The 288358-nt window shown below is 38.7% G+C and overlaps 1 protein-coding gene across 2 annotated transcripts; it reads right to left on the minus strand.

The window, feature by feature from the left end:
- Positions 1–126307: 126307 nt before the first annotated feature.
- On the minus strand, positions 126308–224670 carry cdh8 (cadherin 8). Of its 2 annotated transcripts, none has more exons than XM_063480253.1 (12): positions 224387–224670; positions 221878–222400; positions 187971–188262; positions 160063–160182; positions 153443–153610; positions 152988–153175; positions 146810–147057; positions 136328–136464; positions 133650–133771; positions 132796–132913; positions 128600–128851; positions 126308–128413 (listed from the first exon to the last, which is right to left on the minus strand). In XM_063480253.1, the coding sequence occupies exons 2-12, from the start codon at positions 222133–222135 to the stop codon at positions 127926–127928; spliced, it is 2391 nt and encodes a 796-aa protein (XP_063336323.1). In that variant the 5' UTR covers positions 222136–222400; positions 224387–224670; the 3' UTR covers positions 126308–127925. The 2 variants fall into 2 exon arrangements, with proteins under 2 accessions (XP_063336323.1, XP_063336317.1); XM_063480247.1 differs by having other exon boundaries at positions 126308–128419.
- Positions 224671–288358: the final 63688 nt, after the last annotated feature.

The following is a 288358-nucleotide window of genomic DNA, read 5'->3' on the forward strand; positions in this document are numbered from 1 at the left end:
ATGGTGTTCTTCTGGTTACAAACCACAGGTAACTCTATTTTGTTATTTTGTTATAGAAAGGTTCATGTTTACAATTTTGAGAAGTTATGTCCTACAGGCCATTTTGAACCTGGGAAAAAATAGAAAAACACTTATTAAAATCTCCAGTATCATATAAACTTTAACAACATTTAGTTCAGATATGTTCAATGTAGAATCTGCACTAAATCCCAATACATGTTGTATACTAAAGTTTAATGACATAAAGTTTTAAATATACATTTTCAACACAGTATCACGGCAAAACATGTAATAGACATGCCAGTCTATCATGTTCATTTCATGCAAATATGTAAATATATAATGTAATATGTTCGTGTTAATACACACTGGCTTCTCCCTTTGCTTTACTGCAGTTCACTTTTGCAACTTCATTCTTTTTGGAGAGGCAAAGCGTGAAATGGACACGGTGGACCAGTGTGTCTACATGTGTTATCGGGTTGAAATTTTACACTCAAATAAATTAAGTCCTTATACGGGATGTGTGATACGAAATACATTTACAGTACAAATACCAATTTAAGTCAGTTTTCTGCTCATTATTTTTATAAATTAAAGCAAAATGAAGCCCATTCCAAGTTGCAGACATAACTTGGGGTGATGACTGAAGCAGAAGGCTGCAAAGTACCCTTTTTTCTGTTTTTTACCAAGTGGTGCTGTTTAGGAATTTATGTGCAATGTACACATCTCATTCTCCAAAATATCTTGCTGTTGCTGATGCTGGAAGCAAAAACAAACAAAATGAGCAGCTTGAGGTTCTAGTTGTGAAACTTTGGATGAAACGCTCCATGGTTCACATCCCACGACTAATGTGTTGAGTGTGTTTCTCTGCACCCCGTGAGTGACAACTAGACAAAGTAAGAGAAAAACAGACAAATCAAGTGGAGCACACATCAAAGGAGAGAAAAATGAGATGACAAAAGAGGGAAAACATCCATAAAGTTGTTCTCAAACTCTTTATTGAGGTTATATTAGTGCAATCTATCAGTGATGTACTGGAAAATCCATAACCCTACAGTAGAATTTCACCCCTGTGTGCTGTTCCCCTTTATGAAGTGCAATCTCATAGCAGGACTGCATGCCTCCACGGAGCTCATTTTTCAAGCAGTGTGATGTGGAATGGTCATGTCAGAAACATAGAGGCATTGACTGGAGGGGGGGGCATTCTTATGCCATTTATCCATCAGAATATCTTCTGACACCACCGTATTGCCTCTACACCGTTAAATAAGAATCTGTACCATTGCAAATTCAATTTGTGATTGATTACCTGCATCTGTTTGGAGGCACAGCCTGCTTATCACACATATTTACAGTGAGAAAAACCATACGAAATGTGTGATTCTGATTGCTCTTTCTAGGAATGTGTATAATTACTATTTGGCTTAAAAAGACAAACATAATTTGGAAACTGATATTTCCTTATTCATTCTGGTTCTAGTGGTAATAAAGAAATGTTAGTATATTAACAGACAAAGCTAAGATAAAGTACAGTGCACATTGGACCTGTTCAACAGCTTCATATCAATTTGTCAGTGAGTACAGATTTACCTTTGGAAAGAGCCTGTGTCTTGTATGAAGTATATAGAGCTAAAGCTCAATGACCTATCAATAGGTTTGATTAAATGATACCTCATTTTCCCTCTTTTTGTAAAAAAGACAGTGTTATATAACTATGCAGTCCTGTAAAACTAAGTACACTCCATGATTCAGTAGCTTGCAGAACCACCTGTAGACGTAATAATATGAAATAACCATTCTTCTGTATGATTTTTACCAGTCTCTCATATCAGTTTGGAGGAATTTTTGGGCCTGTTCGTCTCAGCAACATTGCTTCAGTTTGGAAATTCATTTATGCACAGCTATTTTAAGCTTCCACCACAGACTTTCAATCAGGTTAAGCTTTGACTGCTGCACTGCAACACCATGATTCTTTCCTTTTTCAGTCATTCTTTTAAAGATTTTCTGCTATGCTTAGGATCATTGTCCTGTTACATAACTCAGTTTTGACCAAGCTTTAGCTGCTGGACAATTGGACTCACATTTGACTCTAGACTACTTTGGTGTACAAAGTAGTTTAAACCTGACTCAATGACTGCTCAATGCCCAGTGTTGGGAAGGTTACTTTTAAAATGTATTCATTACAGATTACAGAATACATGCCCCAAAATGTATTCTGTAACGTATTCCGTTACGTTACTCAATGAGAGTAACGTATTCTGAATACTTTGGATTACTTAATATATTATCATGCTTTTTACAACTACGTGAATGTACTATTGCTGTGATTTATTACTGTTACTGAAGGTCCGCGGCTCCGAACCATAGTAAAGGGACCTCTGGCTAATACGGTGGGTTCCGTGTTGAGCTCGTAGCCGAAAAATAGCTTTACTTTGTTGTCTGGGTCAACTTTGCTTGCGAGAGACAAAGAGAGGCGTTGAAAGGCTGCTCCAAAGGAACTTATTGTTTCAGAGGAAAATACGAACACAGTGTACAGTCAAGTCTTAATAGCGTACTTACAAATGGGCTCGTCAGGCACTCTTCTTGGGTGCAGTGGTTATTATTATATTTACATGCTTCCAGCTCCCGTTTTTGCTCGATGACAGCTCGTACTTTTCCACTCGCCTTTTTCTCCCTCCTTGCGCTCACAGACACATAACGTGTATGGCAGTCCATTCTCCCTGCAGCACGGACTACACTGCCCATGATGCTACATTCTTTAGAGCTATACCTGTAGCATTCTGCCTATTAGCTTAGCACAACAACAACAACAACAAAAAGGCGCTCTCTCACCCAGGAAACACGCAGAGAGAGAGCGTCACCCTGTAACCATGGCAACCGTAACGCTGCCGCCTGGAACAACAGAACATAGCTGTCAAACAAAACCCAAACAGTCCTGACCTGCGACAATATGAAACAGGAAAGTACTGCCATGTAATCCACTTATTTCAACAAAGTAACTGTATTCTAAATACCACTTTTTTAAACGGTAACTGTAACGGAATACAGTTACTCATATTTTGTATTCTAAATACGTAATGGCGGTACATGTATTCCGCTACTCCCCAACACTGTCAATGCCTAGGTCCAAACCATCATCCCTCTATCATCATGCTAGGCAGTTTGTATGAGGTTTTTGTCCTAATATGTTGTGTTTGGTTTGTGCAGCTGTGGTGTTGTGTATTACGATCAAACCTTCCATGTTGTTCCAAAAGTGTTGCAGTTTGTTCAACTTTTTTGTAACTTTTCAAACCTAAGTTTGCTGCCATGCTCTTTTTAGAGAGAAGAGGCTTCCCCCTGGTAACCATTCCAACCAAGCCATTCTTGTTCAATCTTTTTCTAATATAATGTCATGGATTTTGGACTTTAACAAGCTAACTGAGGCTTTTAGAAGCTCATACATAGTTCTTTTAGTTTTTACAATTTTACTGCACAGTTTGACCTTGGAATGAGATTGCTGGGACATTGCTGGCAAGACTGTGATGCAATGACACAATTTTCCCAGCTGCTCACGTTGGGCTACATTTGCTGATAATCAGTTAATCAAGTGAATTTGATTAGCACCACTTGGTTGCTACTTTCTCTCTTAATTCATATGAAAGCAGTAAGAGTGATTTTTTGGTTTGAAAACTTTTTCTTCTTTTTTCTTTCTTTTTTTAATGTATATATTTACACACACACATGGAATGAAGTTAGAGAGATTAACAGATGTATTCATGCTAGGGAAGTATTACCACATGTTACCACATTAGCATGTTGGTTGCCTACTTTGCTCTGGCTCAACTGAAAAGGTGGGTGAGATTCATTTGGCCCTAGCCAACTGAATGAAAGCAGCAGGACTGAAAATTGCTGTGTTAAATTACTAATGAATCTGAGAAAGCTGTGTGTCATTACCCTCCAAAACAGCCACAAATAAATCACAAAGAAAGTAGGATCATGAAAATCATTCTGTTCTGCTAGAGTGCTTGTTGTGGAGAAAGACAGAAAGGAAAATTGGAGAAGCTGTGATACTACTTATAGCTTTGAACTGAGATACCAGCTTTTACTGTCTTGTTTTAAGAAAAAAATGTCCAAGGATTAGAGCTTGATGACGTCATACCAGGCTGTGCTTATAATCCTGTGATTTGATTTCAGATATTATTTGGTGAATTTATCAAAAAAAAAGAAGAGTGATATATATATATATATATATATATATATATATATATATTTACAAAAGCTAGATGCTCACCTCCTTTTTTTCCACAGATAGAAAAAGTGAGTTAGCTACCAGGCAATGCAGGGAATACGACCCTCTTCATCAATATATATTGCTACTTTAAAGGTATTCAAGATGAAATGGTTTGTTGGGTGTTAGCGCTAACAGATCTTGGGATTGTTTCTAAACGTTGAAGGAACTCTACTAGAGGGATGTAGCACAAAGCCTTGGCTTCAAACACTACATTTGTTTAATTTCAGCTGGCACAAAAACCAAAGCCCAGCAAAATCCACCTACCTGTGATTAATTAAATTGTGGCCAGACTGCCAGTCCTGACAGACAGACATGCATTAGGAGGCACAGCTTCACTGGATCAATATGGCAGACGTGTTGACACATTGTTCAAGCCAAGGGCAGTGGCCAATTAGGTATCTTATGTGCGTCCCCGTACTTCAAGCCTTTATACTAAGCTAAACTAATTACCTCCTGGCCCCAGGTTTATATTAGACAGAAATGAGAGTGGAATCAAAATCTCCTGACAACAAAGCAAATAAGCGTATTACCTGAACTGTTCCTTTAAAGTTCTTGGATAATCAGCTTGGATTTGACAATAAGTAAATTAAATTTATGACGGTAAGAAAAAAAAAAGAAACAGCTGCCATCTGACTTACATTTACCACAAAGTTCAGACTGTGTGACAGCTCAGTGTTAGAGGTCGTTCTCATTCTCAATTACATCACTCTGTCTCACTCATCTGGCTGTAAGGAAACTTACCTGCTTCTTGCACCTCAGCCCTTTTTCCATGACATGCGAGTCTCCTTGGTTTTAGTATCTCACTGTAGCATCAATGTACCAGCTTTGAAGCGCCCCGTACAAGACAAAAAGAGCTTTCTGAAGAAATAATGGCTGTTTATATGGAGTGTGATGTGAGGAGCTGTCAGGCTATGCCTTTAAGTTGATTTGCAGGAGTGTCAGAAGAGTGGGGAACTCGAGGAGGTGAATCATGGATTGTCAGAAATCAATTCACTGGGCTGCTCTCTAGGGAGTGCTCCAGTCATCGTCAACAATAGGCAAGATGAATAAACCAAATCTCTCGGAGAGTATGTAATAATCCCCAACATAATGGCGTTGCCATATAGGATAATTCAATCTGAGCCTGAAAAAGGCAACTGTTGATCAGTGCTAAATTGAATATTTCAGACGTGTGCTTTTGTGAAATTCCCCAAGCTCTCCTCCACCTGATACCTCGTCTTTTCTCAGCCACTGTTCTGCCCTAGTCCAACCGGCTTCACTCGTCAATCAGCTTTCTCATTGCCGCTCAGAAGAGCTGTTAGAAATCCACGAGGTTGAACAGCTGATGGATCACACATTCTGTTTCATCTTCCCCTGCTTTACATTTTCTCCAGGCTCATTACCGCGCCAGCATAGGCTCTCGGCTCCTGGTTGGCAGTAGAACTTGTTTGCCTCATATGCACCGTGCAGCAACTCTGTGTCAACAAGCTCGCCAGCTAAACACTTCAAACAATGCAAGTTTAATGAGCAACAAAGCAACATTGTACCTGAGGGTATGGCATTTTTCTCCATTCCCTTCGTCTCAACTGGCACTCTAATACTGTTGTCTGAGAGTTGCTTATCCTCTTCTCTTCCTGCTGTAATGTGACATTGTACGTCTTTGCATATTTTGTCAGAGCGATTATTTCTAAATCTATTGGCACGCAGCCTGCCGTGATTTCAAAGGCACTCGACACTGTCAGGATATTGGGAAGAAATAAAACAAAAAGCTCCCTTGTTAATTTAATTACCACTTTTTTGTTTAGCTGCTACTATCACAGAGTGAGTGTCAAACTGATACACAGTGGATTTACAACAAATATGGAAGGGTTTAAACCTAATTAACAATATAAATGAATAATTACTTTGAATAATAATAATAATATTTTCCTGAGGAATATCAATTTTGACTTTGTGTTTAAGGCTCATCATTTACCTGAGCCAGACATATATAGAGATATCTTGGTATTCTCAAAATGTATTATACTTCTTAGAAATGCATGTCAAGGCTATATGTTCTGGGAGAAAATTGCTTACTTTCAAATTGTTTCAGGTTTTCTCCGTAATTCTCTTTCTCTGCAACGTTTTCAATTCAAGTAAATGGCCATTTTAAAAGCCACTGGAGATAACATTACATGCTTTTCTTCAGTCTCAAAACGTGTTGATAATATTTTTGTTTTTTGATAGTCTCCCTCATACACAATTGTGCTGAATATTGTGCGTCTTCTTGTTCGTCCTAACTTGTAATTCCAGTGTCCGTGCGAAGAAGTAAAAAAAAACAAAACAAAAACAAAATGTCTCTCTTCTTCTGCAGCCACTTTTTCCACATTAAATATACATTTAAAGCTTATTTAGTTGTTTTAACATTAGTTTGTGTCAGTTTACCAAGCAGCAACCTCAAAGGCTATAAAATGACAGCAAAACCAAAATAGCAGAACTTACCTGTTTATATCACATACATGATGTTTGGAGTTATGCATTTTAGTTCTATGGCCAGTTTGAAATGACAGGTGAATGCTGACAGAAGAGGCTGTAGGTGGCAGCTGTACTGTACCTTTGACTGTACTTTCTGACAAATATTATAAGAACCTATGTAGTTAATTGTACCAACAGTGCATCCCAGAGATCTGATATTCAGTTTTCAACCCTCACAAATGACCACAACACTCATGAGCGCTGCTTCCTTAGTTTCCATATATTGCAGCTAAAACATACTGTAGTATGACTGTTGCATGTTATGTGTAATCCAGTATTATTGGTGAACATGCATCGTCTAACTGGAATATTTAACTAAACAGCATGCAGGTAAAAATAAATACATTTTTTAAAATTCTGAATTCACCTATAAATCATTTGAAATCAGATAAGCCTTCCTATCCAAAGGGTACAACAGTTGCTTTTTAAGAAGAAAGCATATGTTTATTTCATGATTTCATTTTTACTGAAGCCCACAGACTGAGAAAGCAAGACTCAAGTTTTAAGTGTTTATTTACAAAGTGTGGTTGGGAAGAGGGGGAGGTGGGCAGGCAGGAACTACCGGCTGCACTGAAGATCAGAGAGGGTCTGTGAACACTAAGATACTGGTTAATACTGGCGAGTGAGGAGATGGAGAATGGCTACACTGTGTTGTGATCCAGTGGGTAATGATGGTGAGGGTGGTTGTCAGAGGGCAGGCTGGGGTTTTCAAGTGTGTGGCAGTGGTGGAGAGTGGGTGGGCAGGTGAGCCTTCAGTGAGTGGGGGGCTGGAACCAGCAAACTACCATAGCACTCCTCAATGGGACAACTAAGATTTCCAGGTGAGTTATCGGGCAGCCGGTGTAGAGATCTACAGAGTAGATGAGATCCAAAATTTACTTCAGAGTTAACACAGAAAACAAAGACAGGAGACCAGAGGAAGTATGAACTGGTGGGAATTCTTTGCCACAATCAACACCTAAATACTCAGGCTCTTGATTAGAAATGGCCTGCAGGGAGGCAAACCCACCCAGGCACAAAGACGGGCCCAAACTGTCTATGAAGAGAAAATTTAAAAAAGACTCGCCAGCTTTCCTGAGACCTTCATAGCTGTATAGACACATATACTTGTTGAATGGTTATTTGCTGTATAATGCTTTGACTGTAAGAGTCCAAAGAACAATATGTTTCTCAGCTTTTCTTTTTACCTTTATAAAAAGTGACTGATGTAAAGGTGTTAATTGTATTGTTGGTCAAAACATGCGCATGCCTGCAGGCTGCAATTTGGTTCACCTGAATAGACATTGAATAGCCTTCAATACTCCATCCAGCCTGATGCTGATGGTGGAAGAAACATGGAAGAAACAGAAATAGTGTGTCACATGTCCTGGAGCTAGGCCAGACATGGTGTAATTTCTTTAAATTAATAGCTAGTTGTGCTTAATTTGAAGGGATTGTAAAGCAATGAGAACAGCTTATGAAATGTATGTCTAGTGGGTGCTTGTTGAGGAAGCATTTCAATCTCAAGGATCCTGCCTGCACACAAACACAGCTTCCTGGCTGAGTTACAGCTGCCCAACTTGCTGAGATTTTACTTTCCTTTGCTTCTCAAGCTTCCCTGTAGCTGCTTAGTGGAGGGTAGGCTGTTCAGTCTCACTGCTGAACTCTCCTGTAGCTTGCATGCACAAAGCCACAGAGTGGGCCTCATACCAGGCTCCCCATGTACACAAATGCCACAGTGTTCACCCTGCACAACAGCTGTTAGCTGTTATAAATTATTATTATTATTATGGATTTGGCATTTTGGAAAATGCCAGTGTTGTATTTGTTGATTCGGCCAAGAGACCTAATCAGCTATGTTTCTAATTTTTTTTATTTTTTTTATCAAGTACAAATTTAAATTTTACAGGCAAACTACTTGACTTGGTTTTCTTCAGTGGGCATTACATAAAGTTAATAAGAGCAGCTTTGGCCTATTTTGGTTGAGAAATCAAAGTTCTCACGGACACCATCTAGCAGAGTGAGAAGTTGTGCTTGAAGTTACATTGTTAATAAGGCATTTCAGAATTTAGTCATTTGTAATTAACATGAGTGAAATGAACATCTGTAAACATCTCCGTTTGCATAATTCAAATTCAGAGAAATCAAATAGGAAGGGGATGATTCAAGTCAAATTGCAATTGATCAAGGAATCAGAATATTGATTTGATGGTGAAATTTGATTTTTAGTCACCCAAATGAAAACCTCCAACTGCTTCTCTCTTCCTTTAGGCTCATTTCCCCTCTAACATACATGTGGACTTCAAAAAAATAAATTTAAAACAAAACAGAGAAACAATACTGTGTATCAGAAATGGCAATCCCTCTCTCATTTTCTCTTTCTTGCATGCACATGGCAAACACACACACGCACACACCCTCATCAGCCTTCAGCAGCGCTGTAGGCAATGAAAGGCACTCCAGTTGGTGATCAAAGCAGGGGAGTGGAGCCGGGTAGCAGAGAGGTGGTTCCGTCTACTGTTACACTGCGACACAATCCCGCTGCTCCTGCTGCAGCCCTGTGGCTCCAGCTCAGCTGCTCCAGGTACAGCAAAGCCTTGTCATCTTCTTCTCTGTTATTTATCTGTGTCACACTAGTGTTGCTCGCTCAAGCATGACAAAAAAAAACCCAGCACATTGTTATTACCAGTGTTGCCTCCTCTCCTCTGTTGTGTTGAATAAGTAGAGAATATATTCATATGTTTCCAATACATGAAGCTAGAGGTGGAATAGGAAATTACTCTTTATTGTCTTGTTTCTGTAGGAGACTTTTTGTGCTTCCAGAGTTTCTGATTCTCATCCATTGTAATTGCCTTGGGCAGAGAGCGGGGTCATGACTGTAGGAGCTGGAGGCGAGCTGCTTGCACGCATGTACTGGAGCTCAATATTTCAAGCTCTGAGCAGCCATCCTCCCCTCCCCTGTGGTTTAAGAGTGCCTGTGACACATTCAGGCAACACGGCAACCGTACCTTTATTACTTACAGCATACACACGCACATGCCTATCCACACACCTGCACACACTGCACAATCAGCCACTGACAAAAACACACACACAGGGGCGGTCGTCATAAAAGTCCTCTATCATGTATCGATCCAGCCTCCAGTGGTTGTTAGTGGTGCAGCTTCATCTCCACGTTTTCAAAATGTTTTAAAAGAAAAGCTCAATTGGACACCATTTTTGTTTTTTGTTTTTATTCATTTATTTATTTATTTTATTAGAAAACAGCTTCTTCCAAATCATTACAAGAATAATTTCCTGTGAACACTAAAAAGATGCAGCTGAACTTTTTCAATACTATAGTGCACTAAGACACACACACACACACACACACACACACACACACACACACACACGCACAATAAATAAACATAATAACAATAAAATATGAGTTAAATATTGTTATTTTGAGAAAATATCTAATGTTTTTGAAGTTTGTAGATTTCAGAAATATACACTAAGACTGGAAAATTTCAAATATAGCAGAAAGAATGTGAGATGAAAAGAATCTCTGAAAATAGGATAAATGTATTTGTAAAATAGGCTCCTAGCTAGGATCTAGATCATGCACATGTGCCCACCCACACTCAATTATAGTCACAATAAACTAAATTAAAGAATGATACAGCATGACTATAACATTTCATGTTTCATATCCACAATATTTTATTTCATATATATATATAGACTTTTGTCCTTGTAGGCTACTGTAGAATGAAAACATCATCCAACCTTGACTTCTGATCCTCACTGTCTGAACAAATTCAGACTTACAAAGTGTCTTGGGTGGTCTTTCATGCCAATAAAAAACACACAGCACATTACTACCGGGATCATCATTTCTTTTCTATGTTTTTGATTTAACCTTCTCCTGCTCACTCAGAGAGTGTGGGAAGCTGGTGGGCGTAACGCTTCGTATTTGAAGGCGGATGGTTCTATCTCTGGAAAAAAATATTTGTCAGCTGGTGAAGTCATGTCAACAGAGAACATTAATCACAGGGTATCAAAGAAACATGTAAACAGCTTAACCTGAATAAGACAGCTCTGGTATTTTAAAAACTGTTGTTTGTCAAATGACCTTAAACATGTTAGCAAAAGAGTGTTGTCAGTGTTTTGTTTTATTTGTTGGATATGGATTTGTTTTTTGATTGTTGTTTTATTTTTTTAATTCTCATCTTGCAAATTAAGTTAAAGCACTGGAAGACAAAAAAATAATCACGATTGATCTTGTCAGATATTTCCTGTTGCAATTTTTGTTCTCCAAGATCATAATAAAAATACATGACTGTACTCACTACATCACCAAATATGTGTTAATTCAAAGCTTTAAAACTCATCTCAAAGGCATTTCTTACCCAAGTGAATTTTATTAATTTATTACATTTATTCTATTTATTAATTGATAAATGTAGACATTTAGTCTGTAACACAGTAAGGGAATGTATTCTCTTTCTTTCAAGTGGTCCCTTTTTCACATGTCCAATCTCAACCACCTCTTTGCCTTTTTCTCCAGACTTTAGCTGTCTTTCTCGCACTGTCTTCTTCGCCTGTCTCTCTCTGTCTGTTGGTGTAGATAGCGGAACCCAAGTATTTAAACTCATCTTTTTCACTTAATCTGCTTCATGTATCTTCACTGTTACACTTGTCTCCCTCTCATTCTCAGACATGTATTCTGTCTTGCTTCTCTTGATGTTCAGTCCTCTTGTCTCCAGTGCATACCGCCACTTCTCCAAGGCCCTCTTCCATCAGCTCCTAACTTGGACTACAGATCACAATGTTGTCTGCAAACATCCCATATGGAAAAGACATATATATAAATCTTATAAAATTTGTATCTGTCTTGTGTGAAACTTGTATGAAAAGCATACAAGAGTGAAAACAGATATAAGATCCCTTGAAAAATTATATAAATGAAACTTTTATGTTCTGGATACTTACTAAAACAATATATGAAAGTAATGAGAAAGTGGCCACTTTCATGAGTAAATCATATAAGCCTTATATGCTTTTCCATATGGGATCATAGCCCACAAAGACTTCTGCCTGACCATATGTATCAACCTGTCCATCACCACTGCCAAGAGAGCTGATGACTGATGTACTCTCCTCCCACCCTTTAACTCATCTGTCACTCCTAACCACTGTATTGTTGTCTTCATACACTTCCTGGACCACCCTCACATTCTTCTCTGTCATCCCTGGCTTCTTCATGCAGTGCAAATTTCCTCTCTTGGCAACCTATCATACACTTTGTTGTTCCACAGTAACAAAGTGCAGGTGGTCTGGTCTTCTCTTTACTTATCCATCAGCACCCTCATTGCAATCACTGCATCTGTGGTGTTCTTTCTAGGTATGAAGCCTACTCACTGATCATGACCTCTCTTCTTAACCTAGCTTTAACAACTCATTCCCATACAGGGCTTGCAAAAGTATTCGGTTGATTCCAAACATTTTTTACAAATAAATAACTGAAAAGTGGGGTGTGCGTAATTATTCAGCCCCACTGAGTCAATACTTTGTAGAACCACTTTTTGCTGCAATTACAGCTGCCAGTCTTTTAGGGTATGTCTCTACCAGCTTTGCACATCTAGAGACTGAAATCCTTGCCCATTCTTCTTTGCAAAACAGCTCCAGCTCAGTCAGATTAGATGGACAGCGTTTGTGAACAGCAGTTTTCAGATCTTGCCACAGATTCTCGATTGGATTTAGATCTGGACTTTGACTGGGCCATTCTAACACATGGATATGTTTTGTTTTAAACCATTCCATTGTTGCCCTGGCTTTATGTTTAGGGTCGTTGTCCTGCTGGAAGGTGAACCTCCGCCCCAGTCTCAAGTCTTTTGCAGACTCCAAGAGGTTTTCTTCCAAGATTGCCCTGTATTTGGCTCCATCCATCTTCCCATCAACTCTGACCAGCTTCCCTGTCCCTGCTGAAGAGAAGCACCCCCAGAGCATGATGCTGCCACCAGCATATTTGACAGTGGGGATGGTGTGTTCAGAGTGATGTGCAGTGTTAGTTTTCCGCCACACATAGCGTTTTGCATTTTGGCCAAAAAGTTCCATTTTGGTCTCATCTGACCAGAGCACCTTCTTCCACATGTTTGCTGTGTCCCCCACATGGCTTGTGGCAAACTGCAAACAGGACTTCTTATGGTTTTCTGTTAACAATGGCTTTCTTCTTGCCACTCTTCCATAAAGGCCAACTTTGTGCAGTGCACGACTAATAGTTGTCCTATGGACAGATTCCCCCACCTGAGCTGTAGATCTCTGCAGCTCGTCCAGAGTCACCATGGGCCTCTTGGCTGCATTTCTGATCAGCGCTCTCCTTGTTCGGCCTGTGAGTTTAGGTGGACGGCCTTGTCTTGGTAGGTTTACAGTTGTGCCATACTCCTTCCATTTCTGAATGATGGCTTGAACAGTGCTCCGTGGGATGTTCAAGGCTTGGGAAATCTTTTTGTAGCCTAAGCCTGCTTTAAATTTCTCAATAACTTTATCCCTGACCTGTCTGGTGTGTTCTTTGGACTTCATGGTGTTGTTGCTCCCAATATTCTCTTAGACAACCTCTGAGGCTGTCACAGAGCAGCTGTATTTGTACTGACATTAGATTACACACAGGTGCACTCTATTTAGTCATTAGCACTCATCAGGCAATATCTATGGGCAACTGACTGCACTCAGACCAAAGGGGGCTGAATAATTACGCACACCCCACTTTGCAGTTATTTATTTGTAAAAAATGTTTGGAATCATGTATGATTTTCGTTCCACTTCTCACGTGTACACCACTTTGTATTGGTCTTTCATGTGGAATTCCAATAAAATTGATTCATGTTTGTGGCTGTAATGTGACAAAATGTGGAAAAGTTCAAGGGGGCCGAATACTTTTGCAAGCCACTTTATGGGTCCAAAAAAAATCTTTTTTGCTGTTATGAACTACAAAAGCTAATAGATCCAGATTGATGGGTCAACATCTGTACACTGTGTCAAACACACAGATTCAGTGGTAAACACACAATTAATAAAACTCATCTCAAAGGCATTTCTTACCCAAGTGAATTTTATTACATTTATTACATTTATTCTATTTATTAATTGATAAATGTAGACATTTAGTCTGTAACACAGTAAGGGAATGCATTCTCTTTCTTTCAAGTGGTCCCTTTTTCAGGGGGCCGAATACTTTTGCAAGCCACTGTATCTTCATGCTATGGCTCATCAAGTTTATCCCTTTGTAGTTTCTACAGCTCATCACCTTTGCTCTTGAAAATTGGCACCAGCACTCTTCTCCATTCCTCAGATATCCACAATCTGGTTAAAAACTCCACTCCCCTCACTTTTTGACATCTCCATTCATCCACAGGTACGTTCATCTGGTACATTCAGCCGCTTTTCCACTCTTTATTTTCTTTATATCTGCCCTCACTCAATTCTTACTAATTCTCTGCACTTCCCGATGTATTAACTTTACTCCATCCATCCTCCTCTCTCTCATTTTCAAAGTGCTCCTTCCATCTTCTCAACACACTCTCTTCACTCGTACATTTCCATCTCTATCCATAAACAATGCCCACATTAGAAGTGATTCGCAGCAATGTGGTGACCAGAGATCACAGAAAGTGGATGACTCTGCAAGCTTTAATTTCCCTAATCATGTCCTTTCCATCGTCATCATTCTGTCTAACCAGTTGATACAAGTCTTGTTGTCCTTCCTTAATGCTCAGCCTCACATACAACTCACTATGAGCCTTTTCCTTTGTCACCTCTTTGCCATATGGCTAGTTGTTTTGAAGGTTCAGAAGATGGAACAACTTTTTGAATAGAGCTCTATATTGTAGTTCAAATTTATAATGTAAAAGTGCAAAAATGAGCCCTCAAAGTGCCAATTGTGCCCAATTCACTATAGTTTCAATTAGAAATGATATTAATATTATATTTTAGTATATGGAAAATTTCATATTTGTTGGTATACTGCTGTTGAAATAAAAGCACAAAAGGAGTTTCACATATATTTTGTTGATTTGCTGTCTTTTACCCTTTGGTCCCATTTATCTCAGAAATGTTTAGGCTCTCCTTTTTGGTGAAAGAGCCTTTACAGAGCCAGCAGCTGTGCTTTTAACCATTGTTCTGTAAACAAATGAGGGTTCCCCTCGCCTCAGACTAAATGGATACATATCCATCCAAACCATTGTAGACCAGATCTCAACAGGCTGTGACCAGATTGTTTGATAGTCATATTAACGTCGTACCAGAAACATTACATAACTTATTTTTTATGTTTTGTGACTGTATTCACGATAGTTTCAATGACTAGTGTCTATAGGATAGAGTCTATCTGAACATCACAAACATAAAAATAATTTTTATTATTTATTAACTGCTTTGCTCTTTAATAAAAAAAGGGGGGGGGGGTTAACTTGCTGATATCAGTAAGTTAACAGAACATTAGGCGACTATTTATGTGCTGCAGTCTCTCTGTCAACACACCTATGTGTCAGCAGTTTAGCAGCTCACACAGGTGGAGGTAGTATAATTAATGAATCCTCTATTCCACTCTTGCTGTTCTTTACGTGGATTGTTCTTTCTGCATTATCGATTACCATAGTAATCCAATACAGTTTTTGGCTGTACACTCTATCTACCTCAGCATATAATAACTAATATAAAACCTTTCTTTTTTGTGATACTTTTGTGAGATTAGGGACATCTGTTAAAAACGTATTGTGGGTGACATAGTCATGAAAATCAATAGCGCTTTCCAGCTTGGATGTTCCAGTAGGATAAGTCTGTATCAGTTATTGAAAAATGTCATCCATGAGGACTCAAAAGACCAAGTATGAAACTGATTACGTGTATAGAAGAAGGTATAAGTGATGTACAGACAGTTTACAGATATGTAGCAAAAGCTGTATAGCAATCCACCTGATATGTTATGTTCAGTATTTTCTGGCGTGATACAATAAGTTAGTAAAAGGCATAATCTATTAAACCGAAAATTCCTCATGCTGTGGATACTAATGGTGTTTTCTCACATATTCTGGGTTATTCACAACAAAATTTCAACAAAAGCTTGTCTAAGGCTTAAGGAGTTAAAATTCAGAGTAAAAAGAAATTGTAAAACAAGAGATAGTGGATAAAAACTCTCAACTGGTAGTGTATTAGATATCTAAAATTAGACAGTAGGTATATAACACTTTTTTTAACCTAACCTAGATATTTTAAACATGTGTCATAATGTTAATGTGTATGCAATAACATCTCAAGTACACTGTGCAAACGTATACTTGAATACAATGGTATACAATGGCATGGACCACAGGCTAAATTATACTCATCTTGTATCTTGTAAGTGAGTTTTGGCTTAGCAAAAATGGCCTCAAATAATAGCTGACTGCAGTCTGTGGTGCTTTGGTGCAAATGGTTGGAAACTCAGGGAGATTACCTCGGGGTGCAGGTGATAACCCAACTATCTCACACAAGCTTCCTCACTGCTAATACCAATTACTCCCTGCCTCATGCACTACCTTACAGGGAAACGGTAACATGTTTGCACACAAATCTGCACATACACACAGCAGATCAACAACTGCTGCATCACCTTGATTTGACTGTTTTTGACTTCAGGCCTGAATGGTTCAGGATGTGTGACCCAGTGATTCTGCTTGGGTTCTCTTTAATCCCTTGGGTTTTTCCAAAAATGCAACATCCTCTTTCAATGGTGAACAGAGAATCCCTAAACAATTACCTCAAAGCCCTTCTCTATCTCTTGGGGTAAGCCTCTATTTACATATGTCCAGAAGCAAGAGCTCTGACACTGCCTAGCAATGTTTATGCCAGATTTAAGAACTGCCCCTCGAGCCACCATCTGGCTCCCTTTCTCCGCCTTTACAAACTCTCTTACTTGCTTTCTTGAATATTCAAATTAATCGGGTTTAAGATAGTGCACAATTTTTTTTCTGTGAAATTACATTGTCTGTCATGTTTGTGATACAGACTTTTTTTTAAAAAAGGGGAAAAAAAGTCACTGTTTTTGTTAACCTTGCTGCCTCCAGGTGTGTGCTGAAAGGGGCGTTTCATGGAATAAGCCTCAAAGAGTGAAAGTGATGGCCAGAGAAAATGTAAGATGAGCCACTCTGACAGAGTAATTGTGCAGTGGAAAGTATCAGTAACCTAATTAACACGGCACTGTAGCCTTTGCTGCATTCAGATCCTGCTCTGATATGTTTCGTGATGCGTTCTGACACTGTAGTTAGGGGAATCATTTCCTAGTGCATGGTGGTATGAGCAATGTAATTACACTTTAGGGTTTAGAGTTATTGCATTATGTAAATGACTTCAGAGTCATGCAGAGGATAACTTAACGATGTCCCTAACCAGTTGCAGAAAACGTCACAAAAAAGGAGTTATTCAGGTTTATTTGTTAAACAGTAAAATCCTTTGTCAGAACCACTGTAAAGAAGGAAACAGCGTTAACTAGCTTTCTTTGTCTTTTTGTCACATAAATGAGTCCTGCATGCTTTCTGACATCACAGTTTTGATGATTTCAAGTGCATTTTTGTCTTTGCTCCTTCATAAGGTTTGTATGAAAACCTGATGACAGAATGTGAATTGCTAAGTTATCTCATTTGTAGCATTCTGTTATTTTTAACTCTCCACTCTTAACTTCTTCTGCATCATGAACATGTCTTTAGTCATATAAAGTAAAGCATAAATCACCCATGAGTTTCCATATTGCAGGGGTGACACCCTATTACAGTACCATGCTCGAGATGCAATGACGCCCATCTTACGTACGAGATACAATGTTTCCAAATTAACTAAAAAAAAGTTGAAATGCCAAAAGTTTCCAAAAGGTGAAGTCTGAGAAAAACAAAGTTTATAGAGAAAAACTAAACTACTGCTTCTTGGAGCAAAATCCTTCTAACCTCCAGTATGTATTGTCTATATTCATTGTTATCGTGAACTTTTGCTGGTGTTCCCCCAACTTTTAAAGAGTGGTTTGCTTAAGGTATAAAGTAAGAAAGGAAATAAATAAATGCTGCAATAAATAGCTTTGTAAAGATCAGGAGTGCAGCTTGTGATTTCAGGTTGGACTGAGATTTTTGTTTGTGACATAAACTCACATCAATCAATAAAATATTTCTGCTTTGTATTATTTTTGAAGCTTGTGATGCTAAAGTAGCTGTTTCCTTGTCAGTGCTAAACAAATATTCTTGCTCTATATGCAATAAACTTTGAAAACATGTATTATATGTTTTATTGAAACTTCTCTACTTCTTTGTAGAAACAGGTGCATCATAGGACTAGCTACATAAATATGTTATTTTTTTGTACATTTGCAATGATTGTTGAGTTTTTGACTAGATGCACAGAAAATAAGATGGCTATAGCCTATTATACAACTTTACTGAACACATTAAGCTTTTGTACACAACAACAGCAAGTATGAGTATTTGGTGTGACCTACTTCAAGCCTGAGTTTTTCTTTACTGTGTTTTCTAAAGATGATAATACATGATAAGATAATTACATAATATAATGACAATACCACAGGGGGAAAATGTCCTTTCTTTGTGATAATAAAATAGCTTTTTTGTTGTTTGTGGGCACATAATCGTGCAATTTTTTAAATAATAGTCCAGCAAATTTATAATTTTTATTAGTTAAAAATTGTTATTTAGTAAAAAGAAAATGGGAGAGCGGGAAATTCTAGTAAGGTTTTTGTTCTAATTATTGGGAATCTTGTGTAGGGTTTGTCTTGCCAAGCTAACAATTATGAATCTGATTATATTTGCATTTTCTGTGAAAAACAAATATTTGTGTGATATTATGCAGGAATCTTTCTCAAAGACTCAGATGTATCATTGGGAATTGTACAAATTCAAAAGAGTCACAACTAAAATCAGATAGACATTCTCATATCCTGAAAAGGTCACAATGACTGTATATCTTTGAAATCTACATCAGCCTTGTTTCATTATCCCAATTTCAGTGGACAGGGCAAGTGAGCTGTGTTCTGCAGCCTGATAGGTTAGACTGATGAACTTTGGCATTTCGGACATGAATAAGAGAAATGAAGTATGCCTTCTACCTACTCTTGGTCCTCAGCTATTACAGCTGCTCTATGGTGGGTACTCAGTCTAAATTTAAATCAAAATCTTTCTGATCAGAGCAGCTGCTCTCAGCAATGGTCAATTCAAGGTTTTGTGTGTCTGCTGGGGTCCTTATGCTGGCTGGCAGATGTTCATTAGTCAGGTAGCCTTTCATCTCAGTATGGAGAACAATGGTCTGGCACTCTGTCCTGCTCTTTCATGAGCTAATAAGGCATCATATCTGACCTGAAACCAGCCAATAATCCGTTTGGCACTGAACACCTGGGTATCAAGCCGAAGTTCATTATTCCAGTTTGCATTGAACTTGGCAAACTTCTGTAAGCAGACACTATTTTGCCTCCAAATAATGCTGTTTGTTTATATGAAATATTTCAATGCACCTCACAATGTCATTTTTGTTTCACTTTAGCTCTTTTACATCATTTCTTTTTTCTGTGATATTCCTATTTTTAATTTAAAAGAAACAGTAGAGCCCTGTTTTACAAGCAACTAAAATTTATTTCATAATATATTTATTTTATTTTAAATTATTCAAACAAAGTGTTAGCTTTGCAGCACAAATATTAAAAGCAGAAAAAAATAGAATTGTGTTGCTGGAGTCTTTGTGAAGTTATGCAGCTGTCTTCATAAAACAATCTCTCTCTCTCTCTCTCTCTCTGTATATATATATATATATGTGTGTATAGTATATGTGTGTATTTTTTTTTTATCGGTCACCTTTTTCATTTATTAAAATCCATTGGAAGCTAAGGCCTTACATGAAGCAAATTTTGTGGTTTTAACATTTTAAAACAACAACATCATATGTAGTCATATAGTAGCATAGGCTGCTCTTTAAACGCACAAACTCACTGTTTGTTATATCCACTGCGGCCTCTGCAAGAGCACACTTGTTGGGGATGAGCTAACTTAAGGGTTGCCGTGTAACTGTGGTCATCAGGCTGTCACCAGCAGGGACAAATGATGTGACAATGATATGTGGTGTGAAACATCAACATGTCATCTTTGAGTAGAGCAAGAGGTGTCTTGGCATGGACGCCTCAGTTTGTGTCACAGCTGCCTGTGTACTCTGGAGGGAACGAGTAGCCTTTAGCTTGGAATGACTTGTTTACTATAGTCAACCCTTAGGAACTAGACTTATGCATATGCATGTCTCTTCCACAGCCACCACACACTCCATTGGAGAGAACATGCTATTGTAAATGACCCCTCAGTCAAGCCTCTAACCTAAAAGGATGTATTTTTTATAATCTAAAATGTCCTTGTTGTGCCATTATTATGTTTAAAAACCGAGTGAGCACCCCTGAAAATGACAAAGTCAAAATAAAGTGATTGCTGTTGTTGAGCCCTTACAGTTATTTCTTTGGGAATGTGACTCACTGAGTCAGTGAAAATTATTTGATGTGGTACTGAATAAAACAATACAATGCCAAATGCTACAAATATAAAATCCCACTGCACTAAAAAAGAGAAAGAAAGAAAGAAAGAAAAGGTGAAATTCATGTATTTATTTAGTTTGCATTTTCTCTGATCTCATCTGCAATGGTATGTCGGATCACAGCTGATTTGGAAATCAAACCTAGTGTGATTTGGAAACTTGATGCAAGCGTTAAACATATGCAGAACATACCTCCAACCTAATTTATGCCATAAGTTGGTACCATCAATAATCTCTCTCTGATATTTTCTGGTGATTTACACACACACACACACACACACACACACACACACACACACACACACACACAAAACAGTAACAGCAACAACAACAGTCACCTCAAGGTGCTTTATATTGTAGGATTCAAGTGAGTGAAGCAGTGATTCAGGTCCATATAAGTAAGGTAGAAAGACCAGAGGCAGCCATGTCATCCCATGGCTGCTGTGCCTTCCACACCAAATCTGTTCTACAAGACTGCTATAGCAAGTTAACAGTCACATTGGTAATGTCAGTAAGCAGCAAAGAAAACCAAACCAAAACCAAAAAAAACTCTTTTGGAACTGGTACTGGCATTTGGGAATGGCTTCTTTCAACCAATTATTCTTATTTTATATTTTGATCTTTCTTTTGTCTCTCGCAAAAATAGTAGGGGATCAACCTCCTCTGTCTCTATGGACGAGTTTCCTCTGGTAGGCCTTCACTCCTAGCAGATAAAACCACGGAATGCTTTAGCCTTCAAAAAGGTTCTTAAAATCAAAATGCAGTGTTTCGGGCTACCTGTTTATGACAACATTTGTCGTGCTTACAGACGTGTTTGATCCCAGCAGGACATAGAGACACAGTTTTCTGACAAAGAGGTTCATTAGCAGCTCTGCCAATATTTGAGGCACAGGTTGGATTTCACAGTGGAAGACATCAATGCTTTTCAACTGCAGACTGTGACTTTATGATGGTCACAGAACACTGTACCACGTTCAGCGTATGAAGAACATATTCGGTTTATTTAGTTTGCCAGATTAACTGAACTCTGCCTGTAGCAGTACATCATTATTAGTTGGATCATTGCAGATAATCAGAGCCATGCCTAAGCTGGCTGTTTTGTTGGAAAAGTATCAGTAATAATATCAACTTAGGAAATGAATTTGAAGAGAAGAGATTTCTGCTGCTTTCTCTTAGTGCGTGGTGTTGTCTCTGTCATTTCATTTCTGTCATGCACTAAGAAAAAAAATACCCGTCATTTCCCTCTCTTATCAGGGATTTCACATCTCCCACTTGTGTCACCATGTTTTTATATGCTGCCCATGCTCTTAAAACAATTTTCTTTTCCTGCAGCACTTCAATAAGAGAACAACGTGATGGTTTTTAAATGGCAACACCTCAAACTGACATATTTGGTGCCCTGAGGTGACTACAGAGTGTGACTGAAAGACTGCTATTCCTCTTAAGAGGACGGAAAGGTGTACTGCTACAAATCAATACTAAACCATGACCCGGCTGATTCCAAATATTGCAAAAGTGACCACTGGGGTCAACATTAATGGATTTTTTTTTTAGCTGAACAAAAACGTATAACCACCTGACCCAGCAGTTCTGAGATTTGGAGTAAAAGAAGGGGAAAAAAGGGACTTAATTGATAACAAATCACATCTAAATCGATTTATGGTCTGATGAATAGCGTATAATTTACATGAATTTTGAAATATCAATATTTAGATTTCTGACACAAATGATGTATCAATCCTGCTATATCTTTTCTACGGCAATAGTCTTTAATGATGGAGCAATAGTGCTGAAAACACAATGAAACGAAATGTACTGTGTTGCTTTAGGAGTACCTGATGTGAATCATAATGTCGGTGCCCCTTCTATATTTAAATTCATATATTTGAAGCTTTTGCAGCATGCCCCTTTGCAACATTCTTTTGACAGACACCTGAAAAAGCTGTATCTGTAAGCGGGCATCCATGGGAATAGGCTTTGAAGCGATTACATTTGATAGCAATCTTCAATGGGACCTTGAATGACAGCTATGCATCTGTTTGGAGACAAATGCAAAACAAAATGCTGCCACTCAACTACAGCTTTCACTTTCCCCCTGTCTATAACTACCAACCCTGAAAATTTCACCTCGAAAACAGTGGAACAGAAACACATCTCTGAATACCTCGGCTGTCACTCATTGCCCGATAGCAAAGTATGAAGTAACAGTCCACTGTCACAGAGCCACTGCTTACCATTTACTTTTGATAGACAGAATGTGACCCTTTCAAAATCTGTCAGAGGTGAAACAAAAATGTGTTACAGCATTTGAGAAATTATAAAATATCAGACATAACCCTATGAGATGTTTTGATACTAACATTATACATTACGCGTTCTTAGCTGAGACGGTCTAATTCATGTCAGGCTTTGTTAAGTCTTGGTGCTCTGTCTGTTCTGAACAGGGTCCTGTGCAGCAAAGGCACACAATTGCTTTACTGTTCCATCACTTGCTCCCATCCTTCATGAAAAAAGCATCATGGTTGACATGTCTTTGATACCGTTCATTTATTTTGTCTCTGGACGAGACATTTCAAAGAGGGCCAAGATGTCAGCATTGCCAAATGTGTCCCAAATAAATGATATCCCAGCCAGAATGGGAGCTCCTTGGAGAGTGTCCTAGCCAAAGGCGGTAAATCAGTGGACCTGTGCCAACATCCCAGCAGCCTCTGTGCAGGAACACACAGTAGGGGGACAAACGGCCTCAGTTGACTTGGCAGCTCAAAGGGCCTCTGAACGTAAGCCAGCATGCTCCTGAGGGAACTAGCAGCACCTCTTGGGCCACTAAGTGAGGGAAGATGGAAACCAAGCAGGGGAAGAATTACAATAAAGCTTGTAAGAGGTAGACAGAGAAAGGAGAGAGGTGGGGTGAAAAGGAGTTTTCACAAATGTGCAGTATAAACATAAAGGAGGAAAAAAAGGAGTGGGGTGTGGTGGGGTCAAGCACAGGGCTAATACATCTATCAAAAGCACATTTTGCCAAATAAGTTCTGTCAGACACTCCAGAGACTGAGTTTAGAAAAGAAAGAAATAAACACCTGATCAAAATGACCTTGAGATGTTTACTTTGTGTGTGTGTGAGTGGACATAATATGTGTCTGTTTTTAAAAAAAACACAAACCGGATAAAACCATTCATGTTCATCTCTCGTCGCCGATATCCTTCAGCTTCCATATCTCCCAGCTCTCAACATCAATTAATGTGTGTAGCGCCTAAAAGTAATCTCTATCATTTAAATGAATCTAAAGCCCCTCGGCAGAATGCAGGAAGCCCCATATCAACTCACCAGCTGCTACCTTTAAAGTCCCGGATCGTTTGAGTAAGGCTCTGGTGGCTAGTTGGGATATTGATGTGGTACCGTCTGCCAGTGTGTCTCTTCCCGCTGGCCTCTAGCCAGATTTTAGCAAAGACATTAGTGGGAAAAGTCATAACCCACCACCAGCCCTGTTACTATCAGCCCAAACAACAAGGTGAGGCCATTTTCAAGGGTTTACATTCCAAGCCGTGTTTGCACACATCAGCATCCACCGAGGCAGCGTGTTATATCACATACACACCTAGAACAGCTACAGTAACCTGCAGCCACATTAGTCATTTTCCTATGCTAATGTGGCTCACATCTACATTATTCAAGAGTTTTGCCTGCATGTCAAACAAAGGCAAATATTTGGAACTCACAAATAGCATATGATTTGTCTAATGAGGAATGGAAATAGGGCTGCATGTCTTACTCATGGGTGAGTTTTAGATTATTGATTCATCCCAGTATCAGCAAAAGTTGTAGTGTGAAAATATTTGAATATTTTTAATATATTTATTGACGATAAAACATAAAAATGTATTTTTCAAAACACCTTGTATGTTTTTACTGTTCTTTAATTTCTAAATAATATTTTTCGGGCCTATTTTAAACTGTATTTTTAGAATGAGTCATGTGAGTCAAGTAAGAAATGAGCCATGGCTCCTGTAAATTGGCCAGCATTGTGATCTCAAGTGGTTAGCACTGATAAGAGTTACATAGTTAAATAGTCAGACAGTAAGAAAATGAGCCTGTACTGTACATGCTACAAACAGAAGACATTGCTTTTTAGAATATCTGACTTTTAAATTACCAGATATATGTGGAGGAGATGATCAGATAACCAAAATGGACTATTGTATCTCAGTTTACATGGGTGGCAAACAAATACACTTTCAAAAGAGTATTTCTGGACACATGAATTAATCCCTTCGACCCTCTTTCATTTCCTGGCACTTTTAGACCACATCTTGTCCTGCAAAGTGCTTGATTATGTGTACTTCTGTGTGCACACTTGCTGTGTATGTGTAGGCCATTACCGTGTTGCTATTTTAAATGCTATAAAAACCTACAGAGGAAAATGACTGGTGTTAAATTACTCCAATGAGTGCACCGATCAATCTTTGCTTTTTTACTTCCATCCACCCACCAAGTTCATTTCACTTTGTTGAAACACGCAGCAAAAAACCACATATTGAGTAACAAAGAGCCATTTAGAAAGCAATATAAGGTACTACTCTGATTCTAGGGCAGTGATGGAGTGTTGCCTCTTAATTACACTGTATCACCATTGCAGTAAAGCTAGATATGACTTGCTGTGTTGCTGCTGACAGCTGTGGATACTAAAAGACAATCCTTAGATATAATGACAAGCAAAAAAAAATGTATTATGTTGGCAGCTCAGCTTTTTTTTTTTCATAAAAATAATGATTATGCATTCATGAAACGTATATATAGATAAAGAATACAAAAAATATATATAAAGTCAAAATGAAAGTGTCACTGCATTTGCTTTCTGCTACCTGTGTGGGTATTTGTTAAAGTTGGAACACTGAACACAATTGATTTCAGATCACTTTTTTATTTTAGCAGGAGTTTGATGAGTTATTTATTTAATAAAATTAATATTAATAATAAATTAAACCGCTATTACTACATGTTTCAGGGTAGTAGTTGTTTTAGAGTGAATTGTCTCACTTTGGGAGATTGATTTAAAGGCTTCAGCCAAATTGGTAAAAGGTAAAGTAGACAAACCACTGTAACTCTGGACAGTCCACGTTTATAGAACACAGTGTCCAGTTTTAAAGAGAGCAGGTTTCTGCTTAAAGAACTGAGTCTGCTGTCTATGGTTTGCATTGTGGTCTGTGATGTCTAACCTCAAAATGCTCCAGATTGTTAGCACATCTAAAGTAATCAGGCAACTCCCTACGAGCAAGCACTTTGGTGACAGTGTGGAGGAAAAACTCCTCTTTAACAGGAAGAAACCTCCAGCAGAATCAGGTTCAGGGAGGGGCAGTCATCTGCCACCAGCGGTTGAGGATGAGGGGACGGAGACAGGACAAAAAACACCCTTTGGAAGAGAGCCATACTATATACTAGTGTTACTAGTTTACTACGGTTAGGAGTGTTAGCTAAATTCAACTGGTCTTCCTGTATGAAAAAAAGCATGTCTGTTAAATACAAATATATTAATTACAGCTTGTGCTGGGGAAATTTCTGCCTATGACCACATTATGAGGAGAAATTATTGTAGGCATATCCATGATCTCAGTGACTGTGAACGCAACCTGTGAATGATTAAGACTGATAAGTCAAGTATATAGATGTAGTACAAGCGTTTTGAACAATGCTCCTAACCAGATGTCCTCAGAAGTACTTCAAACCTGAACAAGGAGAAATCCAGGTACTGGAAATTGAATATTTAATTTATGCCCACATTTATGTACAGCTAATTCCCAGAGATGAGAAAGGCCCTAGTTTCCATCTAGTTTGTGATACTGTTGATGAGGATAAGCAAATAACACTCTGTCTTCCAAAAGCTACTTAGTGTGTTGGTGCTTTATTATTTTTTGGTGCTCTTTATCCAGGCCAGTAAGCCATGTGAAATCATGCCAGGTAACCACACAAAAATATAAAGATTCAGGATGTACTCTCAGGAGTTACCTGATTCTGAGCTGCGATCAACCAGTGCAATCAGCCACTTTTGACTTTACTGGTTGTTCTTACAAGTCAGCTCAGTGTTGGCACACATTCCCCTCACATGAGGCGTTTCCGAAAATGAGGTGATTCAACAGCCTCCCACCAGGAGGAAATACTCTCAATCTGCTTTAGTCCTAATGCAGAATTTAATTTTAATTAAATGGTTAATGAGCCATGGGATTAATGCCAATGACTTTTTAAAGCAAACATCTATAAATCATTAAGGCCCCATTTGAAAGGGAGAGCGAGCAGGGCTAACGAGTGTACGTGCCTCCAGCTGCCCACTACCAGTATCTCTTGCTCTCTCTCTCTTTCTTTCCCTAGCACTATGTGACAACATCAGCCTTCTGACTGGTCAAAAAAATAGCCAAGAGGGCAGCTGATATGTGCTGTGAATAACCATCTTGCCATCTTCTTAAACGGTTAACATGAAACACATAATTAAAAGAGATTAGTTACTGATGTCTAGTGTGGACATAAGTGTAAACAGAAGTCACAGTTGTGGAGCAACTTAAAGATAATTTAAATAAATCTGAGTGGGAAAAAAAGCATGACAGTCAAGGATCAGTCTATAATGTGTAAGAGCCACCACTTCTAGCGAAACACAACATTTAATTTGACAGATGCAAAGAAGCAGAATTATTTGACCATTTAAATGACTGTAAAAATTGAGTAGTTAAACTCACATAACTAGAATGTAGATTTTATTCGAATTTGACTTTGATTCTTTTTCAGGAAATGAAAGAGTAAAAAAATTCCCCTCTCGCCCCTGCGGGCGGTCTTTCATCCTTCAAGCTTGGGTCTATTACCAGAGACCTGGGAGCTTGAGGGTCCTGCGCAGTATCTTTGCTGTTCCTAGGATTGCAGTCTTCTGGACAGAGATCTCGGATGTTGTTCCCGAGATCTGCTGGAGCAACTCGCCTAGCTTGGCAGTCTCTGCATGGAGCGCTCCGATTACCACTGGGACCACTGTTACCTTCACCTTCCACATCTTCTCTGAGCCCTTGTGTTCCTTCTTCCTGATGTTGCTGTCATTCGGGATCACTACGGCCATCTTCCTCTTATTGTCCACCACTACTATGTCTGGTTGGTTAGCCATCACCATTTTGTGCGTCTCTATCTGGAAGTCCCACAGGATCTTAGAGTCATAGTTTAGCTCATAGTCGAGTCTTGTTTGCCGTTTTGTTTGTTTATTCATTCTTTCAACCAAATAAAGGCTCGCTTTACTTTTGAAACTTAGTTTTGTCTCCACCGTTTCTGCTTCTGGGTCCACCTCATCATCACACCAGCGCACCCCACCATGACACTTGTGTTTCCTTTTACTGGTGTATATGCATTTCATCCCATGCTTTTCCTGTTTATATCAATCTTGAATGATCTTTGTGTTTCAAATCTGCTATAAATAATTATTTCTTACCATAAAGCGCACATTTTCGATTTGTCAAATTCACTCAGTCAACAAATAGCAAAAACCACTAGTATAACTGGGATTAGCCACACATCTCACTTCATATATGTCGCTATCAATGCATTACAGAGACAGATTTTAGTTCCACCGTGTGAGCAACTTGAATCGTAACTATTTAATTTGACAAAGTCAGTGACTGAAAACCCTGAAGGCCACCTGTAGATGATATATTTGGCTTTCCACTCCACTCCAGCATCTACTGTATTATGGAAAAGAGAATTGGATGTAAAATCCCCTGCGGCCTGTGCTAAATTTACCTTAAACCAAATCACTAAAGCCTACTGGTGCTTGACAGTCTGGGCAGGTGTGCAAACTCCTCAGCAATAACCAAGGGAGGCTTGCTAGCACTGCTCACCCTTTATGCATTCTTATTTATTAATCTAACTCGCACTTTCTCTGCTGAAGGGTCTGAAGCACTGAAAGTCAAACAATGCACTGCCAAAATGCTACATTCTATCAATTCATCTGAAACCACTGGTACTTAAAAGTAATCTGAGGTAGTATTATTATTATTCAACGCATTTATTGTATAGCTGGCTGTAGTTGCACCATGAAACTGATGCCACTTGGCACATCACAGCTGCTGCAATCAATATAGATTTCAAGTACATGCATGAGATGGACTACACAGCTTAAAAAGCGTAACATTGGTAAGGCATTGTTGACACAGACACACAACACGATCACCACAATCACTGTGTAAGTACTCTAACCAACAGTGCTGTCTGTTGAAGTGTTAACTGCCCTGACACTGCTGGTTTCACTGTGTGTCTTGACATGTCTTACTGTGAGTCAACACCCCAACACACATTTTTCTGTTAAATAAATGAAAAGTCTGAGCACTGAATAAACACAGATTCTAAATAGGAGTTGACAACACCAGAAGCTTCAGTGGAGTTTGTGGGGGTTTTTTTGTTGGGTTTTTTTTTGCTGACAATTGCGGGCGGAGGAGGTGGCAGATAAGAGGTCTGACTTTTTGGTGTCACAGCGTTCCTGTCGAGCTAGTGCAAGAGTAAGGAAAAGACCTTGTCCCTTGTGATTTAAAAATGCTTATTAAATGGCAGTACAAAGACAGAAGGCCACTTGTGTGGACAGGGCATATTTGTAGGCAAAAAGTACGGAGGTTTAAGAAAAGAGGGAATGATTTAGTTAATGTCATGTTTTTGAAAAAGGCTATTTTTTTTTGTATGCATAGTAAAGGCATACTTGAAGTGAAAAAAAAAAGTATAAAAATGTATCCATACCAATCTTTATTTTTGTATTTTTGGCAAGATCTCCCAGGTAGTGCGTAAAATCAAGACATTTTGTCACCCATAGATGTTGGTATGAGAACAAATATAAGAAACAGCATGCCGAGCCTGTGGAACAGATGGGGTTTTTAGCTCTGATTTTACATCTAAAGGACAAAACCACAGCGCTGTGGTTTCATTCAGCTGTCAAAAACTGAGTGGCACCACATTACATGGATGATTACCAATAATTCCCTTGCTGGGAGTCAACTGAAAAGCAGACAACGATGTAATTACAGTCCCCTTTGGCAAACTGCTTTGTCATACAATAGAATAATGATATGCTCTTTTGACATCAAACCAGTGTCCCTGGATTGTTCCATAATGGCCCTGTAAGTCAAAAATGGTATTTTTATATAGCCTCACCTGGAGTCCACATGTTCAAGATAGTCAAGAAGTCCTATAAAATAATGCTTTTGCTCTAAGGCTTGCACTATGATCTATGAGATCTGTGACAGCTGTAGAGTAGGGTACTCAAAAGTACACTTAATACGGTGAAGAGATACACAGCTGCTATATAGTCTTTAATTACTATACACTACACATACTCAGGAGGCAATTAGTAGGATTTTCAATGCCCCATAGCATATCATTATCATAATAAATCTACAGGGGGTTGACAGGGATCTTGATTGATTCAAATGACTCAAATGTTCTTTGGCCAGTTGCTGAGCATTTGAAAACTCTCTTCTGTCTGACCTGAGTTGTGGAATGCCCACAACTACCCACTTGTGGGAAAATGTAGCCCTGAACTGAATTTCTAGTTCATATACTGTTTCTTCAGCACCTAGGTAGGCATATTAAGTCATACATTAATACCACAATCATGTTGCTTTGAGCTAACTCAGAACATGCAATTTTTGCTTTTGCAAACCCAATTATTGTTCCTAATGTTTCCTAAATGATTTATTAAACAATAATAAATGATTTATTAACTACTATTAAGTATTATTTACAGATTATAGACTATATTGTATATGTATAGCACAGATGACCTGGAGACATTTATGTTTAAATTCAGAAGGGGTTTTGGCACTAAAGGGTACTTTTGTTCAAACTGCAGCATTGAGCCTTGAAAAAAGTCAGCAGGCAGTAAGAATAGTATCCACAGGATAACAAGCTAACAAGCACTGGGTCTACTGTCTGTCTCAGGTACATGAACAAATCTGGTGAGCCCCAAAGCCCCCAAGCAGTCTCTTCAGTATTCTCTTTGGGAAGTGTCAAGGGCAGTGAGTCTTTTTCCGCCACACGCAGTGCTGCAGGTTCTTCCCAAACAATTCATACTTAGTTTCATCAGTCCAAGAAACCTTGGAGAGACTGGGAACTTCCAGAGTGCAGAGGGTTTCCTCTGCAGTATCCTCCCATTATCAGTTACCTTGTTTGGTGTATTTATATGTTAGGTTAATTACAAGACATAACCAGCTCCAATGATTTCTTCAGCCTTGCATTAGCAGAAAACTGTAGACATACAGGTTCATATGGCTTTCTCTATAGATGGAAAGCACAGTCAAAATGTCTGATATATTCAGGTCACAAAGGTCACATCACTTTGGTGTCTGAGGTGAGAACACACACTTTCTTTTCTTGTCATATGACATATTTTTTTTCCACTTTCTATGTAATATTGCCAGATTTTTTTCAAATTTTCTTGTTGTATTGAATGTCTTTGTAACTCCTGGATTGTTCTCTGAATTGGAGCAAAGCCAAACATACTAATGCAGGGTTGTTTTGACGAACACAGGCTTTGGCTTTTGCATTGTTTTTTGAATTGTGTTTCTCTGTCCAATAATTATTATCATTACTACCTGGTCATCAGAAATGACCTAACACAGTCAACACAAGTTTACATGTTGTGATTATCATTCACGTGCTGTCATGCTTTGTAAAGCATAAATTAGTCAGAGCAGGAACTCTCTCACACTGCTTTGGCAGATAGAAGTTTACGAGCGCTTTCTTTCCTTATTTCTGTCTCAGTCTGTCTCTCTCCATATTGTGGGCAGCAGCAGAATTGTGCACCAAGGTACCATCTATTGTGTTGAGATAATTGCCCATGAGTAGAAGCTCATCAAGAGGAGAAATTAAAATTATTTCCTCATATTCTGGGATGGTGAACCGTGGAGTATAAAAGCTGATGAATCTCTATATTCCACAGGGATCTGCATTCCATAGAGGTAGCCTTGATTAGGCTGGACAGCAACACATTTACACATAAGAACTCTTCCTGTGTGCTCCATTTCTGCTGTATCCATGCACCTTGCTTTTGTTCCACCCAGAAGTTAAAGGTTGGGCTATATTGCTTGTACAATGCAAATACAGATTACTTTCCTCCAATCAATCACAGGCAACGCTTCTTCCCACAAACACATAGCATATTTCTCACTGCCGCTGGATTCAATTTTCCAAACACAAAATTAAACATCTTGTAAATTATGTTTATTGTCCCGTGTATTTCCCTCCTGCAATCAAATGCCAGCAGCCATTGCTCATGTACTAATTGAAGTTGTTTTTTTTTCCTCTTATGTAAATTTCTAGAATGCTTAATTGGGGTATATATCACAGTTAGCATACATTATTCTAGTGGTTTATTCTTTCCTCACAAACGCACTATTTGCACTGAGGGATTATTCCAATGTATGCTTGCTGTTGGGCACACAATGTAGATTCCTTCTGAGTATTAAAAAAACACATCTTGTAATGTCAACAGGTGCAATTAAACATTCACATTTAATAATACCACCTCGCCAATAACATCATTGCATTAAAATGAAGAGGTAATGACTCCCTTGCAGTTTCCACAGTTCTAAAGCAATCCAGGTGGCCAGATTGGACCCTTTGGTGGCTCCTGGGCAGCATGTCTGACACTCCTGATATAGCTATTATAGATGACTCACTTGACTATGAAGACTTACAGACCAATTTAATTCCTTTTAACTCACCTTTTTTTATTTTTTCAGTGTATAATTTTATTCAGCAGACTAAAAATTAGTGCAAGGTAAACAATTGATTCACATAGATAAAATGGCAACAAAATACCACTGCAAATGAACAGATATGTTGGTCTATAACTTCTGGATGGATATGGAACTTTCCATGATAAGAAATACAGTGTGTATTTGTGCAACTGTGGGGTGCTCCAAGTAGCCACAAAATCATTTTGAAAATGTCAGAACAGGAAAAAGCAAAAATGAATAGCTTTTATTTAGCTTTAGTTTTAAAGCCATAGTATTTTTAATGCTGGCCTGCTGTCTTGGCTTGCTGCAATGTTTAAATAGAAAGGCACTGTTAGAATGTCTCTTAAGTCTCAATCCAAACACTTTTCTGTCTCTTGTTATTAATGAATTAAATATACACAATGGAAATGCTCCTCCTAAACACAAGCTTATGTTTAAGAGCAACCATTGGACTTGCAACTGTAGTACCAGGCCAAAACAATCCATGGGTTGTTAAACAAAATGCCTGTTAAACACAGACTCCATTCTAGAGAATGAACAAGATTTCAAAAGTTTGTACAATGCACAATGGAGATAAGAATGTAGATGTTTATCATTTATCAGAAAACGCATGGAAAGTACTTACCCAAATGTATCCTACTAGGGGAAACAAAGGTACTTTAAAAGTAAATACCTTTGTTTTCTTTATGGGATAAAAGTCCTGAATTTGGAAGGATTTAGTTATGTCCATGATTTTGATATTAACTAGTAGGTATGTATGTCAAAGGAAACAAAATAAGGTCATAATTAAAGCAGGGTATTTAGCAGATTTGAATTTATTTGAATTTAATTTCTCCCCCAGAAACACACACACGCGCACACACACACACACACACACACACACACACGAATCTACAGTTTTCAAGTTATTGTAGTTTACTTGACCAGGCTCCTATGTGCATCTTCTTTTGGCTGCTCCCTTAAGTGGTTGTCAGAGCAGATCATCTTCCTCCATCTCACCAATTAATCCCAAAAGATTATCTATTACAGTAAAGCTTAAATGATATAGAGTACATGCATAAAGCAATAATACATCAAAAAAAGACAAAAAGCCCAATAAGGTAGAAAATACTCAAAAGAAACAAGCTCAATAATTAGCTACCATACTAAATAGCTGTCTTGACATTATTATTGAAATCTGCATAGTGAATTCACAGTCATTTAAAAAACAAGCTTAAAATTAACCTTAAGCATTAGTATTCATAGTTAAATTATTATCATTTCCATTCCAGCAAGAGCAAATTAAATTAATATGAACCTATTTTTAATACTGTCACATTTCCATGCAAATATTGACTGTAATCTAATATTAATGTGCATTTAAATATATCAGTAACAGTTTAGTCACTCTAAGCTATTTATTGGCCAATGACCATATTACTGTTGATGGCCTCTGCTTTCTATCAAAAGGAAAACATGTTGGAATGATTAAAAGTTGTTTTTCTGCCCTCCATCAAAATTACTGGATTCTTCTCAGGCGAAGAACCTCCTCTGACCAGTCCTTACAACTAAAAGTAGAAATATGTTTCCTCTTCATCTGCTGTTGAGTAACAAGCCAACTCAGACCTTCATCACCTGCATGCCATCAAAGCTCTCCACAATGCATTACCTACCTCACTCAGTAATACAGATGGAATCTCTGCTGCCGGTCAGCAGAAGACAAACAATGCCCACAGGTCTGTGAACAGTGTGCCTACATTGTTATTTTACTTAGGTTGCTTTGTACGCACTGCCATCACATGGTTTGGCACTGGGTTATTTTGGCAGTGATGAATTTCATTTACTGCTATATTAAACAGTATTTATACACAGTATTGCTGTGTGCCTTAAAGCTCAGTCACTAATTGATGTTAAAATCGTGTGGTGAATTTGCAGTGAACAATCATATGACAGGAGTTAACTTACTGCTTAATTCTGTGGTCTATCTTTTCTATAGAAAAAAATACGTCATCTCTAAAATTAAAATGTAAATGTAACACAGCTATTGTTTTTAAGCTGATGTTATTACCTGTGAAAGATAAAAAGATATTAAGAAATCAAAACAGGAAGTGTCTGTAATGTACATTTTAAGGTGTTTAAAAGTAGATATCTTCCAAAAACAGCTCAAATGAAACATCATTCCAACAATGACGTTCCACTGGATTTTAACTATACTTAGTCCAAATTGACTTTCATTTTATAATCTATATGACTGGCTAGAAATACGTACTCTCACTAGTAATCATGGCATATTAAACATCATGGAACTTCTGTTTATATGCAAAAAGTATGTACAGGAGAAGATGTAGATGCAGAGTTCAATAGAATTGAGTGCAGGTGAGTTGGCTGCTGGTATTTTGAAAGTGTAATGTATTTTTCTCTTATAAATATAGCTACAGCTATTTCTAAAGAAGACATCAGTTTGTCAGGGTCTTGATTCTATTCACTTTCTGACAGAGTAGCTGCTCAATGCGTGTTTTCTGCCCCCAGCGATTGATTAACATCTATGCAAAGGAACTATCAGGCTGAAATGATTAAGACATCTTTAAACGGGACTGAACTGTGGGGGATGATAATGTTTAATTATAATATGTACTTTTTCTTTTCTTTGATAAATCTGCAGAGAATCTAATGGAGCCACAATGTATACTGCCTCACAACTACTTCTTCTTCTTTAGAGACATGGGGTTCAGGTTTATCTTCTTACCGCCCTATTAGTATCACAGTGGGAATTGTATTTTAAGTGAGGCTGAAGATCACTTCCCTAGCTGTTTGAAATATGGCATTTGTGGATGACATCTGTGGAATCTGAGCACCTCTTCACCCGAGGGCATATCCCAGTACGAAAGCAAGAAGCACAGCTGAGCAATGAGTTGGCAGGACCAGTCCTGCTGACTTCTCAGGATTTCAGTGGAGCGCTTTGCCGACTGGTGTCGCATGACTTCTCATTAATTTTGCTTTTGTAGCTCACTTAATATGCTATTGACTGCATTAGTGAAGAGATTAATGTGTTGTTAAATTATGTTGGCTCATGACGCTGTCCCGTGTTTAGATATACTGCCTCGTCAGCTGCTGCATGGATTATTTTCCATGTACAATAGCTCATAGAAATCCAATGCAGGTCACATTCAGCAAGCAGATCTATAGAGTCTTATTGGGAATTCTTTGCCAAGCAAGATGTGAGGGGAATTATTGCTAGAGAGTGCTGCAGGCTCATTCAACACAAAACAGTAGTAATAGAAATAGGCAGAATCAAAATATATTTTTGTAGAAACAATATAATAAAGTGGTACTTTAATGGAGGGCAGTTTTTAGCATATCAGGTCATATAAACAAAAACTAAAACAGCAAATATCCTGAATCTACTAAGTTCAGCAGTGGTTCCATTTCCTTTGGATTCAACTATTCAGTTGCAAGAGGAACAGTATGTTATTTATTCTCTCAAAAGTTTAAGTCTTGCTTTGACCACAAAGTCAAAGTGCTTTAGAGGGAAAATGGATTCTGACCAACATTCAAGAGCTATCTTCATACTAGTCAAGATGCACAGCAGCAAGACTTGTTGTCATCCAAACACTGTGTTGTCTCTAGACTTGACAACACCTAAGAGATACTGACAGGCCGCACTGTGCAAGCAGAAGACACTTCACTTGAACAGATTTAGTCACAACAAGATATCCACAAGAGGCTGCTGCTGTTTACAACTTGACAGAAGAATCTAGATTTAGTAAGTGAGTGGGCTTTTGGGTCGTCTCATTTTGATAAGTTAAAAACTGCTTTGGTGTCTTTACTGTGGGCTCTCTTGGCCAGACATTAAGCACAAACTACTAGCTTGCCATTGCAAATTAAACACTCTTTTCATTTCCACTAACACCTGTTATCTTCTGCATTGAGATGTGAAGGTGTGCTTTCCAAAACACAGAGATGTTTTGACTCTGATCAGATTTGACTAGTGTGATGCCAAATCTAAAGTTCTGCATTATTTCTTTGCAAAGGCTATTCACAGACGGATTCAATTAATTTAATGGTGTGATGTAGCCCCTTCTTGTGTGAGCCTCTCACTCTTTTCTATCAAGAAAGGCTCCTAGAAAATTTCATCCATCTCATGCTCCATCATTGATGGCCATCACCTGCAAAGATTTAATGTAGTATGACAGACCTGGCACAAGCAAAGGTGCTTCATTGATTTGAAACAAATGCATGAAACAAATATGGACAAGGTACTGTACTTATACTGTGATTTATTAGGTTGAAAGATGTAAAAATGCATTCAAATTGAATCTCCATTTTTAGGTATAATCATGCATGAGCTTGGCCTTATCTATTGACCCTTCTAGACCCTGATCTTTCTTCACTATTCACTATTCACTTCAGTGCTAGTATCTTGATAATTCAACCGGTAATACGTATGTGAAATTGTGTACCAGCCATAGACTTCATTTAAGGATTGTTATTATTTTCTTTCCTAATTGGAGTCATAGCATTTAAAATTTAGTGTGTATTAAAAACCACAAAAAAGTATACATTAATGTCACTGAACAATTTTGATAACGAGAGACTGTCAAAAACACAATTAAATGAGATGAATGGGCAAAAATCATAAATGTATTGCAAATCTGTTTTTGTCTACATACATAAAAAAAAAATCACATTAAGCAGAAATTTTAATTAACTATTTACATTCTAGTCCAGAGCCTCGTAGATTTTAAAAAGAAATTGTGACATTCCTCTAAATATAGTGACATAATTGCTGCAAAACAGCGAGTTAACTGTAAAATATCACAGCAACCTTGCTTTTATATAGGAGTATAACGAGTTACAAACAGTTTTGAGCCAGATGAGGGGGATGGAATCTGTTGCAACCCTGGATAGTGACTGGTGGTACTTCTTTGAACTGAAAACTGCCATTTCACATTTTACTTATAAAATAAGAATAATATGTTGAACCAACCACTATTTCTGACACTGACGAACAAGGCCAACTAGTCTACAAGTCAAGCATATCTCTAATATCTCTAATTGTGGTTAACGGTCTCACTTGGATGTGGGAGACAGACACTCTCTCTACTTTCAAGATTAGGCTTTAAAACTTTTTGATAGAGCATATAGTTAGGGCTGGATCAGGTGACCTGAATCCTCCTTTAGTTACGTTGCAATAGGCCTAGGCTGCTGGGGGCTTCCCATGATGCACAGACAGTTACTTGTTCATTCGCCCTTTTCCCTCCCTATATGATTACAGAGCACTCTGCATTTAATCATTATTTATTCCACAGTATGTCTTTTGTCCTGTCTTTCTCCCCTCACCTCCAATCAGTCACAGCAGATGGCTGCCCCTTCCTGAGCCTGATTCTGTTGAGTGTTCTCCCTGTTAAAAAGGGAGTTTTCCTTCCCACTGTCACCATGTGTGAAAGGGGTTGTTTGATTTTTGGGATTTTCTCTGTATTATTATACGGTCTTTACCTTACAATATATTAAGTCGGCGGCTGTTGTGATTTGGGTGCACATAAATATAATTGAATTCAATTAATTTAAGTGGCCAAAGCTATTTACTGAGCTTCATTTTGTGTATAGTACTAATAAGTAACATACCAATTTTACCTGCTAAAGCTCAGTCTGTTAGTATTACTTTGCATACTATACTCCTATACTCTGAAGCACATAGCTTTCATCATGGCTGTAGACCCTTAGGAAAACACAAAATCTCCATCCTTGCATTGAAAAGCAAAAGAGGTGTATTGTCAGTTTTGTGACAAAAAGCAGGTATTCAATTTCAATTTTATTTATACAGCCCCAAATTGCAACAGCAGTTGCCTTAAGGCACTTTAAATTGTAAGATAGACCCTGCCTTTCTTCTTGTGGGTGATTACGTATTTTAGGAATATTCTTTTGGTAACAAACACACATAATTGCACTGAATTTGACCTGACAAAAGTATCTTATATTGCATCTGATGTGGCTGTGATAAGTTGCCTTATTAGCATTAATTTATTATATAACGCTGTAAGTGCAGTGTTGATGCTTTGGCTGTGTTCTGTAACTCTTCACTAAGTCTTCATCCTGATTTTTTTAGCCAAGTCCTACATAAATCTGCTACTTCATAAAAACAGGTATTCTAATGCAGAACAGAACTGACTTAGAAGTGGAGTATCAGAGGAAAGGGGAGAATCCGAGGACAAGAAGCATACAAGGGTGCATGCTGTATTATGTGTTACAGAAAGCCAAGATATTTTCTTAAAGTGAGTAAAGCAAGTTGAACACTTTGTTTTTTAGGGTTTTAGTCAAATTTTTACTTAACTGTAGCGGTCTCAAGAGACTCTGTGTTATTTTTCCTCAGCATGACATATACACACAGCTCTGCTACAACTTTAACCCTTTAATACCAAAACTTTCACATACGATATTAAGATATATGTGAAAATGCAACTATTAATAGGACTCATGTTTTAGATTAATGTAGCCGTGTTACATTATGTAATATGCAACTGAAGCATAAAAAAAGAAAGAAATATGTGCATGAGTCGCAGTAACTTCATTTATACCTGCATGGATTGGAATCTGACTGTGAATAATAGTTTGTGTTTTTCTGCACATCCACAGGTCAGCTGTTACACACAGATTTCAGGTTTATTCACTGGAATAGTTTTTAATAATAGAGACCTCCTCTGACAGGATTCTGCACAACCAAGCTGTCAGTTTTATTCTATGAACAGCTGTTGCAGGATACATGACCACACACAGTCATTCCTTACAGAAGAGTTTACACCTAAGAGCTCACATCAAAAATCTATACTTTTGCTTGCAGCTGTATGTAAAAGATTTGAGGATGAAATCTGTTTCTGAGAGAAACACTTGCGCAAAACTTGCACTTACTCTGCAATCGCTATTTATGATTATCTCTTATCATCTGTCACTGCTCTTGGTAAAATAGTGGTATTACTGAAATTAAATGGTTGTTTTTTTTTTTTGTTTTGTTTTGTTTTAAATTAGTGCACTATTAGCAGATAGCCCACAGAACTTTAAATTCACATCAGTGAACTTTTGCTACTGCAGTACCACAGTAGTTTGTCCTACTTAGAAAACCGGGTCCTTGGTTTCATCTAATCTCGGGAAAGCTATCTTGGAAAAACAGTGGAATGGTGTTGATTAAAAATGTGATTAGCATTTGTGAGTGCTTGGCACAGCACCATTGTATCTTTTAATTTGTTCAAAGCAAGAACGTATTGTTGTGATATTGCAAATATCTTATTATAGAATTAAATCCTGACAAACCGTTGTAAACTTCAGACGGATGTCGTGCTTAAAAGAGGGGTGCAAGACCAATTTCCTCTCATATTAATTGGTGTTAAGTACAATAAAAGAATAGTAACATTGAAATCTAATTTGCATGATACAAAGCCAAAGTGATTGGGATAATATTTTTACTTGGGAAAATCAGGGGAAAAACCTGGTAATTGCAGGAGCTTTATAGGATGTTTCGAAATGAACATAATGCTCACATCATTTATGAAACAAATAATCCTGTTTTCTGTTTGGTAAAAGCCGTTTCTTTCATCAGTATAAAACTATTTTAAGGATAAAGGTATCTATTTATTTTTTAATTTATGACTTATGATCTTTAGACTTTTGAATAGGCATATAATATAAAGCCGGTGTGACTGTGCTTTGCGAGATAAAAACAAAAATGGTGTATGGAATCGTTAAGTAGCAAATCAGTTTGTGATAAAGCATGAGCTCCATTAGACGAAAAAAAAGTATCATTGCTTACTGGATAAAAAACAGTTTTATCCACATTGGAGATAAATGTATCACAGATTCTAATCTACTCTCTTCCGGTAAGTTTAATTGGGCCTTTTTCCTGCTCGTACAGACTTCAGCTTGTATCAGCCTCTTCATCTGGTGGGAAATTTACCATATAGCATGCAATCAAAATCTGACTCTTCACCAGCATGCTCATTTGTGTTTGCCTGCGAGAATGAATGGCATCTTGACGAACATCAGATCAAGCACTTATCAGAGGACGCAAACAGCAGTTACATGTGTAAATTACCTGCAGTAATATAGGATATTTTATCATACAAATGTAACCCATTTTGTTTCCTGTCAGCTAATGCCTGTAAACCATCAAGGAAATCATTGCAAAATAAGAACTGGTGGCATATGTAGAGGCAGCAACCAAATGATTATTTTAAGATGCACAGGGGAACGAGCTGAAACAACTTTCTGACAGTTTCATCATGCATTACTACACAGCAGTTCCTCCTAAAATTGACATTGTTGGCTTTGATCAAAGCCAAAACAGGGCTGTGACATTCTGAAAGAAGTGTTTCAAATGATTTCCATGACAGAGAGCATAGTTTCGAAACACTGACAGTGCTTCAAAGGATATAATATCTAAGTGAGACTGTGTGTAGGTACATGCCTATGATATGTGAGCCAGCCCCAGTGCATGCTCGCTGAGAGTGGGTCGCTTGCATTGACATATGTGACTCTAATGCCACGAGAGACAAAAATATTCTGTACAATGCATAATACTTATTTTTAGAGGTTGTCATTGGATGTTATCCTGTATAATCAACCACTATCATACTACTGCATGTTAAAATTAAATGACTTGCAGTGCTGATGTGTATATTTCATCATGCCTTGTTGTTTAGTTTTTCCCCCTCTGTGATGAATCGGAGCTCTGCCCTTGTTGAGGCATTGTCTGCGGGTAGCGCAGTGAGTCTGACTGATTGATGGCAGACAGTGGCTGTCACCCCTGGAGAGTAAGCATTTCTGTGTCGTCTCCCCACTGAAGGTCCTGTTGAGCTTGTTAAGGGAGAAAACACTTTTTGTTTATAGCCACTCTGACGGCACCGGCTGACAGCTCCTGCTGAAGAGGAGATAGACTCCCTCTGGCACACTGCTCCCTCTCTCTTTCCACGGTCTTTGTCTCACCTTCCTGTCTCTCTCTCTATTCCTTCATCTGTCTCTCACCCTTTTCTCTCTCGCTCTGGTGTTGTGAAATTTGGTGATGATTTAAAATGCAAATGGCAATCCCTGCACAAAAATCCACAGAAATCTGCTTCACCCATCTGGACAACATTAGGTGAGTGAAACACAACCAGAAATGTGATTTTTCTGTCTGTGCAAACAAATTTGGTCCAACTCTCAATTTACAGGACCAACAACTTTTGTACTGCGATGTAAGACTCGCTTTTCAGTGTGTGTTTACTTAGCAATAGTCAACACTTTACCAAACTTAAAACACTACAGTTATGATTGTTTGAATTTCTCAGGTTTTTTTTTATTATTAAAAGGCTGCTTCTGAAACAAGAAAGAAGACTGCTGTTATTTTACATTTTTAATACCTTCAAGCCAGACTTTGAAAAGACAAAACCAAAAATAACACTGCTCATAAATTTTATGAAACATCACAGCACTTTAGCTTTAAGCCAAAAAATTGCCCAAACAGGAGGAGTCCAATTGTTGGGGACTATTTCCAGATGTGTGTTAATACACCTTTGGAACTTAAGTGAGTATTTCACAGCAGTACATGCGATTTACTCAAAATAAACAGTCTGTGTGTTTATGCTAATGAGGTAGCATGGCACTCACTGCATAAGTGTGGCTGGCTGATATGTTTTTAATAGTGAGGCTCAACGGAACAGAGGAATAAACTATATTAGGTTTTGATTATCCACAATATGCTTGTTGCGTATGTCTCTCTGCGGTAATTGTTGACTAGAAAATATACAGAATATCATCTCTTTTAAATAGGCCTTTTGGACTTTGGTCATCCATCCATTTTCTTAATTGCTTATCCAACTAAGTTGTGCTGGGAGCTGGAACCTATTCTGGCTGCAATCGGGTGGAAAGCAGGGTAGACCCTGGACAAAGTTACCAGTCCATCACAGGGCTAACCCAGAGAGTGTTAGCTCCATGGAAACAAACAGCTGACCAGAAATTTCAAACTATGAACATTCTTGCTGTGAGGTGACAGTGTTAATGACTGCACTACCACCCAGAAGCAGCAATGTATTAATGAATCTTCCAGTCTGTATCTAACTCCACTCCAACAGAGGGCATACTACTTACAGTGGCTTGCAAAAGTATTCGGCCCCCTTGAACTTTTCCACATTTTGTCACATTACAGCCACAAACATGAATCAATTTTATTGGAATTCCACGTGAAAGACCAATACAAAGTGGTGTACACGTGAGAAGTGGAACGAAAATCATACATGATTCCAAACATTTTTTACAAATAAATAACTGCAAAGTGGGGTGTGCGTAATTATTCAGCCCCCTTTGGTCTGAGTGCAGTCAGTTGCCCATAGACATTGCCTGATGAGTGCTAATGACTAAATAGAGTGCACCTGTGTGTAATCTAATGTCAGTACAAATACAGCTGCTCTGTGACGGCCTCAGAGGTTGTCTAAGAGAATATTGGGAGCAACAACACCATGAAGTCCAAAGAACACACCAGACAGGTCAGGGATAAAGTTATTGAGAAATTTAAAGCAGGCTTAGGCTACAAAAAGATTTCCCAAGCCTTGAACATCCCACGGAGCACTGTTCAAGCGATCATTCAGAAATGGAAGGAGTATGGCACAACTGTAAACCTACCAAGACAAGGCCGTCCACCTAAACTCACAGGCCGAACAAGGAGAGCGCTGATCAGAAATGCAGCCAAGAGGCCCATGGTGACTCTGGACGAGCTGCAGAGATCTACAGCTCAGGTGGGGGAATCTGTCCAACTATTAGTCGTGCACTGCACAAAGTTGGCCTTTATGGAAGAGTGGCAAGAAGAAAGCCATTGTTAACAGAAAACCATAAGAAGTCCTGTTTGCAGTTTGCCACAAGCCATGTGGGGGACACAGCAAACATGTGGAAGAAGGTGCTCTGGTCAGATGAGACCAAAATGGAACTTTTTGGCCAAAATGCAAAACGCTATGTGTGGCAGAAAACTAACACTGCACATCACTCTGAACACACCATCCCCACTGTCAAATATGCTGGTGGCAGCATCATGCTCTGGGGGTGCTTCTCTTCAGCAGGGACAGGGAAGCTGGTCAGAGTTGATGGGAAGATGGATGGAGCCAAATACAGGGCAATCTTGGAAGAAAACCTCTTGGAGTCTGCAAAAGACTTGAGACTGGGGCGGAGGTTCACCTTCCAGCAGGACAACGACCCTAAACATAAAGCCAGGCCAACAATGGAATGGTTTAAAACAAAACACATCCATGTGTTAGAATGGCCCAGTCAAAGTCCAGATCTAAATCCAGTCGAGAATCTGTGGCAAGATCTGAAAACTGCTGTTCACAAACGCTGTCCATCTAATCTGACTGAGCTGGAGCTGTTTTGCAAAGAAGAATGGGCAAGGATTTCAGTCTGTAGATGTGCAAAGCTGGTAGAGACATACCCTAAAAGACTGGCAGCTGTAATTGCAGCAAAAAGTGGTTCTACAAAGTATTGACTCAGTGGGGCTGAATAATTACGCACACCCCACTTTTCAGTTATTTATTTGTAAAAAATGTTTGGAATCATCTATGATTTTTGTTCCACTTCTCACGTGTACACCACTTTGTTTTGGTCTTTCACGTGGAATTCCAATAAAATTGATTCATGTTTGTGGCTGTAATGTGACAAAATGTGGAAAAGTTCAAGGGGGCCGAATACTTTTGCAAGCCACTGTATGGGTCCAAAAAAATGTTTTTTGCTGTTATGAACTACAAAAGCTAATAGATCCAGACTGATGGGTCAACATCTGTACACTGTGTCAAACACACAGATTCAGTGGTAAACACACAATTAATCACAAATGTAGACTTTGCTTTATATCACACAAGACTGATCATGGTGCAGGAAATGTCTTCAGCATGTAATCAGAATTTGAGTTTTCTTGTTTCTCCATATTCTCTTGTGTGGATATCTTCCCTTTTTGAGCATCAGTAGACTATCTGGATGTCTTTGTTGGTAAACACACCACATTTTCTGTTTTCCAAGTGAACACGCTCACATCACTTTATCCAGAATCACAGTCAGGTGAAATGATCTTGCAGCAGCTCAGCCACCGGTGAAAAATGTACCGAGGCATTAAGCTCTCTTCTGAGACAGCTTTAAGGAGGGGAATAAACAACATCTAAAATTAACGAAAGTGAAAATGCCCAAACACATTCTCTCCTCCATCTTTAGAAACCCGCCCCCTTGTCTTCCTTTTTCCATCTATTTATGTAGTCACCTCGACTGGGAAGCACTTCAAGTGAGGACTCTTTTCACTCCCAGATGGGCTCACCACAGAGAGCTGTGTTTGTCTCTATCTGTGTTTGGATTCGGATGTGTGTGTTTCTGGAGTGATCTGCAGCTGAGTGCCATTTGAAGTTTTAAAGCCAAGCATCTAAACACGGCCCGACACTGAGTCATTTGCTTTTTGATCATGGTGTACCTGATGAGAATCTCATTTGAGCAAGAGGGAACCTGCATGTAGAGAGACTCTCCTCAGTCGCCCTACGTGGTTACCTCTCTTTCCTCCGCCCACACCTGGGGAGTGGTGTCCCAGAGCAGGGTGATGCGGAAGCTTCCCCTGAGCTGTGAGCAGGGAAAGGCTTCAGATTCCTGGCGTTGTACTAACACTGCCATTTAAAATAAAAGAAACATGAAAGCCTTTTTGATGTTCAAGGAGATTCACCTTGCTCGTGACACCAGCAAGACCACGAGCAACAAGCAGCCAATGGACAGGCATATGTGGTCAAACTCTCCCTCAAAAGGATGATCTCTGATAGGAATGTGATTGTCTGATCTGTCAAGTAATTAAAATAATTTCAGTCAAGAGCTTAAAATTGTATTTTATATGGTTTTGAAGAACTCATCTCACATATTATAGTCTTTGTTTACCACAGTGCAGCATCATACAATATTTATCCCGATGGCAGTAGTCTACCCACATTCAGCCGTCACTGTCATACAGCTAGCTGTTAAAAGCTGTGCAGTTCACCAGTTTAACAGCTTTGGGAACATTCACACCCTGCCCTTACTTTGGTACTCTCAAGGCATCTATCCAAATCTACCAAAATTCTCACTGCGTAGGCAGCAGGGCTTGCTTTAGAGGGCTGTAAAAGGCAAGTTTTGTGAACTGCACCAGGGTATTGCTGGAGAGGCTGTGTAGGTGCTCCATGTCCTCCACTTGTCTGACAGGTAGAGAGCGTCTCAGAGGAGACTTAGCAAACAGGGATCTGAGCATTTTCATATGGGATCTTGGACAGTACAGGCCATGCCTTACTTATCAAATGTCATTACAAAGAAGACATAAGAAAATGTCAGTTTTTTGGGGGGATGTTCTATGTATGCGTAAATGAAAGAAAGAAATCAAGTGTGTGTGTGTGTGTGTGTGTGTGTGTGGAGTGGTAGAGCCAGCATTGTAGCAGACATGATTGCATGCCTTGATCTTTCCTATGGCAAGAACAAGACCTCAATCTCTCACTATCTCCCCTTTAATCAAATCCCTACCTTTTTGCCTTCCTGCCACAAAACTGTCACAGGCTGAAAATAAGCCCTTTCCTTATCAAAGAGCCAAGGGTTCAATTGATTTCCAGGCTAGGAGATTTTTTTTATTCAGAAACTTTGAAGCCAAAAAGAGAGAGCGAGAGAGAGAGAGTAAAAGAGAGAGAGAAAACACCTGCACCCCTCCCCCTCCCATCAGGCAAATTACTTCTGACTTTTAATTTATTTCGGCAGGAAATGGAAAGCTACATCCTAACCACAGTCAATAGGGGGACTGGAAAGGAGAGGTGTAATCAGGCGGCTCAACTCCAAGGCCTCCATCCTGTCACTTTTAATAGCCACTCAGACCACACAATCTGCTCAGCCTGATATGCTCACGCCATTCCCATAACTGAAAATGCAGCCATCTCCTCCTCTTCTTCCTCCTTTCCTACTCCTCCTTACCCTCCCTAATAACAACTGAAAATTTCCACACTTCCTTAGTGCCTCACATGAAACAAATCACAAAGTGCTTTCTGCCTTCTTTCTATCTATCTATCTATCTATCTATCGGATTTATCTGTAGATGGTGAATGATTTAAAATAGGGACAGGGAGATTGACATGTTTCATTTACATTCAGAGTTCCATTCCTGGCTTTGATACAAGGAGAGATTGGATTTAAACCTGCCAACATGGCTTCCCATTCAGGTTTTGGCTTGAGTCGTATTGGGAGCGCAATGGCAAATTAGTTTACAGCGCCATCGTAGCAATACTATCAGCAAGGCTCGAGATAGCAACATCAGTCTGACGAACAGTCCAACACATAAGTTTAGACTGAAATTACTCAGCAATTGGGTGATAACTTTAGTTGTTGCCATTTTTATCATTGTTTTAACATTTTTGAACATTCACTTTAAGGACTTACTTCTAATGAGGGATTTGAGTTCACTAGAAGTTAAATATCCACGACAGTCTGATATTAGCTGAATAGAGATAATACAAATTTGTATGCACATATTGTATGGTAGTAAATTGCCCCACGGTTATTCATGGTCCAGGAAGCCTTGACTCTTCAGATGACCTTCCCTGTAGTGACACTATCAAAGACTCAGTGATAACATGATGTGATTCACAAATGATATCTATTTTTTTGCTGATTCATAGTGAACTATCTAAAAAAACATACCATAATGCTATTATATTATTCATTGTTTTTTACTCACAGGATCTAACTTTAGTGATCCTAACATTTCCACCACTCCCACTTCCACCAGCACAACTGAATTTCAGTTTAGTAATTATATATTTGAAAAATGCTTTGTATTTACTGCTCAGTACTAGGCAATTGATAAAACATAAATAAATAGTGAATAAAAATAATAGTCTAATTTTGTTCTGTATTAGCCTTAATGGAAAGTAATTCTGTGTCCAAGTAAACCTGAAAGAAATTTGAACAAAATTTCCCTGATTAGTTAAAGAGTAGTCATGTGACAGACATTTGGACTGGGGCTCATGCCATTCTGGCCAAGAGGTGAATGAAGATTGGCTTGTCCTGAGTGTCCCTGGCTTACAGATCAAGTTTTATCTACAAGCCGTTTGCTCTTCCAGCATCTAATGAAGCTCCCTGAAAGGAGATTAAATGGCAGAGAGGGACAAAACAATAACCATTACCAGTCACCTTCATTTTGTTTCAGCCGTTAACATCCTGGGCAGCTGCTGCTATGCGGCAACCACTGCTCACTTGCACACTTCAGTGTAAGAATGCAAGTGGTGACCCTTTCTGTTTCTCTTATAAACTGTAATGATACTATGTCATGCCCGGACTGTGCTAATAATATTTGCAGAATAAAAGATGCTGAGAGAAAATATCTAAGTAAGACATTTTGGTAGTTACATATGCATTTGCTGTAGTGATGGGATTTCTGGCTCTTTTTAGAGAACCGGCTCTTTCGGCTCGGCTCACTAAAAAAGAGCCGGCTCTTTCGGGCTCCCAACCGGCTCTTCAGGTTGTTTTGTTGCTTTAATTAATTTCTTATTAACAACAATATAAAATTATGCACAAAAGGAAATACTAATGTAAAAAAACGTGGTTTTATTTATATATGTTTATATATAAATATATATGGTGGCCCCTAGAGACAAAGCATGTACAAACTCCAAAACATATTTCTAGCATTAACTGAACTTCCCAAACAGAGCTACCTAGATCACTTAAATTACACAATTGGAAGCATATGTGTACTGTTTGTGTATTTATACACAAGCACTCATATATGTTCAAATAATTTAAAAAAATGTTCATTTACCTGTTACTACCACACACCAAATCTGGTCGTTGGTACTTCCTGGCTTGTGTAGCCGCTAGGTAACAAAAGCTCAACACTGCGCCTAGCATCCTGGAGCGCTGCCGTTGTGTTTTATACGTGTTTTGGAGTTTGTACGTGCTTTGTCTCTAGGGGCCACCGTAAATATACTTTTATTTATTCACTCCACATAAAATGTAATAAATAAATCATATAATACAAAAACCAACTAGTCACAGTTCAACTTTTAACTATTTAAATTTTCAGCTTTTTCCTTTTAAACAAATTTAAAGTGAAACAACACAAAACACTGCAAACCACAACACAATTAAATATAAATTAAAATATGAAAACAAAAAGAAGATGCACATTCTCTGTCATATGGGCCTGCATGAATAAACTTTCTGAATCCTTTATCATCCGCAACTGAAAATAGTTGTGGATGATTACTATACCTTTCTAGTGTGACGTTGTTGTCCCTGGCTCTCTTTCCCTCCCGCTCTGTTCCTGTGCTACTGCGAGTGTAACTACCGCCCCTCCCCCCTCTTCCCAGCGCAAAGCACAAGGCTCGCGTGTGGAGTGATGCGGGAAAAAAAGTGCGAGAGAGAGGGTTAGAGAAAGAAAAAAAAAAACCCCCACAGCTCCCAATAAGCAGCCGGCTCGCGTCGTTCACTTCAAAGAGTCGGCTCTAAGAGCCGTTTCGTTCGCGACCGACACATCACTAATTTGCTGCTACTCCAAGTGCACAGCAAACATGTAGCAAAGGGGTTTAGGTAGATACATTAGTTGCTTCTGTCAGGGCATAATGCATCATGGGTTATGACTCCAGGCTGGCTGATATTCAGGGAAAAACACAAAATTTTTAACGTTTAGTTTTAGTGGTTCTTGCTTTTATAGCAGCTCATCATCTTGTTTTGTCCAACAGCCTAGCCTAGCAAAGTCTTTAACCTTGCATGAAGACAGATTTACATCTAACATCCAAGTGTCATCCTGTTTCAATCAATTGGCTCTTTTTACACAGAACAGCTTTTAACTGGGTTCCAAATAGAACACATTAACATTGGATCCAGTCTGCTGGCAAAACTAGCTCTGAAATTCAAGAAGTTAAGATCTCCATTGAAAATGTGTGAACTCATCAGTCTCTCAATGGTTTTCTTCCTTTCCTTTGAATACGGTGTGCTGGGATCGATCATCCATTATTCTTGAATTTCATTATGTGGGAAGAACAGTATCAGTAGACAACATAATACAAAGTTTACAGTACAACAGGGAATTTAGCACAGTGCCACTTGAATGCTTGTTGCTCATATATAGTAACTTAGATCATTTTGTGTTTTCATCTTAGTACAGGTATGTTCAAATATTTTAAATGTGGGGCTTAGGAAGAATAAAATAAAATAAAACATGTTATATGAAATATTTAACTTTAGTATTCATAAAGGAAATCTATATTTACACTTTTCTTGTGCATTTATGCATTTTAAATATACATTTATGAATGCCATGTGAAAATCCATTACATTTTAGTCAACATAAAACAGTCAAAGTGTTTCTTGTTTGCATGTAACCAGTGATAATAGATAATGTTTTATGTCAACATCTATCCTCTTTTTCTGCAATTGCTATACAATATATTAATATATTAAAACCAGAGGGAAACAGTACTTCATAAATTGCTAATACAAAAAGCACAAAAACAGAGAGAAAATACAAAGTCTTTCATCAAATTAAAAAAAAAAAATGAACTAGAGCAATTACATATCAATAAAATGCCATTAGCAAAGGTTATGAAGTGAGATTTCAACAAAGTTCTTGAACTAACCCTCCTCCCTAACCCCCTCGTCTAATCTGTAAACTGTGGGTCAATGAATCAAGGGTTTGGCTACCAAGGCATACCAAGTTCTTATGACCTGCAAGGCCTACTGAAGATATACAAAGCTACTGCTCATCATAAACGCTGATGCTAAGTTTCTGTTGAAATTTTGATTTAGAATAAAATATGAGACATCCAGTCGTGTATCTCTATACATTTAATGAAATACATTATACTGTAAAGTAAACTGATTTCAATGATCTGCATAAACATTATATGGACAAAAATACAGGGCCACCTACACATTACACATATATGAGTTGCTTGGCCATGGAAACAGTTTTAAGATGAAACTTATGTGTAGGAAGATCTGTAATCACTCATCTGCCTGCTTTCTGGAGTGTTGGGCTGCAAGTCCATCTTTAAATCACTTCTACTTTCCCACACTTTCAAACTCGATTTTGAAATCATTGCTCTAGTCCAATCATTTTCTTTCCCACCATCTATGAGCCAATCACCCTCCATTCTGCGTGCTTGAAAGCTCAGTGGTTGTCATGGTTTCCCAGGTCCTTGCCATGTGACCTGCAATTTTGTGATTTGTTTTGGTCTGTGTCTCCCTTCTCCCTCTGTCCCTGTTTGTGTGTGGACATATGCCTGTTTATGTGCATGTTTAGGATGGGAGGAGTTTCCCTCTTCTGATGCACGCACCTGATCGCAATCACGCACCTGCAACTGATGATCCTGTCTAGCTGCTTCATAAGGAAGCAGCAGTGAATGACTTGATGATGTGTGGTTATTCTGCAAAGTTTATTCACCTGTTTGCTCCTTTGCGCAGGATTGGGAATGTGGGAGATGCAGAGTGGCGAGCAGATGCGGGAGTATGTTCTGGGATAAAATTGTCACTGTTTGGATTTAGACTTGAGGAGAGTGGACCTTCTAACTGTTTTGACTATTTGTGTTGGACTTCAATTCACTGTATATAAACACACTGCATTCACTTGGAGCCCTGTGTATGAGTCCTTCCTGTTAACCGGTCACCTTGACATTGGTATTCTCTCATTTTGCCTTTCAAGCTCATTGGTGCAACCTGCTCCACCCTCCTAATCGCCACCTCATCCTGGTTACTCAGAGCCCCAACTGCACCTTCGTCTTCACCACCAGCGTCTAGACTCTGGGGGGTCATGACCTAATTCCTATCACAGGTAGGATTCTCTTCTGCTATCATGGGTCATCAGAGTCTAACTGTCAAATATGCTTAATTGAATTCTGTATTAGTGATGCGCGAATCATGAACGAATCGTTCAATACTCGAGAATCACTTTACTGACTCATGAATCATGATTCACAAGCCCAACTGACTCACTGACTCATCCCTGTTGCTGTTAGCAGCAATATATCTAGCTTATAATTAAAATTGTGGAGAAAAACACAACATCCAGTATCTTAACAAAAACATTTCTGCTCTGAACTGGAAGAAAAAACCCTGAGTAGAAGCTCACATCAAGACAATAGCTCCTCGGTTCACAGTAGCATTGCTCTGCTAACATGCTAACAGCACATTTGAGCTACTCACCCCCTCCTTTCCTGTGCTGAATCGTAGAGCCAGCGAGTCACTCAGGACTCGCTAACCCCCTCCCTCCTGTGCTGAATCGTAGAGCCAGCGAGTCACTCAGGACTCGCTAACCCCCTCCCTCCTGTGCTGAATCGTAGAGCCAGCGAGTCACTCAGGACTCGCTAACCCCTCCCTCCTGTGCTGAATCATAGAGCCAGCGAGTCACTCAGGACTCGCTAACCCGCTCCCTCCTGTGCTGAATCATAGAGCCAGCGAGTCACTCAGGACTCGCTCACCGAGTCACTCAGGACTCGCTAACCCCCTCCCTCCTGTGCTGAATCATAGAGCGAACGAATCACTCACTCGCTCACCCCCTCCCTCCGGGCTCACAGCTTCTTCTTCTTGGTTGGCAACCAATGTTAAGGCGCATTACCGCCCCCTGGCTCACGGCTCAGTGGACATTTAGATGAGAAAATATATACTTGACACATTTAAGGAAAATACTAATAAAATAAAAATAAACAAGATAAATGTTCCCTTTAGACATTTTTTTTGCTCTTTTTTGCTTTATAAAATTGTTGTTTTCTTTTAGAATCACTCATCTTAGCAGTAGGATTTACATGAAAAGAGAAAAGAAATTAAGTTTGAGTGAAAATGTACATTTTTTGCACTCTCTGGTCAACTGACTCAGTGAATCAAATGACTCAAAAAACCCGATTCACTTTGGTGAGTGACTCATTAAAACTCGATTCAGTAAAAAGAATCAAATTTACCATCACTATTCTGTATCTCAATAAATCATGTTTAATTCTTCTAAATAATCTCTCCTTTTTGAACTAATGTTAATGCCAGAGAAGGTCTGGCACAGTGCGACTGCTGAGTTAGCAGAGCATAGGCGACTTTTGCACAGTCTGTGCCTCCACACTCCGCTCTGTAACTTTATGGGGTGTGCCACTTTCTGGCTGAGATGCTGTGGTTCCTAAATGCTTCCACTTTGCACTAATGCTATATACAGTTTATTGTGGCATATCTAGGAGGGAAAATTTTCATCAATTGACTCATTGCAACAGTGACATCCTATTATAGTACCACACTCAAATTCAGTGAGCTCTTCAAAACGATGCATTCTTTCACAAATGTTTCACAGGGAGGCTGAACGGCTAGAAGCCTGGTTTAATACACCTGTGGTAGTGAGACTGAAAACACCTTAACTCAAAGATTCAGAGGTGGGGCCTAACACTTATGTCCACATAGTGTATGTAAAGCTCTATATCATAAGCATTTAAATTATATGATATAGGGCAAAACATATGTGCTATTTGTCCTAAGAAGAAATTATTGACTGATGGCATGATTTGTCTAGAATACATTGCTGTGAACCATGAAAGGGAAGTATAGTCTAATAATTTAACAGTGGATACATATAACCTCTGGTTTGGTAGCACCTACTTGTTTAGACAGTCAAGTGTAATGATCACTGATGTATTTAAAGAAAAACAGAAAAAAAAGAAAAACAGCTGCCAATAATTCAAGAAAAACTAAAATACTGCTTTTACCATGATCTCATATGTGACTATAAGGAGAGATATATCTTTGCTCGATCTTAAAATCAGACGAGAAATAATCTTATTCTCTTATAAAAGCTGTATATAGAGATCCACTTTTTTCCTTCAACAAGGAAAGAGAATGCAAGGAATTTGCATGATACTAGTATTAAACAACATGCCTAATATTTTTGAGAAATTACAATGAATCTGTCCAGTAGCTGGAAAAAAACAAGATCAGATCTAGAATACACAAGAAGCTTGCTGTTCAAAAGGTGACGTGATCAAGGTCTTAAAAAAAAAAAACCTAGCAAAGAAATAACAGACATACCCTGAGATAAAAGAGAAAATGCAGAGAATGAAGCAACAGAAGACAGAACAGAGTGTTTCTGAGGTAAAATAACACATTTAACATCAGAAACAGAATAGCTTTATTAAACCCTGCAGGATATTCTTTATAACAGTTGCTCAGGATTGTGGAAGTTTGAAAATTAAATTTAAAATTCAGCATAAAGAGAAGGCATTATATAACTGGATGACCACAAGAAGAAAGGATTGTCTGCAAAATTCAATCAAGTGATTAGTTTCTGAATCTGCTCCTCTGGCTACAAAGAACAGGAAGTGAGATGCCCATGATAAAAACACCATCTTCTCTGTGACTGCATGTAGGTTGTACAACTCCACCACTACTGAGCTGCTCTTCTGAATAAGGGTATTGCATCTTTTGGTCTTGGTGACCTTATTAATGTTTCCCTAGCAGACTGTAGCATAGAAAATAGTACTGGCCACCACAATAATAATCATGTGTGAAGACCTGGACAGGGACAAAAAAAAAATCAGCCTTGGCATTTTTTGGTTGCCCACCATGAATGATTAGTTAAAAAAATAAAAAAATAAATAAAAATAACACTACAAGGTCTAATACCACACAGGCTAGGTAGGGGAAGGGCTGTTGTGCTAAGAGATTTAATTGGGTACTCCAGTGTCAGTGGGCTAAGTAAGTATATGGACCCAAAAAAACAATTATATTGACCCTCAAGTGGCTCGGCCCCCTGGGTAAATGCCTGGCATTCCAGATTATGTAGTCCAGCCCTGCACTTATATTATAGTGCCGCAAACATTACATGACCAGAAAGCTTACAGAAAAAAGGATTTTCAACATCATCAAAGTCAACACCATAGCCATATTTACCATGTTAAATTACATTTAATATAAATTCCATTCATAAAATTACAGGTACTCATTGGTATATATACAGAACAAAAACACAAAATACATCACCACATTTCTGAGTCGCAATAGTATCGAAGCAAAATTACCTAAGGAACTGAGCTGTCGCAAAGGAAAAGCTGTGGAAGATGGTAATTTATGTTCAGTATGCATGCTCCCACTGAAGTCCAGTTTCCCTGTTGTCACTTAATGCCAGTACTCTAATGTTACAGATGATGAACAATGCAGGTTTTTAGGCTTAGTACATAGTTTTAGACAGGGATTTTCATCATCAACATCACCATCTCCTATATTACCTGAGTCATTGTTACAGATGAACCACAGTACGAATAATTAATGGATTTGGCAAAATAATGTTGATTCTGCCTTCTCAGCGATCTCATGTGTGAAACTGTTACTTGAAAACTGGTAAGAGGAGCAGGAATGATTTGATGAAAGTCAGATAAACAACTTAAGCCTAATTAGGATATAAGCTATCAAAATAAAGAACTCTAAATCAAACGGTGCTAAACTTTGATCCAAGGGCACTTCCTTAGGTTCCCTTTAGAGCAGCAGCTCCTTTGATTCAGGTACTTTGTGTGTTTGTCCTTCTTACGATTTGTGCCAGTGTTTGGGCTTGAAGCCAAAGGTCTTAAACTAACAATTAAAGACCTTAGGCTAACTGATAATTACAGGACAATGTGTTCCAACTGTGATGAGCAAAAAGGGGATTGACAATGAACAAATATTCAGGGCTTCAACAGGAGAAGACCTCATTGCTTCTGTTCAGGGAGCCGGTAACAGGAATCTGTGACCATAAACGTTGTACAACTAGACAATTAAAGAGTGGATAAACTGAGTGCTCCGATAACTTTCAGGTGCCCTATCATCTACATGTTATAAATTTGTTATTATTGTCAAAATAATGTTTATTATTACCTGATAACACATCAATCATAGTTTTCATATTTCTCATGTCAATGTACTGCATAAAATTCTAAGAAAAAAACATTTATGTTGTGATTTGAGTTTTTTTCTTAACTGTATGTATGTATGTATAATATTTACAAGGCATCCTAATATTTTGATTCATTCACAATATAAGACTCAAGACTTAATAGTCCCCTAAATGATAAACAAAACAAATTAATGCTTACTACATCCAAGATCAAATGACACATCCAAGATCAAATCATCGCGCCAACTTTGAGCTCGCTAATCCGGTTCTCCGAACACACCTGTTGTTGACGATTAGTATAGCTGGATGAAGTAATGTGAGATCACTGGGTGGCTTAAAAGGGGCTACGCATTGATAGTAGAAACATTGATCGGCAACCCTGTGATTGGTCGGCGAAGATGTCGAAGGAGCGCGCTCAGTATTTTACGGCAGCAGAGCAAGAACTCTTGATTGAGGGATTTCAGGAGTTTCGGAGTTTAATTAAAACGCAAGGGAACACTGCAAAGGCTGCAAAAGCAAGGAGAGAGGGCTGGCAGAAAGTTGCTGACAAATTAAACTCGTAAGTAATTTATTATATTATATTACATTATATCCTCTTTCACATTAGAGCCACAACAGGACCCACTAGAACATGGGAACAAGTAAAAGTGAAATATAAGAATATTCTACAGAATGGTAATATTTATCACTTATATTGCTTTTAGTCTCTTGAAAAGAGACCCTGAAATAATCTGTTTGTTTGTAAATAATACCCTCACGGGAAAATCGATATCTCTCTATGAGCACACTGTTGCGCTGAGCCAAAGGATCCTGTCTATCCCGCAATATACGCTGAATTCTGAAAACTCTCCTTATCAATCTTGCACCTTCCGCAATGGGTTGTTCGCGTACAAACGGACAGGACATGGCTGCGACAGACTTCCCAAATCCACCTTCGCTTTTATAGCCGTGGTCTCTCATCTTGGTTACACGAAGTAATTTACTATTACTACTCTAAAATATGAATTACATCTGAAATAATCAAATACATGAAATAGAATGATTAATAGTACATTTTCCTTTTTTTAGGAAATGACCTGTATGTATCTGTATGAAATCAATAAAAGAATCAAATACTGCATTATCTTTAGTTACATTGATAATATTTATTTATGGAAAAACAGTGGAGAAATATCACTGTTGCTTTCGTATAACTGAAGCGGACATACCTGAGTGGCTGCGATCTAATCCTGTTTACATAAAGTAAACCTGCTCCCAAGCAGGTTTACGCTTACGGATCTGTTGCTATGACAGCAAGTCCCGGATGAGCTTCGGAGAACCGAACGATCCAAGATCACGCGAAATCGTCAACAATCAAATCCAGCTAACTTACTTAGCGAGGTACGAAGAACGGACCTCTGGTAACACACTGGGAACCTGTCCAGGGTATACCCTCTCTCACCCTATAGCAGTTGGAATAGGCTCCAGTTCAGATGGCTGAATAAATTAAATGCAGTTTAAAGTTCATAACTGGAAGAGTGGAAGTGGAAAAGTGAAATGTTTGTCAGCTTGGAGAATGGCATTTTCAGATACATTTTGAAATACATTAAAACTTTCTACCACAACAAGTCTAAATGGAAATGGCAGTGACACTTGTGCAATTAAATCTTTTTAAAATAAATCTATAATTCATTTTACCAAATTTAAGGTACTCAGATGAAGCACAAAAATCTGTTTTAGTCTGCAATGTGAGGTAACTTCTCAATTTTAATGATTTGAATAGTTTCAAAGTGTGACCCAAAATGGTTGCATGTTTTAATAAATGTAATTACATTTATTAATTAAACATGATTAAATTTAAATAAAACCTGTTCCTGGTACAGCCAGGGACATGTCTAAATTCCTACTGAAGCATAGACTAGAACAAATGTATCTTTTTTCCCCAACTAGAATAAATATTTCTTCAACATTCAGGCTGACAGTACATTTAACCACGAATGTTACCCACCCTTAAGATCACATGATACACTTGAATACATTAAATATATTACAGCACTGACACAAACTGTGTGCCATATTTTGTACATTAATAAAAACATCATCTAGCGCAGCACTTTACACAGGAGAGATGAGAGAGCTGTCTTGTTTTATATAGAGTCAAGGTTTTACCCCCTGTTGTGGTGCCCTATCATCTCTATGTTATCTATTTGTTTTTTTCCTTCTCTCTCTGTCACTTTCTGTCTCTCCTTTTCTGCCCGTGCATGGATGGTGCGATGTTTCTCTTTTTCTCTGTCAGAAGTTGTCCCTTGTGTTCAGAGATGAAGAATGTATCACGAGTTCGTGCCTCATTACTGACAGCAGATGAAAGTAAAAACACCCAGATCAAAACATCTGTTAATTGTGTAAAAGGGAGACAAACAATGGTATTTATTAGAAACAGTTGCAGGTAGCGGTGCCCTACTGTATTTATACCCCCACCCCTCCTGTCAACAGAATACAAATAAATGCTTCTTTTGTCTGTCTCTTTTGTTTATTTGTCTTTCGTTCTTTCTTGAAAAAGGGCTTGAGTGAACTTCTCTACAGGGAAAAAATTAATTTGGTTGGTTGCAGAATTATTAAGTTTAGCATTTTTTATGTGTTTGTGAACAAAATAATGAATATAATAATTTCATCTATCTAGGCTTGACATTTTATTATTTTATTTAATTTTTTCAGTACTGTATTCTAAATACCTAACTGCAGCAAAAGTGGTTGGAATGCTCTGATTCAAACTGTAAAACCATTTTTTTTTCAAGGCCACAAATTTAGAACAAGTGAGAAACATTTGCAGACCCCAACTACTTTCTTTTAGAATATGTTCAAAAAACACAACTTTTATCATTGAAAAATTTGTTATACATTTTGCATGTATTTTTCCTTCACTGCCTCCATGGGAATTAAAAGGGTACAGTAAGTCACAGCCAGGTGCTGCTAATCAGATAGTGTTGATTAATTTCATCAGCAAGCGTTACCATCTCTTTAAAAGCAAAAAATGTTGGTTGTTTGCAGGTCTAAATCATTCAGGTATGTGTTAACGCAATGTAAAGGAGGAAAAACACCAGAAACAATCTTAGAGAAGAGATTTCTAATGCCCATAAATTTGGGAAGGTCTATATGACCCTTTCTAAACAATCTGTCCAAGTTCATTCTACAGTCAGAAATCGTATTGTCAAGTGGAAACAACTGCCAATTTTTGCAGGAGTGGACATCACATCAAATTTACCACAAGGTCAGAATATGTAATTGTCAGAGAAACCTAAAAATGAGAAAAAGAAACTTCAAAAAACTTCATTTTGCATGTTAAATATTAAAGTTTATGATAGGACATTTATACACAAGACTGAAGACATATGGATTGTTTAGAAGGATTGCAGAGGGAAAATCTATTCTCAAAAGCACACGGCAGCTTGGCTTAGGTTTGCCATGTTGTCTGTGAACAAACTACAAAACATCTGGAACAATGTCCTTTAACAGATAAGACCAGAGTTGAGATATCTGGCCATAATGCACAGCACCACATCTGTCAAAAACCAAACACATTAATCAGCACAAACATTTTGCATTACCAAGATGGCAAATATGCACCAGCTTGGTAATACATTCGCATACATTCGGGACCTGGGCACCTTGCAGTCACAATAAGTCGACCATGAACACCTCGGTATACAAAACTATTTTTGAGGCAAAAGTAAGGCCATCTGTCTGACAGACAAAGCTTGGCACAAACTGCCTTACACAACAGGAAAATGATATCCAGAGTAATACCCAACAACTAAAAATGAGAACATCAGTGCTTCAACAGAACCCTAACTGTTTCCAAAAGCAGAGCACGCTCACACATTTGTTTTGTGGAGTGTCACCAGCTGTATCTTCTGTTGCCTTTGTTGTTGTGCAAACAGCTTTGAGATACTCTAAAAATAAATTTGATGTGACTTGACCTTAGCTCCAGCTTATGCCAGGGTCAGTCATGGGCTTTTTTGGCCTAAGTCACTGGCACAGTGTCCTTATGATGATATGTAGTAAACTGTGTTAATGCATATTCATGATCCCTCATTTTTTGCCTTCCTATTCCCAGGCAGAAAATGAGGGGTCTACAATGTAGCTATACAAGGACACACACGCTTGCGTGCTTACACACACACGCACACATAATAAGCACGGATGCTTGTACATACTCATGCACACATAAACACATGCATGTTTGTGTTTATTTATGAACATGCAGAAATACTCATGTGCACCACTTGGTAATACATTACACACACACACACACACAAACTAAGACGCAGCTGTTTTTAACAATGTGCTAACCATGGATGTCAACAGATGATACAGTCATATCTTGTGTTTTCCTGTTTTGATTACAGGCTGTAAAATCATTTCCATCTCAACAAGACACATGTGACCTCCATTTAAAGGAACATTAATCAAATCTTCCCATGCTATTATGTTCAGTGCCGAAGGTACTTTACTACAAACTGTGGTGGTTTACTTAATTACTTAATCTAATTTCTTAGTCTGACCACAAATTCCTTCCACCTGAGTCTTTTCCCTCTATACTTAATGTGGTTTTGTACTTTTCCCAGAATGGATTTTTGTTCTCCCCATGGAATGGATGGTGAAACTGATTTATTTTGTAAATAGTAGCTGTGGTTGTGGCATTGGAAACTACCCTGATACTCAGACTGCATTTTGATTTCCTTTGCACTAACAAAGTGTATGTTGGCCTCCAAAAAAATAGTAGTGACTTAGTTATGTCCCGTTTGGTCTTTCTCAGTCTATTTCAGAGGACCTGCCATGCATCGATTTGTGATGTTATTGTCTGTACCAAATTCCTGCCAGTCCATTAAATACTTGCATTTGTGATCTTGCATTCAAAAAGGCATCACATGCACATCTGTGAAAAAATAAGTCAATACCAAAGTCTTCCACATTAACAAGATGAATACCATAGTTATATCTGCTTTCTGAGGTAGTGGCTCTCTGGTGTAGAGGTTAGCACAGTTGCCATATATGTAAACAATCCCCGATTTGTGTCAGATCAAACATGTTGATTCATCTTCTATAAAGATCCCTTGGAGGAAACAGTGGAATGTACCTCTATCTTTAGATTCAGCAAGAAAGCTGCTGAGATATTTTTGTCAAAGTGGAAAAGCTAAGAATTAGAGATGTGCACAGAGAGATACTGTACAGTCTGATGCTCTTGGGCTGCTGTTGATGATAATTGGCTAATGTGGGAGGTTCGTCATCTCGCACAGCTCACCTGGGCTTCCCAGGCTTTTAAAACTTGCTCAGATGAAATAACCTACTCTCTCTTTTTCTTTCATGCCACCTACACCAACATCAATCCTCTTTGCTGTTTGTGTTTTGTTACTTTATTTTCAATAAATTATTTAAGTTAACCTTTTGAGTGGACACCCGCCTTGATGCATACCTTCAGCTTGTGACACCAGGAACCTGACTAATAGAAAGCTTCAGACAGGCACATTCCTTGTGCCTGTCCCAGTGGCCTTTTACAACATATTTTATATTGGTTGAAGAGGAGTCCAAAATGTTTAGAGGGAAACCTACAGCCTTAAATTGTGAAGGACAGGTATCCAAGTCTGAAATATACAACTGATGATATAATATGTCCCTCCAAGCCTGCACAAGATAAACAGGTACTAAAAAAAATGATGAATGATTTCTTTTTTTCATCTGTCCTCGTATTTTGATGAAGTTTATCTTTAGAAGGCATTAATCTGGCGTTAGGTGCATCAGGAGATATGTATACAGTGGAAGACTGTCTTCATGACAGCAAATGTTTAGTCTCTTGTGCATTTTCTTCTTATTATTTCAATTTACTTATTCCTCTGTAAATTGCATCCATCTGTTGATACTGCAAAAGCCTTTATCACATGACAACTACATCTGGTACTTAAAAACTTGACTTCAGCCCTTCATTATCCCTATGAGCAGGGTAGAAATTCTCCTTAAATGTCATCCCTGCTTTCATTCTAATGTTTTACGCTCCTAGCTTTGCAGGTGTGAATCCTCTCTGCCAGGCTGAACAGGAGGAATATGCTTAATGGTATTTAAAGCTGAGGTGCTCGTGTCATTTAGAAACCACACAGCTCTGACTTAGCCAGCCCTTAGAGAGCCACAGTACAGGTGGATCATCTCTGTTCTCTCCTTTCTCCACCGAGGCCCCGACTGTCTGCTCCATGACTCGCTTTTGCTGTCAAGGCTGAACAGAGTAATCCCTGCAGTAAAAGCCTTGCAATAAAGGTTCACACTTTCTCCTCTCTCCTGAAACCCGCAGTACACCCCTATTGTGTTTCTCAAGTTCATTTTCTGGCTGTGAAAGGGGGTCAGGTGCATTCTGTTTTCATCAACGACTGTAACCAATGGAAGCAAAAGGCAAAGAAAAACAAAAACAAAGCAAGTAAATGGAAAAAATGTAAGCAAAATGGATATGCGCTGTACATATTGATGTGTATTGTTGGCAAAAGCGAGAAACAGATTGGCCTTTTCTTTGGCAATAAAGATAATACTCTAAAAAGACCCATCTGTCTTATTGAATTCCAGCAGCAACATCAACACACACACACACCCGCGCTCCCTATTAAACACACTCGCGTCATAAGCAACATGCACACACACACACACACACACACACATACACATATGCTAAAGGGCTACTACCCAGCTGTGTCTTCCATTCATAAATGTCATTGACACTGTGCTCAGTATGATAAATCTCAAATTTGTCCATCATTTGCATAATAAATGATTAACATTCAAGATCAAAGGTTAACCATAGTGAGTTGATTTTTTTCAACATCACAGCTAAACTGTATAGTAAGATACTTGTTACAGTGTTCATTCTGTATTGTCATCAGATGCCTCTACAAGGAGTATACCTGAGTGCAGTATCAGGTGCAGTTGCTTGGAAACAAAATATAGTTGCATCACAATACGTGCACCCATGGATATTTTAACTGCACTTGAATTAGGACATTTTGAAATGCATTAATTCACATTTCATTGCAGAAGAAACTTTATGGAATAACGGCTGCATATAATGAATGTAATCAGCGGAAGGCTAATTCAATTTAAAATAAAAAAAAATCTTTCAGACCAAAATAGTGCCATCTTAACCAGATGTTAAGTAAAATGTACAGTGCATTATTTTGACCTACATTAGGATGTGAAGATGATTAAATATATATGATAGTATGTTAAGATATATAATACATATTGCATATACGTTCTTGTTAAGAATATATCTGTTTTACAGGAAAGTGAAGAGCCAGACTGAAACAGAATGTTCTTGAAATTCAATCATGTGAACATAAAATACTTTATTTTAAAATAAAAGATTTTAAAGGAAATTGATAAATTCTAGCAGGCCTTGTGCTGGACCCAACACAGATACAAATACAACACATGCATGCAACAAAAGACATGTTTTTTTTAATTGTTTTTTTCTTCTTTTTTTTTTAAACTGCTCTTATTGGGCTGAGTTCTTGGCTCTGACTGGGTCAGTTGCAAAGGAAAGTTTTTTTTGAACTGTAGTTGATTTACTTGGCTGTTTAGGGTCATTGTCCTGCAGCTTCACACATTTTCTTCTGAGCTTTCACTATTACACAGCTACTCTGACATTATCCTGTTAGATATCTTGATAAACTTGGAAATTCATTTAGCCTTCAGTGACAGGAAGTGGCAGAGCCCTAGAGCCAAAAGAGCAGCAACAGTACACATTTGTCTTACTGTGGGCAGCCAAAGTATACCTTGAAGCATTAAAAAATATCTTTAAAGTGTGACACACTCTATTTTTAGCACCTGGCAATTGTACAGGGTCCTACAGGTGGTCGGTATGTATAAAACACACTTTGAAAATTGTTTCACTTAACATTTGAACCAACACATCAACCCCCTGACCTCACCCGATAAACTGAATATGTTCATCTTCTTTTAATTTTCTAATTAGATGTAATATTTGACAAATTGAGGATTTAACATTAAGTTTTATTTTGTAATTAGTTTTGCAAATGACTTACATTATTTCATTACCAACTGTAAAATATATATTTACAATCTTCTCATATAAGCAGGGTACAACAAGCACCACAATAACCAAAATATAAGCAATGTAATTATTTTAGGAGAACAAAATATGCAAAAACTAAAATCCAAGTTTTGGATAACATGTCCTATTACCTAAGCTAAAAAAAAGTATACAGGCTATGCAAAAGTGCTCATTTTGAAACAGGTCATTAGCTTCATATTAAAATTCACTACACAGCTAGCTACAGCAAAATAAATAAAAAAAGAACACATTTTAATACATTAATCAACTGTAGCAAAGTTTATCACATCATCCACATCTGCTTCCATCTCTCTCATCTTTTCCAGGCCTTTCTCTCTCTCTCATCTACCATCTACACTGCTGAACCCCAGTCTGCAGCCCTCATCAGCTCTGCTCCTCAAGCCTGAACCCCGTTGGATTTGGTTGCTCTCCTCCAGAATTCATCCTTTATGTGCTCTGGACTGTTCATCTAAATTATCCACCCTGTTCTCCACATTCAGTTCCCAGTCATCCACACTTCCCCACCTGAATATCTTATCCCTGACCATTCAGACCTGGAAAAATTCAACTTTATCTAAATACAGTCATTTGTTTACATTTATCACATCCAACTAGCCTTCATATCAAAATGTGTGTAAACAATATGTGTTCCTAGGCAGCAAGTTTTCCAATAGTTGTTGCCTTATATTGTTTTCTGTGAGGGCCATAATGACTTTTATAAAACCATTTGTACCTAAAACCACTAGGTTCTAGGTGTAAATGGTTGTATTTTTTGTTTGTTTGTTTTTTCATAATTTTAAACAGCCCAGCTATGAAAAGTCATGAAATAGCAGATTATGGGGTTTTACATGGCTTAAAAATGTCACAGGAGTATGACAAAAAATCCCAATTTATCCTGCTTCAATGTAAAAGATCCTGCAGCTTTACAGCTGAGTAAAAGAGTTAACTGTCAGAAAGAATCCAGCATCCAGTACCAGACATCTATACATTTACCCTTTGAACATTTTACTTTGATGTACTATTGTTTATCACCCTTTTTTAGGCCTCTGTCTTCAGCATAGAATCTAAGGTCTCCTTCAGGAATCACTTCTTAGTTTAAAACGTAGTTAAATTATTATAAGTTATTATAAACTGTTCTTTGCTTAAGTTCTATGATTGTGCCTACTGTTTCCATTTTTCCCTATATATGTTTATTGTAGTATATGATATCTGTTTCTTTCTTTGTGAATTATTACATCTATTTTTTTCTGCCTGATGTCCCAGACCACTGAATGTTGTGATGTCTTGCTCTAGCGAAAGGGACAGTCCAAACTCAGCCAAGCACATCACCACATCTGCTTTAATCCAGCCCGCCAATCTAGCATGGCACAATTATTCATGATGTTTTTGCTCATTTCCATAATGAAGGGGTTAATTATGCTTATGAGATGCCCTGATGATCTTGTCTTGAGTGTTTGGGACACAGCTGTAGGTCTGCAAGCTAAATCATGCGCTAAATGTGTCAACTAGAATTAGACCCATTTGGCGTCTGCTGATGGTGAGCTGTTTGCAGTGTGAGGAGCTCAGGCAGCAACTTGGCTGTGGTCAAATCAGGCGGGAGGGGTTGGGTGGATATCAGTCATTACCCATTGGCCCAGACAAGATGCAGCAAGTCAAGCAGAGCTCCCACTGTGTTTTGAAGATCAGCTGGACAATAAAGTTTTATGCACCCATGAACAACACAAGCATATTTCATTTTAAGTGCAGCATCAGAGGGATATCATGCTCAGTGTTTTTTGTTTGTTTGTTTTAATAGGGCATTTACACCTATCAGAGGCAAACAGAATATCACAAAAAATGACTCAATCGTCAGTAGTTTGTTACTCATCTAAGTACTAATTACTGAGATGACGTCGGCACATAAACATATAAAGTTAATCAATAAATGAATTAAATGGAAGTGCAGCTGCTTAACTTAATACAGTTGTTCACCCTCACCACATAATTTTGCAGTTCAAATTTGCCGCATTTTCTCTTCATATTAAGTTTGATTTTTCCATTTTTCACATGAGAATAAATATAACTGACCACTGCAGTCTGTGCTCAGAACTCAAAGCATGCAGCAGTAATGATAATGCATTCCAGATACCTCAAATTTCAAACTTTTTCTAACTCGGAAAATGCTGGTCTGCTCTGAATTTCAGAGTGAAAAATCTCAGTTGAGGGAATGTTCCGCAAGAAATTTCTGAACGAGAACTCAAAATTTCCAACTTATTCAGGAAGCACCACAAATATACAATGATGTGGAGACAATTCTTACCTGCTGCTCTGTGTCAGTTGGTTCTGAAATAATTTCTGTGCCTTCTCAAATGCGATTCCCAGCTACGCCATCAGGAGTTCAAACAGCCCCACTGACATCCTGAAATATGTACGAAAGTGGTCGTGATACAGTTTCAACTCCTGGATCACAACACCAAATTCTTCCTGCTGCTGCCTTCTTTTGAGAATTGAATCCACTGAGAATTGAATTATTTGCAAAAACTGAACATGTGTACATATGTTACACGAAAAGTTTGCATCAGAAAAATTCTGAATTTCATTTTAGTTTTTTACAATTTGCTCGAGGTGTGAAGGCCTTTAGCTGCATAATAATATATCAGTACATCTTGAAAAAGTGAGATGGAGATGAAGGAGAGTCACCTTAAAAGTAAAAGCTGTGCCTCAGTACTGCAGCTAACATGTTTCAAAAGGTGCAACTTTTACTTTGAAAGCAAACTTTCTCCATTTCCAGTCTGTATTGCACTTTTCACAAATCCACTATAGACAGTAGCTGGCCAGTGTCTGTAAAACAACTTCATCACATCCATTAAAAGTATGACTACAGCAATCACAAGAAGGTTTATCTTGTGAGCTAGCTCTTTGTGGATTTACACAACTGAATTCAACAAGATGTAAACACGTTTCAAGAGTTGTCCTGTTCCATCCTCTACACGGACAGTAATCTGTTTATGCTTTCTTTATACTGTAAAATACAAAGGTGGAATTCAGTAAATGAATCTAAGCATCGTCAGCTTAACCTCAAATTCATCTATTCTATATTTAATGTAACCTAAATCTGACCGCCAGCAATGTAGCCACTGCGCACCAGTCCAACACAATACTTTCTTTTATATCCATCACATTACTGCACGCTAACTGATTTAGCCTTTAAATAACACAGTCTACCTCAGTTTATTTTGCACCACACCATGAAAAACGAAATATGTACACCCCAAATACCTGCTTTAAAAACATGAGGACTTATATGTAGCTTTAAATTTTCAGTTTATGAGATACCCATGTGCAGTCCTTACCTTTAAATCTAACCTCTCTTCTTCCTCTCCTGTCCTGTCTTTCTTATGTTTCTCCATCCCTGAGTGATGTTAGCGTTTTCTTTTCTCTCCCTATGAAATAAAGTAGCTGCAGCTTTAGCTAGCAGACTGTAGATACAAACAGTTTGTGTTTGCTAAAGTTTGTGGAGCTAGTATTTAAAATTACCTGCTACTTAAAAAAACATTGCTTCCTTTATGCTCCTCTTTTGTAGAGCTAGCTAGATAATGAAGTACGGAAACCGCAACTTGTGGACATCTGCACTTGTTCTGGTGTTGCGTTCAAAACACACAGACACACAGACACACACACTAGATAAAAAACTGGCACATGGTTTTGCCTCTTTCTTCTCTTTTTGTGCCACATAACCTGGTGTTTAATACACGAATAGGACTGCCTTTCATGTGTTACTGTTTAGACTTAAATCAGTTTAATGAAGGCAGTGTTGGGGAGTAACGGAATACATGCACCGCCATTACGTGTTTAAAAAACAAAATATGAGTAACTGTATTCCGTTACAGTCACCATTTAAAAGGTGGTATTCAGAATACAGTTACTTTGCTGAAATAAAGGGATTACACGGCGGTATTTTCCTGTTTCATATGTTCGGCTCTCTATTTTTGGTTTCCACGCCCCAAACAAAACACGCATTAAGAGGCTCTAATGCCTGTGTCTCAATCTCGAGGCCCATGCCACCTCTACTTGCGGCCCGCATAATGACGTAATGAAATATTTTTTAAAATTATTCACAAAAATGATTTAATATGAAGGCAATAGGCAGAGTGTTACAGGCATCGCCCTAAAGAATGTAGCCTCATGGGCAGTGTAGTCCGTGCTGCAGGGAGAATGGAATGCCATACCCGTTATGTGTTTGTGAGCGTGAGGGAGGACGAAAAAAGAGAGTGGAAAAGTACGAGTTGTCACCGACCAGAAGCTGGAGATGGAAGCATGCAAATATAATAATAACAGCCAAAAAGAGTGCCTGATGAGCCCAGTTGTAAGTAAGCTATTAAGACTCGACTGTACACTTTTTTCGTGTTTTTATCTGAAACAATAAGTTCTGTTGAAACAGCCTTTCAATGCCTCTCTCTGTCTCTCGCTAGCAAAGTTGACCCAGACAACAGAGTAAAGCTAGTTTTCGGCTACGAGCCCGACACGGAGCCGACACCGAACCCGAAGTATTAGCCAGAGGTCCCTTTACTACGGTTCGGAGCTGCGGACCTGTTTTATATACGTGTGAAACAGTTTTCTATACAAGATTGCTGCAAAAAGTGCAGCCTTACCTAATGTCCACCCTACTGTTACTCATTTTATATTAAAATTTAAAAATCTAGTCAGTATTGGTATGGTGAGTAACCTTCAGTAAAAGTAATAATTCACACAGCAATAGTACATTCATGTATTTGCAAAAAGCATGATAATATTGTAACGGACTGGGTTACAAGTTAGTTAACTGTTGTGTTATCAGTTTTGTGTTCAGAATTGCCACTCACTTATGGTATAGTTGGACCACACCGGCAGCATGGTGATTTACTGAGTGTCCTTGAATGTGTAGTAGTCTAGAGGCCGGTTGGCCTGTCAATCAGATCAGCTACCAATGACAGAGAGTCTGGAAGAGATCATGTGTGTGGTTGGCTGAGAGTGTTTGGGGGGCGGATGTTAGAGAATGTTGTTGTGGGTGTGTGGGGAAAAAAGGAGCGAGAGTCGGGGGTTTGTTTTGATTCTGGAGAGCTCGTTTTTCCCTGTTGTTTTAGCGTTGGCTATGGCCCACAGTAGCCTGTGTTACTATTCTTAATAAACATCGGTAACCGGAACACCAATCGTCTCTGTCTTCTGTTGGAGGGACGCTGCAATATAATAGGTAATTCAAAGTATTCAGAATACGTTACTCTCATTGAGTAACGTAACAGAATATGTTACAAAATACATTTTGGGGCATGTATTCTGTAATCTGTAGTGGAATACATTTTAAAAGTAACCTTCCCAACACTGAATGAAGGCACGCAGTGATGTGAAAAAAATTACTCGCCTCAAACGCATTAAACCAAAAGTAACGATCCTGTTTTGAAAATGTAATTAGACAGTAAATTTAAAATGGTATGGAGAAAAGTTAAAAAGTTGACCGAAAAATAACTAATAAAGTTCAGTACAGATACCTGCAAATTCTAATTAAGTACAGTAACAAAATATCTGTACTTCATTATGTGAACGAGAAAGTTTTCACAGGATTCTATGGAAAACTGTAAAAAACAAACAAACAAAAAAAAAAAACTAAGAACAGTTTCTTTAAGCATTGCACAGTCTGACCTTGGAGTGAATTTGCTGTGACATCCGCTCCTGGGAAGATAGAGGTATTGTATTAGCACACACCTAAATGCTTTAGACCAGCAATCTGCCAAAACGTATGCTTTTTTTTTTGGAGGTCATACTTGCCGGTGACCAGTTAATAAATTGTATTTCTCAGGAGTGTAAGGGTGTACTTAGGTGAAAATGTTCTTTTTGATGATTGTGCATGGAGGTAGAGGTCTACACACAATTAACAATAATCACCAACTTTCCAACCAAGGCTTTAAACCAGGGTACTGGTTAAATAAATAAAAAAAAAAATCTAATTTTCTATGAAAATCCTTATTTCATATTTCTAGTAACTGTAAGATTTTTATATCATAATGTATGTTTAAAATTACTGTTACAGTTCTGCTGTTGTTTTTGGTGATGTTCTGCCAATAACTGACTGTAAAATGTAAATAATGATGGATTTACACATTTTTGTTTTGGTGTCTTCAAAATCTCTTCTCCTCAGTACTGCTGTCCATCAACATCTTAACTTTATTTTCTAAGGAGCTTGGAAAGAAAAGCGTCTGGAAGCTTTTCTTTCATACAGCATATTCAACATATTAAACTCTTCCCTTTTGAAACAGAGTAAATTAAACTGTAGTTTTTTTATAAATGTACAAAATATGGAGGTATGTTTGAACATAAAATAGATTTTAGTTTGCTCAAATTAAACTCTTTGATTGATAATTACTTCTCTCCAAAATGAAAATAGTTGATTTAAATGGTGTTTTATCAAATCCAAAAATCCAAATAAGGTGATTTGTTGCTGTTTATGTAATGTTGTGTTATCTTCTTCTTCTTAGCTGTCAAAATCTTTATACAGGATTCATTATAAGACATTTTTTAAAGAGTCAGAAAAGTGACAGCTACAACAAAATATGAGTAAGTCATTCTAAGTCTTTAATCACACGCATCTCATTTCCTTGTATATGAACCACAATGCAACATTTTATTTTTATTTTACAGCTGAGTAGACTAGTAAGAACCAAATGCATGAAGAGAATATTGTGATTTAACATCTACTAAGCTTTGGGCAATGTCTTCCCTGTTTTCATTTGATTTTAATCAGCCTGGGATTTTCATCTGCTTGAGTGTTGGCAGGGAACAACAGTGGTAAATGTTCTGCTCCTAGTTGATTTTTACATATTTATTCAGATCAAAAGTAGGCTATACCTGCAAGCATCTGCTGATTAATATGTCATCAACTTTATCTTGAATGCATATAAATGTCTTGGTAATTTACATACAACAACATTATGATATAGAAAGCAAATGCAACAAAATCTTGGGCCTTTACTCTGGTGTGTTTGGCTGCAAAACAGCAAAGAATTTTCACTTAATTATTGGCAGTTTCCATCGTTTCCAAACATGAAAGGATAGTTTTCCCCTGCCGTCCAAGATGGCAGAAAATAGCTGAATTATATTTGTGACTAATTAAAGGAAATTAAATTGAATGAAGTCATTTCTCCTAGGATGTAACTTAAGCATTTGTCTGATGAACACTAGAAAATTCCTTTGACACCATAAAGGATCACAGAGGGAGGAATTAATGCCCGGGTTTTGTAAAAGCATGAAAATAGATGCATGTTATTGTTATAAACGGGTTGAAATTTTACATCATACATTTGTTGTTATCAGTTGCCAAGTGCGTAAAACAAAAAAATAACTCCACAGGAATCACATGAAGTACGTTTGACTTTGTTCCTTATACTGTTATAATATACACTTGTAATGTCTTGATGCTGTCACATCTTTTGTATCCCTGTTTAAAAAGTCCCGCAGAGGAAAGTAATTCAGTCATTCCCAAGGTCGTGAGGACTATCCATTTCTACTGATGTGCTTGGTAATAGTCAAATTTTGATTAAAAAAAAAGTAAAAATTACAATCCAAATAACAAAGTAGATGAAACATCTAAGAACATGTTTCCCATTAAAATCTGCATCCATTTTATTCCATCCCATTCTTTATTCTGCATTTCCACTTGTTCAGGGTCACTGAACTGCTTAAACCATTGTTTAATAAAACAATCAATAATATTACAGTCAAATCATTTATTTTCCTTTTATGTTTTTTTTAGGTTTCCTAAATTATAAATCTCAAATAATAACTCATTCTGAGCATTTCAAATCACAATGTGGAGAATAGAGGAAAAAATAAGAAGTAGAAAACAAGAAAATAATCTAGGGATGATAAAAGTGGTCTACAAAATCAAATTTGTTTAATTTCAGCCAAAATTGCTAATAAAGGACAAAAATAAATATCAAATAATTACATAAAATAGCGCAACTATTAATGACTGTTCATCTAACAAAGAGACTGAATCACTTAGGATGCCTTTACAAGGCTAGAATCTACCTGAGCTTAAAATACCTCTCATTCACCATTCTAAGCAGACAGTAGAGATGCTATGCAAAGTGCTACTGTCCTACTCTTGGGGAACAATTTGGGTTTCAGTATTCAGTGGTTTGTGGAGAGGAAGAGTAGTGGCTTGAATCTCCAACCATAACTGAAGACCCACTTTGCAACCAGAATCACAGCCAGGCAACTCTTATTTATCAGCAGTCTAATGTTACATTAGTCCGACTTTCATTTTATTTCTTTTTTTTACATGCAGCTGGTATTCATTATTAATATTTATCTTATTTGATGAGCAGTATTCAGTTTAATTGAGTTTCATTTGTATAGCTTAAATTAAAATGTTAAATTTAAATGATTTTTTTAACCTGTCTCAAACCAAAACTGTTTGGATCATCTATTCATCAATGCATTCTCATCTGCATGTCCTTATCAGGTCACGGGGAAGGGGGGCTGGAGCATATATCAGCCAGGTCATCTATCCATAAAGAAAAAAAAAAGATATGAAGAGAAACTACAAAGTTTGGGGACTCAGTGTCAATATTCTGCCCCGGCAGCTTTATTTAAATCCCAAAAGTTTATCTTCTACAGAACCCCTCACCTTACACTGTTTCCAAGATGAAACCTTTCAAAGAATGAACAGTTACATATATTTTTGATCTGGATGGGTAAATAATGCTGCCGTGTGGTAGGTGAAGAACAAGAAATTGTTCATCGTTAAAGCGTAAGCGCTACATAGCTAGCTGAAATGAACTGCCACATGTAAATCTTACATTTTGTTGACTTGAACATTTACTTGCAGTGACAGAAATGTTCCAGTAGTTTTATTTGCCAGATTAATGCCATGTCAAAAATGTAAAGTTGATTGGATAGTTCCCCAATTTCAGGTAAATAACTCCTACAGTTTAAATGAGCCACCACTTACAGCCTGGGCTTCTGTTTAGAAGCAGGGGCTGGTGTAATTTCAGGAAGGGTTATGAGAGGTGTGTTCACAGATTGGTACCATAATCTACACCCTTCTGGCAGCTTTAAAAACGTTGATAAGTGCATCTGATAGCACAGCAATCTGGCATTTTGGCTAAATTAAACTTGAAGACGTTCAAAGGATGGCTGGAGGGCGAAGGACCACAGTACTGTTTTGTCCTCCAGTTGGGCATATCCCGGTTCCTCTGATGTCACGTGAAAACTATGGACTCACGTGTCAAGCCAACATCAAATAAAGCAGCCCAAATTCTCCAATCTCAAATAAAATGATCAGTGTGGCCATTCTGCACCATGAAGAATGGTGCATGACATTGTTTATGTCTTTGTAAGTGAGCAAACCTACAAATTCAGCAGGAGCTAAAATAATTATTTACCTGACTGTGTGTTTGACTGGCTGTTTGACACCATAGCAGATTATATCCTGTACATTAAAAAAAATGTTGATTAAACTAGCAGAAGTAATGAGGATGTGTTCTGAAGCACGCATTTTGTATCGACTCCCTGTATATACTGTTGAGGCAACACCATACACCACAGTGGAGACAGTGGAATTACCAGGTCCTATGACACCAGCAGGAATAAATAGCTCATACGATCCGTAACTACTTTCATCCATAATAAGTTATAGTGCTTTCAGATTTCAGGCCAGGTTTTTGTTTCAAATGGTGATAAAAATCCTTCTATTGAGCCCTGTAACCTTGTTTCTGTTGGTACCTTTTAGGAGTTTCTCTAAAGTAGCAAAAAGCTCTGCCACTTTCATGGAAGAGTCAGCGTTCGTGCCACAGAAGCAGAGACAACCAGGGTTTAAATTAAGATAAAGTGTCATGACTGTGCTCAGTGTTCTAGTTATAACTTCCATGGAGGTCACAGGTCACACCTGGACTATTCTTTCTCTGCTCTAACTCTGTGTCACTTCCACTACTGAGGTCAGTCCCAGAAGAGCTTTGTGTCAATGCTGGAGCTCTGCTTGCCTCACACGGTCACCCTGACGAGGCATTTCTGGCTCTTGCTCTTCAACATTTGGGTCTTTTCACAGTTGCAATACTGATAGAGTTCAGCTCCTTTATCTTCTATTTATATGAAAAAAATTATTTAGGACTGGGGGGGGGGGCTCATTGAAATACTTTGTCAAAAAAAACCCAGTTCTTGAACAAGTATGTAATAAAATGTGAGATGTGACAGTTTTTTGGGTTACTCATCAAACACATACCGCCTGCTCAATATTCAGATGTTTTCAAATGACACACACTGACACACTTTTCAAGCTATCCAGGACTTGTCATTCTTCTTCCTATTCTTTTACAAAGATGTCTTTTGTGTTTGAGAGGAAATTGGATGAAAGAATCAGAAAAAAAAAAGTTGGAATAAAAATAGCTAAACAGTCGGAAACCATTTCAACAATAAGTCAGAGACACAAGGAAAGGAGGCGGGGACATCCAACCTCCAAAATTAGCTCTTTCTTCATATCCAGAGTTGTATTTTAAACAAGCTGCTTCCAGGGTATAATTTAGAGGTTGAAACAAACATAAAATCTGGTGCTAAAACATTCATGAATCTCTCTATCATGTCCACAGAAATTTTTATGTATGTGTTAAAAAGAACAAGGTGAGGCACTTTAGAAAGCAGGGGACCTGATAACAGAGGACTCTAAGGTACTATGGGCCTTTGTACAACAATAACCACATTGAAGAGAACCACTATTCAGAAGAGATGATCTACAAAAAAAAGGCACAGCAGTGTGAGAATGTGTCTCTGAGAGGCATAAAGAGATGCAAACAGACCCATCAATGTGCAGAATATTTTCACAGATGAAACCCAGACAGTCCTATCAGTCAATGGGAGGCCTTGCTGCTGATAAGCCTTTGCAACTTGAAAGATCTCTCCCCTTACTGTCGTGTATATAGAGCATTGTTTTGTGAAACAAGAAAAATCCATCTCCTCTGCACTGCTGGACATCCTGCGTCTGTGTGAGCTCACAGCCAGGCCGTGAGCACAGGCACAGTATACAAAGATGCATGCATTATCTCTGAAAGGAAATGGATAAGGTTTTCTCAGGTGAGTCACTGTTGAAAGGATGAGCACATTGCATATCCTTCTCCATCAATGGTCCCTGCAGCAGCATCACCTCAATCCCTAACCAACTGCACTCCTCTGCTCAAGCAAGTCCAGCTGAGAGCGAGCTGTTGCATATGCATCGGACGCAGTACATTTGAACCTACCTTCATGGTGGCTCATCCAGAGCCTAATCTGCAAAAGGATGTTATGGCAAGCAAGGAGAGCCCAATTGTATATTACAAAGTCACAGGCGATTGACCAGCTGCCAGCCAGACACTAAGGCCAGAGAAAAGAGGATTGCTCCTCCTTGTGGTTTCCATCATTCTGTCCACACTTGCCAATGGAGCGGAAGATGTCTCCTTGTGTGTCTTGGCGTCGATTGAATTCTACTGAAAGCAAGTACGAAATATTCATGGCCTCTCCTCAGACAAACATTGAAGGGAAGAAGAGGTCAGCCGGTAGCACTGAGTACTGCAGTCCTGAAATTGTTGCAGTTGTAATGCTGGACAGTCTCTTTTGTTGGATATAGTATTAAAATGACGCAATCACGCAACAATAGCCTATGGATCTGAATATTTCTCTTTAACAAGTTTTATAAGTTACAGTGTTGTGTTTCCAAAAGTAACCCACACATATATTAGTGGAAAAAATGACTCCTGGGTTTATTTTTAATCTATGTATCATTTATCAGGAGCATTTATCAGGAATATACATAAAGTATGAACATAAAATAAATATGACATATGATTTAGCTCAATTTCATGTTTAAGGTAATGAAAGTTAAGCTGTCACAGAAGACCCACTCTTAGCGGTGATAAAACACAAACCATCGCGGTCTCATTGCAGAGCACCTGGAGAAAATCCCATGCAGGTCTGGGGCAAACATTCAGATTCCCCAGAGAAAGGCCTCAATCAGTCAGTGGATTCAAACCCAGGACCTTCTTGCTGTAAGGCAGTAGTACTAATCATCACACCATTTGTTGTTGTTTTCATTCTGTTTTCTCGAGAATCTTTTCTGTTCAGCTGAAATTTAAAAATTTCAATTTAAACAGATTTAAAAGCATTATTACGTTATTTGTTGGTATTAAGAAATGTACTTCATGCAGCCTAGAAACCGAACAACACTGCTATGTTTGAATAAGTAAGAACCGTGAAAATGAGTTATCTTGATTGGCTGATCTGAATCACAACACTTAGACTTGATATTGCTTCATGTTATAACTCTTGGTATGTGGAGGTAATGTGAGCTTTAATTATTCTCTAAAATATGACATTTTAGTTTTAGCTTCTCATCGACAAAGAATCTCTTTTGTCATATTTCATAAAATTGCATGAGCCTCGGCTGTAACAACAAAAAGAAAGACTGTAAGCCTCTCTGAATGTGAAATTCGTTCTTCTCACCCCTTTAGCTTATTCACAATACTTCAGCCCATGTTTTCTTCAACCTCACAAAATTCTCCCTTGTCAACCACCTTCTGCACTCTTTTCCCTCAGTACCTCTGGCTGCTCATATTGAATATGAAGTTCTGCTCTTGGATGTGCTAGGATGTGCTAGGCAGGAATTACTTCCTCCTATCTTCAGGCCACTGCCCCCAGACCAGGTCTGTGCAATGAAACAACTGCTCAGTAAGCTCCTCATTTCCTGTGGCTACCTAACCATTTCTCCTCTTTCAACTCCTCTCCCTCTTGAATCTCCAGCACTGAAATGACCTTCCCACTCCTGTTAGGACAGCAGAGATAACTCCTGCACTATTGAAACAGAGCTGAAAATTCTCTCCACCCCTGCATGAATCATATTTCATATCTCCTGTACTTTTACTTGCCTTAGAAAAAAAAAAAGTCTTCATCCTTGTTGTTGCTCTTATCAGCAACAGAGGGTAATAGCAGAGCCCTTTTTTGCATTTGACAAAATAATTAACACACTTAACACAATCCAAAGTGTTTTTTAAAAATAATAAGCTAGTGATTAGTGTTATACTTTCCAAAGGTAACAATCACCAAGGGCAAAAAAGGGAACGTTATTAATAGGCTGTTTCACATAAACTGTCGATCTGACAACTACCTGTGACAGACAGCCGGCAGACAAATCTCTTCACCGTTATCTCGACAGCCTCCGGACAGGATGCACAGACTGACAGTGCCTTTAATATTACACTGATATTGTATGGAAAAAATAACAGACCAAACTCAGTCAAGTACCTGCAACAAAACATGTAATATATTACTGTATGATATGACAATAACATCTGGTAGTAAACGTAGATGATGGATTATTTTAATCTGAATTTTAAAAATAATTCAATGGCTTATTGTCACATTGAGCCATTCATCCATTTTATACTACTGCCACATGTCCACACTGTGTTCTTTTAACAACACTTTAAGTGGTTGAGAACTGAGGAGACCAATTACTACCAGAGACAATAAATAATTATTATAACTAATAAAAACCAGTAATTTAACATTATGGCTGTCTCTTAACAATAAATAAACAATATACAATCCTTCATCAATATCTGTAAAGTTACAGTAGTTCTTCATTCAGAAGGAATCTACAGGCTTGGAGAATCCTGCAATCAGACTCCTGAACACTCCCCTAGGGGAAAAGGTTCCAGACTCTAAAACTATGACTGAAATGCTGTTAGTAATTTCTCTGGCCACTGTGGCAGCAGAGGAAAGTCTCACTTGAAAATGAAATATATGATATATTGCCAAAAGTAGGGAGCAGTTCTATTCCTTGGAATTGTTAGTTTGCTTCCCTGTGGATCCTGCCTATCAGTTCCACTTGTACTTGTTCTAATCAGCTAATAGTGGTGCAGTCTGCAGGGTGGATATGGACATTGCCATCGCTCTCTCATCCTTTTGTGCAAGTAAAGTGCATCCAGGATAGAAACAACTGTGTTTTACTGCTAACATAACTTTGGCTTGTTACAAACACCTGCACAGACACCATGCTAACTCTAAGCTAGCCAGGAACCCAGAGTGATGTTAAAGCTGAGTGAATGCAGGCCCCAGCCCAGCAGCCAGACCCTGAACAGGTAACAAATGGAGTAGTCAGGCAGTCAGGCTGCTGCCTCTATTTCTACTTGCTCATGTTTCTAAAATAGAATCACTGTGGTGATCCCTTTGAAGTCTCATTGTACTGGTGTCCATCTTTGTTTTGTCTTTGTATTCATCACGAAACAAGGCAACAAGGAATTGAACTGATATATGATGTTAATAATGGAATAGCTAAATTCTTATCGATTCCCATCCCTAGCCAAAAGTATTCACTTGTCTGCCTTCACATACATATGAACTCCCATTCTTAATCCATAGGGTTTAATATGATGTCAGTCCTCTCGCAGCTATTACAGTGTCAACTCTAGACTTTCCAGAAGGTTAAGGAGTATGTTTATGAGAGTGTTTGATAATTTTTTCAGAAGTGCATTTGTGAGGCTGGACACTGATGTTGGATATGATGGCTCCCACTCTCTGCCCTAATTCATCCCATAGGTGCTCAGCACATTGCTTTTAGTTAGCTCACCTTTCTTAGGCTGTGAATGTAATGTACCTTGTCTTTCTATTGGCACTCACTATACAGTCACACCACTACATAGACTGGAAATCTTTAGTAGAAATAATATTCATTATTATTGGTGAATGGTGTTTAATCCATATGTGCACTCAGAGCAGTAGCCAGCACTATATTTATAGATGTTGTACAATCAAACTGCATATTATATTATGCATGAAAGACTAATTCTGATCTTTCTAAGGATTAAATACTGTTATATTTGATGGGATTTAATATTTTTGAAATGCACATTTTCAGTAATGAAAAGAGTTGTGTCAGTTGTGTCCTATGTTTAAGAACACCATATAATTTCATCTATCAGAGCTGACAATAATGCATCAGCAGCTTTTGACAAACTATTGATTTTTGACTTAGAATGCATTTAAGTACACAGTAACTGTATGACAGAGGACATAATTCAATTCTCATTGCACAGAGAACCCTTTAGTCAGGCATATATGGCTTCAGAATAGCAATGCACCAGCCTACATTATTATACCTATCAAGCACACTAATGATCTACCTCAGGGGCACAGGTACATCCAAGTAATTTATGGCAGGGAGAAATCTACAGGTTAATGCCCTCCATCAAAAGTCCACAGGGAAATGTACAATATATCGTACTTCGCTCACAGATCACTTTGCTTTCTTTGAACAACTGTATCATGGCATTTTGTGTGATTGCTACTTCTGCTATCCTTTTTCCCCGTTAAATACCACATGCCACTTGACAGCAAAGCAAATGATTTGTTGATTGGGGCGCAGTGTTCCCGTCAGTTCGTTGTTGGTTTCAGAGTGTGAAACTAAAGGTCCCCTTTGGGAGATAATTTAGGTGCGGTGGCTGTAATAACAACCTTGCCCCTCCCACCCCCCTTTGTTGTTAATTCTTCTGACTGTGTTTTGGTTGAATGGATATACACCTTGCTCACAGGAGTGACGTGAAAAGCCACCCCCTTCAAACACTGTCACCACCATTGCATTACCCTCCTTTCCTCCCTCCCATCCCTACGAGCTACTGAGGTGACAGGTCATAAATCCCTACAGACATGGGTGTGGGGGTTTTAGAGAGTGGGGTGGGGGCACTGGGGGGTGAGGAGGATGATGGCGATGGAGGGGTGGTAGCTGCAACACAAACCTGAAGGAAATTTCTCCTCATGCATAGAAAGCTGTTTCCCCCTCACCGACAATGTCTCCCTCGGGGATGCTACTGCCAACTCACTGCATGCAAAGTAGTCTCTCCCTCTCTCTTTCTCCCTCTGTGTCAATCTCTCCCTCTCTCTGTGCAAATGGGGTATGGGTCTTGGGGAACTTTGTGGCGCGGGATAAAAGGCGGGGAGCAGCGTCTCATGGAATTTGCCACCCTCCCTATCATCCAGATGATCCTGAATGCCAATTACCCTCCCCGGCTCTGCAGGGAGCAGCCTGTCACTCAGGATGCGGATCGTGTGTCGGGCATTGAGGCGCCAGGCTAAGAGTTTGCCACTGAAGGAGTCAAAAGCAACGATACATAGAACTTACTGCTGGACAGCAGCGGGAACCTCGACATTCTCAAAGGCTTGAACAAGCAGAAAAAAATTAAATAAAATAAACCGACACCTACACAAATTTCCACTGCCTAACATCTGCTGGGTACATCAGCAGGTCAAAGAAGCATTTGACTCGAGAGGCCAGCTCCAGTGGTAATACTTAAAATTATTTCTTTAGAACAGCACATTAAAATCAGTAAACGTATAAAACCACACAGAAAGAAGACATGTTTTAATGCCTATCTGTAGCAAAATAGTGGTTCAGGAGAAGCATGTAAAAATAAAAGAAAACAGAGGTTATATGTTTAAAAAAAAGCTTTGATTACTGATTTGCTCACAAGCACAACATCTCTGTCTGTTATCCTCCACGATTTATCAAGTTCAGAAATATCTTCTATGTTTACTTGTTTTTTTGTTTTGTTTTTTCCTAAAAAGGCATTTGTGCTGCGCTAACATACATCTTTTCATTCAAAATGTAATTTGTAAAATGGGTCAGTATAAACCTGTTGGCCTGTTTGAGCTTGCAAGAATTCAGTATTGTATCGTAAGTTTTAGTACACGTAACAGGAGAGAACTGTTTGAGATTACCCTCAAAAAGTTAAGTTCAAGAGAGCTTTTGAATCTTGTGTTAATTTAGTGTAATTTTAAAAGGGTGATGTTTTTTTGTGAACTGGACAGAGTAAATAAGTAAAACACTACCCACAACAGAAGAAAACAGAAAGATTGTGAAGGTCCCAATTAATTAAAAGCATATAGCTATATACATTTTAGCTGCTTTCAGAAACGTTTTTGTAATTAGGGGTCACAAGTTTGTTTTTCATTCCCTCTCAGCTTCATTTAGGATCTTCTCCAACAGTGGACAATTGCTGTTACTGCAAAAGAGCCTGACTAAGTTAGAAACTAGTTTATCAATAAGCACACATATCTTACATCTCTTAAGTACCAGAGACATGAATTTAGATGTGTGTACTGAATGTTTAAATAAGATAAAATATTTTCCAATCTCATGATTTAATAAGCCGAACATTATTATCATTTCTACTGCTCTGAGATGATATTAGTAATCAGCTGAATCACAGTTTAGTTCCATCCCCTATAAACAATGTAAAATGAGCAGGTATGCTAGGATAGGATCTATGATGCCAGCTCTTCGTGTTTTTTATTTTTCACAGTTATAGGTGAGGTCAGCAGATATTTAACTACTTCAGTCAAGGTCAGAACTGAAAATAATAACCTTACATTAATTACAGAATCTAGCCTAATTATTCTCATATTCTAATTTTTGTTTGCATTAAAAGACAAAAGTTTTCTCTAACCATTTGCCTTCATCATTGTGTTTTGGTTTAGTGTTATTTAGGCATTAACACTACTGCATTTTGAGTACACAAAATCAGAGTCTGTATATTGAGAAAGTCTGCTCTAGACTGGAGATTGTAACTTCAATTTCTTGCACTTCGATAACGGCATGTACAGTAACACCCTGAGATGCTTTAATCTTAATGGAATTGAATGGCAACTTAAAGTATGTATAGGATAAAAGCATAAAATGTCATAAGAAATCAACATCAAAATGTGATTCATGTTTTTTGACATTTCTTTATGTTTGTATTCGTATTATCTCTTCCTCATCATTTTTTCAACCACTTTTTGATGATTCAAACGCGTTATCGGTCATTCCTGTGCACAGATGGTGCCCAGATCCCTGTATGCATTGTCATTTTGTCTTTATTGCTAGCCAGCTTATCCGGCACTGATGGAATTGTTAAAAAGCAGATATGAGCAGAATCGAGGAGGACCAGCTTTTGTCAGAGCATGCGTTCCCATCAGATGAGAGCATGACGATAAGAATCTGCGCAGCGCCTGCAGGTCGTGTCACTCTATGCATAACAATCTACAGCTGTGTGGCTGAAAGGAAAGAACACTAAGAGCCAGGAGAGAATGGTACATGAAAAGGGGTCTTTTGGTGATAAATATGCATAAGGTGTCTTGACTTGCCTTTTCGGTAAACGTGAATGATCAATATTGCACAGCACTGTTTCAAACAAAGAGACAAAACAAGGTCTTGTTTGTACTGTCTGGAGCTATTTACAGGTTTATACGGTGTGTGTGTGTGTGTGTGTGTGTGTGTGTGTGTGTGTGTGTGTGTGTTTGCAAGCATCTTGTTTTTGTTTTTAAAAAAAATCCATATTGAGATCTCAGAGCATGAAATGTAAATGATGTTTAATTTGCTGAAATTACCAAATTAAAGAAAAAAAACCCCACATTTAATCTACAATTGCATGTTTTTCCCTGCTTCTGTTTCCCTCTCTCTCACACAGATATACACACAAACACACACGCGAGCAACAAAACCCCACCAGTTCTGCTTAAAGCATATTATTTAATGGCAAAATCATGTCTAACAAACTTCTGGCTGTGCACACCTCACAAAGTTTGGTAGGAGTTATGTGTGTAAAATTTAATAAGATATAAGCCACACAGATTGCTTACCAAGTATTTCCTATTTATTTGAGTTAAATACTGAAATGGCAGTTGAAATTAAGACCTGTCCAAACAACATTTAAAAAGAAAAGTAAGGCCAAATATTTATGATATAAGTGTACTGTCATTTTTGTAAGCCAACAATCAGACAGTACTGGCAGCTCTCACATATCGCCTGAAAATTACTCTCAGACACTGTCTCCCTCTGAGCAAAGACACATATATTATTGTAGGTTGTTCAAAAAGCACACGCAGCACAATGGGTATAATTTAATTGACTACTGAAATCTTCTTATGTGTCATTGTGATCTAACTGTTGGGTTTTTGTTGTTCAGTTTACTTGCTTCGGTGCAATACCATTTATAGTAACATTATTCCATCAGGGTGCAATTTACCTAGTGGCCTACACATATAAAGAAAAAATAGAACATATTGCCTGCATACTGATGAATATATAATTCTGTTACAATTAACAGTATGTGTGAGCAGTAAACTATGCATTTTTTAAGGAATTTTGAATTTCCTGATCAAAAGGATATATTTTTCAAGTTTACTATTTTTCCCCATCATATTTATTTAAATTGTTCACCCAAATTACTATAAAATAACATTAAAAAAGTCAAAATTGAGAATCTCCCTGTACTGATATCTGGTCATTAAGATAGCAAGATTCAATTTGAGTCAGTCCTATCTGCCTCAACGAATGAGTGCAGAATTAAGTATGTGGGAAGCAGCATTACAAATGACATTTAGAAAAAAAAAATATACCCTCTTTCCAGAAATACTGTCATCAATATTCTAGGCAGCCGCAAAACCTAAAGTTCCCTGGCACTTTGCCGTTTATAAATTGAAATATATATTTAGGAAAATATGCTTGCTTTTTGTTACACAGGTGTTACATAGCAAGAATATGTATGTGTATGTTCATGTATACAGTATAGTTCTCTATATTTTTTATTATTAAATTAGGCCAACTTTCTTAATAAAACATTATTCGCACTGTGGCTCAGCAATGTGTCAGCTCAATAATCAGGAGCTAATTTGGAGGTCTGAACATGCAGGCAGTTGGGTAACAGCAATGGAGGAGTGAGACTGAAAAAGGAGGAGGAGGCTGTATATTTGTCTGCAGCAAGGCTATGATTTTGGAGTGTAGAAATGCTTTTTAAAAGTTAGTCAAATTAATATTTTGTGGCTATTTCCCTTTCTGCAAGTGTGCATCCATCAGACCACCAGAAATATTCCTTACCTTAACTTCTGCAAGTCACATGTACAAATCAATCATAACTTTGTCTGCAATAACAGTCTGCCCTACAAAAAAAAAGAAAAAGAAACGTGCACACTTTCTGAGCCCCAGACACACTTTGTATGTGTCCATGTTTCACATGCCATGTTTATACATTTATTTCTTGTTTTTGTTAATTATGTTAAACAAGACACTAGATGGTTAGAGTAAGACCAGAGGTATGGAGTCATTCATCATGAAATTCATAAAAAGTAAAAAAACAAAAACAAACAAAACAAAAACTGCAAACAAAAAAAAGACAACATATGAAATGATTTAAGGACATTGGCGTGTTGTTCATATAGCACTAAGGGGGTATTTTTAAAGAACTGAATAAACTGTGTTAATGTTTGGCCAACACAACTAATTCTAATTTAACATAAAGATGCAGCTATGAGTAAAAACCTCTCAAATATGAATGTTTCTGTAAAAAGAAAAAAAAGGCACTTTTAGCTGCTCACTTATTCACGAGTGGTTGCCACAGTGGGAAATGTTTGATTTGGCAGATTTTCTAAAGCAGGATGCCCTTCCTGATGAACCCCCAAAGCCGCAAATTCTAAAGGGACTTTCACATAGGAAGCAGCAACTGTTGCGCTGTACTTTGAAATCCATTTTTTTCTATGGCTTCTGCTGCGCAATAATGGGCAAAGCACAGTGCAAGTGCCTGGGGTTCAACAGTGCAGAATTTGACTTATGGTGGGAAGTGACGTACATTTGTACGACCAACACAGATGAAGGGAACAGGAACAGTACTTGTGAAGATCATGAAAGGCCACAAAAATTAACATAGTACACGCAGACTGCTGTCATGTGACGTGCTGTGAAAGGCAAGAGTAGGACCCAAATGCAGGACTCAGACACGAAAGGGATAAACTAAGGAAGGCACCTTTATTGCTGTGAAAAACCCAAATACTAAATACAAGGAAACAAAAACCTAAAACTGAAAACTAGAAACTAAGAACTGGGAGCCAAATAGGAAATACAAAGGAAACAAGGAGTACGGAGGAAGCACACAGCAACATGTGACAACATGAAAACAGGCAGAGGGGAAACAAAGGGCTTAAATACACAAAGGATAACCAGGTAATGAGAAACAGGAGGGAAACACAGCTGGGACTAATCAGGCACAACGAGATGGGGAGGACTCAAAACCGAATACACTAAACACAGGACAAGGGACTGTCAAAATAAAACAGGAAACAAGAGACTCACACTAAGATGCAGGCTAGTCACTGGGACGGGGAAAGAAACAGACATGAGAACATTGCCAAGTGGAGGAGACAGAAAGGAAACCCAGAAAACAGACACAGAAAACAAATGAACATGAAAACAAGGGAGACTAGACCCAAAACGTGGAATACTGCACAGTAACAGAAACCTAGGGACTGGAAACTTTCAAAGCACAAGCAAAACACAAGCAGAAAAGCAACCACTAGAACCAGAACCATGAATAACAATAAATCAAAGAATACTAATCAATCCAAAACAGAGTCACTGGGTGACAGACCCAGTACGGTGACAACTGCAACAGAGAGTCAACAAATTTTGAGCCATGTGCTCAATTTAGTGGTCAGCACAGTGCACATCATTTTGTATGTGAAATGGTCTTAACCCTTTGAGGTCCACACCAAGAAAACAGCAATGGAAACATTTTTTGTTTGCATTTCTTATTGATTTGGGTGAGTAATAACCACAATCAATAATTTTTTTTCAATAGACCCTGTAGTTTTTAAAATATTGATCTCTACCAAATGGTTGAGATGTCACTTAATGGTAAAAGTATGAAATGTCATGCAAATACAAGTACATTAGATAATACAGTTGAAAAAAATCAATTTTTTTTCTCTTTTTTTTCTCTCTCTCTTTCTCTTCTTAAGTGCCCTTTCTCACTGTCCCTCTTCCCCTCTGTTTTTCTTTTCCTTCATCTTTCTTTCTCCCTTTCTTATCCCCTAGTCCTGTCTGTCCTGTCTGTAACAACTGAAAATAAAATAAAATAAATAATAACAACAAAGGTCGATCAAATGGACCAATACGGCAAGGCCGTGATGATCCACTTGGTAAAGTAAATCCATTGGGTATCCTTGTTGGCCTTCAGACAACAATTCTGACGGTAAAAAAAAGAAAAGAAAAAATCAAATAAAGGGCTAAATTATAATTAAATTAATAACAAAAACTGTCCAGGGCATTGGATACAGTTTATTTCTAGTAGCATGCTAGTGAACATTGCTGTTTTCATTCCATCAAAGGAAAGTATTATATCAAACAACAAAATACATAGTTTTTTTAATCTGCAAATGTGAAAAATGTGCTACAGCACAAAATACTCACATACAGGCCACTTCTGATTGAATGCTACTGCGCAAAATCATTTTTGCTTTAAAAAAAAAAAATAAAAACAGTGCAAATCAAGCACATCTGCTTGTGGTTTTGGTCGTTGGGGTCTTATGGTGTAGTATTGATTCTGTGGTCTTGGAGAGCTGGATCACTCTAGATGCTGGCTTGTTAACTTGGTTCAGACACAGCCAGGTGGAAACCTTTTGAGAGCCATTGGTTTCTGGTCCAGTAGGGCACAGTCCCTCTTGCAGACCAGGTATTCAAGTCAAGGATGTATCCGAACAGTGGAATATGCCATCTCCTTAACTTGTAACTAATAACTTGTCTTATACAGGTGTAATATCATATCAGAAAGCTTAATTCCTCCCATATGCTAATTATACACAGGGATGAGTGATGGGCGTGGAATGGTGGTCTCTGCATTGGACTCTTTGCTCCACCGTTTGACAGATGAGAGAAGCATGAACCCACAGGCATTGTTTAGAAGGTTGACACATTTTTATTTTACTGCAATCAGACCTTCATCAGACCTGTAATAACAGGCTCCATGGCCCTTCTTCATCAGGTCTTTGTCTGCCATCAGGGGAGCTCCACTGGTGCAGTTTGGTCATACAGTACCAATGCACCTGACACCCAAGGAGGTGTGCAAGTTCTGGACCAAGCTGAAACTTGTGAAGAGCTGAGGTTCTTTTATGGGTTTACATACTGTTTTTTACAACTTTGGCCCCTAGAGCTAGCTTCTGTTCCTTTTCGCTGAGGGGAGCATTGAAGAATGTAGATCCCCCTTGATACAGCAGCAAGTCATGGATGATGCCAGATGAACTTGCTTGGCAGAACAATTTAAAGCCCCACTCATCTGGTTTGTTGGCAATATACTGGTGGAGAGTGCCAGCCCTTGTGGCTTCATATGAAACCATGACCACAAACACACTGTGGTTGAAGATGGATGATATCATGAGTATCATGCCAGAGGACTATGTGATTTTTAGCCATATAATTGTTTAGCGTCCATATAGTACTTGTTAAACATGAAATTATAATTCTGACAACTTAGTAATATTAATTTACCAGCTACTGTAATTTGGTTAAAAGGTAATCAGTTGTGATATTTGTGATTTCCACGTGTTATTCTTGATTTTTACAATATTTACTAATATTAACTCAGAAAGTTACAAAAATTACTTACTGAGGAAATTATTTCAGCGTATTCTTGCTGTGCTAACACTTAATGTGATTTATCAATAGCAATGGATAAACAAAATGGGTCTAGTGGTCTGATTTTATGGCAAATAATCAATTTTAATAACATTTAGGTTATGTTAGCATTAGCACCATAAAGGGACAAATCAACCGTTTGGTTGACCACTTTTTTAAAAAATTATTCAACATTTAATTTCACTTTTTTAATGCTGTCAAGTGACATACATCTGTTTAGTAAGTCCTCTAACACTATCATATATCAAAAAATTATATCTTCCTACCTTAGTTTCATCAAAAACACTCAAAATATGTTGGATGGTTTTTTGTTTCTGACTTCCTGGTTGGGAGAGGTATAAGAAGAGCCAACAGTTTCCATTCACAGTGCCTTCTGGTGGATTTTTTTGGCATTACAGATGTAAACCAATTGGTAGAAAAGACTCAACAAGGTAGGTCAATTTCAGTGAAAGCCTCAGTTAGATATAGGGCCTGAAAATGTGCTCTACCAATTGGTTGACCAGAACGCTAAATTGGAGACAGACGTGACCTTTGACCTTTTACATTATTCCTTCCTAGTAAAGAGGCATGACTTTTTTGCCCACATTAGCATAAACATCCTTGAGTTATTGGCAAAATTATGCTTTGTAAGGTCACAGTGACCTTAATCTTTGTGAAAAAATTTCAATCTATTCATTCTTGAATCCAGTGAACATTTAATCCAAACCTTAAAAAAAATCCCTCATATGCCTGAGATATTACATTGCAATGCAATCATTAAAAAATTAACATTAATTATAATAGTGTTGTTTTTAACTAATAAAGTATCTATCTATCCATCTATCTAATAATAAGTTAAAATTTAAATTTAATATTTATTCAAATATGAAACAGCAGTGCTGAGAGCTTCTTGCAGTTTTTACACACGTGTTCCACTGAAACATTTAAAACACAAGTAATGTCATTCTGACCTTTGGATCAGGTCACTTCTGCAGATTCAGGTAGAGCTCCATATGCGAGGAAGATTCAAACTGGCATGCTGAACAGCTGCGAACAAAATGGGCTTTACTAGTGTGACAGGACGTATGTGTTTGATCAATAGAGACAGTTGCCTGTAAAGGTCAGGCAGGGCTGTTGGTAAGCACTGAAGTGAAACTTGTGATGAGCCTTGACTTTGCCTCTTGATCAGCACCCAACGCTCGCCTGGTGCATTGTGCCGGGGGAGCAGTTTGGAGCACCGCTGGATAGTTGTTGGCTCTTATGTGCCGCTTGGTTGGAGCATGACTGTGGGGCAAACACAGGCAATGCTCAGAAATAAAGACAAGATTGATTAGTTTTACTGTGACACACCTCCAACAACACTCCACACCACCCATGCCATTCTTTAAACAGAAAGTAGCCAGTCTGAGTGGACACATCTCACATCAGTCTGCTAAACTAGACTGTATAATTTGGTTTTTGGTTACTTAAACCCCCACATTCATACGTTATTATATAAGCCACCACAAACCACATATTTGTCCATTTTTTTCTGTTTATCTAAAAATATATATTAATAGTAAACTGATTAAAAGTGAGAAATGCACATGATATGGTTGTGTTCTACCACAAAACAAATTCATTGAGGACAAGTAACACCACTGTACATTTTAATACAATTTAGTAATAATTCCATATTGTATGATATCACTGTAACATGTATACATGTTAGACCTACTCTGAGAAGCCTTTTTTTTCTTTGTGGCCTTACTGTCACAAGTTAACTCTCATCCTACCAAGTGGGGTCCCCAGACCGCATATACCTATATATATATTTTTGTTATATCTCACATGTGCTTTTTATCATTCCCATTTTTATGACTTTATTCCATTTGCTCATAATGTTGTGACATCACTGTGGTCCCAGGAGACCCAGTCCAAAACACCAAATCAGTCATTTTTAAGAAGAGATTGCTAGATCTACTGGACCCAAGACAGCTGGAGCATGTGCTGCTCATGCCACTCATGAAGAAGAGAGCTTATATTGCTTCATTAAAAGCCCCAATCTGAGCAGCGATGACGGCGTGACTGAAACTCAACCTGCTGATGTCAGACTAGTTCTCAGGTGCTGCTGTTTTGCATTCCTATGGCACAAACCGTGGCTTCATTCTACAAGACGATTCTATTAACCCATGCAGTTTAGCATTGTCTTCCTCAACTATGCAAGTCCTTCCCTGAAAAAAATGATTTCAGTTTCTTGGATCCCTGAATCATCATGCCCAAAGATCATGGGTATCCAATACTCAGTTGGAAGAAAATCGCTTTTCAGTTTTCTGCCTTTTGCACAGTTTTCGCCAGATTCTCTTTTGGTGACATGTAATGCAGATGATGAGATTTTGAACATATTTAAAACTTTACACCAAGGAACATTATCTTGAAAGTGTGCCTGAATTTGTAGGTTCAGTGTTTTGGGGAAAATCTGCCGAAGAATCACACTACTGGCCGGTTGTCAATTAGCCTTAGCTGTAAAATGTTCCTCTGGCTGTTTCTTTTTGGTATGACTTACCTTTTCTGCCTTTCATGTTTCCAACAACACTAATGTTATCATTCTCTGCTTCTTACACGACAGACAAAATATTGCAATATCTAGGAAAAAATGTTAAATGGCATTACATTGTGGAAAGTAAAACCCATTAGCACTTTTTTAAATTTCTCTTTTTTAATGTATCTTGTTATTTTGTTGGCATTGTGTGGAACATAAATCTTACAGATTTTCATCACTTAAATAAAATGGCAAGCAGTCACTCATTACCACATCAAGTCTGTTCTCACGAGGTACCTAAAAGTGTGAATTAAATAATTACTATACAGTATGATAGCAAAATATGATTGGACATCTTTCCTGTAAACTTTGAAGATTGCAAGGAGAATATGCATTGTCAAGCACATAACATTTTCTCCATACATGAGAAACTGCAGCCTGGTACCCTGTAGCACATAATTGTTGGGGTAGTGACAACAAACCTGTGTATGCAAACACATGAATGTACTAGCAATAAGAATTTTTGTCAAGCTGTTTATCCTTTTCCTTCCTTGTTAGGGTACTGTGTGCTGTGAGGCGGCTTGCTGCAGGCAAAGCAGGTGTCCACTGGCTGGCCCTATGTACTTTTCAACATGGCAGCACCACACATAGGTTAATATGATAGTCCCCTGCCTTATCTAATGTGACGAGGGGCCTTTCTTGGCCGTGCCACAAAGCTGCTTTGAAGCATCTGTCAATGCCCTCCCCTGGATAAATGTCATGTGTGGAATATCTCAGGAGGCAGCTGCGCCATTGCAATGGCAACGGCAGGAAGCCAGAACACAGCCCAAAGCCTTACACTCCTACGTTTGGTACAAGGGATGCAGGTTTCTTGATTTTCTTTCTTTTTCTATCAGTCGGAAAAAATGGGGTGTGTTTTATTCAGCTACTGCCATTTGAACATATTCTTTAAAAAAACCATGGCAATGCAAACATTGTTTTTCAAACATTTCTCGGATTTGCTTTGAATGAAAAAAAAATCACCACATGATACTAGTGGCTGGCAAGCCTCTTTTGGCATTGGAGCTTACTGAGGCTTGGATGCTCATTGAAATCTTTGTTACCCATCATTAGACTAAGGTGAATAACTGATGGTAACCTTGAGAGTCTAATCAGATTGTCCTGTTTTTCCATCCACAGAGAGGCCTCTTTTGCAGGTCAGCAACATTTAGTTTACTTGGAAAAACTTTCAGTCCTTGCCTATTCACATTGTTAAATAGATTGTAACATTCATATCCTGAGCTTGCAGCGATACACTTTTACCCAACAAAAGAGATGCACTATTAATGGCATTACTATACTTTGTGAAGCCCTGCAGTTTCCATGGATGAAATAAAATAATCGTGAATGGAGTGTTGAGGCTTCTTGTTGTATGACGGAAGCTACATCCAAGGTTACATTGATTAATTTGAAAACAAAATACATTTCAAAAACATGTACTGTGTTGGATTTTCACTTTTCATATTAAAGTAGTTGTCCACTTTTACTATTTTTGATCTAACCCTTTCAGCACTTGCAAGCTGTGTGGTTTGAAAAACCATGTCCACTTCTGGTATGCTGTATGCTCTGTGAAAAATAATAAATGTACAGAGGTTGATACCAACAACTGTTTATCTGTCATAAATCAAATTTTTTTAGCAGTATAAAAATTTGGCTGTGTTTTAACCTGTTTTAAAGTTGTCAGTTATTGACAACAGGTCAAGAGCCACAGGTTTCACATTATAACACACAGTCTACTCCTTTACCGTCATTTTTTGACACTTGGGGCAATCCAGTAGGAGTACTTCAATCCATAGTTTTCATGTGACATCAAAGTTACTTGGGCACGCCTACCTGGAGGGCATAACAGTACTGTGATCCTTTGCCCTCCAGCCATCCTTTGAACATTTTCGAGTTTAATTTAGCCAAAATGTCAGGCAGTTGCTGTGCTATTGGATGGGCTAATCAACGTTCATTTACTGCCAGAAGAGGGTATCGTATCATTCGAACATGTGAGCACACCTCTAATAACCTTGCCATACAGGCCCAACCCCACCAATTCCTCCTTCTTCACAGAAACCCAGGCGGTCAGTGGAGGCTCATTTAAACTGTAGGAATGAACTATCTGACATTGGAAAACTACTTGTTAGGACACAACATATGTGTGAGAAATGAATACTACTTGCACTTTCTTGGCCTCACACTGTAAATGTCCAAGTCAACAAAATGGAACATTTACATGTGGCGGTTCATTTATGTAGCACTAAAATTTGCTTTAACAATGAACAATTGCTTATTCTACTCCTCCCACATGGCGGCATTATTTTACCCATCCAGATTGAAAATACATGCAGGTAAAGATACACGTAGATGCCAACAAACTGGAGTTCTGAGAGAGATGTTGTCGCTTTTAGAGATGAATCACAAATTCCCAAAATCCATAGTTTGTCTTCATATATTTGTTTGTCTGCATGGATGAGTCTTGGCTTAAGACAGGTGAAACAAACAGCACTTTTGTCCTGTAGCACTCCCGAGTGTCCACCACTGTCCGTCATGATGGAGTAATGTTTTGCCTGCCAGGGTAGTGAGTCAGTCACATGACTATAAACTATAAATATCCAAAAAATATGCAATGGGAATATACTGGTGGGTTGCATAACATATCACACTTGTTTCTTAACTAGACCTCTTCCAATTTATGGTACATATTGTGAAAATGTTTTTGGGTTTTTTAGTTAAGCAGTGTTCAAAAAGAAGGTGGAATTACAATATTTAAGAAGTCGAATTGTGTTTTCAAGAAAAAAAAAATCAAACTATCACTCAAATTTCAATTCAGTATTTTATATTTTATTCTTTTCATTAAATTGGCCAATGCAATGGTTAATTGCAGTTTTCATGTACAGCTAATGCTGAACAATACTTACTTAAAATGAAATTACTTAAGCAGTAAAACGTTCACACAGATTGGTAAAATGATAAAGGAAAGATTACTGGCTATTGCATTATGACAAAGCTAAATAGAACTGCAGCCTGTGACATTAAATTTTGTTTCATGGAGACATTTTCTATCAAGAAGCATTAACTGGCACTTGCATTTCTGGAGAGATGCTCATCAGGCTGCAGCATTTGATTGCTACAAAATCAACTGTATCTGTGGCTGATAAGCTGATAACTGGTCTTTGCTGAAAAGAACCCAATCACAGGATTTTCAATTAAATGGCTAAATGTACAGGTGGTATGATGAAACTATAAGGGTATTTTCCCCAAACTACAAAAATCATGTATCAAAAACAGTTAAATAACTCTTAGGTAATGATTTTCTGTATTGAGGAGGCTATGTGGAGCCACCTTAAAGAAATCATGTATTGAAACATAGGACCTAACATTGAAAATATAGATTTTTTATTGTGAAAACCATACATATGTTTAACAATTCATTTTTATAAAATACAAAACAATCACACACACACACACACACACACACACACACACACACAGAGAGAGAGAGAGAGAGAGAGAGAGAGAGAGAGAGAGAGAGAGAGAGAGAGAGAGAGAGAGAGAGAGAAACTAGCCTGTAGCTTGACCTATGGGGTGATTATGTCTTCAGTGTTGGGTATACGTAACTATTCAATTCCATACAGCGCCAAATCACAACAATAGTCACCTAAAGGTGCTTTATATTGTAAGGTAGACCCTACAATAATAGCTAACTACAGGAACAAGTAAAAAGAACAGACACAAATATCTGTGCTTTTCTTTGAGAACCACTGCCAGATCAAGTTTTAATGATCAGCATTTAGATGCAGAGAGACACCATCTTCCATGGATGAGGGAAGAACTGTGGTTGGGACTTAAACTGTCAGAAACTATATAAATGCTGAAAACCATGTGGAACACTTCTGAAAACAAACAATTTAGAAATCAATTCAGATTAAGGGCTATACAGTAACATTAAGACAATAATGGGCAACATGTCAGAAAACAGCGCAGAAGGCCAACATGATAACTAAAAAGGCAGTTTCAGTGGAGCAAGTAGAGAGCAGTCAAATGATTTCAGCTCAGTGTGAATGTAGATTGGTGTTGTTCTACTTATCCAGTGAGGATGGAAAAGCCAATTCTTTCCACTCCAGTAAAGTCTTGGATAATTGGAGTTTTGTATTAAGATTGACACCAGATGAAAGTTGGTTATTAACACAGGGTGAAGCGTGGCAGATTGTTTATTAGAATCCTGTCACTATTTACAACCCAAAACGGCAGTGCCTTGACATTGAGAGTTCAATTGAAAGTGAGGTATCAAATTGATATTCTAGCAAAGGCAAGTTTCAGCTATGGACTTTGTTTCCCTGCTGCTTTTCAACAGGTTCAGAGTCTATGAAGAAATTCTGTGTGATGTCCATTTTCAACATCAATCTTCTATTATTTACCACAACAGATGCTGCAGTGTTAAAGATCTGAGGAAGAAAAAAGATTCTGGATTATATATATTTCCATTATAGTTGTCCCTATTTTAAATTCAAAAAGGGGCTGAAACAGGGATTAATCAGATTAAACAGCCATCACAACCAAACTAATGTGACATTAAAGTGAAATGAGGCTGAAATATAAAGTAATATCGAAACAGGGACTGACATTGTACATTTATATTTCAGAAAATTAAAGTTAACCATATTAATTAATTCTTTTGCTTGCAAAAGTATTGCAAGTGATGTTACTGAATATATGTTGAATATTAAAATTAAATGTATATTTTTTATTACCCTTCAGTTGTAAAAGGCTGTTAAGGTATTGTTTCCCCTGCTGGGTGGGCGGGTGGCATTGACACAGTTTTTGCATGCAATAACCTAAAGAACGAGGCGGCGTAGCAGTCAGAAATTGATACCATAGGTGCATTTATTAAAAATCTAGGGCAAGTTCAAATCGCAGTGATCTTGATCCCAAGGTCAGAGGTCAAGTTTTCTAAAGTCTTGTGAATGTGATAACTCAAGAAGGAAGTCACTTAAGACTTTCAAATTAATACCACAGGTGCATCTACTAAAAATCTCAGATGGGTTCGAATCCTGGTGACCTTGACTTCAATGTCAGAGGTCAGTTTCCTCAAAATCTTGTGAATGCGATGACTTGAGAACAAGGTGACTTAAGATTTTGAATATGTGTATCTACTAGAAGGCTGAGGGGGCAGTATGGGCATCTGTCAGTATTTTTGGCCTATTTCTCCTGCCTGGCCATGTGAAATATACTTAATAAATAAATGGAAAGTAAGAGCAATTTAGAATAAAAATAGAAGTAAGGAAAATGATAATACCAATGATAATACTAATTTCTTTCTATTTTTAAACCCTGAGGTAATGGAGTCTTCTGCAGGGTCTCCAGTACCTGCACTTGTTGAGTGTCCTATCATCGGAAGGAAGGACACAATAAATCAGATCTGAATGCTTTTGGGAGGTAGTATGCATCATACATGCAGACATGTGGACATGCGGACATGCAGACATGCTATGTAGGCTGTGCAGTGTAAAAGAATATTCATGTGTGCAGTGTCTTGTTTCAGACTTTCTTTTTCTCTTATTTTATATCTGAGCACTGACTTTCCCATCTCAGAATTCTTGGCAGAGCTCTGAGCTGTCCCTGGTGCTCACAGTTTGGGGAAGGAGTTGGTGTGTGTGTGTGTGTGTGTGTGTGCGTGTGTGTGTGTGTGTGTGAGACATAGTGTCTGGCATAGTGGTTGAGTGTTGCTGCTTTACCCTCCCAGTAAGTCAATGTGCAGCAGTCTGCCACAGGTAAGCCAAGTCTGACTTTCATTTGCACTGGTACTAGTACGACTTTTCTCATTCTCTCTCTCTCTCTCTCTCTCTCTCTCTCACTCTCTCACTCCCTCTCTCTCTCTCACACACACACACACACACACAATAAAATATTTGGACAACCTTATCTGTGGCGCACCAGCTTGCTAAAAACACCACAACATGCCTAATGAATCTGCATGGATTTCATGAAGCAAAACCTGTCTCTACAGTATGAAATCACTTGATATGTTTTCTATTTGTGCAGTTAAATTTTGCAGCATCCCAACTTTAGCCCAGTAGCCTCAGTTTCTAGTAAGTGATGATGACATGAAGCTTGAGGCTTTGGCACATGGAACATACAGCCAAAATTGGCTTATCTATCACGCTAAACAATAATGATGTACAAAAAATGCAATGTTCTGCATCCCCCCGCACACCCTCTATCCCCCCTCCAATTCTTTCTCCCTTCTTCACAGTGTACAGCCTGATTCCCACTGACGACTTGTGAATAGAAATGGGAGCAGTGCTAAATTATGCACTATGGGGATATCTATTTTCCTGTTTCCTCACAAGATAACGGCTTGTTGTTCCATCCTTTGTTATGGACGGTGTGTGCCCATGGGATGATTAGTAGAACAAAGGATGGGAGAAAGAAAACCTGCTTGTAGTTCAAAACAAGTTCTCCATGCCTTTGAAGATGTGCACTTACTTCAGGCAAATGTGGGTTTGTAAGAGGAGATGTGTATGTTGTTAGCAAACATGGACACCTAATGGCATTCATACCCTTATAGCAAAATGATAACCTCTGACCAATTCAACTTTGAGCAAATACTGAAATAACAAAGTGTCTCAGTGAACCAGTATCAGATGTTTAGAGGCAACTGACCAGTGTCATTTAAGTACTGTTTTTTACCATGAAGAGGATTTTGGTATTAAGCAAAAATGATCAAATATATTTAACAATAAAGATATGGGCAATTCTCAGTAATTCTAACTTTTATGGTGGTTAATAATGATTCATTTGCAAGTTCTTGACTTTGTACAGGGCAGTCGAAGATTTATTAAATACTGGAGAGCAAACATATTGGCCTGTGGGATACTGTAATATAATGCATCTAGTTCTAGTCTGCATAGTTCACCTAAACTACGTATGTAAAATACAGGATTAAATGGGATAAAGAAGTGTTTATAAGATAGAAAGGCAGATAGTGCTCACCCTCAAGGTGAAGGTTATGAGAGCACTGTTTAGCAAAGATATTTGATCCATTATACATTGTTTGTGTCTACAGCTGGTATGACGAGAATAATAAATATTGTATTAGCCATGGGACCTACATCTCCGTCTCCCAGACAGGTTCATAACATTCTCTGCAGGGAAGGGCGGGACCTCCTGTGGATTTTGCCAATGCTCTTCTGTTCTTTTCCCTCCTGCTCACTGAGATCAGTAGCAGAAAAGACTTTGTACAACATGCAACATGTGCACCTCGTTCAGGCGATCGTTGCATTTTTCATATAGCCAAATGAGCAAGCGGAACATCAGCATCAGCAACTTGTTAAAAATGGTGATCACTTTGTCACAAATCAAGCTGTTGCTCTCATTCTTTCTAAATTCCATTGCAGTGTTGGCTGTGCTGCAGTGTGTGTTCTGCATTATTTGATGATTGAACCACATTTCTACGAGTCCAGCGCTAAACAGAACTAAAGGCTCTTTTTGTTCCCCTTCCAAAGCTTTTGACTTTATGTTTCAGCCTTCTCCAGAAAAATGTAGCAGCCTAACACATTTACCCTTAAAAATCTCATTCTCAACACACACTATCATTAAAAAACAGTCCTATAACACTCAAAGGGATTATAATTCAAGTTTTTTTTTATTTATTTATTTTTTTAGAGAAGACAGTTAACATTAAAATCAATAATTATGACGTCTTCATTCACGTGTTCCAGTAGACATCTTTTTCCACGATCACCACCTTCTCACCTCTTGATTTAAATAATATGCTAAATGTAACAATTGTTCAATTCAGTTCACATACCTCATTTGAGGTCAGCATAATTAGTTTACAGTACAAACCACGACCGAGTCTTCTCTGATGCTAAGTTGCATTAAGAAAGCCTGCTTCTAAGCCACTGCACGTAAGTTTATGAGTTGACATTTAGCTCGAGTTCAGTAAAACTAATCCTTACACTGGGGGGAATGAATGACTCAGAATCTGTCAAAAGTAATATAAGCTACAACACTGCACTCTTATTACTTTCAAGGTGAATTTTGTGCTTTGAGCACTTGACCAAAACATGGAGAACAAAGGTTTCACCGCAAGCTGTCAGTCAGTCTGCATATAAACTGTTATTAGCTTGAGGCATAGAGAGAGAAAGATGTCTGTTGTCCTTAAAACTTACTTTCTGTGGTTTTGTAGGGGAAAAAGCATCAGCTAAGTCTTTTCTTGTGGAGGTCGTTGATTTTTATTCATGTTCCTGTGAATCACTGTAAAAATCTGTGTTACTCTTAGTGCTCTCATAACTACTCCAATTATTATACATCATTAATGTAAAAGTTGTGTACATATGCTCTGCTGACTTCGGGCATCTGTTTAGTAGCATTTAGTACATATGGTAGAGAATACTCACCGTGCTTCTCATGCAATCTGCTATGTTTGTGGTAGGCCGCTATGCCTTGTCAGTGGTGTTGACATGGCTCTGCACTGTTCTCTCACCTATAACTACCTTGTCATCTAGAAGCAATTTCATATCTCAGGCCCTGAATAACCGGTTGGTGTTTTTAGGGTCAGGCTTCACAAAGCTCCCAGTGGATAACAAGGAGGAAATTCTACTCCAGCCACCTGTCATACTGTTCAGAACACATGCTGAACTATAAGGACATATGAATAAATAGCTTAACCCTTGACATTCAGACGTTTTTACTAATAGACTTGAAAGCATTTTGTTCATTGGATTTTATTTTAAAAAAAGAGTGAAAACCTTGTGATTCAACATTTTTGACAACAGCAGATGGCTGACAAAGTTTTTTTCTGCACACACTCTTATTACCATGTGAGAAACTATTATTGGTGTGGAAATTACATCTTGAAATACATAATAATGAATTGTGAGGCCACAGTTTGTCAGAATCATCTATTAACAGACCAGCTGCAGCTTGATAGCTGTAATTAGAAAAGCATATACACACATGTATTGTACATGTGTATTGGTCATACACATGTACAATACATATGGTCTGATGCACTCTGTCTCTGGCAGACAGAGTTGTTATAATGGAACCAGGCTGTCAGTAATTGATGTGCTCTGATGTAGGACTGTTAGTAATGTGACAATATTTTGACATTGCGTTCTGTAGCATTCTTGTATTACAACTTACATCCCTTCAAACAATAAAACAAATCAGAAATGCCTGACTGACATTTTTTCTATATTCTGTGACTGGTGGTGTTAACAGTACCACCACAGTTTTTTTATGCTGGATTTGTTTAGCAAATAAATGGATTTGCAGATTTCATGGGTAAGTTGTGTATGTGTGACACCAACAATGGAAAAGTTGGAAGAAGTTTTATTGCTGCTGGTATTGCATGACTCCTTTTGATTGGAAGTTCCAGGTCAGAGAATAATAGCAAATACAAATAGAGTTTAAATACAGGCAGTGTGTGAGGCTGCATGTGTTCCTTAGTATGAGACAAAGGTTTCATTTTACCCAACCTTTACCAAAGTCAAGATATAATTGAAAAAACTAATCACTTAAATAAAAATGGTCAAATTAATTGTAGTTTAAACTATTTATATTTATGTTGTGTCAACAACAGTTACCTCAAGGCATCGTATACTGTGCACCAAAAAAGTGAGTATGTGGGACAAAACCTTGCACTTTCCAGATCTGGGAAGGAACACATCAGACTAATTTTCTTATCTTTTCGTAACTTTAGACATATAATTTTGTTTTCCAAAGCCTAACCCAACATTAGTAATAGGAATGTGTATCATTTAAGGAACTGGCAAGCTAGGTTTACTTATTTTGCCCTTTTCCTAAGAGTTTAAAAACATTTGCAGTGCCAATATAAACACTGTGTAAGATAGGGTGAAAACCAATATAACACTTGAAAAAAGTGTTTTAATAATGCTAATTAGCTGCATATGGATGTGACTTTTTGTGACTGAGCACTGGACCTTTGGAAAGAACAGGAGATAGGAGATGTCCTGTGCCATGCTCATGTTTCAATATCCAAGGAAATATCCAGGAATATGGTATTTACCTGTGGTCCTATATAAGATAAGTAAAATGTAATTTCCCTGTGCAAATATGTGTGAAATTAAATACATAGGAAAGGACAGCTTTACAGGTCCTGGATTTATCCTGACCATATTTACTTTGTATTTTATAGCATGTTCAGTTTGAGAGAGAAATATCACAAATGAGTTTATGACATTTCATGTCTGGGTGGTTCCACATTTCTGTGTGGAGGCAGCTTGGAAAGCAGATATGGGGTAAGTCGTTCTCTACTGGCAGTGATATACTGCTCTATCAACAGGCTGAAGGAGGGCTGTGATCGAAACAATCCACAAAACCCCTTGAAGTACATTTTTACATTAAAGATAAGTAGTCAATGACAAACAGGTCTGATACACTACACTTAAATCTCACCAGAGGTTAGGCATGACATATAAAGGGGTGCTTGCAGTCCCTGTATGTAGCACATGTTAAACCATTTATATGCCAGCTTCTGGTTTCAGTTCTGAGCATTAGTCACATTTCAAACTCAGGTTGTTCTGCTCCAAGAGGCTGCAAACTACAATCAAACTGCTTTGAACTTTAAGCAATACTATCTTCATTAGCTCTATTTTCTGTTTGAAGTAGTCAGGTTGTTCCTTGGACCATTGGAGAAGTGTTCCCAGTAATCCCTTTGAGCTCTCATAGTCAAAGCGTAACTGGAACCCAAATGTTAACCCTCAAACACTGACGTCATCCTGTGGGTGGTTTAACATGAGAAAATGTAAATCACTGGTTCCAATAAATACAAGCTATTTAATGGTGCAGAAATGACACATAGTGCAAGGCGAGCCTTCACAAGTAAATCAAACCATTGCCCGGAGTGGTGGATAAAATCAATATACTCTGAAAAATCTCCCACATTACCAGTCTCAGACTTTTCCTGCTGATGAAATGATGCCCAAAGGCCAAAAGAGTGCTTTTAAGACATGTCCATTTCTATTTCCTGAGGCCATTTGTGCTAGGGCAAAACCTTGAAGGACAAATAATAATAATAAAAAAAATAGACACATAGCACCAAAATATACTATGACACTGAAGAAAAGAATACATCACAGACAGCTCAGTAAGTATTTCATCGTCAGCTATGCATCTCTTCCACAATGCAAGTAAATTTCAAAAATTGAAATCATACAGCTGTACTTCCTAGATTAATGCAGTGCAATAAACAGTGATTACAGGCCCAGTTCCCTTAGGGAAGTATGTAGTGCTGTGAATATACAATTCACTTGATTGATATGTTTAAATAAAAAGAAAAAGTAATCAGACTGAATTATGCTGAATGTCTCAGCAATGGAGACGTCAATTAAATCTTTTTGTGTACTTCCTAGCATAGCATATTCATATACTCTGTTTATTGCTTAATATAGTAGCTCTATGGAATAGCTTCATTTTTTTAAAAAGTCAAAGCTGCCATTGATGGTAATATGTCAAATTGTGAACACACCTGGCAGCTGGACAAACAAAACTTGGGCTTTAATAATAAAGACTCAAAGTGGTCCCACTCTACAGCCCACAAGCAACGATTAAAGTCAAAGTCAAAGTCAAAGTCAGTTTTATTTGTCAATTTCTTCAGATGTACTTGCCATACAAAGGAATTGAAATTACGTTTCACACTGTCCCATGCGTAGACATAGACAACAATAAAGTGCAGATGCACAACATTTAGGTAACATACAGGATATAACAAGACAGGACCTACACATAACATATAACATATAATAAAGTGTTCCACAGTGCGCCCTGGAAAGTAGTGTACTAGTTCACTTGACGTAGTCCCAGGTTGTGGTTGGTAAGTGTTTTTGTTTTAATGCAGCATAAGACTGTAGCAGCAGTAATAGTAATATAAATAATATAAATAGTGCTAAAGAAAATACTAAAAATACAAAAAATATATTACACTGATCAATGAGATAAAAATGAAAACCTTTGTGGATAAATAATGTTGTTCATGTTCTTCTAGAAAGATCACGAAGGGTCAGTGAATAGTTGGCGTATGTAGTTGACTTGAATTATCCTGGGGCTTCCAAAACAGCAATCCTATCTTAACACCACGGGGAGAATTTGGAGCTGGCTGTGCGGCAGCACAAGCACTGCCATCATTAAAACACCAACGATCTAACCAGAAGAGTCTCTGAGTCATGGAAAAATCTGACAAAGACTGAAGCTGTATGTCTGCACCCTTCAACTGGAGAAAGAACTGAAAGTGAGCCCACATGCCAGGTAGCTAATAATCCATCATTGTAGAGAAAACTGAGTGTGCATAGTTACTCAAAGTAAAGGAGAAATATAATCCAGTGGTGCAGGTGCCCAAAATATAATGACAAACAATATATCCAGAGACTAAAGAATTGTATTCTTCAGTATTGGGTCTCCAATGTTGTTTTTTTTTTTTTTATTTTATTTTGTTTTTAGATAAGCTGTAAACTGTGCACGAGTGAAACAGTAGATATTTGTTGTTTAATTAAAGCTGCTATTTTTTATAAAGTAATAATGCTTTTTTACAAAAACTCTACTGTCTTTTGTAGCAGAATTTATCTACAGCAGATCCCGGTCCCCGGATCAAATTTTACCATATTTCAAGTATAGTGAAAGAAGACATATAGAGGGCTGTTGTGACTGAGGAGGATGCTGGGCGCACGGAGCGAGGATGACTGGCAGATGATCTGTCGTGGCAACTCCTAAAGTGGGCAGTTGAAAGACAGAAGTATAATGTATTCAGTGGTAGTCCCTCTTTTGAGCCAATATACACATGGTTTAATTCTAAAAGTCTTTGTCTTTCTAGCTGCCATGTGCCTCATAGGTTCGATGAGTCTTTTTTTCTCATAGAACACAAAATACACTTAGGCTTAGGCAAATAAATGCACACATTTATTGTCAGTGGACTTCATTCTGAATAAGAAAGGAACACCAAACACTTAATTCTGATAGTGTTCACATATCTACATAAAATCTTATCCAGGTGACTTAACAGTAATGTACAAATATGGATAACCAGAAAACTTGGAAACTTATTTCTATTGAGGTGATCAAATAAAACAATGGAAAAAAGTTTGGTTTACCTTTGTCACATTGTGGACTTGCAAGGGGTGTGTTGGTTTATGTTGAGAAGTTTGCTGTTAAAATGTTAAAGCTGAATGATAATGATGTTGTGGGTCTACACAGCTATTAAAATAATAATAATAATAATAAAAATGTTAATAATAATAGAGAATGAACATGGCCTATTCAGAAGCTCTGTAAGTGTGCTTGATTTTTTTTTGCCTGGCATATATCCTTACCCTACAAACACACAAGTGTAAAATGAAAAAAAAATGGATGAGATGGTATGATTTCTTTGTGTGTGTACCTTTGACTGAGACTAGAAGCGAGATGGAGAGAGAGAATGGGAGGGAAAGAGGAGGAGGAAAGAGCAATTTGTACATCTCCGCCCACAGCACTGCCAGCTCTGTGATGTGAGGGTCACCGTGTGACTAACCTACGAGCTCTGGCTGGGCTGCCCTTTCTGTCTCGCTGCACCTGTTTCACCACATTAAACACTTCACATGTTCCTCAGGGTCCCAACTCCACACTGTTCTTTACACTCATACACATGGCCTTGATAAAAATGCTTATACTCACAGACAGCCAAACATAAGCGCATTTTCAAAAACACACACACAGAAGAATGCAGGGCTACTATGAAATGGAGTGAGAATGAAGGTCGAGAACAATAAAGATGATGTATTGAGTAAAGGTTATCCTGTCTCTAAGATGCTAATTGTTCTGTCAACAGTATTCATTTGCCAGGACTCCCAAAGGGCATGCATCCATTTTGTTTGTTCCAAGCAGATGGGGTCTCTCTCTCTCTCTGTCCTATCTCTCGCTCTCTCTCTCTCTCTCTCTCTCTCTTTCTATCCGTGTATACGTGTGCACGTAAACGTGTTTGCTTCATGTAGTTATGTGCCTTTATTCATGCAGATGTTGTGTGTTTGTGGTGCGCACATAGCATGTGTCTCTCTGTACCAGAGATACATGATTAGAGCGCTGGCCTTCACATCTTTGCATGCAATGATCCAATTGCACATTGCAAAAAGAGGGAAATAGCATTCAGCTCTGAGGGTGATGTGAACAATAATGTGACGATGGGCGAGACTCAAAGGATTAGGATTTTAAGTTAGAATGTCACACTTACGCTGCCCTATACAGAATAGCTTAATATGGCCTCTTTAGATTACTGAAAATCTGACACAGCCTCTAAATGTAAAGACTGGAGGGAGTAAGAAACATAAAAATACATAAAAATACAATAAATAATGATGATAGGAGGTAAGAGCCCCTTTTATGTAACCCTTACACTTTGGCTGGATTGAATGCGTAGCATATGCAGAGCAGATGGGTTGCAGAAAGTACACCTGCAGCTAATTTTTAAGTCACAGACAAAAAAAACCCCCAAAAAGCTAAAATGAATCAAAACAGCAATTTGCTAATAGTATGTTTAATAAATCATTAAAATAATACTCAACCAAAAAACTCTCTTAGCTGATGCATTTATCTGTTTGCTCAACCCTAGACAGGTGCCCCCTGTCTTATAAAAACTATAACAGTAACAATTACTAGACCTACATTAACCTACAACATTGTTAAGATCAGATTACTGCTACTGTGAAACTCAGCTTTTTCTTGGCTGCACAAAAATGTATTAAAGACAAACACAGAAGACATAATTATGTGTCCAAGGCCTCCAGCTGTCTTCATGTTTCCAAATTGCCATAGCAGTTAAAATAAAAATGATTGCAAGTTATTTTAGTAATTACTTTTAAGAAGGAAGTTTGTTCAGGTCATCTCTTGCCATAGCTACTGGATTATTAGTTGCCAGCATAATGTCTTCATGTTAAAGAGACTTGATGAAATAACTGAATTGTTATATTTTTGTTAGCTCTCTGTCCACTAAAGCCTGTGACATTTATGGTTATTACAACATACTGTTGGTGAATGTTTTAGATATTTAGGTATTGTGACTCCACCACACATGTGTAAAAACTATGTGTTTACACAAATCTGTGTTTAAGTGTACTCTGGAATTTTAAATATGCTACTGATTATTTATTAACCCAGTTTCATTAATAATAAATATAGTAATATTTTGATGATAGGATTTTCTTTACAGTGACTTACAGGTGCACAGTATAACTTAATGGTAACATAGAACCTATAAATATGCATCATAGTGGGAAATGACTGCTGGTTCTTATTGACACAAATAGTTGGTGAAATTCCACTTCCTGAATCTGTTCATATAACAGCAGGAAAAATAAATAAATATTGATGCTAGGTAAAGATACTGCAGTTCTAAAAATAGCAGCACACACACACACACACACACACACGAAAAATCAGATCTATGTTGAGCGAGGAGATTGTAATCTTCCATAGATAACATTGGACATACATACATGCCATATTTTCCTTATTGCTTTTCCACTATATTATTTATCCATTTCTTTCATTTTACTGCAATTGATAAAAGACAACTAATTGCAATTTATATACATTCACATGCTCATAGTCTTCAACTTCAGTATTTCTTTATTTTCCCAGATGCAATTCAGATTTGAAAATAATCTTAAAAATACTTCTCTTTGAAGAGTGCATGCTTAATTTAAAGTAGCCTTGGTTTTTGGTGTCCACGTGATTTTTACTAGGCGGCCTAGCATCAAAGGCCCTTCCATTAATCTCTACAAAGCGACCTGCAGAAAGTTCATGCCAGCACCTAGGCATCAGGCGGCCTGCATGTGAACAGTCAGGTAAATAAATGTCCTAAATGACAACACGATGATCACACTGCCGTTATCTTTAAGAACCGTTCCAATCAGTAAACTGAAGCCCTTGATAGTTTTGTGATTCATTTATAAACATAATGTTTGGATAAAAACATGTAGAAGACTTTGCTTTTTACACAACTTCTGTGGATGAAAACCCACTCCCCAAGTGCCTTAAAATGACATTCTTTCTAAAGGGTTGACTCCTGTTGTTTGCAAAAAGAAATCAGATTGCATAGAAGTCAATGGGGAAAGACCCTTTAGTAACCTCAGTAAATGCTTTTCTGACAAGTCTAGGGTCCCAGTTTCGTGTCTTCATGTCTATGCTTTAGGATGATCCTGTGCTGTGATGGACCAGCCATTTTCATTTAAACACATGTCTCTTGGTTTGTCTGTCACAACAGACAAACACCATACAGTTTCATCAAGATGGCCATGGTGAAAAATCTCAGGTTAAGGCTTCATAAAAGGACTTTATGAAACAATGCGTTGCATTGTGATGGTAACATTTGTCTTTTATATACAATTTATGTTAATTAATCTAAATAAACGTAGTATCTTTTAGGTTGTTTGTTTGTTTTTTTTGTAAAATTGCAAAAGTTAGCTACTTACATGGGGGGAAAATGTGACGGTGATGATGATGTATGGGCAGATAGGAGTAGGTGCAGGTGAAAAAACCATAGCTTGAACAATTAATATGAAATTAATATGAAATATGAAGTTCTTTTGGGGATTATGAACTCAATTCACAGTTCCTAAAATTAAAGCATGAAGATGAATTAATTCATTTTAGTCTGTGTTAACTTGACTGATCATCTCATGTTTTTTTTTTTAATTGACTTTATATTGTTATTGCTCTGTACTGACCCAGGAAAAACAAGTCATCATCAATCATCGTTTTTCATCTTATCCACCTAATTTCTGTTATTCTATCAAGAAACATTTAGCCAGGCATCATTACTATGATTTTTTTGCACTGGACTGCTTAAAGATCACTTGTCAGTCAGAACAGATGCTTGATGTCTTATTTGGAGTCTCTGCTACTCATTTTTGTTGACTGTTGTTGATTATTTTAACTTAACTATTTTAACTGTTTGTTTTTCTGATTTATTTCAAATCTATATAAGTACATGTGTAACAGGTTGACTTTGACATAAAGCATTTTATGGGAGGATATGACAATCCAGAATACAATCATAACCTGCAGGCTATGAAACTAATATTAAAATACACTACACACTTTACAAGTGCTGCATGTGGTTTACAGGTATATAAATCTCATGCATACTTAAAGAAACGCATCAGGATGAATGGCACTAACATGCAAGGTTGAGTCTTCAATTTGGTGGCAGAGATGGAATAAATGGCCCTCAGTGGGAACAGTAGGTTGTCCCTTTGCCACAGGCTTGCTTTCAGTTAAAGAGACAACTCTGTCACAGTGTGGCCAGTAATGAGGGGCACACAGCGACACAGCTCACACTTACGCTGTACGGTCTTAAGGTTAAATGATATGACAGTCTCTAACTAAGTCTTTTTTGCCTTAAAGGTCAACTGAATATTTTATTGCCAGCCAGGCTTGGCAGTGTATTGAAATGGTAATGTTAATACCACTACAGGACAGCTTCAGTGAGGGAGGTCCTCTGAAAGGTCAGCCAGTCTCCCAACTGTTCCCTCACACACACGACGCATACATCCAGAAACACTCAAACACGCATATTTACTATAAGTAAATGCAGCACAAAGGGAGATTCTTACCCTGCCACATACAGTAAGAAAAGACACACAAACTCATTAAACCATGCTTTTATATCCATCTACACTTTTATTAGTTTCCCCTTTTCGTTTCCATTACAGTCTGTGTTAAACTTCAATGCACAGTTTCATTTTGTGGCATCATTAGAGCAGAAGACAATTTCCTGCCCACAGACCAGTCATGGACATGAAATGAAAATGACTCTGATTGGCTGCTGTAAAAGATATGAGCTTAAGGGCAATGTGAGTTTGTGACTGGTAAGACACATTTCTCTTTTAATGCAGGAGATTGGGAGGAAAAAGAAAAAAGAATCTTTACAACCACATTTCATGACAGTGGAAGGTTCTCAGAAGGGGCAAGCATAAGGTAATGCAAATATAGGCTCAAATGACTTGCTGTAGTTCTTTATGTGCTGTTATGTTCCCTCTTATTGGAGGCAGCTTCATCTTATCAGTCAGTTCCTTCTAACAAGTGGACGTGATGGAACCGCCAAATGCAGATGTTGCAAATGTTCAAATACACATTTAAGCGACAACAATACATTGTTTGGTGTGTTATTCATGTGTTATTGACTGCAGTGATGTCATCACTTACATGTGAACGCGTCCTGTGCCTTTTCTCATCTGATATCAAGCACACCCTCTGCCATGTCTGATATCAATATTTTGCCTATAAATAGCACAGGATTAAGGGAAATTTTGCTTATAATGTTTCAGTTTTTACGTGCAATTTAATAAAGATAATAGGCATCTAAAAAAGTGAAAGCATTAGAAATGTCATCCAACCCTCAGCATTCCAGGTATTTATGCTCTTATAAGCGGAAACTTTCACATACAACTCAGTTCATTATGCCAGCATACAGAAGATCTGCTGATTCAGCCCTAAAGGGAACAGCTCAAAGAAAAAGAAGACCTTATGGCAAAAGAGCATTTCTTAAGGGTGATTTCCTTGTTTACATATTATTTAATTACTACACTAATGTCTGATTGTATAAATTTACAGTGAGACAGCCTTTACAAGAAATACAAAAAGGTCAAAATACCCTCCAGCATTGTTAATGTGCTCCTATCACTGTTTCAATGCACCAAAACATTATTTATTAATTCAAATGGTCTTTAGAGACAAATCACAGCTTTTTAATTATGTAATATTCTTTTTAACTGAGTGATATGTGGAAGGTGGACATGCAGTAGATAGCAAGGTGATTCTGTGTCCATAGACAGGGACTCATTAAACTTTTACTGCCACATTTTAATCCTCTGAAAATGGAAGCCTCCATCCTCCACACACACACACACACACACACACACACACACACGCACACACACACACACACACACGCACACGCACACGCACACACACACACACACACACAAACATACTGTGTTCTCCATTCTCCATCCCTCTCTTCATCCCTCACCTCCCTCCATTTGATTTTGTCTGGGGTCAGCAAAGCTTCCTTTGCTCTCTTCCTCATGGATGCATTCCAGGCTGAGTTTCCACATATGCTAGGTGGTAGGGAAAGTTGCTGACGCTGGTATAACAATGTGGAGCCCTGTAGAGCACATCTGTGATTTCAGCCCTTACTGAGACCATGCAGCGCAGCAAAAATTAACCTAATCTTGTACACACTGGTGGAAGGTTAGAGTTTGAAGTCTATTTTCACAAATATCACCAAGTTTTTCCTTGTCCTTATTGATCCTGAAAGCAATGCTGGATTGAAAAACTGAAAACTTCTCCCTCCCTTACTAAGCATGCAGTTTTGCCGTCTTGCTATGAAATTCTAGTATCAGTATTTTTTCACATTCACAATTGAAAGGTGGCAAAAGTTACACCAATTTATAAATCGGGTGATAAATCAGACCCTGCTAATTATCGACCTATTAGCATACTCCCTATCTTTTCAAAGATAGCAGAAAAGTGGGTTGCTAATTCTATCATCGAACATCTTAATGACTCCAATCTGGGTTTGCACCCTATGCAATTTGGATTTCGCACTCTTCATTCAACTGAAACGGCTGTCTGTGTTTTTGTTGAGAGAGTGAAATCTTACTTAGACAAGAGCAGTTATGTTGCGGCTGTTTTTCTTGATTTCAAGCGTGCGTTCGACACTGTAAATCATCTTAAGCTCTTGTCTAGACTGTCAACATTTAACTTTAGTAATCACACCGTTAAATGGATACAGTCTTATCCATCAGATAGAAAACAATGCATGCAAATAAAGAATAGCAAGTCACCCTATCTTTACTGTAGGCAAGGTGTCCCTCAGGGTTCAATTCTAGGCCCCATGTTATTTTCACTCTATGTAAATGCCTTGCCCAATGTGTGCAAAAATGTGGACACGATTATGTATGCTGATGATACGGTAATTTTTACACAAGCCAAAACTGGTGATGATGCAGCCCATCAGCTTTGTTAAAAAGACCGTATCAGTGTTTTTAGTAAACCTAAAACAACCGTGGCTGCAGTAAAAGTTTGCTTGGGTGCACAAGAACTAATTAATGTTGAGGAATTTAAGTATTTGGGAGTGCTACTAGACTCAAAATTATCCTTTAAAAAACACGTTAAAAAAGCAGTGAAAACTGTAAATGTTAATATACAGAACTTTAGACATATCCGCACATCATTAACAGACACAGCAGCGATTACATTTCTGCACTCTATGATACTGGCTCATATTGAATACTGTATTACAAGTTGGTCCTATACGAGCTTAGCTGCTATTGGGCCAATCGAAGTATGCTAAAAAAGAGCATTGAAAATATTAGATAAAAAACCTTCATATCACCATTGTCAAATTTTAGATAAATACAAGTTTCTAAATTTTACTAATTTCAAATTATTTAAATCTGCCTGTCTAATATACAAAGTTATACATGGTCTGGCGCCTCCACCAATGAGTGATTTTATTAAACAAAAGTCTAGCAGTGTTGCCGGGTCTCGACTGACTCGAGCCACTGTTAGAGGTGATTGTGAATTGGCATTTAGACGGACCACCTTTTCACAGAATGCTCTGTCATATCACGGAGTGAGCTTCTGGAATAGTCTTCCACTGTCAGTGAGGGAAAGTATAAGTCTCCCTATCTTTAAGAGTCACTTAAAAGGGTGGCTGAGGAACACACAAACATGTGATCATGTTTAATAATCATGCTTTATATTGGACGTGAAAAAGAGTTAGTGTATTACAAAAAGAGAAACAACTATTAGTGTAATGGATCAGTGCAATATCAGGACAGTCAGGGCATGTGCAATACTGGGGTTTGTGCAATATAATTGATGTGTTTCCGTTATTGTTATCTATATTATCCTCTGTTGTTCACTCTTCTTGTCATTGTTTGTTCTAATATAATGTGATCACTGTTTTTGTCCTTGTCACATGAGCTGTAAATAGTGTCTCTGTATGTTTTTACTAACTTGTGTTTAACACCAACCTGCCAGAGGGTCTGCAGATGGAAATTAGCCCAAGGCTATAATCTGGCATATTTACATTTGTTAAAATGTTCATTAACATGTATTGCCCCTCTTTCTAAATAAATAAATAAATAAAATTAATTCAATGTTGGAAGTAAGTAGTTTATGATTGGATTAAAGGAAAAGCAGGACAAAACCTGAATTTCCTTTTTCTTTTGTCCTCTTAATGTTTAATAAAATCACACACCATTTGGAGAAGAAAAAAAATTATTGTTATATAGTTTATTATAACAATACTATTGCTCTTTCTTGTCTGTTTAGGGCAGTTGTGGTGTTGTGGATATACATCCATAATAAAATTGCATATGCACACTAATAATGTAAGATCCAAAGGACAGTAAACTGATTTAAAGTATTATTTAAAGTATTATTTTTTATAAACAGAATCTGATTGTGTTTGGATGTGGAATTGCGGACATACACAAATTTCTAACTGGTTTAAGTTCATTCTACTGGGTGCAGTTAAGGTCAACAACACAGTCTTTCTATTCTTCTCCCTCTGTAGACCACTGCAGTGGTTTGTAAATCAGTCACAATGTGATTGAAGTGCAGTCTTTCATTTTTGATTTAACAGATTACTAATGTGATATTAGTATTGGATTAACTATTACAGAACTAGAGACATTTTTAGTGAATTGTTTTAAGAGGCACAAAAGTAACCAGACAAACTAAAATTATTTTAAATAAAATGACTGTTTTAATTACTTGATTAAAACAGTCTTGAAAATTGTTGAAGTCAAAGATTGCCTGAAAAGGATGGCCATCACCAAATGCTGTGTTTCCTCCCGTTCACTGCCTTTGCTTTATTGCAGCCACATTCAGTTGTTGCTTGTTGTGTTTGTCTGCCTTTAGTTTTGTCTGAATTAAATAAAAACCATGTTATATTGGGTTGAGATCAGGTGTCTCACTTGAATATTGAAGAACACCCCATTTCTTTAAGAAACTCTTGGGATGGTTTTGCAGCATGTTTTGGGTTATTGTCCACTTGCACTGTGCTCTGCAGCAGTTTGCTGAATCTGAGCAGACTAAAGCCCTGTACATTTAAAAATTCATCCTTATAGTTCTATCAGCAGTCCCTTTGTCACACAAATACAGGGAACTAGTTCCACTGGCATCCACACACTAATGCCATATATTTTGTTTGATAGATGTTGTGTTATGCTTTAGAGCATCAGCTGTACCTTTCTTTCCCCATATTTTATTCTCCCCATTACTCTGGTAAAATTTAATCTTGGTTGAATATGTCTAAAGATTTTTTTCCCCGAGGAATGTTTTTGACAAAGTCTGTTGTGACCTTCGTGTTTTTAGGTGTAATCAGTCCCACTGTGCAAAGTGACATCTACTGAACATCTCATGTTGTGCACATTGACAAAGCCTTTCAAGCAGATTGTGCAAGTGTGTATGAACTGGACTAACTTCTTGTACTTTCTTCTCTCAGTCATGCTGCTGATCACAACCACATTCCCTTCTTCATACAAAGTGCTTCACAATAAAACAGGCTACTATATATAATGCAAATGCTCTTTTAAATGTATTAAACACATTTTTTCCTTTTAAAAGCATAAATTTTTCAAAATAATTTAACCATTATTATTTTATATTTTAACATGGATTTCAACATTTTTGATATTTCAACACCTTTTAATAAATGACAGTTTTAACCTGGTTACAAACAAATAATTTGATTAACTGAAATAAATTAACTAGTTTAACAAAAACAAAAAAATTTAAAATAAGAAAAAATTATCCACATGTACTGAATAAATCAATAGGCTCACACATAACAAATCGTGTTTTATAACTAATCCATTCATATGTATCATATTTATAACAACAATGTTGATATTTGTAAATAAAAATATTACTTTTATTAATCATGCAAATTTCCCGCACCTGTCATAGACATCCACATGACGTCCAAAAAACGACCCAGTCCAAAGTTTTAATGTTGAAAATCATATTGACATATTGATTGTTTTACTGAAAATGTGCTGGTGGCATACAGTAGCAAAATTACAAAACTTTTATTGTCCAAATATTTGAGTGTATATAATGAACCACACCATGTAATGTTGCTTAAAATGGATGCATTTACCGGTCACAGCAGATGGGAGATGCTCTTCCCTGAGCATGGTTCTCCCGGACATTTTTTCCTGTTAAAAGGAAGGTTTTTTTCTCCCCACTGTCATCTGCTTGACAGTGTTTTTTTCTTTTTATTGTAGTGTGTTTGCCTTACAATATAAAGCATCTTGAGACAACTGTAATTTGCTGTTATATAAATAAAATTGCATTAAAATGAAGTGAATGAAGGTTTATACTGGTTTACTGGTTAGTTTTAGTTGTATTAGTCAAGTATTACCTATATAAGAACATACCAAAGAATTACAACAACAAAAAAAAAGACTGCAGAAGTAGAAAAAAGTAGAAAAACACAACACCTAAACACCCTTTCACCTATTCCTCTAAACAGCAACTGTGTGGCCACACATATTCAGATCAATAAGACAAATAGGGCCAGTCTGGAAACAAAGAGTGTGCCGCCCAAGAACTCCATGAACCTATTTATAACTGAGGCTTTGTCCATTGGAATAATGATCCCACAGCAAGGCTGAGACATCTCCCCAGGCCAGGATCCATATTCCCGTTAAGGCTGCCACCTCTGCAGCCAAACACATGCCAGGAGCATGAAAATAACTCCTGGTTGTGCCCTCTGTCATGTCTTGCACATTATTCAAACATTCACTATGTGTGTAATCAATCTCCTGAGTTATGTAAAGGTTGTTAGGTTGCAACTCACAAAAGTTGACTTCATTAAATCCGATAAGCTTTTAAACTTTGAATAGAAAGAAGATGTGGTCTAGAAGAGACAGTGATTTGGTTATTGAGGAAATAAATTCCAAATATCTAATTCATGCAGGCTAAGTAAAGTTAAAAGAAAATACATTTTAGAGGAATAGCTCAATGCAAATGCTTCATTTATGCACAGAGTAATGTGGTTTTCAGGGAAGACGAGGCACTTAAATATTAGTAAATTCGATAGATGGTCTCATCCACTGTGGTCCCTATGAGAAACCAAACACAGAAAATTGAATTACATACTGTAGGTTTTTGTCTTTATTTCCATAATGTGGACCTTTAATGGAATTACTTCACTAAGAGCAGAATTTTCATTTATCATTTGAAATTCAGATGGGTGCATTGTGGGGAAACTTGCTGACAAAATTGAAAAACATAAAAGTGAAACACAAGGCCGTTTCACCCCATTTAATTACAGACAGCAGCAGAGGACAGACGGGAAAAAAGGCATGCACACATTCAAACTGTGTGTAAAGAGGAATATTAAGAATGCATTTTTCTGTCTTTTCTTTTTTTTTACAGTGAGGTGGAAAATTAAGACTAAGTATTCTGATCTCTATTATGTCGCTGTTTTGTTATGCTGGGACAAACACACACTGGCAAACAAAGTTATTGGATTTATAATGCATCACACTAATATACTAGCACAGTATAGTCATTAAAGCCGAGGCCAAAGCTGTGACATATTGATCATGCAAGGATAATTCAGGGTTAATGTGTCTGTCTTTTCCTCTGGCGTTCTCCAAACAAATAGATTCTGTCTGAGATTTAAGTTGCTGTGATTATTTTTTTCACAAATTATTAAGGAGAAATTAGGCGAGTTAGCTGTTACTTTGCAAAAGACAGTGCTGGGGAATGCGTTTTGCAATTCCTTTCCCCTGATTTTGTGTAATCTTTCCTATTATTTTTACCGCAATCGTCAGCTCATCAGAAACACTCTGCCATATCATCCTGCTGTAGAAGCTTTTATTATAATCCTTGACATAAATTTGTATTAGACTATTAAAATACACAGAAGCACACTATACAAAAATGCAGACTGGTTCTGTAAATGAGTGTTTATGGAGCACAGCACACTACAGGGACAGAAGCACTTTGCATACTTAGCCAATCAGTGGACGCTCACTTCAGCTCTGCTCTACCGCTCAGCGCACCAATTCATGGCACATTCTGCCGTCAACTAAGTAATCAGTTAGCACTTCCACCTTCCACACTCCCCATGCTGCATTTAGAGATAGTGTGCCATTTAGACCAAGAAGAAAACAATTAAAATTTAAATGTGGAGTTAAACTCTTTGTGCTTTCCTATGTGTCACCCTTGTAGAAATGATCACAGTGTTAAATGTTGTAATTCAGTGTGAAATCAACATTTGCCAGAGTTCCTTTTTCACATTCGGACAAAATCAAGGGATTCATCAGATTTCCTGTAAAAAGCAATCAACTGCAATTATCACAGCTTCATGTCTTGTAATTGGTGTCAGGGGAATGTTGCATGTTTCCCTTTCACTCTATTCAACCCATTAGAAATGAGATTTTTTCTTTTTAAAAATGCACAAACTAAGATGTTTTGCCCACTCAATCACAGATTCACTTCAATTTGAACTGAATAAAGGTAGCATGAAAGGGAGTTGATACATGTTCTGCTGTACAAGGAAATCCAAATAGATATGAATGGTTCTAAATGTTGTACAAATTTTAAGCAAAAGTCAACAATTGTAGACTGCAAACACTCTCAAAGTCAATACTGAGTTTAGCTGTATTTAAATGAAAACAAAAAACAAAACTTGATATAATGATACCATTTGCTAACAATTAAGGAGGGTTGATACATGGAATATATTTAGTCCCTCACATCCATCACATGATTCTGTTTTCACTAGTCTTTTTATCATTTATCAATCAGTGTGGCATACAGCAATAAACTGATGGTGTGTCTGCAGTAAAACAAACTGACCAGGTTTCTTTATAGTTTAACATTATAGTTTATCTGAAAAAAAAGTGTTGGCATTTCCATTTCTAGGGTTGCTTTTCCCCGTCCTTTTCTCCCTATTTCTACAACTTTATAGGATTATAATTCACAAGTTATTAGTTCAGTTTGGCAAAACATAGTTAGCACTGGTAATGGCAAACACATTTCAGTGTGGCAGGTGGAAGAGCTCAGTTTCAAATTGACTATTGCATTGATCACTGATGGCAGTAAACACATTCTGAGCTGACTGCATGTTAGCTTCATTTAAAAATGTTGCCTTCACTAACAAATTAAAGGTTTTTTTTCACATTGGAGAATAGTTCATTGTTGCTGATGTTGTTTTGTAAGCCAAACATGACAAGCTTGAGGTCAGCAGTCATTACAATTTTATCACACACAAAAAAGACCATTAATATAACCATGCAGTTTTATTACACAAGTGCAGCACTGATGCTGCAACTGAATGCTTATCATTCACTGCAAATACCTAATTCTACTGTATTTACCTATGATGGAAAATTCCTTTATTGGTATTGAATGTTCTGGCTGGCTGTTTGCCCGAAGGTTGATACAGAATAGATGTGAATGAGGCTTTTAGAAGATCTGGGGATTTCTGGACGAGGCTACTGGCAGCCACCAATAGCTGCATGTTGGCACCACAGTAACTGTTATGTTTAATATTAGATTTTCTGTTTCTTTTTACCCCATTTTTATTTTCTTTAATTATGTTAAAAGATTATTACTCACAATGAAAAGTCAAGGAAACGAGCCCAAGCATCAGACAAATAGTTTGTTATTCGTCTGATACTTGTGCCACCGCTTCATTATTCCATAGTAAAGAAGCTGAGTTCCTTTATTTCTACAGGAATAAATAAATATACTGATTCTTTCAAATGCTATAAACTTTGTTCAAACATGATTTTTTTTTCATGAAAGAGGTATTGAATGAGTAACAGTAAACCACAGTTTATTACCCCAAAGGTTTCATGTTTGTACTCAATGATTGCCATCACACTCCGATTGCTCATGATAGGATGCCAAACTGACATCTGTTGAGTGGGAGTCCTACTTCTAGAAGTTTAGAGGGGCCTGTATGCCTTTAAAGTGGCCTTGAACTGTAAAGCAGAGAGCATGTTTTATTCAGATTTCAGACTGAGGTGGAATCGGGTTCCCTTCACATCCATCTGCAGCTGAGAGATAGCCAGGGATTGATGCACAATCAAGAGAAGTGGGTTTCAGTGTAGTGGAAATCATTTCTTTCTCTTTTTCTTTTTCTGTTTTTCTACTTCCCTTTCCTTTCCTTCATCTCTTTTAATACAAAAAATCTGTGCCGTTCATGGAGGATTGTTTTTTTTTTACTTTTTTTTTTTTTTTTAGCTTGTCTGCCTATCCTTACCTTTATTTCTCTCTCTCATGAACACCACTGTAGACAGTTCAAGCTGACTTGGGTTACTTGGGTGGGCAGGGTATGTGAGTGTTGAAAGAAAAGGGAGTCCTGAGTGTCTATTAGATGAGAGAGAGAAAAAAGAATGAAGCTGGAGGTAAGGTGGTGGTCTAAGCAAGAAGGAAAAAAGAAAAACAAAAAAGAATAGAGGAGAAATAGAATAGGGAAGGAAAAAGGAGCAATGAAGACCATACAAGGCGAGAGCAATTGTCCCCAGAGACATAATTAGGTCTAAGAAGGCTAATGATTGGACATAAAATACAACCTCTCTTCCTGTATTAACACATAACCTCTTCCCTCCACTGCCAGGGGGATGGAGGACCCTATAATCACTTATCTAGTGTCACATCTCTTCTAAAGAGGCTGTGCAAAGGGCTAGGACAAGATGCTTTGAGGTAAAAAAAAGAAAAAAAAGTCAGAATCAAAAGCTTCCAAGTGGCAAACATATCTATGGAAAAACTCTAACTGTGGTGTTCATTTTTTCTCATCTTCAGCCGCTAGAGAGTTTATGAAACAAGTGAATTGTCAGACATATTGCCTATATGTCTGACAAATTAGTAAGCCCGCCCTGTCTTCCTATGAATGAGTTTTAAATCTGGCTGTCAGTTCAGTTCCTCTGCTCCCCTGCTGTTTTGTTGCATGGAAGGTACCAGCCATTTGCCAGCTCAGCAGGGTGCCTTTAGATCTGTCTCCCGATGGCCATATTGGAAAATACATGATCTCAGGGTGAGAACATATTTGTAATGATTAAAACATGCCACAGTTATAAAAGATTCAAATCAATTTTTTTGAACTTTCAATCTGTTTCATCAATTCCTGGTTGTTAGAGGGATTTAATAGATTTTTTAATGATGCATGGATCGGAGATGAGTCAATACAGTGTCTGAAACAAGCTGGTGTTGACCTGAATACTGTATGCTTTCAGGGTCAGCGGAGCAGAGAAATTGTAAACTTGAAAAAACTTCTTAATTCAGCGTTGAGTGTCTCTAGATGGCAACATTTGGCCTAAAATAACCTTAGCTCTCTTCCTCTATTTTTTTCTTAGCCTGCTATCACTTCATCTCCATGTCTGCTCTTTGTCTCGTTCTTCAAATACTTCTCTTTCTGACTATCCCTCCCACTATCTCACCTCCCGCTGACTTCGTGTCCCTTGGTCCTGTCACATCTTTCTCTCTCCCTCTCGTAAAATACAATATTTATCTCAGTCTGTTTGAGTTCACTCACCCTTATCATTGGGTGTGCTCCCAGTGGCTCTGAGGTGGATTAGTCGAGGACTCATTGACATTACATTGGCCATGAAATATGCATATCACGATCAAAGGTGATGGTGTGCAAGGCAGCATTTCTACAAGAGCTCACAACCTGGAGTTTATGTGCTTCTTGAAACCCTAAGCGCCTATGGACCATTTTGTCCAAAGCTGCAATTTTACAAATAAATTACTTATTTAAAAATAGTTTAAGGTGATGTGAAAGGGTTTTTGTGTTGTCTCTGAAGACTGAAAGAGAGAGAATGGATTAATGTATTTACCATACTCATAGAATACTGTGATCTGGAGGCTTTGGTTTTGATTTGAATATAATGGTATTGATTGCTTATAACAGAGCCCAGCTGGAGATTAGCTGCAGTCATCTTTTTTTTTACCTGAGGCTTTGGATAGAGAGGCCTGCATGCCAACTCTTTTATTTCCCACATCAAAACAACTCACAGGATGAATAATACATTTGGAGGGAAAGAATATTACATTTGAACCAACAGGATTACAAGCTAGGGAACATCAATATATACATATAACCCGTGAAACAATTTTCAACAAAATAAATGGTCAAATAAAACGTTGGGCATGTAAAGTCAGAATAAGCGTAGTAATTCATGTGGGTATCATATGTCCATGGAGTACATATATATGTATATAGTGGTTAATGGATCCAAGAGCACAGTAACCTAAGTAAGAGGCTAAAGATGCTAAGAAAGAAAGGGTCTTGGACAGTACCAGGCCCTGACGCGATTCACACCTACTGGCTAAAGACACTAACTACACTTCATCAATCTCTAGGAGCACAAACGAACAAGCTGCTTATGCACAATACTCACCCTGAATGGACAGTCCCGATCCACAAGGATCCCCAAAAGGGACCGGGCCCATCCAACTACCTCCAAATAACCTGCCTCAATACCACATGGTATCTCCTGTCAGGCATCATAGCATAGCACAAGTCACCATCAAGCGCAAGATTTAGCAAGGAGATGCTCTGTCCCCACTGCTGTTCTACATAGGCCTGAACCCCTTCAGTGAGATCATTGACAAGACTGGCTACAAAAACCAACTACAGAATAGGCCAGTCATTAGCTATCTCCTCTACATGGATGACTTCAAGCTGTATGCCAGGAGTTAATAAGACATTGATTCACTGATCCACTCCGCTAGGATCTACAGCAACAACATTGGAATGTTATTCGAACTGGAGAAGTTTAGTCAGATGGTAACAAAAGAGGGAGTAGCCAGTAGTCAGAACTGACTGCAGTTCCAGTAGGCAACATTGCAGACATTGTGGACAGTTACAGGTACCTGTGAATTCCACAGGCACCTTCCATCCCAAACACCTTCCTAAAAGTTAAACTTTTGTCTCATCAGTACACAGATTTTTTTTCCCCTTACATATACACACACACACACACACACACACACACACACACACACACACACACACACACACATATATATATATAAATATATATATATATATATGTATCTATATACATACAGGGGTGCACATAAGTGGTCCGCAGGTGCGCATTCGCTGTCAAAATAAAAGACGCACACCAGATAAGACGTTGCAATGCACGTTCGCGTACATAAGATTTTCTGGAGGAGGACAGACATTTGTTTAGAACTCCTAGCAAGCAAGCAAGCTCCTTTAAGCAATTACTTTGGTGTTCCTCCACCTCCAAAGAAATGTCAGAAGGAGTCCAAACCGCAAAAGAAGCGCGTATTCTCGGAAAAGTGGTTGCAGGAGGTGAGCTGGCTTCAAACAAATGATGAACACACAGAGATCTGGTGCAGAATATGCAATGAAAATCCCACTCTAGTGGACAAAAACAGTGCCTTTTATATGTACGCAAACGTGCGTTGCAACTTCTTATCTGGTGCGCGTCTTTAATTTTGACAGCAAATGCGCACCTGCGGACCACTTATGTGCACCCCGTATATATATATGTATATATATATATATATATATATATATATATATATATATATATATATATATGTGTGTATATATATATATATATATATATATATATATATATATGTGTGTATATATATATATATATATATATATATATATATATATATATATATATATATATATATATATATATATATATATATATATGTGTGTGTGTATGTATATATACATATAATGGAAAAAAATCATTTAGCTTCTTTGAATTGTCTAAACTTGGACATGACCTGGAAAAGTTGCAGCACATAGCAGATTGCACCCATCTGTCATAAAAGGCAAAAAAGGCATTTTGAGTCTCTTAATACAACTAGATAAATTCACTCCATCACATCTTGAAGTGACAATGTGGTAAGTCATTTTGTCCTGACTATATCAGCTCTATTCTTATCACACAGGCTAATACATCATTGAAAAAAGTGCTGATAAAGAAAGTTTAATTGCTAGATAATTAACTACATTAAAAGTTAAAACATTTTCCATGTTACTGGAGAGCATTGCAGTAGACCTTAATGAACCAGTATACAATGATTAACTCATGTATGCCATGTCTACATTATGACCACTGCCTTAATGTATCTTTAATGATTATGTGGGCATCAGCTGCTTAAATGGCAAATAACTAATCATTACTTCTTTATGTTCAGATTAGATTTTTTACATTCTTTAAAGTGGTGCAGTTTATGTCAGTACTACTTCATTATTACTTGGCCATTAGTGACTGCTTTTACGTGCCCTTAAATAGGGTGGGAGCAATACTTGTTTGTTTTTAAATTGTATTTAGTATTTAATGCTATCAACTAAAAAATCAGCATATAAGAATCATTTATGTCACAGTCTTATTTTGTTAAAAGTAAGGAAAAACATTTGGAATTTACAAAACATATATATGTAAAATACTCCATGCCCCTAATCTATTGCTGCTGTCATCTATTAAGAATAATATGCTTTCATGAAGAGGAGATGAACCAAATGTGGGTGACTGCAGGCTGATTTTATAACAAAATATGAGTTGTTTTATTTATTTATTTTAACCAATGCAAGAGATGAACTAAAACTCAGTAAAAAAAATGGAGCAACTCAAAAGACACACTAAACATTGAGATGGGAGATGTGAGATGGACTCACATCAGACATGAAAACAGAGACCAGGAGCCAGGAACTGAGTTCAAAACTCAATTTCTGCACCATGTCCTGGATCTGCCCAGGGGCCTCTGCTAGGATATGCTTGTAAACCTCACCTGGGAGGCACCCAGGAGGCATCCTAGTTAGATGTCCAAACCACCTCAGTGATAAGGAGATGCGATTCTGCTTTGAGCATCTCCTGAATGACTGTGATCCTCACCTTATCTTTAAGGGAGAACCTATCCAACCTTTAGACAAAGCTTAATAAACAGACGTTTAAGTATCTGGGGCCTTGTTCACAAGTGAATGGAGAGTGGAACAAGAAAGTGAAAGATGGATTGGTTCATTACTGCTGGTGCTGTACTGGTTGGTCATTGTGTAGAAAGAGCTGAGTTGTGTTAAATATTTAAGTTTATGGTAATTACTGATTTAGAGTACTAAATACAAGGGTGCATAGACTAAACTTGTTTTCCATTTGGACATTATGGAAAGCATTGAAAAAGTACATATTTCAGCTCATATTTTTAATTGTCATTTACAGTTCTGGCTGCTTATTAGTTTTATGTAGCTTTTATTTAAAAGAAACGAAATTAAAAAAACAACAATAGATGTCAAGATGTAGGTGTGAACAGCTGTAACTATCAATAGCGCAGTGTCTAACCAGCTCTACGTGTCTGCTCATAAAACCTGAACTGTACTCCAGCAGGACCAAGTTTCTTTCATCCTAAGAGCAGCTGTGAGGGTTCCGATCTGCTCAGGAACCAATTTGGATTCCAGCAGGTTTTTGGCTGAAGCTGAGAAAACGGTGCATGACAGAAACGGCAGGACAGTTATGGTGCATTTCTGCTGGCTGTGCTATCCACCAACAGAGGTGCTAATTAATGCTAATTGCAAGAGGGGTCAATTATACACTCCATGGTGCATGATTAGGACCACCGTGTTAGCGACCAATGAATCAAAACAACAGCTATCCTCTCTGCTGCTAAAACTGGAGCGCACACACAAACACACACCTAAAAAACAAAATAAAAAAACAAAACAAAACTAAATCCATATTGGTGCTGAATTAAAGGTATAATAAGAGAGACTTTATGTTTTTCCAAGGAATGACCAGAATATTGTTGAAAGATAGATTACAGCTGAAAACCATAATTTAACAGATACTTGGATTTGTGAATACATTTCTGACTAAAAAATTACCTTCCAGGCTCTTGAACAATAAATGTACATAAAGAAAAATTTTGTTTCGTGTATTTTTGCCTGCTTGTAGCTGAGGATATTGGAAAAAAGGAGTCTGAATGAATGAATTCTCTGTTTTTTGTGGCTGGATTTCTGCTATAGCTTTTTTTGTTTTGCATTCTATTCTATAGAACACAAAATTTATTTATATATATTTTTTTAGTTACCGGCTGACACAAGTCAACAAACCAGAAGGAATGGAAGTTCCAACTGTAGCTTAACTGAATGCCAAAGTTTGCTGACTGAGATTTGGTCACACAGTCTTGCATGTCAAGAAAACTTTGAACAGTGCTAGGAGAATGAATTAGTCCAGCAGCTGGGACCATATGGTGTTTGTTTGGTTTGGCGGTTCAGTGACCAGTGGTGAAAACACAAGATTAGTTAGACCATTCTCATGATTCTTTTCCTGGTAACACTTAATTCCTTCAAATCGCTTTCCATTCTGGAAACAAGCTTAGAGAGAGTTTTTCTTTAATGTTGGGTGTTTTCTTTTCTGTTTTTTGCTATTATCATTTGTGTAGAAACATCCATGTATTCCATTACAGCTGTACCTGAATCCAGTGTTTACTTTGATTTTCTTTTGTAGTGAAGATCAAAGTGGACTAAATTAGATATGTAAACACTGTTTGATGGAACATAATTAAAAAGTTACTTTTAAGGTTATCCTCTCTGAATAAGTTCAATCATAATGAGGGAATAAATTCATAGACTAAAGAAACAGGTTTGTTTGTGAATTCTGTTGGGATTTTATTGAGAGAAAAGGTAAGAAAACTATTTAAGAGAAACTGCACAGGGCTTAGTTTTTCATACAGTAATATGTACAGTATGTATTTGGAAGGCTAATGATTTCTTTTAGCAATATCTTTATGAGCAGTTCAGTGAGTTATTTTTGGAGTTATTTTCAATCCTAAGACAGGGGAGCAGAGTATATACTAATAGGTAAATGAAAGTCCTACTAAAAGCTGCACAATTATTGTATTTCGGTTGGTCATTGTTAATTTAACTTTGGGAACTAAATCTGCAGCTAAAATGTTGAGAACATTAGGATAAATTTATATATTACTTATATTCAGTCTGAGATGTGTTACATTTGATTTGTTAAAGTTTTTAATTGTCATTACTGAAATTCTGAATCATCACACTTTTATAAAATAGCAATAGCTGATAGGATGAATAGTGTTCTGCAGCAGTATAGCATGTTTCAATCAAGCTTTGTTCTATTCAAGCTCATTAGCTCTTTGGTTAATTGCTTTATCATGAAGCTTAGTGTTAGACATGATCTTGAATTAGCAAGATGATTCCTAACTCAAGACTTCAGCTCACTGAAGGAATTCCTCCCATTCAGACTGCTGCCAATCATTTTGCTACCGTACCTCTCATTCCTCTCTTCTCTGACACTTTTAAAATTACATCAGTGGAAACCACCTCCAATTTTCCCTAATCCCCCATCAGTGGTCCTCACCCGTTCCAACACTACCAGTAAATATTAATAAAGCCAAGGTGAATATAAAATAAATAAATAAATAAAACAAACACAAAAAACTAAACACACACAAAAAAACAAACAAACAAAAAAAGAAAACAAATGTGATATCTGTAGCTTAAAGCCAGAATAGAAAGCAGCTTTCTTAATTTGTATGCACCAAAGTTTGTTTATAATTGGGGGCATCTCTGCCAGGCAACAGTAATTACAGTTTCTACACCACACGAGTTGGAGCCACAGGGCTGCCATATAAAATCTGGCACATATCAGCAGGGAACAACGAGCGCAAAGTTGTCACCCGAGGGACACTTCCATTACGTGACAAAAGTGAGAAGGTAATTTGATTTACTCTTTAGTTAGGCAACTTCTGTCAAACCTGAAGCCATACACAGCAGTGGGGGAGCATGAAGATTGACTACAAATGAGTTTGCTGACCTGCCGGGGTCGCACATTCCAAAAAACAATTTGTGCTATCATTTAGCTGAAGATATCAGTTGCTAAAATGTGTTCCATGGCTGATTTTGACTAATGGTTCAGGTGCATAAAGATAACAGCCTTCAGGCTTAACATTATATCCAAACCCAGAGGGCAATAGCATCTGAAAAACTAAGACCACTCTGGCAAGTTTGGAAAACTAAATGGTGAATAATAGTGTGTCGAATCAGATACATTTTTTTGGTTTGTAATTTAAATGTAACTAATCACTATAACTAGTATTCGTATTGTTTTCATCGCAGCAGTATTAGCTGTGCATGCGCTATCTTTATATGCTGTAGGCATATGTGCAAGCAGATTAGCGTGATTTTTTTTTGTCTTTCAGTTCAGTGAGGCAGTGTCTGTATTTGATACGATCAAAGCTTTTTTTTGTATTTATGAGAAACCTTGATATCAGATAAACCTGTAAAAATTCTAATCTTCCAACAAGATTAACAAAAAGAAGACATTTTTCAAGAAAAGGAAATAACGTTAAGAAATAACGCTATAAAGGCCAGAAAACAGGAGATCTTGCTTCAAAAACATAAATAAATAAATAGCAGGGTCAGATGAGCTTTACTGTAACACAATACAATCTCTCTGGTTTATATCTGAGAGGAGTAATAAATCAGGTTTAATACACAATGGTATCTTGATATGGTACAGTTTAAATGTTAAGACTAACAAAATGTTTTAGATATTGACAAATGTGTAAAAATGCACACAGCATGTGCAATGCTTCTTGATTCTATCCTTCTTTCCCTCACTGACTCTGCAACCATAAATGACTGCTGTATTCCAATCTGCGTGACAAAGCAGTACAAAGTTCAGTCCTGCTGCACTGTTGGCTACATTCTAGCAAAACTAGAACTGTTCCATCTTCATAATGTCAAAATGATAAACCAAATTCTTAAGACAGCACAATTTCTTCAAGTAAGTGGCAACTTTTAAGGATGAAAGGTTACCTTCAACATGACAGCTGTTTTCAAGGCAAGTAAACTGGCTGGGAAAGGGGAAAATGATAAGCACTGACATTCTTTTTCTCTATTGATGTATTTCCCTATCTTGATGCTGCTTTTAGCATGCAGGTTTAGTCTAAGGCTGTTTTAACAGAATACTAAGTCAAGTGGGTTAGAAGTCCATTTTTGCTTTCCAAAGCAACATCAACAACACAGCAAAACTGACTTTTATAGCATTCAAGCAGCACAGGGCCAAAGTATGCTAGGTGACTAAGTGAAGAACGGTGTGGGAAATATAATGCTACAGGGCAGCTTCTGTCTTTATCATGCTGTCTGATGATGCACAAACTTGCCAGAAGCATTTTTAGAGAACCAGCACAGCCATCCCGGTGTTTGGAGAATGGGTCCACTTGTGTCTGCTGATCTTAGATTCTGTTGTTTGTATTTGTCTGTTTCTTGAACATCCAAAACATTGCAGGAGCTATTTTGTGCTGATGTCTTGCAGTATCCCTTCTGGTGTATTTCCTTTAAATCTGTGTGCACTGTTGTGTGAAAATGTAAATGATTTTGTTTTTTTAAATAGGTCTTCTTCAAGTAATTTATATACTTGAATCTTACTTTCAGGAAGTTTAGGAACTTGCAGGCACAAGGTAATGAACATAACTTAAACAACAGTGGTATCCTAATATTTCAGAAGTCAGCCAAGTCATCCTGTTCTCAGATGTCTTACTGACATTTTGTCAAAGCTGCTTGTATCTTACAGATAGGTCTCTCACTCCCAACTTATCACATATAGAGGTTGGTGAAGGAGTCCCATTGAAAACCATAGGTGGTGGGGCTACCCCTGTAGCATACCTGACAGAGCGAACGCATTATATACTAAAGGATGTAGTTGTTGCTGTAGCTGCCTGGGTTTCAGTCACCCCCAGGCCATTTGCTGCATGTCATTCCCTCACTTTGTCTCCCCAGCTTTCTCTCTGTTTTACAATATCGCAATCAAATGTACACGTTCTTGTTCTTTAAAAATGGCAGATTAGCTCTCAAAGTCCAGTGGTGCATGGGGCAGTCCGTCAGTAGTGTACACCTTGTGTCTAACGTATCTTAGCAATGCCTGTGACACCAAAGAGAATATCAGTACTTGATGGCCGTGGTCCTGTTTTGTTAAGTCTGTAAAACATACTTTCTGCTATACTATTTGTAGTCTCCAGGCAAGGATAACCTTGATGACACTGGCATGATGTCATCAGGGTTATTTTCTCAAATATTTTCCCAAGGATGACCCTGTGCTTTGTGTCACTAAGCGGACCTGAAAATTATCCTCATAGCACTGTCTTCAACTTTTTGTAGTGTTGACCTCTAGCCTGTATAAGAAAAGCACACTCATTCGGCAATATTTATAAAAATATATTTCACATAGTAGGAAACAATACAGGGTATCTTAGATTACAGTACAGGGAGTAAATAATTGAACATACACATTTATAAGCAATAAAGCACAGTAGAAAATATGATCTGCATGTAGGACTATTCCATATATATTGTTTAGTCTACCGAGAACTGCCATAATACTGTATCAGTACAAACTGAGTATGCACGCAGCTGTAGTGCCATTGAAATTCTCATAATGTGCAAGAGCTAACGTGCAGAGACAAAACCTACCACCTCATTGAAAGCTAATGACGTTAGCAGTAACTCTATGTACAGTACAAGTCTTTTTATTGATATCATACAGTGTAAGCACAATATGCACATGGTCTTGATCCGCAAATTCATTTTTCTTGGGCTAACACAATCTGTGTTTCCTAAATGAGATTTGATGTTTAAAAAGAGTCACTTAGTTCTCAATTGGACTATTGTGCTCAGACGCTGCACCTCGGAATATATTACGAAATATATTTTATACAGAATTAGCATGTGTCAGAAAGATCCCATTTCTGAAGTCCCAATTAATGAATTCATCTGTATTGCTACAGTAACCTAGAGGTCTTGTTTGCCTGCTTAAATCTAATCTACATCATCAACTGCAATAGGTTTATGATATGGTTTGGCTGTTATGAAATAGTGTTCAAGTGATTAGAAAAAAACTGTTGAATGTGAAATAATCTGAACACACTCACTTCAAATAGTCAGCACAGAAAAAAAGACTTAGGAGCAGATATACAAAAACTCAGAACAATAATGAAGAATCAACACATCTCTTGTCAAAAACAGTAGATTACAATTGTATTTAATGTTGCTTCTGTAAAAAGAAGGCCTCAGAGTTTCTACATTTCTCTTTTTTGTCTTCACTTCAGTCTTTTATAGGCTAGTAATGCTTGCAACCCACACCTGTAGCATGTAAATACAAAGAGTTGTATAAAGCAAGCCTTTCTGGGCTTTAGATAGTTTATAAATGTGGCCACCAGAGAACATATCAAATGATAACAAATTCACCTTAAAGCCAATACTGGTTTGTCTTTTTGCTTTTTTTCAAATCATACATACATTCATCATTGTAATGAAGACCATATATTGCTTTGTCATTGTCATGTTCCTTGCAATCACCATCAGCTGGGTGGCTTAGGGAGACAGGAAACCCTCTCCACCTTCTGTAGTCCAGCTTGTTGTCCATGGAGCATCGAGCATGGTGTCCGCTCAAGCTTCAGAGAACCCAAAAATATCTGTTCACTGAGCAACTACCAGCAATGCCAGGGTTTTTCTGCTACTGGTAGTCACAGTAAATGACTAACACCCAAAATACTGCTAGACACTCCACAACGGAATCTAAGTTACACTCCACAAGAATCATAGATCTCCTAATAAAGACATTGTTTGGCTGAACAATTATAATGCGCTTGACATAGTAGATGACAACTGCTATACCTCACTCTAAAAAGATTACAAAAAGGTGGCCTCCCTTGTTATTAACTGTTTTTTTTTTCTTTTTAAACACCAGATTCTAAAAGCCAACAAACCCCCTAGCGTTCAATACACAAGTATGTGGACAGAAAAAAAAAAATCTTAAGTCTTTTTTTTTTGTTTGTTTGTTTTTAAGAAATCAAAGGTCAGGTCTCACGGTCACTCTCACCCACAGAGTAGAGCTCCCCAAGTCTTCTGAAGCGTGGACCCCATTCTCTGAGATAGTCATAGTTCTGGTCAGAGTCTGATGACGCTGTCTCCAGTGAGCTGAGGGAGCCAGCAATGGATCCCCGGCCCTCGTATCCATAGATCTGGATGGAGTCGTAAGGTGGTGCTGTTGGATCATTGTCTGCCTCGTGGAGCCGTACGTTGATGAATTCATCTACATCCACACCATTTGGACCCGAATGTTGACCTGCCCGTGGCATAAACTGCAGGTCAGGCTTGATATCCTTGCGTGGCAGGTACCCATTGATGCCATCCGGGTTCTGCAGCGTGGCGATGTCAAATGCTTCGGTGTCCTCCTCACCTCCTCCTTCATCATCGTAACGGATAATATTCTCCCTCACATCTTCGTCATCCTTGATAATCAGAGGCTCGTTCTTGTGTCTCCTCAAGGTCACGAATAGTACTACTATTACTGTCAGAAAGAAAGATTGAAAAATAGGTAGAAAAATACACGGAAAACTAGGTTAGGATTGGTCAAGTGGATTTTGTGTTAGTACAAGTACATCTTTTATGGAGGAAAAAATCTATGATGTCTACTACATCCATAAAAACCACTTCAATAGAATGATGCACAAGAGAACGGATACCTCACCTAGCAGTAGTATAATGCAGGCAAGGATGGCAATTAAAGCCCCCATACTAAGTCCAATGGGTAAGACATACGCCTCCACGTTGCAAGATTGGACAATGCCATCCTTACTGCACCCACAGACTCTGATCGTCAAGGTGTTGGTGCTGCTCATCGGTGGATTCCCATTGTCCGTCACAATGATTGGCAGGAAGTACATCTCCTGTTTCTGTCGTCGGAAGGTATCATGCTTGGCTAGAACACTGATTGAATTGTCTGTCAGAGAGATGTAAAGCCAGAGATGAATTTTTGCAAGGGCGTGAGAAAAACCCATTATTATTCATGGTGGTGACAGACTGAAGTTCTATTATTAAATTGTGTGAAGATCAGTGCAGCATGAGGGTAAACTAATTTCACATCAATCGCCATTAGGCTTTTTAGCATTCTCACATTCCAATGCTGTAGATAGATTCCAACCACCTTCCTTCATTTCTCTACAGTCCAATTTGAGGATTCTGAAGAAAGGTGAACCTGAATTCGCTGTCCCTCTTTGAAAGCGGAGGAAATGAAGGGACCACGGCAGGCGACACTGGCTAAGAAGATGGCACATGTCGACCCAGAAAGGTGCCAGCTGCTCTTTGATGGCACTTCTGTGAAGCTGTCTGCTCATTAGCTGGCACTCCTTAGCCTCCTCACATTATCAAACACTTGCAGTCCCATAAGAACCTACTCCTGCTGATCTTATGGAAAACATACAAGATTTCTGATAGTCTAACCTTTGCCTCACAGCTTGAGGGTATGCGGAAGAGAGGGGGAAAACAGATCTGGTGATACAGAGAGAAGGGCCAAGTTGAAACATTCGTGTTGACAGAGCAAACTTAATCATAAGATGGAAGACTTCATGATAGAATTATTTGCTTTGCACAATCTGTAATTGATGTGAACATATGCTCAGATTTATTTTCTTATGAGTGCTGCCACAAAGTGATACACTCTGCTTTGTGAGCACCAACATGTCCCTTTTTATTTAGATCATTGAGCACTGCATAGTAAGAAGTATAAACTATGGTGAAGTAAACCATTAGGGCATGTTCTGATATGCAGATGATTTGCATTTTCCTAGCAACTATTGATGGTAAAAAATAGAATTGCCAATCGACAGACGGAGTTTCTACTCAAAGAGAAAGACAGCTGTGCACATAACCTTCAAACAGACTGAACTCACTAGGTTTACAACAATGCTGTTTTTATTATCTTTTATATATTAGGCCACTTGAACAGTGTTTCATCTACTGACTGTTAGCGTTCTGATGAACACTGTGTACATTGAAATATTAATTGTCACTATGACAAAAGCAAAGCCTTATTTAAATTAAGATTTGCTATAAATAACGTATTATGTGGGAGGCTACAAATGACAGCAGTGACAGCAAAAGTGACACCAACAGTCTAAACACTTTCAAATTCCCGATGCCTGTGAAGTCTCCAAACCTACCTAAATTAAATGTTTTATAACCTAACATGAAAGGATCTAAGAAGTGAAAGAGGTCATATTGGTAGGGCCAAATTTGCCTAGAAATAAATATACAAAATGGTTAGGGTGTCAGTTTGTGTCACAGTTGTATTGTGTCCTCATTATTGGCATCTCATTGTATGCTGTATAATCACAGACACTAATAATTAGTCCCTAAAAAAGCCTTTCCTTAAATCTGAGTATAAGACTACATGTTTCATTGACAATCTTTCAGCATCACAACATTAACAAAATTAACTTGCAGCAGTAAATGTTGTTTATAGGACCGGAGACAATTTTGTGTTAACATGCAGTAAAGGCTCATTCAGCAGTGGTGATGAAGAATAAGGACTACAACAATTAATATTTAAACTGACTGACACTTGCAGGTAAAGTTTGAAGCTGTTCGGTGTACAGCTAATTGGCTAATTAGCCTGCAAAATTACATTAGCAAGCACTTTTCCTTTGCTAACCTTTGTCTTGTAGCTGGTTCAGCAAGTCGGGGTGCAAGACACAATTCTTTGGTGCTTGTAGGAGGAAAGAGGGGGCATAATGACAAAACTTTGGGCAGTCTGAATAGTTACACTCTTATTTGAAAAGTCTGTTTATATTAAAATTTTTAAGAGACGATTTATCAGCAATGTATCATAACCAGTAACTGCAATATGGACTGCTGCAGTTACTGGCCAGTGCTACTTGTCCCACTCACAATGATGTTAAAAAAGGGGCAACATGGTTTCAAGTAGAGGTAAAGTGAAGGAGCAATTTTAGAGAAAATTATTCAGCATCTAACTGTCTGTCTAACTGTATTAGGTCCTGGATTGCAAGGTTGCAGTTTAAAATTGGATATACTGTGTGGATTGCATATGTAGATTGTGTGCAGCAGGCACTCTGGCAATCTGGCAATCAAAAGCAGATAAACACATGTACGGTGCATGTATGTATGACATTTATGGTGTCATACATACATGCACCATAATCTTGATGGTCATGGAAATAGGAGAGCACCTAGAGATGAACCTCAAATATTGGAGGCACCCAGGAAAAAAAGTGTTGCCAAGTAGGAATTAAATTTTGATGGACCCTTTAATTTTTTAATAAACAAGGATCACTCTGAATAGTCACAAGTATAACGATAATGCTAAAAGGTGATGTAGAATTGAAAGGAGATGATTCTGTTCTATTAATGACGATAAAGCAGTACCTGTCAAAGATTATTTGACATTAGCCACCAGAAACTGTAGCGGTAAAACCCTTGAGCATAATGAATTTAGCAATAGTACATTTTATTCCTAATGTGTTCAACATTGCATTTGTTAAAGGAACATTGTGTTATTTCCTCATACAAACATTAGTGTGAAAATAATGTCTATCAGCAGAATTACATTTTTGGCATCATGGTGAGTATGTTGTCTCAGCTACCGAGGATGGGACGCCCTGCTCTGTTGCATCCCGCCTACTGAATACTCAGCTGTGAGGACGCTCAGTATCTTCTATATAGCTGGTCAGAACCTTCGCCATTTTCCCCATGGCAGGCTACCCCTAACCTCTTCACTGTGCATTCCCTACAATTAGACTCATCATCACAAACAAAAGCAGCACACAGAGGCTCACAGGAGCCCGACGCTCTTCACTGAAGTGTCTCCCACAGCTGCCGCCTCAGATAGAAATAGTCACTCAAGTGCAGAGGAATATGGTGCAATGGGCTTTTTTCTGTTTAGAATTAACATTACCATAGACAAGTGGCCGCTGTGGTGTGGTATGTAATATATGGAGCCAAACCACAACACATATTTACTTTTGTTTCAGGCATTTGAGGAAGAGAGGAGGCTTTTTGTTCACTGGTCAAACACAGAGCTGTGCTTTTAGAGGTGAATCATTTCTAGTGGAGGTTTTATCTGTTACATCATCTTAAGAAACTAATAAATCTCCTCTACACAAAAGGACAGGATTCAGGAGCATGCATGTTTTATAAACTTTGAAGTTGATCCAGAGTTAAGACTAAATAATCTGAAGCAAGTCTGTGCTTCAGAGCCTTTTATTCATAACACGTTGGGATGTTATACACATATCCTGCCACTGCTGTTCGGAAGCGCAAGGTTTGTTAAAAAATATTATAATAATAAAAAATGGTAGCCCACTTGACCTGATTTATACAAACTCATCTTGCATCAAAGAGAGGTAGCAGTAACTTCGCCTACAGCTTCCACATCGAAACAGAAGGCTAGTACCATATGAAGATCGTTCTGCCCCAAGCTGAAACTATTACACAACTCATGGTGAACACAGTCGGTTCAGAGTCGGTAGTGAAGGAGAGGCAAGAGAAGAGGAATGGAATAAAAAACACGAGAAAATGGCAAATAAACCAATCAGAGTATTTAGCAAATAAATTTAGTACCATCTGCCACACTGCAACAGCTCCTAGGAAGTCACCCTACATTTAGCTGAAAGAATACCAGGAAAATCCATTTGGATCCCATTCATTTAGTTTCCCTCAAAACGCGCTGGGGAGTAAAAAGAAGCTGGTGTCCAGACAATTTCACATCTGCTAATTGTGAGCTACACTGATCCACCAGATTTCATCTCCAGTATGGCTAACGTGCCGCGGGTTAGAGATTAGACTGGAAAGCCATTGAAAAAATTTGCAGAAACTTCAGTCATTCTGCCACAAAAGACTTATTTTTCTCTGATGTCATTTGCTTCTCACCTTGGTTGTTTTTGATGGTAAAATTGGGGTTGTTTAGCATCTCAGGGACTAAACGATAGTCAAAGTAATGGCCCTGGATTGGGTCATCTTTGTCCACCGCACTGACAGTCTGGATCACCTGTGTTGAAAACAGATAGAAAAGCAGATTTACAGAGGAGGGCTCAAAGCCATTAGAGGAGGCAGCCTATTCATTACTCTGTTTTTGCCACCGCAGATTGCCTCAGTGTAATAGTGGCTGGATCACACCTGATGAAATATATGCCCTATTCATTCCTGGAGTTTGAGATTATTATCAATGAGGTCCTGTCTAGTCTGGCACACTTTCAGGCTCCTGGCTCTATCTGTTAATCTGTCATCATAGGTCTTATCACACTGTATGTCTTTATGATTTATTGGAAATTAGAATTCAGGCCCGGCAGGACAGTTTCATCTTTTCTCTGTTTACTTTTTTTTCTCTCTCCTCCTTTCAGTAAAACTCCCTATGGTATATACACAGGTCCCGTGAATGAGGTCGATTGATGAAAAGGAGAATGCTAAGTACTTGTCCACGATTTTTGGCTGGGGGAAGCATTGTGCCATCTGGAGGAGGACATGAAAGACAGTCTTGAATTATGATCCACTCTGATCAATCCTGACTGCTCTCATTTCCCCTTTGCTCAGCGCACACTGTGTGGAGGGAGGACTGTTGCGGAGGAAAAGGACCGTACTCCCACCTCTGTAGTTTCCCACTGAAATAAATAGCCTATAATTCACTGTGGCCAATCATTACAAAGGAGGAGAAAGAGAAAGAAAAGGACAGAGAGTAAGAAATTGATAGATAACTGCTTTGATGAATGAGCGTCTTCTTTCCTTACCTGTCCAGGCTTTCCATTTTCACATAAAAAGGCCTCGTATTCGGTGGCAAATTCGGGTGCATTGTCGTTAATGTCCATTACTCTGATGGCCACAACTGCCCTTGATATCTGACTGTGATTTCCTGATTAGATAGATAGATAGATAGATAGATAGATAGATAGATAGATAGATAGATAGATAGATAGATAGATAGATAGAGAGATAGCGAGATAGAGAGAGAGATAGAATCATAAGGAATCAAAAGATGTAGAGGAAAAGTGGAGATGAATAAATAAGAAGAGACAGTGATGGAAAAAATGTTATACTTGAAATCCCAGGTAAATTCTGTGACCTAGTTTTAATTTCCTTTATTTTCCATCTTTATTCTCCCTTCATTTCCTGGGCTGATGGGAGGACAGATGATAAGCCACATCAATCTAAATTTCAGCCAGTATCAACGATGCAAAACAGGATTCTAGGCAACAGAAATGGAAAAAAAAACCCATTCAAAGTGCTTTTGAAAATCCCCTGTACACTGTAATGTTTAAAACATGAGGGTTAAAACATGCATATTAATGAGTCATTGGTAACTGAAGTCTAAAAAGACAATAAAAGGCAGTTTAATTAGATTAGATTTTGATTGGAATTATTCATCACTGGTAATTGACAGTCGCTTTCGAGAGTCTCTGTGAATGGTGTATTTATTAATCAGTGGTGCAAATGCCAACTTTAAAAGCAATTATCTTTTAATGTGGACCCAAGAGGGTTGTGTCACTGTGGCCAGTGACAATAGTGATTTTTGTTTAAATTATTTTTATTGATTTGGAAAATTAACAATTTAAGAGAATGCTTTGCAATGTTACTTTAGACGTACAGTACATTTTTCTTGAACCGTGCGTGTGTTTTTGTAATTTGCTTTCATTTTTACAGATTAGCTACATTGAGGACATGCTTATATACAACATACTTTATGCTGTATACCAGGTACCACATCATAAAGTCAGCATATGTGATCACATTTTCCCAAAGTTCTCAGATTTTATCTGCTATGAACATCGGGCCATACCAGACGCAGTGAAGCTGCAGCAGCAGAAATCCTGAGTGCCGTGAAAAGTGCCAGACTGCCTTTCACTGCTTATGTACTAGGATAATTCCAGCAGCTGTTGTCTTTAAAAGTTACACTGTCACATTTCTATTAAGAAATTAAACCACTGTCACAGAGGATTACAATAATATACATTTCTGAGCATGGAATACCAAATTATTTGCATAAAAGCATTTGTTTTTTTCTCTTTCATTGTAATCTAATTTCAGTAAAACCTTAAAATGAAGCAGTAGACACAGTAGAAACTCAGGGCCTTCAGCCTTTCCAGGAGATGAATTGAAAAAGAGGTAAGCAGTGAGGTGAGTGGAAATTGACAGTCTGATAGACAGTGATAGATGGATTAGAGCAGAGGGAGGGGAGACAGTGTGCCCTCCCCTCGCAAGCGATTTCCCCCTAGTAGCAGACAGGGAATAGAATCTGATTAGTCAGATGTCAACTGGTGCGAGGCAGCAGAACGCTCCTCAGTTTGGGTGGCAAATGGCATCGGGATAGAACTGGGAACACATCTATTGCTTTTCACGCCAGAGAAGACACCGGCTTCCCCTCCCCATCCATGAAGAATAGCAAAACTGCTGTATTTATTTTGGCAAATTCCTATTAGGTGTTCTCAGAGATGCCACTATCTCAAGCCACAGTTACTTTGCCAAGAGGCATGAAAATGTGCTTTCAATGTAAGGCTGCACGACATGACAAGGGAACCAGCTTATCAAATGAGACACATTCAGTTTCTCCAATAGGCTGCTGCGATGGTGGGATTTGTCTTTACCGCATGGCCAAAACATTGCGACAGTGTACGGACTTTCTATCTTTTTTTCTTTCTATTTTCTGACAATTAATATGTGTTTTCTTTGATTAAAGAAAGAAAGCGACAGATAGATGATGAGACATAGAGAGGAGGAAGAGATAGAAGAGAAGAATCAGACAGAAAGAAGTTACAAGCTGTGTAAATTTCTATTCCAATAGCTTAAAGGGGTACATTAAGCTTTATCACAACATACAGCCCCCCTGAAACAATCTGTATGCAAATAAAGCCTTACATATGGTTGGAGCTGTTTGTAGCTCTGCCGGCAAGATTTTCTACATAGTCAGTGAGTTTTGCGGTTCGCAGATGTTCTCTAATCTGTAATGGATGCTGGCGTTGGAGCAATCCACTCTGGAGCATGTCTTTAAAACTGTTTATTTGATACGTCTTAATGTTCTTGCACTTTCACAAATTGACTACTGAGCTGTTTAATTCAATCAAAACTCAGCAAATTAACGTATTTAATGCCTCTGTGGATTCAAATGCTAATTGTTTGTGCCATACTCTTGGAGCGATTAAAAGTGCTGGTTTAGAAAGCAGCTCTATACTGTTGAATGGAGAACTTTGTGAAGCAGGTCAGTGATTCCTTTGACTGAGAACACCCATAAAGTTGTTCAAAGGAATAAGATAGCATACATGTGTTTCTGCTGTTACCCATTAAAAAACAAAAAAACCCCAAAGCTTTATTTTCTATGACTGTCTGATTGTACGCTGAGGATAGTGCTGACATTATAAATCATTACGGACAGTGTGCACAGCAGGGGAGAACAGAGCCAGCAAATGTTACTTACTGACTTCTGTGGCTGTTACTGTAATATTGTGCCACATGTCTGTCTCTCTGTCCAATGGTTTGGCCAGCGTGATCCTGCCATTGTCCACATTGATGTTGAACTGCCTCTCCAGATCTGTGTGTCGATCAATGAAGTACCTACCAAGATAAACAAACACCAGAAATTTGAGCCAAAACACTGTTGCGGCAGCACCACTGAAGCATCTTTTCTAATCCTTGGGGTGTTGTGCCTAACAGGAGAAACCTGTAGATCAATGTTAATTTAAAAACAATTGGAAATCAATAATTATCATCTGAGGGATAATTATTGCCTCCCCATGAACAGCAGGGGGCATTACAGCCTAGAAGCCCTCCCCCCATCTAGGCGATGCCTCCTTCCTGCAAAAAAGACCATTAGTACATGTTATGTCAGGGTAAGAGATGTGGTGCTGTTAACCCTGTTTGGGATCTGTCAACACTCAATGGCTCCCAAAGGCTTTGCATTAATGAGTTAGGACAGCATTGTGTCACAAACAACACCAACAACAGAGGAGCATGGGGGTGGGGAGGTAATGAATATAACAGGAGTTAAACAGTGACCTGCCTATTAAGAGGGCCCTTGTCCGATTTCAGCAAATTATTTTTTATTTCTTTTTAAACTAGTAGAAGGAGATGCTTTATTCTATTTTTACTTCCGTATTTTACAGATTGAATTAATCTATGACCCTGCCCGTGACACACTGACTGAGACTTGTATAGTCTTCCAGTTTAAAAAAAATATAGTGGCAACATATAAAACTCCCCCCCCCCCCCAAAAAAAAAAAAAAAAAAAAAAGCAGAAGCACTGGAATGCACATAAAAGAGAATTTTCTGATGCTACTTGAAGCTGTGAAATCGCTCTTTCATGTTGCAGCACGCACAGCGCCAATTCTTGGGACAAGCCCACACAAAACTGACTAAAAAAGAATCTGTCATTATGGGTCATCTTTGGTTTCACACATTTCATTTGCCATTATGTGTGACTGTCATAAACATCCTACTCACCCAAAACACAAGGCTGCAGTGATTCACGTGAACTAATTACATGTACTGCACAGCACAAGTGTTTCCATACCTCCAGGACACATTGTCCCTGTTACTTTCTCTCTGTTTCCTCACAGTACCCCACCTACCCACCCACAATATTGCAAAAGTATTTTTTTTCTTCCTTTTCTATCCAGCTGGGTCACAAGCTCTTACTAATCCAATCCCCCTATCCAATAACATCCCGGCCATCAGGCACACTGCTCACCCTGTCTCTTCTCCTTCCTCACCCTGGGTCTCATTCTGTCTCACACTGGAACTGCTCATCCCTATCACTGTAGACCTGTTGGCAGGGAGTCTATAGTATTTATGTGAGAGAATGAATGAAAAGACAGAATAGAAAGGAATGCAGAGGAAAAGAAAGAAAAAACAGAAAAAGAGCACCAGAAAATGGCAAAGACAAAGTCACAATAACTATTTATATGAAGAAGGTTGCTGCTTATACAAGAATGGTAGGGAATGAAATAAATAAACCACTGGCCCAGATTCCAATTGTTGGGGAGATGTACCGAGCCGTGACATTTCCATTTTTGAGATGAAATGGTGTAAAATCCTCTAGACGCCAGGCTGGAAGAGGTCCATAAGGACCCCACCCCCCACTCCCAACACCCCACCGCTCCTTCGCTTTCTCTCTTGGCCTGCAGACGCAAAGCACTTTCAAGACAGGCAGACAGCAGCAACCCACCTGGGAGCAGCCTCTCTCCTGCAGACTGAGTGGATCCCAGTCAAAGTCTGACAGCCTCACGTGGAAGAGAGGAGACAGACCCTGAAATGTTCTGCCACCTGTCACTCAAACTGACAATGTGATGTGAAAAGAATTAAAAGCAAATAAAAAAAATGATCTCCAACATTATACGTTTGCAGCTTTCCCGAGTGTGATGTGAGAACAGGTGCAAATGTATTCACACGTCCGTGTATTTCTATCACATCATTTCAGCTTTGCTTTATGTTTCAGAAGATTTTTTTTTTTCCAAGGCACTGGACAGGCCTAGGTCAAATAGTTATCCATCATGTTGAGGTTGTTTGTGCCAAATATTTTATAAGTGCTGCAGCTGACATCCAAAAATATTCAGAATCACTATAAACATCATCATCATATATTAGTGGAACATAAGCTCAAATAGCAAAATAGCTACAAGCTATAATTAGACTGTTTTTGTTTGTTTTTTTTGTAATTAGAACTTTGATGTGCGCTGCATTTTTCACAGAGTGCCATCTATCAAACAGTGTGGCCAGGATGGGACTTCTCTGTTGCAGTTTATGAGTATGGCCCCCTTTTGCCATGCTAGCTATCATTGGTCATGCTTACTATACACAGTGATTTCTCTTTTCTGTCACAAAAATTTTCTTCAGTCAATAACATAGACTAGGAACAAAACCTAATTACATATTATATATTATTAAATATTTTTTTTCTTTATGTGTTAAAGGAACAAAAAAGTCAAGTTTGCTTTTGTTCACATTGCTGTGCAGTGGGCCTATTCATAAAGTGCAAAATGAATCATTAAGATGACACTAATGATTCTATTATAAAATGAGTATATTATGGGTTTTTTCCTTTCCTAAAATTAGGCTCTAATTCAGTTTCTCTATAACCAATTTTATATGTGTGTGGAAAAAATGTACACATAAAACAGAAGCATTTCCTAAAAAATTAAAATTAAACAATTTTACATATGGGTTTGGTAATGTTGGAGGGAGTTTTCTAAAGTACGATGAATTAAAATATTCAAATACAATGAAAAACCAAGAGAAAATGTTATGATAATAATAAATGAAACATTTGTAAAGTTTTCATTAGTTCAAATCGGTTAGAGTTAAAAGTTCAAAAAAGTTATTTAGTCGTTATGGAAGAATTCTTATTACTCTTATTTCAAAATGAAAGACATACATGAGTGGATTACTGTGGCCAAACTAGGCATGATAGTGATGCCTCCCACTTAACTGTTACCATTAATTGTTTGATGCATCGTTATGCAGGCGTCAGATATATCATATAAGCATGCTACACAACATGTGCTGCAGATATGTATGTCTACCTGTGGTTATCTATTATAGGCTAAGCAGCCATGGAAAGGTTTCTATGTCCATTTGTGTTTTTTCACACCCCTGACTGGCTGGGGTTTTATCTCCATTACAGTGTGAATGTGAGTGACTGAGCGCCTGTACAAGTTGGAAGACTATAAGGTGAAAAAATTGAGAATATTATTTTTTTGTCGGCAGCAAACAAAATGCCCCTGATAATCCTGCTTGCTATTAGGTCAGTTATTCCCCTGGGAGGATCACAGGGGTAAAATTAGTTTTCCCGACTCTTAGATGCTGACCATTTATGTTTGAACACAACATCTTATTTAGTTTCATTTCCAAGCTCTTTTAATGGAGATGGTGATTTGCTTGAGAGTTAGAAATAATATATAGTATAAATAACAAAATATTAAAAATATAGGAAAATATCCCTGTGAAGTAGGAGGTCTTTTCTTAAGTGACATTATATTTCCATTTGTTTCAAAACCATCTCCTTTGCTTGACTACTTGTATTAGGCAAGGCAAGGCAAGTTTATTTATATAGCACAATTCAACAACAAGGTGATTCAAAGTGCTTTACAGAGACATTAAAAACAAAAACAAATAAAAAGCACGATTTAAAATTGATTAAGACAAGCAAACAAACAAACAAACAAACAAACAAAACAGTATTTAAAATCAAAAATCAAAACAGTAGATAAAATCAGAACAGTAGATAAAATCAGAACAGTAGATAAAGTCAGTAGTTAAAATGTAAGTTTTGAAATTTAAGCTTAAAAGTGTGGATTTGGTGCTTTATTCAAAAGCAGCTGAGAACAGGTGAGTCTTCAACCTGGATTTAAATAAACTGAGTGTTTCAGCTGATCTGAGGCTTTCTGGGAGTTTGTTCCAGATATATGGAGCATAAAAGCTGAATGCAGCTTCTCCGTGTCTGGTTCTGACTCTGGGAACTGATAAAAAACCGGATCCAGATGACCTGAGGGATCTGGAAGGTTCATACTGGGTCAGGAGGTCACTGATGTATTTTGGTCCTAAACCATTCAGAGCTTTATAAACCAGCATCAGAACTTTAAAGTCTATCCTCTGACGGACAGGCAGCCAGTGTAAAGACCTCAGAGCTGGACTGATGTGGTCCACTTTTTTGGTCTTAGTGAGGACTCTAGCAGCAGAGTTCTGAATGAGCTGTAGTTGTCTGACTGATTTTTTAGGTAGACCTGTAAAGATGCTGTTACAGTAATCAAGCCTGCTAAAGATGAATGCATGGACTAGTTTTTCCAGGTCGTGTTGAGACATCAGATCTTTTATCCTTGAAATATTCTTGAGGTGATAGTAAGCCGATTTTGTTATTGTCTTAATGTGTTTTTCTAAGTTTAGGTCTGCATCCATCACTACACCCAAATTTCTCGCCTGGTTTGTGGTTTTTAGGTGTATAGATTGAAGTTCTCTGGTGACCTGTAATCGTTTTTCTTTGGCACCAAAGACTATTACTTCAGTTTTGTTTTTGTTTAGCTGGAGAAAATTGTGGCACAACCAGTCATTAGTTTCCTCAATGCATTTACCAAGAGCCTGTACAGGGCCTTGGTCTCCTGGTGACATTGTGATATATATTTGTGTGTCATCTGCATAGCTATGATAGTTTATTTTGTTGTTCTTTATAATCTGTGCCAGTGGGAGCATGTAGATGTTAAACAGAAGGGGTCCCAAGATGGAACCTTGGGGAACTCCACATGTGATACTTGTCTGCTCAGATGTGAAGTTACCTATTGATACAAAGTATTTCCTGTTTTCTAAGTATGTTTTGAACCAGTTTAGTACAGTTCCTGAAAGACCTGCCCAGTTCTCCAGTCGTTTGAGTAATATGTTGTGGTCAACTGTATCAAATGCTGCACTGAGATCCAGTAAAACTAAGACTGACATTTTTCCACTGTCTGTATTCAGACATATGTCATTAAACACTTTGGTCAGAGCGGTTTCAGTGCTGTGGTTCTGTCTAAAACCTGACTGGAAGGCATCATAGCAGTTATTCTGTGTTAAGAAGTAATTGAGCTGTTGAGAAACTGCTTTTTCAATGATCTCAAATGGGAGGTTTGAGATCGGCCTGTAGTTATTCATTTGTGTCTTGTCAAGATTGTCCTTTTTCAGTATAGGTTTAATTACAGCAGTTTTTAGTGATTCTGGAAACACACCTGACGTTAAAGAAAAGTTTATGATCTGTAACAGGTCTGACTCCAAAGTCTTTGAGACCTTTTTGAAAAAACTCGTTGGCAGGACATCTAAACAGCAAGAGGAGGAGTTCAGTTGACCTAAGATGTCCTCCAGGTCTTTGTTGTTAATAGGGTGAAACTGTTTGATGGTGTTTAAACAGTTTTTTGGTGGACACAGTACATGTCCTGGATCTGCTGTTGATGTACCAATTGCTTGTCTAATCTTTTGGATTTTTTCTGTGAAGAATTTGGCAAAGTCATTGCAGGCCATGGTCGAATGAAGTTCAGCTGCCACTGACACAGGAGGGTTTGTTAGCCTGTCAACTGTAGAAAATAGGACCCGAGCGTTATGACTGTTTTTGGTGATGATGTCAGAGAAGTAGGACCTCCTTGCACTCCTCAGTTGTAAATTATAATTGTGAAGTTTCTCTTTATAGATGTCATAATGAACCTGGAGGTTTGTTTTTCTCCATCTGCGCTCAGCTTTCCTACACCATACATACATAGTATGCCAACTGTCAGCTGTGCCATAACATATTGAGCCGGCATAAACAAACATTCTTCAGAATTCCATTATGCTCCTGTAATTCACTTCAAAGTGAAAGTAAAAGTAAAAAAAAAAACAAGAATGAACAAAAAGATGAAAATCAAACATGTTTAAAATCTTTTGCCAATGCTTGTCACTGTATCAATATTTTCGATATAAACTACACATATTATATGAAATCCAACAGTTTGTGTCAGACAACCTTAGTGACTGCCAGATGTCACATTGCTTTTTATTTGTGATCAGTCAGGTAGAAAATGACAGAGCACAGGCTCCAGAGAAAAGCTGTACTAAGGAAGTATTTCATGGAGTGCACCTGAAATGTTATTGGTTGGATGCATTAAGTACAGCTAAGGGGTAGTTTGTCTCCTGAGTGCAGAGGACATGGCAGCCCACCAGAGCACTCGCCTCGAGTGGTTTCGACTCAAACTGGTTTGGTCTGGTCTGGCAGGGGGGGATTAAGACAGAAAGTGATTCTAATCAGAGGGGTCGAATCAGGAGCTTGTTCAGATGATGGCAGGAGAGCATCTGACTAAAGCTGCTATTACTGCTGCCACTCCACAGCTATAGATCCAACTTTACTAACGACAGCTTTCTTTTGTAGGGACCTGTTCTTTTAGAAAACCTAAGAAATTAAGAGACTAAGAAGAGAAAAACAAAGAGATAAGAACAAAGGAAAACACAGATTAATAAAGTGTGCATTTTAAACCAGTGTTTTAATCATATATTAACTGGCTGCCTCAAAGCTCTGGGAGACGGCTGTTACAGGTGGGGTCACATTAAGGTCCTTGCAGTAATCCCCAAATATACAGACTTCCAGAGGGTCAAAGGTAATAAACATTAAGTCCTACCAATCGAAAATATTAAGTTTCAAAGGAAAGTAAACAAGACTGCTAAGGCAAGAACAACAGCCAAGTATTTTTCCTCTACGCTGCACCAAACTTTTGACTGAGGCATTCAAGTCAGTGTTAGAAGAAAGCCTCTCTTTCCAGAAGTGTGGCAGTCAGGACATGGTTACTAAAAACATCTCGCCGGCTGGACCTCACTGTACCATGGAAGGATGGCCTCTCAGTTTCTCATGTTATAAAGAAAGCACCAAAATCTACTTGAATAGGCCATCGTCAATGGATGGCATAAAGCCTCATTTGTTATCAGAGTTGACTGCTGTGGATTCAGTTCAATTCACTTCAATTTTATTTATATTGCCCCAAATCACACTGGCACAGTAACACGGTGGTTAGCACTGTTGCCTCACAGCAAGAAGGTCCTGAATTCAGTTCCACCATCAGGCCGGGGTCTTTCTGTGTGGATTTTGCATGTTCTCCCTGTGTTTGTGTGGGTTTTCTCCAGGTACTATGGCTTCCTCCCACATTCTAAAGACATGCAGTTAGTGGGGATAGGTTAATTGGTAACTCTAAATTGTCCATAGGTGTGAATATGAGTGTGGATGATTGTCTGTCCCTATGTGTTAGACTGGCAACCTGTCCAGCCTCTTGCCCTAAGACAGCTGGGACAGTCTCCAGCACACCCACAAGCCTGACAAGTTGTGAAAAGCCTGATAAGTGGATATGAATGGATGGATAGCCCCAAATCAAAACAACTGTTGCCTCAAGCCACTTTATATCGTAAGATAAACACCCTACAATAATACAGAGAAAACACCAACAATAAGATGAGCCCCTATGAGCAAGAACTTGGCAACAGTGGGAAGGAAAAACTCTGTTTTAACAAGAAAAAGCCTGTGGCAGAACCAGACTCAGGGAGGGGCGGCTATCTGTCATGAGTGGTTGGGGTGAGAGGTAGAAGACAGGCCAAAAGACAGGACAGAACTAATGATTAACTGGGCGTATTGAGCGAAAAAATGTGACTGAAGCAGAAACACTCCATGCATCATGGGAGGCCCCCAGCATTTTAAGCCTATTGCAGCATTACTAAGGGAAGATTTGGAATCACCTGATCCAGACCTAACTATATGCTTTGTCAAAAAGAAAAGTTTTAAACCTAATCTTGCAAGTAGAGAGGTTTTCTGTGTCAATGCCATTTCTTTGAGAAGATGAGCTTAGACTTTGAAATGATCAGGGTGACTTTGGAATTTAGATTATCCTGAACTTTTTGAATTTTCAAAAAAACCCAAAAAACCCCAACTTAAATTGTCATCAATAAGAATAGTGTGTTTGATTGCAGTCAACTTACAGTTGGGCTGAAGCCACATTTATGAATATTTACTTAGCATATATTTGTTTTGTATTTAGTGACTGTTTCTATTTAGTGTATATTTTGTATAACTTGTACAGCACTTTGGTCAAGAGATGGTTGTTTAAAACATGCTGTATAAATAAATTTTGACTTCTAGTTTCTACTTTCATGGAAACAATGGTTGTCACTTTCTAGTTGTACAACAATGTTCAACATGTTCATTAAGATTTAGTTCATTCAATTTTCGTTTTTAGTTCTTTTTTTATTGCTTTGACCACAGGTAACAACACTCAGCTGCCCCAACTAAAAATGTGTGGGTGTATGTGTCACCAAACACAATGTGTGTTAAACCAATATATCACCCTGTTCATGAACATGATTTCTGCCTGAGGTATGACAGATTTTAATTGGCAATATTCTCACACTACTTGAAAACATCATTAAATTATCTATTTTATTATTTTGATTGAGAGGACCCTAGCAGAAGAAATTGGATACTGTGAAGAAATTGCATACTGCACATTTAATGTTTATCAATCATTCCAGTTTCAAAACGTGGCTTCTGTGGTGTGTAAATGTTCTACTTTGGTTCAGTTTTCTATCATTGTGAGTCTCTGAGTTTTCTTTTGGTTTTATTGGACAAAGTAAATCATTTGAGAAAGACACCTCTAACATTTGTTTTATGATTTCTATGATATTCTTGAGACCAAATGACGACTCAATGTTTGACTTGTTGTATGATAAGGCTTTGTTTAGATTTTCTGTACTGTAGAAAAGACTTGGGATCTCTTATGAGGCATGAAGTTAGTCTTCTGTCAGCCAATATATTTACAAGGACCAAAAACTCACTGAATTATTTTCTCAGAAAAATGCTCAGTCACAATACATGCTAACACCAAACTCCAGAGCTGGAAGTGAAATCCAGTGGTCTTTAGTAAGAGTGGTGCAACATACTGAGACCCCCATGACAATAATTTGCTCCATCTCACCAGACAGATCACCTTAATGTGCTAGTTTAAAGCAAATTGTTCTGGCAAAATGCAACCTGGTGTTTGTTTGTATTTTGTTTCCCATGAAGAATGGCACATAATGGTTTTTTTACTGCATTCTATGACCTGGTCACCATTTCTTCTGCTTTCTATTTTAGATTAAAATTAGCTTTATTTAAAAAAAAAAAATCTTGAAGCAATGCAACCGTTTAGAGATTTTTGTCTGCAATAAGTTCAACTAATAAAGAAAAAAAATGAAATATAAATCGCAAATATACAAATGATCTGGTGCAGTGATATGGCAGTCAATCACCCAATTTTCACTGTCTCATGTTCAAAACAGTTAAAATGTGCCAAGACTGTGCCAAGAATGTGTTGATATGTGGACAGTTCCATTGCAGCAAATGGCCAAAGAGATTGTGTCAGCAGGGTTCTGCCATCTGCAGCCACACTCATTCGTTATTTAATTACTTTTTCTTTCAATAATGATCCACTGAAGAGAGCAAATAGCAAAAGTATGTGAACACAACTAGCTATTAAAGCTACACCCACTTCAGAGTAAAATGCAATTATGAGATTATTGTATTTAATTATAAAGTGGACTTTCACACACTTAGAATATAATTTCACTAATTTATAGACTACCTTGTCACTCTCCCCAACACAGACTTTCACTAACAAACATAAGAGCACCGTGACATAAAATTGAGTTTTAAGGCCAAGGATGTCATTATATATGAAATATCCTTCTCTATTTACCAGGGAAGCGACATGCATCTGTGGGGTTCAATTCCTCCTGGCAATCTCATCACTAAACATGAGGATGACACCAGAAAAGAAAAAAGAAAAAAAATAGAACGAACGGCCACTGCTCTATAACCTCAACCAATCTACGAAACCCAGCCTGCTCTCTACCATGCAATTACACACAACCTGTTGAGTGTTGTCCCGGGAATGTGGTCAGCAAGTCACTGGAGAATTAATGAAATGCCAAGATGGAGGGAGAGAAATTGCCTGTATAACCTATCCTCAAGGTGCCCTTGTGGTATTTCCAAGACTAAGTCACACTAGAAGAGAGTACAGCAGGCCTGGTCATACAATGAAAGATAAAGTTGTGCGGCCTTCAACTCATAATCTACTTTTTTTTTCTGTAAATTTGTGGAAATGAGAACAATCATTGAGTCCCTTCCTCACTGCAGAAGACACTACCACATTCTCCAAAGGTCAAAGACATGAAGAGATTTAATTGCATGGCTCACTGTCAACCCTTTTATTAAAACAAGTCATTATAGCCTGAAAAGGTTCATTTTTGTTAACCTATTCTCTCCACTGCTTGAAGTCAACGTACTTTTTTTGTGTGTGCAGATTTTGCTACCATTTTGCTGTGGTCAGTTAACAACAAATAGTTTTGAGGCAAAGATGGAAATTCTGTCACAGGCTTAATGTTAACTGCATCTTACCTGATAGGGCTCCCAGTAGCATCCGGGTCCCTGGCAGTGACTGTGCCTATGATCTTGTTGATGGGCGCATTCTCATCCACTTCTAATAAGTACATAGGTTTGGAGAAAACAGGAGGCTCATCTGAGTCTTCAACCACAATTTTCACTGTAGCTGTGTCCTTAAAGGGTCCATTACTCCTGGGTTCTGAGCGGATGTTGGTAGCTTCAACTTTGAGTGTGTAGTTTCTCTTGCTCTCATAGTCTAAAGGCTGTAAATGAAAAGATGAAACAGAAGTTTTATTTCAATTAAATAACACTGCACCAAAATGTAATGTACAGTACAGGAGTAAAAAGTAGAGTGGAGTGCAAGTGTTTAAGGATTGTATATCCTCGGCATTGATAACTTTAATACTGATTGTCATTCAACGTAAAACTGAACACCCTTGACATATGATCAAGACACATGGTGTTATATTATGTATTCAGATAATGTTTTAAGCTTTTGAAAAAAATACTAAATTGCGGCTGGTGTTTGAAAGGTATGGATGTTCACTATGCAGTAAGGGTCCAATGAAAGACAATGGTGGGTTTTACTATGTGACATGTAAGAGCCTGTGTTTTTGGAGCTGGAGTATAGAGAACCTACATTTACCCTTTTAATCTAATTAACTATATACAATCCAATTAATATTACCTCGAACTCTGCCAGGTTATAAAAACATAAAAAGAGTCTAAAACAACTTTTTATGTTTGATAATTAGATATATTTCTCTAATGTTCTTAAATGTAAAATTTTAAATAATTAAATAATTTTATAATAATACATTATTTTAAAAAATATGGTATAATTAATGATATTATTATAATTAATAATAATGTATTTGGTGTAAGGTACCAATCAATCAATCAAAAAATCTAATAATGTTATCATTAAATTATTAAAATGTAAATAAAATGGCTCGCACATATCTCATCAATCACACACAATATCAATATCAATGCACAATATAAAAAAAAAATCTATTTATCTAACATTAAAGTGGCGAGAACCAAAGTAATATTTGTTTTTCACGTGTCCCCAAACCCCTGGCAGCATCGGTGCCGAGACCAGTAAATCACACTCAAAGTCTCAGCGTGTAAAAACTTACCGTACTCTAAAAGACACTTGCTTTAACCTGCTCTAAGCATATTCATATTGCACACAGACATTATTTTTGAAGAGATGGCTATTGTGACTGCCTATGATAATGTCTAAGCTATTTGTATATTCTAACAAGCCATTTTATTTGGCCAGAATTTATTTCAACATCACAACACATCAATTAGTCACTGTGCAATTTTCACAGTTATATAACCTGAAAATATTTTTCAACCATTATCAACATGAAAGAACACAAATCTCATCGCTAAAGCTTTCAGTTAGAGTAGATTATTGGCACTTTCATACTGCTATCACAACCAGCTCACAGAAAGTAAATGAGACAGGTGTTTATAGAAGACTACCAATGAAAGAAGTAATTTTACAAAGGGAAATAAAAACACTTTGTACAGGAACATCTCATTGTGTGACTCGAATATCTATTTAATCTTTTTTTTTTCCTCAATTGATGGCCCATCATTAATATTTCAAAGAAAGAGGATAGTAACAATTTTACTCTCTTGGCATCTCTGAGGGCACCCCAGACTGTCACAATTTCATTCTGAATCACCTCTGGTCGCTCTCATACTACTAGAATAATGGGATCAAGTCACTTCCACGCTCCATAACCAGGATTTATAGGGAAATCAAAACTGGGCCTTGCCGCTTGAGGGGACAAGAGCTGGCTTGGGGGAGAGAGAAGGACTTGGAAGAGAGAGATGAACAAAACGAGAAATGTATTCAGTTAGAGAAGGTAGGAGTGAGCAAGAGGAATTGTCCCTGAGCTCCTAGAGGGCCAGTGTTGAGAGATCAGGGGCCAGAATGGGCAGGTGGGTGGAGGGGTGTCTTGGGGCCCAGCTTTGAGACACCAGCAAGAGCTGGAGGGACCCTGGAAGTGACCTGAGGCTCTGACTTCCACACTTCTACATTTCTGTCATCAGGCCACTAGTAGACCAAAGGCTCTGAGGCCTCTCCACGGTCGGAGGAGCTCTTTGGAACACTCATTATTAACCTCCTCTTCTTTTCCTCCTCACCCTCCTCCTCACTTGACACCCACCCTCTTCTGCCATCCCTTCTTTTTCTCTCTCACTGATCCTGCCTTCTGTGCTGAGAAAGTACAGAGTGTGGCTGGATCTTGAGCCAATGGATTACGCTTTAATTCAGAGGTAGTGGAGAGTAAGAGCTTGTATAATGTTTGGCTGGACACTTGAAACGATTCTATGGAAATGGAGAAATGGGGAAGACCTAAATTTTAATATTAATTATTTTTGGAATGGCATTTCATCTGTATATCATTATCATCTCAGCAAACATTTTGGTCCATTAAAACTGTGGTTTCATTTTGCTTTTTTAAATTTAACACAGATATATGTAATTAAATTATGTTTTAGCAAATGGCTACTCTATCCTTTAGCAGGTAAATGGAATTATGTTGAGGTTAAAAAAATTATATGAGTCTAACTTTGAGAAACCAATTCCATATTATAAAGACGGTGATTATTGCAGGCTTAAAAGTACTTTTCTGAGCTGCTTCTTATTTATATAGCACCAATGGCACTTAATATTACAAGCTTATGACCCAACAAGCTTACAAAGAGATCCCAACAATCACACAACTCTCTATGAGCAAAGACTTAGTGACAGTGGGAAGGAAAAACTCCCTTTTAAAAAGACGAAACGTCCAGCAGAAACGGGCACAAGGAGAGGCAGTTATCTGCCACATTATTGTAAACAATTGGGGGTGAGGGGAAAGAGGAGGTGGCAGAGAGAGACAGGACAAGAGGCAAATTTAGGAGAGAGAGTTTAGCAATTGCTAATGTTTAAAGAAAAAAATGAGTGAAAAGGAAACATCCAGTGCATTCTGGGACATAAGCATAATTAGCATAACTAAGGGAGAGTTCAGGGTTACCTGCTCAAGAACTAACTGTCAGCTTCATGAAAAAGGAAAGTTTTCAGCCTAATCTTAATAATACAGAGGGTGTCTGTCTCCTGAATCCAAACTGGAAGCTGGTTCCACAGTATAAGGGTCTGACAGTTTATGTGTCTGCCTCTCATTCTACTTTTAATTTTGCTAGGAAACAAAAAATAAGGCTGCAGTCTGAGATTAAAGTGAACTTGGTATAAGTACGGCAATTTTCTTTCTTTACAATATAGTTACTCACTAATACTACTACTCACATGGGTTTGCTTTTCTCTTATTAACATATTTCAGTATAACTCCCATGTGATATTATGTAGAAAGAACTCATTACATTTGTTTCCAGTGTCCTAACAGCAAAGAGGAAGAGAGAGGCTTTGAGGCATATTTAATTATACCAAATCCACTTTAAGGAAAACATAGTTGTAAACAGCTTCTTTAATTACCCTTGTTACTAAGTAATTTTAATTATTTTTTGATACAAATTGCAAAATCAAATAAAGCATCTATTCAAACTTCTATTTTAAAACTATTTAATAGCATGAAAACAGAATGCAAGTCATATTATGACCAGTTCAAATTATTAATTCAATAAACGAACACAGTGCTTTCACTGAATAGTCCAGGGAGAGCCACTTTGATTTTTATTAGCATGCATGGCGGTACTGTTATAGAGCTAGTGTTGAGAGATTCATGAGTGCAAAATCAAATGAGTAGAACTACGAGACATTACGCAGCAAACTTTGCATAGTCAAGCTATATTCTCCAATGTTCCCACCAAACAACATAGCTTAATTGAACATCTGCGAGTATTTAAAACAGATAAAGAAAAGGCACAAACAGCAAAAGAAGAATCGTTCCTGCTTTTTCAGTGTTAACACTATCTTTGCTGTCGTGTCCCACCCCACTGTGTCATTCTTCTTTCTCACTCAAGCGTTAGCATCAAATCAGTATGTACACACAGGCCATTTAGAGACTTCAAAGTTCAGCACTGGCTGCAGGGGTGAAAGCTCAGCATCCCACTAACATCTCTCGACAGGCCTGGGGGCTAGTAGATAAAAAGCTTAAAACTCAAACAGAAAAGAATCTCTCCCCCGGTTTGTGCCTCTCCAGCCTCAGATCAATATGATTTAACCTTGGCGCAAAGTATCTTTAATAATTTTAATTCTGCATTAGATGAGAGTTTGTAGACGTGTTCCCTTGTTGACAGAGACTAGGCGTGTTTGGGAAAAACCGTTATGTTAAAGGTTTAATCTGTCACACTGGATGGTGGATAACTGGTGAAGGTACAGAATAGAAGAAGAAAAGTGAAACAACTGCTTCGTAAATTCCTTTCAACTTGAGACACTGTCATCTGGAGGGATGAGAAAACAGTAAGTGTGCAAATGTCTTGCTACTTTCCCAGTGCATTATCATCTATCTTGCTTCAGTTATGTAGGCAGCCAACTCAGGGCCACAGAGAGAAAACTGAGTAGACATGGGAAGACTGAGTGTCTCTGTGGGACATGGAAGTGGAGGTTGCCTAAAAGACTAACACATTTGACATTTGCTTTGTCAACAGTTAGAGATTTTATGACTTTGTGTCAAGTTTGTTCTGCAGCGCTGATGTTTTCTTTAGTGGCAATGAATTGTAGTCCCAGCAGATTGCCTTAGCTCTTATACATTCCACCCCCCACACAGTTCATTGTTCACACTTTGACAAAGTCACACCACATGTCCTTGGGGTAATGTCATTTTACATCACAACGCAAAAGCATTGTGCATTTGAATGATATGTAGTCCTCGGCAGACACTGAACCAACCATGACTTAAGACTTAAAAACCTCTCCATCAATCATGTGTATGATTCAGTCTATGTAAATATCTTCTCCCAAGCTGAGCTTCTGTGGACTTTGAATATATAGAATACATACATATATAATAGATATATAAATAGCATGTGCTGTGGTATGTTTGATATTGTTGAAATCTCAGTTTGATTTTCTACAGATGTCCTTGTGACACAGGTGCATCCAGATTTTCCTGCAGGTTATTAAAATGCATTGTATTTTTCAAATTTGAATTTAGTATACTTCTGTATTAAGCACGATATGGGAGGGGGTGCTCTAAGTGTTTACAGGCAAGTGATGACATCTAAACTTCTCAAGCTCTGAACCTGGAGGAAATATTGATATTCAGTGGCTAAAAATGTACAATAATGTATAATACTGTGTGAAAATTGCTGGGATACTTATTCTACTAGCAGCAAGGGATGTGTCTTATATGCTGTACTGTTGGCCTGATGTACTGCCTCGAGGTGAAAGGTTACATTTTGTGACAGAAATAATATTCTTTGATTTTTCTCAAAACCATACATCTGAAAACATCTTGATGAACGATGAGCATTGTCTTTTCTTCTCTAAAATATTGCAACTGTACCTTTGAGCAAGGCGATTAACAAGCAACTGTTTTACTAAAGTTGCTTTGGGGCCAAACTTTCGCACTGCAGTTTTGTGTTCAGTCCATCTGCTCTTATGGTGATGATGCCAGCAAAACTGAATTTGAGCAAACTTTGAATGTGGGCAGAACAAATTTACAATATGTACTAGTTTACCTTGGGCTAAGAAAAATACAGCTAAATGGACTGTAATGCAAAATAAAAGTGTCTTCTCTCAATTCTTAGTCCAACGTATTCTCCAACTTAATGTCCATTCACACACAGTCTGCATTACTTCTGGCAAAAACAATATTGTTAAAAATTACCTTTAAACTTATTCCTACTATTTGCTATTTATCTTCTTTCATAGATTTTTCTGAATAAAGAAAAGTAGGTTTTAGAAATGTGGATCTTTTTTTAGAAATAAAAAATTGCTCCTTTAGCCTCCAAGCTACTCAGGGGGAAGGCTTCAGTGTTTAATATTTGATGGTGTACTGTTGAGTACTGCCTTCTCTAAAAGCATATATATGAAAAAAAAAATCGCTAGAAGAAGTACAGAAGAACGAGACCTACTGAGAAGGGGATTTAAATATCAATCTTTATACTGTATTGACTTATATGTATGGGAAGTAAAATAACTGATTTACTTAAATTGATTATAGAAACAGAAAAGAAAGAGACAGAAAAAAGCCAATTAGCTCTTATCCTGACATCATCCAGGTCTTACTTTTCTGAGCTGTAGAATCCCTTCTTGTGTCGTTGCATTCGTAATAATCTCAAACACGCCTTGGTCATCTCCTTCGATGATGCTGTACGTCGACTTGGCATTCTCACCGATGTCGCGGTCATTTGCTTTCACCTTGCCACCCTCTTTCCCTAATGGTAGGTCTTCAGGGATCACAAACTCATACAAACCTGAGGATGAACAGACACAGCTTTTTGGTTTCTAGAAATGTTGATCAAATTAAGCACAATTACGGAAGCATATTACAGTACTGCATCATCATTAGACATTTCATAGTTAGAGGAATTAGTTTCCGAGGAGCACATTTGATGAAATTTACAAAATAACATTTATTTTTCCTAATTATTACCAATCAGAGAAATACTCATTTAGAGCGGCAGTAATTTCTTTTCCCTCTTTATTCAATTTGGGATGGGTAAGGTTATGAAGTTACTTACTTTTAGAGAACTTTGGTGGATTGTCATTGATGTCTTGTAGTGTGATGCTGACAGTAGTAGTTCCAGACAAACCACCCATGTGACCTCCCATGTCTTTAGCTTGAATGACCACCTGATAATCCTCTCTCATCTCACGATCCATCCCATGCAGAGCAATTCTTATGGTTGCTGGAGGTGAAACAGTTCATAACACATTCAAGCAATTATAAATATGACTGATATACTCTGCACATAATTGTAATGATGCTCACGTGAGTAAACGTAAGGAAGCTCAAGGAAAAGAAGGCATGCAGTCACCTTCATGCTCACATTATTCCCCAGTGCATTATTGCATTATTTTAGACCATGACCTTACTAAACATGAACCCCATACCCAGCAGGGGTAAAGATTTCCCTGCAGGCTTAGTCTCAGAAAAAGCACCGTCTGAGTGAACGTAGTGAGGTGCCCACGACTGAGCCAGTCGCAGCACTGAGAATCAGCTGTGTTTGTTTTTGAATGTGTTGTTCCACCGTCTGAAGTCATTTGTATTCTGATTGAGTGTGAATTATGCTGTCTGTCTTGTATAATCTTGAATATTGTATGCAGAATGGACCTTATTGACTCTGCCGCAGCACTGAATATAAAAAGGGCTCAGCACCGGCATATACGGATAATCCACTCAGGAAACAGAGGCCCGCAGGATCATCAAATGAATATAAAACCCCTCATAAAAGCCAGGCTTTGGCATGACACCCTGCCTTGGTCCTGAGCTGCCTCAGACAATGATAATATGCTTGGCTATGATGGGAAACATGGGAGGGGTTAGAATGTTGTCTGTGTCTGCATTTTATTCTTCAGATAGATTTTTCCTCAGAGAAATTTCAGGGTCAGTTGTGCTTTTGGAGGTCACACACGACACAGACGATTTAAACCAAAAGAGAAAATGAAGGACAAGAGTTGGACACCTCTTCAGTAAGACTGTACTGAAAAAACCAATGCCCTTGTTGTTCGAGTAATTTATTAAAGGAAGTCTTTTTCAACTATGTTATTATTATTTTCACAAGAAAAAAATACATTTAGTGACTGTGGGGTGAAAAGACCAATGTGACTTGGACCAGTTGATAACACTGGGGTAATTGATTACTACTCCCATGTTCTAACCTTGAACGAGATTTTTCTGTCCACCAAATGTGATGTCTTGATTTTTGCTCTTGTGTTTTCTTAACAGTAATTCTGCTTGACTTTTTTTCCTGCTTCTACAAACAATTGAAAGTGTAAAACTTACATTTCAAATTAACTCATTTTCTAATTAAATAATTGTATAAAATTTAGTTATTTTGTGTTGAAGGGTTCAATGTACTTTATTTTTGTTATTTATTTATTTTTGTTTAACAAAGGTTATTTTCTGGCCTGGATGCACAATATCAGTCCTTAACCAATGGGACTGTTTGTCCCGCCTTGACTGTTCCTGTTTGGTTACGCTAGTAAGGCTGCTTAGCCCACACCCGCCATAGCTGCACCTGTAAGAGGAACGTGGTTGCTGATTTGGAGACCCGAAGCTGTTTTTATGAATACACAGTGCTTTGCACTGGTGAGTAACCGAACTGTTATAGCCGCTGATCGGCTTGCTGAAATAATAATGTTGTTTGCTTGGGAAACAAATGCTAACGGTGAAGGTCCTGTGCAAGTAGCTAGCGGGTACTATCTAAACTCACAATCCTGTTTGTTAACTGTTAGCTGAGAACTTAATAGCTATTGTAGGCTATTGTAAGTTAAGGAAAAACAGCATGCATACCTGTTGCATTGAAATGTTTTGTTGTGTTATTTTTATTCACCACTGCTGTTAATTAACAATGAGGAGAGTATACTGATTCTGCTGCTTTAAAGGAGCAGTGTGGATTAGATCTATGGAGCTGATTAATTTTAGTTTTATGATTGGTGATCACTACATTGCCAGGTAACGCAAAACATTTTGAATTTGATAGTTGTACAATGCGTTAGAAACAGAACTTGAATTTGAAACAGATTCTCTTCATGCTTTGTTCCTTACGCAGAAATGTTTATGGATAATTGTTAGTTAAGTGTGTACAATGTTCATTTGGAGTAACTCTGACCTCACTCTTAGGTCAGGTTTTTTTGATTTGGAGATCGAGGAGCTGAGACTCCACAGAGAGCTTTGAATTACAGACCTTCTGGAAAATCCATAGAAGAAGAATGATCTTCCATTGCAATGGCAAGCAAGTCACAGCCCATATGGAACTGAATCTTGCAGTCTGGTTGCCTGAATTGTGGTAGGACAAACTGTGCAAATCATACATCAATCATCAGATTGAGCTCACACCAATAAACTGCCCAGATCACCTAGCAGGCCTGAACTGGATCACACTGACAATTTAAAAGACCCGGGTCTAACTTTCTTTTTTCTTTTTTTTGGGTCTCTGTGTGCGCACACTATTTTGGTTATTGTTGTTAGTTGTAATACAGTGCACAAAAAATTTCTAATACAACTAAAGCATTGCTTCATCGTTTATGTGGTTGTGTTTTAATTGTGGTGTCCTCTTGGCTCCTGACGTTCCTGAAGTCTTCTGATTTGGCCATCGCTTATTATTTTTGTTACAAACATACTATATATAAAATTATTGAGGAAGCATCTTGGGTAAAACCAAACTTGTACATGTTTGTACATTTAGTAAACAGCATTAAGTGTTACGTCAACAAAATAAGCTTGAAAACATTAGAGAATCTTTTTTTTTTTTTTAAAGTGAAGTAGAATGATATGAATAGAGCTATAGATGATTACACCAAGGACACACTTGTGATATTATCTGAAGGAATAATTACAGAACATCTATTTGAAAATTTTAAAAAAGTAACACAAGAATACAGGTATTGTGTTACATGTATATACTCTCTCTTAGGGTGTACATGGAACACCCTAAGATGGTCTCAAAGATGAAGTGTGTAAAACCAGCATTTCATCAGCATCACCAAGTCATTGCAGTTTTAATGAATAGGCAGATATTATATAGAGAAATAGGATTTTAAATTACTTCTCTCTAATTTTAGCTCTGAGCTCTGATGCGCAATAACAAGGTAGACCTACCACCCGAAATGCAAACAAACAAATCAATAAGGAAAAAGAACTACACAAACAAGTTACTTGTCCTCCACACACACACACACACACTCTTCCGTCATCCTGCTACAAGCAACACCGTCATCTCTGTTGATCATCGTTAATTATTCAAATTAATTCCTAATCACTGAAAAGGGAAGATACACAAACACTCATTTCCATAGATATTTGTTTCAACTTTTTTTTTTTCATCGACCATTAACCAAGTGATGAATTGGGGCATGATGTTTATTTATTTATTGAATGCTTTTCATTTCCAGTGTGGTGTTGTAAGTGTCAAATGCATTCTAATGGTTGTTTTCCCCTTACCTTTTATTTTTCATTAACATTCATTAAAACATCTGGCTCACTTGAATGAGCCATCTGCATGTGCACAGTGATCACACAAAGCATGAATGTTAATCCTTAAACTGTCCATTCAGCCCCTTCTCGACAGCCACGGTCCGGCTGTAGAATCTTCGAGATTACGACACCTATACCAGTGAGGACAAGCCCGGTTTTTATGTGTTGTACTTATGAATGTTCATTCTAATTATGTACATAAATTTTGAGTCCTCCTTTCTTGAAGCTTGTTTATTGTGTGTTGTTTTCCAAATTGTGAGCCGTCGATTTCCATCTCATTTCTTATTAATGTAATTTCACCATTATTTAATCATATTGCTTACAGACACATGTTAAAAAGTCAGCTGAAAAAGCAATTAAAGATCCAGTCTAGAATATGTTTTGAGATAACTTTATGCATCATGACGCTGCTGAAGAGTCTGCCTTGTGAAAGGAAGAAGTAATTATTATCATTGCCATTATTTGGAATTCATAACCCAGTGATGTTATGGACCACAGCATCATAGGAGTATTGGCCCATTTAGTACTTAGGACTTGAAGTCAGCTGAGCAAAACATGCAACTCACTGATGCAAAGCTCTCCTCATATAAATCTAATTTGGGTTTCAATAATGAATTCCACGCAACTCATTGTGGAACTGTACAGTACTGTTCACTGTTCAAATGAGTTGACGTTACTTATCCAAGTTAAACCTCATTGCTTGATTTATCCACTGAAAAAAGTTGGAATTGTATCTTTAGCCACATACATTCCCACTGTGGCCAAAGCACTTGCTGATAGGGGGTCATATGATTGTTGGGGTTTTCTCTGTTTTCTTTATAATATTGTAGGATCTGTACCTTACAATATTAAGCACCTTGAGGGAACTGTTGTTGTGATTTGGTGCTGTATAAATGAAATGAAATTGAATTGAATTGAAAATGCATGCAAATTCTATCCTTCCTTTTATAAAAGGTTATGAATGTATAAGGTCCATTTAGTATTGTTCAGTGCCATCCTGAGTGACTGAGTACAAAAGCCATGGTTAGTTAATTTATTATAAAGATCCCCCTTAATTAATACTGCCAATATACAATATTTTATGTTTATTTCATAAAAATATTTTTGCATACTTGGATAGTCTTTTTGTTAAATCAAAATATATTATGAACCAGTGTGTGTGGACTGTATTTGTGTTTCATTCATTTCTATCAAGTTGCTCCATTACATTCATATCTATTGTTTCAATCAAATCTGTACACCCCTTGGAACAATTACAATGCTCCCAGAAAAAGACATGTTTGCCACTGCGTATGGTATAAATATTGAAACATAAATGTACATAAATGAACAGCTGTAGAGGGGAATTGTAGCAAAAGGGAGTGAGCCAGGAAGCCACATTTAACAGCAGCCCCGTGCAGCAATAATCTACAAGCATAAAAAAACAGATGGTCTGAGTTACCTGCAGAACTAATGTTTTTACACAACTTTTCAAGCTATAACATTGTCAGGCTGCCTTTTACAGATATGTAATTTTGTCTCTTACAGCCTTGCTGAATAGAATTGAAGTTGCATGATAATGCAGACATACAGCATTTGTTATAATAGTTAAGTGTCAGACTATATCCTCTTTTAGTCCTTTCAGAAGTGTTTGCACATTATGCATAAATGCAATGCAACAGACTGCTATCACCTCAGGTGGGCAAGCAGGTGGGGAAGCCGTTGCATCTCCACCTGTTGGAATTAGTACAACCTGTAGCACCTGCTAGCAGTGCACATGTTAAGAGCAGGATCTCACTCTCAGCTCTTCTGTTAGTATTTATTTTGTATTTGAATCCCAGGTATTGGCAGCACATAGATATGAAGTACCAGAAAGTCGACTACATTAGAAATGAGCAGTTCCAAACTAAACTAAACTTCCATTAAAATATAATTCAGAGTGGATAAGTATACAGCCTAAATAACACAATGGAGGGGAGGTTCCTTACAGTGTTTCATATCATGAATGGATCTTACTGCAAAATGCCACTTCAAGTCACCCACTGGTTTGCAGTGGGTTCAGTATCAACTCATAGTATGCATCAGTGTTTTATTATAGTGAGTTTAAATGGGAAAACAATTAAGCCTTGTAGTGACTACAAAGGGCTTAAAAAATCCAGTCAAGTATTAATGCAATTTTGCTGCGTAACCCTAAAACCTCTAAAATATTATCAGCTATTAAGTGAGATAACTTTCAAAATGTTTCAGTTACTGTTTAAACTTTCAATCTTTGATAGCTGATCAGATACAGAGTTGGGTCCATAAAGCTTAAAGCAGTCCCTGTAGTTCAGGTGTGTCCTTAAAATACTTGCATTTATGTATAAGCTTGACCTTGGTAAAGTTATTCCTGTCATTTGGACATACTTAACCAGAGACTTGTCCACATAGTGATAGACCACAACTTGACCTGAGATGACATTGTAAGCTCATTTATCTAACTCAAAGCAGGTAATGAAAAAGGACAGTGTTTAAATACTAAAAGGTTCTGGCCTGATGTGCATGGCACTGTCTAGAAGAAAAAGACTTATGAAATAATCCTTAGATGTAATCACCATCTCTCTGTAAAACCTATTTCTTTCCTTTTTGTCCCGTTATGAACGCTGTGTTCATTCATTGCATTTTGTAATACATTATGCTCTCCATTGGTTAGAAGCAGACAAAGGACTTGCACATTGTATTAGCTCCCATTAAATTTAATGAAGCAACGTTTTGATCTCACAGAAATCTTCGTCAGGCTTTGTCAAGCACACAACAATGAATAACAGCACAAAGGGCTTTGCCTGCCCCATAAAGGTGCCCTCCATTTTTTTTCTCCTTATTTAAAATCACTGTGATTACATGAGACCTATAAACTATTGCATGTTTCCTTTTTTTCTTTTGTTTTTTACTTAATATGCAATTAAATGTCATCCTGCACAGATGGCTCCTAAAAACAAAGTACCAAATTTGAAAATAAATGTTCTTAGTTTGCATGTGCAAATATTTTAAATGTATGAATTTTTTAACCCACATGATCGTTAACTCACACAAGACTTGGAATCTGAGGTTTAATCAGCTTTTCCTTCATGAACGCAATGGTATTTGATCAAACTAATACTTTAGCTTAAGCTTAAAATTCAGCAATTATCAAGAAATTAGACTTACCTGAGTTGGGGTCAACAGAGAAATATGGTTGTCCCTCCAGTATGCTGTAGACTAGTTTAGCGCTGTTTCCGTACACTGGATCATCGGCATCTGTAGCTGTTACTGTGATAACTGAGGTACCTGTGGTGCAGAAAGACAAATGTATAAACATCCCTACAGGAAATGATCTCCATGTCTCTGTAAACTAAAATGCTAAGTGCTGAGTGAATCCAGATGAGACTCTAGTCCCATTTATCCCATCTTGTGCCCCAATCACACAGGCCTAGTGCAAGTGGTTGCCAGAGGTTGCTGACAGTTGCTGTGAAATCAATTGCTAAAGGCCCATTCGTGGAGGCCTAGAGAACAATCCTAGTGACCACCTTTTGCAAGATATAAGTGTGTATTCTGCAACCATTAGCCTAGTTGAACCTAGTTGAGGTTGCTTGTTGCCATAAAATTGGTCATAAATTGGTCATTGTAGCTGGTTTCTGAAGTGGTCATTTACATGGAAAATTTATATGAAAAACACTGACTCGTCTGCAGACACTACCGGCCAAGTATGGAAAACTGCAATACAAACTGCAAATAAGAACATTTGTTCTGTCTTACTACTGCGACCGATACATTTTAAAGTGTGAAATTCCTGCTTTGGAAGCAAACATTCTCTTGCCGGATTGGATGAGTGTGTGCAGACATGTCAGTGTATTCCATTCAAACTATGGGTAACCGCAGCAATCTGTTAGCAGTAAAAACAATCACAAGGAAGTGTTTGGTGCAGCACCCAATTTGTGGGCGATTTCACATGGCATTCTTTATCAATTACAGCAATTAAGAATTACCTTCACACCATCAGTATTCAAACATAAATAAACTTCTTTTTTACACCAGCTTTATAAGGTCTTTATAAGTATAATGTATTCAAGGACATTCATCAATATTCCAAGTCAGTCAAATGCTCAAATCAGGAAATACAGTAGTGGCAATTCAATCCACCATTCACCTGTCCATTAAAAGGTATCAGGACAAAAAGAGCACTGAAAATCTTAATATAAAGAGGCAATTCGCGTAATTAAAATCATCCATTTTAATCCAAAGTGACCTAGCTCCTCATGAGTCTCAGGGTGAGGGAGAGCATCTGAGAAGAAAAGAGAAAAGAAGCCGACGTGCTGGCAGTGAGCAACATGCTGGCAGAAAGCTACAGATGGTATGGTAATTGTTTCTGTGAAAGATGTTTAGCGGTGTTCTGACAACAAAGTGAGATGTCCCCAGTCGCAGACGGCGGAGGTCCTGCCACAGGCACCTAAATCTGTCCACTGCAACTGAAAATGCTTGTTGCGCAAAGACCTGTGGCAAGTTAAGTGCTCTGGCTCCAGAACTCTGATTCAGATGCTCCAGCTATGGATTAAATAATGAAAAATAAATAAAATAAATGTGCCAGTTGTGATATGAGCAGTTGTTCCATAGTTTACAAAGTGTAACCCACAAATCAGACTTCTGTATTCTGTTGGTGTATCATCTTCTGCTACTTTTACAAGCACCGAAACAATTTTCATCAAGCCTGCTCACCAGTGTGCACCACAGTAATGACTTACTACTTCTAACCAATAAGGATTCAAACAATCATTTAATATTCAGATCGAATAGCTTGAGTAGTGTTTACCAACTGCAAAATAAAATGGGTTAAAAAATTACAAATAAGATGATTTTCGCATCCATGTGGTGCAGTTTTTGATCTTGTCTCCCATTTTATGCCGTCAGCTACACGTGTCACCTGCTGATTAATAGTCACAGCCGTGTCTGCGGTCTTGTAACAGCAAAACAAAGCAAAAGCCACCTTTGTACTCTAACTGGTGTAGCACTTTCACTGTTGCAACCCAATTATTTCACAGTGAGAGAACCTCAAGTGGTCCTCTGAGACTGAGGTGTTCCAGTAATTCATAGTCTTATGATGACCCGTGCTGTTGTGTTGCCAAGGCTTACCTTGTAAATTTCCTGAGCTTGTTACACCCCATGCCTTTTGCAGTGTTTAGATCATAGCAGATCAATGAGCTCTTTTTCTGTGTTTCTGCTCGCTGCACTACCAGTGGCAAAAAAAAAAAAGAAGAAGAAGAAAAGAACCAAAACAAAAAAACAACAACACCCAGCGCAACTTGAGCTTCAGCTGCTAATACACTTAAATAGATGCATTGCTTTAATCTGCTGAAACTGTCATTCACATGAACTGTTCTCAGTCTACATTAAATAGAAATGGGGCATTTCTCACATTTCAGTATCTATTAATGCTGCAAGCTCTACTCAACAGAAACTGCATGTGTGCTGAGGAAGAATCAGTATGATCAGTATGAGGGCCTCCATGTCTACAACTGACAACCCTGCTGGAGCACCTGATGTAAAGTGGAAATTTCCAACAAATGTGCTACATAAGTGAATAAAGTATTACATAAATTGGTTGACAGAATTTAAGGAAACATAATTATTTGAATTATATCTCACAGATGTGTGCATTAATCCAAATTGGAGCGCTCGTGCAGTATTTTCAGGAAGCAAATTATATCCTGTGTGCCATAGGTGTTTGCCAATTGTCAAATGAATAAAATGAAAGACAGCAAGGAAATTGCACCTCCCTTTTTCAGAGATACAGAGCCTTATCTGCCTTAAAGTTAAATTACTACTACTACAGAGGGAGGAGGCAGCCATCTACACATCCCTAATTATGAAAAGTACCTTCGTACTTCTAAAAGGTGTCTGACTATTGCAAACAGGCTTTAGAAATTCAGTTACACTATGGATTGAAGTAGGGAAGTAGGGGTAGGAAAAAAATCTTCATAAAAACAGTGGAACCAGTGAGGCATGAAATAGCTCCCTCTTTCTTTCCCTCCCACAGGGGTAAAATGCTCCTCACTACCCCTGATAAAAAAATGAGGGATTAGGAAAGCCAGTGTTTTGGTCCTGTTTCAAATCAGTGCAGATTAGCTCGTCCTTCCCCTTGATAATGCACAGAGAATTCAGGGACACTGCAGAAATGGATGCAGCTGTAGGCCAGGCAATGGGCACAGAAACTCAATTGTAGGAGGAATATTGTCTCTGGCTTTTATTTGAAGCCTGTAGCATTGTGGCGACTACAATAATAGCAACACAACACCTACAGTATAAATGTCCAGGGATGAAAAATATGAATGGTTGCTAAAAACAAAAAACATGCAGGAACGGATTAAGGATGTAAAAAGCCTACAATGGAATATGAAAACTATTCAGTGGAATGTCTTGCACACATCTTTCTTCCTCAAAAGTGTTGCATATTCTTGGTCAGACCTGTTACATATATGGAAGAAACGTGTAATTGCGCTATTTGGTGTCTAAAGGGATTTGTCTCACCTGTTTCCTACTGCTTAGCACATGCAAAGACACAGAAAGAGTGCACAGAAGCTTCTCCTGGGAAAGCAAATCTCCCTCTATTGGTTTGGGCAGTGGCCCGCAGGGGAATGCACATTAAGCCTGTATGAAAATACAGCCTGCGTTTACGGGTGTTTTCCCACGTTAAGTGTAATCTCATTAATCATGTTCTGAAGTTCACAGGATTTAATACCACACCAATAATTTAAACACAAACTCATTCTCAAAGGACATCATTACTGTACAGTGTGTGAAAATTTACAGCCATAGTGTTTTGGTTGAAGGGCATGTGGTGGCTAAAAGGTTCCTTGTGATAAAGACACGGGGGTCTATCCTTATGTTTTACCAAGCGACAGAAATAATAGGGCTCACACTTCCTATTTACTCTGTACACTGGCTCGGTGATAGGAAATCAATAGGAATCTTTCTTGAACCAGAGAGGGGATAAATTGGGAAATGCAGCCCAGTGTGACACACAATGGCTGCGGAAGGACGCTGCGGCTTATTTTCAATAACACATTGTACTGTAACACAGCTTGATCTGTATGGTCTGCTTATTTCCTTAGAAGAAATATAAGTATAATCAAACAGACCAAAGTAGTAAAACTTGCTGTGCAGAACAAGGAAAAAAGACAAAGTTTTAGCATTAAAATCTTCTGAAGCTTTATCTTCGAATCAAGATTTTTATTTTACCTGTCAGCAGAATCTTCACTTTTAAACCACAAGATTTCTGTCAAAAAGAAAGCATTATTAAGTGTCCAGAAATGTGAAAGTTCCATTATTATGCTCATTTTCCACAACTAGGATATACTGTAGGATCAGCTGCTCTACAAAAACCTTTGCCCAGTTTCTGACACTGCACTAAGTCTTCATTATAATGTTTACTGCATACACATACTGGTTGCATTTTCTAACTGATAAACTCCTCTTTTTCCTTTATTGCCCCAAATTCACCCTCAGCATGCTTAGTACAATTCAGTAAATCGCACCGCAGGAAAGCACTCCTGAGTTCAAGTACCATCACACCTATAATCACTCCAAAGAATGTGTCATTACAGTTCATTTACTAGCACTGGAATGCTACAATTCTCCTCCACATCTGTCTGTCCAACAAGCATGGCAGCTGTGTAACATCTCAGCTCTTCTCAGCTTGGACCAGCTCAGAACCGTGAAGGGTAGAAGACAGGGGGCATTCATATGTATGCAGGCACTGAGCCATGGAGAAGGGATATCACTGAGGCATGGGGAGAGCTGTGGGCTGCATGAGGCGTGGGGCTAACAGTGCCCTGCTGTGAGCCCTACCCGGGTAAAACAATACTGTTTATGTCTGACTGGCTTTACACTGTGGGTGTTGAAAGAGAGAGAGAGAAACCAGGATGGATAGACAGAAAAGAAGATGGGCGGTGTACACATAAGTGCACAGAAGATTAAATGGCTTGTTGCTTAATATGCAGATTAGGGCTGCCACAAACGATTATTTTGATAGTTGACTAGTCACCGATTATTTTTGTGATTAGTCGACTAATCAGATCATGCATCCATTGGATGTACAACGTACAGCTTATTGCACCAGCATGCATCTGCTCTTATATAACTATCATTAGCTTACAGCTTTAAGTGTTTAAGGTATGTGCTAACTAAAAATAAAGACAAGATGATAGTTTATTGAATTTAAATGAAATTTGCAGATTGTTTCAGTGAAGTTTAATAAACTCAGCCGTCTGCTCCTTGCTATCTAAAATATAACAGGACACCGGAGTATATTCTGGAGCATCTCACACTTCTGATAATCAGTTGTCTGCTTAACGTTTATTCAGCTGTGTAAAAACTACAACTTTAATCTCAGCCAAACCGATTTACTCTGGAACAAATAAAATACTGAAAAAAGCCAAACAATAACATTTTTAAGTTATCTAAGTGACTTATATATCATGTTTAACCTGAGTAGCGAAAGATGGCAGTGGGTTTGAAAACGATTTGCCGGGAGTCCGGTGTTCTCACCGGCTCTAGTGAGCCTTGAATTCCGGCTAGCTATCGAGCTGGTGGGTAACAGACGTCTCCGAAAACGTTGGGGCGCTTTTGAAAATATGTGGTGTCTTGATTATGGGCAGAAATCTGTGCCATCAGAAACTGAATTTGAATAAGTTAAATTTGAATCTGAATTGTAACTTGAATAAAAGCTTTTGAAAACTGAATTTGAATTAGTCTAATTTGAAATTGAATTTATGGTTTGAAAATGATCATCACTAAATTGAAATTGAATTTTATATATTGAAAATGAATTCATTTGCTTTGAAACTGCATTTTATCCTTTAAAAATTCAGCTCTCGAATAATTTCAGTTTCACTCTCACCATTCAGTTTCAGTTCTACAATTCAATTTCAGTTCCAAAATTCAGTTTTTTGGAACTTACTTCCGGTTCCGGTTCAAGAGTAAACAAGCGCAGATTAATAGAACTACGTTTTACCAGCGGGCCGAAAGTGTTACTGACGGGAATCTACAGCGTCTTGAGCTGAATTAAGACTTCAGAAGTCATTCGTCATGTCGAATGACCAGCGGATAAACTCTCAGGTTGGTAATAAATGTATTAGAACAAGCGTCATGTTAACAATTGATAGCCGTACAATAACTTTTATGCTTATTGTAGCTGTTAGCTAAAAACGCTAATTTAGCCTAGTTTGCCCTGATTTAGCTTTGACAAACAAATATGATCGACTGTTTCTAGTAGAAATCCAAAGTTGTCATCTTGTACCCTGTCAGAGCCCTGTATGCTTGCAGAGACCCCTACAGTAGGGAAACATGCAAAACAGCGTCCAAACCTTTGTATTTCAGCTTTATTTATGTCTCACACAGCATCCCAACTCTTTAGCTAACTTAATAACTTTAGCTAAAGTGAATAGTTAGTCTAATTCATTAGTGCAGCATTACTGGATCACCTGTTTGAAGTGATACAATATGATATACAACTATCACTGAAGCAGCAAACTTCTTAATAAACAACACTTCTCATTCTCTAAACGTTTGGCCACAGCTGTAGATTATACTATCAGTGCTTTTTCACTCTTGACAATAATTACGTTTCTAAATTCTCTTTGTGCATTTACAGGTAAACAATATCTAATATTTTATCTAAATGACTGCTTTGTCTTTGAAAAGGTAAAGAGCCTGAGGCCGGTGACAGTCCAGTTCTACTCCAAGTACATCCTTACGGTGGCTCACAGGACAAGGCCACATTCCTGTCCTGCCAGAGAGAAGAGAAACTTCAGAGTCTTCATGCAGTTCAACCACACCTGTCATATTCCATATGACAGGGGTCTCAAACTCCAGTCCTCGAGGGATGCATGCAACTTTTCCATGTGTCCCTGGTGCAACACACCTGAATACAATTAGTAGGTCATTAGCAAGAGTATAGAACTTGACTGCATGCTGAGGTGGCAACCCCTAACCCTACCTACTCAAGTAAATTTAAGTAAATATATGTATTTGGAAACATATACTTCTAAAATATTTTTATTGCACCATGTTCATTCACTCATGAGCTGCTGTAACGTGAATCAAATGGCTGAATTGCCAACTCAGCATGCATTCAAGTTCTATACTCTTGCTAATGACCTACTAGGTGTGTTGCAACAGGGACACATTGAAAAGTTGCAGGACAGCGGCCCTCGAGGACTGGAGTTTGAGACCCCTGCCATATGGTGTTCATGCAGTTTTCTACCCCACAGTTACAGCATGTCTGACTGCCTGTTCAGCATATGCAAAAATATATGAGTTTAAGCATGTGATGACAAAGGCCTTCCATTATGGTGTTTGTCATCACATGTCACAGACATCTGGATGATCATTTGGAATAAACAAAAAACTTGTTACTTCATCTTTTATCTTTATTATTATTGTTCTTATTTTACATTTTTCATTGTTAGGCATTAGGTTTATTTATAGTAGTCCTTTCCAACTTCTTTCCCTCTTCCATGTTACTGTGTCAGCATCTGTTTGGGGTTGGGAGTGGAACAGAAAGTAAGGAAATCCAAAGTGCCATTAAAACCAGGAGAGGTTCTTATATTTCAGAAGAAGGGATTAATTCAAAAGAAATGACCTCAATGCCATATTTTATTTAGGAACCCTAGAGAGCACTTTGCAAAGTAACACATTCTTATAATTTCACCCTCAGATGAGCCAAGCTACGACTGTCAGGGAAGGTGATGTAGGTACAGAGCATGTGAGAGTGGATAAGTTAATGTCTCTTGTCTAGATGAAGGCACAAGAGGGATCAATGGCAATGCGTAGAGATTCAGTATCTTCAGTCTTCAGTGGACACTCCATTTCTGGCACAAAACACCTGTAAAAGATGGTCGATTTAGGAGGTGACCTGACAACTTCAGCCTGTCAAACATAGCAATGGAGCAGTATGTTTAAAAAAAAAAAAACTAAGCATGCACTCAGTACCCTAAGAATTATTATGGTAGTTAAACACAGTGATAGTCACATATCATATCACTTCAAACGGAGGTGATCCAGTAATGCTGCACTAATGAATTAGACTAACTATTCACTTTAGCTAAAGTTATTAAGTTAGCTAAAGAGTTGGGATGCTGTGTAAGACATAAATAAAGCTAAAATACAAAGGTTTGGACGCTGTTTTGCATGTTTCCCTACTGTAGGGGTCTCTGCAAGCATACAGGGCTCTGACAGGGTACAAGATGACAACTTTGGATTTCTACTAGAAACAGTCGATCATATTTGTTTGTCAAAGCTAAATCAGGGCAAACTAGGCTAAATTAGCTTTTTTAGCTAACAGCTACAATAAGCATAAAAGTTATTGTACGGCTATCAATTGTTAACATGACGCTTGTTCTAATACATTTATTACCAACCTGAGAGTTTATCCGCTGGTCATTCGACATGACGAATGACTTCTGAAGTCTTAATTCAGCTCAAGACGCTGTAGATTCCCGTCAGTAACACTTTCGGCCCGCTGGTAAAACGTAGTTCTATTAATCTGCGCTTGTTTACTCTTGAACCGGAACCGGAAGTAAGTTCCAAAAAACTGAATTTTGGAACTGAAATTGAATTGTAGAACTGAAACTGAATGGTGAGAGTGAAACTGAAATTATTCGAGAGCTGAATTTTTAAAGGATAAAATGCAGTTTCAAAGCAAATGAATTCATTTTCAATATATAAAATTCAATTTCAATTTAGTGATGATCATTTTCAAACCATAAATTCAATTTCAAATTAGACTAATTCAAATTCAGTTTTCAAAAGCTTTTATTCAAGTTACAATTCAGATTCAAATTTAACTTATTCAAATTCAGTTTCTGATGGCACAGATTTCTGCCCATACTTGATAAACTGAGCAGATATTTGAGGTTTACACAGCTACATTCTCGCCTGAAAATATATTAAACGTTTATTTTGTGACCCAGAAAGAATAATAAGAGTAATATTAAAACTAACTAGCTGCCGCCATTGTTGGAAACTGAGCTGGGCTGCGATGGGCCGCGCTATGAATTCTGGGACATAGCTTTTTCTTGTTCAGGGTTTAACGGCAGCTGGCATCCTTGTACATGCAGTGCTGCCATCTTCTGTTTCAGTCCGTTATTACACTCTTAAATCCTGCTACTTATTCCTGCGTCTTTTGGGATCTTACAAAGCTTCAAACGATGTGTCGACTATTAAATTAGTCGTCGACGATTTTGATAGTCGACGTAATCATGACTAGTCGACTAATCGTGGCAGCCCTAATGCAGATTAGACACTGATATTACAATATTTTCTTTGAGGAAAAAATTGATAAAACAAAATTTAACTCTATTAAAACAACCTTTTTCTAAGGAGAAAAATTAAAAAGTCATATTTGAAAATTTAATAACAAAAATTTTGTTAACTCCCAATGGCTATAGTGTGTTTGCTATAAAGCTGTCTGATTTTCTTTAGCTATCTGCTCAACTAACTAATTTTATCAAAATGAAACTAAATCAATCAATGAATAAATAAATCTTGCTCAGCACCAAAAAGCACAAACTCAAAGCTGCCAATCAGGTGGTGACCATAGTGGAGCAAAGTAGAGCTTAAACAAGATTGAATACTGGACATGCATTCATCTTCTCATCTGAAACACAACTGCTGATGTGTGGTTTTTGTCTATATCTTACTGTATTATATGTTTGCAGCAAGCAAAACTATCAATCACTTCAGTGTACACGATTAAGAAAAATGTGAAAGGGATACTTCAATTCATTGAAGTGCTGTTGTATTTATCATTACACCCCGTATACTTACATCAGCAGATTGATGCCAGCTGTACCAGCACAGAATCTAATCAATGTGCTGCTCTGGACAGTGCGAAAATAAAATTGTAATGTAAAAAGTAATGTAATCACGTAACTAAATCAGTATGTGTATAGATATATATGTGTGTGTGTGTGTGTATGTTTCCAAACAAGAATGAGATACTGTTTACAAAATATTTTCTGAATCTTACATCATGTTTTAAATCCCTTTGTTTCCCTCAGCTATATGACGATGTGCTAGTTTTTCATAAATTGCAACATTATAATAGTTTTAAATAATCTGTCTGAAATCCAGAGGGACTTTTGAGTCTAACTGGTATTGTGATATATCATGTCCTAAGGTCAATTTGACAGTGTATTGGAAAAATCTTCACAGAAATTTCTTTTTTTTCCCAGCTTGCTGCCAGGGATTATTTCATTACTATCAGCAATACACTTTCAGCTATGGAGTGCAGATTAAATGAATTAAAAACTATTATGAAATAGGGAAGCTCCAAATGGAGTAACTGGTGACAATTGTCAACTGCATGTTTACTGTAGCTGTAAATATCTTTATTGACGCTGTCTTTTTCAGAAACTATGTTTAAAGTCTCATAAGCATGAAACGTGTGCAATTTATCCAAGCATACTGACCATGTAATAATCTTACTGGTACTTACTACATAGTATTTACTGATTAAATGAATCCAGCCCTCACTTAGACATCCGACCTAGCCTCAACCACTGTGACCCCCACCACCATCACACACACAAACCAACCGAACCTTTTTTCTAGGTCAAAAAGATGGTCTGCCAAATCCCTTTTTGTGAAATGGCTTGTCTATGAGGCTGGACTGTCCCCCGATAGCACCATTGCAGTGACAGGAAAGTGATTATGTATTGATCATGATCACATAGACACTGGTGTAGCTCTCCCTCCTGTCTGTGGGCAAAGAGGATAATAGCTCATGATCAGACAGGTAGACTGACAGCCCATCTCTCCAGGCAGTGCTGCAAGCACTATTTTTGGACAGTACCACCTATGCAATTGAAATTCATGTTCACGGATGGGGAGTAATGCAAGAATTAAGAGGCGATTAGCACTGTGAGGCAGAGTATTGTCAAACACAAAGTGTAGCGCGGTGCTGTAGTGTGGCAGGCCAAAGCTCTTGATAACACAGAAAATGGTTGTAACGAGGTGGAGAAAACAAGCGTGTCGAGGCATCCTTTCATCCATCCAACCATCCCCGTCCATTTATTCTCTCAGAGGAGAAGATGACATACTTGGAGCACTGCCAGTTGATTTTCTGACAGTAGTCAAAGCCACTTTGAGATTCCTGGGCTACAGATGGGCATTTATGGCAACAATGCAGATGGGCATTAAGAAAAACCCTTAAACAAATAAGCATGCTCATAAACACCTGGCACGTGAGAATTTTTCTCATTTACCAGTGCAGCCTCACAACTCCTGTGCTTTCATTTGTCACCATTTTCACTCATCTACAGCCCAGACATCTTCACTAAGATGATTTACATTAATATGAGGCAGATGTAAGTATTTTACAAGGCAGGATGGTGAGGTTAATAATTGCAAAGCAGGGGAAAAGGGGAAAAAACAAAGTCTCCTGTAACACATCAGTGTTTATAACAGAATTAATGCATACTCATGGTAAGCTGCATATTTCAGCAGGGCTTCAGGATGCAGGTGAAGAACGGGTTAAACAAATGAGGAACAGCAAGGAACAACTTGCACTAGATTTTTTTCTTTAAAAAAATGTAATGGCTATAATTATTTGTCTCTCGCTCATGTTCCGCGGTAGGCTTGGGTAGCATTGGGTATCTAGTGTGCATGCCCTGACTGGGATCCAAACCCTGACCTAATGTTCCAAAAACAGTGATGCTGCCACTACAGTTTCCAGCTGTATCATCATAAACTCAGCAGGACTGTGGAAGGCAACACTGGAGGCCAACTCCAAGGCAATGACACAAGTAGCCATGAAGTGTAGAGATACCAAAGTGAAGCAATGTCCTGCTCCTGTTCTACATATGCCCTCTGAGCCAGCTTATCACTAAGAGTGAATACAGATATAGTTTTAGAAATGGAGTGATCATCAACCTGTATGCCAAGAGTGAACGAGATATCATCTCACAGTGATCCATGATGAGGAAATCATGATATCACTCTGATTTGGCTGAACGGCTACAAACACAGGGGAAAGTGATTGGGACTGAACAAGTGGAGTTTCCAGAAGGCAGAATAGCAGATATACGGGACAGCTAAAAGTACCTGGGTATCCTGAAACTGGAAGAGTGGCTTCAGCAGATTCCCCCTGAGGGGTGAGGGGGAGATTGTTTTTTTTGTTTCTTTTTTTCAAGATAAGATATGGTTGTCAGCATCCAAGAAATAGTTCCCCAGAGCCAATGATGGATAAGGGATGCTGCACCTTTGAAGAGTATGGGGACCGTTACACTTAAGCACTTACATTGTCATTGTTGTAGTACAATTACTAGTCTTTTATAAGACAGAGAGGGAGCCGTCACAGAGAAACCGGAGCCAGTGTTTGTGTATGTGTTTATGTGCTGGTATGTGTGTCTCTGTGTGTACATGACATCTCCTTTTCAAGTAGTCGGCTACTGAGTCTGCTGCCTTGACAAGCCATTTACAGGAACGGCAGGAACAAAATAATTAAGAGGGTCTTTTGTTCCCCACTGATGGCCCTGACATATGCCGCCATTTTAAAGGGTTGTGTCATTGATTCACTTTAATTAGTTCATAGGAAATGTGTGCAACATGCAGATAGAGTTCAGGACTGGAAGTCGAGGACGGAAAATTGGGCACTTCACATATTTAATTGCTCCCAAGGCATTTACAATGGCAAGGTAATAACAAAGAATAAGGCAAAGTATATTGTCTAATGAACAACTTTATCATGGGTAAATGAACAAAATGTTGCTTAATTTGGGAACTCTGCCACAGGGGCGAGGGTGTTTAATGTGAATTATTCTTCCTCAATGGAAGAATAAAAAAAAAAAACATGTTTCAGCACAATGCAAAACTGAGGTAGGAAATGAACTTGCGGTTAATATTTTTACCACCAGCTCCTGAGTGCGGAAACCAAAGATCAAAGTTATTACTTAATATCAGAAATGAATTACTTGTGTACATTGTGCCAAAATACCCTTAACAGTGTATGTAGCCCTGTACTGTTCCAGCTGAGCTGCTCAGTGGTCATGAGAACACTGGGGAAGACAAATCCCTGTGTGTACGCTGATTTATTCTGTACATGCTAGCACGGACAATATTATAAGCATCCTATCAATTGACAGCCACAGTAGAATAACACAGTTATTGGGATATGGTATATTTATATATATTTATATGCATGATATTGCACAGTCTAACATCCTATTTCACAACCTTGTTTAAACACAAACACAAACTGTGTGGTTTCCCTACTGATCAAGTTCAAGCTCCTCACAGTGCATTAACAGCAAATGTCCTCAGGATCAAATCTTCCTGAAAAACATCAGGCCACATCAGTGGGGAGAAAAAGAACAGCAGATAACTCAGCAAGGTTCCCTTGAAACCCAGACAAGAAAATAGACAGTACTGTGCAGACATGAAGAAGACTTGCTGATTCAATATAAGGAAAAAGCACTACCAAGCCAGAGGAACTTGAAAATGAGATTTTTTTTCCTTCAATGAGTTATGTCTCTTAATGTTCAGTTGTGGTTATGCTTAAAGGCTCTGGAACCATTTTCTTGCAAGCTTTTTATTACGAGTTTTGAAGTTCTAGTCTAGATAAACATAAAGAAGTCTGACTGTTTGGGTTATTTTCACTGAGATATTTCTGAGTGTGTGTTTGTGCGCGTGTGTCTGTGTGTGTTTCTGTCCTGTGTTTTGAAGCAAGTGGGGGTCAGTTATAATGATCAGAATTACAACAGATTTATTTATTTAAATGTGACTGGGATGACAGTTCACAGGTTGTTTGATTATCTTACCAGGCCTCTGTCAATCACATGATGGTGAATCTTTCAAATGTTCTTAAAAGTAAGTAAAAGGCTAAATGTAATCTAAAAGCAAAAAATAAATATTTCAAAAAGTAGATTTTTATATGCATTAATACGTTATAAAATAACACTCAAGTCCTTGTAAAACTAGATAGTATACTGATCGACAATAGCCTTTGCAAATGAATAGACTTAGTTTAGATATTTCTAATGAAAAAAAAAATCGATTTGCTTTAGTTGCCAGCGTGAACATTCACATTCATTCAGAGTGTGTTATTTTCATATTCTAGGGAGAGCAGCAGCAGTGAGAATAATATAGCATTAAAAACAAAGGACAAAACTGGGGGGGGGGCATTAAAATCCCTCCCTCCACAACGACTCCCTCAGGCTGCCACTACTAGAAGATGTTCTCTGTCGATTACATATTTTCTATTCGTACAGCTTGCAGAGGTAAATTAAATAAAATAAAAATTCAAGCCACTCAGAGACAGTCATAGTACACAGTCTGCAGCCCATAACTCTAGCAATTGGCCCATCTAAAAGTAATGTGTGACAGAGGTCTTCCACCTCCCACACAACTGCATTAAGACACCAAACTCAACTGAATCCAGCCATACTGTGGGTCTTAGCAGGGAGCACCTTCTAAGTAATATACACTGTCGTCTGACAGCCGTCCTGGAGCGGGAAGGGTTAAAGCATTTTCCCTGAGGAATCTTGAAACGTACTACATCTACGTGACTGGTGACTTAATGTCTCCGTCAGCCGGTAAGAGCGGTGCTATGCTGGCATCTGACAAGCAATCCATCACAGAGAACACACAGACAGAAAGCTGCACGCAGCCACATAAAGTGTCCGCACATAAGACATGCTAAAATACATGCCTAGAGTGCACGCCTACTGACTCGTGCCGACACAGATGCGCATGCAGATCTATAATGAACATAGGCACACAGACGTGCACTTGTTATCATGCTTGTTAACATGTCACAAATCACAGTGACACACACAAAAACCCTCTCCAAATACTGAGCAAACATCCAGCACAGCAATAAACTCTCAAAAGGACGTGGCCAACAAACAAAAGGGGGGGGGGATGACAGAAGAAAAGATGGTGGAATGTGGATTTACACCCCTAGTAATCCCAAGGTTTGTTTACACTCCCAGAAGTGAAGTGAAATTTTAAAGGGCTATCTCTGTTGCGTGCTGGAGAGCAGATTCACCCAATTACACAGCAGCCCCCAGTGTGACATAGCAAACCTGCTGTAGGATTGACTGTGTATTTGGTTGTGCGTGTGTGTGTGTGTGTGTGTGTGTGCGTGTGTGTGCGTGTGCATACTCGTGTGGACACCAGACTGTGACTGTGGTAAAACTACAAACTGACTAAATCCATACTGCAGTGTTGAGAGCAATACAGCTGCCAATGCTCCAAAACACAAAAAGGTAGAGCTCAACAAGGTTGCCTGATGCCAAAAATCAGCAGCCCGTGTGATAGTAAGACAGGAGGGTAAAACACACAGTAACGCAAGTGGAATTTTTTATCACTTTGCGAAAAACCACAAAAAAGATTCATCATTTAAAGTCATCCATAAACAAAAATATAAAATAAAAACAGAAATATGAATTTTCAGGGACATACATTTTGATGACAAACACTGCAAAGACTTACTTGATTTATTTAATGTTCTACTTTCTCATCATTGTATCAGACAGCTGAGCCGTGGCAACGACTGTATGTGCCAAGCCAGGGCTTTAGTTAATGGGGAGAGACATCAAGAGTAAGGCCTCGCCCGCACTGGAGATTTGATCCTTTCGTCTTATCAGCTTCTTTTTCAAATGACCTTGCTGTACAGACTTTTATGCCTCTCCCCTTTATTCTCTGCCAGTGATTGGATGGGACTCTCTAGTCTCAAATCTCTGCCACCTTGATGAATGTGTTCCACCCTCATTTATGTTGCATTGACCAATCCCTCTCCACTACAAGCTACAGTAGGCTACACAAATCTTAGCTGTAGCCACACACACACACATGAACACTCACACACACACAAACAGCTAATAAAGATTTTTGTTAAGACCTCCTTTTTGTCTTTCTTTATGCAGTTTCTGCTTTATTTCTTCTGCAGTTAAATTAAGTCTACGCTCTTTTGTGGGAGCAAAATGTAACTTTAAAGAGTGTTATTATGGCATTCATTGGGAAGCAATTGCTGCTTTTAATTTTAGGTACTGACTGTTGGGTGCCTGCGGGGTCCAAATAGCTATAGTTGATAGCTCAGACAATTAATAATGCAGACATGGAGGGATGAGAGTGTGGGGATTCTTTTCTTTCTTTTCATCACTGTAAAATTAGATGTAAAAAAAAACATGCACACACAACATCTAACTCACACACACACACCTGCACACGCTATGTTGAGTGGAAAACCAGTGAGCAAAATCCTTGCTGTTTTTGAAGCAACAAAAGTAAGTGGGATTGACGGACGCAGTGCCAGATACAGCAGGAAATAGACGCAAAGGAGCAAAGAGGACTGAACACACCACAGGAAAATTGCACCACAAAAGGCCCTACAACAATACATTAAAAATCCACAACATTCTTCTTGAATAATTAAAAGGTGAGCCATGGCTGTGTACTGAAGTAGAAAGCTTTCTGGCATCTCAGCAGATATGAGTAAGCATGCACCAAGTTTAAGGTGCGATCTGGAACCATCCTCAGTTTGCATGCTATAGCAGTAATGTAGAAAGGACCTCCCACTCACCAGCATGACTTCAAACAGTCTCTTTCAGTCATTTTCAGCTGTTATGTATCAGAGGTGATAGTACACACACACACACACACACACTTGTTTTCATATCTTAGTGAGGACATCTAACTGACATAATGCTTTCCCTAGCTGCTTACCCTAACACTAACAATCAAAAATGAATGCCTAACTCTAACCCTTAGCCTAAACTTAACCACAACCTAATTGTAACTCTGGCACTAAAACTGCATTTTGAGCATAAAAAATGCCTTCAAACTCTTGGGGATGGGGATTTGTCCCCTTAACGACTGCTGGTCCCCACAAAGATATGTAAACATGGTACATGCACACACACCCATACACACATTCACAAAGTATTTAAATTTCATCAAAAATATCTGAAAATTAACTTTTGAAGTGTGATATTGAAGAATTAACAGATCTAAACTTTAAAAAGGGAAGAAAATCTACATCTACACGCTAATAATCAACTTTTCCCCACTGTGTTTATAATTTTATAAGTGAAGAGATATCAAAACCAAAATGAACGTGTAATCTGTGTAAAATTGTAAATAAGAACATATTGTACAGTTCAGCATAGCAGAGAATGAGCAGCAAATGGTCGCATCTCAGTCTGTTATCTGCAGAGCAGGGGGCCTGTAGGCAATTAGTGAGCAAGTATAGGATTGGCTGTGTAAGACAATGACTGTTTCAGCTGAGCTACACCAGATCTCTTTCCAGTAAGATGTGACCTGCTTAATAAATGTAGCTGATGGCAACCACAGCAAACTTCACAGATCTCGGATGAAGATTTGAATTCTAGTACTGTCAGCTACACCTGTTGATTCAAGGTTGATGCCACTGAGTTTCTTTTTTTTTTTTTTCAGGACTGGAATAGCCAGTGAGGTAGGTCCAAACTACATCTAAAAACAGTTAGCGTAGTGCAATGATTCTTTTAAGAAATTTGCTTTACATCAGTACCACAGTAGTGCAGTGGTTAGGACTGCATGTTTTCCTCATGTCCGGGTGATTTTTCTTCAGGTACTTCAGGCTTCCTTCCACAGTCCAAGCACAAGCATGTTAGGTTTATTGATGATTCTAAATTGGTTGTGGGTGTGAATGTGACAGTGAGTGTGAAAAGTTGTCTGTGTCTCTCTGTGTTAGCCCTGTAATAGATTTGCAACCTGTCTGGGTTGTACCCTGTCTCTTTTCCCATTACAGCTGGGATAGGCTGCCTAGACCACCAAAACTCTAAATAAGCTGAAGAATCTGGTTGGATGGATGGATAACTTAACATGTGGTATGCCCAATTATTTCTCTAAACCCCTGCACATTTGGCCTCAGGACCATATTTTAACAGCAAAAAGAGTCAGTAACAAAGTAGACATAGTCCAAAAGAGAACCAGAGAAACTGTGTTTAATGAAACATTTACCACAAATGGGTGCAAAATGACACTTGAAAATTGTCTGTTTTACTGTAAAAATTGTTTTTCTATGTTTATTGTTGCACAAATTTGCAGAAGCTGAGGGAAAAAGCCCCCTAATGAAGGAACTTTCCTTTCTGATACCATTTCCCATTGGGAATCACCTCCGGCATTACTAGTAAGTCAGATAGCAGCATTTTCTGTTTGAATTATTAGTTGATTTGTTTATTGATTATGCTACAGCTCTCTGTGGGAGTCTAGCAAAAAAAAAAAAAATGGGGAAGTCAGCTTTTTGTGTGGCTGTACAGTTTTTTCAATTCTATCTTTATCTAGAAGACGCTGATTATCTGATCAGTCATTTATCATACTCCTGCTATCTCTCCCATACACAGAATTCATTCAAGGTGCTTACAGGACTCATTTTGAGTTTTACAATTTATTCAGGTCTTTCTCTGAAATACACTCATCAAGTTATCAATCATTAATCAGATCTCCCTATTTTTCGCTCTCTCTTTCACACACAAAAGATGCTATTGCTTTCTTGAAGATTCGTTGCTGTAAAAAGCACTATTTTGCAGTACTACTTTTTGAAGGTATATTTTTTAGCTTAATATTAGTTGGTTCCCTGTTATTGAGTAGAAGGCTTTAGTGTATTTAGAAAGAGGCTAAAATGGCAAAAAAAAAAACCTCCATAGTTTTAAATACACTGCAATATTGTGGTACAAAAGGTTAAATATAATATTCAGTATTATAGAGGTTCCATGTCTGTGGCTACAAGTGCTTTACTGTGTAAAGCAATAACACACTCAAGGCTGTGCCAAAGTCCTGTGTGGCATTGCTAGAGTTGATATACACAATAGCAGAAGGCCACCCTCTGCAGATGTGTTGTAACAAACTTGTAAAACACATACACAAAAAACCCTTACAGGTCACGTCCATTAAAAAGTAATTAAAGATTGATCGCCATGCTACAAATCTTCCTCGACAATCACATCTATTGCTTTCAATGCAGCATCAGTGACAACAGATTGAATATAAGCTGATACAGTAAGTAGTTGATTGATCTAAACAATGGAACTATTCCCCTTTACATTAACAGTAATTATAGTGTTATTTAAACTATTACTCTACCAGTCTACCAACAGTCTACAAAAAAAAACAGGCACATGCACTAACTGAAGGCTTACTTGGCCGATTCAAATTTTCCTCTTTTTGGGACAGTTATATTTTCTTTCTAAGAATATTTTGGTTTTTAAACCTTGCTCTAATTAATGTTTTAATGTATGTGCCGAATAAAACAATGACTGGGCCCTGGTCGCACAGGCCGAAACGCTTTTTGTTGGCATCTGGCAATTAGTGGTTGTGAGGGAAAAAGGTGTATCCATCACTACCATTTATATTTTGTGCCATACTTTTTCATATTTTAGTACAGCTGACAGAGTAAACAGTGTGTGTTTGCAGAGCACCAGTTGACATCTCCCATGTAAGCTTCTGACGACTGTGGCAATCTGCTAGCAAAGCAATCACACCGAGGTTTTTGTATAAACACCCTCTTGATGACTGATTTAACCTGGCAGCATCCAGCAGCCTCCAGCTGGCTGCTGCCAGGTGAAGGTTGCAAGCCCATTTACAACTGGACAGGGAATACACATTTTTCCCTAGCGACCAGAAGTTGCCAGGGGGTTGCCAACTGGTCTTTAGGTGTATGTGACTGAGGTTTTACATGACTTATGTGAAATTACAATTTATCTGCAAGGAAATTGTCATTTTCCCCACAGATATACATTAATGTGTTTCTTAATTAAACCTCCAAAAGGCTAAGAGGCAGTGATGGTTTTATAATGCAGTGTTAGACTTAAGAGTGTTTCAAATGCCTTTCAAATGAACTGGATAAATCGCGTGGGATTTACAGCTAATAAATGTTGAACTTAAAAATTACTCTAACAAAATAATGACAACAGGGAGAATGACCTTGGAAAGTATGTACATGGATTGGCATAGCTGTGAATATGACAGACTAAAGCTACTGTTTTAGCATTATTCGACCATCATAGTGCATCACACCCTGTTGGATATGGTCTTTTTTTTTTTTTACATGAAACATATAGTTTTGTTAAATTAAATTAATATGTCATGTAATACTGATTTGGGATTTTATCCAGGCAGCCTGTTGAAGTCTGCATCTTGCACACATCTTCTTAAATTTCTGGACATGCTCGCAACAGGATGCACTGTGGGCTACACATGATTAGCTTTGTGTACTGTAAGTGCTGATCGAGCTCAAAACTAATAAAAATGTATGCATTCTATGTGTTGTCGTGCAAGAAAACTTTGGTGAACCAGTAACTGCATGGAGTGAGATTATGGGAATTTTAGGATCCTGGGTTTTTGTTTCTTTTTAGACAGTATTTAGGATATTTCGCCCTCCTGATGATTTTTTTTATTATTTTGCTGTCTTTAAATTTCCAACTCCAGGGAAATGACAGGAAGGCCAACTACATGGCTGTAGTAGCCTTTTATAATGAGAAGTACCCATCTCAATAAGTGTTTCATTCACAGTATTAAATGAGTCTTTCATTGTGCATAAGCTGTCTCTAATGCTGGCATCAGAAGCATGCCAATTCAAAGCTGATGCATGACAAAGGCTTAACCATCCAAGTAAAGGACAGCGATGGTTAGAGTTACTACTGCATCTAGCAATTTCATCACTGATTCATCATCTGTTTATTCTCCTAAAAAATCCATTAATCGATTAAAAATTTGGTCGTAGAATAAGGAATGGCTTAAACAATAATAAACAACTACCACTACCAGATTAGTTACTGATTCATTTTCTTCTCATTGAATAATTAGCTAATATTTTTGACCCTTAGTTACTGTTGCATCAGTTTGTGTAAGTCTTATTGCATTAATCTGTACAATGAAATATTCACAGTTAGTCTGCATGCCCACCAGTGGCCATTAGAAGGCATTACACTATCTTTAGATGACACACTGAACTGAATCAGCCCCTCTCCTACTCTGCACTGATGCTGAATTGAGGATGCTGCGTCCTTGTTTCTGTTCTCAGAATGATTAGCTGACCTTGAAATAATGAACAGCAGTGTGTGATAGTATGACAACCACAAATCATCCTTACACGAATTTCAAAGCAACAAAACTTTCATGACTAATACTTAATTGAAAAGCAAGAAACCTGGAAATGTGACAGGTTAGTTGTATCTGATTAAACTTTTTCCTAATTATTATTCTGTTTAATACCGCAGCCTTATAAATATTTTAAAAAAGAGCATTCAGACAAACAAATTTAAAATTTAACCTTTGATTTTCTCATGTCCCATTGTACTACTGTTGACCCTGTTGCATGAAATTCATTTAATCACATCCACTCAGTGCGACAACACAGACGGTGACTCTCATGACAGCCTCAGTTATTCACATCCGTCTCCTCATCATTACAAAAAGATGCACACAAGAGCCAACGCACATGCTCTCACACATAAATAAACATGCACTCTCTCTCTCATTTACCTTCCCTTTCATGAACTTTGTTTGTTATTTATCCTCCTTGCCTTTCATTTTTCTTCTCTTTCTACTCCATAGGAAAAAGAAAAAAAAGAAGACAGACTTTGTTTGAGGAATGATACTGTGGCTAAAGAGAAGGCAGCTTTTTGTCCTTATTCTCATTGAGAGCCTCTTGCTATTCATTGGGGCAAGGCAGCCAGTCCAGCAAGGGAGGCAATCTTATGCAGATCACATTGAAGGGCTTCATTACCTAGAAGCCAGCTACTTTTTGTTCTCCCTCAAGGGAAGAGTGAAGGAGAGCATTAGCTTAGCAAAGGAAAGCAATGGTGAGCAAAAGGGAGAGAGTGCGAGGGTGGCAGAGGTACAGAACAGGAGGAAAAATATGTGCGGAGGGTTGCAAATAGAGTGCATCTCTGCAGGCTACACAGGGGAGAAGGGACAAATTACACCTGAACAACACCATCTTTACATCTGCACTGTGGGTTCATGCTAACAGAGATGCATGTTAGAGATGCATGTGCGTGTGAAACACACAGTTTAGTATGTGTGTATGTGCGTGGATGCCTTTGTGTATTCTCAAAAAAGAGAACATACCCCAGGGGGCTTTAAAAGGCTCATATTACTGTATCTGGACCAATGACTGATGATGTTACATGCATAATTCAGAGGTGCATTGGATAATAAACAATATATGATGAATTAGTAATACACATTTGTAGGTAATATTGAACAGCTATATGTTTTTTTTTATTTTAACTCTTGAATACCATGTGATTTGCAGCTTAGTCTGAAACAAAGAAAGCTAAGTTAATAACATACAAGCGAATGTAAAAAGAATGTAGCAGTAAAAGGAAAAAAGAAGTGACTGGGCAATTAACTGGTATCACAAATGCAAATGAAAGTAACCAAATCAAGCATGTAAATACACTCAGATATGCAGAATGCTAGTGCCAAATGAGGTGAGATAGATAGTCGTAGCAGGTTATTTACAGACAAACTCCTCCATGTCAGTTAAATCCTTTCTGCCTCAGAGGCCTGTCCTATTCCCATTTAGCATGGCCACAAAAAGGGCAGGCTGGCATGGATGCTTCCTGGCAGTTAGACAGGCCTGAGAGAGTCAGAGCCTTGGCCAGGTTCACTGCTCTGACCCCTTCTCACCCCAGTTCAGCCTGTGAGCCACCCACCACCATCATCATGGTCCCGGTCTGCCGCATCCCTGTCCAGCCCAGGAGCCTGCTCGTCAGATGTGCCCCAGCCCGGCCCTGGCCTAGCTCTGGCCCAGCTGCCCACTATGTTAAAGGGCCAGGGGCCCCCTGCCACTCAGCCCATCTGCCAAGCTGCAGACCAGAGCCTAGGATCAGAGAAGAGAGACACAAACACCAGACACCCTCTTTCTCAGCTCTCAGCTCAAAGCTCAACTGAGAAATGCCAGATAAAAGATGCACTATAAATGGGCTTCTTTTGCTTATGTGGGTTGCTGTGACCCTGAAATACTGTTAGGGTTTATTCAAATTAAGCTGTTTTTAATGCATTCAGAGCCATACTTTCCAAGAGCAAGATATGTTCAAGATTTACTGCAAGATCAGCACAGAACAATGATATTTTTGGTATATCGAGAAAGAGGATTTTTATAGAACATCTGGCCCAAGTGAAGCATGAAATGGTCTGAAAATATCTCAGCTGTCCCTGTATTGATCTGACCAACTGCAATGTGCAGAAAAATTCATGAGATGAAAGAATAGATAGATAGATAGATAGATAGATAGATAGATAGATAGATAGATAGATAGATAGATATGCTCTAACACACAGAAAGGCACAAGCTATGACAAAATATACAGCAGTATTTAATATCATTATGCTTCGTTGAGGTTATGTATCTATGGATCACTTTGAAAACTGCAAGCGTATTAAATCAGCTGTGATCACAGTGTACTCCTGTATGTTGGAAGCATGAGACGATCAGCTCTGATAAAGGTCTGCATACTGCTCATTTCCATATGTCTCCCCTTGATCAAGTCTGCTCATTTATCGTCCAAATCTGAGATGACAAGCCTTTACTTATTTTCCCAGCTGCCGATGGTGATGAGAGCGTAATCAGAAACATCATTAGGTCCTACATAGATGGCTGTGCCTGTTAGTCCTTTTATCCGCACCCATAATAACTCTGAAAATGCAAATCAACTCCAGGTAATCTATTAATGTCACTTCAATTTTATGTCTACACTCCAATTTAGCAGATCTTGACACATTTGGCAAGGATCTGTGCTCTCATACAGGTATTCATTTTGCTGAGGTTTCACAGAGCATGGCCCATGCAAAGAGGAGATGGGCCATCTGTCTACGTGCCCGTTTATTAATCGCCCTGATAATGAAGCGAACTCACAGCCCAACACTCCTGGGGCAACTCTCACATGAGTTCCAACCGGCAAAACAACTTTCAGCAAGTTTGTTTCGCAATGTGGCAATTATTGTCATTTGCACCCCCCTTAGCACAGGAAGGAGGGTCTAGCAACCTCCTCCTAATTACCTGTTGTGTCACTTCAAGCAGATTTTGTAATTTCCAACTACATCACAACCCCCTTGTTAGCTGCAGACGGGTAGCAGAGCCTCATAATTCCAGCATATGGTCGACAGACATACAAGGGAATTTGTCAGCTTGTACTGGCCTTAAAGTTGAAGACCCCATTAACAGGAGAACAAAATCTGTTAATCTTGTGAGCTCTTTGCAATCCATGTGAAAGAATTAAAATTCTAATCATGGACTGGCTTGCACAAATAAGCAGCTAACTCCCTCAAGTGACACTAAAAAATTACAATGTAATGAATAAACCTAGGTAGTATACCTATGTATATTGTTCATTTGATCAAATGAATGGATAACAATTTGCACCCTATTTGTCTGAGGATTAGAGGATATTATAAAAACATAAAAAACAGAATTATCCAGATTATATTTAGTATCCATTATTAAAACTGCAATTATTAACATTTTTTAAATCTATAAAATAATTTTGTGCAGATCAAATTAGCATGAGTATTCTGGGTATGGTTTCTCAGAGTGATGGACTGAGATTGCTCACAATGTTAAAGCAATAGTCCCTAAAGGAATTACAAGCAACACGATACAATATTAAGAAATAAACAACAATTTTGTAACATATGGCACATATGTCGAAGTAAATAAAAATGCAAAAATATAGGAAGACTACAAGTCATGCGCAAGAGAACTGAATTACAATAAAGTTTTCAGGGGACACCACGTAAGACAATGTTCACAGTAGGTAGAGGTGAAATTTGGGGGAGGGGGTCTTTTCAGGTGCAATCTTTTTAGGTTGACAACCGATCCCATTCAAAGCAGAACGCAGAGGAACGGACAAAACAAAATAAAAGATGATACAGAAAGCAAACTGAGTTTTGAAAGTGGCCCATTTCTTGTGATCTGCCAACTTTACTATGAGTTTAGGAAAAATCTAATTTTCAGAAAGCTGTACGTAATTTGCTCAGATATTCACTTTTTATTGTGCTTAATCATAAATCTATCCATTTTAGGTGGAGAGTTCATAGCTAGCATGAGCCACACTAATGGGAAATGAAGTGGAATTATTCATAAAGGGTTTGAGCAGCCCCCCCCAAAAAAAAAAAAAAATCAGTTAACACAGTTTTGAAGAAATTTTGTAGAAGCATTTTACCCCTAGAAAACAATTCAATGTAATGCACTCACAGAAGTTCTAGCAGCTTATGCTAATGATTTCAAATGTGTTCTGACAGATTTGGCAGATTTAGTGAAGTTAAAACCTTTGCTTTCCCCTTCATCTTATTGTTCCACTGTACCTACAGAGACAATTCACTAAACAATTAAAATGTGAGTCACCTCCATTTTCAGCTATTCAGGAAAATGAAAGTCAGACAAAAGTCACAGAAAGCCACACGTCTTATCCGACTGGCCCTTTTTAAAGGAAGAACAAAAGGTATTTCTCCTTCATTTCCCATTAACCTCTATGCTCCTGCGCACACAGGATACATGGCGACCTCGGTGACCCGTGTCACATATCTCATGCGGCTGTGGGGACCGTTTCCTATGGGGGATGGTGACATTCAGTACGAGGATTCTCTATCTAGCCATAGTCCTTGACAGATAAAAGGTAGGTGTTGATATTTGTCCCTGGTCTCGCTGATACTGTGTGGATACACTCCCGATAAGCAAGGAGCTGCTAAGACATTGATGAAGTCTGAAGTGGAACTGACAAGCTCTGTAAGTGGATAACATCGTCAGGAGAAGCAGGCTGTTACGGTCTGGATTAGATTTTGATTATTTGACACAGGTGGGTTCACGCTAAGCAGAAATTCATCAGCACACTCAGCATTGTCTCAGCTTAGTACCAAATGTAATGCAGCGTTTTTTAGCATGTGCAATATTGCATTTTAATGTTTCCCAGTTTCTTGTCACTGTGAAGATTTGCTCATACGACTTCACCATCTTCATCTCTGTTCTGCTCTCTTTCCCGTGGACTTTATTAGTTATGCGCCACTCAAAACGCAGGAATCCACCGAGTCCTGTGCAAATTCTAATTTCAGCTTGATAAAGATAAAACACTACTGTAAAGAATCCGGTGATTTATGAATATGAGGCGAGCGAGATGAACGACTTATTGTTTGTTTGTCCAGAGAGCCTAATTCTCCCCATAACACCACAGCACATGAAAACTTAACAAGAAGGAAACCAGTTGCTAAAATAAAAGCCTTTCAAGCTAACAACTGAGCCTTCATGAATGTTTAATTAATCAGTAGTGACAAAAGGGAACAACAATCAACAAAGAGATGCCGATTTCCATTTCTTATGCATTATTCCCACTGGCAAATCACAGAGTGCTGTCAACTACCACTTTGCTCTCTACCCTATCACTATGGTTGTTACCGCACTCCACTGACAAAACCCTTGGAGAGCTACAGTACATTTCATTTGAGATCCAAAGCTGAGCAGCAGGGATCAAGTAACAGAGTTCAGACAAGAACAGTTCACTGTTACTTTGTGTTTACATGGATACTTTTGCATTGTGTTTTGTTCCTTTTTGCTTCCACAGCAGCAGCTAATAAGAGTCAGACACAGTTATCATGAGAAGCTGCACAGAAATATAGCTTTCCCTCTGAGAACCGATGCAAAGACTGCATCCTATGGGATGTACCAAATAGACTCCATTACACTCCTAACACCATCTGTCCTGGCGAGTTATGTCAGCTTTGTGACAGGTAACAAGAGGAAGCTCATTGAGGAAACACAATAACAAGTGTATACCACCCAACAACGGACCCCAGCATCCTTGCTGAACTCCTGCAATGTCAAAACAGCATAAAGACACACTCTGATCTCCTTCCTGCTACTGATGGAAGCATTTTCTTCTACAAGACTCCAGCTGCGCCGGGGTCAGTAGTGAGGCTCTCAAAACAGTGTAACAATCCACTTACAGGCTTCTGTCTGTCCTAGATGAGCTGCATTATCATCATGCAGTGGTCATTTAAATGCATGGATGAAATAAGAAGGAGAATATATGAATATATTAGCATACAGTGCAAGGGCAAAAGTTTTGCGTACCAGTTTGAGGGGGCTTGAGGAATAGTAGCTTGCAATTAGCGTCCGTCAGTATTGTCGAGCTAACTGACAGTTTATGGGTGCACATGCAAACATGTTTCTCAACCATGATATTATTATAATGCTTAAATCTTGAAGTAACAGCCGTCCATATCAAGCCTTTCCTACTTTGAGGACTGTTAGTCTTTTTTTCCTGTCTTACACAACAGTAAAGCCTAATTGTAAATGCTTTTGACACAAAATAATGCAGTCCACAGAGGTTCACCCTCTTAATCTCCTTGCCATTGTTTTCAACATCAATCAGTATTATATTCTGCACTTTTAAATCCTTGGATAAACATCTATTATAGTGTGCTATAATAATTTTACAGTAACTGACGGAAAGTGCAATACCCCCGCCCCCCACAAAAAAAACTAACCCAAAATGGCCCCTGACCTACACAAAGTGGAGAATAGCAGATTTATGCATGCCCTAAGGCAATATCTACATATGCTGCTGTAGCATGTCCGAAATGTGCCACTGGTGCCTTTCAGCTTGTGCAGAATTTTGATTGTGTATGAAAATTTTAATAAGGTATTTTATGCTTGCCACATGTGGTGAGTTATTTAATTTTACAATCTAATGTCTGGCTCATGTTTCCATATTGTTAGTTCTTTGTAAGTGAGCTGTTTGTTGAGAGCCTTCCCTAAGTGTGTGTCGACACTGACGCTCGATGTTCAGTCACAGCACTGAGCTATGGGTGAAGTCCTAGTGATTTGATTTGATTTATCATTCTTGTATTTTCATTTGTGGAAAAATACTCATAGCAGGCAAGCGTGTAAATAGGCATACTCATTTCCTCTTGTTCTTATTCACTCATTATTTTTATGCAATAGCCCATTAGAGATCAGCCGTCTCGGAAATCTCACACACTGATTAGGCTGCTGTGTGAGGCAGGGAGCAGAAATGAGCTCTGTCTGTATTGTGACTTACCAACAGCAGACATTTCTTCAACAGCGGCATGATACGGGCCTTCAGTGAACTTTGGTGCATTGTCATTTATGTCCTGGACTTTGATGATGAACTCAGTCATGGCCTCCAGAAGCTGGCCTGTAATAGCATTAGTGACTTTGGCGGTTAGTGTGTATTCAGCCTTCTCCTCGCGGTCCAACCTCTTCATCGCGTGGATGTCACCTGTCTTCTCATTGATGGCAAAGATGGTGCCTGCCCCCTCACCTGAAAGGCTGTATCTGGCTGTGTCATTTTCCACCTTGTCTGTGTGAAGCTGCAATTAAAAAGAGAAGAAAAATAAAGGATAACTTCAATTTTGCTGCAAAGTTCTCTGTTTTTTTCCCAGAGTGTAAAGACAAACTTAGGGAGCCGGGTGTGAAGAGCTTTTAATGAATGCAAGCTGATATGCTCAGCAGATTCTACAAGTTCTCACCACATAAATGCAGTTAAGTATACAGTATGACCATAATGCGTTGTTTGCACTGCTGTACTCTGTGGAAACTAGATACTAAACGTGGCTCAGCATAGCCTACACTTTGCTAAATGAGGCCCGCTGGGGACAATAGCTTTATAAGTTGCACAGGAAATGGACCTTAGTCTAGGTTGTTCCTCGTTATACATCACAAATACATCATACAAACATGTGTTATGGGGTATATTGCTCCCTACAGTATGAAATTTACCGGACAAAGACGTTAGATGTCCTTTCAATGTTCATTGTACTACACTGGAAAAATAAGAAATCCATTAAAAATTCAACAGGAAACTCTACACACAATGATGCATTCTCTCAAACTAGCCCCAAAGATACTGGACGATGGTTCATATTTCTCATTATTTTTGTAATTACCGTTTCATTAGTTCACTAGAACTGCATGCCCGGCTGAGTGGTTGGATCCCACTCACTGCATGGACTGAGTATAACTAATGAATTTGACAATGCGGCATGAAGCTGTTCAAATATCTGCGGACAGAAGAGCAGGCAAAATATTCTGCTGTTTCAAGTTAAAAGGGTCAACTGAAAGGGCACAGGATACAATGGTATGGACACAAAGAGGTCAGGGAAAAAGAGAAAGAGCCGCCTTTTGACTCAAAAGAAGCAAAGAATTTAATTTTTGCTCCTATAAACAGACAGAGCATTTCCTGTACTTTAAAGTCACCTTTCATATAAGCCTCTTGATCCCTAACGTGAGTGACTTTCAGAGGGGAGGAGAAGCAACATTTACAAATCCAACAATATAGCTGGGACATGGCTGGCAGCACTCCTCTTTTCAGTTTGTATTTTTGTCAACTTATGCGTCTCTTAAAAACACACATGAACACACACACACACACACACACACACACATGACCAAGTACACAGTCATACATCAAAACATCTGTATTCAGCAGCTTTAATTTCATTCCCTGCCACGGCGTTTCAACAGAGGTTCCTGTGGGAGCACGCTCAGGGTATAGAATAGCAAGGTAGAAATGTGTTGGTGACTACAGACCCCTAAACCCCCTGCAATGTTTTCAGAACCTGGCTTTTATGCATATACTGTCTCCGAGGTGTTGTTTGCAGACACTGACAAAGCACATTCGCTTAAATTGTCACACCTTGCACTTTTGTTTTCCTAATTGTGCCATCATTTCACATGAATGATGTAGCTCATTAACACAAATGCCTCGCAACATCCTGCACACTGAGAAACTCTTTAAATGAGCTGAAATTAATGATGGTCTGTCATTGGTTTTTTTTGTTTTTTTTTAATCCAATGCATGACTACTTGTGTGAAGTCTAAAGCCTGCAGCTCAGCATATATGACTGCATGTTGGTGCTTCCGACAACGGGAGGCAAACTGACTATTTTAGCTGCATATTGGTTTTGGTTTATTCATTAATCATAAATATTTTTAGGTAAGCATCCTGGATTTAATCCTGGTTTGTTTCAATGTGACGCTCCACTTCTTCACTCGGTACTTATGTAAAGAAAAAAAAGAGAAAAAGAAAACCTTTTTGATCAGGTGCAGAGCAGTACTGCGATTTTATAGTACTGTGATTGTGTCTGTTTCCATATGTAATGCCCACAGAGAGCTTACAGAGAGACTTTTTTAACCAGCTCAAACGTGCTTCCGTGCTGTCATCCAACTGCACTTTGCTCTATATAAAAGTACAGACAGTGGCTGCAGTGGACACTTTTTTATTGTTTTTAACACTCTGTTTCACTTCAGTACTGTGTCTGCTATAATCCCACTCTTCTCTGCGGCTGGCTGATGGACCAAAAACAGTTTAAAGAAGAGTAGCCCAAAGACTGGTTGTATATTTTTGACACTTGCCCCACATATTTTAATAATACCCCATTTGCCCCACTACCTGCTCTCTCCAGATAGAAAGCTGTGCATAGCTGCTCACACACTGCTTAGGGACTTCAAATGTGCTACCACCGCTGAACCATAATTTGGCCTTGAGGCAAGCTGAATCCTGCTTGTCTACTAGTTTTGTCTTGAGGACTGGACCACTTTTCATGTCTGTCTTCCCCTGCCTCCATCTCAGTGTCTGAGAGTCTTAAAAATCAAGCCCACTGTTGCCTGCTTGCCCCAAATAAAATTCAAATAAATTACGGCCCATGTTTATTCCAAGCTGGAGGTTGCTCCACGGAGTCACACTGCCATGTACGTCTGTGCTGTGCCTGTTCTCCTTTTAAACCCAGAGGACTTGCACAGGTGTAGATAATTTTGTGGAGTTGTATTTAAGAAATTTTAAACATTTTTAAAAACAAAAATGCAATAAAAAGTGTCTAAAAAACTACTCTGAAGAACAACAAAACATGCAAGTTATAAAGCAATCAAAATATTTTAATAAAAAAAACCACACCATAAAAATCACACTGCGAAGTGCTATAATTACTACAACCTCAAGACACTTAAATAGTTTGAACAAACAAGTGAATAGATCGAACCTAAGTAAAAATAAATAAATATTTAAATAAATAAATATTTATTTAAAAATAATCAAGTTTGTATTGTATTATAGTCCCAGTACTGGCTTAATATGTGATGAGAGTGGAGATTAATTCTTGCTCTCTGAAATGCTTATCCATGGTCGTATGCTATAAACTCATAGCATGCTGGAAACGACTTACAGTATTATCATGTGACGAAATAAGATGCTGTGGTTTTCTCACATACAGTTAAATCATAAAAGCTGATTTTAAATTTAATTTCATCATGAGTATGGATATTGGTGCCTGTCTGTGTTTCTCACGTACTGGTCAGGATGGGCCACAACACCTTGTACACATGGATGCTTGAGACATGGCATGTCAGATTGTTTTTCCTCATTAATTAACCAAGAACACCAAACATAATGAAAAATATTAAAATTAAGTTGCTAAATTAAATAGACTGCGTCAAACACCTAACCCCTGTTTCCCACCCAACAAACATAAGATAGCAAAGACAGTTTTGAAGCTGAATAATCTGAAAAAAAAAACATTTAGAAAAAAATTAATGCCCACTAAAGATGAGTACCACTGAGTAAAACACATTTTGAGCTAAGATGGGGTTAAATCTTTTTTCTCTTAGCTTCTATAAGCATTTTTTTTCTTTCTTTTTTTTTTTTAAAAAAAAATGACATTAAACCATTGTATAGCTTCAAGGTAGAGCAATGTTGCCTTGTCACTGACAACTAACAAAAATTCAGAAGATGAATAAAAGCTTTATAGAAAGGCACGTTGTGTTTCTTTTGAAAAAGAAAAGTCCCACATTCAGTCATTTTCCCAGAAGCTGCCACTTTTGACTTTAAATTCACGAAGGGTTGAGTTGAGCTAGCTATAACCAACAACAATCCTCAAAACTGTCTCCTCTAAATGCCCTGGGAACCCACTTCGTACACAGCCTTCACACTAGAGTGCACAAATTCTCATCAAAGAGTACAATTACGTGAAAAAAAAAAAAAAGTCTGTCACAGGTCCCTGTCATTAACTGAGTTGCCTGGGCAACTAAAACAGCACCAACAATCAGTGACATTGACTGTGGCATTCAGGAAACTAACAGATAATGGATAACAACACTGTAGTTGTGATGATTATGTGCTACACTGGTGTCAGAAAATAACAAGTATTCTGAGCACAGGGTGAGGAAAGCTTACACCACAATGTCTGTTGTGTCTGTGTTGATTTTGCATTGGCCTAGTAAGAATGGCATTGACGATATTAGTCTTGGTATAGAGTCAACGCATTGCTAAAACTCAAACAATACTCAAACATACTACTGCTGTCATGGGTATGTCCAGTCTTCTCATAACTAAGCATCGACTGCATTATTCCATGAACGTAAACTGAATCTATCACAAAGAAGAAATAACGTTGTCTGTATGTGCAGCAAGTGCATCCAGGCTCTGAAAGTTATTATATCTCTGGCCTTAGCCGCTGTAGGTCAGGTTGTTGAAAAGACAGACATCCATATGTTTTGAAGCTCCAGTTCAGAAAAAAAGCCTTGGTTGACAGAAGATATTTTCCTGTGGCAATACTTGAGTGCTCTGATGTCTGCCAGTATATATACACACACACACACATAGAGAACTGCACACCTCCATTTGCCAACCGCAACTCCCAATCAGGGGCTGCATGGGACTGCTTATCCTGTCAGCGGAGGAGGAAACATGTCAGTCCCTGCTGAAGATGAGCTTTTACGGCAATCACTTGAACAATCACTGTGTCCTAATGAGGAAGATTCTACAGATTCTACTCCCACATATCGCCCGCCCCCACCCCCGCCATGGGCCTGGGCTCCTGATGCTTAAGTGTAGCCCTACAGAAGAAACTAATGATTTCCCTAGTTGTCAGGCCAAATGGTAGATAGGACATGTTCTCCTCCTATGTATGTACCAGTAGGACTGTAGAGGGAGAGAGAAAGACTGACGCAAAGAGGGAAAGGGAGGAGATACTGTCACTGTGATGCTTGTCAGCTACCGTCTGCAAGAACAGACTTCACACAGTATGTCGGATTGCTTTCTGCAAAGGCTACTTCAGTTGGAGTAAGGGTCAGAGGTTGATGAATTCGATCTGCAACTGTGTTGGTTTTTTATCAGTGGTGGAAGAAGTCAGATACATTACTTTTGTTTACGGAAATGTACAAAAATGTAAAAATGTTCCAGGTCTGCGGTTAATATTATACATGGAATCACAGTGTTCTAGCAAAATATACGAAAGCAGGAAAAGTAAAAAAATTTTTTCTGCCAAAAAAAGAATGAATGAATGATTTTCAAATTATCATATGATACCAAATACTAATTACATTCTGTTACTGACAAACACACAATTTTGTCTTATTATACTGGGTAGTTTATATATATATATATATATATATATATATATATATATATATATATATAATTTTATTCCTTATAGCCATTAAACAGTTGCAAACAATCTGAACAGAAGATTCATGTTTTGCTGCTGCTGAAAAACAAATGTATTTTTTAACAAAAGCCAGCTACAGTTTGCTGAAAAGCTGAAAAGTAATCCATCTATAAGAGCTATAGTAACAGTTCAAATACTGTGCTATTTAAAATTACACATTCCTTTCTAAAATATCAAAGAGTGGAAACTCCAAGAATCAGAAAGAGGTACCAATACAGTACTAGTACCCCAAATTGCCCACTAACTCAGGAAAAGCACTTAGATTCTTTCCACTGTTATTACATAATACAAGCATTCTGAACACATTTAATGTAGCACACTGCCAAAAGTGCAGGACAGCATGAAGAAGTGCTGTATAATGCATCACTGTGTTGACTCTAAATGTCATGTTTAGCACAATCCCGATGTGGGTTTGTTTAACTGAGGTTGCGTGGTCTGACCGGCCGATAATGTGGAGTAGAAATGCCATGTTAACCATTAAATATGGAGAAGACGGCATGTTGTTATGTAAAATGTATACGAACCCCTCAAGGCCGTGCACTGCATGAACTAGTTCACATAGCACCTTTTGTAAGAGCCAGATGTTGACCTTTTTCTATTCAGCTCAGTCAGTTAATATGGCCCAGTTCTCCTCATCTGTTCAGTGTAATGCCATCTCACAGAAGAAATCCAAAGAATTAATTTGAGAGGGCCCCATACTGCAATGAGGGATCAATAGAGGGTAATTCATTGCCACTGATAAAATTAGAGCTTTTTTGTTCCATCTGTACACCCTCAGGCAACTGTAGCCTAAATAGTTACTCCAGATAGATTCTACTCAAACATGTCTGGAATTAATTGTAGCTTCCTCCCATTTGTTGGATTTTGACTCTGTTAATTACACCTACATGAATAATCTGTAATTCTAAATATTGCAATAACATTTTGAATGTACGGAACAGATGGTGCGATGCATGATATATGATACACTTAGCTATTCTTGGAAACATTTTCCCTCCAGTCTGTCTCATGGCACGTAGCGGTTTATCAAATTGGACAGAAAAGTTCCCTTCTGGTGTGAACCACAAAAGACTTTATTGGAGGAAATCATATAGTGAAGCTCTGTGATGCCGGGGCATTGGAAATAGAAAGTTTAATTCAGAAATATCATAACGTGAAATGCTGTCAGCTCTTCAATTCTTTATACCACAAATGAGGCCAAATTTAAAGGCGTTAAGTAAATGCGTTCAGATGCTATGTGACTCAGTCATTTTTACTTCTGTGGTGAGCAAATATAGATTTTTTTACATACCCCAATCAAGATAAACTGTTTTAAAGGCTCCATTATCTACTGCTGCTCCTTTGCACATGACACAAAGGAACTGATTCCTTTGGGATTTGTAGCCATTGGTTGCCATATAACAATAATCAATATTGCTTTTTTTCAGAGGTCAATCACAGTATTCACGGAGGCCAAAAAGAGAGAAGAGTGCCTCACATATTTTCCTCTTCATTTATTATTACTGCTGACACTCTTGCTTTATTGAGACAATGAGAGAGAGATGGTGTCACGACCCATATACAGGGAAAGGTGATGGTCTGTAATTGAAGCCAACTCCACACAGAAAAGGTACAGTAATTACAATCAGTAAAGAGTCTCCCAGTGTTATACCCCCTCCACACACACATGCACAGAACTGAATTGTCAGCAAGCTATCACCTTTTGCTTTCGTTCTGCTTTAGTTTTTCTCCCAGACAACAATGAATTAATGAGACAAACAAAAAAGGCAACAATTTGTACTGCATTTGTGCGCAGTCTGTACCAAGGTCAATCAGGGCTAATGTGTTTCATGTCTATCCATGCACTTTGAGCAATGGCACATGTGTTCCATTCACTGCCACTGGCACTTTATTGCTTCTGGAGAATAAGTCAAAGTCAAAGCAGCTACCTTTAGTAAAAGAGGGCAACACAATTAGATTAAGCCACCCATGAAAAGCCTTTTGTTTGTGAATGTTGATACATTGGAGGATGCATTTTAATCATAGCGGGGTACAGTGTCACCACAATGAGAATGGGAAACAGGAAAATAAAAAACAATGGCGCATTATGCATTCAGGCTGTCGGCAATATTGGCTCTCAGTTCAAGAAAGACCTGTTGTATGCAAGTAATCTTCAGTATAGATTTTTACCGCCTGCTCATTATATCCTGGTGTTAGAACAAGAGAGAACTGGACAATCAGTTAGTTGGTTGGTGTGTGCTTGATATAACCAGAAAACAAAGGTAAATTAAAGCAACACGACTTCTGATATAACACATTTGTCCAATTCATGGCTGCTCCACATGTGGCCCCTGAAGAGCTCAGCAGTCAGATTTAAGCCTTTGTGAGAAAAACCTGTGATTTGCAAAAAAGCAAACAAACAAAAAACGAGGAAGAAATATTGTGAACAATAAAGAGACAGTGTGTGAAAAAGTGTAAATGAGCTCAGCTACAGGGCTACGGCACACATGCCGAGTGTTAAATAGAGGGAGATTTTTTAACATTAACCTCGACTGCTGCCATTACCCTACCTGTGGGCCACAAACTTATCGGTATACACAGCATGCCGAAAATGGGTGGGTGTGGAGAGGTGCTAAACGAAACAAGCTTAATCAAGGACCACAACAGTTTTCTCTTTCTTCTGTGTGGCCGACCTAATCAAATCAAGGAATGAGATTGATTTCACGAGGTGCAGATGGATCCCGTAGCAAGTCTAATTCAATGTGCCGGCTCTCCACTATGATGTGTGTTTTCTCGGTCCAGATGGTGCTGCTCGGGTTTGTAATTCATATTTCAACATTTTACTCCCCCTTCCTCCCTCTCTCTTTCTTCCTTCCACCCTCTCTCTTTCACTCTCTTTTTTTCTGATTTTTGCTCGTCGTTTAACAACCAAGTAAATGTGTACTGATGTGGATAAGTATCATAAACTCATCTGTCAAGCTTGTGATCCTGTGATCTTGTTAAATGTCACAAACAACACATGCCGGCTGGTGAGTTTTATGGAAGAGATCTTGGAGCTCAATTGTTGGAAAGCAAAGCAGGAAAAAGCGATCTGTATAAACTGAAAATATAGCCTTCGTATAGAATTATGTTATGTGGTAAACTATTTAAAAAGATTTCTATAGAATTGTTTCTAACTCTGTAGAAACAGTTCAAATGTAACAGTGTTCGCATATCCATCATTTCAGGTAAATAACTAAAATAACAAGGTGGTTTTAAAAAAAAAAACCTCAACATTTTCTTACAATCTTTTAACCAAAAACACTAAAACAAACTTACCTCTCCTAACGGTGGCAAGTCATATTCAGATTAAGGAATGTATAAGCGTGATTATGAATATTTGATAAATAAAGAAATAAATAAAGCCATAAATTGTTAGATAAATTAGTGGACAAACCTGCAATGGGCAATAATCAAAGTTATAATTTTGAAAACATAGTTTCAAATGTGTTTCATGTATAGCATATGTAGATATACTCAGATTTCCATAATTGGAAGGCACGCAGAGTCGGAGCCATTCTTTTGGGCTTATTCCTGTGGAAAAATGCAGATGTGCTCCACAGTGCCTGTTCGAGCTGTCAAAGTCATTGTTCTCAACCTGAGAAGTCTTGCAAATTAGCCAGTTTCAATGCCAGCTGCCACTGCTGGAAAGGCATGCATTGCTGGTGTTGAAAATTCCTGCAGGTACCGTATACAATACATTATCTTTATGTAAGTTTGAATAATGGGTTCTGACAGCCTTGGCTAACCACCTTTTTGACTTGGAGCAAAATTCTGCTATATTTCATTTCATCTTTATTCTTTCTTAAAACAGACACAGACTATGGATTTATTATTTGTTAATGATGATAAATGCAAGAAATTACTCTAATCTTCTTTGAATGCCAAAAATCTTCCCATAAAGTCAGAATAGGTTTTTTCAAGTAACTGTTGCCAAAAAAGAAAAATTATATCATGCATGTGTAAAAAACATCTAAGGATAGGAACATCGATCTCATGTCCAGCAGGATCAATATCGCAGCTACATTATGTTGACTAAGACTTTTTTTTTTCATATCAGTAATCTATGCCAGATTTACAAAGAGATCCACAAAGTCCAAACTCATAGAGTCACAAAAAGGCTTTGCACTTATCAGCTGTAGTTTTACCGTATTCAAAGCTAGCGTATCTCTCTATGGGATACGGCTTTAAAAATGCAGGTACTGGAAAGCAGTATTTGCACAGACCTAAGAACAAAAGGCAGTATAAATGAGGGCTTCGTTGGCTATATTAATAATCATCTGTGCCTTCTCCTTTGAGAGGCCTGTGATATCGAGTATCATTAGACATGCAAATAACAGCTCCATTTTCCCGTCCATGGGATTAGGAAGGAAAGAGAGAAAAATGAAGAAGAGGCATGGCTGTGGCAGAAACAATTAAGCCATCCTCTTCGCGGAAGCACTTGGCAGCCAGCTTCAGATTGGTAAGGGAGGACAGGAGGGGTCTTTTGGCTAGGCAGCAATGTCAACACGCTTGTCTGAGTGAATGTGCAATTGCACAGAGCATTGCTTTAAGATGTCAGATCACCTTGGAGTGGACGGCTGCTACAAGAACAAGCACTCCTTCTGTGTGTCATGATGCCACTATACGTGTTTCACACTCTGTCTGGAACACAGACCCAGAGACATAGAGTGGGGAGGGAGGGAGAGAAAGAAGAACAAAGGCACAAGGAACAGAGAAAAAGTAGACAAGAGAAAGGAGACAGAGTCATTTCTGTTGTCTTACATGGCAGATTGCAATGACATTCTTTTTATGCCTTAACTCACCTAGCACGAACAACCATCGAGTGCATTGCCACATCGCTCAGGGACAAAATCCCCGAACTTCATCGGCCACAACAAACAACTAAGGACTTACATAATAAAATCTTTTGGCTAAAAGGGGGCAACTTTTGCTTCCAGTTGCAACATGCCAAAAACACAAACTAGAAAGAGAAATTATATCAAAGGCTCTCCTAGAATGCTGCACTTGCGATGAAGTACAACTAAATATTTTTATACAGTAAAGTAAAATTCATTTACTCTTCCCTTCGCTGCGCACAAGATGGGAGTGGGCATGAAAATTGCTTCTCATAACCCATTTCCCTGATTCCCTTGTTGCCTTCACTTCATTTCCAAGTTATCCTCATCTTTCTACTACTTGCTATCATATAACAAAGCTACCATCTCTGGAAAAAAAAAAGAAAAAAAGAATCAATCTTTGTCTGTTAAAAGGTTGCCTAGCAAAAAGTAAGAAAGCAGGTTAGGTCTTAAGGGTATTATAACAGTAAGATGCAGTTGAATTAAAGAAGCTTTTTTAAGAGCCAAAAAAAATGGCAGTTTCTCTCTGTCAGCTTATAAAGAGTAAGGTAAAAATCATTAAAGATGCCAAATCACAATGCAAGATTGGGGTTGACAGCACGCAGCCTACTGAGTTCAGTCCATCGTCTTGGAGACGTGGGCAAGACAGTGAGTCAAAAAGTAAGAAAGTCAAAAGTGACTCTCTGAAATGCTCACGTCTCCTCACATCTCTCTCTCCTTCGCTCCTTCCCCGTCTTTATCACTCTCTTCCTCCTCTCCTGCTCTCGCACTGTGTCTTTTTCTGGAATCGCCCGTCGGTAATGTCAACAGAGATTTCACGGCACAGTGCCGGTGCATCAGCCAGGCTCACATTTCCCCTACCTGTGATTTACATCAGAGAAGAGGCTCATGGGGGATTTTCCATGCCAGCAGAGAGATGGGAGCTGTGACGGTGATGGTGGTGGAGGGTAAGTAGGAGGTGGGGGTGAATGGAGCCAGTACCCTGGGGCTTGACGCAGTAAGGCACTCTAACAATAGTGGCGTCGACCACCCGGCTGAGAGATGCTTTTACTGCAAAGGGAACCAGCATGACTGCATTCAGGCCTTCCTCCTTAAATGTCACCATTCTCCCTATACAGCACACAGGGCTGACTGAGTTATTTCCAGCATATAATCAGTATATACTGTGTTTCCGATGGCTTAAATTTATGTTTTTACCTCATATGTAGACCTTTTTTTTTTTTAGATATATTCAAAAGACAAAACAAAAAAATCTGCACAGCAATTGTTTTAATGGTTTTAGCCATATGGTGGCATGGTAAACACTCCACCAAACCAAAATAGTATTAATACTGCAATTATTTTGCAATTACTATGTAAATTAAAAACTGAGGTAGACAGTAGTGATTATATACTGAGCACAGTTTTGGATTTCCAAACATGCCCCTTCAGTGAAAGACTTGGTATAAGGTGAGCAGAATACTAACTCACACCAGCCAGTCACAGACACTGTGGATCCTCTGGGATGAAATTAACTGTGTGTTGTGGTTTCATGCCTGCTGCGTTTTTGTGTCTGTTAAATTGGGTAAGATGAAGAACTGGATTATAGTTTGATTGTTACGTCTCAGAACTTCAATAAAAAGATGGAGAAAACATTTTGTAGAACACCTGTAATCATATCTATCAACGAAGTGGCGCCGCACTAAATCTGGGCCCCATGCTAGACGAGTCTCTATACTCCATTTACTGCACCCACTGTCATGCCTGTAAGAATAACTGCATCACGTGCAAACCGATGCATCCAAGGTGGTTGTTAGGGGTTTCACTAACTAAGTGTAGCACTGTCTCACATAGTTCTACCTATTTTCTCATTGTATTCTATTTACACTTTCTTGCTTTTGCCATAAGGCTTTACAAAATTGGATATGTCAGTTTTGTCCAGGTCTTAATTGAATCATGAAAATATAACAAAGGTGGAAAGTCATAATACTTTGATTCCAATATTAAGAAAAGCTTACATAATGTTGTGTTTTATGAGCAAAATTAAAGTAACCTCTTTACACGGATGCCTAGTTTTACTGCTAGTGCTGGTGGGGAGCTGATTCTGCTTTTGTGCGCTAAGACAGCCAGCCTGAAACTGAATGTTATATTCTATTACATGGAGTAAGTTCTGTAAAAAGAAAATCATAATGGACCTTATCTGTGGACTGCATCTGTAAATCATTTCTGAATTTATTTCTGTTGGCCCACCAGAACCACTGACAGGAATTTTGATTTTGCTATACTGCTATACTCTTTTTTTCTAGCGTTTTTTGAGGGAAATCATGACATGTATAATAGACTAGGATCCATAAGTGAGCGCTACCCCCAAACTCTTGCAGTGGCATAATATGACTTTAGGCAAAGGATTAGAGAATGCTATCGCTTTCAAAATGATTTTCTACTCTTAATGAGCTACTTTCAGCTGCTCCCTTGTTCACGAGGGGTTGTCACAGCAGGTAGCGCCACATATGTGATTTGGCAGATTTTTACGCTAGATGCCCTTCCTGACACAACACTCACGGGATTCGTGTCTCCTCCCAGGATCAAACTGGGGCTCTTTTCCTTATTAGGAAAATGTGTACATACAGCTAAATAATAGTGTCATTTAAGCTGTAATGGACTTATATTTCACTTGCTATCACTAGGATAACCTTTTGAACTTATCATTCTAATAATTACAAAAATGTATATACCTAAAAAAATGTGTACATTGTACTAAAAAAATGTCAGAATTGATGACTGTTGTGTGAACTTCAGAATAAATGTGATCTATTCCTCCTTATTTCCAGGAAAAAAAACCCATAACTGAATGGTGTACATTTCAGTCACATTTTATGTAATGCAACTTGGGTTCAAGACCTCTGTTTAAGCAGCAATAATATCCTACATGCTACTGTCTATTAATTAACTGAAACCCCAAATAAGCTGCATATATTTCAGTGATTACATGTCGAATCCCAACATGTGTTCTGTCTGACTGCTTCAGATGTTTAACCAACAGAAGAGTGCACACAGCGAAGTGAAATGTGTTGCGATGGTTGTCATGTCCGGAGCTAACCAGTTGGGATGCGCCGTTGGTACGACATGCCATTTGTCTCCCGTAATAAGACATGAGAGCTCGCAGACATTTGAAGAAACTCAGCACTGCAAAACGACTCCTTCCTGGAAAGACGCACAGTGAAGCTTGCCAGGAAGGCTTTTTTTTTCCTCAGTGAGTCACTCTGAGTGTGCATGTGTGCTTAAATAAATGTGTGCACAATTTACCGTTCTTTCTTTTTGTTTGTTTTCTGTTTTTTTTATGCGTGTGTGCGTGCGTGAGTGAGAGAGACAGAGACATAAGTGTGTGCATCCTTGCTTGCTAAACTGTGTGGAAAACACAGCCTGTAGTGTGCATATTAGTTTGTGTGTATTTGTATGTGTGTGTCCCTGTACAAATGCCCCCTCCCTATTACAGCTGACTAGTAGATGGATGCTGGCTGTCACACCTGCCTGACTTTGTTCCTGCCAGATGCGGTGGGGTCACAGGGAAAGCGCCCAAACACTCATCAATCTCAACCATTGTCCAACATTCTTTCGGCTCCGGCAACAGCTTCCAATATCCATTTAGTCGCTCCAGATGCTGGCAAAAATGCTTACATACACAGAAACAGGGTGGCCAAACCTATTGACCTGCACTTTCAGTACGGGTGGATGAAAAAACAAAGGATGTCACAGCATCAGGGATAATCTCTAAGAGTCTGTAATAAATAAAAGTTTAACTTTGCAGTTACTCTGTGAGGTCGTCATCGTCATTAGGCTGGCAGTAAAAGAAATTGAATTTGGTGTGTTCCCAAAGGCTGCTGTCAAGTGTGATGCTGTGAGCAAGTGCCAGCATAACCACTGCTACCTGAGGTCTTTTCATTTAATGACATCAAAGCCAACCGGAAGGTTTGGAGTCACTTTGGAAGAAGAGTTAAGGTTGCACTGAAAGGTCTAAAGGACACAGGTATGAAACAAAACCAGCCACATGACAGTGTCAACGAGTCCCAGGTGGATTTTGGAAGGAAGCAAATATACTTGGGTAAAAAGTTTGGCAGCATATCTAAAAGTGAAATAATGTGCAGATTTTTACAAGCACACTATTACGCCTTTGTGAACGAACCAAACTCAATTACATTTGAAATACACTCCAGTTACGGTTGCCATAGAGAAAAATAGAAGCCAGGAAAGTAATTTTCATCGTTCTAGTTTGTGCGGTTTTGTTGTTCCCTTGATAGGAAGCAGCACTTAAGTAGCCAATCCACTAATGGGAGGTTGGGAAATAGAGATAGAAACTATAAACCTGACAACTAAATTTTATCCTGTTGAAGTTTTTGCTTCCTACCACTCAAAGAAATGTTTTAGATGAACTTGTATTACCTGAAATATTTATGGCAAACTGTGCAATAGCAGAGGAAAATTTGAACACCACTGAACAAAGACAAGCTACTGTGTCGTGTCTTTGAGATGGGAAATTATTCAAGCTCTGTTTATAGTTTGTTGGTCAACTGTTGTTGCTGTGGTCACACTGTTGTCTTTCAGAAAGATGTTTTTATGCAGTAGCACATCTTTTTTTGGGATGTAGCGTAGTTTCTCAGGGTGCTAAAATGTTCTTCAAACAGTAATGGTGTGAAAATACAGCCCTCTCACATTCTCTTAGCTTTGACTGCCTCTCTTCGTCTTCCTCTCAGCTACGTTTCTCTGCGTGTCTTTTCTGCATTTTCACCCCTCAGCTCTTCCTCTCCCTTTTTAATTCTCCATCTCCTCCCCTGGGCCTCCTGAGGGTTGGGAAATAATGTACACAAACATAGCAGGCAAACGGGAGAAGCGCTTGAGTTGTTTACGATACGATAGAGGAAATAGAAAGAGAGGGTTGAAAAAAATAAGGCGGAAGAAATCATCACAGCGTGCATTTCCATTCGTGTATACACTTTAATTGTGAAGAAATCAGAAAGTTGGGAGAATTCACATCAGTGTGCAGATGCACTTTGATGCTGTCACTCACACGGTATGAGACTTTTGATTAGGACTTGTCTGTGCACTGGAGGCTCATGACCACACTTGGCAGACAGGAGCCATTAAAATCCCAGCAACCTTGGCTCCCCTCTCAATCCCACCGTCTCTCTTTGTCTTCCTCGCTCTCCCAACTGGGTCAGCCCTGCGAGAAACGTGATACTGAAGGTAATAGGTTGTTCTTCTAAAAACATTAAATGAGTTAAAATTATTCATAGAAGAAGAATTATTTATCTTGAACCAAGCAGATCATTACTGAAAGAACAAGTGCAACTTGTATCTCTTCTGATAGATTCTAGTGAATTCAGTATTACTATTTAAATATTTGTGTATATATAATATTTGTGTGTATATGTATATACCAGATATATTTAAATCTTCAAAATTAATTATTTTAATTCCTCAACTGCATTTTTCCACCAGTACTGGTGTATTTTTTAAAGGCAGGACTTCTATTTTTAAGATTTTTTTTGTACCTGACACTGGTCTCTCATGGTTTTTAAAGACTTTTGTCTCAGCAAAAAAAAAAAACTATATCCATGACTGCAATGGCAAAGTGCATAAATAAACAAGTATTGATTTCCAAATATATACAATGAAGGTAAGAAGAAAGCACACATAAAGTCTAAAAAGAGAAACTAAAAGTAAATAAATAAAGTAAATGCACCTCGTGATTTAGTAGCCTGTAGAAACACCTTTAGAAGTAGTAACGTCAAGTAATGATTTTCTGTATTACTTTATCGGCCTGTCACACTTCAAAGAACTTTGACCCACTCTTCTTTACATTACTTCAGTTCATTGGAGTTTATGTGTATTAATCTATGCACAGCTCTCTCTCCTGGCATAGCATTTCAATTAGTTTGAGGTCTGGACTTTGACGGGGTCATTGCAAAACCACGATTCTTTTCTTTTTTCATTCAGTCATTCTGTTGTTGATTTGGTTTCACATCTGACTCTAGAATACTTTGATACACAGAGCAGTTCATGGTCAACTCAATGACTGCAAGGTGCAAAGGTCCTGTGGCTACAAAACAAGCCCAAATCATCATCCCCCACCACTGTGCTTACAGCTGCAATGAGGTGTTTGTGTTTGTGCTGATATGTCATGGCACTGTGCATTACAGCCAAACATCACCACTCTGCTCTGATCTGTCCAAAGAACATCAAAAGTCTTTGTTTGTTTAGATGCAATTTTGCAAAGCTAACCTGTGCTGCCATGTTCTTTTCAGAGAAAAGAGAATTTATCCTGGCAACTTTTCCAAATAAGCTATTATTCTTCATTTAATTTCTATTTTTACTATCATGGACATTAATATTTAACATGCTAATTGAGGCCTGTAGACCCTGAGATTTAGCTCTTGTGGTGTTTTGGAGGTTTTCTGCATGCTCAGACCATGGGGTCAATTTGCTGCGTTGTCCACTCCTGGGAAGATTGATAGCTGTCCTAAACATTTTCCACTTGTGAATAATCTCTCTGTAGAATGAAGGACTTGGAAATGGTGTTATAACCCTTCCCAGATTGATGAGAAGCAACAGTTGAAGCTTTTTTGAGATCATTGCTGACATCATTTCCCATCTTTCCAAACTACTACTGCTTTTCTAGAGGCGGTCACTCTGATAATTGGTTAATGAAGTGCATGTGGTTATCAGCACCTACCTGCCACTTCCCTTCTATGGAAGTGATAATCATTTTTGTTAAGTAAATAATGGCATAGTGTAACATGTCATATGGTGTTGTTCATCGGAGATTGTGCTTTAGAGTAAGGTAAAAATTAGGTCGTACTTAATTTTAAGACCTATTACGGACCATATGAGTTATTCTGTGTACTAAGGCCTAAGACTATTTTCTTCTAATCTTTTGTTGTCTTATTTGTTCTGTTAGTGATACATATATAGTGTGTTTTGGAAGCCCACGGACGTATGAGTGAACAAAAAACAAATACAAATACACCCCCCCTTAAAAAAAAAGCACATTCAAGTGTAAAACCTTTATTTCTATGAGCAGTGTCCTCAGATACACAGGGCAACATCCTCAATGCTTTTCCAGCATGGACCTTCATCCTTCTGTTCCTTTCCTATGTTTCTCATCTGAAAAAACTAATCTATACAAGTGTTCTCAATGTGAGCTATCCTTCACTCTTCAATAGATAGGATGATCATGTTTGTGTAGTGTTTACTGCCTCACAAGGATTCACAAGCAATTGAATACTCCCTTCAAAATGCTGCCATCATTAAAAATAAAAGTCCATTAAAAGTTCTATTTACTGAAAATGTGAATTGAGATATATTAAACTTTGTATGTCATGAAGAGCTAATTTGTTGTGGAATATATTTTCTTTAATCCAATGAAATAGAACACTTAAAAGAATTGGTTGGGTCCTCGGGAGACAGAAATCAGAATTTTGGACATAAAATAAGCAAGAAATATGTATATTTCCCCGCAACAAGAAAAAACTGGTGTGGCAAAAGTGGTGATAGTTCCTAACATCTAAGAATAAGCAGCAAACTGGACCCTTCAGTCCTTTCATTCATAAGACTTAGTGTCACAGCTGACGATATATTTCATGGATATGTATTTCATAGGCCTGGGGAGTAGTCCAGGGTGCAGCAGGTTATAAAAATGTTTGTCTGGACATTTAGAATGTGACAGCAAATCTTAATCAGGAATATGGTGGCCATGTGTAACAGAAAGACAACGAACCAGAGACATTGACACTTACAGAGAGAATGACACTTCCTACTCTTCTGTAAGACCACACTTCCTCTGCCTTTGCCGAGTCCTGGGGACATCTCCCATGCATGCTGGGTGTCACAGCAGACGGATGACTAGCTTCACTAGCACCATGCCATTTCCCCTTCTCACACAAAACTGTCACACCCCCCTTCTCCACTCGTTCCCAGCCTGCCGGGCCTTACTGCTTCTTGGCCCGGACTGAGATCGGCACAGACACACACACACACACGCGTGCACACACACAGAGGAAAGTACATGGATATTCATACATGCACACTCTCACAAGAACAAGCATCTATGCCTTTCTCTTTCTCTCTGTGATTTACACTTGGTGGGAAACTGCATAGCCACACATTCATCCCACTAAACAACTCTTGGAGCCTATTTTCTCTCAGGCAAAGTGAGTAACTCTACAAGACTGGATTCACACTGAAATGCTAAAGGTCACGTCACTGGATCTTACCAAACAGCCCATATGGCAAAGAGCGGCAGCAGATGTCGGTCATCACCTCTTTTGCATAATAAGAATAGACTTTTCCTAAAACAGCTGAAAATCCAGCAACACTGTCTAAGCATCCAGCTTGTTTTACTGACTGAACATTCCTGACCTTACATGACTGTTACTGAAGTATAAATGATGGATGATTTCAAGTTTGAGGACTGCTCTGAACGAGTCCAACACAAAGACACTGGTCCCTGGTACGTGCACACACACGCACAAACCCCTGAGCTGTGTGCCCCAGCAGCTTCCAGTACCAGTAATAATTATTAGAACAGTTGCAACCGCTGCCAGGAAATTATCATAAGTAGCCTATTGCTGTTTTTCTCTGCATTCCAATGATTGGAGAATAAACTGGAGAAAAAACAAAACCGGGCATAAAACAAACACTACCCCCAAGACATCACACAACAAACAGAATATTCACGAGTGGGGGAAACTACTGTATAGGAAGGGATAAAAATGTCTCGCTCTGAGAATTCAAGATTTGCCAATAGGAAAGCTGTACACTCTTACAAATCAAAATTTGCCACCAATTTGCTCTTGTTCAGATTTCTGGAGGGGATGGTGGCTTGTTTGTGTCCCCTGTCAGAGTCTGGAGGGTTCTGAAATTAAGCTTGTGACAAAACATGCAGTTACTGTACTAGAAAAAAGCATTCTGCTAGTGCTGCATAGCAGCATTTATTCTTATCAATACTCATGCATTAAAGTTCATTTGCAAAACCACATTAACGCCTCTGGTAAAATCTACCCTGGCTCTGTCTCCCCTTTAAATCTCTCATAAATCTCGGAGCATCCCTTCTTCTACCAGCACCACTGCAGAGAGCCACACTTTTCAATTTCTAGAGTGAGAAAAGGACAGGGGGTAAAAAGCCTCTTCCAGTATTACATCTTTTCTACTTTATTACCAGTCTTCTGGGAAAATGGGGGCAGCTTTGCAGCCTGGCTATCTGTTTACATTTTCTTTACAAGACTATATTGGAATTATAATTGTGTTCTATGGCGCCTTCTTTTGGTGCCTTGCTCTGTTTAAAGGTCCTGTGGACCTGGGGAGATGAAGAAAAATGGACCCCTTTTGAGGGATTCGATTACTGAGGAAGAAAATGCAGCTGCACACTGGCCCTTTTTTTTTTCTTTTTCCCTCTCTGTTTTCCTCCAGGTGCCAATCTCTCGGGATGCTTGATATTAGAGCTGGAATGGCGCTGACACAAGCACATTGAAAAATAATTTCTTTCTGCAACAAAGGTGGAAACAGAAAAAAGGAAATATAAATGGTCCTTATGAATTAGGTGATTAAAAAGAAGTCCGAGTTTGTCCTGCTGACCAGAGAGCCTTCCTTACTCGCTTTGTGAAGCTTTTTTTTTCAACCAAGGTTATCAAAGGTCACAGTGTTCAAATGCTGTCTGTTGATGAATGCTTCGACGTTCCCTCAGAGCTGATATTACACTAACCTTAAAAAAACAATATCAGGTATATGGACATATTCATAGTTTTTGAAGCCAGTCTTTGATTTATATTTTAACAGGAGAAAATGCCCCCCGCCAAATAAAGGGGTAGGTGTGACTAAGAGTTGAAAAGTCTCATTTTCACTTTTTCATATGCACATACTGAGAGTTGTTATTCACTTTCAAATATTTTGCATTTCTCCAGTTTTATTATGTTACAACAAGTAAAAAAGAAAGTGTTATCAGTAGGTAGAACACAATATGACATGCAGGGTACACAAACACAGCATAAATATTCCATCACAATATGGATAATTGCTGATATTCCTGCAGCTCAACTACATTGCGTAGTGCAGTCGAGTGAGACAGTGAATTTGTATCCTTAATAATGTTTGGAATTAATTAAAATGCAAAGCCACGAGCCCAGAGTGCAACCACAGGTGGCAGTGAAGTGAGCGCACTAAGAGCTGTGATGAGTGCAAGCCCCCATAACTCATGTCCATTTAACTGATGACTTCTAATTTTATTATTGTTATTCTTATTATTTTTGCCACCATTTCAATGAGATGAGTTTGCCATTTTATACAACAATTTCCTGTGTAATATAATTCTGTCAATAAGTAATTACTTGCTTGGCAAATTGCTGTGCAAAATGTTCATCGGAGGGGAGAAGATCCATATCAATTGTTCATTTGCATAATGCAAATGAATCCTCCGAGAGGAAAAAACAACTTTGCTGCCATCGCTGACAGTTGGATACCAGCACTGCTGCTGGAAAAACATAAGTGTCTTTACTACAGAGCAGCGCAAAGGTCTACAGCATTTCACTGTTAGAAGCAGGAAACTAAACTCTAAGACGTGGCTGATGGAATGATTTTTTTGTTGCTGTTTGATTATTTTCAGATACAGTTTCAACTGGCAGGAGAAAAAAAAAACCCAAACTGCTACCAATATTTGACAAGTGGATCGGGGGTTTCTGAGTAGCTGTCCATTTGCTGACACATTAGCAGAGGATGAGCTACCAGCAACTCCATTAGGCTTTCTCCTGATAGAGTAACACCATTTTAGCCCCCTGTTTACTTAATATGCAGGATCCGGCCCCCTCTATTTGTTTCTAATCAACTGATAAGACGGAAGGCCTTTTCTGCAGTCCCCGGAGGATGAAAACCAAACTCCTAATGGTCATTAGTAGCAATTATGTTCCGTAACTGGCACACCCCCTCTGCTTTTGCTGTGTTGGCTGCTTAGGCACATGTGGATCCGATGTGGACGCAGGGGACCCTGAATGCAGTTTTAGAGCAGGATACGCTCTGATACACTGCGGCTGACCACAGCTTTTATTTGATGATGGATACGTTTAGTTTCCTGTCTGATTGGGATAAGTTGTTATTTGTGCTTACACATCCGCAGTATTGAGAGAGTTTGTTAGCTATATTTAAAAGCATTGTTACAATGTATAAATTGCTCCATGACCCAAAATACCCCCTAGTCTCCTCTACTTTGAAAGCGTCATTAACACAGCACTCTGACTTTACTGTAATTGCAGCATTGTCAAAGGCATCTTGAGGACACCACATGAAGTCCAACCCGGCATGTAGCAGCACACACACACACACCCCCCCCCCCCCCCCCCCCCCCCCCCCAATTAGCTAACTCAGCTCCTTTTCTACAGGATTCTGGAGACTTGTGATTTTTATGCAAAACCGCTAAGATCAAACGGCCTCTGCCCTAATCCCCTGGGTCGAACCTGGGGAGTGTGATCCTTATCGACAAATGCCGAGCCAGTGCAGACCAAGATCCCATTACGTATTCACATAGACCTTTTTGACACGCATTTTCCCTACGCACCAGTGATGCAACAAAGACAGGAAACCCACTTCTATTTTTGCATTGTAAATGTTAGCACACATTTTGTGTTGATAAAACCTGATCCGAATCCTAACTTGATCCGATGTGGTATTTGTTGAAGCAATGCCGCACACTCACACATCTGCTCAGTTAAATCCCTCCATCCTATTTTCATCTGTGTGTTGGACTGGATATGATCCATTTATGAATCCCCAGAGATAATTTCTAAGAAGCTCCTGTAGATGAATAACTGGATAAGAAATGGGATATTATGGATATCATGACTATTGTTCAGCTACACTGACATATAAATAGAAGCAACATCACACACTTAAACCACAGAGCAGCAGCATGAGAACTGCTAGTGTACTATAGGATTCAGCTGTGCAAACAGGACAACAGAATACCCTGTCACACACTAAAACACACACACATACCCAGAGTGCTCAGCAGTGATGAGGAAGGCCATTGTCAGAAAACTAATAAAGAGGCAGTGTGTTGCTGCAGTGCGGTAATTACACATCCCAGGATATCAGCACAGTATTTATAAAAACACCAGGCATCAACAAAGAAGAGAAGGTCATCAAGGCAGATATGGCATTAGCATTTTGACAGTATACACATTAAGTGTGTTCACACATGGACAGAAATGTGCTTGCGTGAGTGGGCATGCATTGGTACACGGGCACACCAAAAAGATAATGTCATGTTTTTCTTATCTGGCCACTCAACGAGACACATAGACAATGTGTGTTTGTGTTTGTGTTTGCATGTGCATCTGTGTTTATGTGTCTGCATGTAACTGTGTGCAGAGAGAGACGCTGATAAACATGCCACATCTTGGCAAGTGGTGGTTCAAGCAGGCCCGGCTTCTGTAAACACTGAGAGGGCTGCACAGATTGAGATGGAGAGAAACGAGGACCTGTGTGACTGCTTCCATCCAGATGGAGGCTACAATGATTTTGGGGTTGGCCCAGGTCGTTTCCCCCAATGACAAACCATTCAAAGATCTGTGGAGGCATTAAAATATTGCTGCTTCACCACAGCTGTTCATTGTCTTCATCAGCTAACAGCAGCAATGCGGTTTCGTGACGTGGATAAAGCAGAGAAAGTAACATAAAAGGGCACTGTGCCATTTGGCAAAGGGATCTTTTTCTTGGTGTCGAGGAGAGACATCTCAGGAGACTCGGGGGGGGGGGGGGGGTCCCTTAAGACACAGCTCTTTGTTTTTGTTACCTTTAAAGCATCTTTGCACTTTCTAGTCTCACTCTTCAATACTTGCAAAGAATTTCCACAAAGCATACTATGTTATTGACGGTGCTACATTTTTTGGATGCATTTGGTTCAATGCATTACTCAAATACAATTATTAATGACAAATGTGAAAAAAAGCTTCTCTACTTTTCTTTTCTTCTTTGTTTTCTTTTGTTGTAAATTGTAATTTCCAAAATGTAATTCTAAAAGATAGCATCAGAAGTTGAATTGCTATGCATCTTTGACTTTGGCTCCACTCACAGATGTATGTTGGGTGAACCGGAAATTCTAAATTGCCTGTAGGTGTGAATGTGTTATGTGTGTGAGAGAGTTTGTGTGTTCGACTGTGATGGATTGGCAACCTGTAATAGTGCCAAACTATCACCTCTTGCCCAATGCGTACTGGGGCAGGCTCCAAGCCCCATATGACTCCAAGCTGTTTGTAAGACATATTGGTTCTGCATTGGTATACAATTACCAATATTTAAAGCGTCATATGTAAATAAGAACTCAGTATAAAATATTAACTTCCTTAATTTTACTTTATATAATATTTAGATAATATAGCATGCTTTTGTTGCCTACAGACAAAGTCTCCAGAGTGCATACACTGTTGGTTGTGCTTTGTAATATTCAGTCATTTGATATGTACAAATTCTGTGTGGGTGACCAGTAAAGCTAATTTTGCTTCAGTTTCACTGACCATACAGTCTGCTAACCCTGCTAGTGGGCTGAAATTGTTACCAATTCTCAGTCCCATCTGCTATTTGACATTTGAGCACTTCATTTGTTCCTCTGTGTAAGGATTCAATTACAGGGTAACGTACAAATAAAAATAACTGCATCTATATAGGGCTTTACTGATTACTCAAATTGCTTTACACTACAAGCTATATTCACCTGTTGACACACACACACACACGGACACACACACACACACGGACACACACACACACACACAATACTTTTACTGTATACATGCAGCACTTTCATTATCATGTATCTTATCCGAGGACTCTGACATGCAGACCACAGGAAGCAGAAATCAAAGCACCAACTCCTTTGATACAGCCAGTATGACTGAGGTAACAGGACAAAAAATTAAAGACACCCACTTTGCATAATGTGGAATAAACAATGCTGCTCTTACTTTGAGCTCATCACATGCTCACACTTGGGCATTAAATCAGAAGTTCCCTTTTAACATTCAGGGGTGACATTGTGAATATTTACCAAAACCATGATTTTTGTTCTCAAGTATCTCATGATGCCTAAATCTAATCAAGCAGTGAGTGAAACAATCAATCTTCTTGATGATATTACTGTGATGCTGAATGAGAAGGAACTATGGCTGAATTAACCTCTTAAGGTGCCCAAGGGCATAAAGATTCTTGTTGGCTTGTGCTGAAACTACTAATTATTTCACTTTATCTTTTTTCTCTGTTACCCAGAAACCAACTGGCACTCTTGATCTGACAAAGAAACAACTTGGTAAGTAATCCATCCACTTCAAGTAATTAAAAATGCCACAAATTGTGAACATTTGCCAGATTTCTTGAATATGTAAATTAGGCCATTTATTACTAATTTTACACAGTGAACAATGCATTTTTAAAAATGATTAATGTCATCATAGAAGTACAAGACCCATACAATGCATCAATTAAGAAATAATGTAACCTTGTGAGATGTTTTCTGTGTGTTAATCGCAGAAACAGGAAAAAAATAAAGCAATTTGATTTGAAACATCATTAGGACAAAATGAGTTCATTACTAAATAAAGTAAATAAGGTCTCTGAACAAGATTGTACAAGTGGTGCCGCGAGGTCTGTGATGATGTAATAGTTCATACTCTACATCAAAGTTACAAATTTGTAACAAATTCGCAGTTGAAGAAATTACACAAACATAAATGAAGTAGACTAAACCCAGGGCTCTGGGTCTGGAGGCTGAGGGCAATAACCCAGTTGGTAGTCCAGCCTTCGGGGCAATATTAGATAACCGGCTTTTGAGAGCTTCTTGAGAGTCTTGTGTCAACATTCATGTAACACAACATTCTTCAGTCACTAGCTTACCATAGAAAATAACTCTGGCTTTCAGATATCACTTAAGTGCTTGGGCTCTCAGTGCTGTTTCTACATTTATGTACAAAACTGGTTCCAACCTTTTTGTGTAAAACCAAAAAACAAACAACAAAACAAAAGTAAAGAATTCATACATCAGTTTGTCTGTGAAATCATCCTTGTTAGCTTTAACCAAAAGAAATACTCCTGTTTATTCATGTATGACATCACCATTAAGCCATAAGTAATCAACCTCTGCAATGATACTACATTTAAACGCTTTGATAACTTAACTAAATGTTCACCCTCCTCCAACATTACACAAGTCCAGTCTTTCATCAAACTCATTTACGATGATGTTACACTAATTGGATGTTCTATTATTCATAATAGCAGCAGTTTTTCTTGGAACTCTGCATTTCATTAAACCACAATAGAGAAGACCACGCATTGGTGAAGATTTTTTAATATTTCATCAGATAGACCATTGGTGCATGTCCGCTCCACAAGCAGAACAACAAGCATTTACCGCTAGGATAAAGGCAATTAGCCAGACTTCAGTAACAGACGGCCTATAGCCCCTAAAAGCTTTTCACATGTTTCTGGCATCCTCTATTCAGTGTCCCTCAGCACATCATTTTGTTGCCATCGAGAGCAGAGAGCAGCTGAGAGAGGCAACGTAACATGCCGTGTCCCTCGTTGTGCATGCGCCACTAGTAGACACACATACACCAGGAATCTTTGAGAATACTTTCAACATCCTGCATGCTCGGCCCTGATTCCCATTAAGCATTCATGATTCATCTGGATTTTATATTATAACGTTTTGAATTTTTCATGCAGCCACCAACCCCCCCCCCCCCCACACACACACACACACACTCCATCCCCCCCTTCCTCTTCACATCCCACCCCTTTTTCTGATCTGACAGAAAAAGGAAGACTTAATCAAACATCGGAGGAGGGGGAACTATCCAAAGTGTCACTTTCACACACACAAAGACGCATGTGTTTCCATCATCGCCACCTGCTTGTTACATCCCAGATACTTTTTTTCTTGAAGTTAGTTGATTTATAAGACACGGGCTAGATGTATCGCATGCACCTTCGAGACACAAACGCTAGGAAGAAGGATTATTAAAGGGATACAGGTGTATTCACAGGTAGAATGCAAGTAAGGTTGGGTAGTAAAGTATGGCGGGTGTGTGGGTGCTGCCCTTTTACGTTCTCTGTCGCCTCCCTTGGCTATTATTTCAGCTATCTTTTTGCTCTTTCTGCAGAAAGGATCATTAAACCAAAATAATTCATTTGTGAGAAAGGTCAAAGCCACAGTCTGTTGGCACCCAGATACCCGAGTCAGGAGTGGTTGCATTAAGACAGAAGCAAGCACAAAGGATGGAGCCGCCGATTCTCCTTATGTATGTGTGTGTGTTTTCTTTTATTGTCACGTCCGTGATTGAGGTGAGCAACCCCGTGCCTTCAACTCAGCAGTAATGATAATCATCATCTTTAACACCCGTTATAGGTGAAGACACCAATCTTCAAGTAAATGTCACACCCACTGTTTACTAAAGCCACTTTGTTTTTATATTGCATGAGGCAGGTGAGGAGGGGGCTAGGCACTAGCTAGTGAAGAAATAGGAGGGAAGCCAAGGCGTGCCAGTAAGGGAGCAGAGGAAAAATGTTGAGGACTGTCATCTTTTAAGTGCCAGAAATAGGCACTCACCCTCCAACTGATCCAGAACTCCCTCCCCATTGTCTCTCCTGCTCCAGCCCACGTGTGCTCCCAGCTAACCGCGAAGCCAAATGCACATCCAGTCACACAATAACAACATCCATTCTTAACAAGATTACTCCGGCAGTCCCAGTTTGGCTGATGGGACATGCATGGGAGCAGAGGCGCACGGATAAGCCGCCTGCAGCTGCCTGCAGCATTTCACATACGCTGGGATCTATCCATAGGAGAGAGCTTCCTGGGGAGTTGAGCCAAACATCCAGCCCACAAGAGCACACTGGCACGGGAAGCAAGAATCTTTAGCTACTACTGCTGGTTCTGTGGCTTATGCCCACAAAAGACTATGGCAGAGGCAGGGGCCAATTAGCAGGTTTCAGATATTCATAATCTGTTCATCTGAAAAATCAGATTTGAATAATTGTAACCTCATTTACTGCTACTAATGCTTGGCCAGCGATTTGACTTGAAAACACAATCCATATTTATAAGTAAGCAGAATGTCCAACGTCATTCAGATAACTTGTTGCCTAATTTAGCTCAACAAACTTTTCAGCACAGGCAAAACTCGGGTCCGTTAAATTTAACTCTTGATGAAAAAAAAGATGTAATCAAACAAAGCAAAATTGAGCCCATCTTTAAAAGAAACATGGCTAATTTAGACAAAACAATGCATCAGCCAAGCCTGTGAGGTGAACCGCTTTAATTCCTATAAATTAGTTAGAGCAAAGTTCAAGGCAGAGTGCCAGATGATTTAGCCCACTAAGCGCTCCACCTCCGCACAGCCAGCACAGGCCAAGCCCGGTGAGCCAGGGAGAGTGAGGGAAGCAGGAGGAGATGAGAGCTGAGGGGAGGGAAGGCAGTTAAGAGAGGGCTGGGGTAGTTAAGATTCTGACTTAATGAGAGGATAGTGTTTCTCTGGATTATAGCTGGAAGAGTTCGACACTGTTGACTGACAAACAGTGACATGGGAGCAAGCTAATCGCAGCAATGCAGTCCAAGGTGAAACCATAAAGGGACCATTTGTTATGAATTAGTACTGATGCAGAAGCTCAGGAAAGTGGCCCCCACGTGAGCTACTCACTGTACAACATGGATTTAATCATGCTGAGCCACAGATGTGAGTGATAGCAGCAAGCTTGTTATTTTGCTCTGGGACTCTGAAGCCATGTGAATGGATGTGCTTTCCTGTTAAATTATTATTGCAGCTGATGCATGTACACAAGAGAGCTTCCAGGGATGGCGGACGAGGTGCATCATGTGCCCCCTTATGATACACTGAACTGAAACATTATTTCAGCTCCCATAAGAAAATACACAAGGAGGAAATATAGTGTGTAATTGTATGTAATTCCCCGGCAGTGGCTGTATGTGAGAGGAGAAGCAGGAAATTGTGATCTGTGGAAGTCTGGTTGTGAGGTGTGTGTGAGTATGTGTGTGCGTGTTTAAAAACACATAAAGGGGGAAATGAAATCAGTGATATTTTTAAATATGGCATATCATACTTATACTAAATGACACGCTGGTAAAAATAAAATTCTTGGCAATAACATTTAAGCTACAAGCACTGTCAGTACACTGGAAAAGTAATCAGGCCAGTGAGGATGAGATCACCTGGAAATTTGAAACACTGTAGATTTCAACCTGCAATTTCTGCTCAAAGCACATATCGTGCAGTTTAGAGAGAAATCTTTCAGAAATATGACCACAGTGAAAGCCCAGCAAATGTTTGCTAAGATAGACCGGCTATAAAGCTTCGTGGACACACTGTATTTACTCTTGCACACATAACCCTAATGTCTAAATATACTCCATCCAAGCTGGTGTCCGCTCATCTCATTTTAGTCTGTCTCAACACTCCTGAATGGACTGGAGTACAACACACGCATGCACATACACATATGCAGCTTGTTAATGGGAACCAGGATGACAATACAAAGCCATAGACAACCTGTCAAGCTCTTCGAGGGCAACACTAATGTGATCCCACAGCTCTATCAGAGCCATCACTGGGCCCAGTATTTTATTACAGACTGGGAGGGACAGACAGAGAGAGAGATTGGAAAAAAGGAAGGGGGGGGGGGATGTGACCATGGTCCATTGATATAATGGCCCTGCTGGCATTAGTGATGTACTGTACAGGTGAGGCACACAGGGAAAGAGGAGAGTGTGGTAACAGGGCAGGGGAAGGTGCAGGAAGTAGTGGACAGGGATATGTTAGAGTGTTTTTAATGTTTGTTTGTTTGTTTGTTTGTTTGTTTTTTAAGGGAAGGGGGGTTGCTTTTTTCTCTAAACTGCAAATGAAGAGGGAATGGAGATCTAAGAGCTGGAAGACAGAGGAGCTGTAGCTCAATATGGATCTGTGTGGTGCTGCCTGAAGAGAGATTACAGAGCTGTATTCCAGGAGCTGTTGTGGGTGTGAGAAACCAAATGGAATGGAAAGAAGTCCAACAAACATTGATGGGCTTTCCTTTTCTGGATTTGATGACAGCTTTTTTTATTCAACCCTCTCACTATGGCACTGGAACCTGTGTCTAATTTGGGCTATATTTCAGAATTAATTATATCTGAGCCAATGCTTATAATTTATGTGTCATAATGGCTATCAATCACTGGCAATAAATCGGCTAATATTCTCATTAACTCCCACTCCTCATCCATCAATCAAGGACATAGCCAGATATCCGTTCAACTGTTGGAGCCAGAGTAAATTCAGATAAAGGTGGGCGATCCTCATTAACGTCAGGCCAAATTGGCACTACTGAGTCAAGGAGCAAGCTCAACCTTTGATCTGCTCGAGCGGCAACAGTGGCGCCTTTAGCGGGACCAGGGAGTCTGAGGCTTCTCTGGCAGCTGTATTCAGGACTCAATCTCGCCTTAGCTTTGCCTCACTGCTTCACATCGCCAAATCCAAACACTCTGAGAAATTTTAACAATGTCATTGTACCACACCCCATCAGCCCCGGAGGCAAGCTTACTTGGGCTCAAGAGCCACTCTCTCCATAATCACCCCTTCACAGAGAGAAAGAAGGAGAAAGAGGTGGAGGTAGAAGTGGGGGACAGAGACTGAGAGAGGCAATCCAGCTGAGCAAAAGTAGCTTGCATCAGTATTTATAGAGTGATGTCCCACATCTTGTACTAGCAGTCCAAAGCACAGAAAGTAACAAAAAGATCTGAACCGAATTTGAAAAACTGTGCTAGCTAATCGTAATCTATTCAGGTCCAGACTGAGACAGTAAACAGACTGAAAAAAAAAACATTCTCTTCTGATATCATGTGAAGTGATGGGAATTTTACCTTTTCAAATACAAAATTCAATAAATAAATAAACACATACTAGGGACACATATTTTTCCAAGGAACACACGGATGGGTTCAAGCTGTGATCTTTTATCAGTTTCACCTGAACGTACATCTGAAGGGGAAAACAAGAACGGAAGATTGAACCATTTCACACAAGTCGGTACAAGAAAAAAGGTCTTCAATTTTAGGGGGGAACAGAGCTACAGAATATCACCTTTGCTTCCAGCAAAACACCCAGCAGACTTATATTACACCACCGATCTGATAGTGTTCTGGCTCTTCTCGTTGGGAGTTCTGTCAAACAGCTTGTTTGGAAGAATAAAGCTTGCATTTTCTTCCCCAAGAACCTATGTGAAGAAAGACAAAGCATTTTCTTTTCTTCTTTTTTTTGTAGAGATTCATCTGTTGTCTTTGCTGAATCGGTAATCAAAGCCAGATTTTTCTTTCTGCATCACTGTCACTCTTTGCAATCTTATAGTTTCACCTGAATTGATGAATATTAATGGTCCATTATTCTCTTTGTGAAAAAAACACAAAACGCATTCAGTCCTGTGGTGAATAAAAGTGCTAGACAATAGGATGAAGGATCACTCAGTTTAACACATTTTGAGTACAACTCAACCCTGGAATCCATCATTAGCAATACTAACACACCATATGCTAAATGATTGCCTGGAAGTAAAGCTAAGAGTTAAATCTGAGACTGTGAGATTTTCCTTCATAAACTGCCATCAATCTGCCTTGCACTACAAAGAAAACACATTCTGATATCTCTTTGGTGCAAACACAGCAATTTGTTCAGTGTTTGTCTTCTGTTCTAAGGCAATGTTTTGCCTTTAATGGCCTGGTGTAATTGAGTTTCTTTGTTGTATGTTTGAATAATTGAAATTGCTCTGATTAAAGATGCAAAATGGTTGGTAAACATGGCTAATGCCTTGCCAGGCATTGTACAGAAACGCAGAAAAAAAAGTCCTAAATTCGACTACAAAACTCTTTTTTATACTAAAATAAAAGCTATTTTTCACCATTGTGATAATGCAATGGTAAATCGAGAGCTGCTTTGCCTAAAATTACCCTCTGCCTGGTTTCCAGTGGTCTCCATAAGAGTCTTTACTCGCTCAAGTGGTATTGGTATCTCCCACTCATTGCCATCGATGAGCAAACATGTGTCCATATGAACTAGCTCTCTGTTCTTAATGATGGGATATTTCTGAACCATCCTAGCTGATGATGAGTAATCCTAAAATCCCTTCCAACGCTGTTCGTTTTAAGCTACAGCAACACGCTTTCACAGCTGTCTCCCCGACTTCACTTTAACAGGTACTGCATGTCTGCCTCCGCGACACAAGCAGGACTGACGGGGGTTGACGAGCACACCGCTCAGTGAATCACAATGTCGAGAAACGATGCGCTGAAGAAGAACACCAAAAGGGAAGGGGGCTGTCACGCCTTATGGCCGTCCTTCTCACTCTTCCACACCTCCCTGTCCTCCCCCTCCTTTCCTGCATTTATGCTAATAGTCTCTGCTGGGAGAGAGCACCGTGGCTGACACACAGTTAAAAATCAATGGCACAATTTCTCTCAAATACAATCTCTTACTCTTGTTACCAGTATTTGTATAGTCATCAGAGTGCACCAGCAAAAAAAAAAAAAGCTATAGGATGGAAAGAGTCCAGTCTTGGCCTGGACTTCCCTGACAACCATCCCACAACTGCACACGGCCTCACACAGCAGAGAAAATTGTGCAAAATACACAGAGAGCTTTGTGACCCATTTGAATCACACCTCCCACCCATTTGATTCATTTTTTAATTAAGCACGAGAAACACTGGGAAAGGGGAAGAAAAGGAGACAGAGGGACTGAAAGGAAGAGAGATTTATAGTCTTAAAGGGATGCAGTGCCATCTTGGTCTAACACAGGACTTATCTTAGCTCTGCCAGGCATACTCATGAGCACTTAACCTTGCAGTGAACGCTACCCATCATCATCGCTTTGCAAAAAAAAAGGCTAGCTGCCTTTTTCTCTGCCCAGAGCTGCCCCCCAACCCTACCCCAATCCTTGCACTGTCCTTCAACAGGAAGATGCTTATATCTATGACTAACCTATCCTACAGTCAACTTTGCAAAGCATTAACTGAGGCCTTGAGAGAACACATCCTTCATGACCGAGAACATAACTTGATTTTGTGCCACCAATTCTCTGCTGACAATGTGCAGAACATTTGACACTCTGGCCAGGGGCACACAGGACAGTATTCAAAGCAAAAGTGTGTGTAAGCTTGGAACTGAAATCACAACCGTGTTATCCACATATTTATCTTTATTAAAGGGTGCTGACTTTATTCTGTTTTTAGAAACTTTTTTTATGTGGCTAAATATCTGTGGATATATAACTGTCTGGGTGATGATGTGTGAAATGTTCAATTGCAGCTGTGAGCTACTGAACATCTAGCCTGTGAAATCCAGGCTCAAGAATGGAAAATGTGGTTCCGGTGACTGTTTGTTTGTTTCAGAATTCTGAGCAGCCATTGTTAAATTCAGCAGTGGCTGCCTAATTGATACGCTTGAAAAATTAATGCATCACTTAACAGCATTTTTGTGTTAGCATGGTATTTAGAAAACACAGGTGCAAATCCCGCATGGTGGTAAATGTTTAATTGATGCAGCCATATGACTACGCTCAGCATAAACAAAGAACAAAAAAAGACGGAAAGTGAGAATAAAATGATGCACTTGCCTTGTTTTTTTTTTTGTTTTGTTTTTTTTTAAACAAAAAAATAGAAACAACTTTTTTGCATCAGTCCAGCCATCAGTTATAACAGAGGGAGTGAAAAAAAGAATTAAACTCACTGCAACGGCAAAAAGTCACAAACAAAAAAGACATACTAACCAATTATCAAATATTAGCTGTGATAAACTGTTTGCAAAAACGACGACTGAACAAGATCAAATATTATGCTTGATGGCCTGAATCCCTGCCCATGCCAGAGTGGCTGGGTGATATTATGAGGGAGGGATGTGAGCGTGGCTGCCAGCCTTACTCTCCCCAGGTGAATCCCAGCAATGAGCTGTGAACAAGCTGCTTTGGCCGGGCTGGCCAGCAGCCTTCCCCTCCCCTGAAACCTGCCTGACACTTCCACACAGGCCAGGGAGCAGGTGGCCTTTAGCTGCAGGATTAGCCTGCAATTCTGTCCATTACACAGCCACAATGGAAAATGTAACCAGTGCTAAAATAGACCTATTATTTCAAAGGATTTTATCGATGCTATAAACTGTGTCTAAAGAATGCATTTACATGACAAAATACAATACTAACATTTTAAAATAAGAAAGAAAAAAATCAGGGACTGCGGCCTCATCGTGTACCTTTACTTTTTGCAAAAAAAGTAAAGGTTAAGAACTAACAGTTGTGTTTGTTTCTCTGTTTCTGACTAACTTGGATTGCAAGAACATCCAAATGTAAAAGCAAGAAATGTGCCACCATTATTTGATGGGAGCTTAATTATTTCCATAAGCATTTTCTGACCCTCTCTCGCTGCCTTCCTCTCTCGTCCCCATATCTCTGTTTCCCCTTGACAACCACAACCCTCCCACTGCCCATGGGAAGAACAAAAAAATGGAGGGAGCATTCAAATGGCCGAATTAATGTTTCCACACGATAAGCGAGCTTAATATAATGCTGACAATCACAGCACTCACCCTGCCAACTAGAATTGGATCTGGTCCAGAAAATTCCTCCAGCACAAACATTTGATTCCAAACCCATCCTCTCTTGGCGCGGCTTAGTAATCTTTGTCCTTCGCCAACACCGCTCGCCACCACTGCGGACCCACCAGTTTGTGTACTTTTGGACTGGCCTATGATAGGAGTCATAGACACGGACAGAACACAAGTAATCCACACCAGCAGCAAGGACAGCCACAGATCCATGAGCATCTCCTCAGACCGCTTTGGCATCCTGTCGCTGTGTGTTTTGTTTGTTTATTTGTTTGTTTGTTTTACGGGATTCTTCTCTCAGCGTTGTTTGTCCCCTCCTCTCTTCAGATCAACCGCTCCTTCTTAGATAACAAGAAAAGGTTACTTGTGTCCTCCTTTAACAGCAGTGCTTGCATTCATGGTGTGGTAAAGGTCACTTGCACACCTTGGCATACCTCCATAGCATTTGGTGAGGGGGTGACTCTCTTAGCACAGCATCCATTTGGCATTATTCCGAGGGGGGGACCTGCAACGAAGAAATCACAGTTTGTTAGTTGTCCCTTGGTTTTGTGGGGAGCTGTCAGAAGATGATGAAGACAGAGAGAGGCAGAAAAAAACAAAACAAAAGCAAACTAAAAAACAGAGTCAAATTAACAATTGAAGAAATCAGATGACACAGATAGCATGAGAGGCAAGTAAAAATGTTTCTAGAGTAGCAAAATGATACAACAAAGATGTTTTTAAAAAGAAAATGAATTCTCATTTTAGGATAAGAAGTCTGGATGTCACTTCATCTTTACAAATGATCTATCTGTAGCAGCCTGACCCTTTGCTCCAATCTTGTTTTCATATTATTCTGCTACAACAGAACAAATGGCTGTGTCTCCACTCTGAGGCTATTCATCCTGAAATATCAGATTGCTTTGCTTTAATCTGTTGTTCTGGGGATTATCCTGATAGATTTTGAGAAATTACACGTTCCTTGTGATTAATGTTTTGACAATACATTTCGGGTTAAGCATTGTTAAAACCTGCAGTCATATTCCTTAGATATTGGTGCGTGCATGCATGCAATAGCACCAGGTTTAAATAGAGAAGCTGGCAGCAGGTGAGCCATGTCAACAGCACTGCAGCTCACTGATATCCAAGTAATCCAGATGAAATAATTGCTGAGGTATTTAAAGCCATGTTTACTCACTGAAACAAATATGTAATATTACACTTGAACTGCTGTTTTCTGATAAGCGTGAACATAAAGTTGTTTCCGTAAACACAGAAACACAAACACACAAAATTGGATACAACAGACTGATGTTACCGGAACACATGATAGAAGAAGTGAGTAATGTAAATTTTGCCCTTCAATCAAGAACAGTTTCGGCTCTTTAAATGCTTCGCTCAGTCTGACGGGCAGTGTTCAGCTGAATGCAAAATCAGAGGGTAAAACAGGCACAGGTACAAAGGGTTGGCTTTGAGTTGTCCTCAGCTAAAACTGATGGAGGTGGAGATGCTACCGGAGCACAGAACGGCTTACTTTCAGCGCGGTGTCAGTCTTAGTTTTGGTAACTTTTACTATACACCGAATGTCACTGTGGTCATAGGCTGTGTGATTACAGCGTCGCATTCCGAAGGACAGTAACGATGAATTCCACCTGAAGCTGCACTATAACAAAGTGTGAAGAGATCCGAATTACTGTGACACCGACCCGGAGACTAAGAGATCCAGGACCAGGTTAAGAAAAAAAAGATTAAAGAAGAAGAAGAAGAAAAACGGAATTGCATACAGATGAGAGAGTAAGAGAAACTGGTAAAATACCAAATTGTAGCCAACTTAAAAATCTTCTCTCCGAGTCAGTCACATTAAATCACTGACATCATTTCTTCGGCATTTTAAGTCACTGTGGTGCGTGACAGAGCAAGCGATTTCAGCACCACGGAGACAGAACAGCTCCCCGCCAGAAAGCAGCCGGTCCAGACAGCTCAGCCGCGAACAGAGCGGCGAAGAAGAAGAAGAGCTGTCCAAGGTAGGAAATTCCCACATAGGGAGATTTTAATTGCTAGTCAACGAGCAAAATGAAAGGATAAACCCCCAAAGTTTGAGCTTACTACTCGCCTTTCATGGCTTTAAAATAGTCTGAGGCAGTATCCCGATTACCCAAATTTGCTCTCTATCTGAAGTTTTACCCTTTGAGGAGACAGTCACTCCGTGTCATCGCATTAAACGTGCATAATAATTAAAAAAGAAAAAAAGCATTCAGACATACACGACCGGCTTATACTGGTGACGGAAGCATGAATTACAAAAGAGGTAGCCTAAGTTGCTGAGCTCTCTGTAGACTTGCTCTGTCGCTCCGAGTCACCTCGCTCCTGTAAACGAGCCCGGTAAAATGCGCTGAAGCCACGCGTTGGAGAAGGGGGTTATAAGAAGTCCTGTTCAATCTCTCCACAAAACACCAATTTACCTCAATAATACCTGTTAGGTTTATATATTATGGTGGTGGGCTGTACTTACTAGTGAGACTTGCATCCTTTTCCACTGCTGCATTATTTCTCCCCTTAAAACGCCAAAAACTCCAATGCGTTTCATTCGAGGCGGTGGGTAAATAAGCAAAGGCGGAGAGGCAAACGGCTAGAAATCCTTCCCGCAGTTTGTCAGTGCGGAGTGACAGTGTTGGTGTTGTATTTAAGAGCTCCTACAGGCTTGCTGGCCGACTGGAAAAGTGAGGAAGAGATGGAGGAGAGATGCACGGTGGCGAAGAGAGCCTCCCCTCCACTGCGCTCATTGGGTTGATGAGGAGTCGGGTCAACAGGCGCACAAATGAATGCATGCCGCTCTGCCCAGGCACGGACGCTCAAAGGTTATCGTCTCACATTGCCGGCTGCAGCTGTAGGTATTATCTAGATGTGTGCAGGTAAAACGGTTCTTATCGCAGTGTGTGTGTGTTTTCTCTACTCTCTCTTTTTTTTTTTTAGTAAGTGACGCATGCGTTGGCCTTCGCTTCTCCGAGTTAATAATGAAATGAAATAGGCCAGACGACCGGTGAAACGAAGCCGAGTTGCTCATTTACAATGCCATTTGATATGATTAAACAATAAACAGATGGACACACACACTGCGGGGCTACCATGGAAAGCAATGGTAAGCAAAGAACACAGAATACAATGGTCACATTTATTTGCATTTTTCGAAACTAAAGTTTGTGTAAATAAAAAAAAGAAAAGAAAAGAAAATAATAAAAAGGGCGTAAAGCCCAGAGTTTTAGAAAACAAGGAGAAAGGAAAAGGTTAAACAGGTCTTTATTAAGACTGTTAGTGAAAAGGTCACGCTCATCATTGCATGCCTGAATGTGCGTGTGTGTGAGTGCAGAAAAGTGCATGAGTGACAACAGAGGCCCGTGCTGCTGTCCACATAGAGAGCCCTCTAGTGTTTGTATAGCTACTTGGCAGCAGTCACGGGGGGGCTTCATTAGCGCAGCGGGAAAAGATTGTCAGTATACTGTCGTTCTTGCTGTCTTTTTCCCCCGAATCTCTTTGTGAAACTCACTCCGTTCCACTGAGCACCGAACACTTATTTGCCTTCTCTTTGTTGCAATGATAAGTCACGTTCCCATCACTTCAACACAAGAAGTTGTTACACCTTACCACCTTAACACACGAGAGTTGTTCCTCTTAGGTTTTTCCTGGTGGAGCCCTTTTGACCCAAGTGCCAGACATCCCAATTAGCAAAGACATCAAGTCTACCATTATTTATTTTTTGTACCATTTAATTTTCCTCCCACTCATGCTTTGATGTTGCAGCTGCATTTCAGATGGGAATTCTCCAATCATCTTTTTTAAAAGCCCCTACTGCATAATGCATAAGGCTGTAAATCTTGAGCTATGTTACTCTTTCTCGATATGAATGAAGATTTCACCGACTGACACTTGAAGCGTAGCAGATATGTGTGGATAAATGTATAAGAATGACTGCTTGGGAGGGGCTGTGCATTTAAAAAACAGAAAAATACTCCAAACCTTAAAGTAAATAAAACAGCCAAAAGGCATATTACAGTAGCTGAAGCTAATATTTCTTAGATGCAGTCTAATCTTCCTCTCTCTGTCACACACGCACACGCACACACACACACATAAACACTGCCTAACACAAGATGTCAAACTTCAAAGCGCAAGCCCTAATTCATGTTTAATACAAGAATATACACTTTCATAAAACTTGCATTGTCGTTATTCATTGCACGTTCTTTCAAAGGTAGGGTAACAGCTCCACTGACATCAGGTGAATCTGAAACTAACTAATCATTCAAAAATCTCCTTCTGTGAGCAGCGTTTTGTGCAAATTAGAAGGTTTCAGCTTTAAATTAGTGATTAATTCCACTGACATGGCCCCTGCCAGTGATCAAAATATCAGATGGCTTTGAAAAAGGCAAAGTAAGTGAAGGGGAAATGGTCTTTGGAACCCAAGCATCCTCAATCGATCATTAGTTACTGCTTTGTCAGTAGTATTAATCACAGAGCTGTTGCAGCGTGTGCCACATTTCCACGTCTGAGACTCCACATAACAAGTCATCACCACAGGGATTGTTAGCATATATAAAGTTTGTTGTTTGTTTTCTTCTGCTATTTCTTGACTGTTCGACATCTAAAGCACAAGCTTGTCCACACTTATGGATAGTCATTCCAGGGTATTCTCTGTTTAGGAGTTCACGAGTAGGCATAATTTTGCTGCCCCCACTAATTTCACAGAGTCTCCAACCCAACACCTAGAACTCATTTTAATAAGCAGTGAGCCTTGAAACAGCACTGGGCTAAGGTTGAGATAACTAGAAACTTTAAACTAGCCCATTAGCTTGACATCCCTCCTGTGCTCTGCTTGACTTTATTGGTGTTATTGCTAATAGCTTCTAAGTGAACCTCTATCTTCCCTGCTGTGTTATCTCTTGAAAATTGTAATCGTCCTGATAATAATATGATCCTGATCACCTGATCATCATACATTTTACTTAGTACTTTGATCACTATTGTTGTGCCTTGCAATGATGACTCAAACACACTTCCCCACTTGCTCTGTGGGCATTCTTTATCCTTCAAGTGTGGGTCCTCTACCAGAGGCCTGGGAGCTTGAGGTTCCTCTGTAATATCTGTGCGGTCCCTAGGACTAGGTTTTTCTGGATAGAGATATCTGATGTCATTTCTGGGGTCTGTTGGAGCTACTCATCAAATTTGAGGGTCAGTGCACTGAGTTCTCTGATTACCATGGTAACCATTGTTGTTTTCTCCTTCCACATCGTTTCTAGCTCCTCTCTATGCAGCCAGGAGAGAGGTACAACAGTGAGTGCTCACAACCAATAATAAAACACAGTGGAGGCTCTGCCATAGTTTGTGGCTACATTTCAGCCAACAGTGTTGGGGAATTAATTGAATTATTAACATAGAAAAGTAGAGTCTGATTCTAATCCATTAAGCAATACCACGTGGAAAGTCTCTGACTGACAACAGCCTCATTTTTCAGCATTACTGTAATCCAAAACACATTGCCAATGCAGTAAAACACACCTGTATAAAAACAAACAAACAAAGGAAACAAAGGGGCAAAAAGAAAATCCTAGCAATCATGGAACACTTTTAACTATCGATTGGCCTCCTAAGATCTAGGACCTCATCAGTACTGAATCAATGTGAGATCATCTTGAAAAAAATGGAACAAAGGGAAGCCAAAGAAGACCTTTGCAATGACCTTCAAGAAGCCTGGCCATGGACTATTCCTGAAGACTACTAAAAGAAACTACTTAAAGAAAGCTTGCTTAACCCTTAAAAGTTGAAGGGAGCCCCCACAATCCCATTTGCATATATTTTTAAATTCCCAGTAGAATAGCAACCAAATAAGTTAGAGCAATAATTCTTTTTGCATATGAAAAGGGAGGAGTTTTACTTATATATCATGCATTCAATTTCATAGGACTTCCTGTGTTGGAATAAATTTCATCACCTTATCAACACAAACTATCACATGGTTTAATGTGCGCCATTACCTGCGGAAACCAGAAGTGATGCCATTTTCGCTGGAAATGTAGTTTTCTCTGGGGCCTTTCAAAGCTCCACTGGTGCTATTGAAAGCCATGTTTGACTTTGTGCCTTTCTATATAGTTCCTGGGACACTTAGAACTTTGATTACACTTTTGAAAATAGTTTATTTTGTTGCACATGCTGTTTTCTTTGCAAATTGTGCACAATAATATCTATTTTTGTTTTTGCTGCAGTTTTCAAAAATGTGTGTATCTTAAAATAAACTTATGAAGACACTCAAATAAATGTACTTTCAAACTTATTAGCACTGTATAAACTCTGTTTTTGTACTTATATACTGTACCAAAAATGTACATCTGGAAATGTGCGTGTGTACCTGTGTGGGTCTAGGAGTTTGTGTATGTGTGATTTTCATTTTAACTATATACAACAGAGAAAGGCAGTAAATCCACACAATACAGAAACTAGAGTGAAACAATTTAAGGCATTTAGCTTAGAAAATTATTCCTACTATTAACTGATTATCAGATTAGGTCATTTTTTTGTAGTTCTTATATAAATAAAGTTTAAAGGCAGAAAAAGTGAACCCTGTAAGTCACTGTCACTTCAGTTACTAAGGTATCAACACTGCAATGGTCATGTTCAGTTTGTGAACAGTGAAAAAAGACATGGTACTATTTTACTGTAAAAAAAAAAAAAAAAAAACCTTTAAAGGAAGTGGGACTATTGGGACCAGTGCTTAATCACTCTCCTCCCAGGATTTCCCAAATGATTGAAAGATCAAAAGTACCATGGTTTTCCTTCAGTCACAAACTTGTCTAGCTAATCTTTGTGCTATTTACACAACCTGTAGGCCAATAGAAGGGTTACAAGGGGGATATGAGTGTGTTACAATGCACTCTGGAAGCTGGGCTGGTCTGCAAAATGGCAGTGGGTGGAAGAACTCTGCATTAAAAGTGACAACATTTTCTTCTCCTTTATTTCTTCCTCTTCTTCCTCCCCTTCACCTTCTCTTGCTGTCTTGGTCAATGGAACATTAAAATAGCATATCAGTAAAAGAGCTCTACTCAATAGGCATGTGGCGGGTAGACATGAAAGGCTTGGAAATACTCATTGTTCTTCATTGTCAAGTGCTGCCCTCTCCATTTGACAGTATGATATTAACAGCACAATTGAGTACTCAGGCTGGTTCCTTCCATTCGGCTCCTTCAAAACCACTCTGGCTCATTTCAGGCAGTTTTTTAAAATCCTTTTTAGAGCTACTGTGAATTGTTTAAAATGTCAAAATATGCAAATCACTTCTGACCTCTTTTGAATCATAAAACACAGCATAAAAATCCAACTTAAATTCGAGTATGAGAAAAAAATCTGAAAAAATACGGCTCTTGCTTAAACACTCAGTGAGCAGTAAGCAACCAGTCCCCCACGCTTCAAGTCACTGAAAGATTTGTTGGCGATGTATGTGCTTGAGCAGACCGATATATACTGTAAGTACAACATGTGGCACATTAGCATTCCTAAAAGTCACACATTAATTGGTTACAGATTAAAGTTAATTGATTTAGCTGATAGTTTTAAAGCTCCTGAAGATAATTAAGTGCAGTGCTGAGAATTCTGATATGTTGACATTTTGAGAATGAACAACCTGTAACGTGTGGGTACAACATAACGTTAACTAACATCTTAATCATGCAAATTGAAAAACACGGCAGATTTAATTATCACCGGTCGAATCATTGGTCCTCATTAATTACATTGGGCTTATTTATTCATATTCACATATCTATTCCACTTACTTCCCAATTATGCAGGACAGTCCTCAGACCCCTGCTGATATAGCAAACAGTGATTCCATTCCTGCTTCATTAGAGGATGCATGTAATAGGACGCCGAGGGGATGGAGGGACAAATGAGCATCCAAGGTTGAAAAGCAGTAGACAACAAGAATCCAAAGCATCTGAAATGACTGATAGATTGCCTTAATAGTCACATATCTATATATACTGCGCCTACTGGAGGGGGTAATGAAATGTGTAAGGAGGAGGCTCAACTTTTATCTCTACTAATGCAAATAAACTAACTCCACATCATCCCACAGCCTGCTCATACTGCAACTTTATAAATCATTAAAATCGCAAGGTAATTCAATCAGTAGTACATAGCTGTTTTCCACTATACTACCTATCATTTGCCACTATACAACTGTTGGAAAGTCCAGATTAAACTGGGATTTTATTTTTAAGTTGTAAATATTTATTCTTTAACAGACAATGACCTGCAATTCATTTTAGCCATCTTAATAACAAATAACTCAGTGGCTTCGTTGCATTCTATGAAATCACTAATGAGGTCACCGTGTTTTATATTTTACTGTGAACAAAGGCAATAAGTTTATTTTCTCTTGAGGGGCTCCTAATATACTGTTGCTGCCGTATGGTCCATGCAGCATTGTGAATCACTTTTTGACGGCACCATATCATTACATTAGCCAAAATAAAAAGACATTAGTCTCTGAAGTCATTAGTATTCATCATTATTCAGGGTGAAACAGCACAGATGTGTTACTCATGACAGTGCCACACTTTTATGGTTTCTAAATCTTGCCCAAGGTCCTTGCCAAACAGATTAACATAAATGAAATGAACTATGATTACACAGAAAAGAACATTGAAAACAACCATAAAAAGCCTGTGGTGTTCAAGAACATGCTACTTATTTATTTTTCTTTTTTTAAAGGTATAGTAAGTATTTTTTTTAGGTTATTAATCAGAAAAATTAATGTTGTACTCATAAATATACATTGATTACTGAGTAATTTCAAATTTAATCATACCTTCATAGAAAAATCTGATTTAATTAATTAACAACATATAGGAGTGGGCACTGGCATAGTAACCTCCTCATAGGAAGTAGGCTATATCTTCCACTTACTTAAGAGAGGGACAGAGTATGGCATGGGCCCATGAAAAGGATATAAAAGAAGGTTTGGGGTTCTTCCTCTAGTTTCCCATGTATGAGTGGAGAACTACAGCTGAAGAATCTAACTCTTTGTGTAACACTAAAAGTAATAGTTTGTGCCTTGCATGGTTGTTACCAGTCACTCAAGCCCTTAAAAATTAGCAGATCTCTTGGGGCCTATTCTTTTCCTGGCCAATGAAGTAGTAACCAGCCAAATTACCAAGAGCAAGCATATTGAGGAGAACTGCTGTTAAGGGGTGTGGCTGACAAATTGCACTTGACCTGCAAGGGTTCTCAGGGAAGTATTTTGTCGAGTTTATAAAGGGGCATGCACAGGTAGACAGTTAGAGCTATGCAAGTATCCTCAACACAGCCGTACAAACATTTCTGCACTGGGGAATACCCCTTGGAATCAGAAATGCAGACCTTATATATATGTATATATATATATATATATGTATAGAGAGAGAGAGAGAGAGAGAGAGAGAGAGAGAGAGAGCAAACCTTCACCAATCTCTCTAAGGATTCTCCTCGCATTGTGATTGTTTGGAGACAGGTCATCTCCTACCAGTTGATCTGTGCAATCGCCTTGCTATCTAAAATGGTTGAAGATATAGCTGGAACCCTTCCAGCTCCACTGTGACCTGAGTTTCATTTAAGAAAATGGATGGATGAATAGATGGACATAATGCCATACATGTTTCTGCTGGTCTAGGCTTAAAGCATGTCTTGGAAAATGGTTTTATTTATATAAACTAGTTCTGCAACAACATTAAAACCACTTGCCTAATATTGCGTAGGTCCTTCCTGTGCTCTGTGGTTTATCATACAAGCAGTATATGGCACCAGGTTGGCAGTGGAGTTTTTTTTGTCTTGCATGTTGCAGTTTGGTGCCTATGTGGATGTTTGATTTGACTGATTGGGGGATACTGATGAAGCCAAGCTGCTACTGACAACATGAGTGTTGCTATGGTGTGGTGTGCTTTCCCAAAAAGTTGATTCTGTTCATCTGGGCATAGTGTTTTTAGTTGGAGAAATGTTTCGTCACTCATCCAAGTGACTTCTTTAGTGTGCTCTGTTTGCAAGAAATCTTTACATAAGTGGTATTGTCAAGGTAACATTCACATGAATGCCACTACCAAGTTTTCCAAGAGAACATTGCATTGCTATACACACTTACTTTGCTATAAGATGCTCATTTCATCATTTAGCATTTCTGTGTTTTCAGTGGTCTGGCTACTGTGTGTATTCACACTCAATATGAGCATACAGAGTGTTCTGTTATCACTAAAAGTTGTAAAATGTTGTATCACTAAAATATCATTCTCAGTCAGTTGTTATTCATTGTGTTTACAGCGCCCTCTGTGGTTGCTCCAAGTAATGCACTTTAGAAACGGCTTTATTTTGAAAAAATATCTTTATTGAACAGGAAGTCCGCTCAGTCAAGCAAAGCAAGTGAGCAAGAAGAAGGGAAACATATCGGCACACAGTTTATGTCCTGTTGGAAAAAATACTGTCCACATCTTCGGTTTATGGTTGTATCGCCGGTATGTACTTAAAGTATAAGTTGCAACTTTGTTTTGTACAATATGTTGTCCGCTAATGCAGTATTTGGCTGTAAAGCTAGTCCTTTTGTTAAGCTAGTTACCCGCGATTTTGGAGGTTGTCTGGATAGCATCAATAATACAAGTTCACATAATTAGACATGTGACTTATGTTGTGTAGTAGCAGTGTGGTATATAAATGCATATTATGCTGCACATATGTATATCATAACTGTATTTTTTGTCTTGTTTTTAGTTTTACCCTTTTGAATGTCAGTAAACCTGTTGACAACGCTCATCGGTCTTCAGAGTGGTGATATGAGAAAGGTGTTAACGCCCCTGCATCAGACATGCACCCATAACGGCACACAGAGCATGTGTATAGTTGTATTAACCCTTTGAGTTCTAACTACCTCTTTTCTCAGTTGACCTTAGAGGCTTTAGCGACAGAACTTTCAAGACAAAGTTGTATCAGAACTTGATGTAAACCATCTCAGGTTATTAACATGAGTATCTTTCCATCTGTCTAGCTTGTCTAACAGTCATGTTTTGCGAGCACCGGGATACAGTGCTCGCAAAACTAAATGCAGGAAAAAGGAAGTCATTTGACATTAATCTGGCGTTATGTGAGGCAGAGGTTATAGATGAAGACAAGTGCTCACAGACAAGTTCTATGATTAGATGAAGAAAGACATCAATAGACATTGATGGCTGTAATGAATAGACACAGTACTCCAGTAATGACACTTTACCTTTAATAGTTCTCATTAAGAGCACTAGCCACTTGGTTAACAAGAATGAGAGATGCACTTTGCCATTTGTCATCAGGACCTGTACAGAAGAAGATCATGGACACAGGTACTATGAATTTTCTGAAGGATAATAACAGAGATGAGAAGGCTCTTGTAGTCAAATGCAAGCATTTTCTGGTCTACAAAAATTTCAATAGGGCCCAGTTTGTGGTTTTAAGCAGCTGAAATGACAGCAAGTGTACTTCTTTGTGCAAAACTGAAGAAACCTTTTGGATGAGAGGTGAAACATCTTTATAAACTGAAAAGAAATGCAGGTTTTTCATTTCACATGCTCAGACTACCATGAGCTGGATGACTGAGATTCTACACAGACTAGGCTGTGGTATACACTCAAACACCTACACTTAGCCAAACTTAGGAAACAAATTAATGTAAGAAATGTCAAAAATCACATTCTTTCTTCCGAAAAACTGGAACTGTTGTCCAACTTAGTCTGCATGTGATCACAGTACAGCAGGCTTTTGTCTGACTATACTATATTTGCACTATTTACAACATAGTAATAGTGTCTCATATGTGGCTGTAGCACAAATACAAATGATTTAGATTTGATGCTGTTTCATGAGAGCTATATATGCTTATTTCATTCCTTCTCATTAAACAACAATACTCAGTCAGAGATAGCCTGCTGTGCAGTTATGTCCACATCTTGAATAAACAAATCCAAATTTATGAAGTCCTTTGAAACAACTTACTTTCCTCACCAGCGGCTATATCATTTATTAAACGCAATCTTAACCATTTATTCCTTTGTAATTTTAAATCTACTATTCTACATATTTGGTTCATATTTTGAAATATGCACTTTTTGTTTATGAACTTTTGGCAGTCGTAGTGAATGATAAATTGGGAACTTCTTCAGATCTCCGTCCCTTTCCTGCAGCCTGGCTTTCCTGCTTCTGTCTGTGTCTATTGCTGGTGCAGCCGTTAGTAAATAGTTCTTGCAACCCACATTTTTTTCTTTAATTTTCTCTCTGGTTAATGGTAGCAGTAATGATTTGAATTCTCTTTTCAGCAGAATACATACCTGAACCTGATTCTTTTTGTACAAAACTGACATGAGATCAACAACGATTAAAAATCTAATAAATGACAGCAACCGCTGTCTAATTTCAAGCATATATAGATAAAATATCGGCAGAACTGTTTGCTTTTACTTAGGTAGATATGGAAACTGCCAGCTGTTCTGGACTCTAGTTTATCAAACCACCTTTGCTTAGGGTGGGGTGTAACATAGCTAACAGATGTATTTGATTTTTTTATATATATATTGTTTCACTTCATCTTTGTAAAGCTATGCATTGTGTATTGTCTATTCATCGAAAGTTTGTCTATATTACTTGTTGCACCCACTTTTTTCAGTAAAATATGCAAATTCCTTGCATATGTTAACACATAGGGCTTTGAAGATCATTTTACCAAGTATCAGTAAAGCTTTCCTGTACTGAGCATAATTTCATGAGAAAAATAAAGTTTCCACAAGACGTTCAGTACTATGCTGTATTGATTCCCCCACCCTTGGTTTATATTTGGTATTTACTTCGGTTAGAGCGCATTTATGACTAAAAGCTATTCATTTTTTATGACAAAAAAGAAAAATCAATAACCAAGATATGGATGGAAAAAACGTGTAATGTAAATGTGTAGGGGGGGTACAGTGTGACATCATTAAACATGAGTTAGATTATATGTTCTTCACAGAACGTGAATCAAAGTCTGAGACTGAACAAACAATAACTTACAATAACTTGCTTTTCAAAAAAAAAAAAATAAGTAAACACTGAAAACCTTGCAGTTTTTGGTCTGACCACAAACTCTTTCTATTACCACAGTATTCTAGAGTCAAATCTGGGGCCATTTTCTGACATCTAAAACTTGGCTGTAGTTCATGTAAAAGGACAATGGGCTGAAGCGCACAAGCAAATCCACAATAGACTGTCCGAAAAACAAAGGAATCAAGGTGTTGCAATGACCCTTCACCCCCCTATGAGACTGTGCATAGACAAGTGCCTGCAAACCACAATAAACTGAAACAATGTTGCAAAGAAGAGTGCACTCTTCCAAAATTCTCCTACAAAAAATGGTTCCAAAATCCACTCTGCCAAAAATCCCCCACAGACTAATAAAGTCATAAAGAAAATGATTACTTTAAGTAATTGCTGCTAAAACCTCAAGGGGTGTACTTAGTTTTTCACATAACTGCATAGGAACCTGTGAAAAAACTCTGTTCATGTTTTTGGACTCTATCTGTTTGCACTGTTGTATACAAAAAATATCTATTCAGTTTTTGTTGATCTGCAAGTTTAGAAAACATCATCTGTCACTCAAAATACAACATATTGCCAAAAGTATTCACTCACCCACCCAAATCATTGAATTCAGGTGTTCTAATCGCTTCCATAGTTAAAGATTTCAGATACAGAAAGTTAAGCACCTACACAAGCAGACTGTTAATGGTAGCATGAAAAAGTGGAAGTGACTGGGAATGACAGCCACTCAGCCATGAAGTGGTAGGCCACGTAAAATCACAAAGTGGAGTCACTGGTTGCTTGGGCAAATACTAAGAAGAGGTCGCCAACTTTCACTTACTAATGAGCTGTGAGCCAGGTCTTGCCATTAACATCAGTGTCTGACCTCACAAATATAGTTCTGAAAGAATGGTCAAAAAAATCCTGTAAACACTTTTCTAAACATTGTGGAAAGGCTTCCCATAAGACTTAAAGCTGTTATAGCTGCAAAGGGTGAGTCAACACCACATTAACCCTTGGATGCACAACCTACCAATACCTACACTCTTCCACGAGTGGGTGTTGTGGTTTGCAGTGTTTTGTGTTGTTTCATTTTAAATGTGTTTTAAAGGAAAAAGCTGAAAATTTGAATAGTTAAAAGTTGAACTGTGACTAGTTGGTTTTTGTATTATATGATTTATTTATTACATTTTATGTGGAGTGAATAAATAAAAGTATATTTACGGTGGCCCCTAGAGACAAAGCACGTACAAACTTCAAAACACGTAAAAACTCCAAAACACGTACAAAACACAACAGAAGTGCTCCAGGATGCTAGGGGCAGTGTTGAGCGTTTGTTACCTAGTGGCTACAAAGCCAGCAAGTACCAACGACCGGATTTGGTGTGTGGTAGTAACAGGTAAATGAACATTTTTTTTAAATTATTTGAATATATATGAGTGCTTGTGTATAAATACACAAACCATACACATATGCTTTCAATTGTGTAATTTAAGTGATCTAGGTAGCTCTGTTTTGGAAGTTCAGTTAACTCTAGGAATGTGTTTTGGAGTTTGTACGTGCTTTGTCTCTAGGGGCCACCACATATATTTATATATAAACATATATAAATAAAACCACTTTTTTTTTTACATTAGTAATTCCTTTTGTGCATAATTTTATATTGTTGTTAATAATAAATTAATTAAAGCAACAAAACAACCTGAAGAGCCGGTTCGGAGCCGAAAGAGCCGGCTCTTTTTAGTGAGCTGAGCTGAAAGAGCCGGTTCTCTAAAAAGAGCCGGAAATCCCATCACTACTTCTTTCATTACAATGATGCTCAATAATTACGGGTTAGCAGCAAAATTAAAACTTTCATTACATCACAAATCTAAGCCTCTGTGAGAGGGTTGTGTGTTGAGGTACAGTGGCTTGCAAAAGTATTCGGCCCCCTTGAACTTTTCCACATTTTGTGACATTACAGCCACAAACATGAATCAATTTTATTGGAATTCCACGTGAAAGACCAATACAAAGTGGTGTACCCGTGAGAAGTGGAACGAAAATCATACATGATTCCAAACATTTTTTACAAATAAATAACTACAAAGTGGGGTGTGTGTAATTATTCAGCCCCCTGAGTCAATACTTTGTAGAACCACTTTTTGCTGCAATTACAGCTGCCAGTCTTTTAGGGTATGTCTCTACCAGCTTTGCACATCTAGAGACTGAAATCCTTGCCCATTCTTCTTTGCAAAACAGCTCCAGCTCAGTCAGATTAGATGGACAGCATTTGTGAACAGCAGTTTTCAGATCTTGCCACAGATTCTCGATTGGATTTAGATCTGGACTTTGACTGGGCCATTCTAACACATGGATATGTTTTGTTTTAAACCATTCCATTGTTGCCCTGGCTTTATGTTTAGGGTCGTTGTCCTGCTGGAAGGTGAACCTCCGCCCCAGTCTCAAGTCTTTTGCAGACTCCAAGAGGTTTTCTTCCAAGATTGCCCTGTATTTGGCTCCATCCATCTTCCCATCAACTCTGACCAGCTTCCCTGTCCCTGCTGAAGAGAAGCACCCCCAGAGCATGATGCTGCCACCACCACATTTGACAGTGGGGATGGTGTGTTCAGAGTGATGTGCAGTGTTAGTTTTCTGCCACACATAGCGTTTTGCATTTTGGCCAAAAAGTTCCATTTTGGTCTCATCTGACCAGAGCACCTTCTTCCACATGTTTGCTGTGTCCCCCACATGGCTTGTGGCAAACTGCAAACGGGACTTCTTATGGTTTTCTTTTAACAATGGCTTTCTTCTTGCCACTCTCCCATAAAGGCCAACTTTGTGCAGTGCACGACTAATAGTTGTCCTATGGACAGATTCCCCCACCTGAGCTGTAGATCTCTGCAGCTCGTCCAGAGTCACCATGGGCCTCTTGGCTGCATTTCTGATCAGCGCTCTCCTTGTTCGGCCTGTGAGTGTAGGTGGACGGCCTTGTCTTGGTAGGTTTACAGTTGTGCCATACTCCTTCCATTTCTGAATGATCGCTTGAACAGTGCTCCGTGGGATGTTCAAGGCTTGGGAAATCTTTTTGTAGCCTAAGCCTGCTTTAAATTTCTCAATAACTTTATCCCTGACCTGTCTGGTGTGTTCTTTGGACTTCATGGTGTTGTTGCTCCCAATATTCTCTTAGACAACCTATGAGGCCGTCACAGAGCAGCTGTATTTGTACTGACATTAGATTACACACAGGTGCACTCTATTTAGTCATTAGCACTCATCAGGCAATGCCTATGGGCAACTGACTGCACTCAGACCAAAGGGGGCTGAATAATTACGCACACCCCACTTTGCAGTTATTTATTTGTAAAACATGTTTGGAATCATGTATGATTTTCGTTCCACTTCTCACGTGTACACCACTTTGTATTGGTCTTTCACGTGGAATTCCAATAAAATTGATTCATGTTTGTGGCTGTAATGTGACAAAATGTGGAAAAGTTCAAGGGGGGCGAATACTTTTAAAGGCGACTGTAGTTAAGGGGTTTGCTCCTGGTAGGGACTCTCGAGACAAATTGGTACTGGGTAAGGGGCCAGAGAAAGAGTAATTCAGAAAAACCCTATGGAGAAAAAAAGAACAATTGACAAGTTCATCCTATATTTGATCTATATGGCCACAACCTCTGGGTAGTAACCAAAAGAATGAAACTGCTGATACAAACAGTGGAAATTAGCTTCCTCTGAAGGTTAACTGGACCCGCCTTTCGGTTTAGGGGGAAGAGTTGGTCATAGAGAGGGACTCAGAGTAAAACCACTATTCCTGCACATTGAAAGGCGCCAGGAGGCTATTTAGACATCTGATAAGGGCAACTACTAGGTTTTTAGGGCATGTCGGATCCCCCCCCCCCCACAAACTGTTAATTACATCCTTTGATCTCCCAAATTGCTAATCTGCAACAATACATGGCAAAACACAAGATATACTGAAAAAATTGTTTTGTACATTACTTAGTACTGTTTGTGTGTTTATTAACTTTATTGGGAAATGTCCTGTTAATCTACGTACTGATTCATACTCTCAAAGCACTTACATTTTTAAAGTGGATTTTTAATATATATACAAATGCAGTAATAAGCATTTAAATAAGACGCTACTGAAACACAGGACAAGAATCTCATGAAATTGTGTCACTGTGTAAGACACTACACAATCTGAGTGAAGATGCCTTAATTTATCTAGCTATACACCTCTTGTACATCTTACATTTAAATGACTTGAAGTTTGAACTATGGGACGATGTACGCCTCGTTTTTCTTTTTTTTGTTTTCTTTACTTTCAACAAGGAAAGCTCCCAGTGGAACTTCTAGTTTCTAATTAATAATTGGTATATGTGGCTGAAGCTCTATGAGATTATTTGAAGTCATTAGAAAACACCCCCTTCTTCGGAATCTCAGTAGAGATAAAAAGGGACGAGACATCCTGGGGGAATTGCATGGCTGAGTATTTTGTTCGGGAAATGTAATTGCAGCATCTACAAACTTGTTCCTGTGAGTATTACAAAAATAATGACTCTGTTGTAACGTAAAATTAAAAGCAAAATATATATCTTTATGTTATTGTTTCCCCCCCCCCCCACCAGGCTGGATTGTTCTTTATGGGAACATATTAATACACTAACACCCCAAGTCTTGTTGTTTTCAGTGCCTTACTTAATTGTTTGATAATAAATTGTCACTTGTCCTGACTCTCAATCAAATTCCTTCTGTTTGTTGCTTTCTCAGTCCAAAACTCCTTCTCCCTTGCTGCAGCTTACAGAAAGTTTCCTTTGTTCCCTAAAAAATTAACCAAAACAAGCAGCTAAGTCTGAAGTACTGTTTGATGACAAACAGTGGAAAATACTGTGAAATACTGTATCATGGCAAATCACAAAAATGTAATTTGCAACAGCTTCTAGATCACATCTAACAAATAAGCTTAAAACCAAGATGCAAAAGAACAAAGGGACATGGATATCAAAGGCAGTGTGTTGAGAGTAGCAAAGGGAAAGAAAGGTACTTCAGGACAGGAGCGTATGGGAAGGGGCTTGAGGAGAATGAAAAGCACCAGGACAAACACATCTAGGCTATTGATTTATTGGAGGGTATAGTCTTAGAGACGGGTGCAAAATTGATCAAATGGAAGGTTATCCTTACTCACATAGGCAAGCTGTTTGCCAATATCTATCACTGGCAACTCACAATGGCTCAAAGGATCCTTGACATTCTCCAACACTGTAGAGCCAGTAATAGGCCAAGTTGAGATTCTCTGTGTGAAAAGGAATTGTTTTAGACTTCACACTGACTGAAAGACTGCACACCATTCTTTGTGAAGATAAAACAGAGACCAGCGTCAGTGCACCATTAAATATACCCTACATGTTTTTCTCTTTTTGTTTTTGTTTGTTTGTTTGTTTGTTTTAGCTTACCTGTAAGCCCCGCCTGCTGCCAACAAGTTATATCCCACAGATTTGATATTTCAAGTGTTCAGCCCAGTACTCGATTTCTTAGACCTGATTTAGACTCCTGGGAATTTTTGTAGCATCTACAACATAACCCCCATAGGTGGTCAATGTAGGTTATGTGTTAATTACTGTATGGTTGTATATAATATAATCTCACTTATAAAATGAAAAAGAAGACGCGGCAATGGAGGAATAGATAGTACTGAACAGGCCAGTCACAATAGCTGTAGGTTACAGCATAAACGTTAGTGTAGATGTGACAAAGATTTCCTGCTGAACCATAAATCCCCTATAAGGGGGCAAGCAGTCTAGTAGGGATGGGAATCAAGAACCGGTTCTTATGGAAAACTGGTTCTCAGTAGCCCAATTCCTTGGAATTATTAGTCTGCCTGCCTGTCGATCCTGGTTATTGGTTCTTGAACTCACACTACAATCAGCTGATTTCAGTTCAAGTGTCAGAGGACAAAAAAAAACTACGTTGTCTGGAGCATGGATATGGACATTTATTTTTATTGGACAACAGGACAAGATGAATGGTAAAGCGGAAAACTGCATCCAACTGTATTATTCTGCTAGACGACATGCTAACGCTAAGCTAGCAAGAACCCAGATTGAAAACTGAGTGAATGCCAACCCTAGCAGCCAAAGCCTTAACTTCAGCAGGTAACAAGCAGATGAGCAGTCAGGCTGCAGCCTCCCTTTCTACCTGTTCATGTTTTGGAAGCAGAATCACCGTGGCGATTGCTTTTTTGTGCTGGTTTTCGTCTTTGCTTTGTGCTGTCAGCTTTGTATTCTACTAAGAGAAAGATCTTAGAGATGTGTGTCATCGTTAGGGATTTGTGATGGTGTGTGGGGTTGTAGCCCTTGTTAAATGTTGATTATGAGACAATGTTTTTCAGCTATTTTACAGAGTAACATTAAAGTAATGTAATGAGTATGTAACCCATATCAACTACACCCTGTCATATGACCCACGTCAGCTGATTTAAGGCCCCTCTCCTGATTGGCTCCTCCCACGTCGCGGCAACTCTGAAAACCGGCTGTGGAGGGATACTTCCGGGTTCGACTCCTGCTGTGGCTGTAAGCTTATGGCGTTAAGAACAGCGTTGGAAAACAAAGCGTTTTCTCCCCTCAATTCATCTATAAACTCATTTCACCTCAGCGGTAAGTGTCCTTAATATCTACCAAAAACAGCCTTTTGGTTGTCAGTAACCAGTTGATTGTTTTCGCGATTAAAAATGACTTTGTTCGACGGCGTTCCCACCGCGAGCAGAACTCCGGTTCAAAAACCGCTGTTTTTGAACACTTTTATTTACTTAAGCACTTTAATGGGCTTACTTTGAAACAAAGTGCAATTGACTGATTATTGTTATGTGTTGCCTTGAATTCGGCTATGCTGTCTGTTAGACAGTTGTTTTTCTTTATTGTTGTTTTTGTATTTGTTTGTAGCGAACGCTACTGGAATGTATAGATTAAGCTACGTAGCCAAGATGGTTAATAATTTAACTGTTGTACATTTGTTGATGATAATGATGATGATTAATGATTTGCATTGTTACATAGACTTGCAGAAACATGTATTTGTTTACCGGTAAACTGAATTGAACTTGATGTGCTAATGGACATTTTTCTGACCTACAGGTCAGGTTTTTTTTTTCCCCTTTTGAATTGATCTTCTTCATATTGAAGTGGCGAGCCGGTAGGACCATTCTTTGTTTTTTCCCCTCTTTTCCCCAACTTTGCCGTCTTTGGATTACGGACATATTTTTCCCCACTGTATGAAGCTGGACCCTAAGGAGGAATTCCTTAAAAAGTGAACTTTAAAAAAAGAAACTTTAAAAAAGGACCAAAAGGACTCTTAACAAAAAGGACTCTTGCACAGAAAAATCACATTGATTTATTATTTAATTGTGGGCATGTGGTGGACCACTGGAGGGCTCCACTCACACCCAGTTCTCAGGAAGTGTTGTTGCTATGTTTTGGAGGGAAAAGTGTTCAGTTGTGTGGTGATGAGAATAAACGAGGAGTGTTAATCGAGAGCTCTCGTGTCGTATGTGTTTACCTCCACATTGGTGACCCCTGACTCGAACATGCTGCAGTCCGATGGTGGCACCGACTCCGCTCTGGATGCATCAGCAGCCGCCAGCCCTCTGCCTCCGGCTGCAGCTGCGTTTGCTGTGCCGCTCGAGCTGCCGGACTTTTGGCTTCACGATCCCCCGTCGTGGTTCGTGCACGTGGAGGCTCAGTTCGCCCTTCATGGCATCTCGGCTGACGACACGAAATATCACCAGGTGGTGGCCTCTCTCGACCCGCTAGCCACCCGTCGTGCGTTGACTCTCCTCCGGGACCCACCCGCCCGAGGGAAGTACACCGCCCTTAAGGAGCTGCTTCTTCGGCGCTATGCCCTCTCCGACGCAGAGCGAGCCGAGAAGCTCCTCTCCCTCTCAGGCCTGGGTGGCGGTACGGCTCTCGAACTGATGGAGCGCATGCTGTCCTTTCTCGGTCCGGACGACGGGGGATTCCTGTTCGCCCACATCTTTCTCCGACAGCTGCCGGCGGCCGTGAGAGCCGGCCTCGCCAACTCTCCGCTTCTGGGCACGAAGGATTATCCTCCCTGGCTGAGGACGCGGGTCGTATTCTCTTGGCTACCCGCGCTTTCCACGATCACGACCTAGTTCCAGCCTCGCCGGCGGCGCCTTCTGCTTCCCCGCTGACCTGCCCCGACGTGTCCGCTCCTTCGCTGGCGGCAAAGGTCGCGGCACAGCGACACCGCGGACGGGACCTCTGTTTCTACCATCAGCGTTTTGGCCCCAGAGCGCGTCGCTGCCTGCTGCCTTGTGCTTTTCCGACCCTGGGACACGGGCCCCGACAGCGCGCTGTAGCGGCCGCGACCGCTGGCGACAAAGAAAAACTGCTCTTCATAGAAGACTCGCGCTCCGGGAGACGTTTCCTGGTCGACTCCGGCTCCCAGAAGAGCCTCCTTCCCCCGTCCGGCGCCGACAGTTTAGCAGCGGGCTGCGGACCGTAGCTTATTGCGGCTAATGGCTCTCCCATCACAACGTTCGGGGAAAGGTTCGTGACTGTTTGTTTTCATGGTCGGGATTTCCAATGGACCTTTGTTGTTGCCGCTAGCTCTGTACCTATTTTAGGTGCTGATTTTCTTTGTGCCCACGGACTGCTGGTCGATGTAGCTAACAGACGCTTAATCGACGCCCAGTCTTTTTCTTCAGTACCCTGTTTCACTCGCACCATCGAGCCCCTGAATCGGGCTAATTTGGTGACTTCTGGGAATGTTTTTCAGCGTTTGCTCTCTGAGTTCCCTTCACTGACTGTTCCTAATTTCTCAAACACGGCAACGAAGCACGGGGTTGAACATTATATTCCGACGGTCGGTCCCCCGGTGTTCGCACGCGCGCGCCGCCTCGACCCCGCGAAACTCTCCGTCGCTCGGGAAGAGTTTGCCGCTATGGAGCGCCTCGGCATTGTGCAGCGCTCGAATAGTGCCTGGGCCTCTCCGCTACACATGGTGCCCAAGTCCGACGGTCGGTGGCGACCGTGTGGGGATTTTCGCCGTTTGAATAATGTCACGGATGGATGTTTGTATTTGAGTGTGCCTGTATGTCTGTGTCTATATGTCAGGTTGGGTATCAGACGCCACCTCTCTGGGGACATCTCAGGCCCTCCAAGGTTTGGAGGCCTATCTCCCCCCACCACTTCCCCTGCCGGTGGCAGACGCCCTCAGACATCGATGCGTTGGTGGTTCTTTGTGTCCGGGGGTGGGCGTCCGGGTACACACCGGCTCACTCCTTGGTGGCTGCTTATCCGGGCCTGGAACCTGGGGCTCGCTCGGGCCACTTCGGGGGTGGGGTGCCCTCGGCCTCTCGGCCTGGGGCTCGGTCACTCAGGCACAGCTGGCTGCCGGCGGAGCTCACGGGCACGTCACTGCAACCCCCCCTGGCTTCTGCTCCGCGGCTGCTGAGTGATCCCTCATCTGGGACTCTCCTCAGCTCTTTCTGGGACAGTGGCGCGGCTGCCCCTCTGTTGGTCTTCCTTGGTCTCTTGTGTTCTGGGGGCCTCTGGATGTCTGGAGTTTTGATCTCCTCCATACCTGCTTCATGCCCTGGAGGATGGGACTGTGGCCCCCCACACCCTCTAGCAGATCATTACATTAAGGAACCTTTTAAATACAAGCGCGCTCATGCTCACAGGTGTACACACAGGTGATCACACACACAAACTACACCCTTTTTGGCTCCTACCTCAAAGCACACTGTGCGCTGTCGATCTTACGTGCTGCACAATAATGTTTAATATTAAGTATGTAGTGTTATATTCCCATATATCATTGTGATGTTGTTTATTCTATTACTCTCGTTTTCTTCTGCTTGTTTTCTTTTTTCTTTCTCAACAGGTGATCCAGGTGATCGATATATGTATTTTTTGTCTGCTTATTTTGTTGGTTTTTGTTTTTTGCCCTTTATCCCCGTCCCTCTTCTCCGCTGTTTTTTTTTGTTTTGTTTTTTCCCCCCTCTTTCTTTCTCCCTTTTCTTTTCCCCTGTCCCGTATCTAGCAAGTAAAAAAAATAAAATAAAATAAAATAAACAATAAAAGGTAAATCAAATGGACCATTACGGCAAGGCTGGGATGGTCCATTTGGTAAAGTAAATCCGTTGGGCATCTTTCTTCGCCTTTAGACAATAATTCTGATGGCAAAAGAACCAAACGGGACAGGTTTTAAAAAAAAAAAAAAAAAAGAATAATGTCACGGAGAACAACCGTTACCCAATTCCCCACATACAGGATTTTTCCGCCCACCTCGCCGGCACCTCGATTTTTTCTAAAATTGACTTGGTGCGGGGCCAAAGACGTCCCAAACACTGCCATTATTACCCCTTTCGGCCTGTTTGAATTTTTGCGCATGCCGTTCGGCCTGAAAGGCGCCGCCCAGACTTTTCAGCGGTTGATGGACTCTGTCTTGCGCGGGCTGCCTTTCGTCTTCGTGTACCTTGACGATATATTGGTGGCCAGCTGTTCTGAGAGTCAGCACGCGTCACATTTGCGTCAGGTTTTCCAGCGCTTGGCGGCACATGGCCTGATCGTCAACCCCTCCAAGTGCCAGTTCAGCTTGCTGGTTCTGGATTTCTTGGGCCACCGCATTTCCGCTGACGGTGTGGTTCCGTTGCCAGACAAGGTCCGGGCCGTTTCGGCTTTTCTGCGTCCCGCGTCCGTTAAAGCGCTGCAGGAGTTCTTGGGGATGGTCAATTTCTACAACCGCTCTCTCCCCAGAGCTGCGCACCTGCTGCAGCCTCTCTATGCTGCCTTGAAGGGTAAAACTGCTAAGGACCCAATTGACTGGCTCCCTGAACGCATCCAGGCATTTTCCGAGGCCAAGGCCGCGCTGGCATACGCCGCCCTGCTGGCCCACCCGTTTCCGTCGGCGGACAATGCGTTGACCACCGACGTGTCGGACGTGGCGGATCATAAACCCTTGACATTCGCGATGTCCAAGGTCTCTGACCCGTGGAGCGGGCGCCAGCAGCGCCAGCTGGCAGCCATTTCCGAGTTCACAACTGACATTCAGCACGTGGCTGGTAAGTCCAACTGCGTGGCTGACTGTCTATCCCGCGCGCTGGTTTCTCCCGTTTATGTTGGCATAGACTTTGACGCTATGGCCGCTGACCAACGGGCGGACCCGGACGTCCTTGCCCTTCGGTCTGAGCAAACGGGCCTTGTACTGGAGGACAGACCCGTGTGGAACGGCGGGCCTAGCCTGCTTTGTGACGTTTCCACCGGCCGACCACGCCCTGTAGTTCCACTTTCGTGGCGTCATCGCGTTTTTGACTCCGTACACGCCCTCTCTCATCCGGGCGTCCGGGCCTCGGTCAAGCTGGTCAGCTCTAGGTTCGTTTGGCCGGGCCTTCGTAAATCAGTGAAAGACTGGGCAGCAGCATGCATCCCATGCCAACGCGCTAAGATCCATAGGCACACACAGGCGCCCCTCGAATCCTTCCGCGTTCCAGGGAGGCGTTTTGATCATGTACATGTGGATCTGGTTGGTCCCCTGCCGCAGTCACAAGGTTTCACGCACCTTTTGACTGTGGTGGACCGCACAACCCGCTGGCCTGAGGCAGTGCCTCTGGCGTCCACTACAGCAGCAGCAGCAGTGGCCAGGGCATTTTTGTCAACGTGGGTTTCGCATTTCGGTCCCCCCACCGACATCACCTCAGACAGGGGCCCCCAGTTCGTTTCCGAGCTTTGGTCTGCCATGGCTGACGGCCTGGGCGTCAAGGTCCACCGAACCACTGCGTACCACCCGCAGGCCAACGGGATGTGCGAGCGTTTCCACCGGTCGCTTAAGGCCGCGTTCGGTGCTTCTCTCACAGATGGCAACTGGGTTGACCGCCTTCCATGGGTTTTACTGGGGTTGCGCTGCGCGGTTAAAGAAGACCTCGGGGTTTCCCCGGCTGAACTTGTCCTCGGTCAGCCCCTCCGGGTCCCCGGGGAATTCTTGCCCGAGAGCCCACCCCCGTGCTTCGCTCCCTCTGTGCTGTCTCTACGTCCCCCGAGAGACTCGTTTTCTCTTCCTGGCCCAGTGCACCATTGTCTGCCCGACACCTTTGTTCCGAGGTCGTTGGACTCTTCACAGTTTGTTTTCGTCAGGCATGACGCTCATAGGCCTCCGCTGCGTCCACTGTATGATGGCCCCTTTAGGGTTATTCAACCGGGCCGGAAGCATTTCCTTTTGGACTTTGGGGGTCGTCAGGAGACTGTTTCTATTGACAGACTTAAACCGGCACATGTGCTGCAGGATGATCAGTTGGTGCCGGCTCAGGCCCCCCGCCGTGGCCGCCTGCCTTCCACTGGACTGGACAACCCTGCTTCTTCCTCTGGGAGCACCCCCCACCTGGCGGGGCCCGAGCTATCTTCAGCTTCTCCTGGCCGCCCATGCCAGCCTGGTCCTCAGGCTCGTTTCCCCTCAGCGAGCTCTCCACCTCCCCGGTTCAGCCGTTCTGGACGTTTGATTAAAGCAAGGGTTCTGGACTAGGGGATGACCCTACTGGGTGTTCGGGGGGGGCATGTGTGGTGGACCACTGGAGGGCTCCACTCACACCCAGTTCTCAGGAAGTGTTGTTGCTATGTTTTGGAGGGAAAAGTGTTCAGTTGTGTGGTGATGAGAATAAACAAGGAGTGTTAATCGAGAGCTCTCGTGTCGTATGTGTTTACCTCCACAGGCATTTATTTATGTTGTGTGTTGTATTAATTATTTTGTTCCATTTCCCCTTTCCCCCATTTATTCAATATATTTTTGGTACAAGACATTGCAGTCTTTGGTCTCATCATTCACACCATCTAGGCTCCATAAAGAACTATTTCTTCTGCGCGTCAGTCAGCAAACTCACCCATTGCAATAAAACTAGCCCTTAAATAACTTTGCGTTACAAGTAGTATAATAAATTACTGCATTACTTTTAAGAAAGGTTCTTTGTGTAATATGTGTAATAATGACTTTTTTGAGTAATGACTCCAACACTGATGACAGCAAAGTGGGGAAATATCTCAGTAGACATGTACAAACATTTGACCCACTGCATACAATTAATTTGCATTAATCTAATTTCTTTATTGCTGCTTGGCAATGGTGGTGACTCTTGAAACAGAGCCAATGAGGACCCAATAACAATCGATAAGAGAATCAATAAAGAATCTAATCTATAGACTATGTGCGCGTTAGCATATGCTACTTCCAGTGGGGAAACTACTGTATAGCGCTTCGTTTCCGGTGTGATATTCGCTCCTTGTTTACAGTCGGGTTTTCCAAAACAAGTCAACCAAATGGATGAATCAATCTTTCCGTTTTCGTGTTTTGGACATGATTTGGGAGTCGATCTTCGCAGCAGCGATTGACCGCAAAATAAAGCTACCGGAAATGTACAACTCTACATCTGGTCTTAAAACAGAAGTTAGCATTTTCTCATTTACAGGGTCTATTTCCATCCCTACCGTGTAGTGTAGCATATTAGTGTCTTTGTGTCATTGTGCAGACATGGGCTTATTACATTGTCGTGAAGTTTGAAAATGTTCCATAAAAAAATTGTGGCTAATATAGTTTTTACTGATTTTTCACATTTGATGTGAGTTTGACCTTGACCACTTTATGACAAAAAATAAGAGCTTAAGCTCTTATTGGTATCCACTATCGCGCAACGTTTGAAAATGGTGTCTTGAAAACTGTGGACACTAGGCTGCTAACAAACAGGCAGACGGACAAACAAACCGATTACATACTCCCTCCTTTTGGGGGGAGAAAAAACAGTCATGCAGAGCATGTTTAACAGTGGGCCGCCTGACTGTCACAATTATTTTTTTTCTTCTCTGGAAAACATTCACTATACTATATATTTAAGTATGGCGTTATTTTTGTGCCACTATTCTGAGCGCACGTAAAAAAAAATTGAGCGCACGTAAAAAAAGTTTGCAGGTGCAAGTGTTGCATTTTGAGGAGAAATTTATTTTGAGCAAAGAAAAGCTAAATTTGAGTGAACAAAATTCATTGCTGTGTGCAAAAAATGTATTTCAGTGTTTGCTATTATCCATACACACACACAACAGCAGCCCCTCTCGCTCAGTTTTTGCATTTGCGCTTGCTCGCAATGTGTTGCTTGCGCTCTCAACATTTCTTTCTGTACACCGTTATATTTGTGCCACAAAACCAGCCAATCACAGACTTGGATGCAAAAAAATCTGATTGACTGTTTTGGTCTCCAATCAACTCGAAATGACGAAATGCAATATCCCAGAATGCATTTCGTCCAAAACTCAAACGGGGCAGTGGCGGAGGAACACAGAGTGGCCGAGTTTGAAATATTACTCTTTCTGGGTCACAAAATAAACTTTTAAGATATTTTCATGCGAGAATGGTGCTGTGTAAACTTCAAATATCTGCTCAGTTTATCAAGACATCACATATTTGCAAAAGTGCTCTAACGTTTTCGGAGATGCCTGTTACCCACCAGCTGACCGGGTGGTCACTTGGGTTAAACATAATATATAAGGCTGAACTGACAAAAAATCAGCCGACTACACCACCAGGTATTATAGGAAAAACCATAAAGCCTTTGAACTAAAACAAACGCTGTTGTGACAGTGATGTACACTGTCTTGTTGGTATATATGTATGATTTGTATCACCTTCATGTTTCCCTCTCACCACATATCCAAACCGATATCATGACCAGCAGCTTTTACGGCTGTGGCTCCAGCAAACATCAGCTGATACTAGAAAGTAATATTAAATAAATTCTAACAACAGCTGATCAAGCTTGAACGTGCTGCTGTTGTTTAGCGCAACATCCGCTGGTTTCCTCTTTCTGGCGCAAAGTGGGAGATAAACAAACAAGAGAGAAAAGCCGATCAGCTGTTTCATGATTGAAGTAGCAACAGGAGAGGGAGGGGGAGAGAATGAGAGAAGAAGCAGCTGTGCAGCAAAAACACAGAATAACTCCAGCTTTGTGTCTTTTTTTTTTTATTCTAGCTGAAGTACGGGACAAATCGCGTTCCTTTTCCCCTCAATACGGATGTATTGTAATTGGTCCAGTCCAGAGTTGATCATGACCAATTGGCTAATCCACCACCTTTCATTGTTTATACCGTTACAAAAACAAACAAACAAACATAAAAATGAAAAATCACCATCGGCCCACCGGGCAAATGTCCGGTATGCCCAATGGCCAGTCCAGCTATGCGGTCAGCTGGTGGGTAACAGGCATCTCCGAAAATGTTAGAGCACTTTTGCAAACATGTGTGATGTCTTGTTAATCGAGCAGATAAGTTTACACAGCACCATTCTCGCATGAAAATATCTTAAAAGTTTATTTTGTGACCCAGAAAGAGTAATATTTCAAACTCCGCCACTCTGTGTTCCTCCGCCACTGCCTCGTTTGAGTTTTGGACGAAATGCATTCTGGGATATTGCATTTCGTCATTTCGAGCTGATTGGAGACCAAAACAGCCAATCAGATTTTTTTGTATCCAAGTCTGTGATTGGCTGGTTTTGTGGCACAAATATAACGGTGTACAGAAAGAGTTGAGCGCGCACGGGCAGAAATGTTGAGAGCGCAAGCAACACATTGCGAGCAAGCGCAAATGTAAAATCTGAGCGAGAGGGGCTGCTTTTGTGTGTGTGTATGGATAATAGCAAACACTGAAATACATTTTTTGCACGCAGCAATGAAATTTGTTCACTCAAATTTAGCTTTTCTTTGCTCAAAATAAATTTCTCCTCAAAATGCAACACTTACACCTGCAAACTTTTTTTACGTGCGCTCAAATTTTTTTTACGTGCGCTCAGAATAGTGGCACAAAAATAACGCCATATTTAAGTTCATGTCTGTCTATATGATTATGTTTTCTTTTTTCTTTTTCTTTTGGGACTTTCTAAAAAGGAAAAAAAAGATGAAGAAGGAAAGAAAAAAAAATGTAACCATTACTAACAAAAAATCTACTACTAAGCATCATATTTCAAAATGATCTGCCAGGTTAAAGTCAACGTAAGTTAAATAAGTAGTCACTGGATTAAAGGCTTGTGTCTAGTGTATGGTGTCTAATCCAAAACATGTGTTAACATTTACAGATTCAACAGTAAGTGTTTTATTGAAATGAATGGCCAGAATAGTTTTTAGAGGTTACAGTATAAATAGAATATTTAGTTGATGCATGAGCTGTACACAACATTTTGACCCTAGCTGAGAGAACAGTTGAAGGAGAAAACCAACAAAACAATGTTTAAGTGGTGTCACACCAAGAGGGTTTTTTGTATATCCACTATATCCTGAACCTGCCCAGACTGCTGTGGGAAGTTATGGCCAGTTGAGCATCTATTAATTTGCATCTGCGCTCGTGTTGACAAGAATCACCACCAGGTTTACTGCCCTGATTGTTTCGTCTGTCGGGGCATGGGAATAAAATGAGACACAATTAATTCCTGTGAACCCAAAATCCACCCTGTCCATTAATCTTGTAATTGTAACAGAACAGAGAAGTGTAGGCAGTGGTGGCAGCTTGTCAAGTGGGGAGAGTGAGGTGAAGGAGATTTAGTCATTCTCTAAATTGATCACAAAGAATTTAACACATTACTGATCAAATATTCATATATAAGACTGCATTTAACTGACAGTTATGCAGTATTAAACTAAATGCTTTGTCTATAAAATTTCTAAAAGTAGTGCATAGCATCACAAGCCAGTTCTACCTACACAGGTTTAAAACATGAATTAATTTATTTTGACCAGAGAAACATACACTCAACGGACACTATTTTTATATGGTATTTTCTGCACTATAAGGCGCAGTTAAAATTTTCTCAAAAATCGACAGTGCGCTTTATAATCCGGTGTATCTTATATATGAATTCTAGTTGTGCTTACTGACCTTAAACCGATTTTATATGATACCCGGCGCTCAAAAATCTGTCAAAAAATGTTTGAGTACGACTTTGGTAAGCTACGAAGCCAGCTTGATTGATTGTGGGAGTATTACGGCTATCGTACCATCTTTAATAAAATGATCAGTGTTGCTGCTTTACCAGGTGTAACAATTAAGTTTAACATCCAGGCATCCATGAAAACAGAATGTATTAAATTTAATGGAATTAGAGTTAGCATAAGTTAACTCACTAGTTTCCACCTAAACATGATATAGCATGTTCTGACTGAGGGATTTCTGAAAAAAATAAAACATACAGCTCTGCTATCACTTCCAACATAAATAAAGACAGAACACTGAACAGCAGTGACTTTCGCACGGTTACTGAAGTTGGACTTGCTGGTATATAATGATGTGCTACGTGATTGCTAGCGACACAGCTATGTTAGCGACACAGCTATGTTCTTGCTTCCTCCACTTCAGGAGGAAGCAAGAACATAGCTGTGAGTTGAGTAAAGTTACACTTTTCTGACTGTTTTGTTTCGCTTAATGCGCCTTATAATCCAGTGCGCCTTGTGTATGAAAACATCCCAGTTCATCGACAGTGTGCCTTATAATCCGGTGCGCCTTATGGTCCGAAAAATACGGTACCTGCTTTTGGTTTTGGAACTAACTTCATTCGCAGATAGTCAAAAAAGACATAGATTTAGGGCTGAAACATTGCTCAGAGATTTTGTTTTGTATTGACACGATAATGTCATACAGTTGCACATTTATTGGTTGCATATTCATGATTAGTGATGGGAATTCCGGCTCTTTTTAGAGAACCGGCTCTTTCGGCTCAGCTCACTAAAAAGAGCCGGTTCTCTCGGCTCCCAACCGGCTCTTCAGGTTGTTTTGTTGCTTTAATTAACTTATTATCAACAACAATTTATAATTATGCACAAAAGAAATTAGTAATGTAAAAACAAACGTGGTTTTATTTATATATGTTTATATATAAATATATACGGTGGCCCCTAGAGACAAAGCACGTACAAACTCCAAAACACGTACAAAATCTAAAAAGCACGTACAAACTCCAAAGGACGTACAAACTCCAAAGCATGTACAAAATCCAAAGCATGTACAAATTCCAAAGCATGTACAAACTCTGAAGCACGTACAAACTCCAAAGCATGTACAAACTCCAAAACACATTTCTAGCGTTAACTGAATTTCCAAAACAGAGCTACCTAGATCACTTAAATTACACAACTGAAAGCATATGTGTATTGTTTGTGTATTTATACACCAACACTCATATATATATTAAAATAGAAAAAAAAATGTTCATTTACCTGTTACTACCACACACCAAATCCGGTCATTGGTACTTCCTGGCTTGTGTAGCCACTAGGTAACAAAAGCTCAATACCGCCCCTAGCATCCTGGAGCACTGCCGTTGTGTTTTGGAGTTTGTACGTGTTTTGGAGGTTTCACATGCTTTGGAGTTTGTACGTGCTTCGCAGTTTGTACATGCTTTGGAGTTTGTACGTGCTTCGGAATTTGTGCGTGCTTCTGAGTTTTTACGTGTTTTGGAGTTTGTACGTGCTTCTGAGTTTTTACGTGTTTTGGAGTTTGTACGTGTTTTGGAGTTTGTACATGCTTTGTCTCTAGGGGCCACCGTAAATATACTTTCATTTATTCACTCCACATAAAATGTAAGAAATAAATAATAAAATACAAAAAACAACTATTTACATTTCAACTTTTAACTATTTACATTTTCAGCTTTTTCCTTTTAAACAAATGTAAAGTGAAACAACACAAAACACTGCAAACCCCACTACACAATTAAATATAAATTAAAATATGCAAAACAAAAAGAAGGTGCACATTCTCTGTCATATAGGCCTGCACGAATAAACTTTCTGAATCCTTTATCATCCGCAACTGAAAATATTTGTGGATGATCACTATACCTTTCTAATGTGACGTTGTTGTCCCTGGCTCTCTTTCTCTCTCTTTCCCTCCTGCTCTGTTCCTGTGCTACTGCCAGCGTAACTACCGCCCCTCCCCCCTCTGCCCAGCGCAAAGCACAAGGCTCGCGTGCGGAGTGAAGCGGAAAAAAGTGTGAGAGAGAGGGTGAAGGAAAGAAAAAAAAAAACACGACTCCTAATAAGAACCCGGCTCGCGTCGTTCACTTCAAAAGAGTCGGCTCTAAGAGCCGTTTCGTTTGCGACCAACACATCACTATTCATGATGTGCATGTCCCATTAGACTACACCCCAAAGGTGCTCTGTTACATGGAAATCTTATGATTGTGAGGCCATTTAAATACAGTGAATGGGTTTGAGATAATTTGAGCGTTGTGAGATGATTTTCTATCCTGCTGAAAGCAACTGTCTGAAAATGTGTACACTTTGGTCATAAAGGACGGGACATGGTCAATTACAGTACTATGGTAGGCTGAGTATTGTAACTGACTAACTGACTAACTACAGCTACTAGCTACAACCTTCTACAACTATCCATCCTCTTTCGCTTATCCTTATCAGGGTTGCGGGGGGGTGCTATTGAGCTTATATGACAGGCAGGTACACCCATGTGAGGATTAGAACTGGACCACAGAGCAAAGGAAGAAGGTGGCCTGGCCTGATGAATCACATTTGTTTACATCAAGTGGATGGCCAGGTACAATGCGTCACTTGCCAGGGAAACATCTGGCACAAGGATGCGCAGGATGGGAAGAAGGGAAATTGGCAGAGGCAGTGCGATGCTATGGGCAATGTTCTGCTGGGAAATCTTTGGTACTGCCAACAATGTGGATGTCACTTTGACATTTACCAACTAAGCTTGTTGCAGGCTGTGTAAAAGCTTTCATAGAAATAGTATTGCCTGATGGCTGTGGTCTCTTTCAGCAAGGTGATGTGCCCTACCACAAAGCAACAATGGTTTAATGATGGTTTAAGGAGCACAGCACCAAGTTTGAGGTGTTGACTTGGCCTCCATTCCCAAAATCTCAGTCCAATCAAGTATTTGTGGGATGTGCTGGACAAACAAGCCTGATCCATGGAGATCACACCTCACAACTTAGAAGATGTAAAGGATCTTTTGTCTACATCTTTGTGCCAGATACCTCAAGATAGGTCTAGATGGATCCGTGCCTGGCCGGGTCAGAGCTGTTTTGCTAGAGACTCCCAAAATATTTGACAGTTAGTCATAATGTTGTACTAGATTGGTATATACTATTTCATAAAAAAAAAAAATTTAAATTTGATGGAAACAACGTTTTACAAGAAAGTTGGGATGGCAACAAAAGGCTAAAAAAATAGGAACCTTTTGCGACTAATTAGTTCAGTTGACAACAGGTAAGCCCGTAATTGGATATAAGCTCCATCATGCAAAGAAGAAGCCATATGTGAATATGTTTGAAAATGCCACCACTTTCTCTCAGCCAAAGTGGCCACATGAAAAATTTAAAATTCTTTTTCGAAAACATGGACACTGGATAACTATGCTTAAAAGCTGGGTCTATGCCAGAAAAGCAGCTAATTTAAATGAACTTGATAGAACTTTAATTCTACCAAGAACAGTGTTCAATCATCCAGCCAAAATTATGCCTGATCCTCGTCGATGGGTAACAAAAGTGTCTGGTAAGGTGCGATTTGCTAAGGAACATATAAGTATTAGTTGAGGTGCATCGCTTGTGCTGATCGGAGAAAAATAAAAGAAATACATACTTACCATGAGATTCATACTCATGCTATTCTCTGTTAGGATTTTTTAGTAGAGAGTAGAACACATGGTTCCATCAGTTATGGCAAGTCGTCCAGGTCCTGAAGCAGGAAAGCAGCATCAAATCATCACACTGACCACCATGTGTGACTCTTTGTGTGATGTTCTTTTTATGAATTGCTGTGTTAATTTTATGCCAGATATAATGGGAATCAAGTCTTTCAGAAAGTTCACCTTTTATCTTGTCAGTCCACAGAATATTTTCCCAAAAGTCTTGGGGATCATCAAGATTTTTTCTTTTTTTTGGCACGTGAAACGAGCCATTATGTTCATTTTAGTCAGCTGTGGTTTTCACCTTGGAACTTTACCTGGTATCCTTCTTATTGTTAAATCATGAACAGTGACCTATATGATAATTTATTTAACTATTTGTCATGAGGATGACTACCACAGGTGAAATTTCATTGCAAAGACGCCTGGAGTGCTTATTTATTTTTATGAGACAGCATAATGTCCCTATTCTATATTTAAAAGGAGGCTGGTGTATGTAGCAGAAACACTGGAAAAACAGATAGAATTAATCAATTCTTCATGAACACCAACAAGATTTAATTCTAAAAGTATTCTTGTGTTACATGATGTTATGTTGACACTTCCTATTGTTTCACAAGACAAGCCACAGGCCTCTCACAGTGGCAAAATGTAAAATAAATTAGCTTCAAAAGATTTGGGAAAACAAAACAAACATTCTGTCATTATAAAGACATTTTGCTTTCTTTTTGCTTCAGCACTGACATTCTAAGGTCGCAGATGACATCTAACTGGTATTGTTTTGTTAGTATGACATGCTTAAGTATGTTGATTTTTTGAAAGCCAGATGCAAAATCACAATATTATAGAGTCTAGCTGCTTACGATTTTTTAGCAAAATTTCCTACACTAATGTCCAAAAGCTTGAAGCATTTGTTCTGCAACAGATGATATTGCAGATTTCAGACCTCAAAGTCACTGATTGTTGGCTACCTTGGAAAAAATCCAGTGAAATGGTCTTCTGAAATAACGAACAGCATTTTTTTAATGTGCCAGAACAGTAGCTCATATGTATATGTACATTTAAATTGCAAATGCAAAAGAGTTTTGTTATAACACAGTTTGTAAGGCTCAAGGTAAGTGAAAGGAGCAGTTTCTTGGGAGGGGGGAACTAGTTCCACCTGAAAACTTGTCCTCCATGGGTTACCTTGAGTAAACGGAACAACAATGTTGCTATGAGGACAGATTGTCTTTTAAATGTAATTTCCCATGACTTTGGGCAGGGTAAGTACCACTGTCGTTTTGTGGTGGAGGAATAAATGTCAAACGCACACACACACACACACAAATAGGACACAAAACCAAAATAACTGGCATGTGTAGACACCACAAAGGGTAAGTGATACTTGTTAAACGGATTATTGCACCAGTTGTTTTCAATAACGTAAACAGATGAAAGCAGTCTCATAAAATTTGTCAAGTTTGAAGGCCAGTGAATGTATTCTAGTACAGCAGAGCACTGCAGATTTGCTTCTAACGATAACAGAATTTCTACTCTTTACTCAATATATAGTAAGCTGACATAAAGCTGCACATGCTTTGCTCTTGTAGTGTCATTTTGAGTAATCTTTGGGTTGTTATACTTACTTTACCTGTTCATGCTGCATTTGATTAAATTATATTTCCTCTGCATTCTGAATCTTCTCTCAAAGAGAAGCGCCAGGTGTTTCACAGATAGCGTGATTTGTCATCTGGTATGTTCTGTTGGTGTGTAGGCTGCTATATCATAGGAAGTCCCACAGTTTCCACTGCAGGCGCTTGTGTCACGCTCATCACGTTTGACAGCTGTTCAAACTTCACTGCATCTGCTTATTTGGAGGAAAAGTCTGCTGCTATCATTAGCACATTCACAACACTGCCATATTGCCCCTTTTTGCATCTGTTCTCAGAAGTAAACTGTAACTGATGGTATTATCTAAAGCCGTGATTCAATAATCTGGCTAATCCTTTGGGACTTCTTAGAACTGGATGTTGTAGGACTGAACACTTGCTGTGCTCTTGGAAAAGTAAGGAGACTTAGAGTCAAGAGTTGAAATTATGGTGTGCAGGACAAAACTATTTTTGGTATTAAGAATATTTCACTTGGAAAATTAATACTCCTCAGAAACGGAGAAAATGTTTGTGCCTGAGTACAGATGATTAACACATGATCACAACCCCAAATGATTAAGGACTGAAATAGAAAAGAAAACAATTTCAAATTATTCCCAATAAACAAAAACGGCAATGTTGCAGTGTGATGGCGATTACAATGAATGCTTGTCTAAAGGGTGCACTGGATTGGAAGGCTCTATTGTGTGTAGAGTGGGGCTATGTTTAGACTGGAGGAACACTAAGGTCATAAGAAGCTTTGGGGTAAAAAAAAAAAATACCACCTCCTACCCTCCATCCCTTATTCCTTCACACTTTCCTGCAAACCCTGCCATTTCAGAGATTTATAAATAGTATTAAGCCTGTTCTTGGCTCTCTTGTCGTTATGGGCCGCTCAGTTTGAGTGGCGGTTGTCACAGACAATTTCTATCATACTTTTATAGAAAAAGACTGTTTACCACGGAGTAGAAAATTCCCTTTGAGGAAGTCTTAGTTGGAAGAAAATTTGGCACAACTAATGCTGATCTATTTTGTAAGTAATTGTAAAAGGCATGAATATTCTAGATTTCCCAAAGGTCTTCAGTGTTCAGGTAACTTTTTTTTTCTTTTTTTAATATCAAAGCAAATTATTTCAGTGTTAGAATGAAAAAAAGACGGGGGAAAAGATTTAATAACCTGCAGCTATTCTGAACTTGTTTATATTGCTTAAATTCTATGATTTATGTATTGTTAGGTGGCTAATCCCATGAGGACAGAAAGAAATACATCCTGGATTATATAAAACTAAAATATGACATATAAATGTCATAAGCTGCAAGTGATCCCAAATCATTTTTACATTTCACCTCTAATTGTGCAGCATATTCAGAAGTAGGGAGACAAACAAAGCCTAGAAGTATCAATAAAACATCATGGCTAGACATATCATGTGCGTAATTGGCAGGTAGGTAAAACAAATCCTAAACAAAGCAGTAATGCATATTTTAGTGTTTGGTGGAAGGGTTTAGGCAGAGACTCAACGCACAATCTGACAAGCATCAGGGAATTGCAGCAAAAAATGGCAAATCCCTTTTAGACTCAGAACTGGGAGAAATAAATGATGTAATTGGCAGAAAATGTCTTGGGTCTGAAGCTTTGTGTTCTGCAGAAGTTTTTCATTCACTTTGGCAAAAGAGTAAAATATATACACATACTGCAATAACTAAGAAATCACCCTAACTCTGGAACTCTACTGCGTGCATGAGGTGCTCTTTGCCCTCAGGTCCAAGATGAGCCTTCCGAGATACCATACTGTTAAGACAACTACTCCTATATGTTTTAACCATTTTTGCCTGGTAGCTTAGTGGCAGCCCACTGCTTACGTTATTCAGTGCAACACTCTTATTGTAAATGCTCTATTGTCGCATTATTTTAAAGGGATTGACATGATCACACATGAGACATTTTATGTAGAGCTATGCACCCTTTTTTGTGCAGTAATATTTTTTCTATTGAATTTGAAGCATAGCATCCTGGTTTGCACCACAGGCACTGTGCATTCACCTGCTTCTGGCAGTTTTGAGGAAGCACCCCAGAGCTGAAAATGATCCAACTCTTGACGTGCTCCCAGTAGAAAAGCATGCTACTCTTCTGTCATTATTTTCTTTTCTTGTCAAGCTGTATGAAAATAGACGAATACCTTTCTTCTGATTGTAAAAAAGGGAAAACAACAGAAAAGTTTGATGCACAGAGAGTTACAAGCTTCCAAACTTTAGACACTATATCACCCCTCTCAAGAAATGAAATCCAAAACTTAGCAGGCATCACTGGGTAGTTTGGAGGAGTGTCCACATCAAATTTAATACTTTTAAATATGTTTTATAATAAAAAAAAACATTCAAAATTAAATTTGAGCTCTTAATAATTCAAATAAAGCCCTGCGACAGACTGGCGACCTGTCCAGGTTGACAGCTGGGATAGGCTCCAGCGCCCCTTGTGACCCCGAAAAGAACAAGTGGAAGCGAATGGATGTATGTATGGATAATTAAAATTAACGATGGATGAATAACATACTGAAGTTCTCCAGTTTTTGATTTTCTGAACCATTTTTTTTGAAAGATAAAGCAAGACGGTAAATATTAATAGTAATAATAATAATAGTAATACATAGGTATTTATACTGCACCAAAGGGCAGAAATTAACCCCTACATACATTTACATTAACATTACATTACATGTTGCTTTGCCATCACCTTTTTTTCTACTTTAGGGAAGCTAATCTTCAACATGGATAAGGAAAAAAAAGGACTGAACTGGAATGAACTTTCTTTGTGCAAATTTAAAATTTAACTATTTTGTCTTGTCTCTATCCCCTAACCCCCAACCGACAGCTGTGCCTGCTTGAGCCTAGTTCTACTGGAGGTATATTCCTGTTAAAAGGATTTTCTTCCCACTGTCGCCAAGTGCAATAAAAGGTGCCTTGAGGTGACTGGTATTGTGAGATATATGTCAACCTTTTATTTATTAGTCCTTTATTTATCGAGGTAAAAATCTCATTGAGATTCAAAATCTCATTTTCAAGAGCGACCCGGCATCATGGCAACAAAAGTCAAAAATACATGTACCAAATAAGTACATAACATTTAAACAAATACAATATCCCGTACAAACATGTGAATATACAATAACAGATCAATTAAGAGTGACATTAAAAACAATCACACTGAGTAAAAGAGTTATTCTCTCATTCCTTTAAGATGGACTTAAACTTCCCCAAGGTAACCAATTCTGATAATTTCGGTTCCTTCTGCAGATTATTCCAGGAAACGGGCAGTGTATTTAAACACCCTTTTTCTTAATTCTGTTTTGATTAGGAAAAACTGAACTGAATATAATTAAATACAGTATGATCCAAATCAGTATTAGAGATCCAAACAAACAGCCTACATCTTGCAAAAAAAATCATGTTTTGTATATGTGCGTATCAGTTTTTGGAGTGACCTTGTGGAATGTGCAGAAGAAGAAATTAAACAAAGTGAAAATACTGGACAATTTAAAAATAAATATGAGCAATACATATTTGATGGGTATTAAAATTAAAGAGATTAGATATAAAGATGTATAGTTTATTTTGTCTGTTGATTCACATTAGAAGTATATAGATGTGCCATTGTATAGAATGAGAATATCATTATGCTGGCAATATGAGAGAGTATTTGTCTGTAAGTACTGTATGGTTACCATTTCGATTAAGAATTTGTAGGCAACAGCACTGGATAATCCACGGCTTCTTCCTGCTCCCTTTTGAACACTTTTTGTTTTTGTTGTACCGACCATTTTGTTGGACATTTTTTATTCATGATTTCCTTTTCCTGTGTTTGTTTTCTTGAAATTTTAATCATTTGAAATGAAATAAAGAAAGAAAAAACATTGCATCCTGGGGGAAAAAAAATGATGCACTAATGCGCTAATATGACTCATATTGACATGGCATTGTGCAAGTGCACCCTTTTCTGTTGACTTGGCTGAGTTGTCAAAATGCAGTTTTTACTTTACTGATTGTTATATGTGTGTTTAACCGTCTCTAACTTACAGATTTGGTGGGACAGAAGTAAAAATGTCACATCTAAAACTGGCAGTGTGATAGAACTAAAAGTAATTTGTCAGAATTCCCCCTAGAGCCCAAGATTATTCATTTCAAGCAATCAGTGGCTGAATATATCGCTTTTAATACTTGGAAGTTATCAGAAAGACCATATTTTAGGAGTTAAAATAATAGAGAGCAGCTCTGAACCTATTTGGACAAACCTGTTACCTTTTTTTAAACAAATAAAACTTGCACTTCACTACACCTGGAGCAATTTGTTTATGGTACAACAAAAGGTGGCACGCTCTTATCTCCACTTATCTTCAGAAAACCACAGAATCATGTGAAGAACTCTGGGATTTAATCCAGACTTATAGAAGGCTATGAAGTGAGAAGAAAACAATACAATAAAAAGAAATACTATACTAAAAAACTAGACAAAATGACAACTGATTTCACTAGCTTGCAAAAGTTTAGATGTCATCTCCAACTTTACATTAAAAAAATCAAAGCCTTTATAGCTACAAATTTTACCCATGCATGCTCACAAGGCAGTCATTTCCATAGCAGTAACTGGAAATGATAAATAATAGGTCTGATGTCTCTTCCTGCAGGTATTCACTCTGTTGGTATGCACTAAAAAGATAATTAGTTGACTGCAGGTAACATGTGCAGCAATTCAAGTGGTGTTTTGCCCTTTTGACATAGATTTCCATGTCCATTTGAAATCAGAACCCCTACCGAGAAAAAACAAACAAACAAATCAACCAATAACAAACTGAAAAGAAAGTATTGTGCCTAACCAGAATGCTAAGCAATCTGCTTTTTTGGAGACAAAACATGGATTTTGAATTCTGCACCCAAACTATGGAATTTGTCATTTAAATGGAACATCTATGGAGGATTTGTCAGATCTTTGATGTTTCTCTGTCCTGTTCTCTTGTTGATGTTCAACAGGCAGTGACAAATCAGTGGCACCAGCTCCAAAACTATTTGCAGCCATCTTGTTCCCAGTCTTCTACCTGCTGTGTCAAAACAACAAGACTGGGAAAATACTAAAAATATGTTGACAAGGGCAGACTGCCCACACAGCCTCCAGACAAAAAATAAAGAAGGAAAAAACTTGTCTTCACATCTCACCAACCCCTTGCCGCCTAACCCCCCAACCCTTCCCCAAGTGCATTTAGAGCACTTGCTCCTTGTTAAAAGGATCCAACCCTGGATGGAGCGGGGGTGGTGATACCCCCTAATGAAGATGAATATTCAGCTGCTTTAGAAAGGCTCCTGGAAGGCTGCCCAGCCCGCACTCGCTGTTCCAGTCAAATTGGCAGCTAGGTGGGGGTGGAGGGAGGGGTCCAAATCACTGGGCTGAAGTGGGGAAGTTGGGTGTGAGGGGGGGTCAGTGGAGATGACTGGGCTTGCAGACAAGCAGGGGAGACACGGTGCCTGTGTGCTCCTCTGGCAAATGAGCAGAAAGCAATTCATAAATAGTTTTTGCATACACATAGATTTGGACAGTGTCACATTAGTGAGGCAGCAAACTGTCAATCTGTTGTGAAAGCAAACAAGTACAGTATATTTTAGGTACATGTTACCTGTTCTTTCTCTCACACACACACACACCACAGAAAGAAGGTGCATTAGTTAATAATTTTGATTATTAGTTATGGAGGAGTATATAATGCAGGGTTATCAGTTTGAAATCTGTTTAAGGATTTAAGGATGTCACAAATCCAAGAAAATATGGTATATTGACAATTGAATGTCTTTTACTCAAAAAAAAGAAGAAGAAAGAAATCTGGGAAAGTACAAACAGCCACATTATCTTCTAAAAATTCCACTATTTTTCTGCCATTGTGACTTACTAACTCTTAAAATGATGAACCTGGCAAATGTGCTTTCTGTCCTCACTGACCAGCACATGTACTGTCAGCCAAAACAGCCTGTTCTCCTGTGCTTGTTTGTTTCTGGGGAATTGTAATCAGGAAAAAAAAGAATCTGAATACATCTTAGGGAAGAAGATTTGCTAGTGTTAGTTAGTCTGGAGTAAAAAACAAAAATACAAATGTCTGGTCCGCATAGAATTAGATAATGTCATATGTACAGCCGTTAAAATAAGTGTTATTCTCATGTTCTATCCACACTAAACTCTACATGGCTCAATGTGTAAATGTCAATTAATATAAGGACATTTTACAACCAGGTATTATATGAAACAATTGGGTGCTGTATATAGGTGTGCAGGTCCATGCTACATGTTTTTGGCACCTTTCTCCGCAGAGACATTTTTGTGTATTTCCCTTGAAAATGAAGAAAATGTGTTTGAAAACCAAATGAAACACATTCCTGAGATGCAAAAAAAAGGTGAGAGAGAGACACAAGGTAATGGCAAAATGGTAGGATGAATAGAAAATGCAGTAAAAAGTACTGAATTAGTAGATAGAAAAACAAGGGCTTATCAGATTTTCTTTTCCATTATTTTTAAACCTGAATGACCAATTTTGGACCTGAGTGAAAAAGAAAAAAAATCAATAGTGGTTTAATTATAGTTGAATCTCTCTCTTCACTTTCTGTTAGCGTAATGCCTTCTGACCTGGTTTGTTGCATACGGTGCTTTATCAGCAGGGAGAAAAAAAGAGATGACTGAGTGAGAAAACATGAAAAAAACATCCTGTAATATTTTTTAACACTCAAAAAATAAAGAAATAATAACAATGACCCTAATTTTTAAGTGGGTGTCCACAGCGCTGGGCTTAAATGCTCTTTGCTCTGCCATGTGCTGTCATGGTTCAGGCTACCTTTGGCCGTGGCTGCGAGCACATTCCTGTTGCCAGGTGGAAAGGGGAGATGGAGAGAGCCGCCGGCCATTAGCAGCGCTGGCTATTGGAAGTGAAAAGAGAAGAAATGTGGGGCAGCTTTGCCACCCGTTTGAAGTAGGGACAGCTTGTTTGTGAAGTGGAGGCAGAGCGCTTGGCTTTCATGTCCTGCTCTCATGTGACCTGGGGAGACCTCAGCTTCATAAACCATACTGACTATATTGCCTGGGAAAAAAAAGAAAGAAAGAAAGAAAACACACACACACACACACACACACAGACTGACACAATCTATTCCAGCACTTATGGGGCTCGGAAGCCTGAAGCTTTATGAAGTGAGATGAATGAGAGAGTGCTGGGAGTTTCAAGGCCATCCCCTGACACGACTCACGAACAGACAAACACTGAAATCTTATCACGTATTGACTCATTACCTGAGAAATAAATAAGAGGTTTAAGGGAATGTTGTGACAGTTAATTTCAGGCTGCATAACAATACCGATGCTGTGACATTTGATCATGATTCTTTTAAAGATACTGTCACACCCCATCAGTACTCACTCTGTGATACCGTAAATGATTGTGTGATTAAACACGGATTAAAAGTGAAACCATGAAATTGCAAGTCCTCCCACCACCTTCTCTAAAGTTGAAATGTACTGCTCTTAACGGGAGTTTTTGACACAACTGCTGATCCAGCTCTCGGGGATGAGAGCTTGAGCGACTTAGACGTTTTTTTTGTCGTCTCTGCATTTCTTGGGAGGGAATTGGCAGATTATTTGGTCAACCTCGATCAGTTCCACCACAGCTTAGGGGGATACATGCTCGCTGACTAATATTGCCCGGAAATCCATCAAAGTCAGAGGTCTTGTCCCCCTTTTAAAACTTGTGTGTTCCAATCAAACGCTCAGCGTGTCAAAGCCATCACAAACAGAGGCCATACTCCTCCTGCAACTGACGCTGACAGATCCTGATGAAAATATATTATGCTGTCTCGGAGCATGGAAGTACCTACTGTAATGTCGAATGAGACGACAGTTAAGTTTAATCTTCAAAGCGCTCCTATAGCGTAATGCAGTTTTTGTTGCTGGTTTAATATCCCTAAATAAAAAAGTTAAGATGCTTTCCATCTCTCAAGAGCTTTGATTTAAGGCACAACAAATATCTTCTGTCATTCAGTTTGAATATTATATCACAGTTTCTGTAAGAATGCTGTGATGTCATTCTTTTTTACAGTAACAAATTATTTTAGATTAGTTACTTTTTGTATACTGAAGTAAATTGCTGCTCAGCAACAGTATGCTGCTTTAATCAGACTTCGCCAGGAAAAAAAGTAGTCTGTATGTCATCCCAGATATTTCTGAATGAATAATTACTTCATTATTTATTAATGCAGTATCCTCCAGTATGCTTTCCATTAACCTATTGTTATCTATTTTGATTGAACGTATTTCTGGAACAACTACAATTAATCAGTAATTGACTTTTTACTGACTGATTCATCACTCATTTCATACATTTTATTTTATTTGTTTTCCAGCTGTGGAAAACAGATTTTCTTTGTCTAAAACCTTTCAGACAGTAGTGTACACGAACTGCATACTCAGAAATGTATTGTATTCAGTATGCATACTGTATATTTCATTTTGTCACTTGCCCAGTGTGAACGCATTACATATTCAAAGGCTGCTTAAAATCACTGCGTTCTATGGATTTGCAACACAGCATGAAAAAGACCCAGGAGCACTGTGAATGAGCATTTAACATCATGTAATTATTTCAGACATTAAGTATTAAAAAATTTGAAATTTCCTGTCAAATGAGAATTAACAGCCAGGACAAAGCTGGACAGAAGTCGTGAAAAATACAAGTGGACAAAAATGTAACTCAGCAATTAACAAGTAAAACTGTAATTCATGAACCTCTGAATGAATGATGAATGAATGAACCTCTACTCTGAATGATGTGTTGAAGTGTAAGGGACACAGACTCCCTATTTTTGGAGCTAAAGTATTTTTGAAACAACTAAAGTAAGTTTACCTCATTTTTAGGTGTGTTTGATTTGATATAGCCTGAGGTTAAAAACAAAGGATCCATTGTTCTTTTGTTTAGGGATAAATTGTAACTGGATAGTAAAAAAAAAAATCAGAGATACACAAATTTCAGCTTGAATCAGAAATGATGAGTCAAGTAAAATTCACTATAGGTCTTTGGCTAAAATACATTAACTATTCTTCTGTCACCTCAAGCTATTAGAAACGTCAATGCTCTGTTTCACTCAGCAGGCATTCGGCACATAAGCACAAGCATGCACACACTTACCGACAATTCCACTTTCCTTCTGGTCCTCAGCTGCAGCACGTGACAGAAAAAGTTATTCAGCACAGGTCCCACGGGTTGGCTGTCTGCTGGTTTGTTAATGACAAGCATTTGGGCTAACCATCGATTTCCTGTGGCACTAATTAAGAGCAGACTCATTAAAACATTTGCAATACATCCTGTGTTAACTTTACAGTTTTTTTTCTCTCTTCTCATTCTACTGTGACTGGTGTTTGTCTTTTCTCTTTTTAAGGTGAATGCTCCTAAGTCTGCAGAGAAACTGATCACAGGAATTGCAGAAAAAAAAGGGATACTGATACTCCAACCTCTCCCATCACTGACTCACACACAGCTGAACTGCAGTCAGTTAAAGCCAGATACATAAACAGGTTAGAGGGGTATAATGTGTTTTAAACAAAAGACTTGGCTGAAAAAACAAAGAGATTTGGCTTAAAAACAAAAATTAAAACTCCAATTTTGTTTTGTTTTTTAAACTCATATTAGTAAAATGAGACAATTTTATCTGTTTATCCCAAATATTAATGCACCTGAGGGGCAGTATAGTACTTAGGATTTAATACAAGTCAGAGATAATGGCAAAGAAAAAAATCACAAAAAAACACCCTCCCAGCTCTGATTCCAACTAAGCTGACTAACACTGGGAGGCATTTGAGCAGGCATTCACATCCATTTAGGAGTGCAATCTGTCTTAAAAGCCCAGGACTTCTTATTCCGAGCAACCGTATTGATCCATCCAACTGTCCTCCCTGCGTGTGTGTTTACGTCTGGTGCCAGGTCAGATATCTGTTCCTGGTGCCGCTGATGTCCATATGCCGCTGCCTAACCACAGTTCACAAGGTGACGTGTTGTATTCTGGGTATTTCCTGTTGTTAAATCAGCAGTTTGAGCTTACATACACTGCAATACATTCTCATTCACCCTTTGTGGCAACTAAGAAAGGCATGCTGGTTTGATATTTTAACTTTCATGAAATATTAAGCCTAATATAACAGAGGTCAAGGCAGTTTTCTTTGTTACATGTAAATTATCCTACAATAGCATCTTAAAGCATTGCTAGCAGTGTCTTCTTCCTAAAATAGTATCCATAGCTATATTGTACTTAGGTTAATCAATGCATCTTACTGCTAGTGGAGCTTTTAAAAAAAACAAAGAAAGAGTCCTAATAGACTTATCAAGATCTGTGGCTTATCGCATCTAACAAGGGTATTCTTCTATAATTATACAGTAAGGGTACACTTGTTTATTTTAAAATAATGTTTCAAGAGCTATTCTTTTGCTAACATCTGGTTAGTACTGTTTCATCTGTGATTCTTGGACCATCTTAAACCGGAATACTCAATCAGCCAAACTAAAAACACTGATCATGATGAACTGTTGGCTCTGTTGGCACTTTATATACAACATTTGTCCCATTTTAATGGCAGGCACTCTCTTTTTCCAATCATTCTCTGCTAGTGGGCAGGAAATATGTGGAATGAACAGCCTGCAACAATATCAACTGTTAGCAGTCAACTCAACAGAAAGCTAATGAACCATAGCAAACAGCTTGTGGGGTGTAGCAAGAGAGTGCAGTTGAATCAAAAGCCCTTCATCGGCAGTTAGAGCAAGCCTAAGTGAATAAACTGTATCCCAAGGCTTGTGGAAAACAGACATAATCCATTGACATGTACACAACTGAAAGCAAAATAAATAGCAGACAGCGTTGCACTAAAGAACAGACACCCAACATAACAAAGATTCCACTCAAATTGCTGTGGAAATGAATCACACTGACTTCTATACGGTGACTTTACTTTTCAAAAGACTAGTATCGTGTTTCTGGGCTTCTCTTATCACTTCCAATAAAAATGAACACAAGCTGTTTGAGAATGATGGCAATGCCTTGATCTAACAGGTTTTCAAAAGTAGTATAACTCCAGTTACAGAAAATTCAAATCCCTTTAGCAAAGGTGTAGATAAAATATTGCATCAGTATAAATGTTTCAAACCTAATCAATTTCAATGCAACCTGTTTGTGTTTTTTGATGGAATGCTTTGGATGAAATATTAATTTATTTCACCTACAGGAGTCTCACACCTACAATGTTGCGATTATATTTGCCCCACCTCAAAAAAGTGTGCAGAGAGCAAGTAACCTGTTATAATACCAAATCTAGCAGTACCCAGTCCTATATCTGTCTGCTATTTTTTCCTCTACCCTAAATTTTTAACATTTTTTTAAGATGAGATGGGGCCAAACACACATGTAACTTCTGGTAACTACGATCAGCACAAAGATTAGATAAGATGTGTTGTTTAGCTTCATTCCATGCTTAAACAGGTCTTCTTTTAACCAATTCATGTGTTTATATGTTCATTTTCTAAGAATGTTTCCTCACAAATCCAAAGCAACTTGAAAAGCTACAAAAACAAATAACATTGATCTTCCAGAAAATGGTTAGTGTTTATGTTAAAGACAGCGATCTGAGCTGTTAAAATAATAATGGGCACTGAAAAATATTTAAACATGAATGTGAACCTTAATTAACATTAATTTAACTTAATAATTTAATGTTACAGAGCACATGATCATGTCATGTTTACATTTATTTATTAATCACCAAAATATTCTTCAAGTAGTTACGCAGCTTCTATATAAATCTTTTATTTGAGCGTTGTTATCGGGTACCCTATCTACATGGCTAAGCCTATGGAAAGAGCACAGTTTGGGTGAAAATACACCCTCTCACTGTACAAAACACATATTACAAGGCAAGCTTTTTCACTACTTCCTTGGTAACACAGATATGCATCGAGCCAAAGTGACAACACCAGCCGAGCACATTTGCCTCCTGTCTCGTGGCATCTATTTTAGACATTGTGGGAGCTATTCAAGTCTATTTGCCTACCCTGCGAAGTGAAAAATGAAGCTAAAGGCATACCCAGTGTGTTCAAATGTGTTGCCTCTGGGTCCTGTGCACGCATTAGTATGTGACAAGTTGGAGTGAGAACTGATTAGATACACAAAGTGACTGTTCTTCAGGGTTGTGCTTGACAAACCTAAATACCTTATAGAGGCACAAGTAAACCCAAGGCAGCAGTTCAAAAATGAACCTATTCTGATCAAGATGATCAGATCCTATTCCACAACAGGACTCCGTATTTATGGTGAATGCAATTCAAAGTGTATTATGATGAAGTCACTCAGCTATAATTAAGTTCATATTGTGAGCTACTAAACAGCATTCAAAGTCTTATTTTAAACAATGTAATAAAATAAGAAAGTGGTTGAGATTTAACTGAATAAATATTTAAATAGATTAAGAACCAAGATGGAAGAATGTGATCATTAATGATTATCACTTAGTTGTCATTAAGAATATGCAAAAATTACCCAACCATATTTGGATAGCAGATGTCCCCCTTTTTTGTTGAGAGGTGGAATGTGGGCAATCATTCATTCATTCTCTTTGGTGTTGATCCAAAATATTTTCTTTAAAATTGTGAAAAGGGAAGTAAACTTTTTTTCCGGAAAAAGAACTAGATGATGAACTAGATGATGTCATTTTGTATTTTATTTTATTTTGTGCTTTTTATTGTTTTGTCAGAAGAATTTTGATCTTCTAGGAACCACAAAAAACTCACTGAAAAGTCACTGAGTAAGTAATGACAAAAAAAACAAAAAGAAAAAAAAACCCTTGCAACTGAAAATGAATTTGTGAGTACAGGACTGTGCAAAAAATTGTGAAAGTTCTTAGCCACCTGTATTTAATTTTATGTCAAAAAACGAAAAAAAAAAAAACCCATAAATTGTTGCGGATCCAGACTTTTTGTACGATACCGTACGATACCGATAGACTTCAATGTTGAATGTTCAATAGTTTTCAACTGACAAGAGATCTATTTTTTAAAAAAGGCTCCAGTCACTATAACAAACAAAATATGAAAAATGAAGTAAAGTGGCACATTTGTAGTAAGTTGAAATAAACTAGTATGTGTGTGTCTTCATGATAATGAAGGAAAATGTCAGGCAGCTCAACTGTATGTCTCCCTGATGTAGTTTAATAGTTTTTGAAAACACTGAAGCTCTAATTGAATTAATATTGCGTTCCAGTTTGGTATTTAACAGTCTTGTTACAATGAAGTCTCTTTTTCAGCTATTATTTTGTTACTTTTGATTGCTAGTGATCCATTCTGTGCAGGCTAGGGTCATTTTAAATTGGCAACAACTGAACAAGCCAAAGCACATGAAACAGTATTTCGCATGGAGTGGGCATGTCATTATCCAGTCTGATGCACTGGAATGGCATAACCCTATTAAAAAGACTCCAAGTAGCTATAATGTTGCAATAACTGATATGAATGCACGATAAGCAGAGTGATTCTACTGGTAATAATAATGCATAACAAATGCATTTTTATTTATGTGTTTAGTTATTTATTTGATTGTAAGCAATAAAGAACAATGTGAAACATGAAGATGAGCTCAATTTAAATACTCTGAAAAACAAACTAACAACATGTTGAAAGGTTAAAGCAAAGGTTCTTTTGAGGTTTTGCCCTTCCCTGCCATCATCACTTCAGCATTCAGACAATGATATTAATTAGAATTCATTTCATGTGACTGCTCACTCTGAAAGTACCCATTTCCCCAAGTCCTCTGCCCTAGCATTGTGATCCTCAGCTAGTTCTTCTCCCCGCAAATCTTGCCCCTGTTTCCCATGCAGGTGTTGGACTTGTGATGTGAATGGCAGCATGAATGCTAATAGGCCGTTGTAATAAGGTCTTTGAAGTATGCAATACACTGTTGCAGAATCATAATGTGAAAATCCCCCTTTGAATCTTGAGACTCGGCCCTGCTTGATGCTGCCAGGGCCTTCTCTCTCTCTCTCTCTGTCTCTGCTTTTTGTAGCACTATTTCTGCCCACCCCCACTGCTCCTGAAGCCCCCAACCCCACCCAATGTATCCCACATCTTTAATATTCACTTCTGGCAGAAAGACTTGACTTGCTCTGATAGGTCTGGGATGACAAGCAGGGTTTCCAAATACCAACATGTGGGATGTAGTGATCCGTGGGAAAAAGTAAAAGAGTGGACCCGCCGGGGAGGGCGCTGGATTATTGGTTTAGCAGAAAAATAGTGGGGTTTTGGATGGGATAGAATCGGGGTTGGGGTTGGTCGGAAAGGGGCAGCTAAGGTGCATTACATCGGTAATATTTCAGCTTAGGATGAAGTGATTAGCATGGGTATTTATTTATTTATTTTATTTTTTACTACTGACTACTTTCATCAATCTACGAAAGTTGTGAAGCATGATATTTGACCAGAAATGGTAAAAATTAGAATAGAAACAAGACATACCAGCTCTTTGCTTCCTATCGGAAGCAATCTGTCTGTCATCATGGCGTCCATTTATCAGCTTTATTTTCCTGAATATCCAGACGGTATGCTGAGAAATGTACTGTCTGGACATTTGGCATGACATTTGCATTGGTATTGCTATATGAGTTTGTGTAACGTGGAAAAGGCCTTGTTGTTTGAGCTGACCATACATCAAGAAATTATCATGCCACTTGAAGTTATGTCTGTGATTGAGTCAAGACTAATTCAAGTTTTCAAAGGAATCTGTGAAAGTAAGATAACAGAGTTATTGTGGCCCTGACCCATTTTAAAACACTTTCTTTTCCCATCTTTATTTTCTGCATAGGTTTGTGAAACTGTACTTTTCCATAGAGAAGCGTTTTAACCAGCTCTAAGTAAAAGGACTCTGTGTACTATGCACATGTAGGTGGAAAGAGCTTTAACAGCAGCACAGAAGGGTCTCTGCAGATGAGGAAAAAAAAACTTGAGAGAAGACAAAAAAGCTCTCACATACTGTTATGTGCCAGTGTGCTGTGACTAATTGTATCTGTACTTTTCAGTTTGGATTCTGTCTCTTTTTTTCTGCACATACAGACTAACCTAATAGAAACAAACCCACAATGAAATACAGGAATGTGCTGTAAATATCAGCTTATATCTGCAATAGTAAACCAGGTAATTAGTTATTTTAAGTATGTTTCCAACACCAGAAATTGAACACTTTACTGTAATGTATCACTTTTGTGTTCCCAGGTGACCCACTGCATTATATTTGTACTGGTGTACAAATATAATCAACATTTAAGGAATGTAACACCTCACTTGTATAGTTCTAAATCAAGAGTCTATCATGATATAAAGCACAACCGCATAGTTATAAATGTGTATTATTTTATACCTTATGAAATATAAGTCTGTTGTTCTTTTTGTGGCTTACTTCTTTTCCTGAAGCTGTTTGCAAATTAAAGTTCTTCCACAATCAACAATTGAAAATAATAGAAAAAATAGAATTCAAGAGTTTATCCAAGTGTGTGTCCAGAGTGTTACATTCAATAAGAATTTTTGACCAAAACTGGGACACAGATTCTTGTTGGCAGCGATTGAAAAGTAGCCTTATTGTGTATAACCAAGTCGATGGGATGAATAAGATGGGTCTTTGAAGCATGCAGGCAAAGATGGCTGGGGGAAGGGTTAGAGCTGGAGAATGCAAACCTGACTGGGTGGAAAGACAATTAGATGGCTGGAGAAATCACAAAAGAGTTGCGTTATAGGAGATCATAACACAGAGGGAGTACAGTCCTGCAAAACAAAGCACAAATCTTTAACTACTTTGTTATATCTACTAGTGTATGCCTACTCCAAAAGACCTGGAGTAGATACACACCATGGTAATGTACTGATGAACCACAGGTGTGCACAATAATTGGAGAGGAGATGAAGATGGCACGTTTACCACATGACCAGAGAAGTCCTAAGACAGACAAGGAAAACAAACATAAAACAAGAGGAAGTGGAACTCACTAAGGAAAATGCAGACAATGATAATGACTTAAGACTCCAGCATGGCAGTACGGTTTAAATTCACACTCCACTGTTAGAAAGGACTTATTAACCCTTTAAAACCGGTCGGAGCGGGCACGCTCCGTTTTGCGTAACTATTTTTAAATCCCAGTAGCTCTGCAACCACGTAAGCTAGAGCAATAATTTTTTTTGCATATGAAACCGGAGGAGTTGTACTTACATCTTATGCCACCAGCTTGTCCTAGGTCACGGTTTCCTTCCACATATAGCTTTGCAAAAACTGCATAAAAAGCGCTTGCAGCAACAAAAACATAATATTCCAGAAACACGCTTTGCCGATCCGATCAGCTGTTCATAACACTTCCTACGTTGGAATAGACGTCAGCGTGAACTTTCGCATGTCCGCCATTACCTGCCCGAAACCGGAAGTGACGTCATTTTTCGCGGAAATTTAGTTTTTTTTACTATTAGGGCCTCAGAGCCTATACTGGTGTTTTTAAAAGTTATCTTTGACTTTATGACTTTCTGTGTCGTTTCTGGGATGCTTAGAACTCAAATTGCACTGCTGGAAATAGTTTATTTTGATGCATATGCTGCTTTTTTGCAAATTTGCACTATAATATTTATTTTCGTTTTTCCTGCAGTATATAAAAATTGGTGTATTTCAAAAATAAAACTATGAAGACACTCAAAATAAATTTCCTGTGGTGGGAAACTATTTTGTGCAACTTTTTTGTATTTACAGTTTTGAGGGATAAGCCTCCTAAATTTCTCTAACTAGAAATATATGTTAAAAAAACAAAAACGTACACTGTAAAATGTAATATTGTGTTTAATTAAAAATATTAAATAGGCTGAACTCAATTTTTATCAATTTGTTATTAGAACTCAATTTAAATAAGTTACCAGTACTTTTAATGCAAAAATGCTGATAAACTCGATTAATTTGAGCTGTCCTAACTTAGAAAAACTAAGTAAGCTGGAAGTTTTGCTTCTCAGGGCGGAAGGATGAAAGATGTGTTTTGAAAATGCCACGTGACTGCCGTTCTCCTCCCTCCCGGATCAGTCCGCATGTTCATGGCGCCAGCATTTGTTATGGAATATATTGAGCAAACCTGGAGATATTATTGTTGTCATTGCTGTGGATCTTTACTGACTTGGTGAGTAAATGTTTACTCTTATTCAAACTGATTTTGTGGCTTCTCTTAGTTTAGCACCAGGTTTATAATCTTGCTAGCTAGTTAGTGCTAGCCTAGCGTTGCTGCTGCCGCTGTGCTCATGTTACTTAAAAATTAACACCACAGCCTTAAAAACCTTACATAAAACTACGTCGGTGAATTTTTTTGTTGATTGTTTGAAATAAATAAGTGAGATAAGAGCCCAGACAAAATTCTTTGGGAGGTGCAGCCGTTAGGGGTGGGGTGGGTGTGGGTGTGGGGGGTGGATAACGGAGCTCTCCGAAAACGTGGAAGCACTTTTGCAAATATGTGATATTTTGATAAATTAAGTAGATATTTGAGCATTATACAGCTACATTCTCGCCTGAAAATATCTTAAAATGTTATTTTGTGACCCAGAAAGGGTAGTCTGGTGAAAAAGAGGATCGCATTTGTCGGCCACGGTTGTCGGAGCCTGTGCGCACTTGTAAGCGCGGCAATGGCGGAGGAGCACTGCTGAAAAACGTATTACTTTTTCTGGGTCACAAAATAAACTTTTAAGATATTTTCAGGCAAGAATGTAGCTGTGTGAATTTCAAATATCTGCTCGATTTATCAAGACATCACATATTTGCAAAAATGCTCCGACGTTTTCGGAGACGTCCATTTTTTCATGCTTTGTGGCAGCTTTAGAACATCTGTGGCATCTATTAATGTCAAATCTAGCCTTTATTTAACAACATAAGCGAACTCTATGTTACAATGATTGCACAGCCATTAAGGATCAAATCAGTTTCTGAAATATGTTCTGTTTTTTCTCCCTCTGCTTGCTTCTTACTGTCTTTGAGGCTCGGGACCAGCACTCCTGCTGTTGGACAGAAAGACATCAACTCAGTGGTAAGTATTTTGGTTTTCCAATATATTAGCAACTGTCAGTGACATTTATATTAATCAGGCTGAACTTTAATCATACTTTAGATCAGCCTGTCTTACTTATTGTTTTATTTGTGCTTTGGTTTGGGGAAGTTGTTTCTTTACTGATCTTTTCCTGTCTTCTGTTATTAGACTTGAGATATGACTGCACTGTGCTGTTGCTGTGACTCCAGTTAATTCTACAAGACATGCTGTGTAAGTAAACAAACAACAACAGTTTGGTCTGCATTTCTTGAAAGATCACATCCCCCAAACTTAGTTTAGAGAGTCTACACTGTATATAGTGAAGTCTGCAAGTTTTCTAACAGCAAAATTTGTTTTGTGCCCAAAATCATTTTGCACATCATTAGAATGAAAGTTATTGCCCATGTTTGCATAGCCCTTTTTAAAATTATTCTTTCATGACAATATTGTGTGTTGCGTGGTGGTCACGGCTATCCAGACTGACAATTTGGGACATTGAATGTCACCTCTCCGGCGGGGAGGGAGCCTGAGATTGTCTAAATTGGAGTCTGTTTTATACCAAATGCAGAAAAAATGTTTTAAGAAAGCAATTAAGTTCATGTTCCAAAAAATATGATTGTTTGCTTGCAGGACACCAGGAGAGATGAGTCCCCCGTCACAGATGGTGTGGTCAGTGAAGATGGTCGCCTGCAGGTTCAAGCTCATTGCATCTCCAACCCACATCCACTGCGACTGTACTTAAGGGAAGTTAAAGACTTTCTTCTGCACTTACATTTGGATCACCTCGATCCATGACAGTCATTCAGGCAGTAATGCCTGGACTGGAAACAAGCATCCTTAAAATAATACAACATTCCAGCTCATGTGTTGGAATGAAAAACGAATGTGTTGTTTAAATTAGAGACTGCACTTGTGACAGAACAACAAATATTTTATGTTGATTATATAAATAATGTAAGTACAAAACAAACTTGTGGTAGGCCTAAACTTATTTTCAGAATAATTACATCTAAGACTTTGTTTCGTTGTAAGATTATAACAGTGATGGCAATATCATTTTTATTCAGCAGAACAGTGTCCAGTATGTTGGCTGTTGTACTTTGTTGTGTTTGAAAATAAAAGTTGTGCTCATTTTAACATCATTACAAAAGTGTTGTTAATTATTTTTAATGATATTCATGGTACCACAAATTGTTTTTTCATTTAGTTGAACTTGAAATGTTTGTCAGTAGGTAAAAAATTAGTATTGTCAGAAAGTCAGAAATATCAAGTTATTCTTAATACTGCAGACTTGCAATGTATAAGTTGTCCTAACAGTCATCCTAAGTAAGCTTTACTTAGTTTTTTTGAGGCAACGAGTTTCCATAATTTTTTTGAGTTCTGGGAACTAACACGGCTGTGTACATTTTGAGTAGGGTGTACTCAAAATGAGTAAGTTGCCCTAACTTGGTCATCTTACGTAAACTTGATCCAATTTTTTTGAGTTCTGGGAACAAATGAGCTTGTACAGAATACTCAAAATAAATACGTTGTCCTAACTTAGTCATTTTTAGCTAAGCTTTACTCAATTTTTTTGAGGCAACGAGTTTCCATAATTTTTTTGAGTTCTGGGAACTAATTAGATTTTACAGTGTAGTAGTTTATTGCACTTTTTTGCAATTTATGTAATTACTATGCACTTAATGCATACATATTATTAAAATTTGGGCTATAATGGTTGTATTGATATATAGCAACTTGAAATGCTCCCAAAAATGGCACTACAGCATGTAAAAATATAATATAAGCTCTGGCGGACTTGGTTCTATGGTAGGTCTTAAAGGGTTAAAACCAGGATGGCAAGAATTAAAACCTAACAGCCAGTTGACGAACATGCAAATATCTAAATATCTATACATAAAATAGTTACATCTCCTACGTTTTACTCCTCACCTAGTTGGAGAGACTGAGTTAGGATGGGTAACATTATTACATTTTGTTATTAAGATGTTGTATATCCTAGATCACATAAATTATAATTTTACTCTATTTAATTCTAATAAGTAAACCATTACATACAAGGTGTGCAAAAGCCACATTCATCATTGACTTCTCACATACCTCCAGGTTTTCTGAACAGCATGACCAGAACGGTAACATGCACCTGTTCCACATGTACTCACATCTTTGCAGGTGAAATCAAATTAGTGTGTTTTTAGGTTGCTTTTACCGTGTCTATTTGGATGAGCTTTCTTTAGGTGTATAGGTTACTGTGCTATTAGCCTGCCTGCCTCTCTCTCCCAATTCTTTCTGCTTTTCTTTCCATCTATCTCTGCTGTCACCTCATCACTTACGCCACTGTCAATCATCCAGTCATGCTTATAAAGCAGCTGAGTTATGAAGCGCTTTTATTTGCCAGGAGCACCATTGAACTTGACCTGTGATAAAGCCTTGACAGGGAACGTGTTAATGATGAAGCTATGCTGACTGATGTGCTGCCATACAGAAGTCAGTAAGGGAAGTTGTGAGAGGCTGACCTTTTGTCAACCGAATCCATCGTGGGCTTCCACTTCTCCACTGCCTTTGGAATATCGACCTCATCGACATCATCACCAAAATAATTATAGCCATCATCACCGCCCCCCATGTCATCCTGTCTGCAACAGTTCGGTTTTCTCACTCTTCTATTACTTTTCTTCCTGTGTGTTTTTGAACAGATTACTCACTCTCCTCTTCACACCTCTCATTTAGTCTCTTTTTAAGCTTGTCTATTCTTTCTTTTATCTCTCCAAACAGGTGATTCACCCTGTCTGGCTGTCTCTGCTTTGCTCTCCTTGCTATCTCTCTGTCGTTCTCATTACAAAAGGTGATCACCCATTGAGCTCATCAACCCGGAGTGAACTCCCTTCACCCGCTGACTGATGAGTCTGAGAAGGGGGCTGTCGCCATGCTGACAACTTCTTCTGAGCAGAAACATATTAATGGCTATGCTTCCCACTAAAATGCTACGTGCAGACCCTCCCTCCCCATCCACCCTGCCGATACCGTGGCGCTCTTTGCTGGTATTTCTTAAATGTCAATGTCAGTCATGAATAGGTCAAAACAACAAGCACTTAAATAAGGCTTTGTCACTGATTAATGAGAGGTGGTGAGGACTGGGAAGGCCTCTGACTGCCTCGTGCAGATAAAACAATGAATGTTTTGTAAATAGCCACGGGTGCTTCTCTCTGTCTCTGTCTCTCTCTCTCTGTTCTTTCTTTCCCCCGGTGGAAAGAAACATCGCCGTCAGAAAACTGACAGCTGCTCTGGGGATCGCAGAAACACATGTTCCCAGCCGCAGGACTGGAGGAAATCCAATCAGATCCCAGCGAGCCTACAGTGGCTCAATTTGTGAAGCCAACAGGCCTTTTACCAGTATTGTTGTAATAGTATTAACAGGTTGGACCCCAGCCAAGGAGCACTATGGCAGTAATATGGTGATGTTATTGACTACTTATCCATAAAAATGCATCCCTTCTCACAGCATTATACTCACACGTGGCACAAATCGACTAATATGAGCAGATTAAAGTCACTTAGAGGAGATTGGAGTTCACCCATGGTTTTAATAAAATGCACAAATCTAATCAGAGACGATGTGTAAATTGGCCGACTAAAAAGCAAAGACATCGAATAGGGCGGAAAAAAATGATGATGATTTTGTTTAGTCTTCTATCAATAACAAGAAGTTTATTAATCAACATCATGCAGCTTAATACACAGATGTGAAAAATTCAAAAAAGAAAACTGAGTTTTGACTTTCATCATTTCTTTTTATGAATATGAAATGGCCATTAATGTTGTATCCTCCAGATTTTGAAAGGGTTCTTATGCAATGTTAGATTAATCAATAAACAGCAGCAGACACTGAGCAGTTTGTGTGATCCATCAGTTGGTAAGTAGTGGTGTTCCCTCGGTACAGACCTGGCTCTTGCACTCTGCACAGATGCCTCAGACTTTCAGCTGTGGTAATTTTTTTTTCTCTTCCAAAGTAATTAACTTGTGGAAATGATTTACCCTTGAATGGTTGTCAGATCAATTTCTCATTGGAGGTCTTTGTAAACCTGCTGTGGCACCCGCAGCCTGTCAGATCTCTGCCACTGGGCACATCAGGTCCCATTTGAGCGGTTTTAGTGTAACACAGTAATGTGAGCCTTTAAACAAATACCAAATTGTTGCAGATTTGAAGTGACAATTTATTGAAGATAATAAATAACTTAATAGTGAAGGGAAAATGTGTTGGGAAGGTCTGCGGTATTGCCAGGTGTGTTTTTTAACTTTCTTACCTTTTAATCGTTAAACAAAAACTGCCATAACTGATAGTCCTCACAGACAAATGGAAATTCAGAAACAATGTGAAAGTTTCCTCGGCTTTATTAAGAGTTTAATATCAAGTTTTAGTTCACTGTTTAGTTTTGTAAAGTTTTTCTAACATTTTTTTTAACAATTTTGCCAAATTGAAAGATGATATTGTATTCATGCCACTTTCCTGCTTCCTGCATCGTATTTTTTCATAGTTGTTTGTTTATTGTGTTTCCTTGTGTATGTCACCTGGTTGTGCTTTTTGCGTTCCTTCCTGTTCTATTTTATAACCTTTTCTTTTGTTGGTTGTTTTTTGTCTTTATTTTCTAGCCTTCATAATTGCTTTCCCTGCTACTGTTAGTTTCATCAGTGTTCTGGTAGCACATTAGCACATTCGTTTTTACGCTCTCCTGTCTCTCCCAGTCTGTCTGTTTACCCTCCACCTGTTTTCTTCCTTGTGTGTTGTTCTTTTTTTTTTTTTTCTTTTGGTTAAAAAAAAAAAACTGGACATCTGTTGAATGCCCAGGGTAAACTATCCAACCCTTTCAGTTATGCCATCTACTCTACATATTTTATTAAACTTTTCTTTTGTTTGCTAAACCTGTCTGTCTCTGCTGAATACATTAGAGCCCCCAAATAATAAAAAAAGATAAACTTCTAGTTTAACTTGAATGTTTGTGCATCAAAGCTACAAGTCTTATCGGCAAATACTCTGTACTCATAGTTCCCACTTTGGTGCAGATGAAAGCTCATTATGCATTAAATTCAACTTACCTTGATCACTCCACTGATGCTCCACAAGGGCTGAAAAGATGAAAAGACTTGGCTATGGATCATTGTTTGGACAAAGTAAAAATATTCTTTGACCTGAACAGAAATACAGTTTTTTGTGTTTCGCTAACAAGTTAGCATTTTATTGCTAATTTTATTGCTGTTTCTATTGTTACGTCTTTTATTTAAGTAGCATAATTGATTTATCAGTTGTTGTTTTTTATCACACTTAAATATTTTAAATTTTTTTACGCAAAAAAAAAAAAAAAAAAAATTCTGAGGTAGACTATTCAACAGTTTGCTCCTTGCTAGACAGGCCAGAGTTTAGTCTTATAAAATGCATGACAGGAAAGATTGATGTGTCTTTATTTGGTTGCCTCAGATGTGCTTGGTAATTACAGCATTTTAAACTCTTAACTGTTTTTATATCCTATGATGAGCCAAACAAGGTAGCAGTCTGGTCTGTGGGTCTGTAATTTACCAACACACCACGTCAATTATTATTTTAAACAAAGCTGATGGCTCTATTTACAGACACAAGAATGTTTGCATTACTTCTTCTAACAATTTCATGCCTGTAATATGAAAAGCGATTGGTCATATTTGGTGAAAATGATTCTGCAAGCAGAGAGATGCTTTGAGTCTCAGGTGGAGCCAAGGTCTTTCACTCATTCCCATCATCTCTGTCTGTGGTTCTTAACTGAACGATACATTTTTTAACCTCTTGTGAATGTGCGCTTGTACCCGTGTGGCCTTTTTGTGTCTTTATTAGTAACAGAATGATTGAGTGCACTACAGCGTTGAGACATTAGGATGATACTCCTTGCCCTCTCACAGTCTTCCTGGCAGCTTCCCAAGGACAGGCGGCAGAAAGCAATTGCTATTAGTGCGCATATATAGTCCGAGCAGATAAATATAGGCTGCTTTTAGCAGATGAGCCACAGTGCCATCAATTAAGATTAGGGCAAGCGCTATCACAGTGTCATAAAGAACAACAAGACAGTATTCCTTCAATGTCAAAGGTAAAATGAACATGTACAAGCCGTTGGGGAAAATCAAAGAGAACCTGATAGCTCATATACATAATGCTCACATTGACAAATAGCTATTGATGTTTCTTCATCAATGAGAGTGACATGGCTCCACAGCTTGGAGAGGATCCCGATCAAGGACTGCAATGAAATTACGCTGGAATTTGGCGAGATGACTCTGATTAATTTATTTTAGGAATCACTGTTGTTTCTGTGTAATGTAGCTGGTATAAGGGTGAGACCCTCTTCAAGCAGCTAGGGGACACATTCTAGTTTGAGTCAAAGTCCCCCGCCCTCTTGCACAAATAAGGCCAAGGAGAACAGGAATTGAGTAACTACATGTGTGAGAGAGAGGGAGTGAGAAATGCAGGAATGGAATTCATTTTTACTGGGTTGTCCAGTCACAGTCCACATCCCCCCTCTGACTGTACGACCCTGTTCGTACCCAGTGTTCTTGTCTCATCCCACATGATGTCCTCCTTTTTTTCCCCCTACTGTAGCAAAGAGTATGGCAACAAGCTCCATGCCATGCCAGAGGGACGTGGACAATGTGTGTGCCCTGTGACTCTCAAGTGGTTTCCAAGTAAAGGCCATCACTCTCCCTAATTAGCTGGTCTCTTTTGGGCTGTGACTAAAATCACCTCTGTGGCTCCTTTCTCTATCGGATCACACCTAATTTTAATTAGACCCCTCGGAATATTAGCCGGGGTCTTTGTTCCGCTTCCTCTCATTAAGGAGCCAGACAAATGAGTCTTTAAAATCCTTTTTACATTTCCTCTACATTTCTCCCTCAGCCTCCCTCTCCTTCCGCAACCCTCCATCCACTATTGTCCTCATCATTTTCATGCGCATGCTTTTTTACTGTGATATACCATGTATAATCAGCCCCCGACCTAGCTAAAACCACGTGAGCAGTGATTGCCTATTCTGTCCAAATGTCCCAGAAAAGTCTCATTGTGGCAGTGATCTAAAATCCTTTAGATCACAGAAAACATTAAAGGCAGACAGCAGAACATGGTAAAATAATACCCAGAAAGATAGTTTTAAAATAAATTCACACTGATTTTTGGGGAAAAACGAATGCTGATGTTCTCTTTTCTACTTATGTTTCTAGAAGTGGACACTGCCAAAGGAAGATCTAAAGTCAATCTGAAAAATGCATTAAAACTTTTGCTGCAGATGTTTTGTGGGGAATACTTCTAGAAGGAATGACAAGATGACCATCCTGGAAACAAGATTCATCTGTGATTTGTCACTCTTTCCTACCCTTTTTAAATTATCCATGAATGCTGTAATTCTTGGCTATTTGACAGATTTTCTGCTTAGTTAATATCAGCAATAAAAGGCATTAGGGTATGCTATACTGTACAGCCATTTTAAGTTATCTGTTTATTTCTGCTACACAAATTAGACAAATTAGATGAGCGTCATGCTGATGTCTATAGAAGTATATGATGCTATTCCAAGTAGCGACGTCATTACCAAATAACCGCAAAAGTAAAAAAAATCAAACACCACACACTGTCATACTGGCATTTTAACTACATTTCCAGGTGTACTTTGAAATGCTAAATAGATTACAGCAGTTTGCAAAAATTTTTATACTATGAAATACAAATTAACTGGAAGGACAGTTTTATTCTAGTGCAAGGCATCCAAGCCAGGCAGTATCGAAGAACAGTGCTGGCAACTGTAGTATAATTGTAGCATTCTAACCTGCACCACCTAAAAAAATGAGTACAACAACAATGACCTACTGTATGCAAATAAACTCATACTGATGTGTGCCATCTGATGATGATGAATACCTTTGAACTTATGATTGTAACTATGCAATGTAGCCACTAAAAATAACACTAACCACAGCTCATTAAGGAAACAGAAATTAGTTTTTTTCTTTTGTTTTTAATGAACAAATTGAGTTGTGAGTTTGTTTACATCATGCAGCTCTTTATAATATCAACCCGGTAGGGCCATAATAGCTTATTGCCTTATTGTGGACATGAATTATGATCACTTCAACCTTTCCTTTACTGTTGAAATTTATGATGGGGTTTTTTTTAATATGTAGCTATGGTAGGACATTAGTGAATCAAGAAGAATGGGGGAAACCAGGGAAAAAAGAATCACTAATAAATAGTGAGTGTGAATTTGATCTGTGCCATCCTAGAACTATAGACAGCCTCAAGCATGTGCTGCAGTTCCTTTTTATGGGCAGTGCTGTTAACAGTGAGCATGTTGACTCCCAACCAGCTGCCAATCTTGTCTAATGGCAGCAGCACCTGTGGGAAAAAAACAACAGTCAAAGCAATTTAGTATCTCCCAGTGGCAACTCACCAAGTTCAAGTTCATAATCTTTCACACGCATAATATTAACATCTGCAACCATTTAGCCCAAGTGCATTTGCAGGCTTTGTGTTTGTTGTTTTGTGTGTGTCCCAATGTGTGTGTGTGTGTGTACACACACACACACAATAGCAAATGTTTACTATTTGTCTGTGTAGAGGAAGTCTGCGGACACACTCATGGGTGGTTGAGTAATAGGCGCTGGTGCTCTGCCAGTGCCGCACGCCCTTGTTCATGAATTATAAAACCAAGAGCAATTATGGCTTTTACACAAATTAACCAAAGCATGCTGGATGCAAGCTGTAATTGGGTCAGTGGTTATTTCCTGCAACACACCTGGGCTTGCAGTAAACGTTGGGTATCAATTATGAATGGCTCCTGTCCTACCCAGAGTGTGTAGCCACCATGGCTTAACACAGCATATACAAGTGGATTAACATGCACATGATGACTGTAATAATCTCTTTGATAATGCTTTTGTGTCACTTCATATTGTGCCTGTGTGTCTATGCAGATTTCAGGGTCAAGGAGGAGGAAATACTTGTTTCATTCTTTTAATATATTCATTTACTCCTAATTGTACATATACTGTACAACTCCTTCATCTAATGCACAGTACACAGTGCAATAGTTAGTTTTACAGTTTGCAGTTTAGGCCAAAATGTCAGTAATATATATTTAATCTCTGTAATATTCTGGATATTTATAATTGAGCTATTTGTATATATTATATATTATATATTACTATTTCTTATATCTTGTAACTTTTAATATATTGTATTATTTAATTTAGTTCAGTCTGTTACTGTTCTTATTGTCTTGGAGCAACTGTAACCACATAATGTCCTTAGGGATTAATAAAATATTCTGATTCTGATTTGATTTGCTCTTATTATGAACAGTTATGTTAATTCGCAGGTAGGATTTAGTTCAGTGAGTGGATCTGATGGATATGTGCATTATTATGATGGTGCTTTATTTTATTTCATTTTATTTTATTTTATTTTATTTTCCACTCATCCCCTTAGTGTGAAGGGTCTTTGTAAATGAACACAAAGGAATCACATTCCTATAAAACATCCATTCCTTACTGAAATGCCCCTATCTACAAACTGTAAGGGGTCACTGAATGGTTTGATTATAAATATTGTGTGAATTATATGCTGTGGCCAACATATCTCAGCCCAGTTAAAAACTTATGAAATGGACTGGACTGATATATTATAAAGCATTTTCTCCCCCTGTCTTCAAGGCACCAATGGACTGCCTGTCCTGGATCAAGGGTGGACTGGTAATCTGGCATATCGGGTATTTGCCCAGTGGGCTGACATACTTTTGGGCCGATAGGTCAACTGAAGGGCCTCTGCGCACCAGCACACAAGCACTCACAGCAGTCCATTTGTTCATTTTCCTTATTGTCACTGTAATGCCCAATCAAATCTCTTAACACAATGGGGCCCTTCCTTGTTGTCTCTGGAAACTTACTCTTGCACCTTGTAGAACAGAGTTTAGTGTAGAAGACGTGGCAAAAAGGTGGAGCTGAAAAGCTGAGAGAGAAAAAGAAGAACAAAGCAGAAATAGATGCAGCAAATGTGTCAAATTAACCAACATGTTGGCTGTTGGTGCTGCTGCAGCAGCTGCACCGTCAACAGTAGTACCAGCAACAATAAATATAAAGCCCTCACAATCACAGGAGGCTGCTGTAGCTAGCACCAGCTGTGGAGAGATACAGCAGTCTCAACAACAGAGTGAGGAAGACACGGAGGTAAAATTAACTTGATAAAAAAAAATAGGTGGAGGGAGATAATTAGGATGGGAGAGATTCAAGAATTCAGGTAAATGGATGGCTACTTTGACCATGTGCTACTGCTAAAAGCTAAAGTGTGGCTTTTAATTGTCAACTAAGATATCCTAACCCAGCGACAACTGTACCAACCTCATTTAAAACCTATTTCAATACTAATAATCAAACAAAATGAAATATACACATAATATATGTGTGTGTGTGTGTGTGTGTGTGTGTGTGTGTGTGTGTGTGTGTGTGTGTGTGTCAATCATGTGTGTGTGTATATCAATCATGGTGGGCCAAGGACCAAAAATGCCAGGGCTGATTTTATGTCCCACTCCAGCCCGGCCATAGACAGTCGGAGATTCAGTAAATGGTCAATCTTACTGTAACTCTGTGTCATCATTGGAACTGGTTTAACTAGGTGTTTAGTCAGTGTTCCAACACACCGCATGAGAACACAACATATACAAAGAGCTGAAGTGAAACCAAGTGTGAACAACAATAAAAAGACTCCACTGTAGATGCTATTTTTTGTAATTCTTTTTTTTTGCTTTGTTACATTTATCCCATTGCTAATGAACTCCACAGTCGCTCTCTTCCCTTTTTCCAGCTCACCTGTTAAACAAAAAAGCATTTGACTGATGCACATCGTCATCCTGTGCAGTTAGGATTTTGGAGAACTTCACAGAAGTATGTTTGCATGAATAAATTAAGCATGAATCCACAGCCCTTCTTAGTTCTGTTCCTCAGGCCTTAAACCTGTCCGATTCATCTGCTCTGCCCTGGGTTTCATTTGCTCGGATTAGTTCTCCACACTCTGGACTCTTTGCTCATTTCATCCAAGGTTCCCGTGCTGCTCTGCAAAGCCAGCCACCCTATCAGCTCTGCAGTAATGATTCATCTTTTATCAAACAGTTCTCCATATATTTCACTGTCAATCATCTCTTAGAAAACTATGGCTCATTTTATTGCAACCTTAATGTCAAAATCTCTGTAAAAAATTATGTGTTGCTAATCAAGTAAGCGTAGCAGAGTTATTTTACATTAATTTCTATAGGGTCAAAATGATGTCCTCTGAAGTTATATATATATATATATATATATACTTGTACTTTTTTAGCTGTTCAATCTTATCTGGGCCATTTGTTTCAGTAGCAGTAGTCAGCCATTAGAGAAACTTTTTCTTGCTGTGAAAGTAAAAGTGAACTTGAAATTGTCTAAAATGCACTTGGATGCTATGAAGCAGTATTTAGCTGCAATACACCATTAACAGTGTTGCTGACAAGTACAGTAAATAGTATCAGGTCATATCACTCATTAGCTGAATGACTGTAACGGGTACTTCCAATCATCTTTAATTGTATTTATACAGCTTTAGTTGTAGGGTAAATTGCATTGAATTTTTACAGCCGCAATGACATCATGCCAAGCTACCCATTTGCACTAAATTCTTGTCTATATATATATGATGATATATTTTAATGTGTTCTAATAGACATTATTAAGTCACTTTCATTTGTATTTATCTATAGTAATAGAGAACATGAGAAGAGGACCTTAAAATATGCCTAATGAATTACCAGTGGGAACAGATCCAACTGAAAAGTTGTCAGTTTTCAGTTCCTGAAAAGGGCGGTGCACATCCATGACTTTCTACTATGAGTAATAATGATTAAAGGAATCCCATAAATAAAAAATATACATGAAAACAACACATAAGATGGGTTTGGAATCATTTTCATGTGCTACAGAGACTATATCGTGATACAAGGTTCCCAGAACATAAACCTAACCTGCTAAACTTAAAAAAACAAAAAGCAAAACAACATATGGAATTACACTTAAGCATGTAGCATAGCTTTACTTGCTATGATGTTAATGTAACTTTCATGTAGATTTGGTGAAGGCTGCTTGAACTACACCTCCACACACCCCATTACAGCTACTGTATTCTTATCATTAATTATGCATTGAGGAGTTACAGAGCCTTTGATATTTGAAGTGAATGTGTTTAGTAAAGGCTGCACATCTGCATGTGTAAACACCTGCCAAGGAGAAAAAAAAACAGTCTAACCCCAGGCTCACTGAAAAAATATGTCAAATATAGTCAAATGTTGTTCACCTAGAAAGTCAAGACCCTGAGGAAAGTTTCCATATTTAAATTTTTAATGAATTCTTGTTTATAAAAGAGCTATTAGACAGCTTTAATTCCCCCACAGCTGTAGAGCGTAAAAACAAACACACAAAAATGAAAGCTTCAAATAAAAGTTGGTACAAATAATATTTTTTAACATACAAAAATCAGAGTTGATCAATTTCAAAGCTTTTGAGTGAATAATAATCTTAGGAAAGAACAAATTAGATGTCATAATAGCAAAAACAACCAAGGCTTTCATATCTGTTCTAAGTATATTAAAAGAGGATCAAGGAAAAAAAATTTCCTCTTTGGTAAAAAAGAAAATAATAGGCAGACAACTGAACAAACTGCACAGTCGTATCGGTCCGGATTTTTCCAAACAATGGCATCAATACTGCTTTTACTTAGCAGATAATAGGTTTTAGATATTAGTGCTTGGCAAGTGAACTAAAATCAATCAATCAATCAATCAATCAAGCTTTATTCGTCACATGCAGGTTGCCCTGCAGTGAAATGGGACCCCCCCCCCCCGACCTTACATATGCCCACAGACATTACATGGGGATACA

Source organism: Pelmatolapia mariae, linkage group LG1, assembly GCF_036321145.2.
Source record: "Pelmatolapia mariae isolate MD_Pm_ZW linkage group LG1, Pm_UMD_F_2, whole genome shotgun sequence".
Classification (NCBI taxonomy): Eukaryota; Metazoa; Chordata; class Actinopteri; order Cichliformes; family Cichlidae; genus Pelmatolapia; species Pelmatolapia mariae.

Coding starts and splice junctions, on each gene's coding strand:
- cdh8 (XM_063480247.1), bottom strand. CDS start 222,135: ATGCCAAAGCGGTCTGAGGAGATGCTCATGGATCTGTGGCTGTCCTTG. Junction 147,058..152,987: donor GGATTCTACAGCTCAGAAAA/GTAAGACCTGGA, acceptor TTTCATTTACAG/CCTTTAGACTATGAGAGCAA. Junction 136,465..146,809: donor GCTACTGGGAGCCCTATCAG/GTAAGATGCAGT, acceptor TTATCTTGGTAG/GTACTTCATTGATCGACACA.